The sequence below is a fragment of the Cavia porcellus genome, unplaced genomic scaffold (assembly GCF_034190915.1).
Source record: "Cavia porcellus strain 051 isolate PalLab524CR breed Dunkin Hartley unplaced genomic scaffold, mCavPor4.1 scaffold_32, whole genome shotgun sequence".
NCBI lineage: Eukaryota > Metazoa > Chordata > Mammalia > Rodentia > Caviidae > Cavia > Cavia porcellus.
The window spans coordinates 15,969,504-16,254,773 of record NW_026947515.1 but is presented as its reverse complement, the minus strand read 5'-3'; the positions used below and the strand labels follow the sequence as shown (position 1 = coordinate 16,254,773).

The following is a 285,270-nucleotide window of genomic DNA, read 5'->3' as shown; positions in this document are numbered from 1 at the left end:
ATGGGACCTCACGCTTTTATCTTGAGGGGATATTTCAAGGCCTGTACTTTCTACAAAAAACAGTCAACTGGATGTGTCCAGGACAAAATGGAGTCAGTGTGGCCTCTGTACAATGCCCCTTTTTTCTTTAGTTTAGGTTTTCTTACCACATTAGAAGCTGGTATTTTAGGTATGAATGTTTTATACAGGGATGGGATACATTGTACAAGGTATCCCATACTGATTAAACACAAAAGGACAGTAACACCATAAAGAAACATTTGTTTTAGACAGTTGATATCTGGTAACCATCCTGTAAGGAAATTCTATAATCCAGTATTGAGTCCTTGGGACACATGTATCTGTCTGGTAAGTTCTCATAAATCATGAAGCTTCTCATTAATGGACAAATTAAAACAGCACATTGGAGCAATTTCATTGCATCCATGATAATGTAATAGAAGTAGATAATCAATTGCAGCATGATTATCTAAAATCACTTGTTGGTGTACAGTTTGTTCTTTGTTTAATAATGCCAAAGCTATGGAAGTATAATTAATTCATTTTACCAGAAGACAGGCTAGTACATTAACATCATGATTGGCCTTGGCTGCTATGCCAGACATGCCAACCAAAGAAATACCTAAGGCATAAATTTCTGCTTTGGTTAATAGGCTAATAGAAAAGTCCTCACAGAAGTCAGTAATAATTGTAGACTGTTTGGTGCAAGACAGTGTAGGTTCAGGAGAAGGCAACAATGTAGCTAGGCAGCTAAGGCAACCTTTTATGTTATAAGTTTGCAGGGATATATTGAAAGTATACTGGGGGCTAGAGGTTTAGCTCAGCGGCATAAGCACCTGCCTTGCAAGCAGGCAGTCGTGAGTTCAATCCCCGGTACCGATAAAAAGGAAAAAGACAAAAAAAAAAAAAAAAAAAGAAAGTATACTCTTTACATGAAAAGAACCATCCAGCAGGGAGAGGACCACGTCCACTTCCATACAGTATGGGTTCATAACTAGAACAATTCCAAGTATGTTAGGAAGGTAAAAACATCAAGCGGTATGATTTTTCAACACAAGCACATGAGGCATTTGAAGTTGCCCCATATGGAGTGAACATTTTAACAGCTTTATCAGGTTTTTAAAAGGTGGGAGTACCCCAATTTGGAAAGTCAGCATATGTTACAATTTTGTTTGGCACAGTAGAGAAATGATGTAATTACAGAGGCAGGGTCCTTGCATACCGGAATCAGACAGGACTTGGGAATGTATTTCATTTCTATCTTTTGAGTGAGACAAAAATGAGAGACATTATCTATTTTTGCCAGTTGAACCTAAATATTGTATTCCAATCTTTCCTTGAAGTCGTGAGACTCTAAGGTCCTCATGGTGGGCTGCAAAACACATAGCAACAGAATACAAATAAGCATTAGAGAGTGCATTGTCAATTTGGTAAATGCCGCAAGAAGCTTTTCTGGAGTTAGCTCCTCTTTAGATGCGTGAAGTCTTGTGTAGACTGATCAGCGCCTTTATGTCACTCCATGTTGCTGGCTAAGCAGTCATCGTCTTAGGTCACTTCCAAGGCGACCAGGCTTGATTCAAGGAAAGGCAAAACTGTGGAATTGGGTTGTACAGCCTGTGGTGTCAACTCACTCCATGCAAGGCAAATGCAATGAGTAGGAATCCACTCAGGGCTGCTGGGGATAACACAGAAGCATCCGTCCTCCCCAGGTCAGCAGGGGTGCCGGCCCATGTCAGCCAGGGTCTGGGGGTGTTTTGAAAGAAATGGAACCAACATAGCCAAAATGACTTGAAGAGAAACAGTGGAGGACAGCGAAAAGAAATCAGTCTTGATAAGTAGTAAAACAGTATCAATCAGATCAGTTCCAAGGAGTATAAATGCTCGGGTATGTCCTTGAGAGGTAAGAGAGGAACTAGCATTGATGATGGGAACTAAAGTATTGCCAGGCAAGTGGGGTAAATGTAACCATTCAACAATAAATACTTTATTGCTTCAGATGGGCAAAGGGATTGAATGAAAAATGAGCGAGGAGAGAGAACAGTTCTTCAGGACTCGATCAATGCTCTGAAGGGCCTACTGTGAAGGAGGAGAGTCAGAGATCACATCAGCAGGATCTGTGGACCCTGTAAAGCATCAAATACAGAGGAGCTAACTGTTGACTGGTCTCAGGAAAATAGGGCCTTGCCCAGTTAAGGTGGAGATAGCAGAAGCAGCACAGCTGGGAGGACCTGGAAGTCTGTTATGCGGTGTTCCATCTGCTCGCCTGCCTGCTAAATGTTGCAACAGCATCCCTGCAGAGATGCCAGGTGTGCGGGACAGAGATAGGAGCCTCATGCTCCTATCTCACGTAGCAGTCTGCCTATCTTTTCCCAATCCTCCACAATGAGAGTTCCTCCCTCAGGATACCAAGGACAATAATCAAGAATTTCTCACCAAAGTTGTAGTAAATTATGCTCAGGGGCAACATGGCCTGCCTTCTTAAGGAGAAAAAACAGTTCTGCCTTATGTTTCTGTTGCACTTCAGACAGGGAATTCCCCATGATTTACCAGGGGATTTTCCAAAGAAAATGAAGTAGACACGCAGGTCAGGGGCCATGTTCCACCCCAGGAACACAGCAAAGGCAAGTCACCCTCCACAGCAAATCTCTCTGCTGTCAAGTTTCTGTTCGGGCGCCAGATGTAGGGGTTCTGTAAGTAAAGGGAAAATAAAGGGTTGTACACATCAAGGGTCTGCCCGGCCAGCATAAGCAAGCAGCTTTTATTGAGATAAAGAACAAAGAAACTCGTATTGTGCACACTTAGATTATATAACTTGTTTCCTTCCTGTCTCTATAGGACCTCATGCTTTCTCTTGAGGAGATGTTTAAAGGCCTGCACTTTCTACCAAGACACTGTCAACTGGATGTGTCTGGGACAAAATGGAGTCAGTGTGGTCTTTCTACAGATAAGGAAGCTGAGAACATCAGGGAGAATAAGATAGCTATACAGGGCTGGAGATTTAGCTCAGTGGCATAAGCACCTGCCTTGCAAGCAGGTGGTCGTGAGTTCGACCCCCAGTACCGATAAAAAGATTAAAAGAAGATAGCTATACAGTGTACCTCGACCTCAAGTACAACTGTGTCAGGCAGGAAACCGTTGGGCCTCCTTAGCAGTGTGAACCACTTAGCTTTTGCTATGCAACAAACAACTTCCTAATTCCAGGAGTAAAACGCCAACAATTTATGGATCTCACAACCAACATGGGTCAGTAATCTGGTCTGGGCTCCTGATCTCAGCTGGATTGCATTGTGCCTCCTTAGCCAGTTGGCAGTCAGCTGAGGACCTGAGGCGACTCGCGCCAAACAGCGCGCCTTTGCTCCAGATGTGCCCCCAGTCTCCTGTAGCTGAGCTAGGTGTGTCCACACAGAGGCTGGGAAGACAGGAGGGAGAGCAGACACACACAAGGCCTCTCAAGTCCTAGCTAGAATCTAGGAAAAATGACTTTTCTGAAGAGGCCCCGAATCAAGAAAGAAATAAGGAGGGAGAGAGGAAAGAAAGAAAGAGAGAGAGAGAGAAAGATTTTCTCTTTTCCTACCACAGAAAGACTGATGTTCTAACCCTTCTGTGCAATGTTAAAAGTGCCATTCCCATGTCTGCAATTCAGGAGGTGTTCAGAAAAATAGCCTGTTTCACGGCCAGCATCACCTGGATTCCCAAGGACGAGGACTCTTAGCCAAAGCTGATAGATGAAGCCAAGAAGTAGGACATGATTCAGTGCAAAAAGTTAGAAAAACAGCATCATGGTCAGTGGATTGAGGCTGGAATAAGACTGCATGAAGAGGCCTCTGAAAAACAAATATTTAAACCCAAAGACAGAATTTCACGCTATTTGCATCCTGCCTCAAAACATATCCAGCACGACAATCAACTAGAACCATGTTTTCTATTATGCTGGTGTCGATGTCCGCTCCCGGCCGGCAGGAAGGACACACAACAAAGTCTGGCAGTGGACAACCTTTTCTTTTATTTTTCTTCTCCGTACAGCCTGCCCTGGGATCGCTCCCAGCCGAAGCCTCTTCTGGTCCGCTCCCCGCGGCTCCTTTTGGGCTTCGCTCCGAAGCCTCTACCGGTCCGCTCTCCGCGGCTCCTTCCGGGCTTCTACTTCCGGGCTTCTTCTTCCCCCCCAGGGGTGGCACCAGTATATATACGGATACAGTGTCCAATCATGTTAAAGTAAGCAAGGCAAGCTGATTGGCTAACATCATCAGTTGCCAGGCAGACTATATTGTTGAGCGGGTTGCTTACGCGGTAAGCAGGAAACTAACGTGCTCGATGGGAGGGGTAATCTACCTCAGGCTTTACTCTTTACTACAGGCCTCACATCCGCCAAGTGAGGCGACCGGGCTCGGGGCTGCGGCTCCCAACATCTCCCCCTTTTTTATTTTTTTATGAATGTGCGCATCGTAGCCCTTCCTGGACTGGGTGCAGAGGCTTATGCCCTATGTGTAGGCCCACCGTAGGTCCTTGGCTTAGACCCTGGTAGGCCGTCCCATGGTCTGCCAAGGCCCTGAGGCCCTCGTCCTTTTTTTAGGGCCAGGCACAAACTGGACGGAACCTGGATGCACACAAGCTTGCACTCATCTTCTCTCCGTAAAGAAATCCCCTCGGAGAGAAATTTAGACCTGGGCAGCATCTAACAGTCCAGCGGCTTACGTGCAGGATGGGGTAGGGCCTGGCTTAGGTTGAGTCGCACCGGGGGAGTACGCTCTTACCCGTCATTGACTCTCCTACCCAGCTATGTCATAATTTTTTAGAGGAGGAGTGTGGGAAGCTCACCACCCCTAGACTCGGTCGTAGGCTAGGCGAGCGAGCCATGCATATGCCTGAGGATCTTCTTGTCCATTTCGGGCTACCGCTATTTCTATTCATCTTGTTGGTTGGTCTGTGATGGATCTCTGGTAGGGCAGGTCTGATCTTTAGTCGAGGGCTTTGTCGCCCGTGTCAGTCTCTCCGGTACCCACAGTGGTTCTCGTCCCGATTCCTGTGGGAAAACACAAACCGCGCCTCGGTTCCAGCTGACCACTGGATCCGGGCCCATCCATTGTCCTGTCAGGACATCTTTCCACTTCACCCACCCTTTATGGTTGGGGGAAGGGTTGCAGTGCTCCACGGCTGGGGAGCAATTATCATTATTTAAATTTAAAAAATTGTGTGTGAATAGTGCCATGGATAATCGTGCCTTTGGGGCCAGGCCTTGGCCTACTCCCCCTTTTTGTTTTTGTAAAATTTCTTTGAGGCTTCTATGAGCCCTCTCAATGATTCCTTGACCTTGGGGATTGTATGGGATACCATGTTTTAATTGAACCTCCATCATTTTGCAGAACTCATTGAAGGCTTTGCCTATATAGGCTGGTCCATTATCAGTTTTTAATATTTTTGGTTTGCCCCATGCGGCCCAAGCCGCCAGGCAATGATTGATCACATTAGACACTTTTTCACCTGTTTCTGTTGTTGCGAATATGACGTGAGAACAGGTGTCTGTGGAAACATGAACATATTTAAGAGTCCCAAACTCCTGTATATGTGTGATGTCCATCTGCCAAACATCACCAGGGATCAAACCTCGAGGGTTTACTCCCATCGGTATGGCAGGTTTGTATGTGGCACAGGAGCCACATAGTCGCACGATATCTCGTGCATCTGCTCTGGAAACATGGAAATGGTTTGCTAGTGTCCTGGCATTGACATGAAACTTATCATGGAAGGCACGGGCTCGCTCGATTGGTGTTAGTAAGGTAAAAATCCATAACGGGCGAGTGGCAGTATCAGCAGCCGCATTCCCCTGTGCCATAGGCCCTGGCAGGGATGTATGTGCTCTTATGTGGGTGGTGAAGACCTTATGGTGTCTGTTCTGGAGCAATGTCTGGATAGACAGGAACAGCCCAGCCACTGTGGAAGTGGATCTAATTAAACCGGCAGTCTCAAGCACTTGCATAGCATTGACCACATACCTAGAATCGGAGACAATATTAATGGCTTCTGAGAACCGTTCAAGAATCATTTTAACGATCTGTAGTTCTACCACCTGAGGCTGATCAGGTTTAAATTGTATGGTAACCGGGGGCTTGCCTAGGATCACATAGGCGCCTATCCCCGTCTTGGAGCCATCTGTGTATATTGTAGTTGCTGGGACTAATGGCTCAGAGGCAGTAACCTTTGGAAAAATTATAGGGTGCTGAGTGACAAATGACAAGATAGGGTCTTTAGGGTATTGATTGTTTATATCCCCATGGAAAACACATCTCAGAATGGCCCACGTATCTATGCAGGCAGCCAGGGTCTTGATCTGGCTGGCGGTATAGGGTACTCGGATGGCTTGTGGTCCTGAGCCAAAATGTTGGACAGCTCTATCATGCGCTTCAAGGGCCAATGAAGCGACTGCCTCCGGGTAATGCTCTATGACTTTTGCAGGTGAGACCTTAGGGTGTATCCACAGTAATGGTCCTTTCTGCCAAATCACCGCTGTGGGCTGTAGACTAGTCTGTAGCAAACAGACATCAAAGGGTCGCCCTGGTTCAATTCTGTGTAAGGTAGCCCCACCTAAGGCTTTTTCCACTCTCTGTAAGGCAGCTCTTGCCTCAGGAGTGAGCCTCCTGTGGGAGGCTATATCTGGGTCTCCCTTTAGAAGGTCGAACAGGGGTTTGAGATCTGAATTTGGTATATGTAAATATGGCCTAATCCAATTAATGTCTCCCAATAGCTTTTGCATGTCATTTAGGGTCCTAACGCCATCCGTCCTAATGGTGACCTTCTGTGGAGAGACTAGCATAGGGGAGATTTTCGCGCCTAAGTAGGTCACCATTTTTCCTCCCTGAATCTTGTCGGGGGCAACATGCAGATTAGCTTGTCTCAGGGCCTCGACCAACTGGCCGAGCATATTATTTAGCATGTCTGGGTCCCTGCCGCTGAGCAAAAGGTCGTCCATGTAATGCACACATCTTATCTTGGGAAAGGATTTCCGTAGGGGGGCCAGTAGGGAATCAAGGTAAATCTGACACATAGTGGGACTGTTGGCCATACCTTGGGGCAGCGTTATCCACTCGTATCTGAGATCAGGGCTTTCTTGGTTAATGGTGGGTAAAGTAAAGGCGAACCTATGAGTGTCCTCTGGATGCAGGGGGATTGAGAAGAAACAGTCTCTAAGATCTATAACATAAACTGGCCAGGACTGAGGGATGGCTGAGAGAGCTGGCAGCCCCCTCTGGACCGCCCCCAGGGACTGCATCTGCGCGTTGACCGCCCTTAGATCATGGAGCAGCCTCCACTTGCCAGACTTTTTCTTAATTATAAAAATGGGGGTGTTCCATGGGGAGGTTGACGGCTTAATGTGTCCTAATCTAAGTTGTGTACTGACTATTTCTGACAAGGCTAATAGCTTCTCCTTAGGCAGGGGCCACTGAGGTACCCAAACCGGATCATTTGACCTCCAGGTGATTTTGATCGAAGTGGGTAGGAGAGCTTCTTCAGCGGCCCCTAAGAAAAACCCAGCCCTTGCCTACCTTTTTTGTTCTCTACTGGTATTGGGGATGTCCGACCCTGTAGGGCATTGCCCAAGCCTTTGCCGGGGGTATATCCCTGGTTCCTGAGTATATCCTTAGCCTGGGGGGAGCAGTTTGACGTAAGCGTGACATCCATCTGAGTGAGGATGTCCCTTCCCCATAGAGACACTGGCAACTGCAACACAAATGGTTGGAAATGGCCCTGATGACCCTCCTCATCACACCAGAGCAGGGTTGAAGCACTAACCTGAGGAGCTGACACCATCCCCAGGCCCTGCAGCATGTTATCTGCAGTGTTGGTGGGCCAGTTGGAGGGCCAATCCTTTCTAGAGATAATGGAACGGTCAGCTCCTGTGTCTAGGAGCCCTGTTATATTCTTGCCATTGACCTTAAGTGAGAGTATGGGCCTTTTATCAAGTATTATATGGAGTCCCTCGAAGACTTCCCCTGAGGAACCGAAACCTTGACTTCCTCTAATTTTCTGCTTTGAGGGAAATCTCTTGTGGAGACTGGGGAGCAGCAAGAGCTGCGCTATCTTGTCTCCTTTATTGATTACCATAGTACCCACAAGAGATTGAACCATAATTTTAATGTGTCCTGTGTAGTCTGAGTCTATGACCCCCGGGACTACTGTGAGACCCCGAAGGGCCGTGGAGGATCTCCCGATCACCAGACCCACGGAATTTTCGGGTAACGGTCCCTTAAAGGTGGTTTCAACCACTTGAACACCCATATCAGGCACTAATATAAGTCTGGAGGCGACACTGAGGTCCACACCTGCTGACCCAGGGGTGGCCCTTGTTGAAGGCTGCCATCCTGAGCTGTCCTGTCTCTGGGGCGGGGGCCCGCCTGTGAAGGGGGCCCCCTCTGGCCGTTTTTTGGCTCTCTAGCATCTCGTCCACAAATACGGTTGCCCTGAGCATCAAAGACCGACCTACACTCCTCAGCTTTGTGTGATCCCCTCTTGCATCGCCCACAAACATATGGTTTTTCATTCCTAGGGCGAGGCCTAGCATCTGCATTGTTTGGGCAATGACGTTTAATGTGTCCTGGCTCCCCGCAGGCAAAACACCCTTTAGCCTTACATTCCCCTTCTAACCCGCGAGGTCCCCTCTGCTGTACAGCCGCGGCCAGGAGAGCAGCCACTCCCGAGTTGGAGAGCGGCCCTCCTATCTCTCTGCATATCCTAATCCAGGCGTTGAGGTCCTTGTTCTTATGAGGAGCTATCGCTGCCTTGCACTCCTTTGTACATTGCTCAAAAATCAGCTGCCTTACCAGCGGTCGAGCCACTCCCGGATCAGAAAATATCTTATCGGCAGCATCTTGCATTCGGGCCACAAAGTCAACAAATGGCTCTGTGGTACCCTGAATTACTGGGAAAGAACCCTGCGACTCCTTATCGAGCGACTTAGGCTCCTGACAGCTGGTCTCTTTGGCCTCCTTGCCATTCAACTTTCCCTCGTCCTCGGAGTCAGACGACTCCGAGGCTAGAGCCCCATCCTTCTCCTTAGCATCTTTGTTCCCCTTGACGGGCCCCTCTCGGGAGCTCCCTGACTGGGCCTGCTCAAATATCCTGCGTACTTTTGTAAGCTCTTGAGAGCTTTCTCCACAACCACCCTCGCTCTTAGTGTTGCTACCTAGCATGTTTCCCATCTTTTAATATGTTACTCACCGCGTGAGGCCCAAGGAATCCGCCACTTACGCGTGAGCCTGAGGGGAGTCTAAAAGCCCTGTAGGTGCGCGCCACCCAGAGCCCAGGCTTATCCCCAACTCACCTGTCTCGCAGCTCTGTACTGGAGCGTTGTCCGCTGTCACGTCTCGGGGGTGATCAGTCCCCGTGCGGGCCTCCAAATGTCGATGTCCACTCCCGGCCAGCAGGAAGGACACACGACAAAGTCTGGCAGTGGACAACCTTTTCTTTTATTTTTCTTCTCCGTACAGCCTGCCCTGGGATCGCTCCCAGCCGAAGCCTCTTCTGGTCCGCTCCCCGCGGCTCCTTTTGGGCTTCGCTCCGAAGCCTCTACCGGTCCGCTCTCCGCGGCTCCTTCCGGGCTTCTACTTCCGGGCTTCTTCTTCCCCCCCAGGGGTGGCACCAGTATATATACGGATACAGTGTCCAATCATGTTAAAGTAAGCAAGGCAAGCTGATTGGCTAACATCATCAGTTGCCAGGCAGACTATATTGTTGAGCGGGTTGCTTACGCGGTAAGCAGGAAACTAACGTGCTCGATGGGAGGGGTAATCTACCGCAGGCTTTACTCTTTACTACAGGCCTCACGTCCGCCAAGTGAGGCGACCGGGCTCGGGGCTGCGGCTCCCAACATGCTGGCAAAATAAATATGTTATATATGCATTCAACTAATACTCATTGTGCCAAACACCATAAACTTAAATGAACAGAATTCTTTCTTAATGATCAAGTAGCTATCTTCATATGTATAGTTCAGACTGATTTGTGATATCTTTATAGGGACCCAGCATGCTTGCCCTGGATGTCAAAATTTTTTATTTATAAAATTATTAAAACATTGTAGTCTAATGTACCTGAAAAGATTGGTAGGTCTTTTTTTTTTTCTCTTTTCTTAATTCATCTGAACTCATTCATTGCTATCGGGAATTTAAATCTGGGACTATAAGCACTTAAAACATTTTGGAATTAATGTATGAGGCAAGGCAGCGAGCATAAGTAAGCTTTATTTCAATTTAGGAGCCTATTCAAAAATTTATAATCTTTAAGTATGAACTTACCCAGCATGAAGCCTGGCCCACAGCATTTCTGAACATGGACTCTGCCAAGTGTGAATCCTCATAACAAAAGAGAGGTTGCCAAAACCAGCAACTTTCTCTAAATACAGGTGAAATAATATTCTTACAGAGTGAATCTTCACAACGTGAACGCATACTGAGTCAGTTCACCAAACATTCTCTACAATAGTTTGCCATAGAACCAAAGCCATGAGAAATGACTCAGCTTGTTAAAAATGTGAAGGGATTCCTCTCCCGTGGAGTTGCGCAGGGAGCCCATCTCTCCAGGCCAAGGAAGGTGACCCTGCTCGCCCAGGGCAGCGGAGCTGGAATGAGGGATTCTGCTGGCTTCAGTTATCTCAGTCTCTTCTTGGAGAGTGACGTGAACACAAAAAGTGTTGGTTAATATGAATATAAAAAATATATAAGAAAACAAAAGCAGGAGCCATCTGCTCCATTGTTCAGTATTCATGGTGACATTTTCTGCTGAAAATAGCAATTTCTAATGTGCCACTTTGATTACATGATAGCTAAACAGCTATCATATATAGCTATAATATATTCACTTTAGAATACATTATAGAATATATATAGAATATTGTAGGGCCGCTAAAAACACCAAGCAGGTCAACTATATGACTATATTAAAATATATATTTGTAATAAAGTTAAGTTTAAGCATTAGATATCATCAAGTAACACATATTAACAACGAGATGGAGAATACATGACTGGGGCTGCAGCTCAGTGGCAGAGCAATTGCCTGTCATGTAAAGGGCGAACTCCAGCATCACAAGGAAAAATAAAATGACTGAGCAGAGTGATTTTGTTTAGAATAAAGTTTATAATACACTCAGAAAGTTTAAGCTATTTTATGTTTAAGAAGTCAGTTAATAGGTTCAGCATATTAATACTATGGAATATGCACAACCATCAAAATACTATTATAGAGACATTCATTAATTAAGCAAATATATAACATATAATATTATATATTATGTTTTTTTTTCCTTCTTTTTTGCAGTACTGGAGGTTGAACCCAGGGCCCAACCCATGCTAGGCAAACATTCTATCAATAAGCCACATTGTCAACTGTTTATTTTTTATTTTGAAACAGAGTCTCACTAACTTGCCCAGGCTGGCCTGGAACTTGAGATCCTCTTTCCTCAGTCTCTTGAGCAATTAGGATTACAGGTATATACCACTGTATCATGTTTTCTGATATGGGAAAAATGCTTCCCACATGTAAAGTAAAAACAATTTCCAAACTGTTACTATGTAAATCTATTTCTTAAAAAATATAATCAGCCAGGCTTGGTGGCACAAGCCTGTATCTCTAGCACTTAGGAGACTGAGACAGGGAGATTGTTATAATTTCAAGACCAGCCTGGGCTACAAAGTGAGCTCTAGGCCAGCCTGAACTGCATAGCAAGACCCTGTCTCAAAAAAAAGTATATATATATATATATATATATATATATATATATATGTATATATATATATACACATACATACATATGTGCATATATAATCAGTATGCATTAGAGAAGGTCAAGGATATAGCTCAGCCTAGAAAATACAAAGTCCTGAGTTCTATTCCCTGTACCAAAAAAAAAAAAAAAAAAGTAATTAGAGAGTAGCTTCAGGATTTCAATAGGACCATGGAGGATTTCTACTTCTGTGACATACATAAATTTTTCACTTTTTCTATAATGAACATCCATTGTTTATGTAATAAAATAGTTAAAATGTTAGCAAATAAAATGTGCAAAAAAAGGAAAAAGGAGTTCACCAATTGTCAACAAAGGTTATCACTAGATGATGGCATTATAGGAGATTTTAATTTTCTTTAACTTTGATGTAGTCTCAATTTTCAACAAGAAGAAAACATCCCAAAATACAAAAATCAATGTTAGAAAATCATCAACTTCCCATACATCAATAATGAACTAACTGGGAAATAAATCAGTAAAAAAATTCCATTCACAATATTTTTTTAAAGAAAATCTAGGGATCAATCTAACCAAGGAGGTGAAAGTTCTCTACAATGAAACTTTTCAGAACTCTGAAGAAAGAAATCAAAGAAAATATTACAAGATGAAAAGCCCTCCCAGATTCATGGATAAGTAAAGTAAATAGTTTTAAAGTGGCCATATTACAAAAAGCAACCTACAGATTGTTTGCAATTCTCATCAAAATACTGACATTCTCAGAACCAGAAAAAAAATCCTAAAATTCCTGTGGAAATACAAGATCAAACTAACCAAGCAAAAAGAACAAGGCTATTTAATAATTGTTTCAAACTATACAACAAAGCCATTGTAACAAAAACAGCATGATACTGGCACAAAAATAGATGCATTGGCCAACTAAACAGAACAGAAGATGCAGAAACAAACTTATACAAGTCATCTGACTGTAAATAAACGAACCAAAAATATACACATTGTAGAAAAGATAGCCTCTTTGAAAAATGGTGCTGGGAAAACTGGATATCCACCCAGAAGATTGAAACTATATCCTTATATGTCACACTGCACAAAAACCAATTCAAAATGAAGTCTAGACATGGTGGTGCACGCCTATAACCCAGCACTTGGGAAGTTGGGCAGGAGTATCATCACAAGTTCGATGCCAGCGTGGGCTAGTGAGCTTGAAGTCAGCCTGGACTACGTGGCAAAACCCTGCTCAAGAAACAAAAACAAAAATGACAACAACAAAAAGAATCAAAAGCCTTAGGTATGAAACCTGAAATTGTGAAACTGTAGAAGAAAATGTAGTGAAAACACTTGAAGGCACAGGCACAGGCAAGCCACACTTCCTGAATAGGACTCCAAGAGCACAGGAAATATTAGTAAGAATCAATAAATAAGACTATATGATAATAAATAAGACTATATAAAAGTTTCTGCACAACAAGAAAAACAGCTAACGGAATAAAGAGCCTACTTAATCGGAGAAAATCTTCCAACAATGGATTTATATTCAGAATATATAAAGAAATAAAAAAAAAAACCCTTAACATCAGAGGCTGGAGGTTTAGCTCAGGGGTGTAAAGTGCCTGCCTGGCAAGTGCAAGGTTGTGGGTTCAATCCCCAGTACCAACAACAACAACAAAAAACCCGACACACACATACAACACCAAAACACCAATAATAGTGGGCAAATGAACTGAACAGCCACCTCAAAAGATATACAAATGTCAATAAATATACGAAAAAAGGTAAAATATCATCAGCCACTAGCAAAATGCAATTCAAAACTACGTTGAGATTTCACCTTATTCCAGTCAGAGTCAATGTCACTCAGAACACAAAAACCACAAATTCTGATGAAAATGTGGGGAAAAAGAATGTTTCTATACTTTGGGAGTGTACTGACTCTGTGGAAATCAGTGTGGAAGTTGCTCAAAAATCTAAAACCAGGGCTGGGGATTTAGCTCAGGGGCATAAGCACCTGCCTCGCAAGCATGCGGTCGTGAATTCGATTCCTGGTACTGACCAAAAAAAATCTAAAACTAAAATTCCTATTTGATCCAGCTATTCTGCTGCTTGTTATACACAAAGGAAATACGTACCTAAAAAAAAAAACAGTCAGTATATCACAGGGATCCTGTCCACGTTTATTGTAACACAGTTTGCAATAGCTAAAATAGAAAACCAGCCTAGATGCGCATCAAAAGATTAGCAGACAGGATTCGTTCATAGCTGAGCATGGCACAAGACTGTGACCCGAGCACTTGGGAGGCTGAGGCAGAAGGATCATTGAGAGTTTCAGGCCAGCCTGGGCTACATAGTGGTCTCAAGATCAGCCTGAACTGCATAGCGAGACTCTGTCTCAAAAAAAAAAAAAAAAAATCTGGTCCCAAAGAACAAAGTTTTGTTATTGGCAGGAAAATGGATAATCTAGAGAGCACCATCAAGCTAAATGAGTCAGGCTCAGAAAGACAGTATCATGTTTTCTCTAATATGTGGAATCTAAAAGATGTGACATGAATATAGAATGGAGACTGTTAGACTAGAGAAAGAGAACGGGGGAGGGATGCAAGAGAGGGTAACAGGGAAGATGAAAACGATCAAAATATACACACTGGATCCCCCAGAAGCAAACATTAGAATCAGATCACATACATTAGTAACAGTACATAATTTCTCCTCCTCCTCCTCCATTTATCCCCTCCTTCTCCTCCTCCTCCTCCACTTGTCTCCTCCTCCTCCTCCATTTGTTCATTTGCCTTCTTGCTCCCTTACTTCCTTCTCCCCTTCCCCTTCCTCCTCCTTAATCTTCTTCCTCTTCTTTTCAGTGCTGGAAACTGAACCCAGGGTCTGGTGCTCAGCAAGAACTCTACTAGGGAGTTAATCACCAGCCTAATTCATGGGGCTGGGACACTCACTAACACATAATAGCTCTCTCTCTTTCTCTCTCTCTCTCTCTCTCTCTCTCTCTCTCTCTCTCTCACACACACACACACACACACACACACACACACTGGATGAATGGGCAGGAGAAATGATCACAGTTTTTAGGTCAGTAAACTCTACCTAAAGACGCCTGCATTATCATCAACTACTATGGATTCTTCAGAAAGGCCGGATTGTCCATAGAATGGCAGGATTAGCTGTGAAGGAGATCAGACATACTTTGCAAGGACCCAGGACGCCTTTGCTGTCCAAAAGGTGGACCGATTGCCCGGCTGCCCGACTCCACACCGGTGGGCCCCTCTCGTGCTCGGTGCAGCTCTCCGAATCCGGACAGCTGGATTGCAGGTTTGAGACAGAACACAGGAGCCTATTGTGGGAAGGAGTCCCTTGGGTTTCTTAGGTCTAACGAGTCAAGAAGCAAGGGGAGAAGTACAGGAACGGCCCACACTATGGACGTGACTTCAGGCTCTCCGCTGCAGAGGGCCTGCCCTGACTCATTCCAGTGGCTGGGCTCTTCCCCACCCGCAAGGGATTTCCATCTTCGGGGCTGGAGGCATGATCAGCTCTGCTACTTGCAACCCATCGGCCAAGACTCCCAACAACACTTTTGGCTTTGGGTGTTGCACTGGAAAGGGGACATCAGGACAGAAAGTAAAATGCTACGGAACTTCAAGTCATATCCCACGAGGAATGATTGGAGAAACTGAGAAACAAGACTCCGGGAAATGTAACAAAGTTATCAATCAGATTCATTTAAATTTAACTTGTCCCATGTGTTTGTTTTTTTTGTTTGGTTTTCGGTTTTGTTTTTTAGACATGGTCTTGCTGTGTAGTTCAGGTTGGGCTTGAACTCACTATGTAGCCCAAGCTGACCTCACATGCACAGTGATCATCCTGCCTCAGCCTCCCATGTGCTGGGATTACAGGCATGTGCATCTGTGCTTGGCTCCATGTGGTTTTGCAGGCATCAGCAGGACCAATGTGGTGATGCTTGGGATTGGAATTACACTGAGACAGACCTTGAGAAAGGAGGAAGAGTTTTTCAGTTGTTTGGTTTGGCAGAAGACAGTCTGGCCTAGAAATCGTTCCTCAAAGTGTGGTGCAGAGCCCAACCCGGCTTTAGCTGGTTAAGAGAGTGCTAGACCTCAGCTGCAGCTCAGACCCACTGAATCAGAATCTGTCTGTGATTTATGCCCAGGTAGCAAAACTAGTCTGAATGACGCTACTTAGAAGGGTGAAAGGGTGAACCCCAATGTAAACTATGGACTTGGTAATAGTGAGGCTTCATGTGGGTCCAGGGTTATGGGAAATCACGGTACTAGAGCTTGATTTCACTGTGAGCACAAAATTGCTCTGAAAAATAAAGAGTTTTTATAAAAAGGGCTAAGGGTTTAACTCAGTTGTAGAGTATTTGCCTAGCATGAGTCCAATCCCCACCACTACCACTGAAAAAAAGATTTAAAAAAAAAGAATTTAATTAAAAATTGCCCAGGTGATTCATACGAACGTTTGAGTCAGAGGAGTACTGGCCTGGATTGCTAGTCGAGGAGAGAATAAATGCTTTGTTATTCTGAAAAGAAATCCAAGATTAAACGTACTTATTCAGGAAAGGACTCAAAAATTGGAGGTCCCTGAAAATCAATTTTGAGTAAGAATGTTCACTGGAGTGGTTTGAATTTGAAAAATAAAAACAATAACCTAAACACAACAAAAACCGTGTGAACTATCATCCAGTCATCAAAATGCTATTCTGATTGAACAGTGGCATAAAAGTACTCATAATATATTAATGGGAAATAAGTTACAAATAACACGTACAGTGGGATAGCTTATGTTTTTAACATTCACTTCAAAATAATAACGAAAGAATGTGAAGTTACAGTACTGGGGTCTGAACCCAGGACCCTCTACTGCTAAGCTACTTCCTCAACCCTTTTTCATTTTTATTTATAGTCCCAGGCAGGATGCTAACGTGCTTCTCCACTTTCAGCCTCGCCGTGGCCAGGAGTACAAGCATACAGGACCTCCACATCGAGCCTAAAAATTGGAAGGTTTTGTCTAGACTATGAAGATTGACTGTTTTTAAAGTGTTTATTTATTTATTTATTTTTGTCTTTTTCCTTTTTATCGGTACCAGGGATCAAACTCACGACTGCCTGCTTGCAAGGCAGGTGCTTATGCCGCTGAGCTAAATCCCCAGCCCCTTTAAAGTGTTTATTTAAAAAGTAGTCTTGCTCATTATAAAATTTGGAAAATGGTCAACACTCTAAAGGAAAAATTTAAAACATTTTATTAGCTGTCATGCAAATACAACCATCCTTATCATTTTGGTGTGCTTCCTTTTCCTTATGCTGTGCAAATCTATGCACTTGAAGTAATTTTTTATGATTATAAGAGTAGTACATGTTAATGTGGAAAATTAGAAAAATATTTTAAATAAAACAATTGTTTAAATTTAAATTAAATGGGGCTGGGGATTTAGCTCAGCGGCATAAGCGCCTGCCTTGCAAGCAGGCAGTCGTGAGTTCGATCCCTGGTACCGATAAAAATGAAAAAGACCAAAAAAAAAATTAAATTAAACAATTGTTTAAAAATAGTTTTAAATGCTTGATCATCATTTTAATATGATTTATAACCAGCTGGCATATTTTGTGCACAAATGTAAAAGAAAACTGAGTTGAATTGGAATTATTGTATGTCTTGTAAAATTGGTTGTATGTTCAGATTTCTCACTTATTAAATTGTTTCCATATCACTAAATGTTATTCGGATATAAATTAGTAACTCTGTCATATTTTATTCTGTAAGTATACATGCTTTATCATCCAGTCTCATATTGACTAATATTTACATTTCCAGTTTTTCACCACTTTACAAGTGTAATGCATACTCTTCCTCTTAAATCCTGATTATTTTATTAGAGTAAGCACTACAGTTGGGATTACCTCAAGCTCAGGAACTCTTTCAGTATAACCCTTTTTTGGGAAGATGAGGCTGTCTCTCACTGATATCCATCAATCAGCCTTTCTGTCCCTGAATTTGCCACTGGCCAATTCTCTGGACTGAGAGTTTTCTCAGAACCAATTTTTTTAATGACATATTCAGCTTCCTCGTAGCTGTTTGCTTATTCTGGAACACTGTTTTTCATGAACCAGTTTTGGTGATTTAGATTTTCCAAGAAAAATTTTTTCCACTTCTTCAGGAATTGCAGAGTCACTAGTCTTGTACATTATATGCCGTTAGTCTTCTTTTCCTTTCCTTTCTTCAGGCCGGGGTCTCTTTAGGTTTCCCTGGCTGGGCTCAAACTCCTGGGCCAAAGGACCCTCCCTCCTCGCCTTCAGAGTAGCTGGGGCCAAACAGGTGAGCCACCAAGCCCTGCGCAAGGGTTCTCGCCATCTGATGCTATATTTTATTTTTGTTTGTTTAATCAGATCAAGAAACTATTTTAGTATTTTAAAGCATCAGCCCTTCAATTTATTTATCAATTTAACCTTGTTTCTGACTCCTGGTTTATTAGTTCCTTCAGAAAATGATAAAAGAGATTACCAAAAAAAAAACTATGTATCTATTTTAAATCTTTTTTTTTTTTTTTTTTTTTGTCTTTTTCGTTTTTATTGGTACCAGGGATTGAACTCACAACTGCCTGCTTGCAAGGCAGGCACTTATGCCGCTGAGCTAAATCCCTAGCCCCAATTTTAAATCATTTTTAAAACTTTTACATATTCAGGAAAAATTGACATAAAGGAAAAAACTTAATTGTGTTCTGTTTTCAAATGTAATTAGGAATGCTTTACTATTTTTATCATGTAGAGGATTCCTAAGAAAAAGACCCACTAATCCAAATAGTAGTGGGCCAAGTAATTAAATATATAGTTTATCAAAAACTATCCCAACATATAAAATTATTCAAATATTAATTGAATCAGAAAAATATGACAAGAAATAAAGAGCTCACATTGGCTAGCATTTCATTAAACTCATTGTCTTTCAAAAGAAAAAGAAATTTTTGGCAGAATGTGATGGCACATACCTCTTATCCAGCTTCTTGGGAGGCTGAGGCAGGAGGATACCAAATTCAACCCTAACTGAACAACTTAATGAGACCATGTCTCAAAATATAAACACAGAAACGGCTGGGGAATGTAGCTCAGCACTCCCCAAGTTCAAATTCCAGTACTGCCTATCATAATCATAATAATAATAGCTTTGTTGATATGTATTTTGCCACCATATAATTCATCCTAAAAGTGTACAGTGTGGTAGGTTTTAGTATATTTACACTCGTGCAACCATACTGCTAATTTTAGACTAGTTTCATTCCTCCAGAATAAACTGCCACAACCCTTTGCAGTTACTCTCTCTCTCCTTCTCTCTCCTACTATCGAGTCATCTTCTATTTTCTGTCTCTATAGACTTGCTTATTTTGAACATTTCATGTAACTGGGGACATACAATATGTAGACTTGTGTGTCTGGCCTCTTTCATTCAGCCTATGTTCCAGGTCCATCCATATTGCGTGATGTATTGGCAGCATTTTCTTTTTATGATACTCCATTGTATAGATGTATCATATTTTGTTTTCCATTCATAATTTATTTTTTATTTTTATTTTAAAGAGAATAAAACCAAGCAAAATAAAAAAAAAATAAAGCCAATCAAAACAAACCAGTGTGAGTGACCCAGGACTTCAAAACAATAGGAAATCAGCAATGGTTACCATAATACCTCTTGTTGTCCCCAAAATAGCTGCAGATACCTTCAGACATAGTAAAAAGCAAACAAAACAGAACGGGATCAAACCAATAAAAACAAAACAATGAAAGCAATAAAGGACTTTAAAACAAGAGTAAATCCAAAATAGCTACCTTAATATATCTTCTTGTCTTTGAAATAGCTGCTCATGCCATCGGATATAATAATATCAAACAAAGCAAAACAAAATAAAACTCAGTCCCAACAAAACAGTGAAAATGATACAGGACTTCAAAACAAGATAACAGGGAATTAACAGTGGCTATCACCTTCAGAAGGAGATTCCCCCTAGATGCTACATTGCACATGGTTATCCTCTAAATAGATGATCAGACTGCCGGCTTTAGACCTGCAAAGTCAGTGAAACACTGAATACTATAAGCATTAAATTGTGTTTTGCCTCAATAGCTGTCATCAGCTGTGTCTCTCTGGATCAGCTGGTCACTTATGGCGGGAGGAGGATTAACTGTTCTTGTTTCCCAGCCTGTGCACCAGAAGGGGCTGGCATCTGGCTGTCCCCCTAGAAGCCTGTACATGGCGCTGATTTGCAGGGAGAGCTTGCTTTTTGGTATCTTCTTGTTCTTTTCCTCCACAGTCTACAAATGGCACTGACTCATGGGAAAAGGCTGGGGTCTGGCTGTCCCCCCAGCAGCTCACAGATGGCAGTGATTCGCAGGTTTCCACTCATAGTTTCATGAAAATTTAACTTGTTTCCACTTTTTGGTTATTTTGAATAATATTGCTATGAACCTTGTGTATACACTTTCATGTGGAAAAACTCATTGTCCTTTCCACAGCTGGAAATAAATATGATGCAATCTTCTGACAAAGTTGTATATAAACTTTGTTTGTTTGTTGTGCTGGCACTGAACCCAGGCTCTTGAGCACGTTAGGCAAGTGTCTCCCACTGAATGACAGCCTCCCATACTGTTTAAGTCCTTAGCTTCACTTCTCAAAATCGGACTCAAATAAATAAATAGCGTACAATGTGGGAAAGCACTAAGCCAACTAGCTCAGCCTACGGGCCATATACAGCTCTGGACAGCTAGTAATGACACCCACAGATCATAACCTTCTTAACATCTTTCTGTGGCTTTAGCAATACTTTTTAAAGACTCAATTGTGCCATGATTGAGTGCAGACTGTGTAGGCGACACAGAATGCTATGTAGGGAGTAACAGGCTGTGCCAACCTCACCTGGGTGCCGGTGCCACACAGTCACCTAACCCCATGCGTATCAGATATGAAATGCGCTTGTGCAGATGGACCTGTGCCTAAAACACAGCAGCAACGATACCAGCATCCCAGCTTTGTGGGTGCCAGTGCCTGAGAAGACAGGCATTGTTGTCATTAAACACACATGTAAATTTTTTTCAGTATCAAACTTGGGCTTGTGTTATTTTGTAAAATAATTTAATAAGTTAAAATCGTTTTTTAGCAACTTTGGCATGAAGGTACAAACAGTATCAAATCATTTTTTACTCATGGTTTTGTTATAATTACATGTACAGCATCCATTGATGCTAGAAGAATAAATGATGACTTATTAATTCGGAATGCATAGTGTTGCAGTCCAATGCTCACCTCAAAGAAAAACGTCATCACGTCTCTTTACTAGATTTCTATACAACCTATGCTCCCACAGGGGGAAAAACCTCCCTTCACAATCAGACTTCATGTCATTATTTCTTTGCAAAATGCACATCTGTGAATAAATATTTCCAAGGATGGAGCACACAAAGAGTAAAATTAGATCAAAAATTTCTAAAAAGCATTTTGAGGGCTCGCTAAACCTTGCAGTCATTTAGCTCAGACCAGCATTGCTGATTAGTTTCACAAAAAAGTCCAACTATTCCACTACTTTTCTGCTAATATTATCTTCTTTTTAAATATTACAATGAAAATATTTTAAAATGAAGAAAGTCTTGTTACATTAGCCATATTATATATTTTAGAAACAGCCCAAGACACATCTTTTTCTTTCAGAGTGGTCCAGGCAAGCCAGGTTTGGACACCCAGGTACTAAGCAGAAAATCACTAATCATGATGGCATTTAAGCATAAGTAATTTTTTGCTCTAGCAAAAGATATAAAAAGAAGGGCCCATCTTCCTAACCATTGAAATGATTCTGGGAATACCTTGCTGTCTTTCTTTTACCCCAAGAGTATTCTCCAAAGGGAAAAAATTAGTCTCTGAAGGGAACCACTGGTTGGGAGACATTGGCTAGTTGGTTCTCCCACAAGACGGCATTGGAAGGAGACTGTCAGACGCTTGGGTACAGGCTGGTCACCTCTGATCCGTTTCGAGAGGACAGTCTAAAAACTTCCTGCCTCAGCCCCTCCTAGGCACATCCTGGTGAGTCCCCAGTCCAGGCCCCATTGTCCTTAGAGGAGTTTAGTGAGGATCAGCTTGGCGCACTGGGGAGACTCCAGCCACTGAGGCCACAGAACAGCTTTCCCACCTCTCTCTGCCCCAGCTTTTGAGCTTTGACCTCCAGATAGCCTCGTGCCTTTCCCAGAGGGCAGGCAAGCTCCTTCCCTCCTATCACTCAGTACCAGCTTCCTAAAGATCAGTCCCTCTGGCTGGCATCTTCCACTTTTAACTTTAAAAATGCAAATCAGGCTGTAGCATCCCCAGGGGGAGAACCACCAGCGTCTCCTGAGATCTGGGCCATGTTGGGATTTAGGACGCTGGGAAACCAAGCAACCAGCCTGCCTCCCTGCGAAGCAACAGTGAGCCTACCAGTGTGCGGGCTTAGAGTCAAACATCCCACTTCCCCTGACCTCCTTTAGCAAATGGGAACCAGAGATCTGAGCATCTCTTGGGAGGCTGATCATATGCAATATAGCAAATAAGGGGGATATCCTTCTACCATCTTTTTGAAGGCAAATATTTTTACTACTGTTTTGCTTTATTCTGATTAATGGTACTGTTCTATTCAATATTCTGTTTTGATAAGTTCTATAATGTTCTGTACTTCATTTTATTTTGCTATACGTAATTGAAAGAACAACTACTGGGGGCTGGGGATTTAGCTCAGCGGCATAAGCACCTGCCTTGTAAGCAGGCAGTCGTGAGTTCGATCCCAGGTACCGATAAAAACAAAAAAGACAAAAAAAAAAAAAAAAGAAAGAAAGAAAGAAAGAAAGAACAACTACTATTGTGAAGTACTATTATGAAGATAATGAGATATACTGTGATACCTATTACTTCCCAGCTCGATAACCTGCTGGGAAATTCTGTACCAATTTCATTACACTGTCTCAATTGGCTTTGTTCTGTCTTGTTCTGTTGTGTTTTACTACCTTCAAAATAAAAAAAAAAAAATTAAAAATGCAAATCATTCACTTTCCATGAATAGACAGTAAGTTTCACTGAAAAATTTGAAGCACACACACACAGACATTTATACAGTAAAGTGACAACCTCCCAACTGTACCTTAGAGATGAGCCGGTGTTACTACTATAAGGAAATAGATAGTGAAAGGTTTTCGCCCTAGTACAAATTACTGTACAATCACGGCGGTGGTCTAACATGGTGGAAGGCCAAAGTGGGAACACTCACCTTCATAGCCACATCCTCCTCCTTCCCCTTCAGCCCTAACTGCAACTTCCTTTCCAGGCACGCGAAGAAAATTCCAGTCACAAATCAGCAATGCCCCACCCCAGGCACCACTTCCAGTCAGAGATCGCATAACCCTCTGCCCCTTCCGTATCTGGTCAGAGAAAGCCAAACCCCCACGCGTGGTGGCTCCTCTCTGAGTCCTCAATAAGGCCACTTTCTCTTTCCTTCTGCTTCTCTATTGCACAAGGAAACTCTATACAATCCTTGTTTGCATGTTGGTTTCTTCATCATTCCGTATCAGTGCACAATATGCCTTTATATAGTTATTCTTTTTATTAGTACATGTTTGTAACACATACTGTTTACATTCCTTTGGGGAATTGTTACATGTGCGTAATGCATCCTCTAACCATCTTTTAATTCCCTTCTCTTTTTTAAAATATATGTTTGCAACACATTATACTTACATTCCTGGTGTGGAGTTGGTATAACACATCTTAATTTCTCTCTTCATCCCCTTTTCCATCTCCCCATCCCTTCTCCCTCTATCTCTTGTTCCTTTTCCCCTTTTAGAAAGATCTATCTCCCTACTTCCTGTGCTCTTTTATTTTAGTCTTTATACTCTAAATTTCTCATGTAAGAGAAACCACATGGTATTTAAACTTCCATGTTTGATGAGTTCTTTAATATATTACGTTCTCAAGGTGCATCCATTTTGCTACAAGTGATTTAACTTTATCTTTCATGGCAGGGTGGTACTCACCGTGTGTACATAACCAGGCTTTCTTTATCCATTCATCTGTTGATATGCACATGGGCCACTTCCAAGATTTAGCTATTATGAGTTGTGCTGCTATAAGACCAGTATACAAAAGTCTTTACCACTTTTGGGAAAATACCTAGAACAGCAATAGCTGGGTCAAATGTAATTTCAAGTTTCAGTTGTTTGAATGTATCATAATTTAGTTAACCAGTGCCACATTAGGCTGTTTCCAATCTTTGGCCAATTAAGTATAATATATTTTAAATTTGGGTGGATGTCATCAATTTGGTTTCCATGGAGATTGACTCACCTAAATCATGGTGAATTAAACTAGGGTTCAAAACCCTGTTCTTACCAGGTGTGATGGCACATGCCTGTAGTCCTAGTACTCAGGTGACTGAAGCAAGAGAGTCACCATGAGTTTGAGGTAAGCCTGGGTTACACAGTGAGTTCAAAGCCAGTCTGAACTATGTAGTGAGACCTTGTCTCAAAAAAACAAACCAAAAAAGCCAAAACAATCTCTAGGCCCATGTGCAGGCTTTTTTTAAAATGCAGGCTCTTAAGTAGCAAGCTAAATTGCCTTTTCGATAGAGACTAGAACTGTTCACTATCCACTAGTCTCCTCTGAATTTCTTTTTATGAGAGAAGATGAGTATGTTTCAAATGTTTTAAGTAGTTGTGTTTCCTTTTCTGGTGATGGTCTGTATATTATCTTCGTTCATATTTCCATTAGGTTATTGTTCCCATAACAATTTGTAGAAGCTCTCTCTATATATTAGGGAAATTAGTCCTTTCGATATTCAGAATTTTTCATTATAATAGTATTGAATAACACTTGTAAGTATAAATTTATCCAAAGACATACAAGCTCTGTTTGTTGGGCAAGCTAATGAAAGACACTTAATGGGCCATGTTGTCCTAGAAAAAATGGCCAGACACACCAGTTCTGTAGAGAAGAAAGGTCTATATTCAGAACTGAAAATACATTTCCCAGTGTGTCTTCATTCATAGTGGTTTCTATTGTGAAGAAATTATATTTTTATATAATCATAACTACTCATTTTTTTATTTTATGGATTCTGGACTTAGTCTTATACTTAGATAAAATTCCTATTTACTAAATAGTTCCATGAATTTTTCAAATATTTTTATAGTTTTTCTTTTTTTCCCAACATCTAAATATTTGGTACATTTGGAAGGATCCCAGAGAAGGATACAGATCCAAGTTTTTCTTCCCAGATGGCTATTCCATTGTCCTCATACTATTTTTTTAAATGAACTATATTTTCCCATCCATTTACACTAGGCTTAAATCCCACGGGCAAGCATCAAATGATACGTCTTTACAAGAATGAAATAAAACAAAATATACTGGTCTGTAGTCACACTCTTTTCCCTTCCTCAGTGCACTTCGGAATCCATACCAGGGACACCGTGGACATTTAATCAAAGAAAACAGTAGGATTCTGGTTGCCCCATATTCTTATAAATCTCCTTGATGGAATATGATGCAACCTTTGAAGACGTGATTATAATAAAGAATATGTCAAAACAGGGAGGAAATACTTCTGATGAAAACATCAAGTGAGAAGGAGGATATAAACGATGCAAACCAAGATGACCACATTCTGAAACCATGCACAGAAGAGAATTACATGAGCAATCCCTGAAGGACGAGAGTGATTTCGTTGGAATGTGGGGTGAGTGATTCCATCCACCTTTTCCCCTGTTAACTTTCTATACAGTGATATCAGCATAATTTTCAAATTTGTACTTTTTTAATAATGGCTTTCTGTCTGTATGTGTTTTTTCCTTCTGTCTCAAAAGATTTCATGAAAAATAATAGAAGAGAAATAAAAAGATTACAAACCCACAAGCACAGGGGGGAGGTAAAAAAGGAAGCGAAAGATCTCATGGTTGGAAAATTCCAGCGTGTTTCTGGGAGACAGTGAGCTGATGGAGGAGTGGTAACAGACACCGCAGAGCTGTGAAGGGGGCGACGGGGTGGGGTGGTGATTAAAGTCAGCATGTGCCTTGTAGCCAGGGCTCCAGACTCTCTTTCTGGGAGACACTGCTGACTCACTGTGCATGCCCTCAGGCCGGGACACCCAGAAGTGCCCTCGCCTCCTTTCTCCCAGCTAAACAAGGGACACTGTGTTTAGCATCTCTCGCTTCCACTAGGAGCTGAGCTGTGCTGCGCTGTGGGAGAGTTAATTACAGTTGGAAAAGCTGTGTGAGCTGATGGAATCAAGCACCCAGCAGGCCCAAGGAGGCTTAGTGCCAGTTCAGTAACCCTTTCAGCCCCGTGCTCCTCTCATGGTCCCAGAGAGCAGCACTCCGTGGACGCTGGGCAGTTGTAGATGCAACCTCAAAGCAGGCTTCCTTTGACTGCTGCCATCCCTGGGAGAACAGGACAGGTGTGGCCAACTGTTAAAGTGGAGTGGGAGCGAGAGTTCCAGCCAAGAACCTAGCCCAGGCACCTTCCTGGGCAGCTACTTTCCCTAAAGCCCATAATGTGGCCTTGTTGGCTCTCACCCAGTGACCCTGTTTCTCCCCACATCCGGAGATGTCCTGTGATCTCATCTAGAATCCTCACCACTGGGTCTTGCTCCTACCTGTGAGGACAAATCCAGTCTCCACACACTGCGTGCCCCAGTGCCCTGGACTTGCTTCTCTGGATACAAAGGTCTTGATAAGATGTAGCAATGTAGGGCCAGGGATTTAGCTCAGCAGTGTAAGCACCTGCCTGGCAAGCATGAGGTCGTGAGTTTGATCCCCAATACCACAAAAGAAAACAAAGATGTAGAAATGTGTTCATTTAGATTCTCCAAGAAACTGATGGTGTTAGCAGATGCATGATTTAAAAGGGGCCCAGTGTACATGTTCCTTCCCTGTCCCCATGACCTGGATTTCAAGAACTTGAGGGACCTTCAGTCCAAAAACCAGATAGGAATAAAATATTCATTCATTCATTCTACAATATTCTTTTATTTGAGAAAATGAATTCTGAGGCCCAGATATGTAGTTTTGAAGGTCACAATCATCACTTATTGAAAAGATCACAATCATCATTTATTGAAAGTCTCCTCTGTAAGACAGACCTTATCTGGAAAATATAAATATTATCTCTTGGGCTGGAGGTATAGCTCAGTGGTATTGCACATGCTTAGCACACACAAGGTCCTACATTCAGAGTCCAGAACCAAACAAAACAAAGCAACCAACCTTCAGCTCAGAGCTCACGAGACTATTTATGCTCATTTTTAAAGATTCAAGTGTTCTTTTTATCCATGAGGTTTAAAAAAATCTGTCTTCTTTACCACTTAGATTTCATTAGCTAGAAACTACTTAGTGAGCACCTGGCACATGCCAAGCCCCAACTCAGAGACTGGGATACAAAGTGAGCAAACACAAAATACTGTTTTCATGGAGCTTAGATTCTAGTAAGAAAAATAGAAAATAAATAAATGAACAAAGAAACCAGTAATATGTAAAATGATAATGAGTGTTTAAGAAAAATAAAGAACCAGGAATAGTGGCACATGCCTATAATCTTCATATTCGGGGAACCTGAGGCAGGAGAATTGTAAATTCAAACCCAGCTTGGGCAATTTAGTGACTTAGCTAGAATCTCAAAAAAAAAATTTTTTTTTAATGGACTGGAGATGTTGCTCTGGGCTAAACCCCCTGAGTTCAACCCCTGGCTCAGTGAAAAGGCCCTGCACTCCAGCTTTAGTACTGAAAAAAAGGAGAGGATTTGCTTCTATCATGTCATAATGCAACAAGTAGGTGCCATAATCAGCTGGTACCTTGATTTTGAGTTTCTCGACCTCCAGAACTGTGAGCAATACATTTTTGTAATGCTGCAGTTTGGATGTGGCTCGAACACGTCCTCCAGTTCTCGGATGTTACAATGCTAATCCCGTATATTACATGGAGAAGTTACCTCCTTTAGGAGGCAAGGCCTGGGTAGAGAGTGTGGCCTGGGGACAAAGCACCTGCCTGACACATAAAAGACCTTGGATTTGATCCCCAGTGCCCCCCCCACACACACGCACAGAGGTGGGGCTCAGTGGAAAGTTACTGGCCTCTCCCACACTCTAGATTTCCATCTTGCCATGTGAACTTGCCATGTGTCCTCTGCCACTCCCACAATGGTCCCACGGATGCCATCCATTCCCAGGCACTCACTAGAGACTGGACAAGGAGGATGCCTGATGTTGAATTTTCAGCCTCCAAAACTGTGAGCCAAACCACATGTGGTGGTGCATACATGTAATCCTATCACTCAAATAACTCAAAGCACACTCAGCTACTATTATCTTTGACAAAGGGGCCAAATGCCTTCACTGGAAGAAAGATAGCCTCTTCAATAAATGGTGCTGGGAAAACTGGCTTTTCACATGCAGAAGACTAAAACCAGACCCATATCTCTCACCATACACTAAACCATGCACCATGAGCCAGAGATCTAAATATAAAAACAGAAGCATTAAACTGCTGCAAGATAGAATAGGTAGAACTCTTGAAGACACAGGTGTAGGCAAAGACTATATAAACAAAACACGGATTGCACAGGAAATATTACAAAGAATCAAAACCTGGGTTCTCATCTTATTAAAGAACTTTTACACACCAAAAGAAACTACCAACAAAATGAAGAGACAACCTACAGAGTGGGAAACAATTTTTGCCATTTGTTCTTTGACAAAGGACTAGTATCTAAAATAAAGAACTCAAAAAAAATCAGACTCCCCCCCAATTTAAAGAACCAATCCAAAATGTGATATTTATATACAGTGAGTACTACTCTGCCATAAAGATAAACTTGAGTCATTTGTAGGTAAATGGATGCACCTTGAGACTATAATCTTAAGTGAATTAAATCGGACACACATGTTTAAATACTGCAGTGTTTCTCTTGCATGAGAAAGAAACCCAAAGGATAAATCAGGAGCATAGTGGAGGATAGATAATGGAAAGTAGGAAAAACATGTTCAAATGAGAAGGAGAGGGGAAAGAAGGGGGATGGGGAAGAGAGAATGGGGCAGCCCCGGGTGTGGCGTGTCCACCGTTAGTGCCACTGTCTTGTGGGAGACAAACCAACCCCTGGCTCGGAGCAGCCGCCTGTGAGGTCTCTGGCCAGCGTCGCTTCCACCTATCCACAGGAGTGAGGAATATCTTCCGAAGCTCTTCAAAGGCCTTTTTGGCAAAAGTGAAAAGCGCGTTTTCATGGTGGACGTGGATGCTGCCGGAGGGACAGTGATTCTGTATAAACTGAAGCATGGTGACATTGTGACCACCATTCCTACCACAGGTTTCAATGGAGACTGGACTACAGGAACGTCCACTTCACCGTAAGGGATGCAGGTGTCCAGGACAAGATCTGGCCACTGAGGCGCCATTACTGCCAGGGTACCCAAGGCTTGGTCTCTGTGGTGGGGAGCAACCACAGGAGTTCATGAGATGCTGGCCCAGGCTGAGCTCCGGGACACTGTCCTCCTTGTGTTTGCTGACAGGCGGGCCCCCCTAAGTTGGGGCTGCACTAGGCCACAGGAGCTGGTGGCCACCTGTGCCTCCAGAGAGCACGGGCTCTCGGAAGGACTGGACTGGCTGAACCAGGACCCCCTTCCCCTCACTTCCTCCTCTCTGCCCTCTGCCTTCCTCTCATGTGGCAAATGTCCGACTCTGCGGTCCTGAGTACCAGGAGCTGTCTCCAGGGTTTGGTCACAATATGCATGCACTGCACTATATGTGTGCAGACATAGCCTGCAGCCAGGTCTTTATTGTAAATAAAAAACATTAAGTAGTTTCTGTTTCCATTGAGACAGTTTCTTGTACTTCTGTACAATATTACTCAATATTTTTATTGTAAAAAATAAATCAACTCGATGTCAGTACCGAGAAGGGTTTTGTTTGGTTGCATGGGTAGCTGGCTTCCAGGGGCTACTACTGGGCTGTAGACTGGTGTCAGGATCCATTTGATGGTTGATTTTTAACTCAAACTCAGTGCATTTTTAAAAATAGTTAAAAATTACAAGATAAGAACACTTGGACACAAAGAAGGGAGGTTATATCTACTGTCGGTTTTCCAGTTTGGCCTGAATGAAGCCACCAGACAGCTGTCCTCTGGGAACACAAGAGACGGGACAAACGCCATCCACTGCACAGGTACAGTAGAGACCCCGTGGCCCACCTGTCTGTGGGTCGCCTGCATTGCATGGCGTTGTGCTTGTACTGATGCTCACATGGTCACCTTGGGGTTGGCTGGGCAGGTCATGACGGGTGCGGGACCCGCGAGCCCCCTCCGTCAGCGTGCAGCTGGAGTGGCAGCCCCTGTTCCCAGTGTCCACTCAGAGGTGGTGGCCAAAGTCCGGGTCTCACCAGCAGGATCGCACGCAAGCTGGGTCAGTTGGTCCGCTGCAGACCACAGTCCCGGAGCAGCCCCCCATGTGTGAAGTAGCTTCCTGCCCTCAGCCTGCAAGTATCCAATTTGCCATCAGAAAAGACGACTTCTATTTTTTCTTTTGTATTCTGATAAACATTGAAGAATCTGGAGCTGTTAAATTTATCATGGGGAAACTTCAGAACTAGTTTATTTAGTGTTGTGGAACCTCTTGCTGTTTTCAATACACGAAAATAATCAACTGTTTTGTATAATTATTTTCAGTTTTCATTTAGACAAGCACTGTAATTAGAATACAGTCTTAACCATTTTTTAAAAAAAAGAGAAAATACAAGGAAAGAATGAAAACAAAGTTTGTGTAAATGTGTAAGTGTGGAAGGGAAGAAGGATTGAGGGAGGAGAGGGGAATGGAGAAAAAAGAACTGAATTTTATGCACAGGTACAAGTCCCTATTGATAAATGTAATCATTATGTTTGACAAATATGTATTAATAAAAAGAATAAAGTTTAAAAATAAATAAGTACATTTTTAAAAAACCATGAGTTAAATAATTCTCTTTTCTTCATAAATATCCAGCATCAAGTATTTTGTTATAATAATGAAAAATTGACTAATTGCTTACATTTCTTCACTTTCTAAATTGTATAGACAATGTACAGTATACTAACTAGACCCAAGTGTATCACCATGCACTAAAGTCAAGATGGATCAAAGACCTAAATATTAAAGCAGAAATACTAAATCTACTGGAAGACAAGGTAGGTAGAAATTTTGAAGACATAGGGTTGGGCAAAGAGTTCATACACAAAACACAAACCACATGGGAAGTACTTCAAAGAATCAACAACTGGGATCTCATCTTATTAAAAAGTTTTTGCACATAAAAAGAAATCACCAACAGAGTGCAAAGGAAACTCACAAAATGAGGAAAAAATCTTAGCCAACTGTCCCTCTGACATAGGGCAGATATCTAGAACATATAAAGTTTAAAAAAAATCTGATCCCTCAGATTCAAAGACCCACTCCAGAAATGGGCATCTGAGATGAACATGCCCTTCTCAGATAAGAAATACAAATGACAAATAATGAAGAAATGTTCAACATCACTGGTCATTCAAGGAGTGCAAATTAAAACACGGAGATTCCTTCTCACTCCAGGAAAAGTAGCTGTCATCAAGAAATCACAAATGTAGGTGGAGATGTGAGGAAAAGGAGCCTTCTCCACTGTTGTGGGAGTGCGGACTGGTGCAACCACTGTGGAAATCAGTATGGAGATCCTCAAAAAACTAGGATTGGAGGCACCATTCAATCTAGCTTTTAGCCTTCTGGTTATTTTCCCAGAAGAATTGAAAACATTATCCCACAGCCATATATGTGCACCCATGTTTTTAGCAGCACAAGTAAATCTTATAAACAACCTAAATGCCCATCAACAACAAAAATGCCCATCAACTATGCAATGGATAAAAAGATGTGATATTTTTATACAGTGGAGTGCTATTGTATTATTTCCCTAGTGTAAAAAAAAACTGAAAGAATAAATAAGATCCAAAATGCACAATAGATATTGTAAAATGAAAGAGAAAGAAAGTGTTCAAAAGGAAAGAACAACTGGGATAAGGGAAAGGAGAAAAGAAAGAACATAAAGATTATATGTATATATATGTGTATTTGTATATATGTAAATATATACAAGATAGCTAGCTATACTACTAATCTGTTAGTTCATCAAAAAGAACATGTGTGTTTTCATGGACTGTTTGATCATTTTTTTGTCTTTTTTTTTTTTTTTTTTTTTGAGACAGGGTCTCTCTGTGCAGTTCAGGCTGGTCTTGGGCTCACTTTGTAGCCCAGGCTGGTCTTGAACTCGCAACGATCCTCCTGCCTCAGCCTCCCGAGTGCTGGGATTACAGGTATGGAGCCACCACGCCCAGCTTGTTTGATCATTTTTTATGCCTAAATTTTGTAATCTGAACAACTACTTTGAAGATACAATTCGCAATATATTAAATAGTGCTAATTTCCTATTGTTTTGAAATTCTGTATCATTTTTATCCTTTTTTTGTTTTTAAAATAAAAGACACAATATACAATGTACTAGCCACTGCTACTCTCTTACAATCTCGTTTTGAAATTTTGTACCACTGCTTTTATTGTTTTTCTTTAAAATTAGAAAAAATAAATTGGCCATGTAGATGAGTGGGTTTAGTTCTGTGGATCTGTGCATACGCATTAGGTACTTCAACCATTTCACTCTGTCACCTTGTTCTACTTCCCACTTAGTTTCATGCTTCTCTTTTCTTTCCCCTCTTTCTACCTTCCTTCCTTCCTTCCTTCCTTTCTCTTTCTGCAATACTAGGGATTGAACACACGTCTTCCCATTGAGCTACATGCAACAAGTAGGTGCCCAGCTCTAAGTTCCCACTTGGGGGAGGTTTCAATGTGTAACACGTATTTTTCCCATATTCATCCATCCTATCAGCTACCTTTAAACCCTCTCACCCTCCTTCTTATCACCTTCTTCAAGCCACACTCAGAAAGATGCTATCACGTTTCCCCTAATATGTGACATCTCAAAGAGAAAGTTCAAGAGAAGAACCCAGGAGTGGTAGCACAGCCTGTGATCCCAGCACTCTGGGAGGCTGAGGCAGGAGGACTACAAGAGGAGCTTAAAAATTTTTTAAATTTAAAAAGGGCTGGGGATGCAACTCAGTGCAAAGGCCTTGTGGTCATCCCCTGCTACTGCCAAGGCCAAGGGGAGGAAGAAGTCAGGAGAGTGCGGGGAAGAGTGACAGAGGACATTATTTTACACAGGCTGGTCAAGGGTGCTGTCTCTAACAAGGAGAATGTAGAGCAAAGGCTCAAATTAGGTGACGGCGCAGGCCATGTGGCCACCCAGGAGGAGGTGACACTGGAGCTGTACGTGCAGATCTAATTTTTTTCTGAGACAGGGTCTTGCTAAGTTGCCAGGCTGAGCTCAAACTTGCAGTCCTCCTGCCTCAGCCTCCCAGAGTGCTGGAGCTGCACACGCAACAGTGGTGCACTGGAGAACAGCAATGAGAAAAATATCACAAGAGTGGAGGGAAAAAGATGGGGACACAAAGAAACAGAGGCTGAGAAGGCGTGGCATTGTCATGCAGAGCCTTTTTAGATAAGGGCTTTATGGGAGCTGCACATGAAAACATAATGTGGAGAAAGGTACGCAAATCGTAACTGTACAACTCAATCAATTCTCACCGACTGACTCCCCGCTTTAACTCACCGTCCAGATCATACTGCAGAGCATTGCAGCAATCCTGAAGCCGCCTCTTCCCTCCTGTACCATTACCCACCTGCCTGCCCACGGGCTACCACTGTTTGCCATCAATAAAGTTTGCCTATTTTGAACTTTCCATGAATGGACTCAAAGACAGATGTGATGGAGCACACCTGCAATCCCAGCACTCAGGAGGCTGGGGCAGGAGGATCTCGGTGAGTCTGAGACCAGCCTGTGCTACATAATGAGTTTGAGGCCACACTGAAGTACCTAGCAAGATCCTGTCTCAAAAAACAAAACAAGCAGGGGCTGGGGATTTAGCTCAGTGGCATAAGCACCTGCCTTGCAAGCAGGCAGTCATGAGTTCGATCCCTGGTACTGATAAAAAGGAAAAACAAAAACAAAAAACAAAAATGGAGGGGTTGGGGATTTAGCTCAGCGGCATAAGCGCCTGCCTCGCGAGCAGGCAGTTGTGAGTTCGATCCCCGGTACCGATAAAAAGGAAAAAGACAAAAAAAAAAAAAAAAAAAAAAAAAAAAGGAATAATGTAGCATCGCCCTTTGGTGTCTGGCTTTATTTTCACTAAACAGTATATTTGTGAGGCTTATCCATATTGTTGTGTATAGTCGTGGCTCACTTTTTTCATTGCTGTGTAGTATTGCATCATATAAAATACTACAATTAATTTATCTATTCTACCACTGATTGACATTTGAATTATTCCCAAGTTAAAGACTCTTTCAACTACTGTTCTCTGAGCATCTTCATTTGGGTTCTTTGGAACACACAAGTGTGGGTTTCAGCTGAGTAGACACTGAGGAACAGGATTCTGAGGTTTTCGTTTGTGTTATAGGTGTTACTACATCATCTTCAGCCCCTCCAGCCCCAGTACTGGGGATTAAATCCACAGCCTTTGCACTGAGCTAATCTCCTCTTTATTTTTTGAAACAGTCTCAGTAAGGCACTAAAGTGCCACGGGCTTAAACTTGAGATCTTCCTGCCTCACCCTCCCATAATGCTGGAATCACAGGCATGTGCCACCAAGTCAGGCTCAGACTTTGTTTTTAAAGCTGAATAACTGGGTAATAATTTATAAGTTTAAAGTAGAGAAACCACATCATTTGACTTACATCATCAAAGGATCACATGCTAGGGTTTTTGGGAGAGTGGTAAAGTACAGGACCTCTCACATGCTAGGCAAGCACTCTACCACTGAGCGACACCTCCAGCCCTTGATGGATTTTATTTGAAACAGGGTCTCCCTAAATTGCTCACGCAGGGTTCTGACTTGTGACCTGCCTGCCTCAGCCTCCTAAATAGATGGATGATAGCCCTATACAACCACTAACATAAGAGAAATTTTTTAAAGATTACATTTCCAAAACACTCACCACAGGAAGTGAAATGCTGCTGACTGGTCCCAGAAGTCAAAGCATGACTTCAAATATCTGTCCCTAGCCAGGATCCCTCCTGATAGGCTGGGAACCATAACTTCAGAATATTCTAGAACCATTCTTATCACCTACCCCACCACCATCATATCTTCCCTAGACTATCACAGTCCCACCTAACTGTCGCCCTCCTTCCACATCCTGCCCAGCATTCTCTGAAACCCATTTTTAATAAATCAGAACCTGTCACTTCTCTATTAAAACTCAGTAGTTTCCTGTTTCATGCAGAGCAAAAACCAGTCTGTGCTAACGCTCGTAAGTTGTGGCAAGATTCTGTTCCCTGACTTGCATTCATGTGACACCATGGCTCACTCTGTTCTGGCTTCCTCAACCTTTCTCCTGATCATCAAACTATCTAGGATGCTCCAACCTCAGGGCCTTTGCACTTGCTTTTCTCTTAGCCTGAACACCTCTTGTTCCCAGCTAATTGCCAGGTCACTCCCTTACCTTCTTCAAGACTTTCCTCAAAATTCCCTTTCCCAGGAGGAACATGTCCAATCACTTGTTTTATTAAAGTTTTATTATTATTCATGTTTCCTCCATACCCAACATTCACATCTCTTTCCCAGCTTTGTTCTCTCTGCTTGGCATTTATCACTATCATACATGCTATAACTTTTGATATTTTTATCTTGTTTATCAACTGTCCTGCCCACTGGAACATAACTGCTGTGAGGACATTGATTTCTACGTTTTGTTCACCACTGCGGCCCAGCATGTGGTCAACAGAAGAACAGAGCTTGGCACATAGTAGGCACTCGATAAATATTTACTGAGTGAATGAATAAATGAACCCCTGCCCTAGATCCCTCTCTGATTACCTGAGCTCAAGAAGCTAGTGACAAATGAAGGGTGGCACCACCAAAGCTGGAGCTGCCAGTGGAAACTTTCCGTCTATACTCTGCCTTCCTGGCACGCAGGGGTCCGGGAAAAGCGGAGATGCCTATCGATATCTCCATCTGGAAGAAAGATGGAATTAGGTACTAGAAATCAGAGGAAGGATGTCTCCGCCCGTCTGCTCCGAAGCTGGATCTGCCTGGCAGGCCGCCTGCTCCCAGAAACAGGATGTGTCCAGAGAGGAAGTGACTGCAGACGAGGAGCGGGGTAAAATACCCTTGCCTGAGACAGAACACTTGAGGCTAGTCATTCTGGAGCCTTCCGAGGGCCCATTCCTGGGAGATGAGTAAAATCCGCTCCACGGTGCCTGGGTGACTCATTCTGGACAGCGGGGAATCTGCAGCCCCTTGTCGGGGCCAGCAGGTGCTTCCTCCTCCGGGCTGCCCACATGGGGCTGCTGGATACTGGAGGGGAGAGGGTGCCCGTGGGAACCCCACAGTCAGGGAGGTAGAAGGAGGCACAGCCGACCCACTTCTGTGCCCAGATCTTCTTGGGGATGTCTGGGCAAGGACATGTGCCCTGAGCAAGGCGGCAGGTGTTGGTGCTGTGTCTGTCACAGCAGGGAAGAATAACTAAACGCTGCCTGTGAATTGAACATCTGTGATGCTGGTCTGCAGGAGCCACATGAGGAAGCAACTTCAAGATACGTCCTGTTACCAATCTTGTCTTCCTTGATTTGAGGTCAGAGGCAGACAGTGTAGAAAGCCTCTCTTGGGGTCTCTTAAGAAGTCTTGCTTCCTGCACCTCCTCCAGGAGCAGGTGAAGAAGCAGTCTCCACCTGACCAAGCCCTGGGACCCTAGAGCCGGGCAGCCCAGCAAAGGGAACCTCCAGCCTCAGCTTGGCAGTCCAGGAAGGGGACCACAGAGGCTCTAGCCTGAGGTCTTGTTTTGCAGCTACGAGAGAAAGAAAGTACTTCCCCAGACATCCACAGCAGTCTGCCTTGGTGGGCTGTAAAGTGTGGGCTCTCGGCCAAAGGGCGCTAATGTCACACAGCCCATACCAGGAAATGCAGTGGAAAACAATTCGGCTAGTTAAGGAACAAACACAAACACGGTGCTCAGGATGGAAACCGGCAGACACATCAATTTGAGGTTCCAGAAGAGGAGAAAAACCACTGTACAAAACCACAGTGATCTACAGACAAGCTGTGGGCCTTGTGTTTATATGCAGCACAGTGGGCAGGTCAGAGCTTGGAATGTTCTTATGTGCATTAAAATAACGATAATAAAAGCTGCAGCATTTTTTCCTCCCTCTCTTTTAAAACCAAAACAAGCATCTTTAAGCTTGTTTTTTGGTAAGAGCTTAAAGATAGCAGGAGGTGTCATTCGGGCATGTGGCTTCTAACTTGTTTATTTACAAAGCTCAAAGGTTGACAACTAGAAAGAATCAGCAAACTGATTGTTTTTTCCTTACACAGTTGATTGTGAGCATCTTTTTAAATTAGTCTACATTTACACTTTTTTGTATGCTTCCTTTAAATTAAGAGACTAAAGGGCCTCCCTCAAACAAAGGGATGAAGCAATCCTAGAAAATGGCCCAGAAGTGAACATGGTCGTGGGGATCCCTTGGCCCGAAGCAGTCAGCATTCTCTCCCCGGCCTCTGCTGAGCGAGGGCTCACCCCGGTGCCCTCCCTCACATTCTGGTAGACTGGTCCAGCTCTTAGCCTCTCCCTCTCTGTGGCAGCCATGCACCCCGGGGCAGGCGTGGGGGTGCTACCACTTGGCTGTTTTGAGTTCCCCCTACCTCTTCATTTGTTCTCACATTGCCCCAAACACTCGTTTTCCTTTCTGGAATCTAGAGATCAGGGCAAAGCAGTCATTCTCCCTGAAAGAGGTACCAACCACCCCCAGAGAGCTAGGGACTAAGGAGTTTCCCAGCATGTGGGACTTCGCATCTGAGAACCAGGACAGTCTCAGGAAAACCAGGTGAGTTGTTCACTCTCTTCCTAGAACTGAGCGGGGCACAGTCAATCCTGAGTGAGGTGCTGGAGACCCCTCTTCACAGCTCCACCAGGTGCAGGTCGAAAGTTCCCAGAATGCACACTTTCTGACACTCTCACTGGCTAGCTGACTGAGGCACCATGCTCACCCCGAGGCCACTGTGAGGACAAGGGCCAGGTGCTGGAGAGGCAGAGCCATCCCCCCAGAGGCAGGGCCAGCCGAGGATCATCAAAGCCTGCAAATGCTTGAAACCAGCCTCAAGCTCACCCGTTGCTCCAATTTGTCCTGAAATGAAGGAGTCCCCAGGGTTTCCTCCTGTGGGGTCAGCAGCACATTACCCAAGGAGGAGACCTGAGGCTTTTGCTCCTGCCAGAGCAGCTTTATCCTCAGGGAAGAGGATCTGGGATCCACCCTGGTAGGGGGGCAGGGGCCAAGGCAGAAGCCACAGAGTCCGCCATACTGCCGTGGGGGCACTGAAGTCAGGCAACCAGGCCTGATGCACGTTTAAGTAATGTTTTCCAATAATCAGTGCTCCTGATTCAGCCTTCCAATATCCTTGTTAGGTGAACTATTTCTATATATCAATCCATGGCTCTAATTATTGTAGTTTTTTTTTAGTTTGATAATTAGGCACATTAACTTAAGATACTTCACCTGAAAATGTAATGGACCTATTATTTGTAAATGTCAACAGCAAAACCTTAAAAAAAAAAAAAAAAGATTAAGGGACTAATATTTAACTCAAGGGCTGGGGATTTAGCTCAGTGGCACAAGCGCCTGTCTGGCAAGTGTGAGATCGTGAGAGTTTGATCCCAGGTACAAAAAAAAAAAAAACATAAAGACATGTAGCTCAAGTTGGGCTTGCTGGCACATGCCTGTCATCCCAGCACTCTAGAGGCTGAGGCGGGAGGATCACCATGAGTTTAAAGCCAGCCAGGGCTACAGAGTGAGCTCAGTGTCAGCTGGACTTGCAGCAAGACAGCATCTCAAAAAGAAAAACACAAAACATGTGATTCAATGGCAGTAAGGAATAAAAAGGATTGAATAAGCAAATACACAGGGAAGAGAGGACAAATATCCCCTGCAGAAGAATTTCAAATCATTTCTGGAGACGCTTCTTTCCCAAGCGGGTGGAACTCTGTACTTCTTCAGTGTGCTTTATGTAGTGATTTTTGCCCAAAGAGCCCTGAATGGAAAAGGGAAGGAGAGAGAGGCTTAAGCAAACGCTCTGCCACTGAGCCACCACCCGTCTTTAGAAAAGAATGTCTTGGGGCTGGGGATTTCGCTCAGTGGCATAAGCGCCTGCCTTGCAACTGCGCAGTCATGAGTTCGATCCCGGTACCCAAGTGGAGAAATCCAATCAGGTTGCCTCTCCAGAAACTGAGAGTTGGTCCTATGTCACCAGGCTTTGCTGACACCCTGTGGTAAGGCAGAGAGGCGGTCCCACAAAGCAGTGCAGTCTGGGCTCTGTAAATGGCCATCTCTGAGCTCCAGTTCTACCTCCCTGTGCTCTTGGGGCAGGCAGCTAACCTCCCTGAGCCTCTGTTCTCCAACTGCAGGTGCAAAGGTTAGAATGCCAGGCCGTGACTGGCCTCAGCAGTAGAGAGTACTGGGGAGTGTCTGGTTGCGTTGGAAGGGCGCTTTGGCACTAGCATGGAAGGCAGTGAAGGGCTGGCTCTCCCCACCCCTCACCAGCAGTCCTCCTCTACTCCCTGCATTTACTCAGCCCTCCAGTCCCCGTCTGCTAAACGCAAGAAGGTCAAGGGCCTTTCAGGACCTCTTGGGCAGTTTGGCTAAGGCCTGTTTTGCACAAAGCTTTGCCTGCTGAGTTGATGGGCCACGGAGGGTACACTTTGTAGAACACAATGTTCATACCAGCATCTCTAACCACAAACCCCAAGAGTCTGACTGTTGAGACACTCAGGAAGTCTGAAGGGTCCTCTCATCTTCAGAGGCCCAGCCCAGCTCACGGGAATGGCATGCATCAAAGGCAGGAAGTCCCTGACAAGTCTGTCCCATAAGCCACCAGACGCTGGTTACCTTTATGTGGCTGCACAAGAAGCCGAGTTCGCAGGGAGGGGTGAGGTGGTCTGGGGCCTTTGCAGCTGGGGTGGAGCACAAGTCTGAGAAGCGAGGCTGCAAAGTGAGGCCTGAGCTCCCCACCACAGGAAGCCTGGCTGCCCAAAGAGGGAATCTGAGTTCAGGCCTCGGCTCCCTTGGGGATAAGTGACATTGAGTTCCTGTTTCCTTCCCTCTCTGTTTTTCTTCTTTTTTTCCCTACAGATACCCTAAAGGAATATTAAATGTATACTGCAAATCTGAGGGATAAGACCACAGAGAAGTGTGAGCAGTCTTCTTCTAAGATCTGAGGTCTGGGGCAGCCCTGACTGGCTCAGTGACCCAGAGAGCCAGTTCCCTGTCCTGGGCCTGGGGGTGCTGCACTGAAGGGCTGGTGTGCCAGGTCAGACACTCAACTCAGTGGCCTGGGATGATATCCCTGCAGCTAATAGACCCATGGGAGAGAAAGAAAGGAGCTCTTGATGGGCTACAGAACCATCTTTGGAGGAGAAAGAACAGGTGAGCCTTGAAGCCCTGCTGGTTTCCTGTGGTCACACACCTGTGGGCACACACCTGGTCAGCTTACGACAAAAGCGAACCAGAAAAGAAAGTAAATAAAGAACAGACAGGAAGAGAGAGAAAGCAAGGAAACTGAGGCAGAAAGCGATAGCAGGAAACCCAGAGACAGAGGACGGTGACAGCTCCGTGGGTGAGCCCCACTCTGAGCCTCCCCTGCCCAAAGACTTAGCTGTGACAGGGACTCAGATCCTCACATCCTGGACTGCAGTGAGAGATCTGCTAAAGCAATATCCGGCCTTTCATTCTAGCTTTGTGCTGCATCAACATTGCCTCAGAGCTGCCAGTCACCTGCCTTGGGGCTACACTTAGCACGGCTGCTTTTCTCTGCTTGTAAATTTCAAAATGATCATCCTATCACGTAAGTTTTTAAATAGTATGTTTAAATCAACATAGGAAATGAATTTGACTACTGAACACCGAACTCAAATAAAGGTGGTTTAAACAAAGCTGAGTGTGTCTCTCTGTGCCAGCCATCCTCACTGGGTAGGGATGCAGGCTCTTTCTGCTGTATCACCTGTGCAGCCTAAGGGCACGGTTCAAGACGGGTCACCCCTGCTGAAGCAAGAGGCTGAAGCAGGAGGATCACTGTGAGTTCAAGGCTGGTGCAGTCTACAAAGTGAGTTCAAGGCCAACCTGAACTGCATAGCAAAACATGTCTCAAAAAACAGAAAAACCACAACAAGGTGGGTCACCCCAGCACGGTCACTTGCAGCCAGTAGAAAGCGATGAAATGGAGGGGAATCACGCGTCTCCTTTAAGGCACAGACTGGAGCTGACCTTGCCATTTCTTCTGTTTTACAGTTTAAAACACAGTCATGGTAACCACACCCACGGGCAAAAGGCCTACAGGTCTTATAAGAGAGTAACCCCCTGGCCTTCAGGTAGCCAGCAAGGCCTAAGAGGTGGTGTTTTAGCCTCAAGTGGCCTGGCTCACTGTCCCAGCACCTCGTGCATAAGGGTGACTTTCCCCGTGTGAATCAGGACGCACCAAAGCCAAGCTCCTCTGATCTATTAGACTAGAACGAGATGACCCCGAATCTGAGAAGAAGGAGGACAGAAACCCCATAGTACTGGGGGAAGAAGGGGTTCCCAGTGCAAAAGTGTTAGGGGAACCTCCATCAACCACCAGGAATCATCAAGGTAAGAACATTACTCCCCAGACCAACTGCAACTCTGGAAGCCCATCCTTTAGTTGGCTAGAAAGCAAGAACAGAGACTTTTAATTTGTACACAGATAGATAGAGACTACAGGATACAGTCTACAGGATCTTCATGAGTATATGTAAAGGAAATTCATGAGGGAATAAAAAAATAAAACGATCATGTAAGACTCCTCTCAGAAATTCAAGGATTGTTAACAACCAAAATTATAATGATTCTAACTAGTACAGCCTCACCGGATTGACAAGCGGGCTGAGAGGCTGAAAATTCCCTCACAGGGCACAGGCAAAGGAGCTGAAAGCTGACTTGGAATGTTTCATCAGTTATACCTGACCTCCCTGCCATCCCTGACCACACTTCCCTTCTACCACCTCCAGGCCTGGAGGCCACTCCCTTTACCAAGATGGAGAAACATTGTAACGAGGGCCCCAGCATCCTCCGGGAGCTCTGCAGTGACTGTCACCTGGGCTGGAGATGCAGCTACGGTTACTGAAAGAAACTGCAGTCCTTGACCTCCGTGAGCAGGGTGTGCGCAGACAGGTGCTTGTCAGACCCGCACGGCACAATTAATAAACAGAGAGCAGAGACAGTCTGATTTTTTGTCTTACAGGTATTATCCATGGTAATTATGCTCATTGATCCCAAAGATCCTAGGGAATGAGTGGGTGAGCAGCCTGCTAAGTGACTTGCCAGCTAAAAAGCAGAAGTCCATATTTGAAGCTGGTTTGTTAGACCACTATTTGGCCTTGACTGATTTTATTCAAATTTGGTATGCTTGATAGTATCAAGTCTAAGAGTAGAGGCAACTACTCTGCAGATGACAAGATGTAAAAGATATCCATTCCGGTTTTGATTATTAATTGCTTTCAAGTCCTACGATGTCTTCAAAGTTGAGTTTTTATAAAAATAGCTATGCAATGCTATGCTTAACTGTACAATGCCTGATGATGTTGACAATTCTATTGAAAATAACAAGAGAAAGCATAGTAACTACTGTACATTACCTAATTCTGTGGTCTTATATGTCTTTTTCATTTCATGTTTTTCTAGGAATTTGCTTTGTTGTCTTGTTTTGATGTTTTTCCCTAAAATACAGAAAGAATAGGTATACATGTAGAGATTCACATATGGAAAGAATTTCTAAACTATTTACGGAAACATTATATAATACACGATGTAATGAACAGATACTCTGAAGAAGAAGAGACACTAAGAAACCTAATGCTAATTCTGTAGCATTATGAAATAAAATCTAGCAATACTATTATTCACTGTTCAGAGTGATATTAGTCTAGTCTCTTATGTTCAATTTCAGCATACATAAAGATAAAGACAGCTACTTCGAAGAGAATGAGACATTATGGTAGTCATTACTGACTTCCTCAAAACAGGTCTTGAAGACCTAAAAAGCCTTCATCATCCTGTAATGATTTGATTAATTCTATAATGTTCAGTATATAGTCAATGTGTGTGAAGATGGGGACAACTATTTGGAAGAAAACTAGAGACAATAAGATAGACAGTGAAGATGTCCAGTGGACTTGCTTTGAAATCTGTATTTCTTTAAATTGTTTCCTTATGAACTGTTTTGTTCTGTTTTGCTATGTTTAATCTTACCCTCTTTAAGATAAAAAACAAGTGTGTAGGACTGATAAGTATATTACTAAGTTGTTGTTGGATCATTGAGCAGAACTGTTTGCAGTGTCATTATTTGAATGTCACTTTGTATGCTTTAATTTTGTAACTTGAACAACTATTTCTAAGATGACAATATGTAACTTATCAACTAGTGATTTCTTACTGTTTATATTTCTGAAATTATGTATTATTTCTACCCCTATTTGTTTTTTTTTTCTCTTTAAATTAAAAAAAAAAAAAAAGCAGAAATCCAGGTCTGCCCGAGGGACCCCAATAGGGCTACACGGCTTTCTCCGCAGCTCCCAGACCTGCTGGTCACGGGCCTGGTTCCCGACAACTGAGGAGTCCACAAGTCACAGGCATATCTGTAAATCCTGCTCCAAGTCCTCAAGGTGGGACTCAGACCTGAGACAAACATCTAGAACATCCATGGGTTCTTAGATGTCAGCACTGACCTGACATTTCCTGAGGCTTGAAACACTGCCATAAACCACTGATCAGAATCAGGGTTATGGAGAACAGGAGGAAATGGAATCTCCAAGGCAGTTAAGTCTCCTTCAGTTATTTTCCTAGTCCCTAAATGCATGCAAGGAAGACACAAACTTAGTGAAGTGGGCAGAAGAAAGATCCCTCCCACTCCAACCTACTGCACCCTGCCCCGAGATGTCTACACCCTAGCCTGTGAACACTGTACATTATGTGGGGAATGAGGGTTACCGAAGGAATTAAGTTTGCTAATGAGATTACCCTAAAATACAGCAATGTGATCCAATCTAATCCCGATTGTCTCGAAATGTGAAAGAGAGAGACAAGAGCAGTGTCAGAGTGGAGCTGTGGCTGGCCATGTGTGGTTGGCACAGAACTGTAACCCCAGCACTCAGAAGACCGAGGCAGGAGGATCACTGTGAGTTCCAGGCCAGCCTGGGCTCAAAAGGAAGTTCAAAGCCAGCCTGCACTGTGTAGCAAGACCTTGTCTCAAAAAAAGAAAAATACAAAACAAAACAAACAAACAACAGAAAAAAAAAAAAAAAACCCAGCCAGGGCTGGCTTTGAAGCGGCTAGAAGGCTCCATGAGCCAAGGAGGAGGTGCACCTGCTAGCAGCAGCGAAGAACAATGTGTCCTCAACCACGGCCTCCAGGAGGAACGCAGCCCCGCCGATGCCTTCAGGGTAGCTCAGTGGGACCCAACTCAGACTTCTATAAGATAATACATCGGTTGTTTTAAGCCACTAAGTTTGTGGAAGTTTGTCACCACAGACCTAGCATGTTAAGATTCTTAGTTAAGAGCAGAGTCCCCACAGAGGGGCTGCGCTAACAGGGATGGCTAAGCAGAAGGTATAGAACTTCCCCATGCCTCTGGGTCCGCCAAGACGGTCAGCCAAAAACGGCACCAAAGCTTTAGGAAATTGCAGTAATGCCACGCTTGACAGGTGAAAACTGGTCACCCCACCTCTTGCCCAAGTAGGGGCCTAGTTGAGTGATGTCAAGTCTCTGCTGGTAACAGGAATGTCAAGAGATGGCCCTGAACCTAATCGTATGCTGGCTGTGCCTATCATAACTGCAGTTCTATGTGCTAACATACAGCTGCTTGCCGAAAAACACCTTTTACTGCATGCCTGTCAATAAAGAAAATCAAAAGTAGGGACAAATACAAATGATCTTTCCTGGCTGGGTGTGGTGGCGCACACCTGAAATCCCAGCACTCAGGCGGCTGAGGCAGGAGGATCACTGAAAATTCAAGGCCAGTGTTTGGCTTTTGGAATCTGTCAACGCCACTTTGCCCTACCATATTGTAATCTAGAAGGCTTTAATCATCTTAGTAAGCCAAGTTGGGCCAACATTCATGAACTACATGTGTTTAAGAAGGTAGTAGATAAACTCCAGATTGCCAAAGCTTGCTGTTGTGAAGTCTTAGGGTCCAACAGTCTGGGGTTCATCAGACCAGCCTTTCTAAGTAAAACACAAATTCTTGTGCCTGCATTGCCCATCATGAAGAAAATGATGCAACCCTGGTAGCCACCTGAATTTTGGAAATGACAGTGACACACTTGGGCTTGCTACTCTGAGTGACCTGCAAGGCCTCCAGTGTTGATGGGCATGGAGTAACCAGAACCCCTGCACAGTCCAGGCCACTGTGCAGGCTGCACTGCCAAGTGACAGCAGACAGCCAGTGGAACCAGGTACACCTCCGGCCCACAGAGAGGATCTACAAGGAACCAGGTACACCTCTGGCCACAGAGAGGATCTACAAAACCACAGGGAGCCCCAGCAGAAAGACAGAATGGTGAAATGCCCCGCCCTCTTTTACCAATAACTATGTTCCATCTAAAAGTCTCCCTTGGTTTACTTCTGAGCTCTCCTAGAGCATGAACAAGCACCTCCTAAAGTGACCCCCAGCAACACACAGTAGAATTCCATTAGAAAACGCAATTGGCATAGCAGGCCTGGGAGGGGGGCGAAGGCACAGGTCAACTATCCGGCAGATAATGAGGAGCTCCATGGCTTCACTGCCTCTCCCTTAGCTCAGGCCTATGGACTCATGAACATTTCCCATGGCCACTTAGCAGAGGCAGAAGGATGGCCGGCCTGGTTTCCTGTTGGCATCAACCGGAAGTAGGCAAAGGAAATCCTCCCGGAAGTAGAACTTCAGACCAATCAGCTGCTCCTGCTTGACGTGAAACAAAAGATGGCGGGTGCTGTGGGTCCACAGTGATTTGTTGGCAGCTGGCTAACAGGTTGGCTGGGGGAGAGGAGAGCAGGAAAGCGCCGAGTGGGTGGCTGCCGCCGTCCTGCTGGCGGAGTGGCAGGACTGAAGTGGTGGTGGCAGCTGCTGCGTTCTGTTCCAAGCACGAAGGACCAGTGTCCCCTGCAACTCCAGGAGACACCAGCTCTCCTAGAGTTTTACCTGAAGCAACTAAAGGTCCTTCCTGTGGCCAGTGAGGAGCAACTCTGATTGATACTGTTGCATCGTTCTGTACGACTCTATTTTTAAAAGTATTTTATAAGAAAAATGATCAAAGAAGAAAGACAACCGGCATGATGGTGCACGTCTATAATCCCACCACTTGGGAGGTTGAGGCAAGGAGGATCCTTGGGAGGATCGCTGTGAGTTCAAGACCAACCTGAACTGTATAGGGAGACCCTGTCTCAAAAAGAAAAAGAAAAAAAAAAAAAAAAAGGAAGAAAGATATATGATCATCCCAAGAGAACAAAAACCATACAGCCATCAACATTTTTTAAAATAACATCTTTATTGAACTAAGATTTCCAACTACATAATTTACAAACTTAAAGTGTATAATTCAGTAATTTTTAGCATATTGATAAGAGCTGTATAACCATGACCACAATCAGATTTAGATCATTTTTATTATCCCCAAACAGAACACTGTACCACCAGCTATCATCTCCAAATCCCAACCCGCTAAATCTAGAAAGCTACTCTCGATCTTCATAATTTCCTATTCTGGACGTTTTAAAATTTAAAATAGACCATGCTTGCTAGGTGTGGTGGTGCATGTCTATAAACCCAGTACGTGGGCGGCTGAGACAGGAGGATCGCCCTGAGTTCAAAGCCAGCTAGTGATACATGGTGAGACCCAGTCTCAAAAAACAAAAAACAACAAAAACATACCATGCTCGTAACAACAATAAAGATCTTAACATATACAAAGAATGTAAATCCTGCAAAATGAGGTCTCACACCACATTGGAGTGAAACTAGAAACTTACAGCAGAAACATATTTAGAATATAACTTTTTCTCCCTTTTTTCCTATTACCTGTCTTTCATTTCATTATTCATATACTACATTAACTTTTTCATATAAGGAAAACCATTGAAGCTTGATGTTCAAGCTTGTGTGTTTAATTTACTTCATTTAGCATTATAGTTTCAAAGTGCATCCATTTTCTTACACAAGATGCCAATTTATCTTTCTTTACAGGAGAGTAGTACTCATTGTGTGTAAATACCAGGTTTTCTCTATCCATTCATCTGTTGATGGGCATATAGGCTGCTCCCAAGATTTAGTTGTTATGAATCATGCTGCTATAAATGCAGGCCTATATACATCGAGTGGGATGATGTTTTGGGAAGATACCTAAAAGGGGAACCGCTGGGTCAAGATAAAAATAAATTTAAAAAAAAGGATTGGAGATACTGCTCAGTGTGGTGGTCCTGGGTCCTTGTATCTCAAATAGTAATAGTAAGTAGTAATAATTTTTCTCCATAACCTCTGTAGAGAAAGTCACCAAGCACTACTGCAGAACATAAAAGAAGAACTGTGTATCATTAAGGGAGAAATACAACCTGTTCAATGATAAAAATGCTCAAGATTGTGAATAAGTCTCTGCCCCCACAAATAATCCATGCTGTTACTTGTAATCTACACTACAATTTCAATGAAAGCCAAATAAAATTTTTGTGGAATTTAACAAAGATGAACAAAGGCTGAGAGACCTCTAAAGAATGATATAGAAGGACTTATGTTTCCAAAAGCTACAGTGCTATTATAATTGGCAGTGGGATATTTGTGTAGGGAGTAACAGCGCTCAGTGGACACAGAGCCCAGGAAATGACTCACGAATAAACACAATAAACAGCAGGGAGGACATGGCTGCTTGCAGAGAAGGTGGTGCAGTTAGTGACCTACAAGAGAGGAGGACGGATCCCTGGTTGAGAACATACACAAAAATAAGTTTTAGCTGGGTATGGTGGTGCACGCTGGTAATCCCAGCACTCTGGGAGGCTGAGGCAGGAGGATCACAAATTCAAGCCCCACTTGGGCAACTCAGCAACTTAATTAAGGCTGTCTCAAAAAAAGATTTTAAAGTAGAAGAGCTGGGGATGTAGCTCAGGGTGAGGGCCCTGAGTTCAGTCCTCAGAACCATCAAATAAATACCAATAAAATGACAACTAATCTACTTTTTAAATGTCAAAAGATCTGTATGGCCGGTGTGGTAGCTCACGCCTGTAATCCTGGCACTTTGGGAAGCTGAGGTGGGAGGATCGTTGCAAGTTCAAGACCAGCTTGGGCTACAAAGCGAGCTCAAGACCAGCCTGAACTGCATATCGAGACCCTGTCTCAAAAAAGACAAAAAAAAGATCTGTATGGCTATTTCTCCAAGAAAGACATACAACAACCAATAAGCACACAAAAAAGATGCTCAAATCAAGACATTAGGAAAATGCAAATCAAAACTAAAATAAAATATCACTTTACATCCACAGGATGACAAAATTGTGTGATCTAAAATTAAGGTAAATGTTTAAATTTTTAAGGTAGGACGCTTTATCATTATTGACCCTTGAAGCACTCCTCACTTAGAGCCCGCCCATTGTCCCACCCAATGTAAGCACTCTGCCTGCTCAGCTGTACCCCCCAGAGGTGAGCGCAGTGGCACATGCCTGCAATCTCAGCATTCTAGGAGGCTAAGGCAGGAGAATAAAAGTTCAAGCCAAATCTCAGCAACTTAATGACCTACTAATACCCTGTCTCAAAAGGGAAAATAAAAAATTGGATGGGAGCCAGGCAAGTTGGCACACATTGGTAATCCCAGAACCTGGGAGGCTGAGGCAGGAGGATCACCATGAATTCATGGTCAGCCTGGGCTACCTAGTGAGTTAGAGGACAGCCTGAACTTCATAGTGAGACTGTGTCTCAAAAAAATCAAACAAACAAAAAGCCTAGCTCAGTGTGAAGGTGCTGGGTTCAGTCCCTAGCACTGCCAACACCCTCCAGAAAAGATCAAGAAACAGAACGGGTCCTTTATTCTCTCCCCTTCCTCTCCGAGAGGTCCCTTTTTCTGCCTGTCTCTCCACTGAAGCATCCTCGGCAAGCCTTTTTTCTCCACTGAAGCCACCTTTTCTATAAGAGATATGATTGGAAAATACAGTGAATATGTAAACTTTTAAAAAGTTATTACAGTAAGAGACACATTGTGATTAATCCTTCTCACTCCCAACATCACTCTTGCCATTATTTTTTTTAAATGAGTCTCACTATGTAGCCCAGCTGGCCTCAAACTCACAGTGATCTCCTGCCTCAGCCTCCTGAGTGCTGGGATTACAGATGTGTGCCACTATACGGCTTCATCATGCCATTTTCTGAGCCAGTTCTGCAAGTCTTAGTGTGTTGTGTGTGTGTGTGTGTGTGTGTGTGTGTGTGTGTGTGTGTGTGTGAATATCTTTAGTTGTGTTGTTGTGGCTGCTCTAACATCTTGAATCAATTCAAAGCATTTACATGTCAAGGTTATTTTGACTTTGGGGAAAAGTCAGTCACGGGATGGCAGATCTGGTGACTAAGGTGAATAAAGGCACACTAGAATGGTTTTACAAATCTGCCTTTCCACCTAGCAACCAGCAGCATTCTTTTTTTTTTTTTTTTTTTTTTTTTTTTTTTTGAGACAGGGTCTGATTTTGTAGTTCAGGCTGAACTTAAACTCTCTATGCAGCCCAGGCTAGCCTCAAACTCACGGCAGTCCCCTCCTGCCTCAGCCTCCTGAGTGCTGGGATTACAAGCATGGAATTACAAGTGATACTTTTTATCACACCTCTTAAAGACACTCAGGAGAGAGGACTTCCTAGCACTGCTTCAGAAAGTGGAAAGAATTATGGAGTAAGTATGTTTGAAGTGAGGGGGACTATTTTAAGGCCGATTAATGGCAATGTATATTTTACTGTAGTCAATTTTAAACATTCAGGGGCTGGGGATTTAGCTCAGTGGCATAAGCACCTGCCTTAAAAGCAGGCGGTTGTGAGTTTGATTCCCGGTACCGAGAAAAAGAGAAAAAGAAAAAAAAATTTTTTTTAAAAATTTTAAACATTCACCATGTATTTTGATCATTCTTCATACAATTAAAAAAGTGAGATAATAAGAAGTACTGGTGAGGACAGAAAAATCTGAACCCTCGTAGGTTGCTGGCAGGAACGTAAAATAGCAGAACCACTTTGGAAAGTAGTAGGCGCTTTTCCATTGTGGGTGGTGTTGCCCCAGCAATTCTTCTGGTTCTCCCAGCGCTCCCAACATGTGAGCAGGATGTTCACAGCAGTGTTACGCGTAAGAGCTCAAATGTAGATAGAAGCCAAATACCCACGATTGAAGGGTGAATGAACAGAGTGTCTCCCCACACGCAGGACCCTCGGCAGTGCAGAGGATGGAGCGCTTACTGAACCACGCTCCTACACATGCAAAACTGGACAGCATTGTGCTCAGTGAAATAAACCAGAGACAAAGGGTCACATGTCATGTGATTGCACGTCTGTAGGGGATGACGAGATATTCTGAAATTAGACAGCAGTAACAACTGCGTAACTGAGTTTATGGAAGTATGCATTAAGGGATGGATTTTTTTCAAATCCATTTTATTTCAAAGAGAAACAAGTAAACTAGAATTTCAGATCACCACCATTGGCGAACATACATTGTGCATTGCCAAAGGGGATGGATTTTTGTTGTCCGTGAATTTAAAAATATTGAGTCTCCTGCACTGGAGTTCGTGGCCTGCTCTGTTCCTACTAACCCACCCCCCATGACTCGGTCTGGGAGGAAGCTCAGTGGGCAAACTTGGAATTTATTCAGAGGCTTGGCCTCCCTCAAAGGCCTTGAGGAAATAAGGCTGAGTCCACCATCAAAATCCAGATTCATATGAATTTTAGGATTATTTTCTCCAGTTCTGTGGTGAATGTGGTCAGTATTTTGAATGGGATTGTGTTGAAGGGCAAAAGAAATCCTGAGCAACAAAAGAAGAGCAGGAGGTTATCACAATCCTGGACTTCAAATTACACTACAAAGCTACAATGATATAAACAACATGGTCCTGGCACAAAATCAGACAGGAGGACCACTGGAACAGAATAGAGGATGCAGAGACAATCCCAAGCACACTCAACTATGTGATCTTTGACAAAGGGGCCAAAAGCATACACTGGCGGAAAGATAGCCTGTTTAATAAATGATGCTGGGAAAAAGTTGCTCAGCATAGCTCTGGGTGTGGAAGCCCCACACTAAGGAGGATTATCGCCAGAATAATATAAAGTAGAAAGGAAGAAGGAAGCCTCGCTTCTGTGCTTCTGTTTCTTTAGAGGAGCTCCCGGCTTCACCTCCACCCTGGACATTGTCTCCTGGCTTCTGGAGCAGACAGGTCAGCCTCCGCCCTGACCCTGCAGCTTTGCAGCTCAAGTCCTTCTCCCGCCCCCACACAGACTCCCGAGGCCCCACGGTGACCTACAGGCCCGCTGCTGCTCCCCAGCGTGCACAGACCCTCTGCAGACCTGACTGCAGGCGGCTGCTGTAAGCCAGTCTTGGAGATTTTATATACATCTGTAGGTCTTGTGTTACATCTGTCTCTCTAGTAATCACTGACTGATACACTCACCGTATACTAACCTAAAATCAAAATGGATCAAACGAAACACTACAACAGAAACAACCTACTGGAAAATAGAATAGGTAAAACTCCTACAGTCATAACAGGCAGCAAGAACTCTCTCAACAGAACCCTAATTGCACAAGAAATAGTACCAACAATCAGCAAACAAGGAGCAGAGTGAAAAGACAATCTGCAGAACTGGACACGACTTTTGCCAGCTATCTCTCCAATGAAAGACCACTATCTAGAACATGACAAGAATTCAAGATATTAGAGCTCTCCAAAATGAAAATTCCAAGAGGCTGGGGATTTAGCTCAGCAGCATAAGCACCTGCCTTGCAAGCAGGCGGTCGTGAGTTCAATCCCTGGTACTGGAAAAAAGGGGGGAAAAGAAAAATTCCAATCAAGGGATTGAGGATTTAGCTCAATGGCATAAGTGCCTGACTGGCAAGCACAAGGTTGTGAGTTTGACCTCTGGTAAAAAAATAAAAATAAAAATAAATATTTAAAAATGAGCAACTGAAATGAATAAACACTTCTCAGAAACTGCCAATAGATACATGAAAAATGTTCAACATTGTTAGGCATTACAGAAATACAAATTAAAACAACACTGAGATTCCGTTTTATCTCAGAAAGAATATCCATCATCAAAAAATCAATAACTCATGCTGATGAGGCTGCATGGGGTGGGGAAAGGGACACTGCCTTGGGGGTGGGAGTGCAAACCAGTATAACCCCGTGTAAATCAGCGTAGAGAGTCCTCAGAAAACTGAAACTAGAGATTCTATTTGACCTGGCTATTCTACTTCTAGATATCTTCCCCAAAAGAGTTACACACTTCATATTGCAGTGATCCCTGCATGCCCATACTTATAGCAGCACAATTTATAATGGCCAAATCTTGGAAGCAGCCTGTATGCCCATCAACAGATGAAAAGATAGAAGAAATGTGGTGTTTACACACAGAAGAGCACCACCCTGCCATAAGGCATGACAAACTCGAGCCCTTTGTAGGAAGATGGCCGCGCCTTAAGACCATACCATTAAGTGAGATAAACCAGATACACAAGATTATGTATCACATGGAGAAAAACACACACCTCAAACAAAACAAGAGATAGGAAACAGGACCATGGCAATGCAAGAAGACGTGGGGGGAAGAGAGGGAAGGGGGACGGGGATGGAAACTTCCCACAGAGAAGAGCATATACCTTATGTACTGCAAACATCATATATATATACTTTATTCAATTTAGAAAACCTACATGGAGGAAAAAAAGAAATGCGGTTTCATAGGTTACACAGTGTGGTCATCAAGGGCGTTTGCGACTTTATCCAACAGCCAAGCAGGACACACATTTAATTGTAGGGAAAAAAGGAGCTCAGGTGAGGTGACAGCTCCGGCTGCCTCTTATCTACCCCCGTGTGATTACTTTTAAGGTATTTACACCACTGCCCCCTCTGCATCACAGAGCTGTGGTGGTCTCTTCATTCAGTTTGCAAACAGATATAAGCACAGTTGTCCGTCTGTCTGTTCGTTTGTTTGTTGTCTTACTATGCAGTTCAGGCTGCCTTGAACTCTCTTTGTAGCCCAGGCTGGCCTCAAACTTGCAACAACCCTCCTACCAAGTGCTGGGCCGACAGGCATGCACCACCACACCTGGCTTACAGTTGTATTCTATTTTTGTTTTAGTTGTATTTTATATATCTAAAATATTTGTAAATGAAAACATCTGCAAATCCTGGGGGATGTACCCAGATGGCGGAGTGCTTGCCTAGCATGCTCAAGGCCCTGGATTTGATCCCTAAGAGAGAAAGAAAAAGGGAGAAAGAAGGAAAGAGGGGAGGGAGGAAGAAAGGAAAGGCTGACAGTTGACAAAATGTGTGTGCTTTAGGGTGTGAACACACTCACTCATATTTGCACACATCTATCAAATAGATGCAGCTAACAACCAACATCTACTACTACGGCCAGGCACTATTCTGGGCACCGAGGAGATGTGTCTGGGACATGAAAGGAACAGATGGCCCAGGAGGGAAGGCAGTGATAAGTGCTGTGCTGAGGAAGGGCGAGGGCCCAAGTGGGGGACCACTTTGTCCTTCACGGACCTCTCTGAGGAGGTGCTGTGGTCCAGAGACCTGGGGGGAGAAAGAAGGGAGCTGTAATGGGCTCTACGTAGTCAGGCAAGACCCGCATCCGGAGACGGAGACGGAGCTGCACAGGAGGAAGCTCATCTGGCTGCAAAAGAGTGAACGAGGGACACGGGGACCTGGGGTGGAGATGCAAGGAAGGGGGCGCAGGCCCAGGAAGGTTCCAGGCAGCTTTGCGTGGAGAGACCCACTGTGACTCCGTCCGTGAGGGTGGGACTATAGGCAGGGAGACGCAGCCATCTGTGTGCAAACCCAGCAAAGAACCAGATGGAAATACAGCGAACTCTCCGTGAGATCCCATGAAGTAACTTCGAACTTCACATTCTGTACAGGCTGGGTTTGTGGTGTCGAGCACACATTCATTCAGAACTTGGAATAAAGATGTTTGAAAAGATACCGCTTGTCTGAAACATGGGCATCTCCAGTGGAATGCAAAATGGTGCAGCCACTGAGGGCAATGGCATGGTGGTTTTTCAAAAGGTAAAGCATGGAATTACTGCAGCCAGGCGTGTAATCACGCCTGTAATCCCAGACTCAGGAGGCTGAGACAGGAGGATCGTTGCGAGTTCGAGACCAGCCTGGGCCACAAAGTGAGCTCAGGCCAGCCTGAACTGCATAGAGAGACCCTGTCTCAAAAAGACAAAAAAAAAAAAAAAAAAAAAGAATTATCACATGACCCAGCAATGCCACTGCTAGGTACAAAGCAAAAAGAAATTTTGCAGGGAATCAAACAGAAGGGCTGGGTCTAATGGAATTTCTTGTTTCAGTTTTTTTTTTTTTTGGAAACTCTATGCTGATTTCCACTGGGCTGACTTTCTTTTCTTTTCTCTTTTCTTTTCTTTTCTTTTCTTTCCTTATTTTTCTTCCTTGTATACTCACGTTCATAGCAGCATTATTCCAATAGCCAAAAATGGAATCAACATAATGTCCTTCATTAGATGAATGATAAACAAAACATGGTATAACCATGCAGTGGAATATTATTTAACCCCTGTGTCTGTGCGTGTGTTATTGAAGGTTGAACCCAGGGACTTATGCGTGCTAGGTGAGCGCTCCACCACTGAGCTACATCCTCACCTTTTATTTGACTTTTAAAAGAAATCCTGACATCTGCCACAACATAGATGAACCCAAACTGCATTCTGCTGGGTGAAATAAACCAAACACAAACAGGCACATGGCGTGTGAGTCCACGTGTGATAGGAGCAGACAAGCTAATAGGGAGAGGAAGTGTGACAGGGCTTTCAGGGAAGGGGGCAGGGAAAAGGGAGGACCGTTTCCTGGGCACAGAGTTCCTGCCTGGATGATTTTAAAAGAGTTCTAGGGGCTGGAGATTTAGCTCAGCGGCATAAGCGCCTGCCTTCAAGCAGGCAGTCGTGAGTTCGATCCCCGGGACTGATAAAAAAGGAAAAAGACAAAAAAAAAAGAGTTCTAGAAATGGCCAGCGGTGATGATTGCACAATGCCATGGTGCACTTAATGTCACTGAGTCACAGCACTGAATATTATGTGTCTCCTACTGCAGCAAAACAGAAGATAACATTAGAAGCTTTTGATATTTTCTTTCTTTCTTTTTTTTTTTTTTTTTTGATACTTTCAATACCTAGGAAAATAAGATCATCACTTAGGAACAATCAGGAGACAAATCTCTTTTCCCAAAACTGGTCAGAGAATGGGTCTAAAGATGGTGGGTTTATCTGTAAAGTATACCTTTGGGAAGACTATGCTTTTCCTAGAACCATAAGTCTAAATAATAGAATAATAATAATAATAAATAATAGAACCATAAGTCTAAAACTCTCCTCTATTTAAAAAAAAAATGCCATGGTGTGGTCTAGAGAGGTGCTGCCCAACCAACATATGTAAAAGAAGTAGGGGCTGGGGATTTAGCTCAGCGGCATAAGCGCCTGCCTTGCAAGCAGACAGTCGTGAGTTCGATCCTGGTACCGATAAAAACGAAAAAGACAAAAAAAAAAAAAAAAGAAATATGCAATTTTGTATTTCTTATAGTCACAGACACAGCCAGGCATAGTGATATACACTTGTAATTCCCATACTCTGGGAAGCTGAGACAGAAAGGTCACAAGTTTGCGCAAAACCTGGACAACTTAGCATGACATTGTCTCAAAATTTTAAAAAATTGAGTCAGCGGCTTCCAAGATCCGGCCACAGTGGAACCCAGGGGGCTGCATAACGAAGCAATTCACCTGCCCTCTTGGTAAGGGCCTCCCCCGGGCGAGCATAAGCTAGGAGGAGACCCGGCCAGTGGCTCCTGTGAGCCTACCAGCGCACAGGCTGGGAATCAATCATCCCACCCCAAAACCCCATCCCCAGCTAGCCACTGGGGACAGAGGTCTGAGCATCTCTTGGGAGGATGACCATACGCAATGGGGCAAATACGGGGGATCGCCTTCCATCTTCTGTTTGAAGGCAAATGTTTTCACTGTTTTGCTTTGTTCTGATTGTTTTCTCTATTCAATATCCTCTTTCGATTGATTTTATAATATTCTGTTTTTTATTTGATTTCGCTATACCTAATTGACTGGACAACTATTGTGAAGATAATGAGATATACTGTGGTACCTATTGCTGTTATCCCGGGATCCTGCTGTGAAGTTCTGAACCAGTTTCACTGCATTGTCTCGATTGGCTTTGTTCTGTGTAGTTCTGTTGTATTTTACTACCTTCAAAAAAAAAAAAGAGTGCCCAACCAACACAAAAATTAAAAATTTTTTTCTATTTGTTTATTTTAGTTAATTGCTATATTTTAGGTCTACATGATGATCACATTTATCACAGGGAATTGGTACCTGCACGTGATAATATCTTGATTCTTTTTTTTCATTCTCCTTCCCTCCCTGTAACCCCCTCCCCCTCCTTATTCACAAAAGCTTTGTTTCCATTTTTTCCAGCATTTCTTGTTTTCAAAATAAAAACTGTAAAAAGAGGCTGGGTGTAGTTCCGTGTGAAAGCCCTGGGCTCAGTCCCTAATATATATATACAGACCTGGAGCCATGGTGCATACCTAATTCCAGCACTGGGGAGGTCGAGGAAGGATTTTAAGCCAAGCATGGGCCACACAGAGAGAACCTGTCTCAACTGTCCCAAACAAAATAATAAAATGTTAAATAAAGACACAAATGAGAGTCATTTTTATAAAATATTTTAACCCAACAGACCTAAAGTATTACTTTGGCATATAAACAGGATTTTAACTCATTAACGAGGTATTCTAATTCTTTCCATATCACATCCCTAGCCCCAAATCAAATCCTTACCAGAGGACCAGAGGAAGGTGACTTCACAGTTGTGAACCTATAGCTTCTAGTTTTGGGAAACCCTAATAAAATGGGGTTACCACTTCATTGTCCTAGCCAGATAGAGTGGCACATGTCTGCAAGCCTAGCACTCTGGGAAGCTGAGGCAGGAGGGTCCCAACTTCAAATCCAGCCTATGCAACTGAGCAAATTGCAAGTCCCTGTCTCAAAATTAAAAATAAAATAAAAATTTTTTAAAAAGAATGAGGATATAACTCAGTGCAAAGGCCCTAGGTTTCATCCCCAGAACCGCTGAAAACAAAACAAAATCAGAGACAGAACCAAAAAAAAAAAAAAAAAAAAAAAATCCACCAGTTCATCTTTCTGTATAATGGGAGTATTAGGAAACTCAGGTAATATAATGTGAAATTATAAAGCTCCATACACTGTGCTGTCTGAATCTATTTATCAATACCAGATGCAATGTTTTTAAAAGGTATGACGTCAGATATGGATAGGCAGAAGAGATACCTGTCCACTTAACTTGGGGAAGAGGACAGGGATGCTGGACAGGAGAGGGCTGGGGTGTTACGTAGCCAGAAGTAGCCTTCTCAGGGAAAAGAAGCCCCAAGGCCACTGGCCACTGACTTGTGGGTACACCTGAGGACACACAGTCATCATTACTCTGAAAATCAATTTTATTCTGCGCTGTTGGACGCTGGAGAGTGAGTGAGCTTCAAGAGAAGGAGTTCGGAGCACCTTGTTTACAAATTAACTACTCAGGGAAGAGATGTGAAGAGCTCAGCTCCCAGATCAGTGGAAGCCTCGGGCCCCAGCCAGGCTGACCGCGAGCCTAACGCAGGGAGCTCCGGCCCCACGCTTCCTGTCGGCCTGGCAGCCCAGTTTCCTGGTGACCCCTCCCTGCACCCCGCTGATTCAAAGGCCTGCCAGGCCTGGGGAGCCGGGCTGGTAACTTGCAAGTCTCTAAGGATGTGGGCGCCCGGCCTGGCTTCTGTATGTGAAAGTGAATCCTTTATAGGACCCGGTGATTGGAATACAAGCAGGCAGCAGTGGCCAGCCTTCCAAATGCCAACCCATCTCAAAGTTAATGTATTTTGCAGCTCCTGCCTGGCAAGTGTGAGGTCCTGAGTTCAAGTCCTGTTTACCCCCCAACCAAAAACAAATCAACTTATTTAAGTAATATAATAAGCTAATAGGGCCTGGGGAAATAGCCCAACAATGTAAGTGCCTGCTTGGCAGGCACAAGGTCCTGAATTCAATTCCTGGTGCCAAAAATAAAATACTGTAAAATAAAATAATAAAGATGATTATCACCAGGAATGTAAAATGGTACTGTATTCTAGAAAAACAGTGGTCAGGTTTTTATAATGTTAAGCACACACTTCGCATGAGGCCCAACAGCTGTAGTCCCAGGTGTTTGACCCAGAGACACATGAAAACTTGCTCTCATGCAGAGGGGCGCTGCAGAGGGGTGGCAGGATCCCTGGAGCCCACCAGTCTGAGACTGCCTTGGACAGCATGGTGAGATCCACCTTCAAACCAAACAAGCCTTACGCAAAGTGTTTCTGACAGGTTTATTCGTAATAGTCATGTATCAGGGTCTTCCAAAGAAATACAACCAAATGGACATTTGAAAGACTTATTGTCAGGCCAGGGATATAGCTGTACAACACCTGCCTGGTAAGTGCAAAGTCCTGAGTTTGATTTCCCGGTACAAAAAGAAAAAAAAAAAAAAAAAAAAAGACATTGTAAGGAACTGGCCTAAACTAGGGGTATAAGCTTCCTATACTGTACACACCCAGCATGTGCAAGACCCTGGGCCTAATCTCCAGAAGAGAAAAAGAGTTGTTTGCTTTGGGTTTGTTATTTGTTTTGTTTTGTTTCCAGACAGGGTCTCGCTATGTAGCTCAGGCTGGCCTTGAACTCACAGCAACCCTCCTGCCATGGCCTCCTGGGTGCTGAGGTTACAGATGTGCATCACCATTCCTGGCAAGAATTGTTTCATGCAGTTCTAGACAGTGATATATTCCAGGACCTGCAGTCAGCAAGATGGAGACCTGTGAGAACTAACCATGTAGTTTTAATCCAAAGCCAGCAGGCTAGATATACAGAAAAGTCAGATGATTTGATTCAAGTCCAGAGGAATAGAAAAATGGATACACAGCCCACAGGCAGTCTGGAAGAAGGAATTCACTCTCATTTAGGGATGGGAGACTCTGTGTTATTTAGTCTTCCCACAGAGTGAACCCTTTCACATTAGGAAGGGCAATGTGCTTTTACTCAGTTGAACAACTTGCATATTAAATTCACCCAAAATCATTCTCACAGAAACACCCAGAATGATATAAAACTATGGCATGTGAAAAACTGGAAACAACCCAGAAGTCCTTTAGCAGGTAAATAGATTAAAAATTGTGATAGATCTTGGGGCTGGGGATTTAGTTCAGCGGCATAAGCGCCTGCCTTGCAAGCAGGCAGTCGTGAGTTCTTTTTTTTTCTAGAAGTCACCAACAGGGAGGCAGTCGTGAGTTCTATTCCTGGTACTGATAAAAAGGAGAAAGACAAAAAAAAAATTGTGATAGATCCATATGATAGAATACTACTCAGCAATGAAAAAGGATGAACTGTTGATTCCTGCAACGTGAATGCCTGTTTGACACACTTCTGTTATGTTCCTGACATTGCTTTTTAAAATTTATCTGTTTATTGTTTTGGTGGTGGTAGTGGAAGCACTGGGACCCAAATACAGGCACTACCATTGATCCACCCTACCCACTCGTGGATGCTGCTCTGGAAGCTTTGCATACAGTACACATGATATCGGCCAGGCCTTGTGAGAGTGCACACAGTTACTCTCACTTTACAGACCCGGGGACCTGATCAGAGAGTGAGGGGGGATAGCCACGCTCAGAGGCCGCTGCGGGGCAAAGCCAGGACTCGCATCTGTGTGGTGCCCAAGCTTTTTGCCTCTGCTCATATGTCCTAGTAGAGGCCCAAGCAGCAAAAACTGGAGTCCACATTGTTCCCCGGAGCAAGCCGCAGCACCGCGGAGCGTCCTGTGCCTGTCTGCACAGCCGATAGGGACGCTCTGGGAAAGGAGAGGAGCAAAGAGCAGCTGGAACGGAAGCTGCTCACCCAGCAGGTCTGAGGGCCAGGATCCATCCCCAGTGTGGGGAACAGACGAGGAAGGAAAAGAAAAATTAGCAGAGATGAGACACTGAGGACCAAAAGGCAGCAACACTCCAGACAGGCAGCTGGCTCAGCCCAAGGGCAGGGCCACCTTCAAAGCTCCCTTGAATTTCAGAGACAGCCAGCTCTGGCTCCCTGGCGTCTCTGCCGGGAACTTCTGTTCCTCCTTGCAGACTGAGCTAGGGATCCTGCTATTGTGCTCGTGCATTAACAGGGACTCACCCGACAGGGCCAGAATCACCAGCATTTGTGGGTGATCTGGGAGGCTCGTGCAGAGCTTGGTTTGGGAAGGAATGAATGAACTGCAAGAATCTCTCACAAGGGCCGTGGACTGAACACCGCAAGAGGCCAGGCCGACAACGTCCAGGGTCAATGTTAGTGGGGAGCAGGATGCGTACGTTTGCTGTGGCCATGGGGACAGCCATGGGCCTGCTTGGGCCATGTGCTGCTGTGCGGGAATGTGGGCCACCTACTGCCACATCTGATTTGTCTAGAGAAGCCAAACTCTAGGCTTTCATGATGAGTTCCTGATTTCTGATGTTGTGAACTAATTTTAAATTTTTTTAATTAAGTGAAGGCCAAATGAAACACACGTGCTGGCTGACTTCTGCCTGGGGGGTGTGGCTTAGAACTCCGACTCTGAAACTCCAGGGTGATCCGGACTTTCTTTTTTTTTTTTTTTTTTTTTGTCTTTTTCATTTTTATCGGTACCGGGGATCGAACTCACGACCACCTGCTTGCAAGCAGGCACTTGAAAGCCTGGCAGGAAGGGACAAAGGCACAGAGAGCCTATGACTGCTGGCTGCTTTGCCATAGGGTTCTGGCGTAACTGGGACTCTCCTGAAAACATGTCTCTTTTTTGGGGCCAAATGTGATGGTAATTCCAGCACCAGGGAGGCTGAGACAGGAGGATCACATTGAGTTTGAGGCCAACCTGGCTATATACTGAAATCCTGTCTCAAAAAACAAAAACAAAAAGTCTCTGTTTAGAATGATCAGAATATTTTCATCCTGGTGCCAGAGACACAACGACCAGATAATCCTCACGTCTATTTAAAGAAAACTCTGCGTTTTGCTTATACTAGACAGTGGGAATTTGAGACCAGGGCCGACCAGGGCCTGGGGAAGAAGCCAGGGATGGTGGCGCCCCTGCTGAGGGACTTCACCTGGGGTGAGTTCGATTCCTGGCACCTGCCTTCCTTTGCTTCGGGACCCCAAGGGCCTTTGGTCATCTTCCTCCCTGATTACTCTTCTCAAGCCAAAGAAAAAGGCATCAAGTTTGGAAGGGCCCAGGTTCAAACCCTCCCTCTACACCTGCTGCCCGTGCAACCCGAGGAAGATGGCTGCTTTAGATCCAATTTCTCCATCTTTAAAACCTGACTAAAACACAGTGCTGTTGTACAGCCCTTGCTGTGATACGCCGCTTAGCCATTTCTCCTCCTTGGTGCTCTTCCCAGCGTGCTGCCCCCAGTGTAATCCCCCCCCCCCAGTGTAATCTTGAGGAGCCGCCAGGAAAGGTGAGAACCCACACCTAGGGGAGGAGGCCGAGTGACTGATGGTACAACACAATAGGGCAGTGGGCATCAGATGCTGGAGGGCGGGCGGGGGAGGACAGGTGAGATCTGAATGAAGCTGCAGCCTTGCTTTAAAGTCCGGGGACTGGAGCCATGCATGGGAGTGCACATCTGTAATCCCAGCACTCGGGAGGCCGAGGCAGGAAGATCGTTGCGAGTTTGAGACCAGGCTGGGCTACAAAGTGAGCTCAAGACCAGCCTGAACTGCATAGTGAGACCCTGTCTCAAAAAACCCCACAATAAATAAATAAATAAAAATCTGGGGACTGGAGCCAGGCGCGGTGGTTCACACCTATAATCCCAGCACTCAGGAGGCTGCAGCAAGAGAATCGCCCTGAGTTTGAGGCCAGCCTGGGCTACATGGTGAGTTCAAGGCCAGTTTGAACTATATAGCAAGACCTTTTTTAAAAAACATTTTTTTAATAAATAAAAATAGTCACTGAGGATTTAGCTCAGCAGCAAAAGTTGTGAGTTCGATTCCTGGCACCAAAACATAAATAAAAATAAAAAGTAAAATCGTAGAACCAGTAGCCCTTCTTCCTTTCTGTCCCTCCCTCCAATTCCTTTCCTCAGCAATTGAGTCTAAAGCGTCAGGGGACCCCAAAGTGCAAGGCAGGAGCCCCGGCAGAAGGAGGGAGTCCACACAGATGCACATGGGTGAGGTCTGACATGAAGCAGAGCCCACAGCAGGTGAGGACGTGGCTGTGGGACCTGCACAGAGCAGGATTCGGAGCCTGGGCAGGAAGGGACAGGCGTCACTGCCAGAGTCGGAAAAACAGACAGAGATGCTGAGAACAAACCTTACGGTGCCAGGTGGACACACCAGTCTGGATTCTGGATTCGAGGTTCTCATACAAGTAGAGAGAGCTATAAAAAATAAATATGGCGGGGTAGCTTGGGGGCCTGATGTGCATGGAGCTCAGCTAAATGAATAAATATAACTAATAAATGCTTAGTCAGTATGGCACTTTGGTTTTGCTCGACAAAGAATTCTGTGATGAAAAGTGGTGGTGGTTGTGCATGCAAGTGTGCCTCACGCTACTGAACTGTACGCTCATAGCTAGTCAAAATGGTAAATTTTATGTTATATTTTACTACAACTTTTCGTACTAAGGATCAATCATAGGTCCCATGAAGGCTAACCATGGGCTGCACCACTGAGCTACACCCCCAGCTCCCACGGCAATTTTTATTGGTAAGATGTAGTAAGTGCCGGTTGACGGATGGGGTGCAGGCGTGCACCTCACTGTCCCCAGCTCTGCCCACTCTGAGGCACAGGGCACCGCCTCACCCCGGCAGCACTGAGCAAAAAGTCACACCGAGATCTTGATGGCGAAATACCATTTTCACCAAAAAGTTCCAGGGTCCTCAGAGAACTGGCTGCTTCCAGGGCTGAGGCAGGAAAAGAAAAAATGAGCCCGGAACAACTTGTATCAGTTCGAGGCAGAAAGACCCGGCAACCAGTTTGAATGGGCTCCTACTGGCCAGATTGGGAATAATTCAATCATCAAAATAAATAGCAAGACTGATGGAGTCCAGCCCACTGAATCCACAAGTGTCTGTGGACATAAATAAATCACTTACGCAAGCTCAAAAGGGAGTGAGCAGCTTTGGAGGTGGACGATGCTTCTCCTCATGCTTTTTTTTTTCACTTTCCTTTATTTTTGTCAAACGCTGCAAGTGGAAAGGACGCGATACATCGAACAAGCTGGAGCTCCTGAACATTCCTAGAGAGGCAATCCAGGACGCATGAACTTCTGAGGTCCGCCCAGCGTCATTTCCTGTCCCTCACCGTGCTGGGGGAGGGAAGATGCGGGGCTTTCAGGAGGCCTGGGGTGTGGGGGTGAGGAAGGCAGGAAAGAGGAAGGGCTGGTCCAGCAGCCCCTGGCTCCGTCCCATGAACCCCCTGGGCAGGCACTGAGGGCCAGGGTGGGGGCCTCCCGCAGAGCGAGGTGCCCCACATCTGGTTCACATTGAAGGGTAAAAACAAACGGGCTTTGGAGCTGGAAGAAGCCCAGCAGACTTGGCAAAGCCATGTGCCTTGGACACCAGGGCACAGCATCACCTCCTCCACGGGTCACCAGGCGTGGCCACCCCCCAAGGTCTCCAAGAGGGGACGCAGTTGGAAGGAGGCCACCCTCTCTACTCGGAACCGTTCTCTGGGCCCAGCTCCACCTAATGTCCAAAACAGCCCCATCCCAAGGCCAGTGAGGCCGGGGCTGCGCAGGGGATGACTCACTTCATGACCCGCACCAGGCTGGGGCGGCACACATGCCCTGGCGGGTCCACCCTGCCTGCACAGGGACCGCTCCTCTCTCTGCAACCCTCAGCTATTGTCTTTTATTTTTGGTACCAGGAATTGAACTCAGGACCTTGCTGTTGAGTTACATCCCCTGCCCCAGCTATTGTCTGACGTCTCTGCGATCCAGGCTCCCCAGCGCTAACAGAACAGCTCCTTCCCAGGGCCGGAGCCGGCCTGTTAGAGAGATGGCACCAGGCTGCGGCATCAGAAAACTCTCAGTCAAACCCCATTTCTGGTGGTCACTGGATACCAGACTTATCTCTTCTGTTGGGTATAACCAGGCCTCAGAAGGACTGGACAAAGTGGTTTATGCCTATAATACCAGACGCAGGAGGGTCACAAGTTCAAGCCCAGACCGGGCAACTTGGAGATTTAGCAGGACCCAGACTCAAAAAACAAACAACATCTGGAGATGCAGTTTGTGTGAAATCCCTGTGTTCAATCTCCAGGACTGCCAAAAAAAGGGTGTTAGGAACAAATAGACGTTTTCTCTCAGAGCTGGTCTCCCAGCAGCTGGCATCATCCCGTGTAACTCTGGGAAGCCCCGTAACCTTTCGGATCTGTTTCTTCTGTACAGGTGAAATCTCTGCCCTGCCTCACAGGTGTCTGCAGGAACAGGGAAAGTGGGTGCAGAGCGGGGGAGTCAGAGGCCGGAGCCCCTGGAGTCTCCTGGACCATGGGAGAAGGCGTTTTCCTCCCAGACCACGTTACAGGCTTGGAGAACCATCTTCTGGTCCAAGGAAGAGCATGAAGGAAGCAACCCTTCAGCTGCCCAGTGTGAGTTCCTGCTTCCTCCACAAGAGCAAAGCCAGAAGGGCCGAGCCCAGGACGCCAGCTTCCCGGGGCCTTGGGGGAAGAGGAGGAAACCAGAGAAGTTTGTCAGGCAGTGGCAAATCCTTAGACCTCGTGGTATCTCTGTTTTCTCATCTAAAAGATGACTGACGGGTGCCACCAGCCTCAAGGAGTTGTGGCGAAGCCTTGCTGAGAGCCACGTGTAGTGAGGGGCATCCTGAGAACAGTGTGTGGCACGGAAGTGCCCAGTAAACGCTCCCCTTACACGGTCAGCTGTCTTTCTCACCTCTCCTCCGCTAAACAATCTCTCCAGGACAGTTCAGAAGCTGCAAGATGCAAGCTCAACTCTGACTTCCTCAGGCTGCTGCAGGACAGAGACACTCTCCAACTTGGTTTCTCTCACTGCTTTCGTAAATGAGGAAAATGAGTCTAAGCATTCATCAGCATCTAATCCACCCATAGTCCCAGCGTAGGAGGCTGAGGCAGAAGGATCACAAAATCAAATCCAGCCTGGGCAATTTAGAGATCCTGTCTCAAAGTAAAAAAAGCAAAGCCAGGTGTGGGGACACATGCTTCTAATTATAGCACTCAGGAGGCTGAGGCAGGAAGCTCTCAGAGTTCAAAGCCAACCTGAGATACATAGTGTGACCTTGTCAAAAAAAAAAAAAAAAAAGAAAAAATTAAAAAGGACTGGGAATATAGCTAGGTGTGCAGGTCCTAGATCCTATCCACAGAGCCAGAAATCAGAATTTTTAATCCATTTCTATGCCCCGGCCAGACAGCCCTATCTGTCAGGGCACACTGCCATACGATTAGATTAAATCTAAGTTCCTCCCCTGATCATCAGGATCCCACACACATTAAACCCCTCCCCTGCCCCAGGAGGAGCAGCCACTCCCTACTCACCTCCAGTCACCCATTTAATGACCAGCCAGGTGCTAACTCTCCTTCACCCCAAACCTGTGTACTTTGTCTGACCAACACCCAAAAATCTTTCTCTTCAAGCTCTTTTGTGGAAAACCTGAACAAGAAAAAGACCTCCCCTCCTCTGTGAAATTGTCAGTAAAGCCTAGAATAAGAAAACAAAATACGTACATAATCATAACATCCTACTGTTATATAATATGAATGTATATTAGATGTACGTCAACATTCAGTATCGTACATTTCCATACATAGATTTCTGTCTGTCATCACTTACAGGCTACCGGAAGTCTTGAGGAAAATGAGACAAGTCATTCATTCCCTGCAGGCTAAGAAAGAGCTAGAACAACATTACGGAAGCCGTGGTCTATCAGAAGCAGCCACTGAATCTGTTTTATGATCAGAATAGGACTGATTGAACGTGGAGACTGGGGAAAGGCCATTTAGAGGTTTTTGGGTTAAACAAGAAGTCTACACAGCCTGAAAAATATTCTGCTCTCAAACAATCTCTCTGAAATGTACATTTTAGCTCTTTGTTTCTTCTGTTTATTTTGGCATGGTGTTTTGTTTTGTTGGAGACAGGTTCTCACTGTGTAGCCCAGGTTGGCCTTCAATGGACTACAATTTTGCTGACCACAAGTGTGCCCCACCACGACCAGCAAACTTGTGTTTTTTAAACTAGCACTCATCGGTGCTTGCTTACTTGTTGAGCTAAGTAGCCCGTCACTTGGAAACTCCTCTCCAGTTAGGTTCCAGCTTTGTCCCCTTTCAGCTAAGCTGGAAAGGGCGGCACAGAGCAGTTAAGCAACCTGCTGCCAGTCACACAGCTGCTGGGCGACAGAGCTAGATAGAATTCAGGTCTGTGAGCCAGAGCCCAGGCTCCTAACCCCTGAGCTCTACTGCCTCCCTGTGGTGGTTTCCAGGGTCACCGGGAGCCGGCTGGCCCGGCACCTCCCTCCCTAGCAGAGGGCCCACAGAAGCCAGCCTCCTCCTCTCTGCTTTTCACAGGGAACCCTGGGCCCTGTGTGCACGGTTCCGGTGTGTGTGGATAGGGACCTGCTGCAGCAAAAAAGCAAACTGTTGTTTTGGCAGTAGCTTCTACTTTCTCTATCTCTAGACCGTCATAACTCCTCACCCTCCTAGTAAAACCCAGATGATCCTGGTCTACTCTTGGTGTGTGTGGGCAGCCACGGAGAAGCCGGGCCTGCTGCGGGAGTCAGGTCTTTGGAATTTTATGAAAAGCATTGTTCTTCGTGCTGTGCTTTATTTTATTTTATTTTTATTTTATTTTTGTCTTTTTTGAGACAGGGTCTTGATGCAGTTCAGGCTGGCCTTGAGTTCACTTTGTAGCCCAGGCTGGTCTCAAACTCACAACGATCCTCCTGCCTCAGCCTCGCGAGTGCTGGGATTACAGGCATGAGCCACCACACCTGGCTGGTGATCATGTTTTAGATACATGAGGAACATGAATTTTGCTGTCCACTATTAAAACTTTCAAAGTTGACAGCTTGGGATTTAGCTCAGCAGCATAAGCACCTGCCTTGCAAGCAGGCGATTGTGAGTTCAATCCCCAGTACCAATAAAAAAAAGAAAAAGAAGGAAAGAAAAAAACTTTCAAAGTTGAATAAATGCCTTTGGCCTGTCCATGGCTTCGCTGTGACTGGGAGGCCTGAGCTGTCTCAGGGGAGCAAGGCTGGGGGCCCTGCAAACCAGATTAGGATCCAGCTAATGGTGCTGGGTGGGGTGGACTCCAGGTTTGACCTGGTGACTTACTATTCCCGGAAAGGTAAAGAGGGGCCAAAACAGCCCGGGAAAGACGGGAGGAGAGGGCAGGTGGCTCCTGAGGAGATCCTAGGCCCAGAAGAAGTATTAGGGTGGGGGGTATGAAGTTACAAATAAATAAACCTTGCAGAGTAAAAGGAGGAAGAGAAGCTGGGCGTCATGGCACATGCCTATTGTCCCAGCATTCTGGGGGCGTAGGCGGGAGGATCACAAGTTCAAACCCAGCCAGGCAACTTAGCAAGACTCAAGTACAAAATAAAGTTGGAGGCTGAGGGGTTCCAGCCGCAGTAGTGCAAACAAAAGAACAGAAATCAAGTTTCCTTTCGCTTCCCCAACAGCCTGAATCAGTGCTTTCAGCCTGAAGCCTGCAGAGCCACGTGGGATCCAGGCAGGCAGAGCCTCCCGGAGCACTGGCGACAGCTGCGGTGACGCGGCCTCCCAGACTCCGTTCGGTCTAATCCTCTCACCTGGACTGAGCCTCGTGACCTCACACAGCCCCGGGCAGGAATGAAGGGCTTCCACCGACAGAGCACAGACTGAGGAGCAACTGACCAGAAAGCCCCGCGAGTCAGGGGTCAAGACGGCACACAGTGACCCTCCCAGACACTACCTGCCCCTGCCCCAGGTCAGGGTCAGGATTGGGAATTTTTCCTCCAAAGAGGGTGACTGAAAACCAAGGTCTGGTCCCACTCATGCCTCTGGTTCTGTAGAACCAAGATGTATTATTTCCCCTCTCTGTGCCTCAGTTTACCCACCTTAGAGGAAGTGAAATGAGGCCTCTGATGTCCCTCCCCTCAACTCTAACTCCGTGACAAATACGTGCCTTAAACTGACTAAGGTGGTACCCAGGGATTCTGAGTGATTTTTATACTTAATATTTTTTTTGTCTCTTTTTATTGGTCTCAGGGATCGAACTCATGACCACACACTTGCAAGGCAGGCGTTTATGCCGCTGAGCTAAATCCCCGGCCCCTGAGTGTTTTTTTGAACTTGTTCACCATCTTCATAGTTTTCCGAGTCTTCACTGATATCATCATACAATCTGTGACCCTTTATGGGTGCCGAGTGTGTGTGTGTGTGTGTGTGTGTGTGTGTGTGTGTTAAGTGTGTGGGGGTTATCTGTGTGTCCAGCACTCTCCTAGGCACTGCTGTGCAGACAGACAGAGGAGGCCAACTCCTGTCCTGCAACGTACCTGTTGTCCTCTCCTCATCGTGGCCTGTGCTGCTCCTCAGCCTCCAGGAAGCAGGTGAACCCCGGAGCTGAGTCCTGACTGCAGCAGCGTAGGCAGAGGCCACGCCTGTGACTTCCACCTGGTCCAAAATAACTGCATGTGTCCTCTGCATCCTCTCTCTTGCTCAGGAGGCTGAGTGAAAGTGCCTTTGGAGAAGGTGACATTTGAGGCAAGGATCAGGAGAGGCAGGGAATCTTATGAAGGTGAGGAGAGGCCTTTGGGAAGAGGAGGTGGCAGCAGCAAAGGCCCTGTGGCAGCAGCTAGGAGAGTCCGACGCACTCTGGAAGATGCACAATGAGCTTGGGAAGTGTGAAAGCAGATAAATTTGAGAAGGGGGCGCCAGCCAGGAGCCAGCTTATGGGAGGTTTGCAGGCTCCCTGCAGACGTTCCGCGACAGCTGAAAGCCAGAAGCACGAGACTGAGACTGACGGAAGTGATCTGCACTTTCCAGAGCCCACTGTGAAGAGTCGGCAACGCCTACCTTTGGTCACATGGAGAGAAGCAGGGAGAGGTGGGAAACTGCCCGGGGAGAGCCATAAAATGAGAAGCCTCTGAGGGGCTGGCAGTATCCCACATCCTGACCTGGGAGTGCATTAAGTCAAAACCCATTTATGATTAGAGCAGTTTGGCTGCTGGTGCACGCCTGGAATCCCAGCTACTCAGGAGGCCGAGGCAAGACGGTTGAAAGTTGGAGGCTAGCCCGGACCTGTATCTGTATCTCAAAAAAAAAAGCTTGGGACCGTAGCTCAGTGATAGAAGACTTGACTAGCATGCCACGTAAAAGACCCTCAGGTCTGTCCCTGGTAACACACAAAAACAGTTTAGTGCACTCTGTGCTTGCTATTATATGTTGTATCTCAATAAAACCAAGAGCCTGAAAGGGAGGAATCTTGGAGAAAGTGTGGGGGAAGTCTCCTTAGAAGACATGCCCTGTGCTTGCTGCTTGGGCTGGCAGGAGACCAGAGAGCAAGAGGAAGCAGGAAGACGAGAGATGGAGCCTGCCATCATGTTGTCTAAGTTTTATCCTCTAAGAGAAAGGGAAGAGCGAAGGCTTGTGCTCATCCCTGTCATCAGCTTTACGCGTGTGTTTTCGATGTTTGGTTTTGTTTCATGTTTGTGGAGCCGGCACACCCAGCGCCTTGCACATGCTAGGGAGTGAGGCGCTCATCCCTTGCTCTGCTTCCTCCCTTTGGAGGTAAATTGCTTCCCAGACACCTCTCAGAATCTGGTCTACTTTCTGCATCGTGGTCCATATCTGGCCTCTCGCACGCCTCCTGCCATGTGCCGGCTGCAGCAGCATTGATCCCAGTGGGGCCAGGAAAGAAGACTCGGGGTGCAGGCTCAGCCGTCACCTACTCCCGGCTGGGTGCCCCAGGAAGCCTAAAGCCAGGGCGGGGATGGTGCTCTTCAGCAGGAGAAGGGTCAAGGGAATCAAACAGCCTTGGTGGCCTGCAAGAGGCTTTGCCTAGAGGGAAGCCACACATGACCCTTAGGTTCAACCATAATGCAAACGAATATTTTTCTTCTTTATTTAATTTTGAGACAGTCTTGCTAAATTGCCCAGGCTAGGCTCAAACTCGCAATCCTCCTGCCTCAGCCTCAAGTGTGCACCACCGCACCTGCCTCACATGCTTATGCATTGGACAGTGTGCCTGCCCCGTGACAGTGGCCCTTTGTGATTTCCCAGATGCTGTGTTCAGATGACAGTGAATGAAACCCTCAGACCCTCAGACATGTTAGCTAGCTTTCTGTCACTGAGAGAAGTCAATCCAAGAAAGATGAGGTTTATTTGGCTCGGTGTCCAAGGTGCCAGCTACAGGCAGTTGGCCCGCAGGTAAGGGGAGAGCACAAGGGCTGGGGCCCGGTATCCTCTTCAGGGCTGCCCCTCAGTGACCTCACTTCCTTCAGGGAGGTCCCACCTGAGATCCCAGCCACAGAAGTAAACCAGGGCCTTCACACTGAGCTGTTTCCAGCTCCTCTTTTGTTTCTGTTTGGGTCACTAAGTCTAAGTCTGTAAGTCACTAAGCCATCCTGAGCTCAAACTAGGCGTCTTGCCCTAACCTTCCAGAATGCTGGAATTATAGGTGTGTTCCACCATCCCTGGCCTAACAATGTTTTTTATTTCTCTTTTCTCTTCTTTTCTCTTTTCTTTAGAGACAGGATCTCATATGTACTCCAGGCTGGCCTCAAACTTGTGGCAATCTTCCTGACTCAGTCTCCCAAGTGCTGGGATTTAGAATAGTACCACCCCCAGCAATAATTTCATAATTTAACTGTGTCCCAGACACTTGGGAGACTGAAGCAAGAGACGGAGCCCGTGAGTTTGGAGCCAGTCTCAGTAACAGGGCAAAATTACATCTGGTTAAAAAAAACAACAAAAATCTAGATAGCCGGGTATAGTAGCACACACCTGTAATCCCAGCCCTTGGGAGGCTGAAGCAGGAAGATCACTGTCAGTTCAGTGTGAGCCGCACAATGAGACTTTTTTTTTTTAATCGGTACTGGGGATCGAACTCACGACCACGTGCTTACAAGGCAGGCGCTTAGGCCGCTGAGCACAGTGAGACTGTTGTCTCAAAAAACAAAACGAAAACTAGATACGTGGATAAAGAGACTGCCAAAAATGTATACATACTTCAGCAGCTCGCCATATTAATAAATGTCTGGAAGCTAATGGCCTCCACTCTGAGCACCTCTTGTAAGTGTAGAGGCCAAAAGTAACTTATGTTAATCTCATGATGTTTCAATAAACTTAGTATTAAAATATTTATACGCATTTTTCTTTTCCTGATCTATACATTTTTGGCAAATACACGTATATATTTCGTAGATTGCATTTAGTTGTTGTTAGGGATTTAATTGTTTTTCCCCAAAACAAGATGCATTGTAATCAATCCTCATCCTCGGAATGTGACCTTATTTAGAAAAAGGGTCTCTATAGAGATAATCGAGTTAAAATAGTGTCATTAGGGAAGGAAATTTGGACAAGGACGAGGAGAAGAAGCCCGTGTGAAGAGGCCCAGGGAGAAGATGCCGTCCCCAGGCTAAGGAGCTAAGGCCTGGAGCAGATCTTCCCGCCCAGCCTCAGAAAGGGCCCAGGCTGCCAGAGCCCTGGGCACAGATGGTGGCCTCTGGGCCACAGGACACAGCTCCGCCTCACAGTGTGCCACAGCTAACCCTCCCGACTAATCAACAACCACGAGGGACCTGCCTCGGGTGCTGGAATGGCAGGACAGCCGCCCAGGAAAGGCTGTTTGTACAGGGATCACAGGCCCCTGGCTTTCAGGGCAAGTTCTCTGGCATCCTCAGCTCCATTCAGCCACATCTGACCCTGGGTTTAATTACAAAACAAAAACAAAATCCTCCACACTGTGACATTTTGGATCATGTTTTGTATTTGTTTGGGGGGCTGGGGATGAAACTCAAGGCTTCACACTGCAGGACAAGTGTTCTGCCACTGAGCTACATCTCCAAACCTTCCTGTATTCTGAGATGGGGTCTTGTGAAGTTGGCCAGGCTAGGCCCGAACTTGCCATCCTCCGGCCTTGGCCTCCCAGGTAGCTAGGATTGCAGCCACTTGCCATCGCATCCTGGATAGTTCCTATTGTGGGGCTGTTTTGCAACATCCCTGACCTGTACCCACCAGAAACAGTAATATCCCTCTCTCAGATGTGACAATCAAGTGTCTACACTTGGCCAAATGTTCCTTTGGGTCAGGGAGGGTGTGAGCAAATTTGCCTTGGTTGAGAACCCCTGCTTTAGTTACAAGCGGAATCCTAGACTTCACCCCACCCCATTACCTGAAATCTTGCCCAGAGGCCCAAGTGACCCAGTTAAAAACGCCCTGCTGTCCAGCTGAGGCTGTGAGGAGGCAGTTAACGCCGGGCCGCCTAACTCCCCTCTCCCCTGCAGATGCAATTGCGTTAGGCAGTCAGTCGGCTTCCCTTCCTCTCCTCTGTTTGAATTCTTGCTGTGCATGGCAAAAACAGAGGCTGGTCAACCTCAGAGCTGGCTGCATTTCAATAATGGCCGGGAGGACTCTCATGGGGCTTTCCAGGCTTCATTAGCTCAGATTTGTAAAGTTCCTTAGGAAGCTCGAGCCAGGATGCGGTGGGAATCCAAGTTACTAGGATTCTCGCCATACTCTTACAAAGGACATTCCCGCCTAAAAAGGCTGGTAGAGCCAGAAAAGAGCTCAAGGAGTCGTACATGAATAGTGAAGGGTCCTTTTGAGCTGCATTCGAGACCATAAAGAAGGAGAGTAATACTTTCCAACTCTCTGGCCCTCCTCCTATTCTCTAGAGCAGGAAATTATTTCAAGTATTTCCTGAACAGCTGAAGTATGTTAGAAACCTGCTAGCATTCTCTACATTATCTTCAGGAAACGGACCCCAAAGAATTTCTCTGCAACACGAAACTATGTGAGCTCTGCTGCTGGTTTCCACCTGAAAGGGACGGACAGTCTCGCTGTGAAAGTGGATACCAGCTTAGATCACTCCAGTGCCAAACTCAGCAAGCAAGAGAGGACACCCTGGAAGAGAATTGTTCTACTATGTACATATGTATGAGCAATACTTTACATATATATACATACTCTCTTTATACGTGTACACCAGCAGACTTATATAGAGAGAGACAAAGAAAGACAGAGGGGAAAAAATTTTTCTTTGCGAGCCGGGGATTTAGCTCAGTGGTGCAGCGCCTGGCAAGTGTGAGGATCTGAGTTCAGTTTCCCGGTACTAAAACCAAAAGCTTTCTTTGCAAACCCAGGATGATGGAACATGCCTGCAATTTCAATTCCGGCACTTTGGGAGGCTGACGCAGGAGGATTCCAGGGTCAAGTCCAGCCTGAGGAGCTTACCAACACCTTCTTAAAAAACAAACAAACAAACAAACAAAAAAGACTTGGAATAGAGCGCAGTGTGACGGCCCTGGGCTCAAATTCCAGTCCAAAGCAACAACAACAAAAACCATTCTTTGATAGGTAATTTAGAAATGTCAGTAATAGCTTACTAGTTATGTAGTAATTCTCACTCTTTGGGTGGGGTAAAAATGAGGTCAACCTCTCCTGTTTTAGAATTCTAGAACATGCCACAAAAGGCAAGTGCTTGGCCCCAGCCCACCTCGAGAGACCTGTTCTCTCCGCAGCCTGCTCGTAAATCTCCCAGCAAGAGGGTCAGGAAGCACCCTGCCCAGCAGGCTGTGTGAACCTGCCAACCAGATCTGTGTCGGGTGTTGGTGGGGTCACAGCCCTGGGAGCCAGGGATGGCCCTGGCTAGCTAGTTCTCTTAGTCTCCAGTGTGATTATCTCACCAAAAGCAACTGCTAACTCCAGAGCAAAGAACAGGGGCTGGGAAGGGGCCAGTTCCCCAAGGGAAGGGCACACCTGATCACTGTGGTGAGACCAGGCCAGCCCTCTGCTTCTCAGTCACAGCTATGAACCGTTTATTTCTTCTGTGGCAGTGGAGCTTGGATTGACACAGAAGTGTGTGACCTGACTGTCAGCGCGAGGGTGGGGAGCCAGACACACACAGTTGTACCCTGTTACCACCACCTCTTGGGGCCTCCAGGAAACTGAACTCAGAGCCAACAGAGAAATATAAATCCCTGTCACTTTCTCTTTCTACAGCCACAGGCAGCTCAGGCTTTCAATGTTTTGTTAAGTCAACTTTCTATCACCGTAACCAAATACCTAAGGTAATTAAAAGAGAAAAGGTGCTGAGCGACACACACTTGTGATCCCAGCACTGGGAAGGGTGGGACAGGAGCATCGCAGGGAGCCTGGGGCCAGCTGGCCCTGTTCAGTGAGGTCAAGGTCAGCCTGAACTACATAGTGAGACCCTGATGACAGTGTATGTATGTAACCTAGCTACTAGGGAGGCTAAGGCAGCCAAATTGTAAATTCAAGATCCTCATGGTGAGCTAGCTTAGTGAGATCCTATCTCAAAATAAAACAAATGGGGTGGAAGTGGAGGTGGAGATGTAACTGGGTGCTAGAGCACCTGCCTTGGATGGAGGAGGCCTAGTATTGAAAACAGAGGGAGACAGAGAAGGGGACGGGGATGGAGAGGTTTATTTTGGGTCTTGGTTTGGAGGCTCTGGTTTATGATCAGGGGAGTGCACTGATTTCCAGTAACCAGTGGGAGTGCTGGCTGGCACTGTCGTGCAGCAGAGCACACTGCCCATCTCATGACCAGGAAACAACAAACAGGAAAAAGAAATGACCAGGGTTCCACAATTCCCTTTGGGAGCACAACCGCACAACCGCCATGACCTAAGGGCCCCTTGATAAGAGCAGAGGATTTGCCTGGCATATGCAAGGCAGTGGGCTCAAACCACAACACAGCAAAACCAACCAACCAACCAAACAAACAAAACTGTGGCAATGTCACCAGGGGTGGTGGCACTCCCCTATAATCCCAGCACTCAGGAGGCTGAGGCTGAGGATCACTGTGAGTTCAAGGCCAGCCTGAATTACATAGTAGACCCCATCTCAAAAAAAATAAATAAATAAAATAAAATAAAAATAAAAATGATAGCAATGTCGGGCTGGGGATTTAGCTCAGCGGCATAAGCGCCTGCTTGCAAGCAAGCAGTCGTGAGTTTGATCCCTGGTACCGATAAAAACGAAAAAGACAAATAAAATAAAATAAAATAAAATGATAGCAATGTCAAGCAAGTGTCATCTTTTAGGAATAATGATTAAAACTTGTGTTCAAGCCGGGCGTGGTGGCTCACGCCTGTAATCCCAGCACTCGAGAGGCTGAGGCAGGAGGATCGTTTCGAGTTCGAGACCAGCCTGGGCTACAAAGTGACCTCAAGGCCAGCCTGAACTGCACACACAGTGAGACCCTGTCTCAAAAAGACAAAAAAAAAAAAAAAAAAAAAAACCCTCCTGTTCAATATAAATTCAAATTTCAATTCAAAATTACAGCAAAATTCATCAGTCACAATGAAACTACTATATGAAGTAAGCTCAGATGACGACATAGGAAATAACATATGTATAGAAAATATACAAACCTAGAGCTCTTAGTAGTTTGAAGCTAACTATCCCTTTGCAAACCTAGTTTTCATCATGCTGAGCCCCTTTCTTAGAAAACACACATGTGGACCATGTATGTAACAGTAAAGTTTGCATAGTTTCAATCCCTGGGCTTCACAGCCAAAATTAGATCTCAGGTTTCTGAGATTAAATATTCCTGTCTGTGCCAAACTGTATAGCCCAATGGCGGCGTCTTAGTTTATTATTTCTAATGCTCAAGACAGACCCAGGGTAGCAGGCACTGTGCCTGCCAATCAAGTGTTTTACCAGGGCTGCACCTCCAGACCCATGTTACTGTTTTAATCTTTGCGGTGTTGGTCTACAAATTTTGTAAGATCAGCATTGTCTCTGTAACTAGGGGAAGTTGTTTTTTAAAGTTACATGGAATGAAGGAAAGGAGGGAGGGAGGGAGGAAGGGAACTAGCTTCAGGTTCTCAAAGTTAGCTGGGGGTTTAGCTCAGTGGTGTAAGCGCCTGCCTGGCAAGTGCAAGGTTGTGAGTTTGATCCCTGGTACCAAAAAAACAGCTGCTCTGAATGAATCCAGCAGTGTCACTGGCCACCTGAAACTTCACCTAATCTAAAGGGTAAAAGCTTTTTGTTTCCATAGTTTTCCAATATTTCTCCTGGATCCCCATAGTTTTGCTTAAAAATGGTGTGGTGTGCAGTGACAATGAGTTCCTTTGACCTGTCACTGAATTCAGTTTTTGTGTGCACGCCATCATCCTCTTCTCCTTCACTTTTATGGGTGTTCCAGCACTTCTGCCTTAACCTGTTAGTTCCAAACAGAAAGGTCTTTTCAGACTGGAACAGGCAGCTTTGTAGTAGGGCCCAAGCACTGGGAAGAGCCTCGCAGCATACTCCAGCTTCCCAGGAAGCCATCACCGCGTTGGGCAAGGCTGGCCGTGACCACGGTCCCGGCAGTGGGGATTAGATGAGGAAGTGCGCTAGGTGCTCTGTGGGCTGGGACTCAGTGGAAGCAAACAGTGATCTCAAAGCTCCAAGTAGGAGAGCCGCAACTTGGTGGGGCTTCTGCGGGCTGGGTCCACTCTCCCAAAAGCTAGGTCAGGCCCATAAAATGCCTAAAGGATGAGTCGACGTTTGGGTAGCATCCTATCACTGAGGACAAAAACAATCCAGTTTTGGTTTTTTCCTAGAGCCGGTGGTCAAGCCATGAGTGTGCTAGGTACACACCCTACCACTGAGCATTCCTCCAGCATCTAGTATTTATTTTAATCTGACTGATAAGGAAAGTAATAGTAAACTTGGATTACTGGGTAAAGTATATCCAAATACCACAACAAATACAAAAGTGAAAGTTTATAAGCAAAGATATAGCATATAGTGTTAAATGAGACGATAAACTGCTAGGAAATAAAAACCCGGCATATCAATAAACCACTAGCAATTTAGACATGGACTTTGTAATACATTGGTGGCTATACTTTGTCATTTAGAATCAAATGAGTATCAAAGTCATTATTAATCAAAAATAAGCCCCCCAAATAATGGTAAAACAGCAAGCAGGCAGTTGTGAGTTCAATCCCTGGTACCGATAAAAACAAGACAAAAAAAAAAATGGTGAAACATCCAAACGCTTCATTGAGTTCCAACAACTCCATGGAAACTAGCATGATAAAACTTTCATCTAAAACGTGAAGCAGCACACTTGTGGAAGTCAGCCATCTCCTGCCCAGGAGCTCAGCACTGAGGTGCTTAACACTGCCCAGCAGCGTCGGCTGCTGTCCCTCGCTCATCTCCCCAGAGTGCTAAGGTTCACTTCCAGCTCTCCCTTGCTGAGGCTGAAGACTCCTGGGCTCAGCATCAGTTGGGGAAAGAAGCAGGGTGAGGAGGCCAGACTGCAGCAGTTTTGCCGGTGACTCAAGGCTCCAAACAAAATGCACAAGACATCAAATGAGGGTTAGTGTTGCATGTTAGAACTCAGCTATGCAAAGTGTTCAAATTAGTGTTCTCTGGTTGCACACCCCAAGAAAAATCCACAAAAGACAAAAAGGTAACTTTGTTTTTATTGATGAACAAGGGGGAGAATAGAATATTTGTCAAGGTAAAGGGAGACATGTTAAAAGACTGGAAAAAATGCCCAAGTACTCTTACAAGACCCTTAAAATCCTAATCAGGTAATTCCAGTACTCAGGCATTGGCTACACAGCAAGTTTGAAGCCAGTCACAACTCCATGTGTCAGCTGTTGGTCTTATGCCTACTTCCTCACCTGCAAGCCACAGCTTCTCTGGATAAAACAGCAATCAAGTTGCCTTTGATACAGGGAGTGAAAGGTCGGTTCATTTTTCACTCATGGATTATAGTACTTTTTTTTTATGGGTGCAGGGGATCGAGCTATTGACCGCCTGCTTGCAAGGCAGGTGCTTATGCTGCTGAGCTAATTCCCCAACCCCAAGGATTATAGTACTTTAAAGACACACTGTTTCCCTATGGATTATGGGATATTGTAATAAACATTTTGTGATTTCATCTTTTGAGAGACTCACTAGATAGCCCAGGCTGGCTTTGAACTCTCAGATTCTCCTGTCTCAGCCTCCTAAGAGCTAGGATTACAGGTGTGCACCACCACATCCAACCTGCATTATTAAAATTTAAAGATTTAATGAGACATAGGGAGATACTACTGGCTGAAAGCCTCTGTGAAGACTTCAGAAATTTCTTCTATCTAGTGTGAAGAACAGATAAAGTCCGTAACAGCCATTATTACTTAGAAGGGAAGCAGCCCAGAACAAAACCAGGAGGTTCAATCTGCCGAGAAAAGCTTTCAGCCCTGTATCCTTGGTAACATCAAGACCACTTCTTGTCACTGATCGCAATCTGCTAAATTCACCTACAATGAGCCCAAAATTAGAAGGTAACACATAGCATGGTAAAGCAAAGGGTGGAATTTAATCTTTATTTACAGGGCACTGCAAAATATGAAGTTCCATATAGAAATAAGAAACCCCTTAAGAGGATAAGCTTCATACAGTATGTACAGTTTGGAACTGTTCAAGTATAGTTTCGTTGTAAAAAGTGCTACAATGACAAACCACATTGAAAAGAAAGAGTTTGTAAGAGAAACAGACAAACTTATACCGAACACAGTACATGACAAAGACTGATGCCCCCCTCAGCTGTACACCTAGAAGTTAAAGGAACCAGGAGCCCCGTCCTGAACTTGGAAAGTATAGCCTTCAGAGGTAGTTTCTGGCACAACAGTTTGATCTTCTTCTTCCTAGAAATATTAAAAAAACAACAATGTAACCCACAGATGATACATTTCTAAGGAGCACCTTGACTAGAAGACTACATGTGTTCTTAAATTCTTCATTTGCATAAATTGCCTTACTCAACTAAGTTCTAGTACTGGACAGAAGAAAGGAGGAAAGGGTGCTGCTAAAACTTCGGCCAGGCCAGGGATTGAGCTCAGTGGGTCAAGTGCTTGGCGGGTAAGTTAAGAGGTTGTGAGTTCAAACCCCAGTACCAAAACAAAACAAAAACAAACTTAGGCCATTCTTGAGTGGAGGCGGCCCAAACGGGTTAAGGTGTATCACTACACTAATAAAATTGTAAGTTCAGAATTTTCTTCTCGTCACTTTTCAGTAGGAAAGGAAAAACCACTTATTAGACCCTAAATTAAGAGACTGGGTCTGGTTCCCTTCCCCAACAACTCCCACAATGAACATATTTGGTCTCAAAATAATGATTTCAAAAGCTGTTCATGTGCAAGGTGTTCACTTGAGGGTAAACTGATGAATTGAAAACTCAGGGTAAATGCTGTCATCAAACTAACTACCTGAGAAGCAAATAAATTCTATATGCACTGACATTTTGTTGTATGATTTAACCATGGGGCCAGGCATGGTGCGCATGCCTGTAACCTCAGCACTGGGAGGAACGCTGCTTCATGGTGGGTCAGCCTCAACTATACAGCCAAGACGCTGTTTCAACAACAAAGGGGCTGGGATTTAGCTCAGCGGCATAAGCTAAACAACAACAAAATAATGGGACAGGCTCATTAAAAATGTACAGAGGAGCTGGGGATAGCTCAGTGGCACAAGCGCCTGCCTGGAAAGCTGAAGGTTCTAAGTTTCATTCTCAGTAAGCCCCTTCAAAAAGAAAACACAAAGAAAAACTCCCACAGCTTGATACTTTTAATGGATTTCTTCAGTTGTTAATATCACCATTACTCACGGCTGGGGATTTAGCTCAGCGGCGTAAGCACCTGCCTTGCAAGCAGGCGGTCGTGAGTTCGATCCCTGGTACCAATAAAAATGAAAAACACACACACAGAAAAAATTCACCATTACTCACCTCTACTGAGAAGTACTTCTCAATCAAGTTTAAGGAGGCCTTGTACACAGACTCGTTTTCATGGTTCTGCAGTGCTTCAATCTTGTCCAAACCTCCGCATTCTTCGATCATTATACTAAGCTTCTCCGTTTCACCTAATTTCTCAGCAGCCTTAAAGAAAATCTCAAGTTTACTGGCCTATACTCAAAACATCCCCATTTTAATGAAAATGGTAACATTCATGTTTGAGAATACGTATCAGACAGAAATAAACATTGGCCAGGGGTGGAGGTATATCCCTACACCACTACCAACTGGAAAGCTAAGGCAGGATTGCTGTGTATTTCAAGGCCTGCCTGGGCTACATAATCCACCCCAGTTCCTTCAATAGTACTGAGTTATTTTGCATTTCCTCTTTTTTTTTTTTTGCCTTTTTGAGGCAGGATTTCACTATGTAGTTCAGGCTGGACTTGAACTTCTTAGAACAGGATGGTCTCTAACTCAGTGATCCTCCTGTCTCAGCCTCCTGAGTGCCCCCAGGATTACAGGCATGCACCACTATGCCAAGTCTCTTGAAAATTTCCAAGTTAGCACTGTTTCTTCTCCATCAACTACTTTTTTATCGTGGCTTTCACCCACACACGTATCTTAGAGCACTTAACCTTTTCCATGCATCACCACCATCTGAGCAGGGTTGGGGATGTAATCCTCAGTGGTGTAACACTTGTACAGCCTGTAAGAGCCTGGGTTTGAGCCCTAGCAATACACACGAACACAAAAACTACCTATTCAACTTGTTTCCCTCTTAGGGCAAAGCATAAGCACAATCCCCTGACAACACAAATATCTGGCTTTCCTCCATCTGAGGAATTACAGAGGTCAGCACATCCAGGACAGTAGATGAGCCTCATTCTGAGAAAAGCAACATTGTGATACAGTATCTTCCCTGCCAGGTTAAGCATTCACCTACACAACTTCTAAAGTGCAACTACTGGAAAAGAATTTTCAAGAAAAAAAAAAAAAGAGTGTAACTACATTCAGGCTCAATTGGTATGCATTAAGATGGGATTATTTTTTAAAAAGTACCTCACACAATGTCAAACTGTAGTCAATATGGAGAACCAATGTTTAAAGGCAAATATGGTTGGTGGTGTGCTAAAAACACTTTTCTCTGATGCTTGTATTATTTTTTTTTTTTTTTAAAAATCTGTGTACCAAGATTAGATTGGTAGAGGATGGGATATAACTCAGCAGCAAAGTACCTGCCTGGAAAGCACAAAACTGAGTCCAATCCCTGGTACCAAAAAAAAAAAAAAAATTTCTATGTCTGCAATATTTAGAATAAATATTTACCAATAAAATAACAGATATGCTTGAAAATAACTGAGGGGTTTAGATAAAGAATGGCAAAACTAGCACACACTGGCAAACTGCTTCCACGTAGTGTTCTTTACTCAGCTTTGTATTTGTGGGTCATAACTCCAGAGTGACAAGTGCAGAAGTAGATGATGAGCAGGCTGGCTTACCGTGCCAGCGTGCTTGTACTGACCAAAAGAAACCAAGGAAAATACTAAATCATCTGAATTTCAACAAATTCAGTATTAAATTGGGCAAGTGAGGTGTGGTGGTGCACACCTGTAATCCCTGCACTCAGGAGTCTGAGCAAGGAAGAGCACCTTGAGTCTGAGGCCAGCTTGGATCACATAGCAAAAAAAAAAAAACAAAAGAGAGAGGATAACTGACAAAATAAGTACAGGTGATCTGCTTAAAGGAGCATCACTCACTCATCTCCTTTTAATCTCTCCGAATCCCTGTCATATCTTTGACCAAGTTTGGTCAGCAGGGCAGGGTCATTACCTACAGCCCCAACTACTCGGGAAACTGAGATGATAGAATCACTGGAGTCCAGGACTTAGTGAAGAGTAGCCTAAGCAATAGATCCTATCTCTTAAAAAAACAAAACTGTGGCCCTCTAAGCAGGTTTTCTGATTCTGTGGCTGCCCTTACCCTGGTCTTAATAGTAAACTGATTATCACACCAGGCCCAAATTCAAACCAATGCCACCTTGTTAGGGCTTACCTGGAAGATATTTGAAATGGCATCCAGAATAACAAGAATGATTTTCGTATCTTTGGCAGTTAAGAGGTTCATCAATGGTTCTATTATCCCACAATGAACAAGGTAAACAATCTGTTCAACTGTCCCACCACTGGTGTAGTTGGTCACAGCCCACACAGCTTCCTTTTGTGTCTTAAAGTCTGCCTAATAAACATAAGAAAATGGTTTTCTTTCAGAACAGTCATACATGTGAAAAAAGCAATGGCTAAACTACCCATTGGGTCCACCAAACTTGTGAAACCAGCTCTTACTTGGCACAGATCTAAACTGCTAAACAACAATATACACATTCCTCATTTAACCTGCCTGCTTAGCTGGGTGTGGTGGCACAGGCCTGTATTCATATACTGAGGAGGCTGAGGCAGGAGGATCACCTAAATTCGAGGCCAGTCTGGGCTATATAGTGAGTTCACAGACAGCCGCAAGCACATACCGAGACCTCCAAAAAAGTCAAAAATAAAAACAAAACACAAAACGTAAAAAACTCTACTTAAGGACTGTTCAGCATCACAACCAAGGTACACTATTTGGACTTCTGACCTGTTTTTTGTTTTTTCGTTTTTGTTTTTTTGGCGCTGGGGATTGAACTCATGACCTAGTGCTTGCCAGGCAGGCACTTATGCCACTGAGCTAAATCCCTGGCCCCAAGCTCTGTACATCTTGTTTATACAGCCTCCATGTCTTTTTTTCTGTGTACCTTGTTTAAACAGTACTATAATTTTTGCTGAATTGTACAGTAATTTTATGATGCTACACATTACAGTACTGCATGTAAGAGTTACACAAATAAAAGCAGTCATCAAGTTGGAATTTCAGTTGATTTCTTTGTTCTGAATACTGTAATATACATTTTATATATAAATCTTCATTTAGCAACCATTATCTAATGAACCAGTGGCAGGATCTAACTTTGCGGTTAAGTGAAGAAGGTCTGGGAAAAAACAAAGAGCTGGAAGAGCTGGGGATATAGCTCAGTGGCATAAATGCCCGCCTGGCAAGGGCAAGGCCCTGAGGTCAATTCCTGGTACCCACCCACCCCAAAAAGGGAAAATGTCTATACTTAAGTCTAGTCAGGAACAGCCTGGGCTACATTTGAGTTCAAAACCAGCCTAGACTGCATAGCGAGACCTTGTCTCAAAAAAAAAAAAAAAAAAAAAAAAAGCCTTGTCTAGAAATACTAACAATTATCGAATTAAATCCTCAGAGTACATTACCTTAGAGAGAACACTGACAAGGATCGGGACTAATCCATGATTGACAACTTGCTGTATCTGGTCCTGGCGGCCGGCTGTGATGTTTGACATTGTCCAGGTAGCTTCCTTCTGAATATTAGTTTTGGGGTGAACAAGCAGGCTGGGAAAAACAGCAAGTGCTCCTGCATCTATTACAATCTGAGTCTGTTCATCTGTTCCAGTAACAATATTCCCTATGGCTCTTAGCGCAGGAGTCTGCAGACGGAAAATAAAAGGGTTGATTGCTGATGGCTACTATTTTTCCCAGTGCTGCTCAAAAATTATCCATCCTAAATGTTTAAGAGGTGCAGCACAGTCTGAAACAGGCATTACTGCAATGCATATGCTCCCTGTACTTTACACTTGGAGTCTAAACATGAGCAACTTACCATAATGGATAATTCATTTGATCCTAGAAGCTTCACCAGATGGGGCACAACTCCAGTTTTTACAACCATTTCAATGCGCTCATTTGGACCATCTGTAAGGTAAGAAATAGCCCAGCAGGTATCTGCTAATACTTCAAGATCATTGTGATGTAGGAGACGAACCAAGGTAGGAAGAATTTGCTCAACAGCATCTAATGGGGGTGCAGGATTCTTGTTGCGGCAAAGGTTTGAAAGTGTCCAGGTAAGATTACGTAAGTAACCACCCTAAGGAGAAAGGAAAAAGTAATGAGAAAATTGCCTGTCTTTTAAGGAAATGCAAGAAATTGAAATTTTAAAACGAGCAACTTTAAAAAAAAAAAGTGAGCAACCGCCAGGTGCAGTAGTACTCAGGCAGCTGACACTGGAGGAATATTGCAAATTGCAGGCCAACCTGAGCTACATAGTGAGACCCTATCTCAAAAAAACGACCCCCAAAAGTGAACAACTTTACTTATGTGAGTAACTTACGGCTAAAGATGACATATCAGGAACTGCAAGAAGAGCTAAGAGCGGGTCAATTGCACCATATTTGATAACCAAGTCTCGGAAAACTGAACCATCACCTGAAGAAAAAAAGTAAGATTAAGGGCTGGAATATAGTACAGTGATACTGCATTTTCCTAGCATGCACAAGGCCCTGGATTCAATCCCTAGCAACACATGCATACACTAAAAGCAAAATCAACCACATCTACTTGTCTGGCACCACCTATGTTCAGTGACTGAATATGCTATCAGGAATTCCCCATCTTACTTAGATGCTTCCCTGGTGCCTTTTTCAGATCCTTCTCTTATCCCTAATAAGGACTTGAAGCAAACTCAAAACACATGTGACACCAAGGGCACTATTACTTAACAACATGGCTTTTCCCACCCCATTATGGTTAGAAACATTCAGTCAAAATAATCTTACGCCCAAGTACCTGCAATGTTTCCTAGAGCCCAGACAGCCTGTTCACTGATGTGGGCATGGGGAGAGGCCAAGAGAGAAATGAGTGCTGGGATAGCACCTCCGTCCACCACAGCCTTGGTCTGTTCTGATGACCCAGAAGCAATGTTAGTGAGCGCCCAAGCAGACTCAAACTGAATGGGACTACAGTCAGTTCTGCCCAAGAAGGACACAAATTTTGGAATCAAACCAGCCCGGATTATGTGATCTATGGGGGGCTGTTTTTCACGAGAAAGCAGTTTCCTAAAGGAGAAACAAGAAGAAAAGCAAAAGTGAAGGTGATCAACAAGAGAAGTTTGTTTCAAAATAGATTTGTAAATGTAGAACATTTTAAGTAAATGCTGACATTCCTGGAACGTAAAGAAACTGAACAGATTACATGTGTGGTACACTTATCATTTTCCTACTCGGTGTATCTCTGCAAAAATCTACCACATAGTGACTTAAAATGTCATTGTGAAGCTAGTGGTGGTGGGCATGGGGTGCAAGGCTCTAAGTCCAGCACTTAGGAGGTCAAGGTGAGGGGACTACCAGGGGTTCAAGGTTGGCCTGGGCTAGATAATGAGCTCGAAACCAGCCTTAACTGCGTAGTGAAACGCCACTTCAAAAAACAAGAAAGTCACTTTGACAAAAAAAAAAAAAAAAAAAAAAAAAAAAAATCAAAAAAAGTTAACAGTTGGAGCCAGGTGTGATGGTGCACACCTGAAATCCCAGCACTCAGGAGGCTGAGGCAGGAGAATCATTGTGAGTTCAAGCCAGCCTAAATTAAATTGCACAATGAAACTGTCTCAAAGACCAAAAAAGGGTTGGAGACTTAGCTCAGCAGCGTAAGTGAATGCTTGCCTGGCAAAGCGCAAGGTCCTGAGTTTAATCCCTGATACAAAAAAAAAGTTAATAGTTGGGCTGGAGATTTAGCTCAGTGGCATCAGTCTTTGTCTGGCAAGCATGACGTCATGAGATTGATCCCTGGTACCCCCTGCCAAAAGTTAATAGTTAGGGTGGAATTTTAGGTCACTATAGAAAATTACAGCTAAAAATTTCAACTAAGGAAAAATCCTAGCCAGGCATGGTGGTGGACACCTGTCATCCTAGCACTTCGGAGGCTGAGGTGGGAGCATTATGGCAAGTTCACGGCCTACAGCTGATAAACTTGACCTGTATTATCAGCCATCCATCCCTTGCTGCCAAAAATCTAAAGGTTAGTTTCTTAGGTTACCTAAATTATAGCATGTGTGACTTACCTAGCAGCTTGAGTAGCTTGGAGCTGGTTTTCCAGATTATTGCTATTTATACCTTTGACAATGTCATCAACAGTCCAATTCACAGTGCCCTAAAAGTGGAATTTTATAATCATTGAGATTAAATACCAACATTCACATTTACCATTATGAAGACACTTGTAAGTCTACAGTGAGTTAATAAAAGTTTAACCCATTTATTTTTGCCTATTAAATATTTTATATGTCAAACAGTTCTTAGCCAGGCTCGGTGGCACATGCCTGTAATCCCAGCACTCAAGAGGCTGGGGCAGGAAGATCATTGTGAGCTCAAGACCAGCCTGGGCCATAAAGTCAACTCAAATCCAGCCTGAACTGCATAGCAAGATCCTGTCTCAAAAAGAACCCAAAAAAAACCCCTCAAGTTTGGCACCATAATTCCTGTGGTGTCAACATTTCATCACAAAAAAAAAAGCAGCTGTGAATACTTTTAACAGCAATTTAGGGAAGACTGATGAAAGTTATTGCTACGTTAGTCTTAATCACCTGCATTCAGCTATGTTTTGGGTGACAGAAAATAAGTTACAAATAATGTATGGAGTACTTTCTTTTCTTTTCTTTTTCTTTTTTTTTTTTTTTTTTTTTTTTGCCGTACGGGGAACTGAACTCATAATCTCGCTTTTGCGATATATGGGGTATTTTCATATCCAAACTTGTAATTCCTGTATTTCCATGGTGCAAATTACAAAGAAGTTGTACATTGCAAATCAGTTTGAGAACCAATGTTCTTGTTAATTCAAAAAGAATGTCCCTTTCTCATTAGGAACTTACAATCTAACAAGAAAAATGTATTAAGTAGACAAATATCATAAAATAAATGTCATTTGTTATACAGCAATATTTCTTGATTTTTTGGTGAAAAAACAGGGAACTTCATAATCCTCGAAGATGAATCTCCTGCTAGACACTATTAGAAGGTGAGACTGAGTATGTGTATTTTAGAAAAAGCAGGGAAGTGTGACTGGAGATACAGGTAGCTGCAGAGTACTTGCCGAGCAAGTGGGAGGCTTTGGGTTTGATCCCCAGCATTGCAAAACAACAAAGGCGGCTCATAGGGGAGAAGTACTAAAATAAGCATAGTAGTATAAAACTAAGATGCAGGAAAGCCCTGGTGTTTTTGAAGATACACATTTATAAGCCTAAGCTTGGTCCAATATGGTGTGTGGATTTCGAGCAGAGAATATATTCAAGCACTAATGTCATGTATTACTTAATGTTGGAGATACAGTCTGAGAAATATGGAGTTATGTGATTTTGTCATTGTTAAGATACTAAAACACACACACACACACACACACACACACACACACACACACACACAAAGACAGAAAATGGTGCCCGGGATTTAGCTCAGCGGCACACTTACCTGCCTGGCAAACACAAGGTACCGAAAAAAAAAAAAAAAAAAAGAAAAAGAAAACGATATACCTGTATATAGTGTACTTGCCATAGAGCTAGGCGGATTGGAAATGACTGGCTCGGAATAAGTCAGAGTGTGAGTAATAAAAAAAGTGAAGGCCCACACTGCTGTGTACTACAGACATCGAATACTTAGGCCTACTCTAAATTTATCAAAAAAATTTTTTCCTTGTTATTAGCTGGATCTATATAGTGGCATAGGATCATTGTGAGTTCAAGATCAGCCTGAACGGCATACACATCAGGCCCTGTCTCAGAAAGCCGAAATAAATAAGCTTGTTATGGTTCGGTATCTAACTCACATGTTCTCAGGTGGGGCTTTGGAGTGACTGGATTATGGGTGGGTGTGTGAATATGGATTAAAGTGTAATAACTGCATTAATCCACCCTTTAGTTTGTCATGGTTGTGAGTGTAGATAATAGGAAGGCTCCCTGAGTCTGGGTAGCACCATCCAATAGACTTATAATGTCAATAAAACAAAAGGAAAAAGTATGACTGCCTCCTGCCTGCCCTGCCATCAGGATCTGTTTCTCCTCTGCCATAGGGACCAATCCATGAGATAAGAACCGTGTCCCACCTATGAACTGAAACCTCTATTGTGGACTAAAATAAATCTTTCCTCCCTTAATTTGTGCACACTGGGTATTGTCCTAGCAACAAGAAAAATAAGACATGCATTAATAAATCTTGGCTTACTGTACCACTCCTTTAAATTTTGATTATTTTTTAAATAATACTTAAATTCATAGCTACACAGAAGTATTTTTCTGTGATCTTTTTAATTTCATGCATTTTTGTTGAAAACTAAGACATGAGTACCCATTATTACCCTAGGCCTCACAGTATCAGCATTATCTGTATCATCACCTCAAATCTCACAGTCCTGAAAGGTCTTCAGGGGTAAGTAACGTAAATGGACTTTGCATGTCCTGCCTCCTAGACTATACCATAAAGGGTCTTCCTGAGAAGCATCAATCTTCAGAAATGCATTTGAAGCCGGGCGTGGCGGCTCATGCCTGTAATTCCAACACTCAGAAGGCTGAGGCAGGAGGATCAGCCTAGGCTACAAAGTGAGCCCAAGACAAGCCTAAATTGCACAGTGAGACCCTATCTCAAAAAGACCAAAAAAAAATTTTTTTTTAAAAATAAGTATGTTTACATGTATTCTGTTTTATTGTGCCATTTTCTGCAGGCCTAGAGATTGAACTCAGAGTCTTCACATTGAGCTACACCTTAGCCCTTGGTTTTTATTATTAATTTTGAGACCAACGCCTCATTAAGACCAGCTGACCAGGCTGGGCTTGAACCTGCAATCTTACCTCAGCCTCCCAGAGTGCTGGGATTGTAGGTAGGTTGTGTGCCTTCTTTGATTCTTTATTTTGATCACAGATTTACTCATAATCAGATAATGTTCATGACATTATTCTCATCTATTAATGAAAAATTTTCAGAGTTGCAACCCATGGTTTTAAGCTCTTTAAGGAGCTTGTTGATTGAGGTCTGCAAAAGCTTCCGGCAGACACTTCTCTATGAATTTTCTTGGTGGCTCTTCTGTAGTCTCTTTTTCTTTTGCTTCCTCTAGCTATGAAGGCCTGTTCTAGTTCCACTATAATCTTATGGGCCCATCATCATATGTACAATATGTAGTTGATACAAATGGTATGGCACATGAATATACTTTTGGAAAAACTTTTAAAAAGACACAATATGGCACACAAGTATAGGAAAGATAAGTTAGGAAGCTATTTTAACAATTTCAGGAAGAAAAAGACTTGACAAAACTGGTGCCAACTGGTGTGGTAAAAACATACCACAAAAGTAAAAAATAAGTCACAAAGTACTTGATTCTGAACACTATGTTGCAGTGCCCAGATCAAGATATCCAACCAACAGCTAGAAATGCAGGGAAACCACAACAAGAGGAAGATAACATTAGAATTAGCTTCAATAGGTTACAGAGGATGCCTAGAAAATAAGAATCCATCAGAACCGATGAGGTGGGGAGGAAAAAAATCTTCGCAGTCAAAACCCCATATGCAATGCCCATATTAAATTTCTGGATTTACCATAATTCATAAATTAAAATATATTTACCTGGTTGTTGCGGTTTTCCTGCAGTGGTGAAGTAGCATCATCAGGAAAGGAGCTTACATTTCTCCTTTTCAGCATCTGGTCATCCTTCTTAGCTTTCCTTAGCTCCACATTAACTTCTATTCGGCGTCGCCTCATTTCCTTATGAAAAGACAACACATTTTGTTGCCTGATGAGAGCATCTGAAAAAAATCTTTCAAAGGTTTCGCCCCTTCTCAAATACCTTACCATTTTAAAAACACAGAAGGAAAAAGAATATTAATATGCTAGCTGAGGAAATTACCAAGGCTTTATTTGGAATACGGAAAGTTTCTTTGCTATAATTGGCATTAAAAGTGCCTATTTCTTCCCGAAAGGGGAAAAAAATACCGAAGGAAAGCAACAGAAGGTACTCACGGTGCTGTCTTTCCCCTTGTTCTTGAATCTGTTCAGGCGGGCAGCTGGTGAATTAGCATTCTCATTGGTGGACATGGTTATGAGACAAAGAAAGAAAGCTAAAAGATGGAGGACAGAAACATTTCCCATGTCAGTGAGAACATCAAATAAGAATAGAATTATCAAACCTATTTTGAATCTGCCTCTTCAAATTTTCAGCACTATGGATGTAGTTTTAGTCAAAGGATAATCTTCCCCACTTCCCCACAAAGGAAAGAAACTTTCTGGAACAAATCTATCAGCAAATATAATAGAAGCCACATAAAACTTAAAATGTCAGTAATCACTTTACTAAAGAAAACCCATTAACATTTAATAAGTTTTAACCCAAGCTACCCATAATGCTGTCATCTCAACATGTTATCAACATAAAAGTTCAGATTATTTTTTTTCCTATCTTTGAAATCCTATGTCTCAATTCTGATTGAGACCTTTGTGATTAGTCACCTTTTTAAGTGCTCCAGAGCCACAAGTCTCTGACCACCACCGTGTCAGGCAGCGTAGTTCACAATCTAAAATTCATTACTGTTAATGGAACACCAACTACAGGAACCCTAAACCCTAGGTCTTTAGGGCAATAAATTCAGATCTTCTTGAGGCTTTTTTTTTTACCGTCTTTGAAAGGGCCAAAACAAGTACTTTACTTCACACATGAGAGCTACATACAATGTTTGTGCCTGGTCGCATTACAAAACCTTCCATAACAACTGCTGTCAACATTAAAAACTGCCGCATAATGCTGCTGCTGCATTTAGGACCTCTCACCTATATTCGTTTCCGAGAACTCTCAGTTAAAACACTGAATTAGAATAGTATCTGCTGTGCCTCATTCAGACCCAGATACTTACAAAGCCGTCTCCCAAAAGTGACAAGTCAAGGTCCTCCTTAACAACTGGCTCCTTTTACTTCCGTTATGCTCGCCCGCGACACCACAACCCGGTTCAGAGTGGGGTCTTCCCCAAAAGCCACCTCCCTCGCCAGGCTCCGTCCCCACCTCCCCGCGGAATGTGCAGACCTCGGCGGCTGGGGCAGGGCATCCAGGCCCTCCCCGACCGTCCGCTCTCGCGCCCAGCTCCCGCCGATTCCCTGGACGGCAACGCCTTGGAGCTTTTCCAGCCTTTCTCAGCGCCCCAAAGCCCCGACCCCGCCTTGCGAAACTAAGTCGCGGGGCCAACGAGCGACGCTCCCAAGGCCTCGACAACCAAAGAGGCCAAAGCCAGGCCCAGCGCGTACCGGCGCCTCCCTCCCGCTACCTGTGAGCCTGGCGCAGGCCACAAGGAGCCATTATTGCTCGGGCCCGGCCCCAGTCTCAGTTCATACCTGTGAAATGAGAGCGGGCGATATTGAGGAGCTCTCGGGTTGCAAACGGAGCGCTCTCAAAATGCTTACCGCGGCGGAGCCCAGAAACGGTGTGCCTCGTGCAGCCTGCAGGCGCGATTTAAATTTCCCGGTGATTCCGCATTCTGATTGGCTGGTTCGAGCCTAAACTGTGCGTACATTGGCGGATTTGAAAAACACGTTAGGCGGAGGCGGGGGTCTTAAGATCTAAATGAAGAAAAAGCTATCATCGCGAGATAAGGGAGCGGCCTGACGATCCCAGAATGCTTTGCGGGCCATGCGTGGAGACCTGAGATCCCGGAGGGCAACGCTGGGGGGCGGTCCTGCAAACCAAGGGCTGCTGGGGTTTTGCGGCGCGTTTAAGAGAGAAACGTAAACCCCAAAATGGTACTCAAACTCATAATTAAAAGAAAAAGCTTTATATGGAAAGATATTGACATATCTTTTCCTGCTGGAACACAGAAGGGACTTGGGTTTCTGACCTTTGTAGGAAGAAGTAGTAAAGCTGACTTACGTTGCATTTTTGAGTTTCCTCTTTAAAAATTGCGCGGTAAGACTATAAAAGCTACAAACACGCTAACAAAGGGCTTACTGTGCAGCGTGTATGCTTGTGTGCATATGCATATGATTTTTATACATTATTTCTTGAACCTTTTGAGAGTTAAGTTTCAAAAGTCGTGTCTCTACCGTTAAGTATTTCTCAATGCACCTCCAAGAAGGTACTTAAAAACATTCTTTTATATAAGCGCACCACAAAAATTCAGGGGGGAAACTGTCACATGCGTTTGATGCACAGTCTGTGTTCACGTTTTATGTACTTGTTCTAAGAATTCATTAAGCATATTTATAAGCATAGGATCCTGGGCCATTTTTGTTTCTGTAGTTTTCTTGTGTTCTAAAGGAACACGTTAGAAAGATTATATTGGTTTACTTTTTATTACAAGTAAATTCGAACGGTGGACTTCGTCCTCTCCAGCAAGCATTCAAGCCCGCCTTGCTCCAATGCAGCAGCTAAGGAGTAATAGAGGTTGCTGTTATTAGCAACCAGCATAATCCCAGCCCCTAATATGCAAGAATGTAGAAGGAATTTGTTCCTAAACCAATCATTGTGGGACATTCTCTTGACTATTGTGAATGGTTCAGGAGCAGGCACATGACCCAAATTCAACCAGTTGGGAAGCCTGTGCCTTTTGTTTAGTGGCGGAGGTAGGCAAGCAACCGATGTTCTGAATAGAGGACTGTGAATTCTAGAACTTTATTAAAGAAACTGTAGAAAAATCTAGAGTTCTAAAGAACAGTCAACCTTATCAATGAGTATGCCTGTAAAGGGTCTCACTTACATGATCCCGTGTGTTTCCTCTGTATTGACAAGTTGGGTGTTTTTTTAAATTTGCAAATAGTGAATTCTGTGTTCCCGGAAGTGCTGATACATTTAATTGTCACGCCTCTCTGAGGTGTCCTTATTATCTGTTCCATTTCACAAGAACTGTGAGTGCTTAAGCAATTTGCACAAGCTTACACACCAAACAAATGGCAGACAGTACTGAGGCCCAAGCAGTTGACGCATGATTCCTGCTTTACTTGAGTATTTTGGGGGAGGGTACCAGGAACTCCTGACCTCACACTTACCAGGCAAGCACTTGAGCCACTGAGCTAAAACCCAGCTACAATTCGTGCTTTAAACCCCAATTCTGTACTTGCATCTCAAAAAAACTTGAAAAAGAAAGTTGCTTTGGAAGGATATAGTTGTCCTGCCTGATGCTGCTTCCACCACTATTAGCTAGGATAGTTTTAGATGGAGTTTGTAAAAGAAGATCTTTATCAGGCCTAAAGCAATCAGTACACTCCCTCCCTCCCCACAGGGAATGCTTTGATGATTGCTGCGGTTTGGGTGTGTCTGCTAAAGGTTCTTGGGCTAAAGCTTGGTCCCCACTGTGTCCATGTTGAAAGGTGGTGGGATGTCCAAAGGTAGGGCCCTAGCCAGGCTTGGTGGCACACACCTGAGATCCCAGCACTTGGGAGGCTAAGGCAGAATAGTCACTGTGAGTGCAAGGCCAGCGTGGGCTACAGTGAGACTCCATCTCAGAAAACAACATTATCATCATTTGCTTAAACCGCAATAAAATACCCCATGCTAAGTGAAAGAAACTTAAGAAAATTCATTTTCCTATAGTCCTGGAAAGACCAGACAGGTGAGTCCAGGGTGCCAGCTCCTGGCCATTCTCCAGTGACAGCTCGCCCTTGGGCTGCAGATGGCCTCTCTCTGTAAGCACAGAAGGAGAAAGCCAAGGTGCTTGCGAAGGCTCTCTGCATCTCCTCTATTTTGGGGGTCTGTTAAAGTTTGAATCTGGACTGTTCCCTGAGGTTCACGTGTTAAAGGTTTGAGTCCTAATGCACTGTATTTGGAGGTGAGGCTTTTAGAAAGTGAATTAATTTATTGATGGGTTTATAATTTGAGGCATTATTGGAAGGCTATTAGGTGACAGAAACTTGGGCTTAGGGGAAGGGAGTGTATCATGGAGACAACCTTAGGAACTGTGTCTTGTCCTTTGCCCTCCCTCTCAGCAATTTCTGCTTCCTGGCTTCCTTAAGGTGAGCAGCTTCCCTGCCCCAGACCCTTCTTCAGTGAAGTTTCTGCCTCACTACAGGCCTATTGTGGAAGGTCACAAAGATGATTGGGTTTATGGCAGCTCAAATGGCTCTACTTGGGCTAGGGATATAGCTCAATGGCCCAGTGCCTGCCTGGCAAGCATGAGGCCTTGAGTTCAATTCCTGGTACCTCCTCCAAAAAAAGTGTCTAGTTAATACAGCTTAGAGCTGGCTTTTGTTGCCAGCAACCCAAATCCCACAGACTAAACAAACAATTGATATTGGGATTAAGAAACTGGCAACATCTCATGGGGAAAGAAGAGGCAGTTTGAAGTGTTTGGTCCAGAGGCTGGAGAGGGACTGAGTGGTGAGTGATTTCCTCTAATTCTGATACAACAGGTGGTGAGCTATGGAATGCAGATGATCTGAGTTATCACCCCTTGAGAGAAGGCTTTAGGGGTGCAGCAGCTGCTGCAAAAGACAGACACTTAGAAGGGATGAGAAAACTGACATGAACTCAGCTGACACTCTTCTGTTGGCACTGTCATTGGTCATTTTGTTCCCTGGGGGACTTTTGTTTTGTTTGAAACAAGGTCTCACTGTTCAGTCCAGGCCGGCCTTGAAATCACTATGTAACCCAGGCTGGCCTCAAACTCATAGCAATCCTCCTGCCTCAGCCTCCTAAGAGACTACAGGTGAGCTCCACCATGCTCATTTTAGGGGACATTTTTGGTTGTGACAACTTGAGGTGGGTGCTTCTGGCATCTAGTGATAAGAGGCCAATGGTTCTGCTTAACATCCTATATCTATATACTGACAACCCCTGCCAAAAAGAACTGTTCCCATTTAGATTGAGAAATCTTGATTGTGTGGTCCACAGGTATCATCATAGCCTGGGAGATTATAGGAAGTTGAGAGTTGAGATTAGAAGGCCTCTCCTAGATCTACTGAGTTAGAACCCACATTTAACATCCTCAAGCGGCCCAAATGCACAAAAGCATAAATACTACTCTACAGGACTTGGGGGACAATTTTCACACCCAGGCTAAATCACAAAACCAGAGCCCTTGAAGTGCAGGTTCCCTGTAGAAAGGAACAGTTATAATAATAATGTGTTTGCATCCCGGGGACCTCAATCTTGTTTTTCCTAAAGAGATCCACAACCACTTCCAGGATAACTCTGTTTTCATGCAGGCACTTGTGCCACTGAGCTAAATCCCAGGCCCGATAACTGTGCTTTCAGGAAAAGGAGACATTAATTACTGATTCTGAGGACAGCATCTGAGGATCCAGAATACAACTGCAGTCAGGGTAGGGTTTATGGGGTTGAATAATAAAAGTGCTTTTGGACTTGGGTCGTTTGGTGTTGGATCCGGGGTGACTAGCTTGCTCTAGGAGTGGACATTCTCAGTGCCTGGTAGGTCCCTCCTATTCTGGCTTCCTTATTCTCCAAGGAGCTTCTATGGTAGGCATAGCTAAGCAAAAGCCATTGTCCTCCTTCCCCTACCAAAGCAGGGAAACTGCATCCTTGGGAAAAGGCAGAGATTAGCAGCATGTTGGAGATGGGCAGTATCTGTACTCCCTCTGGGAAACAGCTCTCAAGTAACTGCGGGACACCAACTGACCATGTGACATGACAGGCTGAGGGTAAATTGGGAGTCATCTAACCCCCAGCCAAGAAGCAGGAGAGGAGTGGCCAGCCCAGGAGGCAGGAGGCAGTTGTGTGACCAAGTTACTGCCATTCCCAGATCCTTGGGCATCCAGTGACCAATTCCTTGAGGAAGGCAGAGGTCAGGCAGGAACTCTTGTGACACTTTGGCATTAGCTGAAGTAAACTGCTTCAGGTTGATGGCCTCATGGGGCTCTGAAGAAGAAAATAAACAGACTTTTGGATGAGGAGAACCTTGAGCAGTACGCTTTTAGTAGGACACATTTTTCTGGCAGTACATAGAGCCTGAGAGAAGACTCTACAGGGATCTGATACCCAAATACTGAAAAAAACAGTTCATCTGACTGGTTGGCATAATGGACATTAATTGTTTATATCGCCCACCAAGCAGTTAACAAGTAATTCCTGCTTAATTTAGTTGTATATGCCTGAAGTCCCAGCACTCAGGTGGCTGAGACACAGAGATCTTGGATTCCAAACCAGCGTGGCTACATAGCAGGTTGATATTGTTGATAAGTAAGTAAATATCTGTTTCCCATGTGCAGCAGTGTTCACTCAATCCTGCCCATGTTGACTTTGTGAGAATGACTCTGCCTTCCATCATGGATTCTAGCTGGAATATACTTCTTAGGTCACAGTACTTAGGCCATGCAGAGTCTATGACTCCAGATGAGCTAATAAGAATCAGGCCGGTGAAGTCTTAGACTAATAGGAGAAAAACACACTCCCTTTGCATTTGGAATTATGATGATACATGCAAAGTCAGGAGTAAATTTCCTGCCATGGAGAGGTATGAACCTGTTTGAAACTAGAGCAAAAATACTACAGACTAGAATTGAATCAAGACAGAAATTAGATCCTGTTTGGACTCATTTGTATGAGTGATAGATTTTTTTTTTCTTCAGTCAATTTTAGATTTTTTTTGGACCTCTTACAACTGAAAGATGGTTATTCTTTATTCTGTACTAGAGATTAAACCCCCAGGATCTTTTTTTTTTTTTCATTTTTAACTTTAAAATAAGATTTTGTTAAATTGCCTAGGCTGGGCTCAAACTTTCCCTCCTGCCTCAGGTTATAAAGGTTTAACTTAGAATATATTTTTTAGCTTTACACTGATGCAAAAAGCAATATGCATTAAGTACAAATAATTGAGATCTGAATTTTGATCTTTTCGAGATGTATGGTCAGCTCTCCATTATTATAACAAATACCTAAGATAATCAGCTTATAAGGGACACAGGTTTGTTCTGGCTCACAGTCTCAGACTGTGCTCACTTGGCTCTTGCTTTTGGTCCTGTGGCAAGACAGCACATCGTGGTAGGAGTGCATGGCAGAATAAACTTCTCAGTAGCCAGGAGCCAGAAACAGAGAGGAAGGGGCAGGGTCCCACAGCTCCCTTCAGAGGACACAACCCTAGTGATTTAACTTCCTCACAGCCCTACCTGTAAGGTCTGACCATCTCTTGATGGTGCCACCGGCTGGGACCCAGACCTTTAATTAATACATGGGCCTTTAGGGGACATTAGTGTTCCAAACTACAGGACGTTGGCTACTGATGGGCATTATGTGACATGCCTGCAATGCTGGGCAGTCTCGGCAAGCTGCAGCTCCCAGTCAGCTGTGTGATGAGGAAGGAAAATGGACAGTCCATGAGGTGCTCTGTGACCAGCACAGTGCTCCATGATGTATGTATCTGCACGTCCCAACATGTCTTCAAAATGCCCTTTCCTGTGTGTATCGTGAGATACCCACCACTAGATTAGGAAATAGGATTTGTGCTAGACGATTTTACCTAACTGCAGGTTAAAGTAAGTGTTCCAAGAGTGTTTAAGGTAGACCAGGTGAAGCAGTGATGTTCTGTAAGTTTTATTAAGTGCATTTTGGACTTATGATACTTGCAACTTATGATAGGTTTATCAGGAAATAGCCACATCAAATTAAGGATTATCTGACCAGATGTGGTGGTGGATGCCTGTAATCCTAGCATTTGGGAGGCTGAAGCCGGAGGATGACTTCAAGTTTGAGGCCAGCCTGGGCTATGAAGTGAGTTCAAGGCCAGCCTGAACTGAGTAGTGAAACCTTATCTTAGAATGACAACAACAACGACGACGAACAGGATCATCTATAATCAGAGACTTTGAAAAGCAAGATAGAATGATTGATGTTACAGGTGGTTTGGGGAAAGAGTTCATGTGTAGCTTTCTTGGGATGACTTTAAAGGCTCCACTGTTGAGCAGGTTTTTCCTGCCACCACGTTGCTCGTCTGTCTACCTCTCCTGCTGCGTCCCCATGTAGCTCACTTGTTGGCATCAGTTACCTCACAGACTATCCATTTTCAGATCCATTTTCCTTCCTAATCACACAGCTGACTGCCCTGGCTAGACTCGCAATGGTGAGCCTTTTAGAGATGAGCACCCAAACTGCAACCCAAAACCCACTTATTTATCTGAAAGTGCCAACACTGCAATTAACCTGAATACTGAGGTTTTAGTTTACAAAAAAACAACTCCTACATTAAAATCTTTGGCTTAAAAGAAAAACAAATAACTTGCATGCCACAGGTTTGGCACCATTAGGCTAGACCATACGACTTTCCAGCGTGTCACCCTGCTGCCAACCCCAACCCTGTTCACTTCCTGCAAGACTTTGACTGTCCTGGCTTCCCATACAACACTGCTCCAATCAAGAAACCCACCACACAGAAGTTACCAGACTGCAAATTAGAACAAAGAGGCACCATTACACACCCATCTGAATGGCTAAATCCCGAACCCCAGTAACAGCATTTGGACGAATACAAGGATGGGGAACAATAATAAACCTTATTTATGTTTGGAAATCTCATTCATCACTAGCAGAAATGAATCCTGATGCTTAGAAGTTACTCAAATGAGTTGAAAATTCATGTCTACCTAAAAACCTGCTCTAAAATGTCTATAGCAGCTTAATTGCCAAAATTTGGAAGTGGCCAAGATGTTATTCAGTAGGTGAATAGATAAAACCACAGTAATTCATAAAAAGGAATATTATTTTTAAAAAGCAACGAGGGCTGGGCATGGTGGCACACACCTGTAATCCTAGCACTTGGGAGGCTGACACTGGAGGGCCACTGTGTGTTCGAGGCCAGCCTGAACTACATAACAAGACTCTGTATCAAAAAAAAAAAAAAAAAGCCAAAACAAAACAAAAATATCTCTCCCATAAAGAGAAAGAAATGAGCTATCAATACACTAACAGACATGAAGGAACACATACAGACAAATCAAAGAAGCCAATCTGGAAATCATGCTGTATGATTTCAACTATGGTACTTGACATTCTAGAAAAGATAAAACCATGCAGACAGTAAAAACTGCTGGATGCCAGGGACAGTGGAAGCAGGAGAGAGGAATGCACAGGTTAAACATAAGGCATTTTTAAAAGCAGTGATGCTAATCTGTAATAATGCTTACATGGTCCCTCGCATTTGTTTAAAACCATAAAAAGCTAGGTGTGATGGCACAGAATGGTGATCTCAGCACTGGGGAGCCTGAAACAGGTAGATCACCAGGAGTTTGAAGCCATCCTGGACTGTCCCACAGGCTGTCCTATATAGGCATAACATCTCAAAAAAAAAAAAAAAAATACACACACACATATATCAGTATTGTGTGGAAATATTAAACTGCTCCAAAATAATCTACTCAGATTTGTAGAGCTGGGGATGGGAGTGCACACCTGTAATTCCAGCACTTTGGAGGCTGAGACAGGAGGACTGATGAGTTTGAGGCCAGCCTAGGCTACACAGCAAGTCCAAGGCCAGCCTGAACCATAGGGCAAGACTTTGCCTCAATGATTGAGTGACTGAATGAATAAACAAACAAACATCTTAAAAAGCTGGGCCTGGTGGCTCTCGCCTGTAATCCCAGCACTCGGGAGGCTGAGGCAGGAGGATCCTTGCGAGTTGGAGACCAGCATAGGCTACAAAGTGAGCTCAAGGACAATCTGAATGGCACAGCAAGACCCTGCCTCAAAAAGACAAAAAACAAAACAAAACAAAAACATCTTTTGGCCGCCCAGGGAGGGACCCATATGCCATTTTTCTTGAGTCCCATTGTAACTTAAAGGGAAACTTTCACCATGTCCAGAGCCCTTGATGTCCTGCAAAATGAAGGAGGAGGATGTCCTCACATTTCTTGCTGCAGGAACACACGTAGGTGGCACCAACCTGGATTTCCAGGTGGAACAGTATGTTTACAAAAGGAAAAGTGATGCGATCTGTATCATAAATCTGAAGCAGACCTAGGAGAAGCTTCTGCTGCCAGCCCAAGCCATGGTCGCCGTGGAAAATCCTGCTGAGCTACGCCTGTAGCTGGCCGTCTCACTCCCGGGACCGTCGCTAACCAGATCCACGCAACCTGCCGAGAACCGCATCTTCTGGTGTTACGATCCCAGAGCCACCACACACTCCTCACCGAGGCTCTTAGGTCAACTTGCAGACCACTGCTCCGTGTCACGCAGATTGTCCTCTGCGCTAGGTGGACATCGCCATCCTGTGCAACAATAAGGCGCTCGCTCGTGTGGTGGATGCTGGCCCTGGATGTGGTGGCATGCGTGGCACCACGTCCCGTGAACACCCGTGGGAAGCCAGGCATGATCTCTACTTCTACAGGGATCCTGAAGAGGCTGCTGAAAAGGCTGTGACCAAGGAGGAATTTCAGGGCAAATTGACTGCACCAGGGATTTAGCTTAGTGGCATAAGTCCCTGCATGGTCATGAGTTTGATTCCCACTACCACACACGCAAAAAAATCATAATCCTGGTGAGGTGGCACACAGCTGTAATCCCAGCACCTTATCCTCCTTGAGGCAGGAGGATTGCCACAAGTTCAAGGCCAGCCTACTCTACAAATTGAGACCCTGTCCCAAAACAAAACATGAGTTTGCTCTTGATTGGTGGCCCAACCTTACACTATAAGACGTACTTCTTTTCCTGCTTCTACTTGGCCCAAACTCACTCTGCAAACCTATTTTTTTCTACCTTCAATAAGGTTTTGCTACCATTTAAAATACATACATAGGTGTATATGAGTGTATGTATATATGTATTTGCATTGAAAACTTCACTGATTAGCAACAATTACATTTAAAACCTGAGGGATAAACCCAAACACGGTTGAGTGCTAATGTGTCTACCACTAGAATCCAAATGTGAACACAGTAACATAGTCAGTGGTCATTACTATATGATTTAGGCAGCTGAGATAAAGACTGCTGCCAGCTTCACCTCTTGGCTGAAATTACACTCACCCTGGGCAGAGAGCATGATTTCCTCCAAACCTACCTGACTGCACACAGAAGATTGGGGAGAGGGTTCTTCTTACCCCGCCCTTTTTTTCATTCCTTTTCTCAAAAACCCATTAGTCTGAGTTTTCCTCTTCTGTGTGTGTGGAGGGTGGGAGGGTATGGGACTGGAGATGTAACTCAGTACTTTTTTTTTTTTTTTGTCTTTTTTGAGACAGGGTCTCACTATGCAGTTCAGGTTGGACTTGAGCTCGCTTTGTGGCCCAGGCTGGTCTCGAACTTGCAACGATCCTCCCACCTCAGCCTCCCAAGTGCTGGGATTACAGGCATGAGCCACCACGCCTGACTTGTTTCGTTTTTTAACGAACGCACAGCCTTTTGAGAACTCAGTACTTTTGTACTGACCTATATTCCCAGCCCTTTTAAAATTTTGAGACAAGGTCTCAGTAAGTCATAAAATTCCTGCACTGGGCTTCAACTTTTGCTCCTCCTGCATCAGCCTCTTTAAAGTGCTTAAGTTACAGGCATGTAGCACCACACCCAGCTCCACTTACATCTTTTATCCATATATTATTTTCTAACATGCATTGATCATTTGGAACATTTTGAACGGTGAGCTTTGCAGATCTTCCAAGTGCTGATTTATTGCATTATATATTTAAAAAATCATATTGACTTTGGTAACTCATATCTTTTAAAAAGTGTGATTGGTAATTGCCAAGCTCATAGTAGTAGATACAAAGTTTCAAGTTTTTAAATGGTTCTTGAAAGTTTGAGTTGTTTCATCATCCATAAAATAGTGTCAGTGATTTCTGCTAGTGATATGCTCACTTTGTTCACTTTCTCAAAAATATCTGCAGAATGCCTACATCTAAACAGTTTGTCCACCAGTCATTCTTTCAGGTAAACATATAGTTCAGCCTACAACTCAAGCATCCCACAAGCGTTTCCAAGAATCAACTATTGCATTTTGGTGTGAGGTAGAAGAAACTTATGCATACTTCTCAGTTTGTCAAATTAAGCAAATATTAAAGATGAGTACTCAAGTACTCATTTGTACTTCACTTCATGCATGTAACTTTATTTTTGAGACAGGTCTTACTATGTAGTTCAGACTGGCCTTGAACTCTGTAGCCCAGTCTGACCTCAAATTTGTGATCCTCCTGCCTCAGCCTCCTGAGTGCTGGGCTTATAGGTGTGCACGAGGACACAATGCAGTACCTTAAATCGGGTGTGATGACTCACGCCTGTAATCCCAGCACTCAGGAGGCAGAGGCAGGAGGATCTTTGCAAGTTCGAGACCAGCCTAGGATACAAAGGGACGGCACTGCGAGACCTTGTCTCAAAAAGACAAACAAAACAAACAAACAAACAAAAGCAGCACCTTTATATGCACCAAGCATATAAATGCATGGTGCATATAAAGAAACTACATTTGCATGGAATCAGAAACTCTACATTTTTATTCAAAACGTAGTTTAAGGATAAAAGAGAAAAGTAACATTCTATATTTAGAGAACTTGCATTCATCTCTCCTTTACCGGGAGAGAATGCGGGCACTGGGAGAGGAAAGCGATTTAGGTGAGGGCAGAATGAAGTCTGCTGTCATGGGGACGCGTTCATCCCAACACTACATCCCGCCCAACGTTGGAATCCACCAACAGTCGCCAGCACTTAAGAGGTTACCAAATTAATATTTGTTGAGTGAAAAATACAATAAAAGGGTGCGAGGAGGCAGTGATGCAAAAGGGGAGGGGAGTGCAAGGGACCCGGGATCTGTGGCACCTGCGCGGCGCTCAAACCGCCGGTGCCTCCCAGAAAGACGCGGACTCGGAAAATGAAGTCTGGGCCCGCCCACGACTACTGAAACGCGGAGGGAAGGGCAGGCTGCACTTCCCTTAACGTTCCCTAACGTGGCTTAACGTTCCGTGCTATGCCCAAGTGCAGCCATATGAAAGCCTCCGTGGGCGACCCGGGGAGACACCCTGCCCTACCGTAACGCCGACCGCGCACGCCTCACGCAACCCCGAGGCCGCGGAGCGCCGGGGACCGCGCACTGTTACTTGGCAATTAAGACGCTAATAAGAGACGGGGCGCATGCGTACTGGAGGTTCGGGCCGCAGGCCGGAACCCGGCGCAGGAATGCGCAGGCGCATTCAGTTTTTGATGGCGGTGGCTTCTAACTCACACACCGCCCTGCGCGAGACCCTAGAGTGTGGGGGCGGGGCCGCGATGATGGCATCACGTAAGGAGACGGTGTGAGAAGCCGCATCCCGTGGTGACCCAGTGGCCTAATGGATAAGGCATCAGCCTCCGGAGCTGGGGATTGTGGGTTCGAGTCCCATCTGGGTCGTACCGTGATTTTTTTTGAAATTGTGTTCCAAATAGTAACGTTAAAAAAAAAATAGTAAGATGTGTCTAAGCTTTTGAAAAAATAAATGAAGGCTATATCTCTCCCGAGAGAGAATTCTTTACTGATTTTAAATCACGTTTCCTCAGCTTTATTGAAGTTTGACAAATAAGAATTGGTACTGGGTTTTTTTTTGTTTTTTTTTTTTTTTTTCTTTGTACCAGGGATTGAACTCATGACCTTGCTCTTGCCAGAAAGGTGCTTACATCGCTGAGCTAAAACTCCGGCCCAATAAGAATTGTATATATTTAATAATGAGCAATCACTTTGCTTAACTAATACTGATTTGAAATTTTTGTTTTCTCTATAATAATGTTTCTCTATACTGATTCTTTTCAGTACTGATTATTTTCACTTTTTTTTCAAATCCATTTTATTCATAGATAAAAAGAAAAAAATTACAACAAAATTTTAAAGCACGTCAATCAGGCGGTAGCAGTGGTGCATACATTGCGCATTGTCACCCCAAATCATTCACCCAGAGCACAAGACATCTGCCTTCACTTGTCTGAACAATACCAGCACAGATCTTTCTCTTGAGCAAACTCAGAGAAATCAGTAGTATAACTACCTGAACTAGTTTTATAAATATACATACATATATATGTGTTTTTTTTCTTTGGCTTGTCACACTAATGGAACAATACAGTGTTTACATGTTTGTATCTTATTTATGTCACTAATGAGTATGTTCTATTTTCACTTCTGTATTTCTATTTATTTCATTTTTTGCATTGCCAGGGATGAACCCAGGACTATAGCGATTTTTAAAAGAAAAAAGCCTTTGGAAGCACAAACTGGCTACTGGACAAAGGCACAGCCCTTTTCTTGATCCTTTTCATGCTGAATTTTGCCACAGGCAGCTACCCTCAAACACTTCCTCCCCATCTTACCCCTGCAGCTGTATGAGGACCCAACAGATTTCCAGTATTGAGGAGCCTTTACAAAAAAAAGTAACTGTGCTGTTTCAAAGTACAAACTTAGAAACATCATTTATAGCTTCTGTACTCAAAGTATTAGGTAGTGCAGTGGGAACATATGTGTGTGAGACCTCAAATTAGTGAGAACAGCCAGACATGGTGGCACATGTAAGAGGCTGAGACAGGAGGATCTCCATGAGTTCGAGGCCAGCCTTGACTATATAGTGAGTTCAAGGCCAGGCTAGACTATGAAGCAAGACCCTGCCTAAAAAAAATAATTAAAAAAGTGAGAGCTACAGAGGTCAAACTGTTAAGACCTGTTCAGTGACTGATATGAAGAGTTTAAACTCTTGCAAACTTGTAGAGAAGAAATGTGGCTGAGTCAGTTTCTATTCCTTGAAAGCTTCTGGACATGAAGAAGGTGTGGTAACCTGGAGAGGAGTATGAAACAGAACAGGTTCTACTAGTGGAAAAGCTAATAGAACCCAAAGGCAGTATGTTTGGTGTCAAGCACTAAAACTTTCCTAAGTACTAGACTTTAGTTACTAGCTATTAGAACTAAGCTATGTAATACTAGTTTAGTTAGTGTACAGTGTTGATTTCTTACCCAACACACACACACACACTCCAAGGCTGGGGATTGAACACAAAGCCTTTGCACTGAGCTACACCCAGCCTCTTAATTTTATTTTATTTTATTTATTTATTTATTTATTTTTTGGTAACAGGGTCTCCCTAAGTCACTAAGTTCCTCAGGCAGGCCAGGATTTAGGATATTCCTGCCTCAGCCACCAAGAGTACTAAAATTGCAAATGTGCCCTGCCATGGCCCACAGATTTCTTTTTTTTTTTTTTAACTGGTACCAAGGATCAAACTCACAACTGCGCACTTGCAAGGCAGGCGCTTATGCTGCAGAGCTAAATCCCTAGCCCCGGCCCACAGATTTCTTAGTCTTGACAAATGATCATAGTGAGGTAAGATGTGTCAGTTATGGGAAACTGAGCTATGGATATTCAGAAATTTTGTGCATTATTTTTGTAACATTTTTGTAAATCTGAAATAATTCCAGAATTTTAAGATAACTGTGTAAAAATAATTATCAAATGGCTAAAGGGAATTTTAACTAAAAGATTGAGAGTGTAGTGCTGATTTTTTAAGCCAGAAAGCATTATCTAAAGGATTAGGGTGTGGGTGTGTGTGTGTGTGTGTGTGTGTGTGTGTGTGTGTGTGTGTGATTTCCAGCCTCATTCTGGTATCTCAGATTTAGGACTTGATTACCACATTAGGTCACTGTATACAGTAAGCACTAAATAAAATCTGAGCTGCACTGTCTCTTGCCTATTTGTAATGAATTTAATAAACACCTTGCAGTCCTGATCTTACTCAGACCTGAAATTCTTAACCAGTCCTTCCTTCTTTTTTTGTGAGTCTGGGGATTGAACCAGCCTTTTATGTACTAGGCAATCACAAGCCACGAAGCCACACCCCATGAAGCCACACCCCAGCCAATCATGTCTTTCTTTTCTTTTCTTTCTTTTTTTTTTTTTTTTTTTGTTTGTTTTTTTCTTTATCGGTACAGGGGATCAAACTCACAACCACCTGCTTGCAAGGCGGGCTGAGCTAAATCCCCAGCCCCCAAACATGTCTTCTGAAAACACACTGGTGCAGCCTTCCTGGAAATCTCTCCTTCTCGGTGCCCTGCGGCTCCTCACCGACCTGGACCAGTTCCCTCACACTACCCACGGTGCAAACACTCTGCCAGAGTGATCACAGAACTCAGTGACCACCAGAGAGAAGACACAGGAGGCAGAAAAGAAGATCTAAGATCTAGACACCAGCACATCAAAAGTGACCCCAAAAGCAAGAAGCTCAGTGGCTGCCGGATCGAGATGGCTCCGCTCTGGTAGACCACTCTTTTAAAACCAATTTGAAATATAGCTGATGCTGGTCTCAAATTCACAGCAATCCTCCTGCCTCATCCTCCCAAAACTGCTGGGTTTACAGGCGTGCACCACCAAATCCAGCTATTTAAGTGTTTTTTTCCCAAGATAAGGTGTTGGTATGTATATCAGGCTGGCCCTGAACTCACTAGTGGTTCAGACTGGCCTCGAATTTGCAGTCCTTCTGCCCCAGCCTCTCAAATGGCGAGATTATGGGGTGTATACAACCACATCTGGGCTTCAGTTTGAATATTTTAAAATGCATTGCTATGGTTGAGGTGAGTTACCCATATATACCCATAGATATCCTGATAGTTTTGCTTTCTTTGGGTGTTTTCTTTTTCTTTTTTCCTTTTTTTTGTACCAGGAATCAACAGGACCAGCTTGTGCCTGTGAGCTGTACCCAGGCCCCAGGCCTCTGGCTTTTAAGTAGGCCCGTTTTGCTTTCCCAGGGGACATTTGGTCATGTTTGGACACTTTTATAATTGGCAGCACCGGGAAGAGGGGACACCACTGGCATCTGCAATCAGAGGGTGAGGGTGACGCTGACCATCTGGCAAGACAGGCCTGGCACAGTGGCGCACATCACGGCGAGTTCAAGGCCAGCCTGAACTGCGGAGAGACCCTCCTGTCTCCACAGCAAAACAAACAAACAAAGAATCTGACAACACCTGGGGCCTCCCACCTCCACAACAGGAAACGCTGCAGCCCCAAATGCCCACAGCACCAAGATGAAGATGCTGCTGCCTGGCGGCCTGGTGCGCAGGGAGCACATGGCCCTGTCACAGCTGCGCCACCAGAAAATACCCCGCGCAGCCTCCATGGCCCCTGCTTTCTTTTTTTCTTTCTTTTTTTTTTTTTTTTTTTTTTTTTTGTCTTTTTTTGAGACAGGGTCCCACTATGCAATTCAGGCTGGCCTTGAGCTCACTTTGTAGCCCAGGCTGGTCTCTAACTTGCAACAATCCTCCTGGCTCAGCCTCCTGAGTGCTGAGATTACAGGCATGGACCACTACTCCTGGCTATCTGCCTGAATTTAAATGAAAGAATTTTATTCAAACACTTCCAATAACTACATTATCCATATTCTTCTATTTCCTAAGGATTCTATCTTTGAGTTTAGGTATAATATAGTTTCCCCATAGGGGAAAGAGATTTCTACAAATAATTGGATTTATAGTCATGTAATACTAGTGAATACAATTTGTTAATATTGACTTTTTTGGTACTGAGGATTGAACTCATGAACTCATGCTTTCTGGGCAGGCAATCAGGCCAGAAACCTTGGCCCTGACAGGCTGGTCTCATGAGTTTAAAAAATAACTCTACTGGACATGGCAGCTCATCCTTATAATCCTAGCATTTTCCAAGGTTGCAGCAGAAGGATCAAAAGTTCAAGCCCAGCCTGAGCAACTAACTTAGTGACTTAGCAAGACCCTGGCTCAAAATGAAAGATTAAAAAGAAAAGGCTCGTGCAAAGACCCTGGGGTCAGTCCCCAGGACCATGAATGCACAAATCAGTAAAAATTTTAAATGACTATCAATATGTCACATACATACAAAAAAAAGTGACATGAGTATGCAGTTCAATCAGCGTGTTCACAAATGGAACACACATGTGTAGCCAGAATGCAGCTCAAGAAACAGGGCACGGTTCATGGTGGTGACTAATTCCTTGTTCCCTAATCAGCACATCTTTCCGGTGACACATGGTCCTTGACTCCTTATTGTTTGTTTTGATTTGCTTTATTTTTATTTTTATTTTTTTATCGGTACCGGGGATTGAAGTAATGACCACACACTAGCAAGGCAGGCGCTTATGTCGCTGAGCTAAATCCCTAGCCCCTGATTTGCTTTATTGAGAGGCAGGGTCTCACTATGTAGTCCCAACTGTCCTGGAATGTACAATCCTCTTGTCTCAGCCTCCCCAGCAGTGAGACCATAGGCCTGTGCTGCCATGGCTGATAATACAGCCTTGTTTTTTTTTTTTTTTTTTTGTCTTTTTTGAGACAGGGTCTCCCTAGGTAGTTCAGGCTGGCCTTGAGCTCACTTTGTAGCTTAGGCTGATCTCAAACTTGCAACAATCCTCCTGCCTCAGCCTCCCAAGTGCTGGGATTACAGGCATAAGCCACCACGCCTGGCTTTTTTTTTTTTTTTTTTAATGAGACAGGGTTTAGGAATGTAGTTCTGGCTTCCTCAAACTCACTCCATAGTCTAGACTAGCCTCAGACTTTCAATGATCTTCCTGCCTCAGCCTCCCGAGTGTTGGGATCACAGCTGTTCACATTGCTTTGGCTTATTTTTGTACTTGATCATTTTGGGATTTTAGTTACTTGTGTATTTACTTAGTGAGTTGAGACAGGTCTCACTACGCAATTCAGACTGACCTTAAACTCACAGAGATCCTTCTGCCTTAGCCTACCGAGCGCTGTGATTACAGGTAAGTGCCCCCATGCCAGCCAGAATTTTGGTTTGGATTTTTGGTTTGTTTTTGTTTTTTTGAAACAGGGATTACTATGTAGCCCAGCCTGACCTCAGACTCACTATATGACCCAGGCTAGTCTCCAACTAGGGGCAATCCTCCTGCCTCAGCCTCTCAAGCACTAAGATACAGGTATGCAGTACCATATCTGGCCAAATTTTAGTTTTTATTTTATTTTTTAAGAGTAGGAAAATTCATTGAGGATTAGGAAATGGGGAGTGGTACTAACTTTAAGAGAAAGGAAGGGCCCCACATTGGCTGCCCAAATTTTAGTTAAAAAAATTTTTTTTTGTCTTTTTCATTTTTACCGGTACCAGGGATCGAACTCACGACTGCCTGCTTGCAAGGCAGGTGTTTATGCTGCTGAGCTAAATCCCCAGCCCCCCCCTTTTTTTTGGTCTTTTTGAGACAGGGTGTCGATATGCAGTTCAGGCTGACCTTGAGTTTGCTTTGTAGCCCAGGCTGGTCTGGAACTCGCAAAGATCCTCCTGCCTCAGCCTCCCGAGTGCTGTGAGCCACCACACTCGGCTCTAAATTTTAGTTTTTAAACACATGGATAAGTTTTTATTATCTTTGTCTTAGCCCAACTTTCCAAAACTCATTTAAGACCGTCACAAAGTACACCAGAATGTATATTAAGATAGAATAATGTTAATATTGAAAATTACACTTTAAAATTTACCAGGTTTACATACTCTTAAGTGAAATAAATCAGACATGCATGTGTAAATACCACAGTTTCTGTGGTGTGAGAAAACAAAAGTGTAAATAGGGATCAAAATGTACAATAGATACTGTGAAACAGGAAGAAAATGTTCAAGTGGATGGGAACCAGGGAGGGGGAGTGGCAGAGGAAGGAAGGGAACATGGAAATGAAGCTTTTGTAAATGAAGAGGGGAGGAGAAGGGTTGAAAGGAGTGGAGGGGAAGGGAAGAAAGAATCGGCATCCATCATGTACAGGTACAAATTCCTTGTAATGAATGTGATCATTTTTATACCTAAATTTAATTTAACAATAAAAAAATAAATTTACCAGGTTCCAGCTTTAAAATTGAAAGAGTTTTGGCCCAGACAGGACACTGTAGCTGGTAAAGCCTCAGACGGAACCAAGGCGCTCCATCTCCCCCACCCCTAGGATTTACCTATGCACCAGACCAGTGCCAATGAGATACCTGTGCATCACTAATGCCCCCCTTAGGTTCCACCCCCAAACCTAGGCTACTTATATGCCTCCACTCCACGTGTTCCACGGAGAGATCGCCAACCCCGGGGGGAGATGCCACGCCCCAGGGGATTGGGGGTGTCTCTCCCCATATTCTCAAAATAAAGATCATTTATATTTCATACTTCTTATCTTTTTCTCTGCCACCAGTTCCCCAAAGTTCTATCATATGGTTCCCTGACCGGGATCGGCAGACGAGAGACTCCTGGGGCTTACCCAGTTTGACTCTCCTGCCGTTCAGGACCAGGACCGGACTGCATCCTGCATTAATTCCTCACTTCTACACTCGGGAGCAGTAAACTTGTCACTGCCGATTTGCAAACAACACCGACCCAATTTACCACAGGTGAGCAACCCCCCGGCCAGGCCCCAGGCAGGTTTTCTCCCCCTTTCCGTGGGTTTGAGTGACTCTCTCACGTCCTTAGATAGCCCAAGGCAGAGTCTTCCTGGGCCAGCCTGTGTCCGCACTGAAAGACTCTCATGTACTTCTGAGCTTTTTAAGTAAGTTCTCAAGGGCAGAGCTATTACTAAACCCACGTGAAATCCACTCATATATATAGGTGAAGGCCAATTATTAAGAGCTTTGGAACCATATGATATTGATCAGTCTAGAATAAAAAGAGACGACTTACACTTAGTAGACCCCGGTCTGTTGCCTCATCTGGCTATAACTCTGTGGGCTAGACCCCACACCAGATTTTATCTTTTATTTTATTTTATTTTATTTTTTTTGGTCTTTTTCCTTTCTATTGGTACTGGGGATCAAACTCATGACTGCCTGCTTGCAAGGCAGGTGCTTATGCCACTGCCCCCCAGATTTTATCCTGGGGACCACTTCCTATCCCCCCAAAAAAACCATACCTATCTATGGCTTATCACACTGATGACTGAAAGAGTTTTGGCCCAGACAGGACACTGTAGCTGGTGAAGCCTTAGAGGCAGAACCAAGGAGCTCCTATGTCCCCCACCCCTAGGAATTTACCTGTGACTCCATCTTCCCCGCCCCTAGGAATTTACCTATGGTGCCAAACAAAGACCAATGGGCTACCCATGCATCCCTAATGCCCTCTTAGGTTCCACCCCAAACCGAGGCTACTTATATACCCCGCCACGCCACGTGTCCATGAGAGAGAAAGCCAGACTCCAGCGGTTGGGGGTGTTTTGGTTTTCTCTCTCAGCGTTCTCAGAATAAAGGCCTCTTTTGTTTTATACTTCTCATCTTTTGGATATAACATTGTCAACAACAAGTTTGCAAAACTCTCTATCTTTAAGCCTTTGTTTGGGGAACGTGTGTCCTTTCCCCACCAGCGTCCCTTTGTTTCCTCACTCCGCCATGTGCCAACCCATTCCCCGCCGAGATGGGAGGTACACCCAGTGTTCCCCCTCTCTTTTTGTTTTGTCTTTTTCGTTTTTTATCGGTACCGGGGATTGAACTCACGACTGCCTGCTAAATCCTGCTGAGCTAAATCCCCAGCCCAAACAGTGTTGAGAGATACGCGCAGGCCCTCCCGCCATGTGCTATGTGCCGCCATGCCACCCCCGGTACCGCCTCTGCCTTGAGTGTGTTTCTGAGGGCAGCCCAGCCTGCCCTGTGTGCCGGTCCCAGCACTCGCCCCACCCTCACTCTGCGTGCCCCGCCCCACACGGCACATGCTCTGCCGGCGCCGGACCACAAACACTGATAAACAACAGCTCAGGGGAGATGCTGTTTTTTTTTTCACATTCTCAAACCATTTAATCAAGGTTAAATAAGCCGACAATAGACAAGACTTTGGCTGATAAACCGAGAAGTGGCCACCTGGTAATTTTACCTGCCTTGTTTATCAATTAAAGCCTTCAGTAATCTCCTGTTTAACAACTAAAATAAGGAGGTATTTATGAATTCCTTTTGCTGTATTGTCACTGATCTCCTGTTTAATAACTAAAATTAAAAATAATTATAAATTCCTTTTGCTGGGAACCACTAGCTCTTTTCCAAGACAAGGGTTGTATGATATATGCAAAACAGCAAACTGACACTGCGGCAGAAGCCAAACTTAAACCTTTTCCCAGCCTATCTGCCTGCCCTGGCTCAGCCCTCCACCAAGCCATAATTAACTATATTCAATAACACCGTAGCTGATTTCTCTCCTAAATAAAAAGGTAAAAATTAATTAAGCAGGCCATCCTCTAAAAATCAGATGGCATTAGACTTTTTTTTTTGTCTTTTTCCTTTTTATCAGTACTGGGGATTGAACTCATGACTGCCTGCTTAAAGGCAGGTGTTTATGCTGCTGAGCTAAACCTCCAGCCCTGGCATTAGACATTTTAATAAAATAAAGAGATACTCATATATATGACATAAATAACATGTCCGTTCCTAAAATTCTCTGAACCTGTCCTCTTTATGGGAAGTCATTACTAATATATAAATATCCTGTTGATTATATTTGACTCCTGCATACTAACTTAATTCTACAGATACCTTCTCCTGTAGTCCAGATCCCAAACAAAAAGGCAAAACTTGACCTTCAAACCTCATAGAGACCTTACTATGGTTTTTCATGTTTTCAACAACAGAGATAACAGTGACACTTGGAGTTCTGAGACAGGTAAACCGATACAAGGTGGAACTGCCTGGCCCCCCCTCCATGGACCATGCTCAAATGCAGCAGAAGACATTGGGCAAGAGAGTGCCCCATCCCAGCGTTCCTTTGAGACCTTACCCCAGGGCTACTGGACTGTCCTAGCCACCAGAGAGTGGATAAGCCATCCTAAATTCCAGCCCTCACAGGAAATGCCAACACTGCCAGATTCATCACTGACAGATGTGTTTGGACTTGTTGCTGAAGACTGACGGGGCTCAGGGCCAACAACAGCCACCTTATGGATGTCCGTCTCAGAGTCCAAGTCCCACTAAAATCTCAGGTAAGACATTCTCTATACTTGTGGACATAGAGGCCATGTGTAGGGTTCTTCCTGAGTTTTCAGGCTGCTATATTAAGTCTTCAATCTCTAGGGGGTATTAAAGGTCAACCTATGCCATTTAAAAAAAAATTTTATTTAAGGAGAAAAACAAAAAAAAAAACAGAAAAAGGGTACAAGTTATACAGAATTTCATAAAAAATAAATGGTAGGAAATCACTAGTTGATAGATTACATATTGTCATCTTAGAAATAGTTGTTCAAGTTACAAAATTAAAGCATATAAAGTGGACATTCAAACAGTGAGACTGCAAACAGTTCTGTTCAATGATCCAACAAAACTCAGTAATATGGTTATCTATCTTATACACTTAAATATAGACACAGTTGTATCCTTTAGAGAACTTTCTTTTCCTCTCTTTTTTACAATAACAATTACACATTTTGGATTTTATTACTCTCACAGTTCTTATTACTGTTCTTGAAGAGAGTAAAACCAAATGTGACATAAAAAAACAGAGTCAGTCAAATCAAAAGAATGGACATAATACATAATGTAAAAACAAAATACAAGGTGATCAACAATGGTTACCATAATGCCTCTTGTTATCTTAAAAAGAATTGTCTATATCATCAGTTATAATAAAATTGAACAAAAGGGTAAAGAACAAAACCAATAAAACCAAAACATTTGGAGACATTGCAGGACTTCAAAAGAAGATTATAGTCAAACCAGAATGGGCGTCATAATGAATCTTACTGTCTTCACAGTTGTTGCCTATACTTTGGAACTTGGTACTATCAAGCAAAACAGAATAGAGGAAAATCAGTCAAAACAAGATGGTGAGAGCAATACAGGGTTTCAAATCAAGTTAATAGGAAATCAAAGTGGGTTACTATAATACATCCTGCTATTTTTAATTTATTTTTCCCTTATTAAAAAGATAAAAATAGGGGCTGGGGATTTAGCTCAGCAGCATAAGCACCTGCCTTACAAGCAGGCAGTCGTGAGTTTGATCCCTGGTACCGATAAAAATGAAAACGACAAAAAAAAAGAGAGATAAAAGAGGGGATAACAACAAAACAGCGCAGGTCAAAACATAACCATTTAAGTAAAATAGTATTTTAACACAAGATATCTTGACATAAAAGTAGTTACCATAATGTCTCTTTCCTTGAAATCTTTGAGTATAACTTCGTGTACTGTAGCATCAAACATATCAAGACAATGTGAAACCATTCAAGAGAATGACAGTATTACAGGGTATTTAGAATCAACTAACAGAAAATGAACAATGGTTTCTGTATAATCTCCTTGTCTATAAAAGTTTTTGTTTATATTTTTGTTTATATTATCACATATAATAAAATCCAATAGGATACAGCATGTTAAGACCTATGGAGACAGAAGACCAACTTGATGGAACTTCAAAACAAGAGGATATTAAATCAGCACTAGCTATTATAATGTCTTGTTTTTTCCAAAATAGCTGTTCCTACCATCTAACCTTCTCTGCCTCATTTCTGTTGAGCTCTTTTTCTGTCATTAGTTGTCAGTTTGTCTTCTTCATTTCTCTTTCTGCTCCATTCATTGTGGCCTTTCTGCCACTGTTTCTGGAATCTTGGTATTTTTTTTTAGAATATTCTGCAGTATTCTCTGTAGAGTTGAGTTGGTGGTTGCAAATTCCCCTAGTTCCTCTTTATCCTGGAAGCACCTTGTTTTTCCATCAATTTCTAGGGACAGTTGTGCAGGATATATCAATCTTGACTGGAGGTTATTATCTTTCAAAGCTTGAATTATTTCCTCCCACGCTTTTCGTGATTTGATGGTTTGTGCTGAGAAGTCTGCTGTAATTCTGATGGGTGTTCCCTTGTAAGTGATCCATTTCTTGTCTCTGATGGCTTTTAATATTCTGATCTTATATTGGATTTCTGGAATTTTGATTATTATATGCCTGGGTGTAGCTCTGTTTGGGTTGTAGGTGTCTGGGGTCCTGTATGCCTCATATATCTGAGTATCTTTACTTTTTGCTAAATTAGAGAAATTGTCTTGGATTATTTCTGTGAATAGCTTTTGTAGTCCATTTGTTTGTGTCCCTACTTCTTTTATGTTCCTAATTCTTAAGTTATAGATCCTATTATCATCTTCTAGTGTTTGTATTGTTACTGCTTGTTTCCTTGTTATTTTTAAGAAGTTTCTCATTTCATGCTCCCACTTTACAAATCTGTCCCCCAGTTCAGCTAATCTGTCCTTAGTTTCTTTCAAGCTGTTATGCCAGCTTTGGATAGAGTTTTTAGTTTCCTGGTAATCTCTTTGAACCTGCTTCATGTATTCTATGTTTTCTCCATCAAACAATTCTCCCCTTTTTGTCTGCCATTCTACCATCTGTTTTTTCTTGGGTGGTGCTTAGCATTTCTCTAACTATTCTACTTATATCTTGCCTTACTTCATTAAATACTTCTCTTTTGAACTCGTTTATGAGGCTCTGGAGATATCGCTTTATGTCTATTGGTGCCATGCCTGATACTGCATGTTTTCTGTCCTCCTTTGCATTTCCCTTTCCTGGATCAGTGTTCTCAGGATTGGGGACCGAGGACCCTTTCTTGTTGCTCCCTTTTCCCATACTTTTTGTTCCTTCCATACAAGCATATATAGGAGGCCCAGTTTCTTTCTTTGTCGGTTACAGTTTCTTTGAATATGCTGGCTAGGTGTTCCCGCCCACTGCAGTGTACTAGGGAGACACAGACCTGGGCAGCCTCTGCTGGGCCCGCCCCTCCAGGTCAACCTACCGAAGGCTTCACTGCTAGGGTGCACCGCCAGGTGCTGGCACCTGGTTTGGGCTAACCTACTGGGTCTTAGTCTGCGCTGTCACCCAGGCCAAGTGCTCCCCACCAATCCCGCTTGAGAGGGGAATATGTGACTAAAGTCACTGTAGCATCCTGTTCTGGCAAGTCTGCCCCTCCCAGAATGTCCTCTGTTGGAGCCTCCTAGTCTATGGAAGGGTCCCCGTTTCTCTCACTCACCGCAGGTCGATGCAGGGCTCCCCTCTAGTCTGGCTTTCAACTCGGTTCACCAATTCCCCACTCTCAGAGCTTTTGCGCCTCTGTCCCTACTGTGCCAATTCAGATGCAGCAGCAGCGGCAGGAAATTCAAATCGTGGTTTCTAGAGGTGCAGGTTCCAGCTTCAGTGCTGAGATTTTATCTGTTCCAGTCATAGTACTGGGACTGCATTTCCAGTTGGTTTCTCTCAGCTTAGTTGGTTTCTGGGTTGGCAGGGTATATCTCCCCTTGCTTAGGACTCCTCACCCTGCACCGTTCCTGGATTCTATGCTGGCTATCTCAGAGAGCCTCCGTAGCTGCTGTTATCTATCCTGGAAGTCAACCTATGCCATTTCTGTTTTGTTGAGGTTCCAGACTGCTTCTCCCCAATCCACCCAGTGGTGCCAAATCTTCCCTCCACCACTCACTCTGCAGTCCTAAACCTTAAAAATGCTTTTTATTCCCTTGTGTTTATACAGGTTGACACAGACACTGAGGTCTCAACAGCTTACACCTGTTATTGCTAGTAAACCTCTCCTCCATGATATTAGACTACCTCCTTCCTTTCTTGTTCACCAATTTCTCAGGCAACCCTGGTCAAGACTGGCAGATAAATTTTGTCTTCTCACTTTGTTTATACTTTTTCAGGATACATAAAAGCCTTTCACACAACCAGGGAGACTGCTGACATACTTACTAAAATCCTGTTACAGCAAATCATTCCAAGGACTACAACCAGGTTACAGCGACCCATACCTTATATTCTTGGCAACCTCAACAGTGATCAAAGTTGCTAGACTGCCATCCTGGTTTCACATCACTCAGGCTAAGCGGTGCCCTCCCAGCCCTAAATCTGATCATTCTGAGTGGTCATCTCATCTTCTGTCGCCCACCCGTCTCCATTTCACGAAGGCCTCGCAGCCACAGTTCACAGGCTAAGTCATGTTTTGTTGTCCACTTTGGTTCCTAATTTCTTACGTTCTATTAATGATCATTTCTACAGCAGGACTCTTGACAGTCTTTCCCAAAGACTCCCACATCATGCATAAGATAATCTTCATAATGTTCTATGCGATGACTGTCATAGTTCTTTCTACCCTCAGCTGTCTGGTTAAGCGTGACATCCCTGAAAGCCTAAGCCCTTACCTTCCCTATACTGGTACAGCCACTGCCTTCCCTGCTCCCCCTATTTTTTCCAGTTCAACTCCTGGACCAGAGACAAGTTGTTTTTTTTTGTGTGTGTGTGTGTTTTCCCTTTTTACCGGTACCAGGGATCAAACTCACGACTGCCTGCTTGCAAGGCAGGTGCTTATGCTGCTGAGCTAAATCCCCAGTCCCCCAGAGGCAAGTTTTACACACCTATCCTCTTAACTTTCACCCTTTCAGATGGGGGAGTAATCACCTCTCATAATTTCACTCCTTCTAACCTCACACTTATTTTTCAGAATTCTACCTCACCTTGATAATGATCCTACCTCAATGTCATCCTGATAAAATAACAGGTCTAAATCAAAGGCACCTTTCCCTCTACCTCACCTGGGTCCTTAAATATGACAGTGCCATGTCTCCTCATAACATCTTGTCTCTTTGTTTTTCCAGTCTAATGTACGTGAATTCACCAGTGAAGTTGTCCTGCCCAAAACACCTGGCACCAGCGTCTACCTGGGCATCAACCGTCATCCCATCATTCCCCTAGACTCTAGTACAGCGCCCCCTGCCAGCAGGAATCAGTAAAGAAAGAAATCTTCACCCCTTTTCATAATAATAATCATAAGATAGGATATGAAAGAGTTTTGGCCCAGACAGGACACTGTAGCTGGTAAAGCCTCAGACGGAACCAAGGAGCTCCATCTCCCCCACCCCTAGGAATTTAGCTATGGTGCCAAACCAGTGCCAATGAGATACCCGTGCATCACTAATGCCCCTTAGGTTCCACCCCCAATCCTAGGCTACTTATATGCCTCCACTCCACGTGTTCCATGGAGAGATTGCCGACCCGGGGGGGGGGGGGGGGAGATGTCACGCCCCAGGGGATTGGGGGTGTCTCTCCCCGTATTCTCAAAATACAGGTCATTTGTATTTCATAGTTATCTTTTCAGCTGCCGCTGGCCCCCCACAGTTCTATCAAAAATATCAGGAAGCCCCTGCATGGTGACAAACCCCTAATCCCAATGCTCTGGGTGGCTGGGGCAGAATTGATAGTTCAAGCCGGGCCTATGCAATTTAAAGATTATCGGGCCCTTATCTATCAATCAATCAATCAATCCCTATTCAGAAAAATAAAATACCTGGCAGCTGGGTGTGGTGACACACACCTATAATCTCATCACTCCAGAGGCTGAGGCAAGAGGATTGACAGGAGTTCAAGGCCAGCCTAGGCCACAAAGTGAGTTCAAGGGCAGCCTGCACCATAAAAAGGAGCCCTGACTCAAAAAGAAAAAAAAAAGTAGAAGAGAAAGAAAAAAAAAAAAAAAACATTCACTGAAAGAAAGATGGCCTCTTTAAAGAAATGGTGCGATGGCTGGGGATTTAACGTAGCAGCACATGCACCTGCCTGGTGCAAGATTGTGAGTTCGATCCCTGATACAAAAAAAAAATTTTTTTCCTTAAATAATGGTGCTGGAAAAACTGGCTCTACACTTGCCAAAGATTAAAACTGGACTGATGGCTTTCACCATGCACTGTTAAAATCGGAATGAATCAAAGATCTCACTATTAGAAACATTAAGTAGGCGAAACTCTTGTAAGACATTGGTGTAGACAAAGACTTTATGAACAAAACCCTGACTGCACAGGAACTATCACAAAGAATCAACAACTGGGATCCCACCCTCGTGAAAAGGTTTTACACAGCAAGAAAAACCACTAACAGAGTGTAAAAACCCACAACCTGGGAGAAAATGTTTGCAAAAGGGTTACTATTGAGACCATATAAAGAGCTCAAAGAAATCGGTCCTCCCAGATTTAAAGACCCAATCCACAAGTGGGCATCTGAGGTGAATACATACTTCTCAGATGAAGAAATATAAAATAAATATGTGAAAAACTTCAAATTCACTGGTCATTTCAAGAGATGTAAATTAAAAGAGCACTGAGATTCCCCCTCACCCCAGAAAGAATGGCCATCAAGAAATCAAGCAATAACAAATCCTGGTGGAGCCGGGCATGGTGGCATACTCCTGTAATCCCAGCATTCAGGAGGATCCTTGCAAGTTTGAGGCCACCCTGGGCTACAAAGTGAACCCAAGGCCAATCTTAATCACAAAGCAAGACCACATCTCAAGGGCCAGGGATTTAGCTCAGCGGCATAAGCGCCTACCTGGCAAGTGCAAGGTCGTGAGTTCAATCCCTGTTACCGCAAAAAAAAAAAAAAAAAAAAAAAAAAAAGCCCTCTCCACTGTTGTGGGAATATAGACTGGTGCTACCACTGTGGAAATCAGTAGGACTATAGGACCAGAGTGCCCGTTCAACCCAGCTAGTCCTCTTTTGGGTATCTTCCAAAAGACTTAAAAACATCATACCACAGTGATATCTGTGCATCCATGTTTATAGCAGCACAGTTTATAATCATCTTGGAAACAACTTAAATGCCAATCGGCTGAGGAATGGATAAAAAAAGGTGTGGTGTTTTTATGTGATGGAGTACTACACAGCCATAAGGAGTAAGTAAATGGATGCACCTTGAAACATACTCATTAATGAAATAAATAACACACACTCGTATAAACATCATACTGTTTCATTGGTGTGACAAGCCGAAAGCAAAAACATATGTGTGTGTATATGTAAATAGTTAAGATAGTCATACTACTGATTTCTCTGAGTTTGCTGAAGAGAAAGATTTGTGCGGGCAGTGTTCGGACAATCAAAGGCAGATGTCTTGTGCTCTGGATGAATGATTTGGGGATGACAATGTGTAATGTACATACCATCGTTACCCCCTGATTGATCAGCTTTGAAATTTTGCTGTAGTTTTTTTTATTCTTCTTCTTTTTCTTTCTTTTTATCTTTGAATAAAATGGATTTGAAGAAAGAAAGAAAATATCTGGCAAGTGCAAGATCCTGAGTTCGATTCCAAACATCAAAAAAAAAAAGAAAAACCATAAAATTGTTATTTTTTTACCCTTGGAAATTGTAAAAAAGAAATTGCCATTTTTCTACCCTTGGAAATCCACGGAAGTAACAAGGGGAACGAGACTCCGAGCTCAAGCCTCGCCTGCACCGGAACCGGCAGGACTGCTGGCCGGCCGAGCTCCTGCGGAGGCCGCGCTCTCGGGACCCGCCAGCAGAGGGCGCCGGACCGCAGTCTCGGGGCGGCCGCTGTGCAGGCTCCTGGAGGTCGCGCCCTGCTCGGGGTCCGGGTCGGGGCGCGGCTGCCCCCGCTGCCCTGCGGGCTCCTGCGGGGCCGAGAGCGGCGGGGCTCCCGGGCTGAGTGTGGAGCAACCATCGCGGACGGGTGCACGCGTAATCACAGGCGGCGGAGGCCCGGGAGAGTGTTCGCAACCCGACCAGCGGTTTCTGCTTCTGCAGGAGACCTGGCGGTCGGCCTGGGAGCCAGCGATGAAACCCAATCAGGAAAATACGGCTTCCGGGCGTGGAGGCGCGCTCCTGTAATCCCAGCGCTCCAGAGGCTGAGGCGGGAGTATCATTGAGAGTTTGAGTCCAGCCTGGGTATATAGTGAGTTCAAGGCCAGCCTGAACTGCATAGCAAGATCCTACCTATAAAAAGAAGACATGCCAGCCAGATAGAGTGGGGCGTACCTGTAATCCCATCACTCAGGAGACTGAAGCAGGAGGATCACCAGTTTAAGGCTAGCCTGAACTACATGCTGTAGTGAAACCCTGCTTCAGTTAAAAAAAAAAAAATGGTTGGCTGTGGTGGTGCCCGCCTGTAATCCCAACATTCAGGGAGGGAGAGGCAGGAGCATCACAGTGAGTTTGAAGCCCCCTGAGCTACATAGTGACCTCAAGGCCAGCCTGGACTGCATAGTGAAACCCTGTTTCAAAATAAAAGGGGCGGGGGGCTGGAGATTTAGCTCAGTGGCATAAGTGCCTGCCTTGCAAGCAGGCAGTCGTGAGTTCGATCCCCGGTACCGATAAAAAGGAAAAAGGAAAAAAAAAAAAAAAAAAAAAAAGAAAGAAAGAAAAGAAAAAAGAAAAAAAAAAATACTAGGATCTTGGTAAACTGCTAAATCACCGGGGCCTCCCGTCTCAGTCTCCCAGAGTGCGGGGGTTACTGTGCCTCCCCTCTCAGTGCCCACTCGCAAGCTCGTGGAGACCTGGTCTCTCTAAGTGGCACAGGCTGGTTCGATCCTCTTGCCCCAACCTCCAGAGTTCCTGGATAAGAATGTGCATCACCACACCTGTGATCATTTTTTTTTTTTTAACCTGTGATCATTTTTAACCTACTATAGAAATGATCCCTGGGGCTGGGGATTTAGCTCAGCGGCGTAAGCGCCTGCCTTGCAAGCAGGCAGTCGTGAGTTCGATCCCCGGTACTGATAAAAAGGAAGAAGACAAAAAAAAAAAAAAAAAAAAAGATCCCTGAAAGCATTTTTTTTTTTTTTTTTAGGTACCGGAGATTGAACTCATGACCTCAAGTTTGCCAAGCAGGCGCTTATACCAAACCCTCGGCCCCTGTGACCATTTTTAATACACAAACACCTGGAGACTGAATTGCCAAGTTGAGGGTATGATGATTTCAAGTTCTTTACTATATAGTGCTGAACGGGGCCCCAGATATTTTGTTCTGGTTTACACTAAGGAGCAGGCAGTACAGGTGTGCCGTAATGTCTGTTTCTGCACAATGAGGAGCAGCCTTATTTCATGTGCTTGCTGTTTTTGTTTTGTTTTATTGTCTTTTTGAGACAGGGTCTCGCTATGCAGTTCAGGCTGGCCTTAAACTCACTCCCTAGTCCAGGCTGGTCTCAAACTTCCAACAATCCTCTGCCTCAGCCTCCAGAATGCTAGGAAAGTTGTTTTTTTTTTTTTTTTTTTTTTTTTTGTCTTTTTCCTTTTTATTGGTACCGGGGATTGAGCTTACGACTGCCTGCTTGCAAGGTAGGCGCTTATGAGAGATTGCTTCTTTTTCCCATAGGTTTGTGGTGTATTTTAATTTCTTTTTTAAATTGTCTGTTCATATGGTTTGTCTGCATATGTTTAAGCAAATGTATTTTTTTTTTTTGATACCAGGAATCGAACTCAGGGCCTTGCACTTGCCAGACAGGCACTTATGTCACTGAGCTAAATCCTCAGTCCTTGTCTGCCTATGTTACGAATATGTCCTCAGATCATTTTGCTTAATTTTTTATCCTTTTGGTGATAGGGTCCCACTGTGTATTTCAGGGTGGGCTTAAACTCACGGTGATGCTCCTGCCTCAGCCTCCCATGTCCTGGGATTAGAGGCACAAGCAGGACCATCCACATGAAGAAACACGTACACTGAAGTCTGGCCAGGACTCCGCAGTCCCATCCTTGAATCCAGCTGTTGCACCCCACCCCTAGCACATCAGTTTGGTCACCAACCAGAAAACTCAGCTGGGCTTTAGAGTCCAGAGTAAGTTCTTTTTTTTATTAAGTAGTAGGTGTGGTTGATTAAAGTACTGGCCATGCTCTGAACTCAGTCTCCAGTAACCTTCTCCTCCCTAGAGATCAGTGTGCTGGCTCCAAGTCCCCTGCTGTAGTCAGAGTTTGCAAGGAAAATAACTTAATACAGGATACCATAATTTATAGGATTGTTTTATAATAGTCACCCGAAGAGTCAAATAAAAAAGGAAAACTGTCCACTGCTAGAGACCCAAGGAATCCACCGAAGGCCCAGATTCCATGGTAGTGTCCAGATGAAGACCTAGAGACCATAGAAACGTCCTCACCAGTCTGACCTAAGGCCCACAGCACACGACAACTCATGCTTTGGAGCATTCTCGGTGTCTCTGCCACAGATGTTTCAGGAACACCCCAAGATGGGGCCTGGATGTAATTTTAAGAAACTATTCTAAGATGTGGTTGTAACCGAGAAAGTTCGAACCGAGCCTAATTATTGTGTGTGAGTGTGAGTGTGTGTGAGTGTGTGTGTGTGTGTGTGTGTGTGTGTGTGTGTGTATGGTACTGGGGACTGAACTCAGGACCTTGTACATGTCAGACAAGCACTCTACTACTGAGCTACATCCCCAGCCTAGCTTAAACCTGATTAATTTTATTGTATTTGATTTAAGAAAGAGCCCGTGGAATAACGGGATGGGTGGACATTTTCAATCTGGGCCCTAGAAGCGTGAAGTTAGAGTTTATCTGGTTTCATCCAGAGTCTGAGGCCAGGCATGGTGCTCACCTGTAATCCCAGCATGCGGGAGGCTGAGGCAGAAGGATCGTCAGTTTAGGCTACATAGTGAGTGCAAAGGTAGCCTGAACCACATAGCAAGACCCAGTTTCAAAAAGAAAAATGAAACAAAACAAAAATAGAGTCTGGAGACACTGACTGCTCTGTAGAACCGGCAGGGAGCCGGGAGGTCATTCTGTTAGAGAAGATAGCCCGTGCTCCTGCGCCCCTGGGTGAGGGAAGATTAGCCCGCACCCCTGTCAGCTGCAATTTGCCCTAATGCTCGTCAGGCAACCTCTGATTAATAAGCAGACCGCTGGCTCATCTTGCTGTGTGCCCCCCCCCCCCCAGTGCTGTGCTGATAAGCGCTAGCCTGATTCATGCATCTGTTTTTATGGCTTTGGCCCCTAATTAGCCCGCAGACAGAAATTAGCCCAGCTACAGCAAGAATGGTGTTGCCCTCCGGTATGCTGTCATCCTGTGGCTAGCCAGCCTCTGTTTACATTTTACTATTTAGTTTTTTGTATTTTTTTTTTTTTTTAATCGGTACCAGTGGGGCTGGGGATTTAGCTCAGCGGCATAAGCGCCTGCCTTGTAAGCAGGCAGTCATGAGTTCGATCCCTGGTACCGATAAAAACGAAAAAGACAAATAAATAAATAAATAAATAAATCGGTACCAGTGATCGAACTCACAGCCAGCTGGGCACTTGCAAGGCAGGCTCTTATGCTGCTGAGCTGAATCCCCAGCCCCCATTTAGTTGTTTTTTGTTTTGTTTTGTTTAGTTTAGTTTTTGTAGCACTGGCAATCACACCAAGGCCCTACTCCTCACCCAACTGCAGGCCTCTTTCTAGACGTGGGTGTCCACCTCATGGGATCCTCAAAACCACCACAGCCCAAATGAGGAGTCTGCTCTGCAGGCCCCAGTGGCTGGGTGCTCCTGGCTGCAAACCTTGAAGGCAGCCTGCTTTTAGCTGGACCTGGTGGCACATGCAGGTAACCCCAGCACTGTGGAGGCTCAGACAGTTGGACTACACAGGAAGTTGCAGGCCAGCTTGGACCACAGGGCCAGACTTAGCTCAGAAAAAAAAAAAAAAAAAAAAAAGCCCGTCTTCTTGCAGACCTTGGTTGTAAGGGTACTGTTTTCCTGGGAAACAGTGCTAGGGATTGGAGCTGGGCCTTTGCCCTGAGATACTGATATAGGAGAAAGAAACCCCCAACCTGCGAGATGTCTGACATGAGTTCACGTTCTCTAAAATCCAAGAATGAATTTAGGAACAATGGAGCTTAAGAGCAGGATGTATTTATTGAGCGAAAGAAAGAGACAGAAGTGGTCTCCCAAGTGGGTTGCCAAGGACCCGGCCTTTTCTAGAGATTTTTTAGAGCAAAACCACAAGGTGAGGTGAGTCTAAGGTCGGGAAAAATGGGGACTCACAAGACAGGAGGAATGAGGTGCGACAGAACTGTGGTCAACCAAGAGGATTAGGAGTGTAATTGCTCAGGTAAAATTAAGTTGAGGTCAGATGGGGAAGTGAGTCACACAGCAAGGGGCAGGAATACAGGACAGGGCCTTTGCCTGCAGGGGTTCGGGTTAGTGGCTCCTCCAGGCCTTCTCAAGGTGAGCGGGAAGTATGCGGGTATATTTGTTTGATCTTTTGTCATGAGGTCTGATCCACAGCAGGACGGGTCTGTCTTCCCCTCAGCCTGGTTTTCTGCACAGGTTTCTTTTTTTTTTTTTTTTTTCTTTTTGTCTTTTTCATTTTTATCGGTACTGGGGATTGAACTCACGACTGCTTGCTTGCAAGGCAGGTGCTTATGCCGCTAAGCTAAATCTCCAGCTGAGGGCTAATTCCTATCTGACTGCATATAACATTTTTATCTAACTTAGCTGCCTACAACAAACAATATATTCCCAGACATCCTCACTTACTGTGTGACAGATTTCAATAAGTCACCATGGCTAGGTTTGAACTTACGATCTCCTGGTTTACAAGCAAGCACTGCCATGCCAAGAGATTTTTTTTTTTTTTTTTTTTTTTTAGACAGGGTTTCCTTATGCAGTTCAGGCTGGTTCAAACTTATTTTGTAGCCTAGAATTCTCTGAAACTCCCAGCAATCCTCCTGCCTCAGCCTCCTGAGTGTTTTGTTTGTTTTGAGACAGAGTCTCATTATGTAGCCCCCGCTTGGCCTTGAGCTTGGAGCTTCCTCTTACTTCAGGCCTCTGTGTACAGGATTTACAGGTGTGTGCCATGCGTGGTTCCTAGGACAATATTCTTTTTTTTTTTTTTGAAACCGGGTCTCACTATGTAGGTCTGGCTGGCCCTGAACTCACAGGGATCCTCCTGCCTCAGCCTTTCAAGTGCTGGGATTATATTCTTATTTAAACTGAAATCAGACCAATCACTTCCTAGATCCTCCCTGCTGTGTTTTGTGTGTTTCAGCTGCCTATTTTCAGTCTCTCCAAAAGGACATGGACAGGAAAGGGGCCTGTCCCTCTTTTTCCACTGTCTTTTTTTTTTTTTTTTTTTTTTGTCTTTTTCGGTACCAGGGATTGAACTCGCGACTGCCTGCTTGCAAGGCAGGCGCTTATGCCACTAAGCTAAATCCCTAGCCACTTCCCACTGTCTTTTGGCAACATATTTTGCACAGCCTCTGCTCAAGGGCTATCACTGATTTTTTTCTTCAGTATCACATGATTTCTCCTTCATGAGAAACCAAAAGTATAAATAAAGAGTAAAATAAAAGATGGATAATAGGACATAGAGAGATGGAGTTTCTGCAAATGGGGGGAGCAGACCAAGACATGGGGTGGTGGGTGCAGAAGGGGCAGGCGATGTAAAGGAATGAAGTGTGTGTGTGTGTGTGTGTGTGTGTGTGTGTGTGTGCGCGCGCGCGCGTGGCCAAGCCCGAGGCACTGTGATTTTTGAAGTATCAGCTACTAGTGCAGGAAGGGCCCTGATGTGCTTCTGGCAGCTGCACCCCTCTGTCTGGCTGCTGAGCCTCTCTCCCTCCCTGCTGAACAGTTCCTGTCTCCTGACCCACGGAGGGTCCTAGCGCAGGGCCAGCACACAGTGGCCCCTGCAGGTCTGACTTAAGCAGGGAAGAGTAGGATGTCTGTCTGCGTCGGGCAGGGAGGCTTCAGGGGAGAATGGGGAAGGTGTTTCTCTTATCTCTGCTTCTGCCACCCCAGGAAAAAGGCACTTGGCTTGTGCTTGATAGGTGCAGCCAAGTACAGAGCGATTTCAGTGGGGGAGGAGAGAGGCAGAGGGAGAGGAAGAGGAGGAGGAGGGGGAGACAGGAGGGGGAGGCGAGAGAAGAGGGGGGAGGGGGGGAGGGGGGCAGAAAAAGTCCCGAGGGCTTCCTTGCCCGCGGCTCTGGCTATCAGCACTGCAGATCTGGGGAGACAGACGGGGTTATCGGACCCGGAGGTAGTGACCTGGTTTCTGCAGGAATTGCCTCACACATTCTGGAATGCACTTTTGGTCATCTGGAGCCTCCCCAGGCCAGAGCCGTCTTAAGTACTAATCTTTTATTTGCTGTTGACCTCATCTGGACGTTTCCCCTCGCGCCTCCTCCCCGCCCTGCCTCGGCCCCTGCTCCCCGTGCTCCCCTCGCGTGTCACCCCACCCACCCGGGTGTGAGTTGGGGCCGTGATGTGATCCTGGGCGGCGGGTCCCAGACCTCGCAGGGGCCACGCTGCGAGGCCACGCGCGGGTCCCCGCAGGAGGAGGAGCAGGAGGAGGAGGAGGAGGACGAGGTCCCCGCGCCGGTTGTGCGCGCGCGGGGCGGCTTCCCCCAGGCTGCCCCTCATTAGCATGAGCGGGGTGGGGGTGCGGCGCGGGGCCGGGGGAGCGGACGGAGCCGGGCCGGGCTCCGGGCCAGAGCCCGGGAGCCCTGTCCACCAAAATGACAGCTAGAGCCTTCTGGCTGCTCTGCCTGCTCGTGGGGTGCTCCCCCGAAGCCCCGCTGGCGGAGCGGAAAGGTAAGGGCCGGGCCGGGCGGGGGCGCAGCCGGGGGAGGGCGCCTGCGGTCCGCGCGCTGCAGAGGCGCAGGACGGGTCCCCAGACTTTGTCTCCGGGCTGCCTCTGCGGAGGGAGGCCAGCTCAGCTGCTGCGGTGATCCCGGGCGAGCCAGCGGGCTGCAGAAACTTTGCATGTTAAGTGGCTGCTCCGTCCCGGAGGAGGGAAAGTGTCCAAAGGGTCGCGCGGGGTCCGCCCTGCCGCGTCTGGGCCCACGGGTGGGCAGCCCCAGGCGGCCGGGGCGAGGCGAGGCGAGCGGAGATCCCACAGTGCGGCGCTTCTGCCCCGGGACACCTGAACCAAGACCTGCCTGCCCTCAAGACCCACACACAATTCACGCGTGAAATGAAATGAAATGACCGAGGGAATGATAAATCAGGCATTCTCTGCAGGATGATGTTTTGCTTTTATGTTCTGCTCGCTTCACTGTCTTTGGGAAAAACAGTTTCCGCACCTCACAGCAATGTCCTCCGGGTTATTTTCGCACATGGAAATGGAACGACTTCGGTGGCGTTTAACCCAAATATCAGCCCATCTTCCCCATGACAACAGATGGTGGCATCAATGGGGAAGCAGTGGCGAGGTCCACACTTGACAGGCAGGCATTGGCTCTCCACCAGCACTTTCCTCAGCCGTGTGGGGTACACTCGTTTACCAACCACCGTGAGCATCAGCGGCTTTGCAAAAACATCAGCTCCAACCAGCTATTATTGCTGGGTGAACGCTGATTTTACAGGAGATTACCAATTTGGCAACATAACCACTTTAAATAGTTGCCAGAGCTGTAAAGAGGCTTGCGACCAAGCTCCTTAATGCAAGGGGGAAATAAAGACGTTCCCCGCATTCTTATGCCTGATTGGAGGGCTCCCGGACCCCTCCAACAGAGGGGTTAGATTGTGTAACTGGACGTGGCAAGCTGCCCAGTTTCCGAGTTGGCTGAAGTTTGCTCACTAACCTGTCTGCAGAGTTGGGAAAAAATCATGTAATGATTTTGAAAATGTGTCTCCGTGCCTTATCGTTTAGGGGTTTCTCTCCATCATCTGATGGAAAACTGGAAGCAATGTGTGCTTTTATGCTTAACCAGGGGCCTCTGCCTCCCAGGCAGTTTAAAACACCCTCCTAACTGTTGTTTCGAAGTAAGTGGTGTCCAAGAAGCCAGATAAAAAATCCACTCCCAAACGCTCAATTCTGCAGTTCTGCAGACCAAGATGACAGTGTAAACACGGATGGGAAAACTAAATAGTTCTGTTGTCAGGGGCGCTTAAACAATTAGAAGAACCTGTAATATGAGACTTTTCCTCCTGGGGGTTGCTCTTGATACTTTCTCAACAAACTGTAAATAGCAAAAAGGCGGATGTTTATACATACAGATATGTATATGTTTATATACGTCTATGTAAATATATGTGCATTAAATGAAAGGCAAGAAGTGTGTTATTTAACCAATGTCATCAGAAATTTGAGTTTGGAATAAACAGAGGGCTGTAACCAGAAAAGCTAGATCTGAAAAGGATCCGTCACAAGATAAAGCGTTTCCACCAGGCCTGTGAGTCCCCATTTGGTGCGCACTTTTCTCAGCGGGTCCCCTGCAGACAGGGCGAGACCCTCCTCCTCCTCCGGGAGCGAGGAGACGCGCCTCTCCGCGGCCGCAGGGGGGCCTCCCCACCTCCCGATCGCTCCTCCTGCAGGTGTTTGGCAAACTCCGCTCCCCAACTCCTCTTCCCTGAGTCCTTTCTTCTTCCCTTGCGGGCCCGCCCCTGCTGCCGGCCTCCCCGTGACGGTCTCCGCCTTCTCTCCGCAGCTACGTCGCCACACAACCGAAAGCCCGAGCCTCACGGGGCGGCGGGCGCAGCCGAGACAGCCGGGCCCGGGGCGCAGCCTCTCCCCGAGGCCCCGCGACCGCTGCGCGCGGCGGACGTCGCCCCTCGCGCCTGGCCCGACCCACGGCGCCGGAAGCCCCCGCTGCCCGCCGAGAACCGCGCCGGCTTCCGGGAGGCCGCGCGCGTGCTCGCCGGGCCGCCGGGCCCGCGCCTCGCGCAGGCCGAGAACCGAGCGTCGCCGCGTCGCGCGCGCACCCGAGCCCTGCGCTTCCCCGCCGCGCGGCCCCCCGCGCACGCCACCGAGGCTCCCTCGGGACCCGTGCACCCCAACCGGCCGCGCGCCGCTGCCCCGCCCCCGGAGTCGGCGGCCGCGTCGTCCGCGAGCGCAGCGGAGCTTGGCGCCGAGCCCTGCGCCTGCGCCTGGAGCGCGGACCTGGACGAGCGCGACGCCTACTGCGAGAGCGAATTCGGTGAGTCCGCGCCGGGCGAGGCGAGCCTGTTCGAGCCCCAGAGAAACATCCGCTGGACCTAGGAGCCCGGGCCTCGCGGGTGCTCGGTGACGCGCTAAAGTGCACAGGACAGTGAGCGAGGAAGTCAGTGTGATGTTCTCCAAACTTGTGTCTTGAAAGCAGCCGTGAACGGAATCGTGCACGACGTGGACGTGCTTGGCGCCGGGATCCGGCTGGTGACCCTGCTGGTGGACCGCGCCGGACTGTACAAGATGAGCCGCCTCTACATCACGCCCGACGGCTTTTTCTTCCGAGTGCACATATTAGCCCTAGACTCCTCCACCTGCAATAAGCCATGCCCAGAATTGAAACCCGGTAACACAACAGACCTGAATAACCTCTTCTTAGATGAATTTCCTATTGTCATTTGTGAGCTGGATACCACAGTCCGGCTTCCGTGGACCACGGCCCCTTGTCGGGCAGTTCGGTAACACAGAGAATTTACACCGCAGGTATCACTGCCCCCGCCCCAAGGGGAGGTCAGCAGGGCCTGGCGCTCAGTATGTTGAGTGAATCCCTGACCCCATTGCCAGAAAGGACAAATCAGTTCTGTATAGAAACTGAGTTGAAAAAGGCTTTTTTGGGGGGGGGGGGAGGGCACGCGGGAATGCGGAGGGTGTTGTGGTATCTCCTCCCACTATTCCCGAGATCTTGTCCAATACCTTGTGTTCTGTAATGGTGGGCTAATCAGATTGCCTTTCCACCTGCTGCCTGTAGGTTAAATGTGTTTCAACATGTGCAGCAAGATGAGATTCGAGTTTAGGTGTTTCTTAAAGGTCTTCCATACTGATTGTCTTGTGGCCTTTCAGTGACTCTTATTTTTGGTTACTTTATTTATTTAGGCAGCAGGTACATTGTGATGGGCCACATCTACCACAAGAGACGCCAGCTCCCCACAACTCTGCTCCAGGTCTTGAGAGGGCGCCTGCGTCCAGGAGATGGGCTGGTCAGGAGCAGCAGCAGCTATGTTAAAAGGTTTAACAGGACAAGAGATCGGCAAGTTCAAGGTGCAGTTCACACCCAGTGCATCTGAAACATCCCATCCCAGCGCTTGAGGATCACAAGAGACTTGGAATTCAGCAAAATGACGGAAAGGTTTAGATTCATGTAATGGTGTCTTCCTTTCACAGGGCCACAGCTACTTCACAGCCCTAATCTGGAAGGCACCACTTTCCTAGCGACACAATGCTGCTTCTGAGCTCACAGGCAAAGTTACTCAACTGCTGGGCCAGTGATTCATGTGGCTTTGATACTTCACCTGTCCAGTTAACAGATCAGTGCTTCATGTGAAATTTTTAAATTATTTTAATTCATTTTTCAGTAGAAATAGTTCACAAAACCCCTTTTGAGTTTTAAATATACAATTCTGAATAGTTTATATCAGGATCAAACCAAATTTTATACTCAAGCCACATTTTAAATTCTATACATAGTAAGCACACTAGTCAAGGACATTTACATATGAAATGTCACTTAGATCAAACACAAGGGTCAGAGCCCAGGAAAAATACTATTTTACACGTAAAGAGCACTAAAGGGCTCAATCCAAGAAAATGTTATTCTAAGCTGTTTTCCTGATGTACCAGAATGTATGAGATATTTTCATGCCTTCCTGCTTCCAATAACATGTTTTGTGTCAACCTGGATGCTTATTTCAGTGCTAAATGTATCTGATGGCATTTTTCTATTAAAACCAAGTATCATGCTTGTGTTTGTTCAGCAGTAAATCTTGCCTTGAAATCAGTTCTTGGATGCACCTGTTACTTCTTTTAGCCTCACTGAACCTAAAGTTCTGAAAAAACAACTTCCCTCAAATATCCTTCCAAAATCCTAGTACCAGTACCCATCAATGACAGCTCACAAGCGACTTTCAGATGTTTTTAGTTGGTTCTAAAAGGGTTTTTCCCTAGCTCAGTTTAATTATTTCATACTTGAGTTCACAAAGACATTAGCATTTTTTCAGATCAAGCCGTACTGGTTAACTTGCACCATGAACAGACACCAAGAATGCTCACCAAACACAGTGAGCATCGGTTTGGTCTCAAGGTGATAAGCTCCTGGAGCTCACAATGGGTCATTTGCTGAAAATGGAACATGGAAGCACTGTGCTAAGGACATCGGGACGGGACAAAGGACTGACAGAGAAGTAAGTGGCACAGTGTCAGATGTAGCGTGATACTCTTTCCGCTTCACCTAGACACGGAGTGAAGAAGTAAAGTTGAGTTTTTGAATATTCTGTGGTAAATCATTTCTGAGGCTGGAGGATCCCAAATTCTAGGCCAATCTGGGCAGTGTACCAAGATGTGTCTCAAAATGAAAAGGGCTGGGGATGTAGCTCAGGGGTAGGAGCGCCTAGCATGCCTGAGACCCTGGATTTGAACCCCACTGATGTTTTTAAAAAGTCTTTTTAAAAATCGGTACTGGGGCTCGAACTCATGACTGCCTGCTTGCAAGGCAGTTGCTTATGCTGCTGAGCTAAATCCCCAATGTTTTTAAAAAATTGTTTTGGAAATTGACCTATTTCATAAACTACGGGCAACAGAGTATGCAGCTAATAAAGCATTGTTTTCTTTTTTCCTTTTTTGAAGCAGTCTTACTAAGTCACCCAGGCTGAGCTCAAACACATGAGCCTTCTGCCTCAGCCTCCTAGTGTGCTGGGATTACAGCTTGCACCACCATATACAGCTAGGGCTAAGTTTTAAGATACGATTCAGACATAAAGGTGCATGCTTATAATCTCAGCATCTAGGAGGGTCCTTAAGTCTGGTCCAAGCCTGGGAAACACAGAGACATCCTTTCCAAAATAAAAACTAAAAAGGACTGGGGATGCAGCTCACTAAAGGCCCTGGCTTCAACACCTAGCACCATCACCAAAAACAAAACAAAAATGAGGGAAAGATGGTCTGGTCAGATGTTCAAGTTAAGTCTAAATGGGTCTAGTTTAAGACGAAAAAAAGTCACTTTTACATGAACCTGAGAGTTAATATTTGACTTAGAATAGTTTGATACAGTACTATTTATGAAAAATTTTGGAAACACACAAAAATGCCAGTCCTGATGTTTGAGAAACATTTTTTTGGGGTAGGGGGGACCTGGGATTGAACTCATGACGTCGTGGTTGGCAGGCTGGTGCTTATGCCGCTGAGCTAAATCCAGCTGATACTTGGAAGTCGTATGAATACACATCCCAGAAATATAGGCAGGGCAATTTCTTCTTTTTTTTTTTTTGTACCAGGAATCGAACTCAGGCCCTTGCTTTGGCCAAGCAGGCACTGTGCCACTGAGTTAAACCCCTGGTTACTGGGGCCAGTTTCTTAAACTGATGGGATAAAAATGAAGACCATTGTACAAGTCCAGGTCTGCAAGGCAAGAACAATGAGGCTCAACCAAAACAGAATAGCAGAAGGCTGGAGAAATGAGCAGGGAACAATTAAAAACAGATCAGGAGTTTCAGGGTGGGCAAAGCAAAACTAAGGAATGGTTAAGAAATCTCATTTTCAGTAGTCAAGTCAGGACCTTAGATACAATTTTCAAGTCTATGGAATATTTTAATGAGCACATTCATTATAGCTTCTAATCCTTTTGTCCTACTGATTTTTCTTAGCACACGGTGTGCTTCAAACGAGGGCCTTCTGTGCCTCTGTGCTCTTACAGAAGCTCAATAAAATACCTGTGTTGCCAGGGATATACAGCAGGGTGGCACAACACCTGCCCGACAAGTGCAAGGTAGTGGTTTGATCCCTAGCACCAAAATACTTCACTGCCTCGAGGAGCAATTCACCAGCACCACCTGCACATTAAAGCTGTTCCTGTATTCAGTGGCGCCCACCATCGGGCCCTGTACCTGTTTCTCCAGAATCATCTGCACAGGTATCTGAAAAATCTTTTAACGCTGATTTGCCACCCACAGTGCGTAGCCTCAACTTTGGTACATACTTGACATATATAAGTTGAAATATAAGTTAGATAAAGCGGGACTTCATCCTTTTTTACAATAAGCTTCTTTCTTTAGTTGAATCTGGTTCAAATTGAATCAGTCTTCTGAGAAATGCTTTTGGTATCTCATTCTAAGTACCCAGAAGTCCTTCAGAGTACTTCAAATTATTAAAAGAACTTTTCAGCTGGCCCTTTCTGCTCTAAGTGTCTAAAAGCCATTGTTTTGCCCGGGAGCATCACCATTCTCATCTTGGGGACTAGAAACCTGAGACCTCTGGGGGAGTGCCTCGATCGGGAGGGGCCTGGCCGTGCTGACGGACAGCTGTCTGACTGGAGTCTGCAGGTGTGCGGAGATTTGAAAAGGGTCCCAGGTTGGCTCTATAATGTCAGAAACGCAACAAAGAAGCCAGGAGTTTGCCTAACAGAAGTGAGCAGAAATAGGGAAAGAACTTTTATTTGTAGATTCTAGAAGATAAAGTTACAAACAAGAGACATCTCAAGGTCTAACACTCCAGGCCACTTGTAGTATAAAAAGGTGATTCAATGTTCATGTTAGAAAATATTTCCAAAGTTATACAAATTTCTTTTTAAAAACCTACTGCAGGACCTTAATACAAATCCTGCAGAATTTGGCTAGGAAAAAAAAGCCTTACCAATATTATGAAAATAGCTTTTATGATCTCAAGGATTGTGAACTTTGCTGATGAAGCACAACAAACACTGAAAATACTTTTAGCCTAAGAAATCTATTTATGCAAGTTAAGTATATTTACAGGCCTAAAGACTGGAGTAGAAACATCCTAACAGTATCACAAATATGTATTATACTACTTGGATTACTGAAAGCAAAATAGCTTAATATCTTACTGAATAGAAGCTCATTAAGGGATACTCATAGAAAAGCAGCTTTTGAAATAATGTTTTTCAAAAATTACTCTGGAAAGACTAAAGCTCCATAGTTGATAAAACTATAAAATGTTTTTATGTATATGGCAATACAAAAACATATCATTTAAATACACATATGAAATTAACATCTTCCTGGTCTCAGGATTTTCATAAAATTTATCTCGTTTGTACAATTTGATAATGCTAACAGCTTCAGAAAATAACCAACCAACCATTGTTTCATTAGAAACTGCACGAAATCCAATGTCAAAAACATTATTTTATTTTCTAGGATGAAATGTCCTATTAAGTACAAAAAGAATCACTGTTCAGAATCTGCCACAATTTGTTAAAAACATAGCAATCTATTGCCTAAAGGTAGGAAAGTTTTTGCTGAAACAGCTTTTAAAGGAGTAAGCCCATTTATATTTATGAATAAATAGTACAGAAATACTGTGATGTGATGAGATGCAGAATGATTCAACTCATTAAAATGTAGAATTCTTGCATCAGCACAGTGCATACAGTATGTAACATTTTTTAAAAACTAAAGAACATAATAACCTGTATTTACGTCGGTTTTAATATTTTAAGCAAAAACTTTGTTTCCATATCTGCACGTTGAACAATTAGTCTCTTTAGTTTGTAAGCATAGGTTTAAGTGACATCTTTATATACAAAAAGGAATGGGCTTCATTACAGAGAATTAACCCAGTCAGCAGAACCTACACACCTGAGCCTGTAATAAGAACTGGGAACTGTAGCAACACCTCTCTTTTATGAAACTAAGGTCTGGGAAAAGTTTGCATAGCAGGGCAACATTGAACCGAAGAAAATCTTTAAAAAACGGTAACTAGGTGAATTCTAGAACTTGGTAGGACAAAGCTGATAGAACTAGTGCAAAATCTAGGAAAATTTTTGCCGAGAGGCATGATCTAACTGTAGCGGGTTTCCAAGGAGCCATGGTTACAATGCAGTAATACAATGCAGACAGTTATAATGCTCAAAGGAAAAACATGCAAAATACACCTTCCTTTGCTGTTCCATTGTCTTCCCAGTGTTTATGCTACTTTTCCTTACACAGCACAAAACCCAGCTAACAAAAACTCACCAAAGATGAGGTCACCTAAAAATGCCTTCATGTAATTTAAGTAGCTGTCCGTTACTGTTCATCTGCCTGGAACCACAAGAAGTGCAACGAAGGTCCCGTGCCTCGTGTCCTATTACCGCTCTGTTCCCAGTGGTACGATCAATCGACGACGCAAGAGCATTAGCACCCTGGTGTAGTAGCAGTGGGTGGGAATTAGACAAGGAAGGGCCACTCCTGTCCTGGAAAGCCCGCGTCTGACAGATCTCACTGCCTTTCATCCCGGGAACCCCTCCCTTTCCCCACAGAGGCTGACAGATAACCATGAGTGCACAGAGACACCTCCATCTGTGGGAGAAAAGTTATCTCCATTTATTTTGTTTCATATACATCCATAGTTGAATCTTAATACAAAAAGAAAAAAATTAGAATCTGACAAATGTTTACAAACAAGATACCTTCAAATAGCTTCTGTCATTTTAGCCTGGTGCAGAGGAAAGGACAATTGTATTGATATATTCAAGGCAACAGAGTCTGTAGTCCAGGACCACTTTGCCCAACCTTTCTGCAAGCTTAATTTTTGTCTATCACGAACAATAAACTCATTGTTGATTCCCAGTTGTGTGTGTGTGTGTGTGTGCACATGTGTACATAGCAGCTCCTTTCATAGAAAGAAAAGACATCTAGAGGTCATCTTGTACTTTTGCCTACAGGAATCATGATAAGATACAGGATGGATTACATGTAACTGAGGCTGGATTTTATAAGAAAAAATAATTAGCTGACAAATGAGGGTAGCAATAAAAAAGCGTCTTTTTTGCAACAATAAATAAATACAGTCAAAAGTTTTCTGTGAGACTCTAAACCAGCTTCTTCACTGAAGAGCAGACGTGGCATTTCCATGGAGTTACACTTGACCCCATAGTATCTTTTTTTCTTGCTTTTTCTTTTTTTTTCAATAAACAAAGTTTTCCCGCTTCTGCCACAATAGTAAAACCATTTGATCTTGACAAGATAATGGTGTCGTTGACTTTGCTTTTCCTTTGTCCGTTGGACAAAATTGGCCAAGATATATTTAGACTGTTATGACCAATAAAAACAAAGTTTAGGTCAAGTCTTGTCAGGATAACCTGACTAAAAACATCTGGCTCCTTAATTTAAAATAGTTCAGACAACCAGATTCTTGCTGTATTTTATGTTAACACGCTGAACTTTAAGAAGCTGTAGACTGCAGTTTGTTGTTATGAGACCTACAGAATACAGAAAAAAGGGAACAATTAAGCACCCTTCATTTTTGAAAACAATGATGCTTTATGTGGATGCCAAGGTCAGTCAGTCTGGGGGAAGCAGCCATGTTCTTTCATTAATCCTTGGCAAGCAAATCTAAGAGAACAGTTAAATTTTTAGTTTAAAATGTTAAACCTTTCCACTGTACACTATACATGACAGGTCATTGGAAAAAGCGTGCATATACATACACACACACACACACACACACACACACACACACACACACACACACACATATATACACACACACACACACCCAATAAAGATTACATTTTAAACCAATGGGACAAATAGAGACATTCACAAAAGCATTATCGTTGCCTAAAAGGTATGTGCCTGTTTATTTACATTGATTTGGGAAATATGAAGGGAAAAATTATATTAAAAGAAGAGAAATAGTAATAATAAAAGCATATTTTCTATTAAGAAAGTCTTTCTAATTTCACAGTTTTATTCATAACTTTAGTTAGTAAACCAAATTACTGTACAGTTATCAGGACTAAGTCAAAATACTTTGTACTGTAATAGATAAATACAGTATTGCAAAAGTGTACAATTTTTAAATACATTGTTCAATATGGCTGCTAGAATAAATTTTCTACCACTATACATCTTTTTTTATCATTAAAAAAAATCTCTGTTTTGTGGGGGGCAATTTTCAATTAGGTAACCACGTGGTATAACAAACAGTGACCCCAACATCCAGTTCTGATTCCAGTTAAAAATTCAGACTAAAGATATCACAATCTGTAAGAAAAGAAAGAACATGGATGGTAAAAATGATGAATCTTAACAAAATAATGAAAATAATGTACAAACAATACTGGAGGTCATAAATTAAAAAATGAGGAAATACAGCAAAGGAAATAAATAAGTCAAGTTTCAGTGACTATTTGATATTTCATTCTGCTTTTTTTGTCTTTTTCGTTTTTATCGGTACCAGGGATCAAACTCACAACCGCACACTTGCAAGGAAGGCGCTTATGCCGCTGAGCTAAATCCTCAGCCCCTATTTCATTCTGCTTTAAAACTGCGGATATTGGGGCTGGGGAGTTCGATCCCCGGTACCGATAGACAAAAAAACAAAAACAAAAACAAAAACAAAAAAACAAAACAAAACTGCAGATATCAGACATCCCCTAGAAAGGCCAGAGCAGGTTGCCTTTATATAATCTGACACTTCAATTTGAGCATAACTGATTAGCCCCCAAGTCCCTTAATGAAAATTATGTAAACTTGAACAAAAACTTGCAACGAAAGCTACTTGGACTGGGTGGCAAGAAGGCCTAAGTGGCTTCTTTGGGTTGGGGTACAGCTCAGTGGCATGGAGAGTGCTTAGCAGACACATGGCTGTGCTCAGTCCCCAGCAGTGACACCAGTCCTCACTACATGGCCAGCTGACTGCACACTCAGCTGCTAGCCCCTACCACCTCCTGCAAACTCCTTTGTTCTGTCGCAAACTCCGAAGTACCCTCTCCCCCACCACCAGGTGCCATCACTGGTCCCTGGTACAGATCATAAAGTGCAGAGTGGCTTATGATGAGAAGCTGTGCTCTCATGTCCTATTTTCATTCAACCTAAAGTTCAGGATCCCTGAGGATCAAGCACTTTCACCTTTAGATTTTTAGATTTCTTTTTTTTTTTTGTACCAAGATTGAACTCACGACCTTGCACTTGCCAGGCAAGCGCTTGTGCCCCTGAGCTAAATCCCCAGGCCTAGGTTTTTAGATTTCTTTACACTGCTATTTCAATTTTACCCATTTTTATTTTGTTTAAACCCCGGTATGGCAGATGCAAACTGAGCTCACCTATTTTCTCATCTCTTATTTTTGAGTCCAGGCTTTATTTCCTTATAACTTAATATTATATTTTTATGCTTTATTTATAGTTTGATTATATTTTTATGCTTTATTTATAGTTTGATTCTAAAAACTGAAAATCAATGTTATATTTTATAACTATGTAAATGGTTTTCTCCATAACACCCAAGAAGGAATTTGTACAAAGCTTTTCACTTTTTTATGGAGCTATTTTTCTGATCCCTTAAATTCTTCAATAATTGTCTTATGTTTTTCTGTCTTAACCAAACTGTCTGCTGCATGAGTCACTGTGCCTTGGGAGAGCTCTGCTCTCCCGTCCAATTTGGATAGCTTGTTGTGTAGGCCTGCTACACAAATGCAGCCCCAGCACAGACAATGATCATTACTTTTTACTTCCTGGACCTAAAGTCTTATTTCTGTTTACTTCCTTATTTCTGCTACAGCACATATCTTGCAAGAATTTGCCAAGAAAGGATACTTTTTCCCTATATTAAAAAAACTGAAGCACTCGTATTATACTTGTCTGGCTTTGCACAGGTAGCTAAGCTGAAAAATTCCCTCACACATTTGGATGTATCCTTCCACAATCTTGTAACATTTCCTACTGTATGTGGTAGGATAAAAAGTCTGGCACCTGTCTAACTCTTGGTATGTTTTAGTGGATTTGTTCTCTGCAGAAGAGCTTCACTACCCTTGGCACTGTGGAAACTTAACAGTAACATATTCAGGGATGGCCCTTTTCTTAGTTGTCCACTTGTCATGCTGATCAACTGTTTACCTCTACTTCTCATACGAACATAAAGTCCGTGCAGGAGAGGGACTTTATTCAGTTATCGCTAAATTCCCAATGTCCGCACACAGCAAGTTCTTAGCAATTATTTGCTGAATGCATTTGTTCTTTTGCTTAAGTGTTGTGTCTTTCATTAGCTCAGGACAATTACAGAGGGTAATTTCCTCTGTCTTCTGCGTACTTCCTGGAATTCCCATTAAATTTTTTTCTTTCATAATTTTCATCTCCTCTCTTTTTTGGTCTGTATGTTGGGAGAGTTATTTGGCTGTAAAAACTTGATGATATAGCTGCACTGTCTTCTAAAGTTTCTCTCTGCACGTGACTGAGAATTTGTCTTTAAAGAAGCGTCTGTTTGTCTGGCATCTATTTTTCTGCTCAACTCTGACCTTACGCCTTCACCCTGCAGGCTTTCCTACAGGGCTGGCTGTCCCCGTGCATGTCCACAGCAGGACCCACAGGCAGGTTTTTAAGTGTCAATGCAGTTGGCGCACTGGACTGGATTTTTCCTTTTGGTGAGGGGCTGGTTTGTGCATTACAGGTTGTCAAGCAATGTCTCAGGCCTTACCCTAAGCCAGTATCACTTCCAACCCGCATACACTTTCCCTAGTTAATCTCTCTTTTCCTTTCCTCTTAGCTTCTACGAGAGTTCCAACAAGCCTCTCTACTACTATGGGTTCATCTTTCTGATTCCTTTATGGTTCATTATTTTTAGAGGGTTTTATTATGCTTACTAAGTCCCCTTTCATTTTAAGTTTGACAGCAAATGAATTAACAGATAGGAGCTGCAAATGCAAGAAACTTAGAGATTTGGTAAAGTTTTTGGTTCTTGGTCTTTAGCCTGCTTGCCTGCTCTGTTTCCTTGACTACAGTTTCAATCCTTTACTGGTAATGCAATTTCATACTTTAGGTGGGCGTGAGCTTCACTTTTAAATACAGTTCTTGGTAACCATCCACCTTGCTATAGGAGAAAAAGACAAAATACCCCAAATATAGTCCTTGAAGGGAGGAAATTTACTAGCTAGGATGCTGATTATCCCCAGTATTTCTACAGGCGAGTCAAGCGCCCCACGGCTGAGATACAGCCCCCGCCCAGAACATTGCCCTGTAGGAGTTCACAGAGGCCCAGCCCAGCCAGGGTCCACCCAATCTGAATGTCTATGGATAACTGAACTCATGGGAGGGTGGGCATGTTAAATAATGAATTTCAAGGTCACAGAATGGTGGTGGTTATCACAGAAAAGGAAACTTAAGAAAGACACCCATGGGCTTGAGAGTGGGGCTGACGAGTGGAAGCGGAAAAGCAGGTCATAGTAACTACACTTCACGCCACGTTGCTCAGCACTTGATCAGACATCTGAAGGAGAAGGCCTATGGATTTAAAGTCTAGCTTTGCCTATGGAACACACACGAGAAAAACAGAACACTAGAGAACACACCACGCAAGGTGAAGAGCCTACATCCCCCTCTGCGGTCTTCCTCTTAGGACGGTGGCTCTTGCTTCTCCAGTCCCCGCAGGATGGGACCTGGGGGCAGCACGACTCTCGCTGCCAGACGGCTTCGGGCTTCAGGTGCACAAGACAAGTGCTTCCCAAATTCTTAAAATGACTCTAATTCTAAGGGTTCACCACACACACACCCAGTAAGTGCTCATTAGTGGGCCTGCCCACTCGTCCCTGTGGGTCTACGCCACCGACAGACTTACATGCAGCATGATTTGCCACACTGCATTCCTCAGTGTGGTGAAAGGACAGTGGGAGTTGAAGGAGCAGAATTAATCCAGAGCACAGACTACATGTGCTTACCTGCTGGCCTTGAATCCTTTCAATTTCTGTACAAAGAATGACTCAAGAACTTCTGCACACTGGTAAAAAGGGGAGTCACTTGGATTATAGTAACGACAGTTATCAAAAATTTTGGTCATATCTGCCACAAATTCTGTCAGCTTTTCATAATATCGTCTTTGTACTCTTTCCTCCATGGTGGCAAGGTCTTAAAAACACAAAATACAAAACCGTTTCAAAGCTTTAATGTTTTCTAGTATAAGTACGCCCCGCAGTGTGGGATGACTAGTATACACATGCACAGTCCCAGAGACAAGCCTCTTTCCCACCGGAGACTACTCTGTGCTTCACAAAGAGCAGATTAACACTTTACCAACTTTCTCTTTTTTCTAATTCTAAAGAGAAAAAAAATTCAAAACAAGATAATTAGAAGGTAACAATGGTTAGTACACTGTGTATTTCTATCTTTAGTTACTGAGTATATATAATTGTTCAATCAATATTAGCATACACCTTTTCAATGAACTAAGGGAAATTAGCACAATTATCTTAACTATATTTTATATACATGTATATGTATGTATATATGTATTTTTTTCTTTCAGCTTCCCACACTAGGGAGATAATATGAAGTTTACACATGTAAGTATGATTTATTTCACTCATGAGTATGGTCTCTAGATGCATCCACTTACTTACAAAAGCCTCAAGTTTATTTTTTAAAGGCTGAGTAGTACTCCATTATAGAAAAACATCTCTTTTATCTGTCCTTTGATTGATGGGCATTTAGGTTGTTTACAAGATCAAGCTATTACAAATTGTGCTACTATAAACAAGGGTGTGCATACATTGCTGTGGTATGATGTTTTTAATCCTTCTGGGAAGATACCCAGAAGGGGAATAGCTTTTTTTGATTTTTGGTGGTACCAGAGATTGAATTCAGACCTTGTATATGCTCAGCATGCATTGAGCTCCCCAGTCCTGGTTTTTTAAGGAATCTCCACAATTATAGTATAATTCCACAGTGATTGCACTGGTCTACACGCCCACCTAGAGTGGAGAAGGGTTCCTTTTTTCTCCACATTTGCCAACATTTGTTATTTGCTCATTTCTTGATAACAGCGTTCTTTGGGGTGAGGTGCAATCTGAGTGTTGTTTCAATTTGCATCTCTCAAATGACCAGCGATGATGAACATTTTTTCATATATTTATTTGCTGTTTGTATTTCTTTATCTGAGAAGTGTGTATTCATCTCAGCTGCCCATTTTTGGATTGGGCCTTTAAATATGGGAGGTCTAATTTTTTTTGAGTTCTTTATATGTTCTTGATAGTAATCCTTTGTCTGAGGGACAGCTGGCAGACATTTTCCCTGACATCATGAGTTATCTCTCCTCACTATGTTGGTGGTTTCTCTTGCTGAGAAAAAGCCTTTTTTTTTTTTTTTTTTTTTGTCTTTTTCCTTTTTATCGGTACCGGGGATCGAACTCGCGACTGCCTGCTCGCAAGGCAGGCGCTTATGCTGCTGAGCTAAATGCCCAGCCCCTAGAAAAAGCCTTTTAAGAAGCTGAGATCCTAAGTGTTGACTGATTGTGACAGTTGCTGTGTTATCAGGGTTTTATTCATAAAACCCTTTGCCTATACAATGTTATCAATTAGATTTAATGTTTCTGTGCTAATATGGCCCATTTTTGATTTAGTTTAGTGCATAGTGAAAGCCAAGGATCCAGTTTTAGTCTTCAGCATGTGTAGAGCCAGTTTTTTCAGCATCAGCTATTAAAGAGGCTGTCTTTCTCTAAGCGAGTGTGTTTGGCACCTGTGTCAAAGATAAGGTAGCTAAACATATCTGGAGTTGTTTCTGCATCTTGTAATCTGTTCCACTGATCTTTAGTTCCGTTTTATTTTTGGCCAGGACCACACTGCTTTTATCACAGCAGCTTTACAGTGTAATTTCAAGTCAGGGACTGTGATGCCCCCTGTCTTGCCTTTGTTGCCCAGAACTGTCTGCTCTTTTCTGGTTCCAGATGAATTTTAGGATTGTTTTTTCCAATTCTGTGAGATATGCTATTGGAATTTTACTGGAATTACATTAAATCTGTAAACAGTTTTGGAAGTAAGGCCATTCTCACTATATTGGTTATTCATATGCAAGAACAAGGGATGTCTTTTCACTTTCTGATATCCTCCTCCATCTATTTTTTAGAGTACTGTCCAACTTTTTTTTTCTTCTTTTCTTTGTCTTTTTTGGGACATGGTCTTGCTATGCAGTTCAGGTTCACCTTGAGCTCACTTTATAGCCCAGACTGCTCTTGAATTTGCAACAATCCCAACTTTTTTTTGGTGCTACTGGGGATTAAACTCCTAGCCTTGTGCTTGTCAGGCAGGCTCTTATACCACTGAGCTAAATCCCTAGTACCCAATTTTGTTTTTGATTGGGGTTCTAAAATATAAATCCTGGTTGCTATCTAGGTTCTTTTATTTTATTTTTAGTTTATTACATAGAACAATAGGTCTTTATTTATCTGGTTGGAGATAAAGGAAACCACATCCATAGGATCTATACATATTTACTTATATTACATTTTCATTTGCAAACAAGCACAATGTATGTACAAAGAGAAGTCAAGAATCTAACTTATGAACAAAATTTCTGTATAGTGGTTTTAAAATCCTTACATTAGATTTCAGTAGCATAATTTGGTTTATTCATTCCTTTCTCCTGCCTCCTCATTCCTCAAGGGCGCACTTAACTTTTCATTATCATTATTAACTTTGAGACAGGGTCTCATTGGCTCACCCAGACTATCCCTGATCCTGCAACCTTCCTGCCTTAGCCAGCCAAACAGGTACAATTACAGACATGTGCCTCATGCTGGTTCTTCATTCAGTTTTGTAGATACCTGATATATGTGTCAAATGACACTAATCACCCATGGTAAAAATGATACAACGTGTCTACAAAAATGTCAGGGGAAAACATTAAAAGATATGAGAAACAATACTGGTAAGTACAGTATAGGTAGGATACAGAAATGTAAACATCCTTAGGCTGGCAGGCAAGTATAACATTGTGAAATATACATTTGCATTCCATTATGCAACAGAGCGCTCCCTCACATCCTCTGAGTAGCACTGTCTTTTATATGCTAATGAGCTGCCTGGTGGATGGGGATTCTTAGGTAGTTTTAAAGTGGAGGCTGGCCACCAGGAAGATCAGGGCATGATTAGAGGGCTGGAACCCTCCACCTTTCCACCTTTGGGAGGGGAAAAGTGAGCCTAAGGCCAGCCTGAACGGTATAGCAAGACCCTATCTCAAAAAGACAAGAACAACAAACAACAAACACAGTGAAATCCTCAGCGTTACTGCTTTAGGTTTGCAGTCCTGGGACTGAATCCAGGGTCGCGTAGTATAAGGTAAGCAAGTGCTGTCTCACTGAGCTCCAGCCACAGCTCCCTCGGTGTCAAAGGCTACACACACACACACACACACACACACACACACACACACACACACATCTAGTGGAAATTGGTTCAGATTACTGAAGTACAATTTGAAAGTTTTTCTAAGCTACAACTTCTAACTCCAGAGATGTTTTCTGAGCAAACAGTAAGTGCAGGTAGATACATGAACCAAAGATGTTTACTGCCATGCTGGCAGCACTAGCAAAACACACACACAAAACAAAATCTCTTTAGGGACCAGGGGTTTCGCTCAGCAATTCAAGCACTTGCTTGGTTAAGTGTAAGGCCGTGAGTTCGATCGTCAGTACCAAAAACCAAAAACCAAAACCAACTCTAATGGGGCTGATTAAATGAAGTGTCCTAATCTTATTGTTAAAATTTGGTCTCCCATTTGGTGCAGCTACTCTATGGATAGCTATTTATGTCATTTCCAATGTTTCTGCAGTTACAAACACTGTTGCAAATAATACATACTTATGCACATACGTATGCTAACAAATGATTCAAAGGCATGCACAGTCGCACTGTGATACTCCCAATTTACCTCTCATAGTGATCATACCAATTTATATTACCACCAGCTTTGCTCTAGAGGCTCTCATGATATACCAATTGTATGGATGATAAGTACCTCGCCTCCTGAGACTGCTAAAATAATTTCATATTCAATGGCAGTACTTACCCATAGGCTCCTTAATAACACCGTAATAATCTGGTGCATCATTAGGGTCTACTGGCTCAAGGAAAGGCCAGGCCATCTTATGAGCCTATAATAAAAAACAGGTATCATTACCATTAGGTGGAAATACCACTATTTCAGTTCTCAACTGAGTTATCCTATAAACTTTTTTTTTTGGTACTGGGAATTGAACTCAGGAGCTTGAGCTTTCCAGGCAGCTGCTTGTGCCGCTGAGCTATTTCCCCAGCCTTGATAGACTGTTAAATGCCAACTCAGTTTTATATTTGAGAGATGAAATTCTCTATATGAGTGATTCCTGCTGTAGTCACATGTCACCTATGATGTTCTCACTCTGTGACAATGGTTCCCTAAGGCAAGTCTGAGGACACTGGCATGGCGCTGGGCCACTAGCTTAGGAGTTGGGAAAGGTATACTCTGATTTCTGAATGATGATCTGCCTCGGAGTGACGCTGGCATGTCATTACTCCTGTAAAGCTGTGGTAGGTGGTGTCGGAGTGGAATGGTTATTACTGTTGGGTAAACAGGTGGCAGGAATGTGAATATTCGGTCTCTTCCCAGCTCTTCTAATTCTGTGATTCTGATTAGGAAGTAACCAGCATTTAGTAAAACTGTCTTCCAATCTATGGTCATGAAATAAAATCTTTAGAAACTAAAGTTTAAATTAAAAAACAAAACAAAACAAAATACCTCTGAGTCCTTTAACTAAGACCATTAGATAAACAACAGCTGGGGCTGAGGATTTAGCTCAGTTACCTAAGTGCCTGCTTTGCAAGTGTGCGGTCATGTGTTCGATCCCTGGTACACACACAAAAAAGATAAACAACAGCTGAGGTGGAATGTGGACTTGGTACATCTCATGCCCCTGGCATGTGGAGGGCCAGTTTGTCAAGTCCTTCAACCCAAAAGCCAGAGTTAGCAAATAACCAGACACTTGAAGAAGGGAAGCTCAAACCTTAGAAGTGTTTCTTTAAAGTCATGCAGGCTGACGTCATTTTCCAATGCTACACAGTGGTTTCTCACCTGCAAGGAGCGCAGCACCCGCTTCAAACCCTCATAGTCTTTCTCCGTGAGTGGCGTGAGCACTGTCATGGCGTCCTCTGTCGACTGGCACTGTGGACAGACATACTCGTCAATGAGCTCTGCCTCACTCTGCAAGATGCCAACGCAGCGCCCATGGTACCAATTCTGACACCGGTCACAGCCAATATAAAATCTGTAAGATCCGAAATGGCAATGAGTCCACACCAGGCGAGGCAACAGCGCTCGTTATTTGCTTTTGAAAATAAAACATGCAACTGAAAGTTTGTTAAACCTGGGATATAAAGTAGTTTTATTATTATGATTATTTTAATACTCAAGATTGACATTGCAATGTGTTAATTTACTATTTTTGATGTTAAGAATAAGCAGTAACAGTTTACTAAGAGCACTATGTAATACTGGAAAACCAATGTGAAGAAAACTATAGAACATCTCATTGATTTTAAAGCTCAAAACCAAATGAAGTCAAAAATCTTTCAGTTAGTACCATATCAAATGGGAGTTCAAAATCCTATAAGCTAATAACAGTCTCAGAGCTTGTACCAAAATTAGTTTTTCTAACCTACAATAAAGCACCATTTCAAACACTGATAATCCAAACAAGTCAGGCTATTTTAATCTCATTAATTTCTACATTAAAATATTGAAGAATCAAATCTACCATTAAACCACATTTCCCCCCACTGCATCTCAAGCATTCACTATGAAGCAACATAAATTTTGAAGAGGAGGTAAAGAGAGAAAAAGAGAAAAAATGGAAAGGAATTTGTAATGTAAGTGTATAATATATGCAGAAAATATCTTTCTTTTTATTTTAAAATAAATAACCACTCAGAGCAATTTGGCTTCCTCCATTATTAAATATGATGCTCTTATCAGAACTCACTGTGACTCATCATAAGGTGTTCTGCAGATACAGTACAATTCCTCACTGCTGCCCTCTTGTGCCCGTTTACAATCATTACAGATGTACACATCCATTTTCTTAGCCTCCTTTTCTGTGATGCCAACACATTCTCCATGATACCAGTTAGTACAAAGATCACAGCCAATATAGAACCTAAAAGTATTCACAATGAAAATGACAATGTAATTGTCATTTTGAGCTGCATGGTACTTAAATCTCTCTTCCCTGCCTTGATTCACTTTCTTTTAGAGTAACTTTCTGCAATGAGTCAGCTAAACATCCTGAATCCAATCATTCTACTCCTGCAAACTGCAGTGTCTGACACTGTATCGAAGTGTGGAAACAAAGTCACTCACATCAATTGCAACAAATATACTGTTTAGTGAAATATGGATCTTTAAAAACATACTAGAACTTGAAAAAATAAACAACAGACTGATGATGATGTCTTCTTCTTAATGAATGTGTGTAAAACTGCAACAGGCACAAAAACCAAAGCCAAAGGATCAAAGACTTACATCTGTCAAACCTATTCCACAGAAGCCATTTCAATATCAGGGCTATTTCTTAGATAGGTTTGAAAATGTATCAAATTTAAATTTGAAATCAAAGCAAAGCGCAGACACTGAGTAGAAGTTACACTGCAAGGAACATGCAGGTCAGCCAGGTGCAGAAGATAAATGGTCACAACGTGATATGGAGAAAACTAAGAGGAACATGTAGTACTTCAATTTCTACCTCTACCAAGTTTTCTAAATAGAAATTGGAATTTAATCCTGTAAAGATCATCTCTCATTATGATTCAAACACAGGTCAGTTTTTCGGTTAATATAAAACGTATTATATAATATGTGGAAAGTAGCCTGGTTGATAAACTAGATTCCCAAAGGAACTGCTTCAATTCAAAACCAGATATACATAGCAGGGAGAACAATGTGAAGACAGTTATCTGAAACCCTGAAAGATTCTGAAATATCTCTGTAACGAATGCAGTGTATCTAAAAGCGCTGATACACAATGCATAGCAATGCCACAGAACCACAGCAAGAGGAGACTCACAAGGGAACCAGACTGGCTTGGGGACACTACTGGCACCCTTCGCCCTAACATGTTTTTTGGCAGATTCACCTAGAGCAGTGATTGTGAATCTTTCAGAGCTTTCAGTAACAGCCAGCCAGCTGTGGCACGTGAGCCACAGGTTTGCCACCACAGACCTAGAACGGAAGTAGTCCTCAAGCTACAAACTGACCTGTGCCATCAGAGTGGGGGAATAACACATGGTCCTGTGATTTATCTGATTACCAGTGCTTTGTATGCTGCCTCCTCTGGGTGGTGGGTATGTGTTCTGGAAGTTTAGGACTTGTATTTTAATTTTGAGTCACGCTTACTAGATTCACAAACCAGGCTAGTTTGGTATGAGGGATTCCAAATCCTCCTAAAAATACTAACTCCTTCTCATTAAGAACACAGAGTAAATGGATCTGACACACTGAAATGTTAATAATGACAAACCGAAAAATATGAAGTACCCACAAATTAATGAGGCAATCTCAACAGAATGAGCACAAGCACAGGTGTACCTCATTTTACAAAACTAGCATTCCAAAAAGGTTGTATATGAAATTAATTTCCGTGATTTGAATAAATACTTTCAAAGGGTCAAAGAAATGTTACTATACAAAGAAATTCCACAAGCAGATCTTTTTAGGAAGAAGAGTAACTTTTGTTTCAGCAATCTGTGTTTTGCTTAAGTGAGGCACACTTGTAACACACTAAAGGAAAAATCAGTTAATACGGTTCCACTTTTTATATTATGTATAATTTTCAAAGAAGTAAGACAATGAAAAGTGATGAAGATGCCTAAACTAATCTGTGTTCAACAAAACAGGCACTACCAACAAAAGTTTCATTTGGCTTTACAAGCAGATTCTACTTTAGACAGCGCAGTTTCATGTTATCACTTAAATATCATTTAAGAGACTACAATTTTATTTTGTGCATCAATTAGGCATCTATTTAAGTAGACATTAGACAGTGGGAAATCTGAAAGACCATTTAAAAAAACAACACAATCAAACTTGTCAGTACTATAGAAAATACTGTGGTTAATTATGACTTAAAGCTGGTCTGCATCTTAACGCTTAAAATAGAAGTTAAATACTTAGTTCAATGATAGTGATGACCTAAGTAAGTAAAGCTTCATTTATGGACTGTCTTGACAATATTGTTTATATCACCAAATACAAGTCACAATTGTCAAAAACAGTTTCCAGGTGCCATGCTTATCAAGCTTTTGAGTTTCATAGTTGAAGAAGAATTAAGTAAAAGGAACACTGGTTGGGTTTTTTGTGTGTTTTTCTGGGTTTTGTCCCCAAGGCTGGAAACTCTGATGAAAACACTGGGTTGCAGTACCTTAGCGCAAAACCTGAAAAACAAACAAAAGAAACCACCACCAAACCACCCGGAACCATTCTAGTTTGAAGCCTCTTGCACCAAATTCAGATGGATTCCAGGATCTACAGATCCCAGAAAGGAAAATCTCAGTGCTGGGCTTCAAGAGTAATATACCAGCTTCTCCAGTCACTTCACTGATGGACTTGGAGTTGATCCAAAGGACAGAAAAAGGCAAAAGAGCAACAGAAAGCTTGTTTCTGACAAAAAAGAATATAGTGGAGGACACGTAAGACTAGTTCGTGACCATATGGAGAGCAAATTTCACTTCACTGTTGCCAAGGTTAAGAATATGAGATGCAAGAAAGGAAACATTATCACCCTCACACTAGATTATTTTCATTTATATCATTAACAATACACTCATTTTCTTCCGATGTATCAATGTAACAGCTAAACTTAAAAATAAAAATAAACTCAAGCTCAAAAAGATCTACTCACTTAGATTCATCATAAGGCGTTTTACAAATACAGTAAAGCTTTGTGTCCTTCTTAGTTTCCTTTGAGGTAGTAGAGATCATTTTCTTCTTCTTGGATTTGGAGCTGGAGTCCTTCTCCTCTTCTCGCTTCCTCTTCTGGGAAGCTGCGGGCAGCGGGGAGGCAGGGAGGGCCGCGTGCTGCAGGGCAGGCTCACTGGGGGGGGATGGCGGAGGGGGTGGAGGGGCCGGAGGGGCGGAGGCTGCAGCCCGAGGTGGGGAGGGTGCTGCTACTGCGCTGGCCTGCAGGGCCTGCACCATGTCCTTCTCTTTTTTCATTTTCAGGTCTCTCTTCAGCTCTTCCTGTTGTCAGTGAAAGATAATGTAAGACCATCATTAGGATTCTGTAAATGCAGGAGCCTTCTACTCACCAAAGTAGCTCCCGAGTTCAGACCGATGTGAGTTTTAGTAATTAACTCCAAACCAGTTTTCCTCCATTATTTTTGTGGTACCAGGGATTAAACACAGGCACTCCTGCATGCCAGGTGCATGCCCTCACAAGGTAACACTAAGCTACGTCCAGACTCCAAGTTTTCTTTAGCCCATTTAAACCAATCAGGAATACATTTTTAAAAAATCAAAAGTGGAAAATGAAAATTATATAACTAGAAAGCTGCTGGACATCTTCAAAGGAGATCGCACAGAAAGACAAATACGTGTCTAAAAAGAATGCGTCTTCTGACTCGAGCCTGTGCTGGCCTGGGGTTTCGACAGTTGCTCAGGATGAGATTTCAAGTGTCCTCACCCACCAGCTGCTTCCTTTTGGCCCTCATTCTTTTTTTTTTTTTTTGGCAGTACCAGGAATCGAACTCACCAGGCAGGCGCTATTGGCCCTCATTCTTGTCCTTACAGGAAGACTGAACACAAATCAAGCACCAGATTGAAAATGTGGCCTGACAGTCACATCAGACAGTGGCCCTGACTTGCTCATTAAATCCTCTGTCTAGATCTTAATGGCTAGGGTTGGGAGAACTAGGTACCAAAACAGTTTTCCCAGCATAGGTTTTGAAATAAAACCCCAACCTTTTCATGTGAAATACCCTTTAGATGCACTTTTGCCACAACTTACTGCATCTTCCGCATCCCCTGCTGTCACCATATGCTTATTTTTCATAAAATTATTCCTTGTTCATTTGTCATTTGGAAATAATGAGTAAAGCAAAATGTATTATCCCAGAAAGAGCCCACTGGGATTGGCATCCCTGAACAAACATGGTACAAGCAAATAAAAACCTTGGACAGTTATCCATTCCCACAAGATAAACATAAAAAATAGTTCAGATATGTTTATTTCATAATTATTTTCCTTTCAAAATTATATAGCTCAAAAATAATAGTTTAAATAGTCCACATTTCCTTTCAAGAGTTTTTACAGAAGCCTGGGTTGATTTTTTTTGCCTTAAAAAAAATTATCTCACTGACCATGGTGCTGCTACACTGAACTGGAATCATTCTTTTTTTTTTTTTTTTTTTTTTGTCTTTTTCTTTTTTATTGGTACCAGGAATCGAACTCTTGACCACACACTTGCAAGGCAGGCACTTATGCCGCTGAGCTAAATCCCCAGCCCAGAAAGTAAATCATGAGTTTCATTTTCTTAATTTATGTTACATGTTTACAAATGTTGTAAGATGGATTTTATTAACAAAGAGGTAAAGATAGTGCATTGGTACACACACTTTGATACTCCCTTCTCCTGTAAAAAATGTATTAGTGATAGTAAAATATGCAAAAAGACGAGTTGGGTGTAGCAGTGCATGCCTGCAGCCCAGCACCTCAGGAGGCCGAGGCAGGAGGACTCTCCGGAATTTAAGGCCAGCTGAACTACATAGTGAGACACTGACTCAAAAAAAAAAAAAAAAAAAAAAGAAGAGCAAACTGCAAGGCATACGTATATTTGAGTAAGAGATAAATAGCCCCCTGGAATAGGAATATAAAACTGAGGCTGGGGATTTAGCTCAGCGGCATAAGCGCCTGCCTTGCAAGCAGGCAGTCCTGAGTTTGATCCCTGGTACCGATAAAAATGAAAAAGACCAAAAAAAAAAAAAAAAAAAAAAAAAAAAGAAAAGGAATATAAAACTGAGCAATACTAAAACTGCAAGTCTTATCTACCCTCCACATTCAGAACTAGGAGGTGACAGCCAAGCCACCTCACAGAGCATTCCACAGGGTAAAGGGCACTGAACGGGATTTGTGTGAGCTGGGTGCTGACACCTGCCCCAAGATAAGGGACTGGGCTAACGGGGCTTCAAAAAACAAAGCAAAACTGAAACTCTTTTCACTCAAAATACATTTGCAAAACTCAAAAGTCAAAAAGTGAAAAGAGAACGTGAGAAAAGACCAAAAACAAGACAAAACGAAACACGTGACTCTTGAATTTACTCCAAATAAAATTAGTTTCATAGAATAACTTGATGAAAAAAAATGGTAACATAGGTGTCTGACATGGTTAAAGAGCTACAAGAAGGTGTCAGTTCCATTGACAAATGAACAAGGAATAATTTTATGAAAAATAAGCATATGGTGACAACAGGGGATGCGGAAGATGCAGACTGTTCGGTGGACAGTGTAACTGCTCCGCGGATGCTATGCTGGCAGATTATGGATTTACAAAATTTATACTAGGGTAGAGAGTGAAGCTTAATGTAAACAATGACTTTGGTTATAGCAATACATCAGTACTGGTTCAGCAATTTTTTTTTTTGGTACTGGGGATCGAACTCATGATCTTGTGCTTGCCAGGCAGGTGCTTCTGCTGCTGAACTAAATCCCCAGCCTGTGGTTCAGCAATTTAACAAAAGTGCCACAGTTATACATGGTATTAACAGCAGGAGAAACTGTGAATGGGAAGTATATGACAATACTGTACCTTCTAGACCACATTTTTCTGTAAGTAGAAAACTACTATTTTTAAAAAGCCCATTTTGGGCCTGGGATATAGCTCAGCAGCATAAGCGCCTGCCTGGCAAGCGCAAGGTCCTGAGTTTGCTTCTTGGAAGTAAAAAACAAACAAATCAAAACAAAACAACAACAAAAAAGACAAAAAAAGAAAGATTAGATAGCTAAAGAATCAATCACATATCTTATAAATACAAAGTCAAATCATTACCACTAAGAATTGGAAGGGTGGTGGCAGTAACAGGACCTGAAGCTGGGGCCTTCACACTCAGCTATGTTCCCAGTCCTGTTGTTCATTTTTTATTTTTTGGGGCACAGAGGATTGAACACGTGACCTCGTGCTTGCCAGGTAGGCACTTACGCTGCTAAGGTAAATCCCAGCCCTATTTTTGAGACCAGATTCTGCTAAATAGTTCAGGCTGACCTTAAAGTATGTAATCCAGGCTGGCCTTGAACTCATGATGATGGGGCTCCTAATGCTGGAATTATAGGTTTCCATTTTAATTTCTTTTCTTTTTTTAGACAAGGTCTTGCTATGTAGTTCAGGCTGGCCCAGACTTGAATGCATGATAATTCTCCTGCCTCAGCTTCCCAAATGTGAGATTATAGGTGTGTACCACACACTTTCTTTTTCTTTTGTTGGCACCAGGAATCCAACTCATGACCTCACAATTGCCAGGTGGGCACTGTGCCACCATGCTATATCCCTCGCCCACCACACATTTTCTTAATTTATCGGTCGTGGGGATTGAACTCACACTGGCACGCTTGCAAGGCAGGCGCTTATGCCACTGAGCTAAATCTTCAGCCCTGCAATTATCTTAATTTAAAAATTTTCATCCTCACTACATTCTTTTTCTATATAAGTGTCATTAATATGAATAGTTATATAAAAATGACAAAATATAGTCTAAAATTATGTAAAAATGATAGTTAACAGCTGATTTGAAGAATACTTCAAATGCGTAAGACCAGTTTATTCATATATAAAGGGTGAAGCTACAAATATTTTCCTACTTTGGGCAGACTGGGGAGCAGGAACAGTGTGATGTGTATTAAATGCCAAGTAAATATTGGTTGAATGAACAGAGTGGACATACCACTCTAGTTTTGGTCGGACTATTTATCATTGAAATTTCTCCCAAAGAACTTAAAGCTGAACATTATTTCATACTATCTGGGAAGGTGGAAGTCCATTTTGTGGAGACTCCATGTATGTCACCCAGCTGGGCATGGCACTGGGGCTTCCTAGAGCAGTGATGACAACTATGGCACACGTATGGCCGGGGGCTGCCCATATCATCGAAAGCTCTATAAGGTTCACCATCACCGGCCTAGAGACGGGCTGTGTGTAGAGGGCACCAGACTCTGTGCGTGCTGAAATGAAAGGGCAGCTTGTAGGAATTTAGTGCCCAGTGCCCAAAGAGATCCTATTAAGAAACACAGAGTTCCAATCTCCACTTAATGGACTTGAGACTGATACCAAATTTTTGTTATTATTAGTACTTTACTGATTGGCCTTGTTCAATTATCTTGCCTCACTGTTTTACATTTCTAGAAGTGAAATTACAGATCAAATAGGAACCACACTGTAGTGTTCTAAAACATGAACACAAACTGATGAAATGTCTCTTAGAAACACACTGTACTGTCTCTAAAAACCATGTTTTAGCAGGATATAGTGGCACTCACTAATGCCAGCACTCTGGAAAGTGAGACAGGAAGACTGCAAGTTTAAGTCCTGCCTAGGCAGCACAGTGAGACCTTGTTTCAAAATGAAAAAGAAAAAGGAGATGTAGCTTAGTGAGAATGTCATGGATTAAAACATACTGATTAAAAAAAGTGTATGGCAGTTCCTACTGTGTGAGTGCAACAGGCAAAACAAAAAACAAAAAACAAAAAGCTGTATCAGCATGCATGAACTGATGTCTACTTTCAATTTTTTAAGTAATTTTCCTAAGAAAGCAATAGATTTGCAGTGCTGCCCTATCAGTTACAAGTGTGTGTTTGTGTGTATGTGTTGTCTTTTTAAGTGGGCATGCTTTATTTTTTATACTAAAAATATTATTTTGCAGAGTTCTTTTCTTATCCTACTTATGAAACATGGCTCCAGATAACTTTGCACAGATCATAAATACTATACATACACAAATGTAAATTCTGAGTGGGAAAAGGCTGAAATTTTAGGCTTAACCAAATATTCAAGGCAGGAAAGAACACTGACTGTTAAACGTTGGACCTGGGACAGGAAATCCTCTCCTACCTGTACTTCGATCTGCAGATCTTTGTCCAAGAGTGCTCTCTTTTTCAGGATTTCAGCTTTGAGCTGCTCTTTGTGTTTAAACAGCAGAGCAGAGAGCTTGGTAGCATTCTGCTTGCTCCGTTTCTGTTCCACACTCTCTTCACGCTTTCGTTTTTTTGCTGCCTGTTTTTCTTCTTTATCTATCTTATCCAAAATATACTTCATCACCTGGTTACATACAATCATCCTAGAGAAAAATACACAACCTATGTAATGCTGATGTTTCATTCAGAAGGTTTATATATGAGTCTGCCACGCTGCACGCAGCAACAGAACCTCATCATGACCGACCCATGCCCAAATGTTCTTATTTAGCAAACTCCAATTAAGACAAAAATATGTAAACTTATAACTCTTGTGCATGGCTGGCTAAAGAGAGCAATATACAAGGCCCTATGCTTCCCCTACCTTTGATTTTCTTCTCTTTCAGTGGGAGTCAAGGTCTTTTTCTGTTTTAAATGTTCTATCACAGCATTATGCTTCATCACCACCTTTAGGACAGAACAAATCCAAAAGCGCACATTTGACTAGAGTTAGCACACTGAAAACAACAGTAGAAATCAGAGCACACATGCTTTTCAAATATATGGTAAGATTTTTAAATTATTAAAACAAATGAACTTAAACTAGCAGCTATGGGGCTGGGGACGCAGCTCAGTGGCACAGGCACCTGCTTGGCAGGCATGAGATTGTGAGTTCGAGCTCTGGTACCAAAACAGAAACAAAAACAAAAAAAAACTTATGTTTTAGGAACCATGTTAAGTACCTGACAATATTTTATTTACTCCTCATTATAATACTGAACCATAGTTATAATTTTATAAATAACTAAGAAAGAAATTAACAAACATGTCTGAGATTCAGTAGTAAATAATTCAGCCAGACTTTTCACCCAACTATCATGCTCCAAAGGCTGTTTTTATGTTACGCTCTCTTCTCAGGCCTTACTTTTAAAGAGTTGCTCCCTCATCCCCTGTTTACAAATATTAGGAAGGAAGGTACTGAAATAATTCTCAATTTACAGACTGCAAACTACTGAAAGCTGGGTAAACATATGTGAACACATTATATATTACTTCACTTTTATAGGAATGTTACCTCACATCTTTAAAATCACATACATAACCTATGTAATCATTATAATAATCTTGTATGACTAGAAAAAGAGGGGTTTTAATGAGGTTATATAGATAGAGTTCAGGGGGGATAAACAGGTTCAGGACATGGTAACACCTCCTGAGCAGAGCATGCTGTCAATAAAAAGTAAGCTTTCTCCAGGAATGCTATAGGCTGCTTTATGGATGTTCTTTGTACTAATATAGTAATTCTAATTCATCTGAATTTGCTAACTTCAATAAAGTGCCACTGAAAGATGTCCCTGAACAATGGTACTTTTTATTTAAGGTACAGAAGAATGTATGTTTAAAACACTTTTATAGAAATGCAAATGAATTTAGTCTGTCTGCAGTTTGTTTAGTTTTAGTATACATTAAACTAAGGAACAGAGAATAACTTCAAACTAACTGCTGGACCACCTGAAGTGGCTTTAAGACTTGGTAAAACCTTCGAGTTTTGTATTAGTGGTACTTAAAACTCCATTCTTCCCATTTCAGTTCTCCCAAAACACAGATTGCTTTTTTTTTCTTTTGGTTGTTGTTTGTTTTTGAGACAGGGTCTCATTTTGTACTTCAGGCTGGCCTCAAACTCACTATGTGGCCCAGGTTAGCCTAGAACTTGTGGCAATTCCTCCTGCCCCAGCCTTCTGTGTGCTGGGATTATAGGGGATGCATCACCACACTCAGGCGTTTCTTTCTTTCTTCTTCTTCTTGGTTTTTTTTTTTTTTTTTTTGTCTTTTTGAGACAAGGTTTTGCAATGCAGTTCAGGCTGGCCTTGGGCTCACTTTGTAGCCCAGGTTGGTCTCTAACTTGCAACAATCCGCCTGCCTCAGCCTTCCAAGTGCTGGGATTATAGGAGTGTGCCACCACACCCAGCTAGACATTTCTAATAAGCACTTGCCTCTATAGATCCAGAGAAGAGTTTCAAACCATTGGAGTCATTCAGTGGTTTTGGTCCATCCAGTGCTGCTTCTGAATTTAAACATCAACGACTGTCTCATTTAGGAAACCTAATACAACCAAGCACTAAGTCTATTGCACAGCACAATAATTCAAACTACTGAACATGCTGCTTTGACTTAATCACTTTACCTGTTTCTGAATGATTTCACTTTGGTTAGAAGCTTGGAGGGTGTGTTCACGCTTAATTTCTATCTGTTGCTGTTTCTTCTTTTGCTGCTGATCCCTGAGTTGCTGAACCCTTTGCAACTGCTCTTGCACACTGGCTGCCTGCACTGTAACCACATTCTGAATCTGGTGAGTCTGCACAGCACTGCTTTGCTGAATTTGAATAGGCAACTGAAGTTTGATTTGCTGGGGCACACCACCTTGCTGAGCCTGTATCTGAGCCACAACCTGTGACTGGATCTGAGACAGAACCTGGACTTGTTGTAGCTGAGGCACAGCAATGACTTGGGGCTGTGGCTGCTGTATTTGTAGCTGAGGACAAGATGGGGCTGAAACAGTAACTTGCTTTAACGTTTGTCCTGATGAAAGAGTTTGAGTTGAAGACTGTACCTGGGGTTGTGACTGTGGCTGGCCTTGGGAAGGTATCTGAAGAGATGTATGTGGCTGAATTGGAATCGGTTGTGAGGTTGTAGTCTGAACCTGGGGTTGCTGTCCAGGAGACACTTGGGATGGAGTTGATGGACGTATTCGAGTCTGTGGTGGGCTCTGGACACGAACAGGAGACTGTCCTTGGACATTACTTTGAGGCTGACACTGTGCTGCAACTTGGGGTTTGTTGGATGACTGTGCTTGGGTTGGCTGTGCTTCAGAAGGGACGAGGGGTGAAACAGTTGTTTGGGTCTGAATTTCAGGCCGAGTATGAGCTTCAGGCTGAGTTGGGGACTCAGGCTGGGGCTGGGGCTGGGGCTGGGGCTGAGACTGGGGTTGGGGTTGGGGCTGGGGCTGCGCTGAAGACTGAGCAGTTTGTGGCTGGGCTTCTGCAGGACTCACACTTGATGACTGATCTGGTGGCAGGGGTTTGGTTTGCTGCACCTGTGTCTGGGGTGATAATTTACTCTGTTTTTGTTCACCTGAACCTGTGGAAAGGAAAGATAAACCAATTCTATTATTCTAGAACACAAGACTGGATAAAGAAGAATTTGAAGGAATTTTCCTAAAGTTCAGAATTCAGTACAAGCTTCTGAAATGGCCGCTTAGCCACGCTCACCTCATTGCTCTCCTGAATGAGAGAGCTGGAGCCCTGGCCCGTGGTTGCCCACTGTCTACTTCCTAACTCTCCAGAGGGCTGGCTTTTAAAGCAAAGCACAGCCTCTAAAAGTGAGCCTTGGTACCATCCAGTTTCACTTTGCAGTGCAGCCAGTGGCTAACTAAGTGATCTAGACTCGCAGCTCTCCACTGCAGGCTGCGCTGGATTACTTGCCCTGAGATTATCTTCACAGCCCCATCAGTGCCTGGAAGGTTGGGGAAGCAACCAGAGTTACCATGATGGCCTTTATATACACACACACATGTGCACACACACACAAATGGGAAGGACTGGTGATAAGGTGTATGTAGAAACAAGGTGTGTAAACACCAAGATGCTGTGAGGTTTGCTATGCCAACTGTTAAGCTCACTGGGTTGAGGCACATTCTCCTAAAGATAAGAACTGGTCACCTTATTCCAAGCATTGAAAGGTAATAACATTCAGCACGTCAACCAACTGACGGTTCTACCTGCTGCTGTGGTGGAAACAGTCGTGGTGGTGCTGCTGGCTGCCGTGGCTGTGGTTGCCAGTGGAGTGAAGAGGAATCGCTGCACGGTACCATTTGGCATTGCAGCCTGCATGAGCTGCTGCCCTGGCCCTGGGAGTACGGTCACCCCTTGAGGTATCAACTGCAACTGTCCAGTAGTTTGACCTTGCCCTTGAATTACTACTGTCAAACCCTGATTGCCACCCTGCAGATAAAACACACAACATGTAGTATTCAACAATTTGTACATTTCAGTTAAATATAGTTCAAATAAAACCATTCATAAAGAAAAAAAATTTTCTTTCTATATATCTCCATCTATCCATGGACTGACATAAGGAAGAATTCAGATAATCTAAAATAAGAGTATCTGTGTTGTTTACTGGGAAAAAAGCATGAACAATCCAGTTACAGTTCAAGTTCTCCAAATGGGCAGACAGATACAGTGGTGCCTTGGTTCATGAAAGCTTTTATTTGCAAACTTTGCATCAGGTGACAGACATGGCAATTTTCACACACAAACACAAATGTGGCCGTCTTTTCCAGAATGGTGGGATAAATTAAGCTTCTGAACCATATCTATCTATAAGCAACACCACTCTTCAGATCCACATTTCTCAATCTATAAATAAGAGCAATGAAATCAGTGACTACAGTTTCCACAAAATTCTGATTTTAAACCAACTTATATTCATATTATTTTGTATTTTAAAAATCGCCTTCTTATACATTGCCTCATTTGATTCTCACAGTGGACTTGAGACCTAGGGAAACAGCAGAGCAAATATTACTGTAATTTAGGGTAGAAAGCTGAGGGTTTAGCTCAGTGTCAGAGTATTTGACTAAGTAGGTTACAGTCCTAGTAGGGCAAGGAAAGAAAGAAACTCAGGTTACAGCTCAGGTCAAGTCCCTTCACAGGAAGGGCCAACACCCAGGGTGATTTTTGGCCAATAGATTTTTCAAACAGGAATAGTAATCAGACTCCAGACTTCACTCCAACATGTATGAGCTCAAATTTGGTGATGGGGAAAAAAAAGTGCCATTTTCTTGTCTGTTTTTTCCCCACACAGGTTTGTGGAATACATTTCTCTACCATAAAGCAACTTCCTGGTCGTGTTTGGAATTATATTTTCTTTCACAGATATTGGGAAGGAGAGTTTTTTGTCCTTTAGAGCTCATCAGTAATAAGTGTCCAGCCAGCAGACAGGTAATATCTGCTGTATGAATAGTTCATACTAAAATATGAGTTGTGAGAACAGGCCACTGGCTACAGGCTAAATTTCCCTTACTCGGTGCATTATTAACTAGTAAGCTTAATTGCCAGGATCTGTGTAGAGAACTAAAAAGAAAAACAACCCTCAAACAGCCAGGGTGAAAAACTGATGTAGTCTCTGTTCTGAGCTCCTTATCCTCACAAGCCTCTCAAACTTACTTTTGGTTTCTAGAAACACTTCTTAAAATTCATGCTCAAAAATACATAAAACAAGTATGAAGAATAATTTAAATGTAAACAACAATTACAAAGCAAGAAGCTCCCATGCAATGAACCATGCCGATGTCAGTTCTCTCCCATTCCCCACAGGTGAGCACTGTGCACTCTTCTATGACAGACCGCAATTCCTCATGGGGCTCTAACTGAGGTCTGCAACTCTACAGGGCCACTGAAAGCCCATTCACAAAGAACACAGTGTAAGGGAAATGGTATCTAATGCTTGGTCCCATGTACCCAGGTAAAATGAAGCTTTGTACTGAATTTTATATAAATGAATTGTAATGTGTGTGTGTGTCTTACATGTGTCTTTAGTTCAGTGTTTTATTTATTTATTTAGTTTTTTGAGATAGGGTCTCACTCTTCAAAATGGCCTTGAACTTGCTATGCAGCTGAGGCTGGCCTCAAACTCGCAGTGATCCTCCTCCTGTCTCAGTCTCAGGGGTGCGCCATTATACCCAGGTCACAGTTTGTTATTTTGTTTGTGAGAATTTCCCATGCAGTTTTGAACAACTGTGCACAAAGTCTATTGTTATTATTATAAGAATGAACCACAATTTACTTGATTGTGGAAGGACATTTGGGTTGCTTTTAAAGTTTCAGAGTTATAAACAGTGCTGCTATAAACATTTATATCACCATTATCTCAGTCCTTACAAGTAAGGATTTCCCTACAGATGTATCTAGGAGAACTACTGAGACCTGAGGCATGAGCATCTTCAGCTACACTAGGTAATGCCAAGATTTTCAAAATAGGTGCACCATGTTATATATTTCCATCAGCTGTGTATTTATAGTTCATTCTGCTCCCCCTGAATGCTAATTCTTGATTTTGCTGGAGATTTAAACTTAAGACTAATCTCTTAAGGATGTTTTTTGTTGCTGTTATTTTTTGGCAGTGGTAGGGATTGAACACAGGGCCTCACACATGCTAGACAAGTGTTCTATCCTTGACCTGTATTTCCAGCCCTTAAAAAATTTGGAGACAGTGTCTAGTTTGGGTAGACTAAAACTTGCCCTCCTGCCACAATTTCCCTGCGTAGCAGGGATGATAGGTGTGTACTACTGTACCTGGTAGGCATGGTTTTATTTTTATTTTTTAGGTACTAGGGATCAAACTCATAACATCACACTTACCAGGCAAGTGCTTGAGCCACTGAGCTAAATCCCCAGACCTGGTACATGGTTTTACTAAGCATTTCCTTTCTTAATAAAATCAGCAGTTATTTTGAATTTTGGACATTTGAATTTCCTTTTTCCACATCAAGTCTGTTCAGTTTTCTACTGACCTACTTTGGATTTTCCCCTCCTTGTTAATTCTTCATATATTTGGATTAAAGTTCTCCCCCCTGCCTATTTCATTGTATGTAGTTTAATGAATTGAAAATTTTATTTAAATTTTTTGTTTTGTGTTTTAAAACAGGGTCTTGCTGTGTAGTTCAGTCTAGCCTTGAACTCACTATGTAGTGCAGGCTGGCCTCAAACTTGCAGCACTCCTCCTGCCTCAGCCTCCCAAATGCTGGGATTATAGGGGTGTGCCACCATGTCTGACTTCAAATTTTTATTTTAAATTAAGGTGAATTTATAAATCTTTCCCTTTGAGCTTAGTGTTTTCTGTTTATGAAAATAACCTATCTTAACCTCTGAAGGTACTATACTTTTGCCATTTATCCTCCTTAGGCAATGGTTCCATTTCATGGTTTCTCATATGGATTCAGTTGACCCAGTACCCTTTCTGAAAAGTTTGTCCTTTCCTCGATGATCTCCAATGCCACTTTGTCATGTAATAGGTGACATGAGCAGAGGTCCCTTTCTGCACTCTACTTTTCCGCTGGTTTCTCTAAATGCCCCTCCCTCAGCACCTCATTGTGTTCATTTGTGAAGCATCACAGTATCTCTGGTATTGGGTTATGTTTCACAGAAGAGAAACAAATCATCCTGTTCTTTAATAGCTATTCTTGATCCTTTGAACTTTTGTGTAAAATTTTATCTAAAATGTGATTTAAAAATCAGCTTGTGAAGTTCCATTAAAAAAAATCTCTTTAAGATTTTGACAGAAACTGCATTTATTACTCAACAGTGAAAGACTTGATAAAAAATATTGCATTTTGCAAGGAAACAGCTTAATGTACTTAAATACTATTTTTCTCATGGAAACTGGCCAACTAATAAAATTTGGATGGTTAAAAGGATTATGCATTATACTGGTATAACTCCATCCAAGGACTTTTTAGGTGGGATTTATTTTATCTTGCCTGTAGGTAGTATTCTTGTTTGACTCAGGGAAATAGTCATCTAAAATTAGTACATTTTTTGTTTCTTTTGATTCTGGAACTTGAACCTAGAGCATTTGTTCCAAGCAACAGCTCTGGCCCTGTTTTTATTTTTTTGAGACAAAGTCTTGCCAAATTGCCCAGGATGGGCTTGATTGCAGTCACAGTTCTGCTTCAGCGTCAGTGTAGGATTACATCCATGTGCCACCACACATGGTAAATAAGTATCTTCTTAAATTTAACAAAATAGGGGCCAGGGATGTAATCTAGTGATAAAGCGCTTGCTTAGCATGCCTAAGGCCTAGCATGATCCTCAGCAGCATAAAAAAACAAACAAAAAACCAACCCCAAAAAACCACATAAATAAAACTCTTATGGTTACCAAAATAAGTACATTTTAAAACTTACATCAAGAAGAAATAAGATGGCTTCTAAAGTTAAAATAAAGTCATTACTTACGTGGCCCTGTGTTAACTGAGTGAGCTGAGCCATGGTAAGCTTCACCTGTCCTTGCTGGGGGCGAGGGGGTTGTGGGGTTGAAGGCGCCGGGTTTGGAGTGGATGCTCCTGGAGTTAAGCCTTTCTGGCCAGGTGTGGAGGAAGTTGTGCTTGGGGGAGACACTGCAGTGGAAACAGGTTGGCCTCGGATAATCTGTGTCATCACTTGCTGAGGAGCGCCTGGACAAACAGCAAAATGCCCTGAATGCCCATGTGCCCTGGGCAGCATTCTAAATAAAATATCTCAATACTTCAGATAAATGTACTCTTTTCAGTGTTCCAAGACATGGGGATGCCGGCAGCCTGCAGATGCATTCAGAGGCCTACTCCCAAAGGACGTGCCTGGGGGACAGTGAGTCTGTGCCTTAGGGTTGCTGATAGCCACAAGCCAGTTCCTGCTGACTATATGGTACAGAGAAAACAACAATACTCTTCCTATAAACCTGAATACAACTTTGTTCATTTATATGGCTGTCAGTTCTTAGAAATACAGTAAAGATGAGGTAATAAGTATATAATAAATTTATATGAATTTTACCAAAATGTGAAGAATTTCAATTACTCTGAGTCAACTGCATTTATAAATAAACTTCTTCTACAGTCCTGTGACAAAGAATTTGGAGACCTTTAGGGAAGCACCACTGTATTCTCAGGACCAGGGAAAGGTACTCAAGGAATGCATTCATGGTCATTGTTCTATAAATGTCTACTAAATGAAAGATGAACAGAAATGGCTCTATAGTTCTCTAAAATTTTCTGTTTCAGATTTTACTTGCTCAAACTAGAAGAAAAAGGCAAGTGGAGCTGTCTCCTCATTAATAAGAATAATTATATGGTTGCTAATCTGATTTTCACAAATTCGTTACTAATTAGTAGTAATAACACCTGTCTTTTTTCTTCTGTGAATATATTTCTTTCTATGCATAACTTTAATAGCTAAGTAGTATCTCATACGACTGCATGGATAAAACTGAGACTGTTCTGACATTCAAAATACCTTTTCTTTGTTAATATAATGAAGGGTGAAATCACTGCTCATAAATTTTCATATATGCTTCTGATGATTTCCTTACAACAGCTTTCAAAGATTAATACTGAATTCATAATAGAAACGTAGTAGTCTCATCCACACTTCTACTACCTCTGAGTGCCCATTTCACTGGACTCCTACAACAGTACAACTATCAGTTCAGTGCCTAATTTCCTCATTTACGATAGAAAGCTAACATTTAAAATTGTTCAAATCACCTGCTTCGTCTCTGAACTCTAAATTCCTTCTTCATACTCTGCCATTTCTGTACTCCTCCCACTTCTTCGTTGCCCATCTCAGGGCTTTGCATACACTAGGCAAGTGCTCAAACACTGAGCTATGTTCCCAGTCCTGTGACAAGTGGTATGTATTTTTGAATAATGTATTTTTTCCACTTTTATTTACTTCTAAATCCCTCATATTTATGTGGCCAAATCAGTCTTTTTTTTTTTGGGGGGGGGGTTAATTATTGCTTATGAAACTCTCCTGTATTCCTGCATTCTCTTGTTAGATATTCACATGTCCTATGTTATCATATACTCTATTGTTGTGAGACATAACCAAACAATAAGTCAATCATATTCCTCATTATAAGCCATTTTTATATTCCCAAACTGTGATCCAACTATTCTAACATGATTTACTTTTTTTTTTATCGGTACCAGGGATCGAACTCACGACTGTCTGCTTGTAAGGCAGGGGCTTATGCCGCTGAGCTAAACCCCCAAACCCGATTTACTTTTGTTACACAGTGAATTCTCCTATAGAATGCCTCTTTTTTTGTTTTGTTTTCAGATATACATAGTCTCATTATGTACTTTAGGCTGGCCTGAACTCCCTATGTAGCCTGGGTTGGCCTCAAACTCATGGTGATCCTCCTGCCTCAACCTCCCAAGTGCTGGGATTACAGGCGTACACCACCATGTCTGGCCATAACATCTTCGTAGTTGTATTTAGCTGTATCCTTTAGTATCATACTGCTAACTTTCACTTCATAACATGCTTTAACAACTGGCACTGCTAGTTTTTCTTCATTATGCCTTCTTTTAAACTTTTCTTGGTTATTCTCATCCATTTATTCAAGGTGAATTAAAAGACACAGTGTGGGGCTGGGGATTTAGCTCAGTGGCATAAGCACCTGTCTTGGAAGTGTGCAGTCCTGAGTTTGATCCCTGGTACTGATAAAAAAAAAAAAAAAAAAAAAAAAAAAAAAAAAAAAGACACAGTGTGATCGAATGCTTTAAATTTGAGGGCCTCTGGATCCCAAACCTAAATTCTTGCACGCCACAGCTTGATGGCCAATGCATGAAGTTATTACTTTAGGTAATCACCTTGTACAGATACATTGCTATCATAAGCACAGATAAAAGGACTGGTATTAACTGATGGTACAATGGTCATTTAAAATAATACAGTTTGTATTAATTATTTTTAGATTACCATTAAAATGCAAATTCAAAAGTTATTAGATTGCAATGAGAGCCATTTTAAGAAGGGCCAGTGTGGTGCTCAAAGAGGGCATGTGTGATCTCTGCACATGCGGAGGCATACCTTGATTACGCCCACTTTTCCTGGGCCTCTCCCAGCCCTTGTCTTCCTTACTGGTACTCTGTTCCCTTCAGTGCATCTAGACCACTCCTGCCTTGGGCTTTGCATCTGTGACACTTTTGGTATGAGAATCTTTGTCTCAGGTATTGGCATAGCTCTTATTCCCCCAGATTTTTTTTTCGGTATTGGGACTTGAACTCAGGATCTCGTGCTTGCCAGACAGGCGCTGTGCTGCTGAGCTATATTCCTGGCCCTCCTCAGATTTTTCATTAAACTTTTACCTTCTCAGGCTGGGAATTAGCTCAGCGGCATAAGCACCTGCCTTGCAAGCAGGCAGTTGTGAGTTCGATCCCCGGTACCGATAAAAACAAAAAACAAAAAACAAAAAACACTTTTACCTTCTCTGGCCATCTTTTCTAACATCCACTAAATCAACCTGAGCTCTTCAACCCCTCCTTCCTTTTTTCCAAGGTATTTCCCCCCAAAGGTATTTATTAACACATTATATGCAAAATTTATATATTACTGCACACAGTGGTTTTATAAAAATACATATAAGAACCTATCTAGCTAGTGTTTACCTTTCCCCCTGTGCTGTGAGTTTTATAAGGGCAGTAATTTTGTCTGATTAGCTCATAACTATCATCGTATGGGCCTAGAACAGAGTCTGCCATGAAGGTAGTAATGTGCATTTGCTCAGTGAATAAATGAGAATCTGGAATTGGGAAGCACACAAATCTAGCTTGAGTCATATCCAGCTTAGAGAAATTATTCAACATTCCGAGTTTTAGTTTCTTTATCTATAAATTAAGAGATAATATTAATACCTGCTTTACATAAAAGTTAAATGAAAGTTTATATACCCTCCCATGGAATAAATGACTAATACACAACAGCTGATATCAACACTACCATTATTACTACCACCCCCACGACTACCATCACGAACCAATTACTTAAAGGTGGCCTCTGAATAAAGGACATTCTAGGAGTACTAAAAGGCTGAGTGGGAGAGTTGGGCATTCACCACACAAACCTCATCTTTGCAACGTACGTAAAGACTGCAGGAGAAAAAGTGACAAAACCCCAGGAGAGGGTGTCTGGAAACTCTAAATTCACATATGTATGTCAGACCCACATGACCACAGCTACATACGGCAAAAAGGTACAAAAGCACTATACACCTAGGTTACTAGCAGCGCTCATGGTTCATATGAAATTTTATTAAATTTTGTTTTCTAAGGATATTACCATTTTATATCAGTAGTTTTTACTTTGTTCTTTACATTAGTTATCTTTTAATTAGCTGACTGATAATCGCAAGTTTTAAAACAGAGTAACTGGTGAATTTTACTATCTCTGTAGCATCAACTGAAATGATCAATCCTGAGGTGAATGCTGGTTAGGCATATAAGACTGCTTTTTATTGAAATAAGGAAAATGACAGACTAGACCATATTTCAGATGAGACGTACTAAATCTGCAATATTAACTGAAAGTATTTTGATGAATCCTTTTGCCTGTGCTACGAAACTATTTCATAAAGAAATTATTTGTTTCCTACTCATTTTAAAGAATTTTACCCCATGAAACCATGATGGTTGAAATTGTTTGATAGGGAATACTACGGCAACTTTTCAAATGTCTTTCTTGGATGAGTCATTGAGACTTTGAATTGATAAGCATAATATTTAATTATGCCTTATTAAAGTAGATTTGGTTTCTAAGTATGGATAGTCAGAATTCTGGAAGTCTTAACAGAAAGATACTTACACAGAATTCTCTTTGGATGTAAACAAGGAAAAAAAACCTGGTTCTAGGCTTATTGTACTTTCTCATTCCTGTTTCTGGGAAGTGGTGATTTTCTCCCATTTCTCCAGATTAGACTTGCGTGGTATCCCACATTGGAATCTCAGGACTCCAGAGGCTGACACAGGAAGGCCGTGAGTGTGAAGCCATGCTGGGCTACACACTGAGCTTAAGGCCAGCTGGAAACACATAGCAGACCCTGTCTTTTTTTTTTTTTTGTACCAGGGATCAAATTCACAACCTTGTGCTTGTCAGGCTGGCACTTAGGCCACTGAGCTAAATCCCTGGCCTTGCAGACCCTGTCTTAAACAAATAAACAAACTTGCTATAACAGAATGGACTATTTGAATGTTTTTGGTCTTTTTTTGTTTCCTAATTTCATTGTTTTTCTTTTGTTCCTTTTTAAGACTTTTAAATACGTTTTCCAACTTTGCGTAGACTTAATAGAGATTAAAAAAAGAATAAAGATTTTTGGTATAGTTTTATTAGACAATATATTTAAACTAACTACCCTAGGTGTTCAAATACTTGTTAGATAAACTGAGTCTACTTTTGAGTTTAGCTTTGTTGTTATGTTTCAAAGTTGTTATCTGACAATTTGTTTGTAATTACACATTGAGGTTTCTATAATACACAAGTTATTTAGAACATGTAACAAATAAGTCATTAGTAATACATAATTTAAAATATAATTTCTATCTTTATTCCAAAAAGTATGGCCATTACATATTCCTATTTCTTGGGGATTTTTTTTTTTTTTTGGTCTTTTTGAGACGGGGTCTCACATGAGTTCAGGCTGGCCTTGAGCTACTTTGTAGCCCAGGTTGGTCTCGAACTCGCAACGATCCTTCCACCTTAGCCTCGCGTGTGCTGGGATTAGAGGCGTGAGCCACCACGCCCAGCATTTATTTGGGATTAAGGTTTTAGCCTAGACTATTTACCATAAATAGTACAATGAATGTACATTCCTTTAGACACAAAAATTGATAAATGTTCTACTTAATGTCTTGGTTTTCATAGGTACTTTAATATTTAATTCAAAAGGACTCAAGATACTATACATTTTAAATGCAATCTTTGTCTAAGCCAATTTATTTAAAACTTAATTATTATTAATAATGTTCTTTCTTTCTCTGTCTTTCCTTTCTTTCTTTCTCTCTTTCTCTCGATAGGTCTTTTTGAGATATAGTCTCAATACGCAGTTCAAACTGGCTTTGAGCACACTTTTTAGCCCAGGCTGGTCTTGAACTTGCTACAATCCTCCTGCCTCAGCCTCTTAAGTCATCACACATGGTTATTTCTTCTTCTTCTTCTTCTTTTTTTTTTTTTGAGAAAAGATCTTGTTACATAGGTCAGGCTGGCCTTGAACTCACTAGTTAGCCCAGACTGGCCTCAAGCTTGCAGTGATCCTCTTACCTCAACTTTCTGAATGCTGGGATTAAAGCTGAGCACCACCACACATACCTTGCTTCTAGCAAATTTAAAATGAAATTCTATGTCATAATTTTTTTTATTTTCTTTTTATAAACACTGAATTCTACTCTGCCCATTATTAGCGGGGCAATTATTGTTCATTCATTCATTCTTTCTTTGGCCTTTATATCACTGTCTTTGACCACCTTTTTGTTTACCTTTTAAAGCTTTCCTTGCAATTTGATTTTTAGGTAGTTTCTCATGAATATGTAGGAAAAAATTTTTTTAAACTTAATCTTTACAGCCCTCAACTTTTAGTATGATAGCTTAAATCTATTCATTATTAATTAAGTCTGGCATTTCCTTTGCAATTTTGTTTTATGTATTTACTAGCTATTTCACTGGTTTACAGTCTTTTGCCATACAAACATTTGCTCTTTTTCTTTACTTGAGTTACTTGAACCTATACACTTCATTTATTAGAGTATTTTAAAATTTTTTCTTATTAGAAAGGCTAAGAATAAAGTAGTAACTATAGATACAATATACAGTGGTGTAGAAATTTAGTATGGTTTGAATTAATTAAAATTGGCATTTTCTGATTTGTACAGTGCCAGACACAGAATAATACAGATTTCCTAGACTAGTTATTCAAATAAAAAGTGGTAATACTGGATGGATGAATACCTGGCTGCACCATCACAGGTGTTCGAATAATTGTCTTTCCTAGTGTTGACTGTTGCAGGGGTGTTCTAATCACCGTCATGCCAGGGTGGATCTGAGGCCCTGTGATTACCTATAAATGACACAAAGGACAATGAATTAAAATGTTTTTAAAGTTAAAGTACGATGGATTTAGAAGATAAGATTTTAAACATTCTATACTGAGGGGCTAGGGATATAGCTCAGCAGCACAAGCGCCTACCTGGAAAGCATGAGGTCTTGAGTTCGATCCCCAGGACCAAAAAAAAAAAAAAAATTCTACACTGATAAAAATGTCTACAAAAAAGGAGCTCGTGGATATCACATTTTAAGTTACATTAAGCACCAGAATAAAGACAAAATTTTGAAGAGAAAAAATTTTAATTTACTTCAAATGAGATCATACGACCTTCCTTGCCACTGCTACCAAAGACACTCTATAAACGAGAAGGAAACAATGAGACACAGCAAGGCTCTTCTCTTGTAACTGTAGCTCCCAAGAAAATCCTGAGCCCTATTTTTCCTAAGTTCCAGTCCATACCTATAACCCAGAGAAGGTAAGAATAAGATGAGTAACCAAATGTTTTTCAGAGTTTTAAAAGGAAGTCTACAGAGCATGTTACTTCAGTTTTATGGTTAAGAGTTACAACATTTCATGTCTGCAAAATTTTATACCTTTTCTATAAAGTTAATACCCCATATATCTAGTATCTGCAGATGTATCCGTTGATAGCAAACTATAGTTACAGTGCGATAGACTGTGTGTTTGACTCTATTTCTTAATGAGGCTCCACAGCACGTTTCCTTGTGTGACCTGGTACAGTCCACTGATTTATGTGTTTTCCTTATAAAAGCCTAGAATATAATTATTATTAAATTATGCTAACATGTTATTAAGGAACTGTTAAAAATGAGTACTTTATATAACAACAAATAAGTCTGCCCTATCAAATCAGTACTTTGTCACAGATTAATAAAAAGAAACAAAAATTAGTTGGATGCATTTTTGAAGAGGCCATTTCAAACACTCAAACCCAGTGTGCTCAACACTTCAAAACACAACCCTGTAAAAACGCTTACTTGTGATGTGCTGGTGGGTGTTCCAGAGGCGGAGGTATTAGGCCTAATTGTGACTGTTGCTGTCCTGGGCTGGAATGAAGTAAAAGTTTGCTGACTTGTACCTGTACTTGATGGAATGATACCCAGGACTTTCTGCTGTACTTGAACAACGCCTTAAAAAAAGATGAGGAGATAATTAACAAGTGTCTCTTTTACGGAAGTATATTAAGTGTTGGCTGGTTTCTGAGATACTATGTGTGGCAGTTTTATAGTGAACTACATAGAATGTGAGATCTGAGGACTGAAATTAGTGAAAAGGAAATGAAATAATGGCAACGGTATGATCTGGCAAATGTGAATCAAAACTCTTCACATTTCCCTTACCTCCTTGTGTTGCTGGCACATTTACAGCGACAATCTTGCTGTTTGCAGGAAGTGGCAGTTTGGTAATTACTTTTCCTGCCATAGTGACTGGACTGCCTGTAATTTGGAACGTCTGACCTGTGCTGGCAATGGTTGTAGCAGATGTGGCAGCTGTGCTGGTTGCTAATGGGGTATAAGACATTTAATAAGCTTTAGATTTAAAATAACCAGCAATGTAGTGACTCTAGGAAGGGCACCAATGCATGAAATGTGGCTAATTTTGTATTTTCAATTAAAACATTCCTCTCCACTCCAAGTGAACTATGCAGATGTTATAAGTGAAATAATGTAAAAGAAGAGCTTTTCTGATGTAATATTATGAATACTATCTGTAAGAAATCAATGGTTACAGTTTATTTGGTCAATCAGTTGCAGAAGAAAAATAATTTTCTAAAGAAAAGTTTCATTTCAGTAGGTAAAGGGCTGAAAATAATTTCTCCTGAATGAAATCAATGTTTTTTTTTTCATTACACTGGTGTACCTGAATTTGACTGGCCTTGCTTAACCCATGTAGCGAAAGTTTGATGAAAGTTCTTGTTTTGCTGGAATGTAACTGTTGCAGGAGATCCAACTTTGGTAGTCAGAACCATTTTAGTTCCTGTAGTAACGGAACCACTTATGGGGGCCACCATGACTTTCTGAGCTGGAGAGACAGTGCTGGTTGTACTGTTTGTCGGGGCTGTAGTAGAAGTGGCCATGACTGTAGGCTTCTGCTGCTCCAAACGTTTCTAAAGAAGTCAGGGAGAGAAAATGTAAACAATATACTCCAAAATACAAAGTCCAGTCACAATTTCTTTCACTCTAGGAAACAGGACTACATTTCTAAGGTATCTCCTTCCCTGCTTTTGTTGTTTGTTCTGTCTGGTTTTGTGAGATGGTTTCACTATACAGCTGAGACTGGCCTTGAACACACTACAAGGCCCAAGCTGGCCTCCAGGTCCTAGTCATTTTTTGGCCTTAGTGTCCCAAGCACTGGGACTGCACACGTGCATCACCATGACTGAATGATATTTCACTTTTTGTTGTTGCTTGTTTTTCTGGGGCACCAGGAATCGAACTCAGGTTGTTGCTCTTGCCAGGTAGGCACTGTGTCACTGAGCTATATCCCCAGCCTAATATTTCACTTCTTAAGAGAAAATGTGACTATATAAATCCACCTCTGACTTTAATTCCTGATGAGCGCAATACTTTTCATGTGTCATCCATTCATTTCATTATAAGTACTAAGCTGTTCACCAGAGAAAATTGAAAATAATATAGTTTTTCTGACTACTAAAAATACCCCAATTTGTAGAATGAAAACAACAGTCATACTAGAGAAACAGGAACACCATGCTGCTCAATGGTAAAATTTAGAGCACACAGTAAGTGACAGGAGCTCCAATATTGCAGAATGCTAATTTATCCAGCCATAAAGAACATGCCATTATTTAATATTTCCAGTCAGGTTGCCAAACTTTCTATTAACCAAAGTGAAAAAACTAAAACAATTTTTTCTTTTATGGGTATCAGGAATCGAACTCATGACCACGCGCTTGCAAGGCAGGAGCTTATGCCACTTATGCCACTGAGCTAAATCCCCAGGCCTTAAAACTATTTAGTTTCCATAGGAGACAAATACATAAGATTATTTTACAGAGAATGGTATGACATTTAAAAATATAGGCCAAAGTATAAAATGATGAAATTTTCTAAAACTGTATCAACAGTGGTCTGACAAGTAAAAGCACAAGCTTACACATGCAAAAACAACAGGCAGGGTTTATTCCAAACCTTGTGACACATGCTTTACCTTCATTATATTATTTAATGCCCCTATCAATCCCGTAACATTGCTGGTACTATAACTTCCAAGATGAGAAAACTGAGGCTCATGGAGGTTGTGTGATTGGTGGAAGGCCACACAGCTAGTTCAGTGGAGCTCGGATGTCTATTAAGACCAACTTCGAATGGAGCACTGTCTTCTGCTATTCCAAGTGGCTCATCTACATCATCATCACCCAAGTATTCTACTTTTTTTAATATCTAAATACAACGTGAGGTACTTCATAGGATTTTTTAGTCCTCATAACAAAAGAACTTTAGTTTCAAAAACCTAGAGATGTAAGCTAACTGAATCAATTTAAAATAAAACAGGTGACCTGGTATGTAATTCATATCAGTAATCACAGCCTCTTTGGAGTCTGAGGCAAGAAAATCATAAATTTGAGGGCAGACTGTGCAACTCAATGAGATAATATTTTAAAACTTAAAACTGTAGGGATATAGCTCAGAGCAAGACTACTTGCCAAGCATGTGTGAGTCTTTGGGTTCAATTCTTGGAACCCCCCCAAACAAACAAACACCAAATAAAAAAATCCACATATTTAATACTCTTCAAAACTGGAAGTGTTGGCTATTTAAACTTCACAAAAAAATACACTAGATTACATTGTACAAATGACAAAATACACTCATAAAACACAAACCAAAACAATCAGGAGCAGGGCACAGTGGTGCACAACTATAATCTAGCTACCTGGGAGGCTAAAGTATGAAGATGTCAAGTTCATGTTCAAGGCAAAGCTGGGCACCTTATGGAGACCCGTTCTCAAAAGAAAACGTGAAGAGGTGAAGATGTAGCTCAGCTGTGCAGTGTCTCTGGCTTTTATCCCTAGTACCCAGACTAATCAAATCACAGCACAATCCACACTATACCACAGCACAACCAGGCAACTGTGATTTGGGATAAATTCCTTGTGACATCAGACAACAGAATGCAAAAATGCCTTTTTCTCAAACTCTGAAGATGAAAATCTACAGGAACTGAAAGATACTATCAATTACAACTTTCATAGTTTTAGTATAGTTTTTTTGTTTTTGTCTGTTTTGTGCAGTGCTGGGGACTGAGCCCAGACCTTTTCACACGCCAGGCAAGGCCTCTGTCACTGAACTGTATCTACCGTCCCATAAAGCTATTTTATAGCAATGAAATAAAGTTATATATAAGGCACATTTAGAAAAAAAAATTGGGGCTGGCTTTAGCCCAGCGGTTCCTTCAAGTCTGGCTTCCCAACCGCCCGGGTCGATTGGTCCAGTGGTTCAAGACCTGCGGGCGCTCTCCAGTCCTTTAAAAAAAAAAAAAAAATTCTACAAGAATATTCAGTTACTGTATTTTTGGTGTGCATGAAGTTGATTAAAAGGGTAAGCTCATTGTTAGGTGGGTTTCCTACCGGCAAACCATCACAGCTGTTTGGGGAGCCTCTGCCACCTTCTGTGCACTAACCTTAGCTTGTTGCTCAACTGCTTGGGCCTTTTCTTTCTCCACTCTGTAAGAAAAAAAGGGGCAACTTATCAGAAACCAACTAATCAGACATCTAGCATGTAGTAGAAATGAAAGCTACTTAATACTCATATCCTACAAAACGGTGTCCCCAACCCCAGGTCACTGACTGGTACCTGCTGCCCATGGTCCATCAGAAACTGGGCGGAACAGCAGGAGGTAGGTTACATGCTTAATCTGCATTAACTTTTTGGTGGGTACCAGGAATTGAATTCAGTCCCTTGCGTTTGTCAGGCACACTGTGCCGCTGAGCTAAACCCTCAGCCACCTTCATCTGTGTTTACAGCCGCTCCTCATCATTCAGGTGAACCCTTAAGCTCTACCTCCTGTCAGATCAGCAGCGGCATTAGATTTTCTGTCTCTTCCTATTTTTTTTTTTTTTTTTGGTACTGGCATTAGATTCTCATAGAAGCCCTACTATGAGAACTGTCCCACATCATCCCCAGACAGAACTACACGCAAAAAAAAAAAGCTCAAGGCTCCTGCTGATTCTACCTTATGGTGAATTGTACAACTGTTTCATTATATAATTAATAATAATACATTGTATATACTACAGTGTAAATAAACATAATGGCTTAAATCATTCCAAAACCAGTTCCTCACCCCTCAAAAAATTGTCTTCCACAAAACAGGTCCACGTTGCCAAGAAGGTTGCAGACCAAAGGCATGGAATTATTTCTATTTTAAAATAAATATTTAAGGCCTGGGAATACAGTTCAGCAGTACAGTGCCTGCCTGTCAGGTGTGAGGTCATAAGTGATCCACAGCACCCCCCCCAAAAAATTGTTTGTTTTTTTTTTATACTGGGGATCGAATTCATGACCATGTGCTTGCCAGACAATTACACCGAGCTAATTCCTGCCCCTCCCCCAAATAAATAAACATTTAAGATAACTATAATTAAATTAATTGACATTAACAGTGAGAAAACCTTTTTAATTTTAGGATTCTAGAATGCTGAACCAGGAGGATGGAAAATTTGAGCCTAGCCTGGGCAATTTAGTGAGATCTCTCTCAAAAGTAAAAAAGGGCCAGTTCAGTGTGAAGGTTCCAGGTTTGATGCACAGAACCAATGAAAAGAAACAAGACATAAATAAACATAAATTATTTACAGTAGTACTGTAAAAATGAGAAGACAGAAACGGCGTGGTAGCACACGCTTAGAATCCCAGTACTTGGGAAGCAAAGGTAGGAGGATTGCCATGAACTTAAGGCCAGGCTGGGGTACAGCAGTGAGTTCAAGGCCAGTGCGAACTGTACAGCCAGACTCTGTCTTAATTAACTAGTATGTACTAAATAAACTTTTTTGTTGGTGGTGGTGATGGTTTTTTTTGGACACAGGGTTTTACTATATGGTTCAGGTTGGTATTGAATTCAGTTTGTAGCCCAGGCTGGCCTTGAACTCACAGTGATCCTCCTACCTCAGCCTCCCAAGCTCTGGGATTACAAGCTGAATAAACTATTACAGTGATAATTCTTTAATTCTGAAATGAATAAAATCTTCATTTTATTCATTAAAATTCATTCATTAAAATATCTGACTATATGTCAGGAATTTTTTACCTCTCAGCAAATGCCCTGATTTCCCATAGTTCCAACTCTTCCTCTGCTACCCAGGTTTCAATAATAACAGGGCCAGTTTGCTTGGGTGTTTCTGGTCTCTTTGGCCGCAGGGCACTTGATCGAAGTCCTTTCCTCTGAGGCGTAGGTGTTTCTTTGGAAAAATAAGAGTGGTTTGAGCAATACAGCTTTTAAAATAAGTATTTCTGGCATTTACTATTATTTTACAAAAAGTACCAGTTGGTAAACATTTTCTTCTTAAATGGTCAGATGATGTAAATTACTTAAGCCAGATGGTCACCTCTGCAGCTATTCAATTCTGTCTCCATATTATGATGCAGACTAAAGACAGTGCAAAACTAAGTGTGGCTGTGTTCCAATCAAACTTCAACTGCAAAAGCAAGCAGTGGGCTAAGCCTCAAGGACTACTGCTTGCTCACCACTGCTATAAAGGGACTATGGGTCTTTAAATGACCCCTTCCGCTTTGCCTGGACCTCCATTCTAACCCCTTCACCCCTACCTAAGACCACTTCAAACAACTTCCTTCAGATACTTGTCACAGCTGGGATGTGCTCCTGTCACAGCCAGGATGAGTTTCCCCACTATGCACATCTATGCCAATACACATTTCCATCTCAGCACTAAGAAGGGGGATTTACTGTAGTCACCCAGCATAAAGAGGACATATGAAAAACGAAGATAAAATTCTCCTAATCATCAGATTTAAAATATAAATAGGGTGAGACAAGAGTTAAATTATCCCTATGTTCAAGAACACTGAAGCAGCATAATCACAGAGAAAGAACAGAAGGAAACTGAATGCAATTGGAATGGAACTGTACAAAACCATAGAATACAAAGAAGAGTATTTCAAGAGACCACAGGGGTGTGTACTGAAGGCTACAGGGTTTGAGAGCATGAAGATCTGTCAGGAATAACACCTTCCATCAGCATCTCTGCTCATCAACTGGGCTGTCTATTTCTGTGCCAGGAAAACACTGTTTTAATTATGCTAATATTTTATTATCTACTAGGACAGGTACCACTTTAATGGTGTAATTTCAAAAAGGCCAGTCTCTATTATTTAACAAGATGAAATTTTAAGTTAGTGTAATACGTTTTTAAAAATGAAATATATGCATCCAGGGACAATTCATTTTTATAAAAAGGTTTCTATTCAATGACATTGTTTTCTTTGTATGCATTTCCTTTTTTGGGGGGAGGGGTACTGGAAATCAAACTCAGGGCCTTGGGCTTGCCAGACAGGTGCTGTGCCACTGAGCTACATTTCCGGCCTCTTCACACATTTCTTAATAGATTTTTTCCTCCAATATTTTCATTGCTTATACACAATTAATGACTTTTATTTACTTAAAAGTCTTCAGTCTGGACTCCTTTTAGCGTGAATACGTTGATTCTTATGAATTTTGTTAAAAAGACATCATAATTACCAGCAAAATAGTGTTAATCTTGCTTCTTTTCCAATATTTCTCACTTATTAACCTTTCTTATCTTTGTGTACCACATGAACACTTAACGATACTGTCAGAGTATAACCTTTTTACTTCCTTGAGGATAGAAATGCATGTCTTCAATGCACTTGCTTCCCAGTGCCTAATATGGAGGTGTACACAAATACTGCCTCAGTCACTCTTAACGTCTCTTAGATTCTTACTGTCCCGAGTACTGTCCCAATTAATGCTATCTTGCAGTAACATGAATTGTGAGTCCATAAAGCTTTGCAAGTCATGCTCTGCATTAGTGCCAGGACCACAATGAACCAAACACCCTGATGGCTGCCTTCCTAGAGCTGAGGTCAAGCCATAGCCCAAATCTTCATGAATGTACACTTACTAGAATCCTGACATATCTATTACTTAAATATACTTTTTTAAACACAGTATTTTACATTGGAAAACCAAAAATTTTTTACAAGTGCTGAATAAAGAGTTAAAGAAATAATTATCAGGAATAAACTTCAATCCATAAAAGACTTTATTAACATGTCAATAGCAAAAGAACCAAATTTTTTTTATCTCCTACCTTTTGGTGCTTCTGGAACTCCAATGGGGCAAATGATTTTTCTGATACAATATTCAGAACGAATACCATAAGGACCAACATCTCTCCTCTTAATTATTTCTGTTGTTGTGATTTCTGTTTCAGATGTTTCTATGGTGATTTAATTCACACAATATTAGTAACCACTTAAAATACTCAAAAAATTAAAAAAGTACACTATCTGGTACTTTAAAAGAGAAATGTATGGAATAAACTTCCAGAAATATTTACTAAGTTAATAGCTATTGGATCACCGCAGGACAGTGACAACATACTTCACAATGCAGTTCAGGCTGGCCTTGAACTCACAGTGATGCTCCTGCCTTGTCCTCTGGAGTGGTGGGACCAGACGCATGTGCCACCATGCCTGACTTCCACGTGGAAAATTTCTAAAGTGAACTCCTGCCTGTAGGCATACAATCACGCACACACCATGTACACACAGCTAAATGCTTAGCTACAGGTGGCAGCAATCAAAACAATAAAAACCCTAGGACTGAAGCAAGAAGCACTGGGTTCTAGGAATCTCAGTCTACTTGACTATATTGTACAAAAATAGTAGCCGGGTATGCTGGTGCACACCTGTACTCCCAGCACTGGGAGACTGGGGCAGGAGGACCACCATGGGTTTCAAGCCAGAATGAGCTACATAGTAAGTTCGAGGCCAGCCTGAACTACACAAAACAAAACAAAACAGTACTATTTTATTATGTATTTGTGGAGTTTATTTTTAGTAGTACTGGGATCAAACCAAGTGCCTTGCACAGGCAGGTAAGTACTCTTATCATTCAACTATACCCCCAGTCCAACAATAATATTTTAAAATTTAGACTCTGGCCAGGGATATAGCGTAAGTGCATGCTTGGCAAGTGCAAGGTCATGAGTTTGATTCCTAATACAATAAATAAACTTTTAAAAATTTAGACTTGTTCATTTATTTGACTCATCTTGTAATCTGGACCTTCTCCCGCCCCCCCAGAGTGTTATAGTGTTATGGCATGGGCCAACATTAAAGGAAACTGTATTTCTTAAATGCTAGAGATGATTAAAACTAAGTGAATAGGTAAACAGTTTTATTTTGGAGTTTAATTAAGAAAATGACCGCCCTACCTGTCCGTGTAGTCCCTCCTCCTGGGGGAGCCTTGGCGGCCATGTCGTCCCACCTTAGGCTGGCCCACAGCAGCCGTAACATCAGGCTCACACCCGCCAAAGACTTGACGGTCTGAAGTCTGTACCTGGAAGAGCAACTCAAGTAAAACTATATGCATACAATCAGGCACACACACACACACACACACACACACACACACACACACACACGCACTTATTGTGCTTCTGAGTCTCCTAACTTCAGTATCGGTAATACAGTTTTGGTGCCATAGGTCCCTTAAAAGAAAAACTTTTAATTTTTTACATAACATATACCTAACAACGTTAAAAATATCTGTATGAACTTCATATGCCATATAAATATGTAAAATACGTTTCATCTTAAGGTTGATATAACAACTTAAAGATTTAATATTTTAATATAATTCAAAAATGTTTTAAGTTAGGGAGAAGCAAATAAAGAAAAATGTGCTACTAAATGTGAAAAAGGAGCTCTAAAGGGTAAAACCATGAATAATTTTTGCTGAAATCAGTCAACAACAACAACAAAAAATAAACCTTGAAAATGTTTGTATTGGGCTGGGGATTTAGCTCAGCCGCATAAGCACCTGCCTTGCAAGTTAACTGTCAAGAGTTCAATCTCCAGTACCAAAATACTATTTTTGGCATTATTTTAAAATTACTTTTAAAAATAGTATTATTTTTACAAGAAGATTAGTTACTAATCAGAAGAAAAAGGGATCTTTCTGTATTCACGTTTTTCCTTGAGCACTGTGTGAAAAATTATTAATCTTCTTTTAAAAATAATACTTGAAATGCATTTTGAAATGAATTTACTCAACTGCAATGAATATTAAGCCCTAAAGTGGAATTTGTCCTACACATTTTAAAACAGTCTCAGGCTGTCAATTCTTTATTGCTCTTTAGAGATTTAAATACTTTGGCGCCATTTTCTCACTATGTAAATGAACATACTGGCTGACTATAGTGTTGTGAAACTCTATAACATGAAAATAATTTCCTCTATTAAGAGTAGTAGATAGTAAATCTATCTTTATTTCCTTCTTTCCTTTCCTCCTTCCTTCTTTCTTTCTTGTAGTGCTGGAGATCAAACCTAGGGCCTTGTGCACGCAAGGCAAGACCTTTAACACAGAGCCACATCTCCAGCCCTGACGGTAAATCTTAAGACAACTTTGCATTTGCAAGGCAAAGCTTTCTACTGTGAAAAAAACAAGGAACAAAAAACTCTTATCCAAAAAGTTACTGCAGCTTCCCAACTTTCCGTCTCTGCTTGTGATACCATGGTTTTCTTCACTGTCATCTGCCTGTCAACCATCTGACTGGGACAGAGCAACCCTTAAATTATGGGGGGATGTGTTAGCTAGCACATGGATATACAAAGTGTCGGTCACTTTCATATCATACTCTGTAGAAATCCCTAAAGAACTCTGGTCTCACAGGAGAAAGCAGATAAACACTAAGAATAAATAAGAGCTCATTCTGTTCTTTTTTGTCAACTGGCTCTCTATGGTCAGACAGCATCTCTAGTTTTAAAACCAGGGGAGGACTACATTTCTTGGGTTATCAGCCTGCCCATTCACTGATTCATTCAAGAAATAGTCGTGTACCTTCTATGCTTTAAGACTGCGAAAGGATTGAAGGACACAGAAGTGAACTAGAATCTGGTTCTGTGCTTACAATCTGCCATACTACACAAAATACAAGACAAAATACAAGAGTGAGACATCTCGTGTGGCCCAGGAAGGAGATCAGAGGACTGCTAGGGTCTCAAAGGACAAGAACTGGGCCTGCGGGTGGCTGGCTGAATGGAAAGGGCACATATATTACGAAGCAGAGTGTGCAGGAGCACACTTCATGAGCACATTAGGCATGCTATGGTTGGAGGGGTGTGCAGGTGCAGAAACTGGTACAACTGGCAGGAAAGAGGAAGGGAGAAGCTAGAATGCGCCACACCGGTTTGAAGGTTTGAGGAAGAACATTAAATACTACATTTATACTATGGTGTCCATTTTTCGGGGGACTGTAAAGGAAGCTACTTCTCATAATCAATAGGTGACAGATGCTTTCCCTTCCTCTCCCTACAGTAGTCAGCAAGTCCCTCAGCAAAGTCACCATATTTAAAAGACAGAATGGCATCTGAGGAGAATCATTGTGGCAGCACAGTGGATTATAGCTACTAGTTCCAAACAGTGGTAAAGAAACAGGGACAGGGAAAAAGGCTTAAGGGAATGAAGGGGGAGACAAAGATGTATTTGTAAGGCAAGTTTCTGTTATTCCCCCATACTGCGTAGTCTTAACATTGAATTACACATGTGCCTCTGGCATACTTAGCTCCTATTCTAAGCAACAAACATATCTGATATGTTAATATAAAAATGTGTTTCACATGCATGTTTTTATAGCAATTTAAAAAATGTATTCTAAATATAAGAATAATTTACATATCTATGCATGCCTCCATTAAGAAGGGATTATGTTCGTTTTAACTTGAGCAAACTAAGATGTCAGAATATATTTAAAGGTAATTATCAATCAAAAATGAAGGAAGGTATTTCTTTCCATTAAAAATGAAAAACTAAATAAATAGATATGTACTGTGCCACAGAGAACATTAAAGCATTACCAGACTCCTAGAGCCAGGCTGTGCAGAGAAAGGGCCTGAGAACCATGTGATTGCAACTGGTGGTTTTCTCAAGAGTTCAGAAAAAGTGCTTCCTGGGTGAGGAGCCTACCATTCACTTCAGGATAGAGAAGAGCACAACGGCCAGCCTCCTAACTGCCAAGTCATTTTAATTCAAATATTTGTACACAGTAACTTTTCCAGTGGGAAAGAAGTTACCTGCAGGACAGTCAAGGACACATTTTGGGACCGCTCTCAATGAAGAAAGCAGAAAAGTGCAGAGCAATCCTACAAATCCATGAACTGTAATGAAGAGTTCCTTGATTCCCTGCAGGATTCTGCAAATCCTTCATTGCAGGCCCTGCAGAGAAATTGTACTTTTCAGCTGTCTCTATTGAATGTGTAATGGAGTGATGATACTTTATTTCAAATCAAAAGATGAATTACAAAAAAACTTGGTCACACAACTATGATTGGTTGCATTACTAAATTAATTCCTTTATAGTGAGTACTTGCATTCTTTTTTGATCTTTTCTGATAGTAACTGTAATACAGAAGATGCAAAGAAAGTGTGACTTTAACTTAAACTGGAAATATATTTAAAAACACAGAACTGTAGTCTTAAGACAAGTGAATTCTACTCAGTAACTTGCTGAAATAATTTCAGGAATGTTGCAAAATCTAACTGCCAGTAAGATTGGTCCTGATTTCCAAGCATGGCCCCTAACTTTTGTTTTCAATGTTTATGTTCTATTTTCTATTATAAGGGAGGAAAGAGAGAGTGAGTGGGAGAGAGACATGAAAAAGGAAAAAGGCAGTAACAAGTATGTGAAATGTGATACTGCAGATAAAGAACTAGACTGGGATTTAGGAAAACTAGGCACTATTTCTAATTGTTCTTCTGTAGTCAATGGAAATTTATAATATATTAAAAAATTTCTCCCCGGTACCGATAAAAAGGAAAAAGACAAAAAAAAAAAAAAAAAAATTCTAAGATCCTTTCTCCGCATAAAACTACATGACTGCATAAAACTACTATAACTGTCCAAACTATATGATCTATGATTTATCCCCCAAGCCAGAAATTTTTAAATCAAGACTACTTTGGAATTGCAAAAAATTCCTAAGGAACTCACAACCTTGTACTTGCCAAGCAGGTGCTTGTGCACCTGGAGTTACATTCCCAGTCCAGGAGTCTACCTTTCTTTGCATAAATAACAGGGAGGCCGGGGATTTAGCTCAGCAGCCCAGCACTTGCCTGGCAAGCCCAAGAACCCAAGTTCAATTACTGCAATAAAAAAACTCAAAACCAAGCAAAAAAAGAGAGCTCCAAAACAGATATTTATTATGTAAATAAATCACATTAGGAAGATTTCCACATTATGAGGAAATTTATGAAATTTATAGTCATGTTTCTTTTTGGCTTATGTTTTTATGAATCACTTAACAGAAATAAAAGACAAACATTTCAGAAAGTTGGTGATTATAGAATTATGCAATTATCTTGTTCTTATGACAAGTCATTTGGAAAGTTAGGTCACAATAATAACTAGATTTGACATGTTCCTTTTATCTTGTGAAAGTTTACATTGGATTCACTTACATTTTAAGTCTTTAAATATTTTTCACTAAGTAAACTTTATTATTGGTTGGTCAAGATAGAGATTTTCTGTAACTTCTAATTTTGGCTGTTAGAGATATACTTTCTTATCCTTTTTTTTTTGGCCCCAGGGATTGAACTCATGATCTCGCGTTTGCCAAGCAAGCACTTACGCTGCTGAGTTAAATCCCGGCCCTTACACTTTCTTATCCTAATCTCCGTTATTTCATTGTAACAAAAATGTTTTAAAAAATGAGATTAATTTTTTAAAAACTTCCTTGCTCCCCCACATACATTTTAAAGTACATACCTCCAAGTGATACCAAAGGTGGGTCTAGGAGAAGGATAGGGCCAAATATCCAAGGCAGGTTTTGCATTATAATTAAAATATGGGACTTCTCGGATTCCTCCTTTTCTGGCCAATTTTTTCAAGTCGTCGTTAGGCAAAACAAATATGCTCTTCTTGCTGCTCTTAGTAATAAACTTTCTATAAGACGGCAGAGCTGTACCTGAACGAGTCTTCTTCGGTCTTGAAAATTTCATCAGTTTTACTTTGTCTCTTGTCGAATATTCTTTGCTCACAGTCATGGATGTTACCAGTGTGCCTCCTGAAGTGGTCAGTGAGTCTGTCACTGTGGTGGTGACCACAGTTTTGCTCTGCTCCTTTACAGAGATGATGTCCACACTACTGCCTGTGGAGGGTGTGGACAGCTTTGTTACTGTGGTTGTGGTGGTTGTGACAGTGGATTTGGCACAATTTTCTGTGGAGGAGACCACAGTTTGCTTATCACCTTTTGCGACCTTGATCACGGTTTTTGATTCTGTGGCCACTGTGGATGTCATTGTGGTGACTTCTGTGATGACTGTTTTTCTTTTAGAGTCTCCATTGATGTTTTCGTCTTTGTTGGTGGGAAGACCATTTTCATCAACAAAATCACTACTAAGGTTAGATTCTTCTCCAGATGTAAGAGGTGATAGAGTATCTTTCTTAATTTCTGGAGTTTCAATTTCCATCTCTTCTACCTGACTAAATGAATTACTTTCTGAACAAGAAGACAGAGGTGTAGTATGCTGTATTTTGTCAGACTCATTAGTTGATGGCAGGATCTTGAGGCTGGCTTGGTAATTACCTTCAGCATCTGAAGAACTTAGTAAATGTGAATTTGCTACTGAATTGTTTTTTTCTTTAAAATCGTCCATGATGACATCACCATTAATAAATGGCTTTACAGCAGATTCTTTAACAGTTAAGGACTTAATATCATTCTCGGGGATTATTTTATTTATATTATTAACCTTTGGTTCAGCATTACCACTTACTACTTTACTTTCAGAGATTTCTTTCAAACATTCACTTTTCAAATATACTTTAGGTTTATTATCCTTTCCATTTATTTGAAATGCACTTGCTTTCTGTCCTTTCTTTTCAGGTCGATTTTCGTTATTCTTTTTGTCAGTGATATTTTTAAGACTCATTTGATCAATATATTTATTAACTGGTCTCTCTAACTTCTGCTGTTGACTTGGTTTCTTGCCATTTGTTTCAGTTACCTTACCCTGTAACCTGTTATCGCAGTTTCTAGTGGACTTATCACAAACAGATTCACATTTCAAGCTTTCGACACCTTGTTCTGGAGTTACAAACTGTTCAGGAATACTTTGATTGCTATTTTGAACAATCATATCTTCTTCACTGCTATCCTGAATAGACACAGTATCAGAACTATTTTCTAAAGTGCTACTATTTTCAGAATCACATACAAGTTTTTCATCAAAGTCCATTCCTTTTGACAGAGATGAGGCATCTCTGTCCCTGGTACATTTAGGAATTGATGGAAGCAAAGCATTTTCAGAAGAAGAAACAGTGGTGGCATTATCCTCCTGGTTGAGTGGTTTTTTATTCTTATAGATCAAAGTATCAATATCATCTCCAGTGACTGGTTTAGAGTCATCAATGAAAAAATCACTTTCTTTTGTTTTAATCTTGCTGAACTGCTGCCCTTTGCTGATTGGTTCAGGGAGACTTTCACTTAAGTCATTTTCAACAGGATTTTGTTTCTGATAATTCATCCCTGGACTCTGAATGGAGATATCGTCTAACATTTGCTCTTTTGGATAAAGTTTATTTGTGCTAAGACTAGTATCATCTACTCCAAGACCTGAGGAGTCACTTTGTGAATGTCCATGAATCAAGTCCTCTGATTTGTCATTGCTTGCACTGGGGTTTTGCTCTTGTGTAAGCAAGTCAATCTGACCCTGTTCTTTCACTTTTGTTACTACTGGTGACTCAGAGAGACTTTTCAAAGAAGTTGGAGAAGACTTTCCTATACTCTTAACTCCTCCCTCCAACTTCATTCTTTCATGGCGCTGTTTTTCTTCCAGTGTAAACTGTTTAATTCTCCTCTCAAGAAGTCCATCTAGTTTGGATGATTTTATTTTCTTTTTGTAACTAGTCCTGAGATGAAAACCCTCACTGACATTGACCACATCTATTTGAGAACTTTCTTGATAATTTATATGTGACTCTGTTTTTATATCATCTATTTCCATTGGTTCTTCCTTGAAGGATTTATCGTTGTCAGAATCTAAGTGTTCTTTCATGTCTGTAAAATAAAGACATTTAAATAAATGTAATTTTGATTCTAAAAACAGGAATTCATGAGAATTTTATTGGTAAAAGTACATACTTTTCTTATTTCACACTAAAAAGGAATATCTGTATTATTTCAAAATTCCTCAAACAATTACAATAGATCATAAACACATTTTAAACTTCACGAAAGGTTTAAAAACATATTCCAGATATTTAAGTATTGTATCCAGGTGCATGCCTGCAATCCCAGCAGTTAGGACACTGAGACAGGAGTACTGCTGCAAGTTCAAGGCCAACCTAGGCTGCACAGAGTTCAGGGTTAGGTGGAACAGTGTGAGACCTTGTCTGAAAAGAAAAAAGTATTCTGATGCTTAGTATTTAAAAGTGATGGGGCCAGAGATTTAGCTCAGTGGCACAAGCGTCTGCCTGGCAAGCGTGAGGCTGTGAGCTCTATCTCTAGTACCCACAAAAAAAAGTAATAGAATGTTATAATGAAAAATTAGTAAGTATGTAACAGGTTCTTATACACATCAGTGCCTTTAGGTATAAAATATCATTAGCCATATGCATTATCTAATTTAAGGTTTTTAAAAAATGACAAATGCCAATGCAAAATTCTCAAAATCTTAAACATAAATTACCATGTAATCTAGTAATTTTATTCCTAGAAATAGTTCTAAGAAGTGAAAACGTACATTTATAAAAAAATTATACATGACTATAGCAGCATTATTCACAATAAATAAAAAGTAAAATGGTCCAAATGTTTGTCAACCAAAGACTGGATAAACAAAATGTGGCCTATCAATGCAATGGAATAATAGAAATACAAAGGAATAAAGCATATATGAATGCTACAATAAGGATAAACCTTGAAACTACTATGGCTAAGTGAAGAGACTGTACACAAAGGATAACACTGCTTGATTTCACTTAATGAGATGTTCAAAACTGGCAAGTTCGGAGCTGGGTATGGTGGTACAGGCCTGTAATTCTAACACCTGGGCAGCTGAGGAAAGAGGATTATTGCCAGTTGGAGGCCAGCCTGGGCTACATAGTGAGTTCAAGGCCAACCTGAAATGCCTATCAAGATCCTGTCTCAAAACAAAACACTAAAACAAAACCCACTCAAAAACAAAACAAAATAACAACAAAACACAAATAAAGGCAAATCCATAGAGACAGAGAACAGACTGGTGGGCTGGAGGGACTGCAAAGTGACTGGTATTGAGTACGAGATTGCTTTTTGGAATGAAGAAAACTGCCCCTGAATTGATTTTGGTAATGGCTGAACTACTCTGTGAATATATTGAAACCACTTAATTACACTATAGTTAGGTAACTTATATGATACATGAATTACATTTCAATTAAAATGTTATCAAATACAGACAACTCAACACCCATCCTGCGGTGGGCAAGTGGCCCAGTGTCCTTACCACGCCCAGGCTGCCCTGTAGTCAATGCTCCTTACCTTGGTCCTTCTTCTCAGTCATGTCTGAGATCTCCATTTCACTCTGGTCTGCTCCTTTTCCAGTATCTGAATCTTTTACCTCGCCTTTCTCAGAATCAGGTTCTGTTTTTATTTTTTTTGGACTTCGTGGACTTTTTCTTTTATCTGAATCATCCATATTTTCATCCATATTACTTTTGACTAAAAAGAATCATGTATATGGCAATTATAGATATATCCAATATTAGAAATTTATTTTAGTATATCTACCCTACTGTAAACGATTAAGTATTTTCCAGTAAGTAATGCTTCATTATTTTTCAGAAGGTACCATGTACTTCCTTATTTTATTGGTTTTTTGAGACAGGGCCTCACTACATAGTTCAGGCTATCCTTCAACTCACTATGTAGCCTAGGCTGGCCCCGAATTAGAAGCAATCCTCTTGCTTCATCCTCCTGAGTACTGGGATTACAACAGGAGTGTGGTCTCCATGCCCGGTTTATCGTATACTTTCTTATATTCAAGTTATTCAATTAGTTTTATATGGCAGTGTAGCCTCTTTTATAAGTTATAAGAACTCTGACATTTCAAATAGACAACTATAAATTTTCTTTCCCTAAATTAAATGTCTTTTGGAGTTGTGGGTTTAGCTGTGTGGTTGAGAACCTGGTAATGCATGAAGCCCGGGGTATAATTCCCAGCATTGCCCAAAAAATCAAAAAAAAACCCCAACCTCTTCTTGGCATAGAGTATCTCGAACACATATTTTACTGAAGACTACAACATACTGTGGAACAAAAATGCCCAGTTTTAGAGCTATGCCAGAAGAGATAAGTACATAAACAAGCCTAACAGTCTGGCCTTCTGAAAGAAAGCCAAGAGTGTTCTGATCTGTATTTGTGGTGCTTTTTTTTGGGACCAGGGATCGAACTCATGATGTTGTACTTGCCAGGCAGGTGCTTATGCTGCTGAGCTAAATCCCCAGCCTGTATTTCTAGTTTTTAGCACACCCGTGCCTCTATCACCTCTGTTACCAGAGCAGACTAGGTTGGTGGTTAAGAGTAAGTTAGTCGGGGCTGGGGATTTAGCTCAGTGGCATAAGCGCCTGCCTTGCAAGCAGGCAGTTGTGAATTCGTTCCCTGGTACCGATAAAAAGGAAAAAGACAAAAAAAAAAAAAAAAAAAAAAAAAGAGTAAGTTAGTCATTAATACAGTGACATTAGTGATATTATTAATTGGTGGTTACTGCTGCCTTCACTATGATTCCTATTTTATAATTAGAGAAGCCCAGAGCACTGGACAGTGTGCACAGATGCTTTATTCTCTGACATTACTCGGCAGGAAACTCTCAAAAATATGAACTTAATATTTAACTAGGTAACGAAAGGTCCAGTACTTGAGCAATGGAAAACTTTTTGCTAAGGGCAGTGGTTGAAAAATGAATATGTAAAAACTAATTTGTGTATTGATCATCTGGATTTTTACCACATAGGTCAAACCAGGTCATATACAAACAAAAGTACTTTATGAGCAATTGGAACAACAAAATAGTAATAACAGAAACAATGATCTGTTCAAACTTACTATACATGGTATTTAACATGAATTCAGTAACTGAATCTTCATCATTATTTCCCAAAGAATCAGATGAGATTCTTCAAGAAAACCTAAAAATTCCAGTGACCCTTATAAATATGTACTTCTACTGTTTAGAAATAAGCCAGTACCTTTCCAGTAGTAACAATTTCACAAATCTACCGGCCCACATTTCACCGGAACCATTTGCAAAGCTAAATCTGTTAGTAGAGGAGTACATGCTATTTCTCATGCATTGTATAATCTGCTCATACAGGTTTCATCAGAAAGAACACGTCTCAGCATAAATTAGCAAATTACATTATACCACATACATGCTTGCTGCTGAAAATCACTTGGACAACAAGAACCACCCACATGGCAGACAGCATAGAGGCTCAGAAGCTAGGAGACACAGGTTTGGCCAGGGTGCTGTCACTGTCCCCCTGTGTGAACTTTAAGGTGTCACTTATCAACCTCATGAAGTACTCTGCTCATTTAACAGCAGTTCAGAAACTGCACTCTGTCTCAAAAGGGCACGTCACCTCTAGAACTTTGAGATCCTAAATACTAGGGTTTGTTAGAAAGTAATAAACCTGAATGAACAGCTTCTCTATGGGACAATGTTACATAAATGCCTGTCACTTCCCCTCCAGATTTGTCATGTACAAGAATGTCAACGTTTCCAGATATGTGACTCTTCAAGGAAGTAACTAGTATGAAATATAAAATTCTGAAAAACTAAATCTAAAATTCTGTGATTAGGGTTGGGGATTCAGCTCAGCGGCATAAGCACCTGCCTGGCAAATGTGAGGCTGTGAATTCAATCCCTAGCACACACACACACACAAAAAAACAATACTGCAATTAGATGGCTGTGGGATTTGAAAGAAAACAATTCATTTCTGTCATCTTTAACTGAATTCTAGACATCAAAATCTTGTGAACAAAGTAATTTTTAATATTTTAGAGTTTATAACTGCTAAACAATAATAATTTTGCATATTGTATTAAAAATCAGAGAATAATTTTTGCTCAAAATATGAGCAATATACTATGAATTTATAAAACACAAATCAGAAATGGCTACATAGGAAAGAAAATTATTGCTAAAGATAGTATGTTAAATATGGCTGTTAAAATAGTCACTTACTTCCTTCTACTGACTTTCTGTAATTCACATTAGTATTGCCTGGCAATTTAGGAACAAACCTATAAACATGAGTTTTACTAATCCAGCTCCAGCCACCATATCCTGTTACTCTGTACTCCTCTCCTTTTTGTTTCCAAACCTGGGATAAAGGAAAATATATTTGTTAAAACAACATGCTTACAAAGTATGTGTGGTATTACACATATATCAAACAAGAGTAGTAGACAGGAAATTAAAATTTACCAATTACATTTATTTTCATGCAGAATCAAAATGAATGAAAGAGTTTACTGGGCCAGGAATATAGCTCAGTGGCACAGTGCCTGCCTGGCAAGTGCAAGGTCATGAGCTTGATCTCTGGAATGAATGAACGAACAAACAAATGAAAGAAAGAAAAGAGAGAGAGGGAGAGAGAAAGGGGGAAAAAGAGGAAGGGGGGAGAGTTGGGGGGGCTTACTATGGTTTTTTTGCTTTTTGGAAACAGGGTCTCACTATGCAGTGCAGGTTGGCCTTGAAATCGCTTATCTAGCCCAAACTGGCCTCAAACTCATGGTAATCATCCAGCTACAGCTTCCCGAGTATTAAGATTACAGGCATATGTCATCACGCCTGGTTTAAATTTACTACTTTCTAAATGTGAAAGGTAACCAAGTTTTAATTTTATAACAATTTCAAAAAATTGGTCCCAAATCCCCCTATATTAGTAAGAAAAATGTATGCTTCTAAAATCATCAAAAGATGCATTCTACTGTAACTATATCAAAGATGATGTCAAAAGTAAAACAAAATTATAGGGTCAAAACTGCAGAAGTCTTAGAAATAGATAATGCTTTTTAAAAGATTATGGTAAAAGTTACCTGATGCTTAACTGGAAATGTGTATTTTACCCATGTAGCTTGCTGCATTGTTTCTTCCTCTTCTTGTTTTTTCTCTTTTTTTTTAACTTTCTCCTTTTCTTCTCTTTCAATTGATGTCATTCTATGTAATCTATACATGGACAGCAAAACAGAAATAATATTTAACATTGAATAATAAGCAAGAAAGATAAAATGTAGTACTGTAAATCAGACACAAAACCAAAAAGTGGTTAGTTATAATCCCATCACCCAGACATTCCCAGACAATAAGCTGATGTACAGTCCCATAACAGGAACAGAGTATAAAACAGCAAAAATAAAAAATGCTACCCTATCCATATGTGTCACTCCAAAAGAAATACTTATAATTCATTCTTGTAACATTTCATACATATGCATTTCTTTACATAGTCCATTATCCACTTCCACAAATGATACTGATAGTATACATAGAACCAGTTTTCAACCCATGAATAACTGTACGAGGAGATCTTTCCATATCAGAATACTTGTTTCAAAATCTAAGAAATATGCCACTTCACGGCCGACCTATAATTTATTGGACCAGTTCCCTATTAAACGATACTCTAGTTCCACAATTTTTCCTTACCACAAAGACAAACAGTTCCAAACCTTCTGTTTTTATTTCTGACTCTTTTCATTAGCCCTGGAGATTTGAAACACCTCACAGAGTTTACTAACAGCACCCTGGCTTTCTATATCCATAGAAAAAGAGGTTCCTAAGTCTCCCCGCTTTTGTTTAAGAGGAGGGAGGAAAGAAGTTCTACAATTATTTCAATCATTAAAGATAAGGCACAGACTATATTCTACTACTAGGCAGGAAAACAAATATTAGAGTAACATCAGTTGTGGGAAATCAAAATATAGCTTAGACTAGATTTTTTATGAAGAGATATTTCCCATATAGAGAGACATGAATGAACAGAAGTGAAAAACAAAACAAAACACAAAACAAAAAAAGGAGCTCCTGTCTCTCTCTCTCTAAGGGAAGTAAAAAAAAAACTCCTTTCATCCCACCCAAAGCACATGTACTGTTTTTCAAGCAGAACTATGTGGGAAAAAAATGAAGATCATTTGTCAGCTTGAGGTAGTGGTGCTACGAAGCTGTGGGAGGAATTTAACCCTTTTTATCTATTTCCCGGAAACACTCCCTCTCTCTATCACTCTTCTTCCCTTTCCCCCTCCTTTTGTAGTTTTGTGTACCTGTGATTATAGGATCTTATCCACGTTAAGCGTTCAGACCTACTAACCGTTTACAATTTGTATAGTAAACTTCTCCAACAGGTTTCTGGAGTTCTACGAAATTGATGAGAAAAGGGAGGAGGCTCCCTGTGAACTAACTTACTAGGTCAAACGTCAACTGTGCACCAACACGCTTGGAGCTAGAGAGCGAAGCACACTCCACAACACAGTAGTGCCTCTTATAAAGAGTGACACCACAAGACCAAGCAGTAGCTTTCAGGGTTTGAGGGTCATGACCCATGAAGGCCTGGGCCGCACAGGAATGGAACCACCTTTGCTGATACCGCCTATGAACAGTGATGCACAGGGAGCTCACAGCTCAGCGGAGTGCTCAGTTTGGGCCTTTGGGGTCGGCCCACAAGGCCCTTTCTCACTGACAAATTCAAAGGCTCACTCTGCTTGGGTTTCCAGGCCAAAGAGGTGGCGTTACAGCTAATCTGTGATAGCAGCTGTCCCTGAGTACAACTCTATTGTTTTCACGGCCACTAACACAATCCTTATGGAGTCAGGATTGCCAACACAGGGGAGTCTGGCAGCTCAGTTGTTTTTTTTTTTTTTAAGCCAGTCAAATTTAGCAGGGGGGGGTGTGTGGTATACCAACTTTAGTGACACTAATGTTAGTAAGTTCTGATAACCCACTGCCATCGGACCAGCCAAGAGGACGCACCCGTTGTCGTTTTTTGTTTGTTTGGTCTTTTTCCTTTGTATCGGTAGATGGAACTTACGACTGCCTGCTTGCAAGGCAGTCGTCAGTTCTGTTTTTATGGACAGAAATCCCTAAGATCCCAGGGAGGAAGCCCCAAAGGATGGCAATTTATAGCCTCGGGCTGGTTGGCAGATTTCCTTTCCTCATATCCACAGTCACTGACACCCAGGTGAATGGTCTGGGCTTTATCGCCACACCTAACCTCCATGCAGTGCTCAGGATTCCGTTGTGTTCTATTACACTAAAAATACAATACAATACGTAACATTGTATGCCTTCCATGCTAAACCAGGAGAATATCTCCCTCTGTGCCTCAGTGACAGGACGGCTGAGACCACAAGTTCATGCTCTTAACACGCTGACACAGGTCCACCACACTCTGAGAGCTGGGCACTTCGCAATACCACTTACGGCAAGGCCAGCCTGCTATCCCGAATACTGAAGATACACCAGTAACAAACACCCAAAGTGTTAGGCCAACTGAGGTGAAAAACAAAAACTATCCCATTGTTCTTTAATTATGACAGAAATTTTTTATGTTTACTGGCCTTTCATATTTATTTTTCTGCACAATATCTGCTCAAATCCTCTGTCTTGTTTGTACTGGACTATTAGTCTTTTTCATTTATACAAGATCTTTGTCAATTAGGGAAAATTTCCATTTGTGGTGCAAATATTTTTCCTCAGTTTGTCATCTGTCTTTTGACTTTGATTAGAATATTTTTCCACTCAGAATTTAAAATACATGTATCCACTTTTCTCCTCTATGACATCTGGTATTAAATCTGTTTAAAAAGAAAGTATCACAACAAAAATATAAATTAATTCACGCTTTCTTGTTGTAGTTTTGTTTTTAGGATTTGGGTTTTTTTTTTTTTTTTAAATCTACCTCAGTCTGAATGCTTTTGTTAAAGTAGGGATCTAAGAGCTATTTTCTCTAAACATGCCTGTTTTCCTTTCTGATAGACAACACTACCACAGTTACATTTCCAGACGACTTTAGGTCTATTTCTGGATTTCCTATGCAATTTCACTGCCCCACTTCTTCAGCAGGACAAATTATTTTGATTATTGTAGCTTCAAAAACATACTAATATCTACTCTGAATAGCCACCTCTTTTTGTAGTTGTTCTTGCACACTAACTTTCCTAATATTATTGTCATTTTGGTTACGCTTCCCACAACCCTGAAGAGCAAATCCTATTCACCTGGCAAAGTATCCTTTATGCCTTTAGTTAAATTTAATGACTGTTTTACACAGTTCTGAATATTTCTTTGGTTCTAAATTTATTCCCAGGTAATTGAGGGTTTTGGTGTTGCTATTTTTGAGATTTTTTTTTTCATTATAAGACTTTTTAAAAAGATAATAATATTCAACAAAGTTAAGAAGTTGAACTTTATCAATAAGGTTACGTATTCCACCAGGGGGAAGTTATTACTCTAACATCTGTGTTCATCATTCCCTTGCTTTTACCTATAGTGTTATCACCTATATGTGTTTCTATCTCAAATAATAAAAGTAGCAAGCATAAAATCAGTTAGTATTCTATCAACCTTAATTTTCATATTCTTTCTGATAGTTTTCAGTTGGAGGGGGGACTCCCCAATATATAATTACATAAACTACATAACAATGTCTATACCTTGTCAAAATTTACATATTTACACATATTTTACCTCTCTTAAAAACTGGATTTACGTATTTTATCTCTCTTGAAAAACTGTATTTTCAAGAAAGTGGTGATAATGGACATCCTTGTTTTGTTCCAACTCAGTGTTAATGGAAATGCTTCACGGTAGGTTCAGTGAAAAATATAATGACTTGGTTTGAAATATACCTTCACAAAAACAAAACAAAAAAATCCAAACAAATAAAATATATATATATATTCCTACTTAACTTTTTCTTTAAACCAACAATTAATAATGAACTTTGACAAATACCATTACGGCATTTACTAAGATGAACAAAGTTCTCTTTGATTTCTCAAAACTGAACAAGTCTTTTATGCTTAGGGTGAAGCAAATTGACCAATGGTTTACTATTCTTTTAATTTGTTTCTGAATAAATTTGCTAAAGTTTTAGTTTAAGATTCCTTATATACACATCCATTTGCTCTACATATCAATAAAGGAGATAAATCAATAAATAAAGCAGATAAATAAATAAATAAGGGAAATGGGGCCAGAGTTTTCTTTTTGTCTATTTATCAAGTTTGATGCTAACAGAAATAATAACCTGCAAGATGTCCTTCTTTTCTATTTCAGTGGAAGAGTTTAAAGAGAACTATCTAGGTCCTGAAATTTGAAAGACTTAACTTATAAAACCATCTGGCTCTTCCCATCTCCTTTAGTGATTAAACAGAATCAGAAAACCTTTGCCTCTGTGGTCTAAGCCCTGCTATTTGAGACAGTCCTTCACCAGAAAGGACTGAAGGGTAGGTCATCTCTGTGGATATAGGAAACCTGAATATTTAAGGACCTTGTGAAGGCTTACAATCCCTAGTGCTAGCAAGACAATCAAGAAATAGTGGTTAGCAAGCCCCCTTATTTATTCTTTGAATTATCTATGCTTTCCTGAGTTTTTTTCTTAGTAATCTTATACATTTGTAAGTTATAATAAGGTATGTTTAGTTTTCGGTTTATTTCTGCCCATAAGTTCAACATATCCTTTCTTTTGGTATCTCTTTGTATACCTCCCTAATTTGCAGTTTTTATTTTTTAACGCAGGCACTGAAGGCTACCAATTTTGTTAATTGCAACTCTGTAACTGCAGGCCACAATTTCAGCACCTATAATGCTTTCAATGATCATCTACATCCAAATGTGTTTTTAGTTTTCATTTTGATTTTTTTTTTTTTTTTTTACTTTTTCCTTTTTATCGGTACCGGGGATCGAACTCACGACTGCCTGCTTGCAAGGCAGGCGCTTATGCCGCTGAGCTAAATCCCCAGCCCTCATTTTGATTTTTAAACACAGACCATTATGAATATTTGGGGATGGTTTTCAAATTTCATGATTATAAAATGATACCATAAGAAACGATCTTCCATGCATGGTGGTACATGCCTGTAACTCCAGCACTTGGAAGGCTGAGGAAGAAGGATTGCCACAAGTTGAAGCCTAACTTGGGCTACACAGCAGTAGTTAGCTCAAGGCCAGCCTGAACTACATAGGGAGATCCTGTCTCAAAAAGACAAAAACAAAAAACAATCATCTTCTACATGTATTCTTATGTACAATGCATATATGTAAGTGTTACTTTATGGTATTAGATAGAATTACATTTTCAACTTTTCAATAAAAATTGTTATCTGATCTTTTAACAAAAATATATCGGAGTTCTTATTACTATACATCTTTGTCAATTATGCAAATTTTTGTCAATCTGAAGGACTGACAAATGATCATCCCTAATTGCAAAGTGTATTTCCCAAAATACTAGGGAGGTTAAGTCATCATCACTTTTCTTGGTTACTTTCATTTTTTTGTGTGTGAATTATATTTATATTTTTGGATTTTTTTCCTATTAAATGGTATGACTTTTTTTCTTGGTCTTATTGAACTATAATAGTTCTTTTTTTTTTTTTTTTTTTTTGTTGAGTACCAGCAATTGGATTCAGGACCTCACACTTGCCAGGTAGGCACCGTATCACTGAGCTATATGCCTGGTCCTGTAATAGTTCTTGAATATACTGTGAACACTATCTTTGTGATTACAGTATAACAATAAATATACTTTCTAACCATTCATGTCATGAAGTTTTTAAAATAATACATTATTATAAGGCTCAAAACCATTCACTGTTTATTGATACATATATGTGATAAAACTACATAGTAAAAGGAAGTAGGTAATTAAAATACAAACCTTAAAACTGATTATTTCTCAGGAGAGGCAAGGTAATATGCAAAAAGCTGATACAATCATAAAGTACTCATTTTTTAACTGGGTGGTAAATTCATAGGCACTGGTTTTATTATTATCCATTATAGATTATAGATGTTACATAAAATCCTACATATGCATAATTTATTAAATGAAATTTTTCTGTCTCACTGGACCATAATTTGCATTATTTAAAAAACACTGTTACTGTTAGATATATAGACTAGACTACTCTTGAAGCTTTGTTAGTCACAATTTAGACATTTCAATGAATAACAAGTTAGTGTGAATTTCTAGTATTCCTTAGGATCATGCTTCAGAAGTTTAATGCCTATCTAGTTGACCATACTATTGTAGAAGTGGAAGTCTTATTAATACCTAATTTTCTTGAACCCAGTCCTCAAATTTTTTTTTTTTTTTTTTTTGTCTTTTTCGTTTTTATCGGTACCAGGGATCGAACTCACGACTGCCTGCTTGTAAGACAGGCGCTTATGCCGCCAAGCTAAATCCCCAGCCCCTGGTCCTCAATTTTTTAAAAAAATTCAGTGTTTTATCATCATATTTCAAGAGATGTTTTATATGTATTACCAGACATCACATTAATGTAATTGAAAACATAATTTTATAAATCTAAAGAACATGTAAAGAAGACAGTCATGACAAAGCAGAAAAGAAGAAAACTCTGGATATTTAAAAATCTAAATTCTATCATCTGCTACAATGATTAATACTTGAAATCTATGAAAGAGTTCATAATTCAGTAATTTAAATTTAGTAATTTCTTTTCCTTTTTTTTTTTTATTTTTTTATTTTTATTGGTACCAAGGATTGAACTCACGACTGGGCACTTGCAAGACAGGCACTTATGCCGCTGAGCTAAATCCCCAGCCCCTTTTTACATTCTTCGTTTTTTTTTCCTTTTTATTTATATTTAATAATTTCAATAACATAACAAACTAATAATTTTAAGTTACAGTTAATTATAGGAGTTTGTTATTATTTTGTTGGGTTTTTTTTGGCACTCCTGCAGCTGAACTCAGGGCCTTCACACTAGCTAAAGTCCTGCTCTCTCTTATGTTTTATTTGGAGACAGGGTTTTGCTAAATCCCTATATTGCCCAGACTGGCCTTGAACTTGTGATTCTCTTTTTTCAGCCCCCATTATGCTGGGACCACTATGCCTGGTTAATTATGGGAGTTTTATTTGGCAACATTTAGGTTAGCTCTAGTTTTTGAGGCTTTTGTTACCAGAGATGAGGCTCCACATATGGGTCCGGACCATCATGGACTAGAAGGATGTTCGGACAGAATGATTTAAGGGGCAAATCTGGAGGTAAGAGGAAGAAGGAGCAAGAGCAACACAGAGGCACTGCCTCGGACTCTCTTGGCTCCACCTGGATAAAAGTAAACACTCATTCTGCCCTTCTCTCCCGTGGTGCACAGCTGTACAGCACCTTGCTTAATCCTGTTGTTCCAGCTACAGAATGGTTAAATCCACTCCATTTGTGGAGACCTCTACTGATAGCAGCAGCAATTTTATTCAAAAGGGGAAGAACAAAAGAAAATAGAATGGTAAGATTTATGTGGGGTGGCCAGGCACAGTGGTGTAAGTTTATAATCCCAGTGTTAGCGAGGTTGAGGCAGGATTGCAATGAGTTTGAGGCCAGCCTGGGCTACATAGCAAGACCCTATCTGAAAAAAACAAAAGAAAAAAATATTTATGTCGGGAAAGCACCAAAGGAAACTGAAAGCAGATTTTAAAAAAAAAATGTCTAGTGGGCATAAGCTTAACTTTTGTTTTGTTTTGAAGCAGGGTCTCAGTATATAGTGGAGGCTGGCCTAGAACTCTCGGCAAAGCGCTTGCTTCAGCCCCAAGTGCTGAGATTACAGGGGTGCATCCTTACTCCTGGCTAAACTTTTTTTTTTTTTTTTTTTTGGTACTAGGGATCAAACTCACAATCTCACACTTGACAGGCAGGTGCTTACACCACTAAATCCCCAGCCTCTTAAACTGATTTTTCTTAATTAATGTTTTCATTATAAAATAAAACAGATGTGAAACGGCAAAATATATTTATCTTCTAAAAATTACAGGGTTACATCACTGGACTAAGTACAACAGAGGATAAAATGGTATTAAGACAATTCTTTTTGCTTTTATACTTTAATAATATTTGCATTTTGTTCACCATATCTTTACATTAGTTTTGTCATAGTAACTTTTAAAAGACTAGAATTTTGGTTTTTTTAAAAAATCCTTTAGGGCTTTTCAAGTCACAAATTTCTCTCTTAATTTTTTAAAACCATCTGTTCAAGTTATACAGTTCTGTTTTTACTTGGGAGCTGCATCGTCATTGGCCAGGAACTGAAATATAAAAAAGGATCTAAGATTGTAAGGGAGATCTTTAGCAGAGTACCTAGAGTGTTCCACAATATTAAGAAAGAAAGAAAGAGAGAGAGAGAGAGAAGGAGGGAAGGAGGGAGAGAGGGAGGGAGGGAGGGAGGAAGGAAGGAAGGAAGGAAGGAAGGAAGGAAGGAAGGAAGGAAAGGAAGGGCTCCTTCTATTTCAATAAAGATGCCCTTTTCCCTTCCTATTTCTCTCCCTTTGTTGTCCCTAGTGCTAGGGACTGAATTCAGACCCTAGTACATCACAGGGCAACACTGCCACTGAGCTACATACCCATGCTTTATTTTGAGACAGCGTTTCTGTATTTGCCCAGATTGGCCTCAAACATGACCCTCTTTCTTGAAACTTGGAAATAGAAAAGCACCACTGCACTCCGCTAAACATGCTTTTTAATTCTATAAATCACTTTATTTTCATATACTTGACTTCAGTATAATTCTGTATCACAAGTAAGAATTAATGGAAATACAAAGAATAAAGTCTTTAATATGGCTTTCATTATCTTTCATTACATATCCATTAAAAATTTTTAAAAACAAAACACAAGAAAAACAGTCCAATGTTGGTCATTTATAAAGCTCAGAATTCACTTACCTGGTATGTCCTAAGGATTCCCTCCATATTGGTAGCATCACAACCGGTTTAACTGCACATTCCAAAATAGCTAAAGCCAACGCAAATTCTCTGGGTTTGCTACACATCTGAACTGCCTTGATCCAATTTGCTCTGTATTTCAGAAAAAAAAAATTATTTCATTTGGTTCATCTTAAAAGCATAATAGTTGTGATTTTTTTTAATGGTTGTGATTTATAATGGCTCCACTTTACAGTGTATATAAGATGCAGGTGACTGTACTGCTCTTGAAAGCTTCTAGCTCACAGAGCCACACATTTTAAATAAACACTGCAAGATACCCAGAGATCACTTAGGCTTCCCAATTCCTTTACCTTCTATGATATTCTGAAACTTTGGTTCTTACAGGATTCCAGATAAAGGCTGATTTCCAAAAGTCATCCAAATGCTAGTGGTGGTTCAGTCATTTAGAATCCCATGTGTGTCTACCTTGATCACTGTTTGCTGACTAAAGTGATTTCATTTAATTTACTGGCAGTGAAAATTAAAATGTAGGTGTATGCTTACAGTAATAGTTTTGTTTACAGCAATAAATTAACCTTTCTTTTACCTGTGTGAAGCCCAGTTGGGATGAAGAAAGGGTGAAGGGATGTTGTTTTCTAGCTGAGTGATAGTCAGTCTCAGAGTAGAAATTGTAAGGACTTTGGAGCCGTGGACAGAACCATTCCATCTGAACTCTCCTGCAGGCGTCAAACAGAATTTATGTGCAAGGTGCCTTCTCTTATCATGATCTTCCCTGTGTTGGTGCTTATTCAAAGCAAATGAATTGGTAGAGTACTGATTATGGTAGACGCGATACTTTCCTTCTTGACCCAATTTAAAGTAATTATTGATATTTCCTTTCATGATCACTTCCTTTTTGGTGCTCAACCGTGATATTTCTCCTTGAGAGTTAACTACTAGTACCTGAACAAGAAAACAGAAAGATTTCATAATTCAGCTAAAGATGCAAACTGTCTGATCAACTGTCTCTTAATAATTATACCTTATATCCCAGATTACTTAAAAGTACATCTTATGACTGAGTTGTTTAAAGTTAAAATACTAAGCTAAAAGTGAAAGCTGCTAACAAACATTCAAGATATGCCTGCAAAAAGAAAGAAAATTAGTATTTCTTAAACAGTATATGTTAAGACACTGCTAAGTAATTTATTTTTCAGTGCTGCGGATCAAACTCAGGGCTCTGGACATGTCAGCAAGCATTTTGTCACTAGGCTACATCCCCAAGTCCACTAATTCCTACTTTTATAAATCTCAAATATATGCATGAAAGTAAGTGTACTGTATATTATTCACTTATCACACCAACTCATTCTTTAGGGAAAACAAGAGGGAGAGGATTACACGTACCCCAAAATTTTTCTACTCCTTTTTTATTGCTTTGTTACGAGAGCATATGGATACTTCGGAATGCTTTTGGAAAGTTGATCCTAACCCTTGGACTACAAAATAAACAGTGAGTCTTATTTAACTTATAAAAAAATAAAACACCTGCATGCAGAGGCACATGCCTATAAGCCACCGCAGCACTTGAGAGGCTGAGGCAGGAATGTTACATGTTTTTGTTGTTTTCGTTTTTATTTTGGTACCGGGGATTGAACTCACAACCTCACGCTTGCGATGCAGGCGCTTAAGCCACTGAACTATATCCCGAACTAGAATTGTTGCATGTTTAAGATCAGCTTGGGCTACATAGTGAGTTCAAGGCCAGCCTGAACTACATAGCAAGACCTAGATTCAAAAACAAAAAAATAAAATGGACTAGATACAGTATAAGAGAAAAATACCAGAATGGTTCTGATGTGGTAAGGTATATACTATTTCAGGGAGCTTTTGAGCATGTATACCAGGATGCTACAAAAGAAGTTTATATCTTAGTAAAGGTCAGAGTGAAAAAGTAGTTTAAAAGTCAATGGTAAGCCCGGCACGGTAGGGCACTTTGGTAAGTGGACTATAAATTCAAGTATAGCCTGCACAACTTAGTACCTTAGTAAGACGAAATCTCGAAATATTAAGAAAACAAAAACAAAAAGCCCTGTTGAGGATGCAGCTTAATATGAAGGCCTTGGATTCAGTTCTCAGTACAGCAAAAAAGAAAAGAAGAAAGCCAATGACTTAACCACCTTATCTGATGCTAAGAAGAGAACACTGTATATTCTTGCTTATCTACACTGCAAATAATTCATAACCCTGGGGGACACATTCATGGCTTGGGAAGGGACAGAGACAGAATCCCAGATCTGATCTTATTTATAATTAGGGCTGAGAGGCTGTGCTGCCCTAGGCACTCTGCTGTAAAGTTATCAAGGGGTTAGCCCTATCCTATTTATTAGCTGTGAGTTTACTGAGGTGGTCACAGTAAACAATCTGCAGCTTTTTATAAAAGCCCACAAATAATCCATTCATTTACAAAAATGAAAAAAAAAAAGGCTTTCTCTTTTCAGAATTACATACAATAAAACCATGCGGTATCACCCACTTACAGCATCTCTACACATGAACTGACATGTGCGTGTTCAATTATACATGTAAGCTGAACACTTGTCCTCATTAGCCACCGCACTCTTGGAAATAGAGGGAATACAATTCAAAAGGAGGTCTATGAACTTGCTGTTCTTATTTTAAAGGTACACTGAAAATTATTCGTATTCCATGGATTTTTTTTTTTTTTAAAATAGAAAAAACATACCTCTTTGCCTTCTTTAAATAATTTATTTGCTTCATGGGCTGCAGCTGCTACTTGCTGGCTCTTCAGCTGACTAAGTTTGCTGTCTGGATTCCGTAATCTGGTGATGATGCGAGTTGAGCCAGATGCTCCTCTTCCAGTTCCCAGAGAATCACTTATTTCCCCATTAGACTTCTCAGATCTGAAATCACCTATTATTAAATGAAAAAGCCACAGAGTATTGCTGAAAGCAATGAAATAAGAATGTCTTATTTATCCAAAACTCCTATGTGGTATACATCTAAGATCCAGAAAGCAAACAGGTAAGGTCCTTGAATAGCCAAAGCAAATGTTATTAATTCTTAAGTGTTTTACTTAAAAGAAAACATTTCAGAACCTTATATGAGTCATTATTTTTAAAAAATACACATGTGCAAGTTTATGTTTTGAAACTTATCTATTATAAGATAGGGGCTACAACAAATTTACCAGTAACAAATGTAATAACTCAAAATGTACACTAATCTATTGTTGCCTCATATATTCAATATCAATTTCTGTAGTAAAACACTATCATTAACTTTGGAAAGAATTCCTCTGAAATTCTGTTCACATACCTAATAGTTTTGACCTTACAAATGTAAGTACTAAGTGAATTTTCCCCTAGAGAAGTTATTTGTGTACATTTACTAATGTAAAAGTCAAGCAAATAAGCTTTCTTTAATAAAGATCTCTCAGTATTTTCATAGTACTTTAATTTTTAAGATTATTCAACACCCCAGTAGCACTTTCTGTTTTGTATATCCACAAATCTCACTTTGGCAGAAAACATTTATTTCGTACTAAAACTACTATCCAGTTCCCATTGGCCAAACAGCTAAACAACATCTATTTTGTTTAATTTAAAGCTTAAAGAAAAATTAACTCAATATGACATTGGTGTAAATGAAAGGACAAATGATTTACTACATTATATATTGTAAAAATGGCATTTTAAGTGACTATAGACTTATCTTAGACAGCCAAAGACAGCTTATATTTTTTATTTTTTTATGTCCAGGATATTATTATGGAAGGGAAAGACAACTTATCTTTAGATAAGCTTCTGAAAACTGCCTGTGCATTTTTTTGGGGGGGGGGGGGGGGTAGACAGTTTAGTAAATATCTGTTCATTTAATCTGCTCCACACTAATCCCTCCCCAACCTTGTCAACACACTTTAATCATGATTGGCCAGGGCTATAAGTACAGTAACTTGTGTCTTTGGGGACAACAACAGGACCCTACTGGCCAGACAGAGCAGGTCACTTCCTGCCACAATGACTGTCCCAGGAACTAGCTGTGTGGCCCACTCCAATCTGTGAATCAGGAGATGGAAAAAGGGTTTCTGTTCTTTTAGTGAGCAGGAGGGTATAAATTAGGAGCTGACTACTGCTCCTCCCACAACATGGAGAAAAATGTCACTAACAGGAAACAAGAAGCCCAAAGAAGGAAAAAGGTAGGGAAACAACAAGGGAGAGAGAGAAGGACAGAAAACACACTTTAACTGCAGCTTCCTGGGTCCAATAATACACCTGAGGCTGTCACTAGCCATGTATTTCCTTTCAAGTGTGTCAATAAAGCTCCCTTTTTGCTTAAGCAAGTTTAATGGATTTCAGTCCAAACTACAAAGTCCTAATAATCTAGTAAAGTATTTTAAGATATTGACTCAAAAATATGGCACTGAATAAATCAAGATGCAGTGGGGTTACTGCATGTCTTGTGAAGTCAGACTGGAAAGCTGGCAACCCTGGATGTGTAGCAGTCAAAGATCAATTATCCCTTGGATCTCAGATTATGACTGTACAAAAACTAAAGTTTTATGTCAAGATGCTGAACTACAGTGGCCACTTCTTGCAACCACCTATAATGTTCACTAATAAAGACTTTAGAGACATCATTTTGTCCAGGTTGGATTTCCTAAAGACAAAAATGAACAGTGCAGAGCTTTTAAAAAGCAGCCCCTCAGTTTAGAGTCAACAGTACTACTGCTCAGAATCAATCCTTTGCCACTTGCTCAGTTTAGTGGTAACAAGGGAAAGAAGAGAAAATCCATTCCTGGAGTAAGACCTAAAGGACATTTAGAAAACAGGGTTAAGAGGAGAGGTCTTTACTGCAGACCCTTTGTCCAAAGGCCATCCTCATCTTATTAAAAGGGAGTAAATCACTGCAATGCCAACTGGCAACACAGTTCACATCTACTCCCTCCTACTCTCTGTAGCTCATAGGTTAATGATGTGAGAGGCAGAAGCCTACACAGTCTATTTACCTGGAGGTTAGGGCCATTGGTCTAACCAGGGGACACCTCGCACAAAAGTTACACAGCATTAACGTCTAGCAGTATACTTATGAAACTACAGGCAAGTGTTGCCAGAGAAAACTCCAAAACTGCCACGTTGGGATATATGACTGTCCAACTCTACAGCAATCCCTAGTAAAAGCCAGTAGGAATTGGGCTGCTAACACAGAATGGCCTCCAGTTGGGAAATCTATCTTCTCACTTTTCATTCAAGTTATCATCCCAGATTTATCAAAGAGCCCCTCCACTATCAGAATAATGAGTGTTACAGGAAGTTAAATTTATAACTTCAATCTCAGACTGTGAGATCAAGGTAAGTCATACCCAAACCTATTATAGTTAATTCATGACATACAGAAATCCTAGGTTTAGAAATTGTGGGTGTAACTGTGGGTGGGACAGAGGTTTTTGGAAATTTTTAGTTGTGGATGAGATCTGCATACTATACTAGACAAAGGCATTTTGGAGTGGTATGTATGGATCCAATGTAAGTACACATGTATGTGCTGAGCTATCAAAGGGTGGAGTTGTGGACATTTATGTAGTCTACCTTCACAGAATCCCTCTATTTGGAAAACCATTTCTACCCCACTCCAATCATATACTTTGCTGGAGTCATCAATCATAATACCTTGCCTGCCCTGGCCACAGGGATGAGAACAATAGATCCAAGATAGGCCACTCAAATTCCTTCCTCAAGGACTTTTGATTTGGAGCAGGAGTAGGGGCCTTGCCTTTGGGTCACAGACCTTGAAAAGATATGAATAGAAATTGCTGGTGCCATCTTTCCTGCCACTTGGAAAAAGCCTGTCTGTATTAGGAGAGAATGAAATTAAAACATAAACATATGCAGATCCAAAGGTGAGAGAGAAAGAGAGGAAGACAGAAAGAGTCATTATACCTCGGGGTCCAGTTATGCCAGATGATGATGGCTCAGATTGTACAATTACATCACCTAATTAAAATTATTCTCTATTTAAGCTATTTAAGCTGATTTGGTCACTTGCAATTTAGAAAATTCTAATTAAAATAGTTCTCCAGTTCATATCACATAGAAAACTAGATTAAAAGCAAAGTTAGAAGTGTCATGAAAAATTACTGTAAAAATGCATACACTCTTGGAAGAGAGGTGATCTTCCTTAGTGAGACTCAAAAGCGAGACACCTTGAAGAAAAAGGTCAAAAATTTTAATTATATAAAACTATAAAAAGTTGGGCTGGGGGTTTAGCTCAGAGGTGTAATTGCCTGCTTGGCAAACGCAAAGTCATGAGTTTAATCCCCAGTATCAAAAATAATAAAAAAAAATTTTTTTTAAGTTTTGAATGACCAAACAGCAGAGCTATAAATAATTTCTATATAAATGTAGGTAAAATCAAAAAATCAATAGCCATAATACATAAAGCATTCCTAATACTAAGGAAAAATGTAAAAAACAAAACAGAAATAGAAACAGTGACTAAAGATATAATAATCAATTTACAGAAAGCTCAATAAACACATAATAAATACCACCATACTGTTAAGCAGGGGTATGCAAATTTTTAAATGAAACACTTTACCATTGGTAAAAGTATAAACAGGGTTAATGATACTGAATTTAGGTAAAGAAGACAGAAACAGACATGTGAATAATTGATATAAGTCCATTTTGATGTACAACAAAGCAGTAGCCAGTAATATTTTTTAAATGAACCTATCATATTATCAATAACTCCATTTACTGTTTCTACACTTACACAAGTACACAAAGACATATATGTTAAAGATGTTAAAAAGAACCATTTGTGGTAAGTATCATGCAGCAGGTAAAAACAGTAAATTTATAACATGAAAAGATGCCCTAACATGTTATTTATTGTAAAAAAAGGATTCAGAACAATACATGCAGAATGATCCCATTTATGTTAAAAAACAAAAACAAAAAACAAAACATTTTTTAAAAAGACCTGTGTAAACATATATACATTAATGTAACTGTAGAGAAAAGGTGTAAAATGTTATACACCAAACTGTTGATGGTGTTTCACTTGAGGACAGGGTATGAAAAGGATCTGGGTTTTTTTTTTTCTTCTGTGTACTTTTATATTTTTTAAATAAAAACAATGAGTTCAAGGATTATCTGTATTAAAAACGAAAACAAGAAAAATGTGAAAAGAAAATCTTAACCCACCCCCATCAAACTTTCATTTAAAAAATTCAAAATACAAAAAAAAGAAAAGAAAAAAAAAAAACTGAGAAAAAAAAAAAAAAGAAAGAAAAGGCTCCCTTTAATGGATTAAGTGTGTCCTTACCTATCTCTTCTTGAATAGAGACAGGTGTATGGGATTCTCTTTCTCCATTTTCAGGATCATCAGCTGCCTTAGCAGATTCACTCTGGGAAGAATTTAGTTCACTGCTGCTGTTACTGTTTTCCAGATTAGCATGGATGGAGGTAGTGGTAGCACTAGTGTTACTGCTGTCACATGTCTTGTTAGATTCTTCTAGAAAAATAGAATATCTGATTTTTAAATTGGAAATCACATAAAAACTAATTGTCAGAAAAGGCACTTTACAAAGCTGTTTTAAAACTAAAAACTGAACACGTATGAATAATGTACTGTATGAAAAGAAACTAGTCAGTACCATGCTGTGAGTTATTTTTTAAAGTTTCTCAGTCTAATAATTCAACTCACAGACTCTTTTATCATCACATTGCAAAGCAGACAATCTGAGAGATACCCCAGAGCTAACGGAAAAATAAAAAATATTAAACAGAAAACAATGATATATCCTAGCAGTTTGGCTGAGGTAGTATCTCAAAACCTGAGTTTATATTCTTACTCTTCCAATCTAAGATTATGTAAGTTTATATTCTTATGCTTCTTACTCTTCAAATGTATCCAAACAGAATTAAAAAGGATTACTTATCTCCAAGGTTTTCTGCCTGCACTCTAGGCCCCCAGGTAATGCCTAAATGTGATTAACTTTTTGGGACAATTTAAAAGCACAACCAAGAGCTTAGTTCCTAAAAGTATATCAAAATTAACCCTGCCATGAACTAAAAGTCTAACTCCATTCATGGCACCTCAGAAATTAAAAGCCTCCCTTTGTACTTCTGTGTGCCACGAGTGAGATGCTCTTCAAGTCCCTAAAGGAAAAAGCGGCTGACGGTGTGTCACACTGACTAGAATAATGTATGAGCTTATAAAATTGTTTTCTGAGGGAAAAAAAAAACCTCACCAATCTGACAAATTATAGGAAGATATAGGAATAATTACAAAAGAAATGAAAGTGGCCTTCAAACTTATGAAAGTATCCTTACTTAATTTATGCTAAGAATTATCTAAAACTAAAAGATTTAGAAAAACCACTTCTTAGCTTAAAAAATGGCCAAAATCCACAATACATGCAAGCAGAAAGACAAGATGTTAACAGATAGTTCCACACTTTGCTGTGGGGATAGAAAATGATTCAAGGTAGAGATAGGGAATGGCCAATTTCCAGAAAAATTACACATGCATTTATCCCAATTTAGCAATTCCATGTACTAGCAAAAAACTGAATTACTTAGCTACTTATTGAAGCATTATTTATAATGCCAAAAGATCAGAAAAACAATGTCCAAACAATAAAGACTTATTAAATAAAAAATGATTCATGCAACAAAATACTGCACAACAGCAAAGACCAAGGATAATAACTATTATTTACACATGAAATGATCTCCAAAATTAAATCTACAGAAATGTACAGAACAATTATTATAGCATGCTAACTTCCTTGTAAGAAGGAAGAAAACATGAATTTATGGACGTATTTCACTTTTATCTTTAAAAACAAACACTGGAAGAATAAAAACTAATAGAAACCTATTACCTATAAGGTTAAAAAAAGATGTGATGACTTAGAAAGGCAAGGGATGGAAATGAAAATTCTCTGCATATATCCAGGTATGTGGCTTTGTAATAATGTAAATGTTTTACATTTTCAAAACATTAAAGCTACAAATGCAACCACTAAACTGTAAAAACAAGTATGACATAAACTATATGTCAGTTTGTGTAGAACTGCAAAAAATAAATGATCACTTGAAATGATTATGGAATATAGTATTTTGGCTGTATAGCCTTCAAGATATACAGGATAATATATAAATAAATATAGGACAAGTAAAGAGCTGCAAACAATTTTTAATTGCTACTCAGGATTTTTACTGTCAAAAGTAGTATTGATATTAGGGAAGTACTGTATATAACAATGTACATTCAGATATACAAGTTCTGTATTGAGACAAAGCAAACACATAATTGAGCCACTATGGTTAAAAATTAAGGTTTCTAGCGTAAGAGAAAATAAACACAAAGAAATCAAGTATGTCATCCTCAAATAGAACTGGAAAGATCGATGTAGACTGGTTTTTGTCGTTGTCGTCCTCCCCAGGCTTGCTTATTTTTTTGAGGCCAGCTCTTGCTATGTATTTCAGGCTGGCCTCACACACACTATATAGCCCGTGCTGTTCCTGAGCTCCCAAGTATCCTCCTGTCTCAGCCTCCCAAATGTTGAGTCTACAGATTTTGTACTACTAACCTGGCTTCCCCAATTCTTTTGTTTTGTCTGTTTCGTTTCTAGGATTGAAGCCAGGGCCTCAAGCATGCTAAGCAAGTGTTCTCCTACCTCTTTTTAAATATTTTTGAGACAGGTTCTCATTCAATTGTCCAGGCTAGCCTCAAGCTTGTGACCCTCCTGTCTCAGCCTATGGAAGATGTGATCACAGGTGTGCACCACCATATCTAGCTTGCCCAATGGATATCCTAACGCTATCTGTAAGAGGCTGATAGCAATATGAACCCCTCGGATCAAACTGTGGTCTCTGAATACCATTTCCTACAAAAAGAAACCAAGACTTTTTTGGGAGGAAAAAAAATTCTAAGTCTAGTATAGGACTATCATTATTCCAAAAAGGCAAGGAAACAATGACTACTGAGATCAAAGCAACAGAACTCAAAGCCAACATGAAGAGACATCCACTAGTCAATAAAATCAAAATGAACAATAATTAGCAAGCAACTGAAGCAAGCAATATAAAAAAACCCATAAAACTCATACTTTGAAAAAGAAAACCAAATCCCTCCAAGACTTTGGAATTCAATCATCACTGAAGATAACGCCAACTACTGATTCTGAAAGTTTAAATTTAAGAGAAAAAACTAAGCATTTATTTTACTATTCTTGCTCAAATTCTGTTTCAGTCTTTTCAAATAGCTTTAGTTAATGAGGAAAGATTCTTTACAGAAGAATTCTAATTTTAAAAAATAAATAATAGAATTAAGATCTGTATTACAACCTCTACACAGATACCTGATTCTGGAAAGAACACAACCAATGAATGAAAGGTTAATGGAGAACCTTACAATCTCATTACCTTAACTTTCTGATTGAACTGATTGTCAATTTTAGCATTTCTAAAGGTAGAACCACCAGGAATGATGATACATGAAATACCTAGCACACTGTTCATGAAATACTCTTCCCAAAACAGCTTAGCTTGAATCTACAACTTTAGAACAAATTAAAGTATACTCTAAGAAATGCAATAGAAAAACCCTAAATGTAGACTGTCCCAGAAGAGGACAGAAGAGAATTTGTGAAAAACATACCTCCATAAGAAACAATCCAAATTTACACCAACAAAAATAGAGAACATACAAACTGTGGTATTGTTATACTGAGGAATATTCTAATGTGACTAATACAAAAAAATACATATTGCTAAATAATACAGTAAAAAATGAAGTTCTAAAAGTCATATGTAACATCACACTCTTGCCATAAATTTCAAATATTGACCATAAATATATATATAGTTTTTAGAAAATCATAGAGGTTAACTCAGTGAAGAAAGAGTATGTGAGCTGTACATCACTTTAACTGGGGGATAGAAGCAGGTTGGTAGAAAAGTCTTACACCCTTTTTTCTGGGGGGGGGGGCGGCAAATGATGGTACACACCTGTAACACCAGCACTCTGGGAAGCTGAGGAGGATAACTGCGAGTTCAAGCTCAGGCTGGGCAACTTATTGAAACACTGTCTCTACATGACAAAGTTGGCAATGTAGGCTCAGTGTGAAGGCCTTAGGTTCAATATGCAGTACTACACAAGCAAATAAAAATTTTACGTGACAGAAAGACATAAAAAATTCCAAAACTGGGGTTTTGATACCAGCTCAGTGACAAAGCATTTACCTAGCATGTGTGAAGGCCTGGGTTCAGTTCCCAGCACTGCCTACCCCAATACAAAACCTGTCAGCTATAAAACCCCAATACAAACAACTCACTTAGAAAAACGCATACATTTGGAAGAAAGGAAAGAAGTGTCATACAAATAACATGAAATTCAGTAATCATTCTTTTTATCCACAGAAAATCCAGATTTGTAAAGTACAGTATCTCTTCTTTCCGTTTAAAAAGAATCTTCTGAAATAATAAAACCTTAAAGTCAGTCCCTCATTTTATGAGCTGGTTGAATTTCAGAATACATTTTCTTATAGAAAGATAAGAAAAGCAATTACAATCTAGCTCAGTCCACAAAATCTTTTCTTCACCCATAATACACCTCATGTGTTGATTTAACTAAGAAAATTATTCTGGGGTAGGAACTTAAGATGCTCTAAGTGTATACATCTTAAATACTTGAGCTCTCTATGTCATTAGGGAGATGACAGTCCCTTACTCAGATGTTCTGATCTAAAACCTACTGGCCCACCAAAAGTACAGCAGGCTCATGTTCTGTCTATTTTTCTAAGGTGGTAATAAGTCAAGGACTACCACAAACTGTTCAACGCCAACCTGAACAGCATAAGCAAGAGCCTGTCCCAAAAAATACATAAAATGCATTTTTGGGCAGTCGTGAGTTCGATCCCCAGTACTGATAAAAAAGAAAAAGACAAAAAAAAAAAAAAGAATGCTGTTACATTCCATCAATTGCTATTTGGTTTTTTTTGTACCGGGGATTGAACTCATGACCTTACGCTTACCAGACAAGTGCTTGAGCCAATGAGCTAAATCCTCAAATGGTAGGGGCCAGGGGTTTAGTTCAGCATCTGCCTGGCAAGTGTGAGGTTGTAAATTCGATCCCCAGTATCAAAACAAAACAAAACAAACAAAAAACCAAACCAAAACAAAAATAAATAAATAAAAGAAAATAGTTATTAGCTTTGTGAGGGTAGGTGTTCTTGGTGGTTGAGAAGTTTCATGATGTAGTTACACAGCTGTGTTCATTTTGTGAAAATCTAGTAAACTGTTCATTTAATATCTGTGTGCTTTACTTCAACAAAAAAGCTCATCAAAAAAACTTTCCATCCTAAAACTCTTTCCAATCTGGCAGTATATTTTATTTATAAATTTTAATTATTAAATCAGGAATCCAAATACATTGTGAAACTTGAGAAAAGAAAACTAAGTAAAAAATCTATCATGGGCATTATTTTAATCTGCCTCAAATAATTCCTCCATCCCTGTTGTCTCTCTCTCTCTCTCTCTCTCTCTCTCTTTTTTTTTTTTTTTTTTTGTCTTTTCCAACTACAGAAGTGTCAAGAGTATTGCAATAGCAGAGACTAGTATAAGGACACAGTGCGTAGCACACTGTCAGACACAGTGTAGGCACTCAATAAATACCTATTAATAAATAAGAGCACAGAGCGCTAAGGTCAGAACTCTAGTGTGTGGTCTACTGTCTACCCTAGAGTGCAAAGTCCAATGGCTTACACTTTACTCTGGTCACTGATGTATCCCTACTTGTCTTAGAATGTTTATCCACTTGGGCCGGGGATTTTCCTCAGCAGCACAAGTGCTTGCCTGGCAAGTGCAAGCGCGTGAGTTCAATCCCCAGTACCGGAAAAAAAAAAGAAAGAAAAGAAAAAAATAATAATAATGTTTATCTACTTGATAAAAATAATTAAATTCAGGCTGGGGATTTAGCTCAGCAGCACAAGCACCTGCCTGTCAAGTACGAGGTCATGAGTTCGATCCCCGGTACCAAAAAAAAAAAAAATTTCAGGGTTGGAGATACAGCTCAGTGGAACAAGCTTCTGCCTGCAAACATGATATTTTAAGTTTGATTCTCAGATTCTCAGGACCAAAAAAACAACAAAACCAAAAGAAACCCAACTTCCTCTTTAAATGCCCGGTATGGTTTAGTGGTAAAGCATGAGGCCTGGAGTTTACCCCGATCGGCAACAGCAGCACAACACAACCAAACAGCGGTAGGATACACTCTACATACACCTTTAGAAATGTTTTTTATGTTCTGGGAAACAGGAGAAAGCCAGGATTTAAGTCTTCATTCTGTTTTTTAAGGAGACGGTGTCTGGTGGCAGCTATGGACTACTGTTAACTGCTGCCATCCAGCTTTCTAAAAACTTCTTGTTCAGGTTATCATATGCCTGTATTTTTTTCAAATTACATATGAAAACACTATTTTAATAGCAATGTTTAATAGGAGACCTCATTTATTACCTCATTTTTGGCTAATAACTACTGAATCTGGAAATGGACTACTAATCTACTTCACCCACTTAACTATTCTTTTCTTATGAGGCTTTTTCACTCTTCAACATTGCTAACTACATATAACAATAATAAAAAATACTCAGCATGTACTGAGCAATTAATGTGTGTAAAGCACAGGCCTAAGTGCCTTTTATGTATTATTCACTTGGCATTCTTTAAAAATGTATATGAGACACTAGGACAAAAGTTTTTATTAACAACGTATATCTCAGAAAAATAAACTGGTAATAAATAGCTTTAAAAAGTAAATGTATGCTAAAAAACTAACCTTAGCTGTTACTTAACCAGTTTGTTTTAAAACTATTATAACCTGGGTTAAGGATGTAGCTCAGTGGTGGGAGTGGTTCAATTTCCGTAACACACACACACTCACAAACATGAACACACACTGAAGCTAGAACAGCTCAATCAGATATGAACTCATTAGTAAGTCTCAGATTGATTAATCTAAAACAGCCAGGCATGGTGGCACACGCCTGTAATCCCAACACTCAGAGAAGGCTGAGGCAAGAAGATCGCTGCAAGTTTGAGGCCAGCTTGGGCTACATAGTGAGTTCAAGACCAACCTGAAGTACGTGAGACCTAGAAAGAAAAGCAATAAAAAAAAAAAAAAAAAAAAAAAAAAAAAAAAAAAAAAAAAAAAGAAGGGAAAGGAAGGGAAGTGGAATATAATTATGATTCCAATAAAAATGAATTTTTCCATATTAGTTTGCTGGTAGTAATCAACTTTCAAAATTTTAACTCTGGCTGGGCACGGTGGTGCATACTTGTAATCCCAGCACTTGGAGAATCGCTGTAAGTTCAAGGTCAGCCTGGGCTACATAGGAAGAACCTGTCTCAAAAAACAAACCAAACACGCAATCAACCAACCAACCAAACAAAGAAAGACTAAATAGGACCTAGAAATCTAACTATAAAATTAGTGACTCAAGCTGGTTGCGGGCCCACATCTGCAGTTACAGTACTTGGAAGGCTGAGGCAGTAAGACTGCCATTAAGTGTGAGGTCAGCCTGGGCTATACAGTGAGTCTAAGGCTAGCCTGAAATAAGCAAGATCGCATCTCAAAAAAAAAAAAAGAAAAAAAAATCTTACATCAACTTATATTTACTTGAATTTTTCCAATCAATAAAGGACTCTCACTGAAATAATCTAATAGCAATTTATTAAATGCTTTCACTACTTCCTAAACAAGTCCAATTTTAAGAAATTTAGTATTTACTTAAAATCCTCTTTGCTATAATTTCTGCTTATGTGATTTAACACCCTACACCAAAGAAGAAGTCTAATCTCTGTTCTTCTACTCCTGATTTAGCCCCTCAATATGTAAGGATAGACACATTATTCCTGATTGCCAAACCTATTAATTTCTAGGCTAACTGAATTTGTTTATCCATTTCATCAGATGGCACAGTTTCCAGACTTTTCTTCATCTTAATGACCACTCTCTCATCAGGATATATCCAGTGGTTTTTTTGCTGACAGCTATGATTCCTCTGGAGCTTGTACATATACACCCTTCACCGTAACCTAATCTCATCTTGGTGTTCTCAGCAACAGAGCTCACTTATGACAAGAACTCAGGTGAAAGCAGCCCCCAAAGGAAAAACTGTTGGTTGTCAAAATCACCCCATTCTAAAACAGGAACACAGAGTTCCTGAAAGAGGAATGACATTAACTTAGTGACAGAAGTGGACCCAGAACACAGGCCTTCTAAATACTAGTGCTTCCACCACATCAGATTCACACCTCGATATAAGGAATAACAATGCAAATATTGAAAGTCTGAAAACAGATGACACACATGTAGAAAAAAATTTTTTAAAGATTTTCTTTACACCTCTTGGTTTGGTGAGATTGCTAGTGTTTAAAATATATTACTCATCTGATTTTTTTTTTTTTTTGGTACCAGGGATCGAACTTATGACTGCGCACTTGGCAAGGAAGGTGTTTATGCCGCTGAGCCAAATCCCCAGCCCTCATCTGATTTTTTAAAAAACATACATAAGCTCTCACCATAAAAAATACTTGCATTTTTAAAAAAGCAAAATGGCACAACATTACTGGTGTAATATAATTTAGAGTATAACTTTAATTTTAAAAAGGTTAACAAAAACAACTGGTTACATAAAAATACACCTTACATAAATGCTTCATGACAATGGATTTGCTGTCATAACATTATGATTTGAAATGTAAAAGCTATATGAGCACATGCAAACATAAAATTAACTTGTTAGTATATACAGAGCTGAAAGGGTCAACTCATTCCACATTGAGCCATTAGTATATAAGTAATTAAAACCAAAATATCTGCCACTATGGGTCTGAGGATAAAATAAATAACTCTACTAAATAAAAAACAGCTAAATGAAGTTTAAAAAGCAGGAGGATTACGATGAGTTTCAAGCACTAACTGCAAGGACACTTATGAAACTTGAAGTGTTAGGTGAAATGTAGCAATCAGGGATGGCACCGTGAGCAAGCAGCATGAATGAACACGTACTCTGAACTTCAGGTGACATTCAGTTTGTACTACAAAGGGAAGGATTCCCCCCATTACAGAGGCACTGGTACACTGCCCTCTGTACCTGGCACATCCTGGGGGAGCTCGGATGCCACCTTCTTCTCTGCCATGTTGCTGCTATCATGAGTTTCTGAGAGACACCCCACAGGGCTCCTCCCTTCTGAGGGACTAGTCTCTTCTGAAGAAGCATTTGTTGTGTTGTCGCCAAGATTTGCTGACACAGAGTTACCTTTATCCCCAACTTCTGTTGGCTCTACAGCAAAATGCACAACAAAACTTTAAAGATATTCTTTAAAATTGCTTTTGGACAAATGGCCACATTCAACCAACTACTAAAACTGATGAATCACAAGAGACTCTGCTTCTATTTGATGGCCATTTAGAAGCAATTAGATTTTTGGGATATTTTTGCAACAGGTAATCCAAAGATTATTTAAGAGTGTTTAATAATGTTTTAAATAATAAAAAAATGAATGTACTTTATCACATGCAAGTGTATATTCTGACACAAATACAGAAATTTTTGAAAACAAATCTCACAGGAAACAGCAATTTCTTACAAGTGTAAGTAGAGATACAAATAACACTACCACAAATCTATCAATACATAAAACTCATTGTAGCTGTTTCACAGGTTATAAGGGTCCCCTAATCTCCTTAGAAACAACAAGCTGAGATTTGAAGTAGAAAGTTTCACTTTTGTGTTGAAAATAAATTGGTGGGTTCATAAATATTGCTAATCAATACTTCTTTCTTAACCAAGTAATTCTTTTACCCTCAGATCTTCCTTGCTCCAGGTCATCATCTGGTGATCTGTCGTCGCTGTCTTTCCCAAGGGCCTGGGCTTCAAGCTCCTCTCTGGTTTCCTCAGCATCTTTACTGTTGTCATCCTCAGCCTCATTTTTGTCCTTTTCCATTTCGTCTGGGCTTTTATCATCATCAATGTCTCCTTTCTTGGCTCTTATAGATTCCAAAATTTCTTCTATAATAGAAAACAAATTTTAAAGCTTTATTCTATATATAACTATAAGAGTACTATAATCTCATTTATCCATTTAATATTGAAAAGAAACATTAAATATTTTAAAAAGACATACAAAAAATCAAGATTTATAATCACAATTTTTTATACTCAATTTCATCTCTAGAAAATACATGCTAATTATAGTCAACTTTCTTTTAAAAAAAAAAAAAAGGGAGTGGAGAGAGAAAGGTACACAAATCTATTCAAATTGAGACTTCATACAGATCCTCTGCCACAGACAGAAACTGCAAGCTGACCTAGACTCAATCTAAAGAGCACCACGTGGGAATTAAACCTGGAAACCTAGCAGAGATCCGACTTGAATCTGCTGTGGCCCTGGTCAAGCTACCCAGCCTTCCCAGATGTATTTTCTCAAGTGTAAAATGAACACAGAAGCCCATTTGCAGAGTACTTTTCTCTCTGAAGTCTCATAACTACTTGGAAAGTCTCCAGCATGCTAACCTTTCAACTCAGGCAGAGTTCTACAACAGCACAGTACAGACCACAGGACACAGAAAATGCCATAGGGTGCAGACAGAGGGTAAATCAGTGTGCACACATGAATACTAACTGTACCCTAATGCCATCAGTATTTTGTTGTTCTGATTGCTGCAGCTTTGGTCACTGGGAGATTTTTCAGAGTCTTGTGTCCTATTCACATGGCTCATCTAATTCATTCCTTCAGCTCTTTTTCTAGCTTTATAATATGCTCCAGGATACATTTTCTCCCACCTCAGCCTAGAATGTGCTACCTCTCCAAGATCCTTTGCAAAATGGTTAAAGTCATGATTTATGTCTATGGTATGAATGTTACTCCTTAGGTATTGCTATTTCTAGGCTTTTCCAGGCAACACAGCTAGAAAATACATGTCTGTATCCTAACTCACACATGTACAAATGTATATTATTTTTGTATTTCTCAGTGCATGGGGTATATATGTGTGTCCATCTGTATCTTCCCGTGGTTCATTAGCACCGATAATTTGTAACTACTTTTTTTTTCTAATTTGACAGTGAAAAACTTAATTCTTATTATCTACAATATATCTAGTTATTTGCAGTATAACTATTTATCTGATTTCAGAACTGCTAAACTGTATCCCCAAGAGAAATAGGCTTATCAAATACACTACACTGTTTAGGAATAAGAAGAAACATTTGTAATGCCATGTGCATCCACGATGTTCCTTTTTACATTCTGGATTTCCTTATTTTCATTTCTGTTAATTGTTCTCTACTTTCATCTTAGTCAATTATTCCCTAAATTGTATCCTCTTGTACTACGTAAGTTTTTCAAAATATCATATATATTTATCTACCTGTTTCTTAAGATAGAAAAAAAATTATTGGGGGTAGAAAAACTAGTGATAGTGCATTTCCCACTATCCGAGGCTTCAATTCAATCCCTAGCATCACAAAACACATTTTGTATATCACCATTAGGAAACAGTGATTATATTTGAGCTGGCTAGTTCCACATATTATTCTCATTCATTTTGTCTAATTCTAATTACTTTAAGAATTGACAGTTTGGCGAAGCTGGTGGTGAAGCCTGTAATCCTGGCATTCAGGAGGCTGAAGCAGAAGGATCACTGCAAGTCAGAGGCCAGACTGGACTACACAGTAAGACCCTGTTGCAAACCAAACCAAACCAAACCCAAGTGTGGTGCATCACCACTGTAATCCCAGAAATGTGTGAATTTGAGGCAGGAGGCTTACAAACTTGAGCCTATCAACTTAAGTGACTTAGCAAGACCCTGTTTCAAAATTTTTAAAAAGGCTGTGAATGTAGCTCAGTGCCAAGGTCCTGGGTTTAATCCTCAGTACTAAGAAAAGGTCAGAGACGACAGTGCTTGCCTACCAGGCTCTTGGTTTGATCCCCTACAGAGGATTAGGGGGAGGCACCAATGAGTACAATAATTATATGAACATCTAAAATAGTTACAGGACAGCAATTTCAATGTGAAATAGTATATATGTAATGTCTGAGGTCCCGATCTAACAACCATTTGAACCTCAAGTATAGTTCACTTTATCTAAATTAGAAATGAAAGGCACTATGGGGTGTTATTTTTAAAGCATGCATAGAATGCAGCTATCAGATGAAAAAAATGGCAATAAGGTTTGTCTCTGTAAAAAGGAAGGTATGGGCACGGGAATGTAATTCAGCTCAATGGTAAGCATTTGGCATTTACCTAGCATTGTGTGAGGCTCTGGGCTCAAGTCTGAGTTTATAAAGGATAGATTCATTTTCCCTTGCATATCCTTTTGTACTACGTAAGTTTTTCAAAATATCATATATATTTACAGTGTACTTCTTTTTTTTTGGTACCAGGGATCAAACTCACGACCTCACACTTACCAGGCAAGCACTTGAGCCACTGAGCTAAATCCCCAGCCCAAATGTACATTGTTCTGTTTTGGTTTTTTTTTTCTATGATTTTGGGGAAGATGGCTATACTAATGTTTGTTTGGGGCAGATGGCTGGGGTCATGTTTGACACCTGATGTGGAATTTGTAAATGGAAGCAAAAATTTGGCAAATGCTTTTGTTCCAAACAAAGTATTCATGACCCAAGCTATTACTATATTGTTTTTAAAAAGAGAGCGCCTTCGATCCCTGGTACCAAAAAAGAAAAGAAAATGAAAAAAATCTGAAAAAGAGAGAACCACACATGGTGTTACACACTGATAACAGCAGCACTTGGGAGGATAAGGCACAAAGACTGCTGCCAGTTCAAGGCCAGCCTGGGCTACATAGAAAGTTCGCAGACAGTTTGGACTACACAGAAAGACCCTGTCCATAAATAAATAAACGGGGTTGGGGAGGCAGTTCAGAGGTAGAGTCTAGTGTCTAGTATCCACAGTACCAACAAAATAATAATAATAAACATAATAATAAGATAATAAAAAGAAAACCAAAGAATTAATTAACAAAATAAGACAGTATTGAATTATAACCTCAAATATAAAATAAATACAGATAAGTCTATGCTGATAGGACTATAAGACTGACTAGATAACAGACAAATCTGCTGTGCAGAAAAACTCCAAATTATCTATGTAGACACTGCTCCTTTGAGGACGTGAAACACAACCCCAGCCTGTAGGTGTGGCTCATATCCAGTGACTCGGGTCTATGGAGCATAGCACTGAGGGGCAGAGGAGCTGGGGATGGGAGGATAACCGCACAGTGAGGAAACTGACTAACACTACTTCAGCAGGTGCTCCAGGTTAACACTGTAAGTCGTGACGAGAGCATGAGTCCTTTGTGTAAGAGTGACAATGGCATTCTACATCTGCAGTCTTCCTCTCCAAACTCCAGACGCCCAAGCTAATCATCAGAATGACGAGAGAAAAACTCATAACGGGGGTGTTCTCCAAAATGCAGACCAGGAGCCCTCAAAACTTCTGGGTCATCAAAAACAATGAAACTGTCAGGTGTGGTGGTGCATGCCCATAGTCCACACATTTGGGAGGCTGAGGCAAGAAGAATGCTGCGAGTTCAAAGCCAGCTTGAACTACACAGAGATCATGTCTCAAAAGAACAAAACCAAACCAAAATAAAACAATGAAACTATAAGAAACTGGCAGTCTAGAGGAAGATACAATGACTAACTACAATGTGTTGTATCCTAGATAAGATCATAAAAACAGAAAAAGGACATTAGTTTAAAAGTAAGGAAATCTGCCAGGTGTGATGGTGCACACCTGTAATCCTACCACTCAGGAGGTCTTAAGGTCATGTAAGCTCTAGGCCATCTGGGCTACACTCTGAACTCAAGGCCAGCCTGAATTACAGAGCAAGACCCAGTCTCAAAAAGCAAAAAAGGAAAAAAGTAAGGAAATCTAAATCAAGTATGAATTTTACTTAACAACAATATATCAATACTGATTCCCCAGCTCTGAGAAGCATATAAAGGGTTTGTAGGATCAAGAAGCAAGACCCAACAACATGCTGCATAAAAGAAACACATTTGATTCAAAAGGAAATTCACAGGCTGAAAGTCAAAGGATGGAAAATAATATTCCATGAGATAGGAACCCAGGAGAAAAAAACAGAGGTAGTTATTCTATTTGGAGATAAGGTAAATTTCAAGCCAAGAATGATTAAGAGAGGTCCTTACATCCCTGTAAAGGAAAAAAATCCAAAAGGAAGAGATAACAATCATAAACATATGCAACAAACACCAATGCACTCAACTATATGAAACAATTACTAATAGACACGAAAAATCAAATAATTCTTAATACAATTACGTTGGGAGACCTCAATACCCACTGTCACAAAGAGAGAGCTCAACTAGACCCCCTCCCAAAAAAAAAAATCAGTAATGAAATACTAGAACTAAATCAAACTTTCGAATAAATGGACTCAGTAGATGTCTATAGTGTTCCACCCCAAAACATCAGAATACACATTCAGCTGCACATGAAACAGTCTCCAAAACAGACCATATATCGGCTCATAGAACATGCTTAAGTAAATGCAAAGGAATTGAAATTATCCCATGCATACTATCAGATTACAGTGCAATCAAATTGGAAATACATGCCAAAGGAAACCACAAGAACTTGAGAAACACATGGAAACTGAATAGCACCCTACTGAACAACCAATGAGTCACAGATGAAATTAAAGAAGAAAATTAGTTTTTATAGCTGAATGATAAAGGGTTTGTGGAGATTCTGCATCATCTTCACTACTTTTCTTTCCTTTCTTTTTGGCAATGCTGGGAATTGACCAAGGCATGCTAGGCAAGCACTTTACCACTGAGCTATGCAATTTTTCTATATATCTAAAATTATTCCAACATTAAAGGTTTTATTCTTTTAAAAAAAGAAAGCAAGGAATAAATTCAGAGACAATATCATTTATCATTTCTTTTTCTTCTTCTTTTTTTGAAACAGGCTATGTAGTTCAAGATAACTTTGAACTCACCATGTAGCCCAAGCTGGCCTTGAACTCGTGGCAATCCTCCTGCCTCAGACTCCTGAGTACTGGGATTACAGTCATGTGCCACCAGGCCCAGCATTTTTTTTTTTCTTGGAGGCATGGTCTCTGGATGCAGTTCAGGCTGGCCTTGAACTATGCAGCCCAAGCTGGCCTTCAATTCACAGCAATTCTCCTGTCTCAGCCTCCCAAGTACTGGGATTACAGCAGTACACCACCATGCCTGGCAAGAATATAATTCTTATAACTGAAAGTACAACTGTGGTTGAGGAGCATAGTTTAATGATAGAATGCTTGCCTTACATGTGAGGACAGGTTTCAATCCCCAGCACCAACAAACAAACCAACAAAAGGGGGACTATAAATAAAAACCAAAGCAGGAAACAAAATACTAAAATGTATGGTATCCTTACTTAGTGACATTATCCTGGGAAAATAAAACATAGAGAAATAAAGTAAAATATACATAACTTGGACGTCTTAATATATGCTCACGTTTTGTAGAGATTTCAAATTTAACAAAAATAAAATGAGAAAAACTCCCCCCTCACCATTAGCTGCCGCTAGAAAGGATTTGTTACTGCCCCGAGCCTTATTGGTCAGGTCTTCAGTTATGTCCATATGCCGGTGGATTTCTTCACGCATTTCTTCTAGAATTTTGCAAAGTTCTGCTTCCCAGTAATCTTTGTCTAGACAGTCTATTAATTCTGCAAGCTGGACCTTTGTGCTGTAGTACCAGATTTTCTTTTCATTTTCATTTTCCGTATCTTCTTCTCTGTTGTGAAAAGCGGGGAAATGTTAAACATGATGCAAGTTGCTTCACAATTTATATAATCAATGAAAATACATTAAACACAAAAGTTTACATGCTCAATATATATAAACACAATTATGCTCATGTTATGAGCATATAAGTGATTCCCTCTGGTTTTATCCAAACTCAACTTATTTTTTATTTCATTTAAGCAACCTCTAGCTATTTTGATTTCCTATTCCATAGCATTTTAGAACAAAATAGTCTGGGACCAGCATCAGTAAGAGCAGGAGTAGACACTAAAGAAGGCTCTTTAAAATCATGACACAGGGCTGGGGATTTAGCTCAGCGGCATAAGCACCTGCCTTGCAAGCAGGCCGTCGTGAGTTTGATCCCCAGTACCAATAAAAAAATAAAATAAAATCATGACACACAGAATGATGACCACAAAATTTAGGACCATACGAGAGTACTTGGTGGAAGATAGTTCAGTTACATCTCCACCAACTCTAAGATCATCAATGCAACAACAACATGATGAGAATTTTAACCTTAGTCCATCAGAAATGGTTATGCTCAGTACATGGGAGGCAGAAAGCAGATACACGTTATAATATAGTTTAGGACTATTTCTATAAAATAGTGTAATCGCTTTGCTAAGGTTCTGATCCTCGGCCGAGGATTTAGCTCAGTGGCACAAGCACTTGCCTGGCAAATGCCAAGGTCGTGAGTTCAATCCCCAGTACCAAAAGAAATTCCTGGTCCTGAAGAAATCGTCTCAATTCAGCAATGATGTCTCATCTCTCTTTTTAAAAGACAGTCACAGCTCAAGCTAGAAAGAACAGGAGCAACTTCCTTTGTGCCTAAATTCTTCTGAGATGACTTTTAAAGGGAGTTAGAAACTTCAACAATGATGGTCACTAAGTTTTTTAAAAAGGCAGATTAACATCTAGCACAAGTCTTTGAGTCTGATTTTCCTGTTTCCTCAATGGCAAACACTGGAGCTTAAAGAATGGACTTTAAGAAAAGATATGGCAGGGCCAAGGACTTAGCTCAATGGGGTAGGCATCTGCTTGGCAAGCGTAAGGTCGAGTTTGATCCCCAATGCCAAAAAAAAAGGTAACGGCTTTGAATGGGTTCAGTTATGTAAGACACAGACGAGACAAACCATTCTGAGTCTCTGAGCCATTTTATTTACCTCACTTAAAAGATGGGGACATAGCAGTATCTGCCTGGAGATTGAATGAATGAGTTGTGACAAAGCATCATGGTGCTGGCACATTACTGATCAATATATATTAATTACACCATTAAGGCAGTAAAAGTTTAGAAGCATTCCAGGAATGCCTAAAGAAAGAAGGGGTATATTAAATCATGGATCAGTAACAGGAAGTTAAACGTACCCAAAATGTAAAAGAAACAAATTACACACAAATTTCTGAAAATCTTTTTAAAAATCTATTCTAGATTTCACTCTTTAATGGCCATTTCTATGACTGAGTGGTGACAGCAGTCTTACTCAAATTTACCAGGTTAAATATACCTAGTTTTCACATGAAATATTCCTAACAAGCTCTTAAAACATAAAGCTCATATCAAAACCAAAAGTACTTAGCTCTGGCTAATCCCTAAGTGTTACAGAATAGTAGTTTTTTTTTGTTTTGTTTTGTTTTGTTTTGTTTTGTTTTTAAGATGATCTCACTATGTAGCTCAGAGTGGCCTTAAACTTGCAGAGATCTTCCTTCTCAGCCTTCCAAGTGCTGGGATTAAAAGTGTGTACCACCATGCCCAATCCGGCATCAGTCTTTATTTTCTAAAATTTCTTTTTTTTACGGTGGGGGAAGAGTGCTGGAGTTTGAACTTGAGACCTCACATTTACCAGTCAGGTGCTTATACCTGCCTCTGAGCTAAATCACCGGCACTAATTTTAAGGATGTCTACTGAATTTTTTCCCATAAATTGTCATTTGTGTGGAGGTATAGGGCAGTGGTAGAGTTGTCTAGAATGTATATATATACCATATACACAGAAAAAAAGAGGAGAGGGGAGAGGAAGGGGGGGAAGGAGAGAGGGAAGAAAAACAACACAGTTCTGTACCACATGATAACATTTCAGTCAACAACGGAACACAGACGCTAGTGGCATACTGCTGAATGACACCATAGCCATCTTAGCTCACTAAGTTATTCTATGATATTCATACCAACAACAAGCTCACCTAATGATGTAGTTCTCAGAGCTTACCTCATCATTAAGTGACATGACATAAGAAAATCATTCTACCAAAAATGTTGTTTCAGGTGCAAAATGTAATTTGTAAGTGTAAGATTTCATTACAAAAATGAGATGCTATGGGAACACATTTAATTAAGTGGACATTCTGTTAATTTCTTTTCAAGCAACTCAAAAGGCTCCTGAAAAGATCTCTGATAGCTGTTATGTCACATCCATGCCAGCATCTGCAAAGTGTCTCATCCACAACAGAGAACTCAATCCATACTACACTGGAATTGCTATTAACAAGTTTTTCCTCATAATGAGATGATTCAAACCCATAGTACTGCCACCAATTAGCCTGTTAGCGGAATGTGAAACAAATCTAACACCTCCTCCATACAACACCCTTCAAATCCTTCACAGACTTACACTTTTACTCAGCTTTTTCTCTTCATACCAAACATGTTCAAATACTTGTCATTCTTCAGAGGTTTTCAGACTTTACTACCCTTATAATTTCCCCCTAAAAGGACAGTCTGTCGATATCCTCTAAAAATGTGCCAACAGTTGAACATGGTGGCACTTGCCTGTTGCCCCAGCACTCTGGAGGCTGGGCAAGAGGATCACAAGTTTAAGCTCAACTTGTCTCCAAACTTAGCAAGTCTATCTCAAAAAAAAAAGGGGGGGGTGGTAAAAAAAGATATTTTCATAGAGACTGCAGAGGGAGTAGCCCTGCTGATACCTTAAATTTGGGCTTCTAGCCTCCAAAACTATCGGACAATAAATCTCTGCTTTTTAAAATCACCTCACTTTGTTACAACAGTCTAGGAAACTAACACAACCAGCAATTCAAGAATTCAAAAGGACACTTGGTCAAGCAGCCAGAGAAGTGTCAGAAGTACTCATTTTGGAGTCTGAGTGGGTTCAAACCCTGATTCTGCCACTCACTGTATGATGTTCGATGAACTGCTTCACCTCTCTATTATGCTTTCTCTCCATCTGAAAGACAGAGTGATAGCTCTTGTTCCAAAATGCAGCTGTTAGGATTAAATGAGGTAATATGTAAAGTGCTGAGTTCAGTGTGGCAGTGCAGGCCCGTAATCCCAGCTCTCGAGTGGCTAAGACAGGACTGCTGCAAGTTTGAGGCCAACCTGGGATATACAGTGAGTTCAAGGTCAGCCTGAACTACATGGCCAGACCCAGTCTCAAAAATCCAATCAACTGATCAATAGGTATTGGAAATATTCTTATAAATAGGTTCTAAAAAACATTTTAGGTCTGATACCTTCACAACCATAGTCTTGGGTAAGTTATTTAACCTCTCTGAGCTTTAGTCTCTCCATCTATAAAGGGCAGATAAATATAGCACCTACACTGTTAGACTGTTGCCAAGATTAATGAAAAAGATACATAAAATACTTAGGACAATGTAGGCACAAATTAGTACTCAATAAACGCTGCCTTGGATTATCATGGTTTGTGCCGAATCCTCATCTAAAACTTCTACGTCTAAGGTTCAAAGGTCTAGGGAGAACAGCATGGACTAAATTTCACTGGCTTCCTAATTTGGTTACAGCAGTTTTGATAACTATGAGCTTCTGTTAGGAGGAGACTAGAGACACAATGAACATAATTATAAAGATAGCCTCTTTAATAAATGGTGCTGGAATAACTGGCTTTCTATATGCCAAAGGTTTAAAACATGAGGATCCTATCTTTCACCATGCACTAAATCAAAATCAAAATGGATCAGAGATCTAACTATTAAAACAGAAACATAAAATCTGCTGGAAAATAGAATAGGTAGAAGTCATAAAGACATGGGTGTAGGCAGACTTTATGAATAAAAACCCTGACTGCACAGGAAATACTACAAAGAATCATCAACTGGCATCTTATTAAAACTCTTCTGCAAAGCAAAAGAAACCACCAAAAAAGTGCAGAGACAACCTACACTGGGCAAACAATTTTTCCAGTTCTCCCTAAGACAAACATCTAATATCTAGAATATATAAAAAATTTTTTAAAATGGGACCAGGGGCTGGGGATTTGCTCAGTGGCATAAGGGCCCGCCTTGCAAGCCTGTGGTCATGAGTTCAATCCCTGGTATCGGTAGAAATACAACAACAACAAAAAAGGGGACCTACTTTCCCTCAAAATTTTTTTTTCTTTTTTATCAGTACCAGGGATCGAACTTGCAACTGCCTGCTTGCAAGGAAGGCGCTTATGCCGCTGAGCTAAATCCCCAGCCCCTTTCCCTCAAAATTTAATACCCAATTCAAAAATGGGCATTTGCCAGGGGTTTAGCTCAGTGACATAAGTGCCAGATTGTCAAACGCAAAGTCATGAGTTCCATCCCCGGTACCAAAAATGGGCATTTGAAATGAATGAGCTACTTCTCAGATGTAGTAGAAAAAGCAAACAAATATATTTTTAAAATGTTCAAAAACCCCAATTGCAGAGGAACTATCACAAAGAGTCAGTGTTAGTAAATCCATAAGTGTAACACACCATAACAGATCATCTCAATAGATGTAGAAAAAGCTTTTGACAAAATCCAGCCCCATTCATGATGAAAACCCTATAAAAAATTGGAAGAGATGGTCTTTATCTCAATCTGATAAAAGCCATCCATGACAAAAAAACAGCCAACATCATACTAAATGAACAAAAACTCAAAGCTTTCACTCTAAAGTCAGGAACAAGACAAGGATGTCCACTGACTGCACTCTTATACAAAATAGTCCTTGAAACTTTAGCTGGAGTAATAAGACAAAAGGAAGAAATAAAAGGAATAAAAATAAGAAAGAAAGAAGTTAATACTTATTTGCAGATGACATGATATTCTATGTAGAAGACCCCAAAAACTCCACCAAAAGACTTCTAGATTTAATAAGCAGATTCAGTAATGTAGCTGTTCACAGAGTCAACACTCAAAATTCAATAGCCTTCCTGTACACAAATAACAAACTCACTTAGAGAGAAATCAGGGAAATAATACTTTGTACAGTAGCATCCCCCAAAAACGAAATATCTAGGAATCAATCTAACAATGTAAAAGACCTCTACAGTGAAAACTATAATACTCTGAAAAAGATTGAAGAAGATATTAGAAAATGGAGAGCTATCCCATGCTCTTGAGTAGTTAGAACCAATATAGTGAAAATGGCCATACTTTTGAAGCTATTATGCAGATTCACTACAATCCCAGTCAAAATTCCAACAGCATATCTCACAGAATTAGAACAATCCTAAAATTCATCTGGAACCAGAAGAGATCTAGAATACCAAAAGCAATCCTGAGCAACAAAAACAAGACAGGGGGCATCACAATCCCAGACTTGAAATATTTTTTGAAAAGTATGGTATTGGCAAAAAATGGAACAGATTAGAAGATGCAAAAACAAATCCAGACACTCTAAGCCACCTTATCTTTGACAAAGGTGCCAAATACATTCACTGGAAGTAAGATAGCCTGTTTAATGAATGTTGCTACAGCTGGGGATTTAGCTCAATGACATAAGCACCTGCCTGGCAAGCATGAGGTCATGAGTTCGATTCCCGGTACAAATAAATAAATGTTGCTGGAAAAACTTGCTCTACACATGCTGAAGATTAAAACTGGACCCATAGCTTTTATAATGTACTAAGCTAAAATCAGAATGGATCAAAGATCTAAATATTAAAACAGAAACATTAAATCTACTGGAGGACAGAGTAGGTAAAATTCTTGCAGACACTGTTGTAGTTGCAAAGACTTTTATGAACAAAACCCTGACTGCACAGGAACTATCACAAAGAATTGACAACTGGGATCTCGCCCTGCTGAAAAACTTTTGTACAGCAAGTGAAACCACCAACAGAGTAAAGAGGCAACCCACAACTTGAGAGAAACTTTTTGCCGGCTATTCCTCAAAGGATTTCTATAGAGAAAATATAAAGAACTCAAAGAAATCAGCCCTCCCAGATTTAAAGACCCAACCCAAAAATGGGCAGCTGAGATGAATACACACTTCTCAGATGAAGAAATTCAAATGGCAAATAAATAAGTGAACAACTGTTCAATAGCACTGGTCAAATATTTGAGAGACACAAGTTAAAACAACATTGAGATTCTAGTTCACCCCAGAAAGAACGGCTACTATCAAGAAATCAAGCAATTGGCAACAATGCTGAAGAGGCTATGGGGAAAAAGGAACCCTTCTCCACTGTTGGTGGGAATGCAGACTGGTGCAACCACTGTGGAAATGAATGTGGAGATTCCTCAGAAAACTAGGACTGGAGGTCCCATTTGACCCAGATATTCCCCTTCTGGGCATATTCCCAAAAGAATTTAAAACCTCATACCACAGTGATATATGTGCACCTATGTTTCTGGTGGCACAGTTTGCAATAGCCAGATCTTGGAAACAACTTAAATGCCCATCAACTGAGGAATGGATAAAAAAGATGTGGTATTTTTACATGATGGAGTACTTACTCAGCCATAAAGGACAAACTGGAGACTTTTATAGGTAAACAGATGCAACCTGAGAACATACTCATAGTGAGATAATTAAGACACACATGTGTGGCACAAGCAAGCAGTGGGAGAGCCTGGGAGAAGACAAGTCAGTGTCTCCAAAAGAACCTACCGGCACCAATCGTCCCATTCTCTCCCCCCACCCCCTGAGCCACTGGATGGTGTCAGGACAGCCGGGGCTGATAGAAACCAAGGTGCATAAAACAACTAAATGCGTGTATTATATGACTGATTATGCTGACCTGGGGCCAGAGGTCTGAGCATCTCTTGGGATGATGACCATATGCAATATGGCAAATATAGGGGATTTCTTTCTACCATCTCTTTGAGGGCAAATATTGTTTCACTGTTTTGCTTTGTTCTGATTGTTTTGCTCTATTCAATATTCTGTTTTGATAGGTTTTATAATGTTCCGTTTTTGGTTTGATTTTGCTATACCTGATTGAATGGACAACTATTGAGAAGGTAACAAGATATAAGATATATTATGGAACCTATTACTGTTTCCCGTATCCTGCTCTGAAGTTCTGTATCAATTTCATTACATTGTCTCTATTGGCTTTGTTCTGTCTTGTTTTGTTGTATTTTACTACCTTCAAAAAGAGAAAAAAAAGACACATATATAAACATCATATTGAAAAATGAAAAGAAAAAACATGTATATATGTATGTATATGCAGATAAAAAATAGTTAAGATAGTTACACTACTGCTCTCCCTGAGGTCACTGAAGAGAAAGATCTGTGCTGGTATTGTGTGGATAATTAAATGCAGATGTCTTGTGCTCTAGGTGAATGATTTGGGGATGACAATGTGCTATGTATGTACCATTATTGTCCCCTGACTGATGTGTTTTCAAATTCTGCTTTTATTTTCCTTTGGTCTTTTTATCCTTGAAACAAAATGAATTTGGGAAAAAAAACACTATATTTTTATATTAATTATATTAATATAAATCTAGGATTTATAATTTATAATTATATTAATATAGTTATAATTTATAACTATATTAATCCTAGTTCCTGGATTAATATGAGAACTCTAATTCTTTTTTTTTTTTTTAATTTTTTTTTTTTTTTTGTCTTTTTCTTTTTTATCGCTACCAGGGATCGAACTCATGACCACACACTTGCAAGGCAGATGCTTATTCCACTGAGCTAAATCCCCAGCCCCAGAACTCTAATTCTTTTCCCTCCTGGTATCTTCTCAAAACTATTTTAAAGCGGGGATTTAGCTCAGCAGCATAAGTGCCTGCCTTGCAAGTGTGTGGTCATAAGTTTGATGCCCAGTACCAATTAAAAAAAAAGTACCAAGAAGGATTTTTCTTTGGCTGGGATTTAGCTCTGCGGCATAAGCACCTATCTGGCAAGTGCGAGGTCATAAATTCAATCCCCAGTACCACAAAAAACAAAACATAAAAACTATGTTAAAGCAATAGTTTTTTGTTTTGGTTTTTATTTTTATCTTTTGGCAGCACTAGGAATTAAAACCTAGGGCCTAGTATATGCTAAGCAAGTGCTCTACCACTTCACTACACCCCAGCCCTAAAGAAATATTTTTAAAGACATAAACTCTTAAGGATAGGAAAAAGAGGGCAGATAACAAAAAAACCTTTGGATGATGGGCAAGTGATTATTGCCTAAGCAAAGAGCCAAAAACCCCAACCCAAATGTCAAGAAGCTGAGAACCAACTCAATTTACAGCCCCAATTCCTCAAAAGATACTATATAAATGAGAGGAGCAGCAGAAACAGAAAACTGCCCCTGAGCTGTTTCAGGAGCAGAGCCTGGGGTTCTCTGGACTGAGAGACACAGAACTCAGGTGCAAGCAAAGGTGTCATTCAGAAAACTGAGGCTGTACACATAGGAAAAGCTGTATGCATAATACAAGCAGCCCACTTGCAGCACTTGCCCGCTAGAACAGAGCCTGCGCAAACTGCAAAGGCTCCTCGCAGCCCACCAGCCAGCTCTAGAGGAGAGAGCTAAAGATACAAACAATGAGGATTCTTCAATAAAGACAGTGAAAGTCACTCTGTGGGTAAGCTGGAAACTGATAAGCCCCACAAACTTGCTAAGCTTTCATTAGCTTTGGAGTTAAGGAGTTCGACAAAGTTAATCAGGAATGGAAAAATTAAAAATTAGTAGCCATCTAAGGTTGTCAGAGAGAGACCAAAACAGAGAACAGCAAGCAACAATTTAGAAAAAACAAGACTATTTGACGGGGGTGAGGGGGACAGGGGTGGCGTTAAGAGCCTCACAGATAAAATACTATAGCCATGAAACAAAAACAGGATTTCAAAGTTTCTTTTCTAAAAGGAGAATTCTAGAAGCTGAGGATTTAGCTCCACGGCACAAGCACCTGCCTGGCAGGTATGAGGTCTTAAGTTCGATCCTCAGTTCCAAAAAATAAAAAAATAAATAAAAGGAGAATTCTAAGAACAAAAGAACTCTTAGGAAATAAAAATATGGAAAATTATGGTAGTAAAAACACAAAAACTAAATAGTTTACTAGGGTTGGGAGGCCAAGTTAAGAAAACCTAGAAAAATTAAGCAACAGACTGCCCAAACAGGAAAAAAAGATAAAGCATGGAAAAGATAAGAAAATGACAACAAAACAGAAAGTCCAATGTTCAATAAAATAACACTCGAGAGAAATACCAAATTTGGAAGAGAAGAGGAGGATGTCCTAAGCAGAGTTCTCCCAACCAAAGGATACAACTACCAGGTGGCAAGTGCCCACCACATGCCCAACAACAAAAACGGGCCCACACAGAGTTCTGCACCACATAGCTGCACAACAGAAGACACACCGAAGATTCCATGGGCTTCCACCTGAGCACAAGATGCTCATAAACACAAAAAAATCAAGAGTCAGAGTGAGCTCAGACTGCTCTGCAACAACACTGCTTAAACTGATCCTCCCTCCCAGCCCTGCGGACATTCATCTCACACCGCCACAGATTTTCTGATTGCATCTAATTCTAAGAAATGGAAGAAAACTTTGAAGATTTTAGAAAATATAAAGTAGCCTACTCCCTTTACTAGATTTGTACATGAGGTCCAATACTCAGAACATACTTTAACCCTGCCCGATGCCCTGACTAGGTAGATCTAGTGTCTTCCTGACTTTGCTGATGCCTAAAAAAGGTTTTTGAAATGCTCTGGCCAGACTATAGTCATGAATCTGCTAAGCTTATCTCCTCCTGTATAGAAGACTGCAATGAACAATGACACAAATGATTTTTCGTTACAATGAGCTCTGCTCTTGCTCATAAAAGTAAAAAGGAAATGCAAAAAATCCCAACATCAAGCTTGAAGCACAGATTAACTTAATGGGCTACAGAGGACTATAAACGAGGAGGCCACGTCCCCCTAGGACATTCTATTCCTTACCCTCGGCACTGAAAACAATGGTGGGCACTTTGTGTCCTTCATACAGTCTCCTACATATTCACTTAAGCTTGAAATCATTTAACTACAACTCGTTATTAAATTACAAAAATTTACACTACATCAGCACTATAGCTTTGCTGGATCAATAAAGAAAAATGGTTTCATTTAGGTACATACAAAAATTAAAATCAGATTTACTTACATTATGAGTCTTCGGTTTAAGAACCAGTATTTCCTCCGACTCCTATCATATCCAATAGGCTCGTGTCGAATGTACGGTTTGTTTTTTTGAATTTCGGCAACACAGTCAGTCACTCCAGGCACCTTGTGTGCTACACAGACTTCACACTGCCATTCATCCTCTGGCACCTCCTCAAGAGGCGGCTTCACACATTCTAAATGGTACACGGCTGAACAGGTCTCACAGCAAAGCAAATCCCCAAGTTTGTGACAAACCCTACAATGGTCATCATACTGGATCACCCCTTCCGACATTAACTCCTCACGAGCAATGTTTGTCGTAAGAAACTGATCAACCAAGAACTGCAGAACTTTGATTTTATTCTCTACTGGTCCGTAAGGATAGTCCTCGGCTTCTTGATAGGGAAGAACATGATGGTATTCCTTATCACTCTCACAGTACACACGTAGCACCTCTGGCCACGTCATCCCATCTATGAAATACAGTGTGGAATTGACGCTATCTTTCAGGTCAGCAGGCCCAAAGGTAGTATTGGAGGTGTCTTCTTCACGCAGGACTGCTTTCAAAAGCACAACGTGCATCTCCGCCATGAGTGTGCACTGCTCTTGGCTCACTAGAGCTGCACAAAAGTCCTCAAAGCGAAAAGGAGACAATCTTAAAACAGTGCCAAAGTTCCGCAGTACCTCATAAATGGCAATAACATTCATTATATGCTCATTAGGCACCATTAAATCTTCAGAGGACCTGGGAAATTCAAGGGGTGGGATGTCTTTTTCTTCTAATATTGGAGAACGTGGCCGATGTACTCTGGGTTTTCGCCTACCTGTAAATAAAGAAATATAGTATTACTTAAAGTCCATCAGTATTTAAAAAAAAAAATGATAGTATTGCAAATTGATACATCACTTCTACAAACTTAGGGTTCTGCAGTTTTTGTTCTCAAAAAATAGGTATAAGCACACTTTTATCACTCTAATAACTTTCAAGTTAAAATATTACCAAGAAGCCAGACATGGTGGTGCATGCCTGCAATTCCAGCACTCAGAAAGCTGAGAGGCAGGAGGATCATTGTAAATTCAAGACCAACATGCACTACAAAGTGAACTTAAGACTGGCCTGAAATCTAGCTGGGCATGGTGGCTCAAGCCTGTAATCCCAGCACTTGGGAGGCTGAGGCAGGAGGATGGTTGCAAGTTCGAGACCAGCCTGGGCTACAAAGTGAGCTCAAGGCCATCCTGAACTGCATAGAGACCCTGTCTCAAAAAGACAAAAAAAAAAAAAAAAAAGAAGAAGACTAGCCTGAACTGCACAGCAAGACCCTGTCTCGAAAAAAAAAAAGAAAGAACATGGCTTGGCAGTGCTGCTCAGTGGTAAAAATGTTTGTTAGTATGTGCAAGTCCCTGCTACCACCTCTTCCACCCAATAAAAAATAAAAAACACCAAACCAGAATATTTATAAAAGGTCTGACAAGTATATATGAGAAAAAAAAATCTACATATAAGATGACCATCATGGAGGCAACAGGTATCACATTGCATCAGCTATAAAACAGACACATTTATCAATCTGACAGGACATTCCCAGTATAGGCCCTTTACTTCCTGAGGAGTTCCATAAGTAAGGGGAGAGGGGAGAGCCAAAGCAAAACAGAAAGAAGGAACTGGGTATGGCGGGCACACCAGTAATCCTAGCCCTGGACTGGCTGAGGCAAGAGCTCACTGTGAGTTTGAGGCCAGCCTAGCCACAAAGTAAGTTCAATGCCAGTCTGAACTATGTAGCTACATCTTGTCTTGAAAAATGAAAATAAGCAAAGCCAAAAACAAAAATGAAAGGGAAGAGGGAAGTTTCAAGCTAGAACACAAAAACTGTCCTATCTAGGTAACAGTTACGAAACTATTCCCAAATCCGTAAGATGTGATGCCCAAGAGCATGTGCATGTCTGTGTGTGTGTGTGTGTGAGTATATAAAACATTTGCAAGCTAGTCTGTAACATTTATACATAATCTTCTAAATAAGTCCTGCTTTATAAGTAAAACTTAACAAGTTATTCCTAAATTGCCCATATTGCCATTATTCCACTGCCCGATGATGTCTGCAGAACAGAATGTGCATTTTTAATTTTCAGATGTAATTTTAATGGTATCAATATGAAATTCATTTTTGTCCAATTCAGTTTTATTAACTATGGTTTGGTTTGCTGGTAACCTCTAAAATTGCTTCCTCTATATGTACTCCACCTCTAACTTTTTCTCATCTACAAAGTACTAAAGTGGCACCTGCTACAAGGTGTAGAGTATGCTAAACAATACATACATATATACTTTTCCCCTTTTTTGATAATGCTGAGTATATCCAAGACCTGCAGCTATGCAAATGCTCTACCACGAAACAATCTTTAAGGTACACATTATTAAGTGGAGGAAATGGCCACATACAGCACAATGAACAAAAAGATATCACTTGGGGGCTGGGGATTTAGCTCAGCGGCATAAGCACCTGCCTTGCAAGCAGGCAGTCGTGAGTTCGATCCCTGGTACCGATAAAAAGGAAAAAGACGAAAAAAAAAAAAAAAAAGATATCACTTGAGTTGAAGTAGAGGGAGAGGAATAGAAGATGGAAATGGGGAAAATGTATGTTTGCAAGACCAAATATCTTTTCGATATTTGGAGAGCCAGGCATGGGAGCATACTCAGAAAGCTGAGGCAGGAGGATCACCGTGAGTTCAAGGCCAGCCTGAACTACAGTGAGATCCTCTCTCCAAAAAAAAAGAAAAAAAAATTGGGCATAGTGGTACATGCCTCTAATCCCAGCATTAGGAGAAGAGAATTCCAAGTTCAAGCCCAACTTGTGCAATTTAGAAACTCAGTGAGACCCTGTCTCAAAATTAAAAAGAGAACAGTAATTTTAAAGGTTAGAGCTATAGCTCAGTGCAAAGGTCTTGGGTTCAAGCCCCACAAAGGAACAAAGGAAGGATGGAAAGAAGAAAGACTGATATAGTTGGGGATGGTGGCACAAACCTACAATACTGCTATTTAAGAGCCTAAAGCAGGATGGCAAGTTCTAGGTCAGACTGGGAAATTTACCAAGAATTTGTCTCAAAAATAAAAATAAAACTGGCTAGAGATAGATATAGCTCAGTGGTATAGCACTAGCTATCATGCACTAGACCCTGGGTTCAACTGCCAGTACCAAAAATAAGTTTTTTTTAAAAGGAGCTGCATTCCCAGTACCAAAAACAAACAAACACACACCACCAGTAGTTGCTTCTGGGGAGAAAATGGTTAACAGGAAAGAAAAGACTTAATTTTTTAAAAACTTTTGACTATACATGTATTTTTATTGCAATATTTTTAAATGAAAAAAACTGGTCTTTTTGTTTTAGAGGGAAGGTCTCACTATGCAGTACAAGCCAGCCTTGAAGTCAATTACGTAGCCCAGGCTGGCCTTGAACTTACAGCAATCCTCCTTCCTCAGCCTCCCGAGGGGTGGGATTACAGGTGTACACTACCACACTTGGCCTAAGCATATTATTTTAGAAGTACAAGCAAACTACTGGAACAGATGTAGAAAAACAGAAGCAACAGGATACCATCAATGGGACTACAAGCCAGAATCATATATTTGGAGAAGTCTTAACAATCAGGTGTAAAGCTATACATACAGCCCTGAAAACGTTCACTTATTTCCTGATGACCAAAGTGCAACTCATTGACTCAGTGGAACCCTGTTTTGAAAGGGTGGGGATGCTGGACACGGTGGTGCATGCCTGTAATCCCAGCACTTGGGAAGCTAAGGCAGGATGATTACTGAGGCAGGAGACTGTGGCCGGCCTGGGCTATATAGTGCGTTCAAGGCTATCTCAAGAAAAATCAAAACCAAAATAAATTAATTAAATAATAAAATAAAAGGTAGGGATGTGGCTCAGTGCCAAGGATCTGGGGTCAATCCCTAGTATCAGCAAAAGCAAAAAGAGAGGGTGGGGGAAAAAAATAAATGTCTTTACGTAGTTTGTAGAGGTTAGAAATATTCAACTTTTCACTATGCAAGTAGAATACTAGAGCGCCTTAGAACAGTGGCACCCAGACTTAAAGAGTGCATCAGGACCACCCCAGAGAGCTGACTGTGTTTGAAACAGAGTATGACCTGAGAATTTATGTTTCTAACATTTCCCAAGCAATGCTAACTCTGCCATTGAGGCTTACACTTTGAGAACCAACTCCCCAGAATACAGTTGAGTTGTTAGCTATGTTGCTATGGACAGATACCTTCGATGACCTAGCAGTAGCTGGCAAAACTTCCTGCAGTTCCGTAATACAGGTCTCTCTACTAAGGTGCTCTTCTCCAAACTCTGGATGAACAATACTCACCAACTGTCACTGCTCATTTTCTATGTGCCCAAGTTAAAAATATGCCTCGTGCTCATAAACTGTATTGGTCCAACTTCTTTTTCTTTCTTTTTTGTTTTGTTTTTGGGACCAGGAATTGAACTCATGACCTCATACATGCCAGGCAGGCGCTTGTGCCGCTAAGCTAAAGCCACAGCCCCTCCTTTTTCAATATAAAAAACTTGCCTATACATTTCAAACAGACAGGTCTACTAAGTTTTTTAGAAATCTGAGGTGTTTTTCAAAGACTTGCTAAAATGTCACCTCCTCAGTCCTGGGCTGCGCCTCCCAGCGTGGTGCTTCCCTGACACTTGCTACAGTCCTTCATTTTTGCACAAATACATTTATATTATAATTGCTTTGGCTCCTGGCTTACCTTCCAAGTCCTTCAAAGCACAGATTATGACTTCACTATTGTAGTAACTAAAAATACTCAGCTAGTGATACTAAAATCCAAAACTATATCCAGAGGGTGAAGAATTCAGGAGTGAACTCCTGCCAAGATTAAGACCCAGAAGCCACAGCTAATTTTTCAGAGTCAACACCTCAGTTTGCATCGCATTAATTCTAAAAAGAATATTACAAAGTTTTCTGAGACTCCAACTTCAAAAGACAAATCTCACTGTCATGTGTGCTTCAAAAGTATTTTTATTAGTACATGTTTACACTAATAATGATTACATTCATCATGGGAAATTGGTACACGTACATAATCTTAATTCTATTTACTTCTTTTTTCCTTTCCCTCTACCTTTCCTCCTCTCTCCATAACATATATTTCTTGAAGAGAAAAAATGTGATATGGTCATATGGTTTCTCTTGGAGCTGGTATCCAAGAGAAAGACAGACTACCCAAGATTGGTATAGGATGTTCATTTCTAGCAAAACTTAATGCTCTAGATCTGAAAACATTTAACTCTTTTAATTACTGTAGCAGATATATAAACCATGAATGGTATAAGAAAAATAAGCAATGTTTTTATGTAATATTTTTTTTCCATTACAAAATGAGTTTGCCAAAAGTAACAAGGATTCATCTTTGATCTGGAATGAATCTATTCCAATCTATAACATAAGGTAATCACTCAGAAGGCTTTGTTTTTCAAATACATCCCATTTGGGCTGGGGATTTAGCTCAGCGGCGTAAGTGCCTGCTTTGCAAGCACATGGTCGTGAGTTCGATCCCTGGTACCGATTTTAAAAAAAACCAAAACATCCCATTTATCCCCATCCCTTTCCCTTTTGCACTAGGAATAAAAAATAGCAGCTAGCTCCCACAGTGCTTTCTGGATGGTAGCAACTTTGCTGGGCACTTTTTAAAATTTGGTATCAGCAATCAAACTGGGGACCCTGCACTTGCCAGGCTTGCTGGGCATTTTTAAAGCATTATTTCATTTCATTCTCAGATCAACTTTAGAAGTAGGTGCTATTATTACTTCCAGAGATGCATACAGATTTAGACTCTTCTGAGTCTTTTGTATTTCTACAGTAATGCAAGAATCAAAATGTTAATTTTTATGAAAATTGATATTGGTATTTTGATAAGGGATTGTGTTTTCTGATCTTTATTATTTTCTTCTATTTGTTTTTTATTTTATTCTGTCTTTTACTTCTAATTTCTTAAGGAAAGATAAGAGAATATTTCATAACTTTCATCTTTTCTAATAAATGTAGTTGGTGTTAATAAATAAATAAACCAAAGATGCATATACAGTAATGCCTTGTCCAAGGTAACAGCCAGTACCAGAGTTATAACAGAAACATAAGCCCACCTCTCTCCTACACTTATGCTCTTTATCGCCACCTAAGCCTTAGTGTTAAAAACACGGCCAGGGATTTAGCTCAGCAGCAAAGCGCCTGCCTGGCAAGCGCAAGGTCTTGAGTTCGATCCCTGGTACCAAAAAAGAGAAAAAAAATAAAACCTGAGCAGATGTCTCAATGAATGAGCATTTGAGAAACATGTACTTCCTGCAGAGGTGAGAGAAACAGCAGTTAAAGGTGGTTAGTGTCACAGTTACAAACTAAGACCTACACCAAAATTTCAGCAAGAACTGAATGGTAGCGTGTGGCTAGTGGACAATACATATGTAGAACAATTCAATCGTCACAGGAAAGTTCTGGACAGCAACAATCTAGAGCTGTTGATAGCGAACCTTGGGCTTTCAATGATACATACAGTCTGCTGTGGCACGCATGCCAGAGGTTCACCACCACTGCTCTAGGCAGAAATGACTGAAGATCAAAGAACCCACGGCATGATGGACATGCAGCTAAAATGCATTCAGTGTCCAATCTCTTTAAAAGTGTGGTAAAACAGAAAGTGCCTTCCCAATCAACTTCCAACAGAGTTCTGTCAAAAAATCAAAGACAGGTGAAGTACTAGGTTGTTGAAACAGTCATGCTGTGACCTCTATTGTTATATTGTTATGTCCTGTTTTATCTCAATCTCCCCCTTATTGTTTCAAAAAAAATTATTTAGTCATTTCTTATGTTTGTCTTAATTAAAGAAAAAATTCAAAAAAATTAGGATATATAAATAGTAACTCTTTTTGATTTCCTATTAACTTGTTTTGAAGTCCTGTAGTACTCCCACGATCTTGTTTTGACTGATTAGACTCTGTTCCATTCTATATGATAGTATCAAGTTTGAAGACATAGGCAACTACTTTGAAGACAGTAAGATTCACTAAGATACCCATTCTGGTTTGACTATTGTCTTCTTTGGAAGTCCTGTAATGTTTACAATGCCTAAGTTTTATTGGTCTTGTTCTCTACTGTTTTGTCCAACTTTATAATATCTAATGAGATAGACAATTCTTTTTAAGGAAACAAGGGACAACGTTGATAACCATTGTTGATAAACTTGTACTCTGTTCTACACCATGTGCTATGTCTATCCTTGGTATTGACTGACAGCTTTGTTTTGCCATATTTGACTGTATTCTTTCCCCCCCGCCAAAGAAAGTAATAAGCACTAAGGAGTAGTAAAATCCAAGATGTGTAAATTTTGTTGTAAAAAAGAGAGGGAAAAAAAAAAAAAAGAAAAAGAGCTCTAACGGATATAACAGCAAGTGTGTTTGGGGGTGTTAAATAGCTGACTATATCAATGTTTTTGGAACATTGAACATAGCTGTTTGCAGTCTCCCTGTTTGAATGTCCACCTTGTGTTCTTTGATACTGTGATTTGAGGAACTATTTTCAAGAAGATAGTGTGTAATCTACTAGCAGGTGATTTCTTACTGTTATGTTTTTTTGTTTTGTTTTGTTTTGTTTTTGTAGTTCTGTATTGCGTGTACCCTTACGCCGCTTTGGTTTGTTTTGTGTTTTTCTCTTTTTCCTCGTAAATAAAAAAAAAAAAAAAAAAAAAAAAACATAATCCTCTCCTGCTTACGTCACATACCCGGACGTGATGATGACCCTGTTGTATTCACCCCCGTAGCCTCTTCCTGTCTCATGTCCCGCCCTTGGCCTATAAAAGATGTAATCACTTCCAGAATAAAACGGGCTTGATTGGAAAAAAAAAAAAAAAAAATCAAAGACACAAGCATCCAACTTAAGAAACCACATACACACACACACACACACACACACACACACACACAAATCAGTACAGGGAATGTGCAATATGTATTCTTTTTAAAAAGCTCAACGGATACTGCATAATGGGAAGAAGCTTCAAAAGGGAAGAGAAACTGGGATGGGAGAATAAAGAGAAAGGGAAAAGCCGATATACGGATAGTTAAGATATAGTTATACTACTAATTTCTCTTAATTCACTGAAAAGAAAGGTTGTGCTACTATTATTTGGATGGGGCTGGTGATGTGGCTCAGTGGTATAATTCCTGCCTTATATGCAAAAGGTAAAGGGTAGTGTGTGCAATATACATACGTATTTTGGAGGGGAACATACGAGGAACCGAAATCAGGATCTTGTGCTTCACAGGTAGGCACTTGTGCCGGTGAGCTATATTCCTGGCCTGCATTGTACTGTTTTTAACTTTTCCTTAAGCTTGAAAGAATTTGTAATTATTTTATGAAAAAGTTTTCCCATAGTTAAAAATTTTACAGAGAATTACCACAAGACACAGTGGTTTATCAATCACTAGCAAGTATGTTACTTTCCTTGTATGTAAGAAAACATTTCACTACAACAGAAACACAAGGCAAAGGGAGAATTTTGGGTCACACAAAAATGAACTCAATTTCTTTTACTCTTTGAAATATAGAAATCTCTTTTGTGTATCTCTGTAGTGGCCCTATTTTAAACAACGTCTAAGAGCTGCAATTCCTAAACATCTGCTCCAAAACTGTAATCATATGAAAATACCTTAATTTGCACCATGAACAGAAACAAAACCTTTGGGTATGATGCCACATACCTGTAATCTCAACTCACTGAGAGGCTGAGGCAAGAGGTTCACAGTTTGAGCCCAGCCTCAGCAACTTAGCAAGAGACCTCCCTGCAAAATAAAAAACAAATGCCGAAGGCAGGAAGAATATCCTGGGACATGGCACACTGTGACGGGTCTGTGTTCAATCCCTCATACTACATAAATGGGGGTAGGGACATAAGCCCACTTGTATTTGTTCATTTTCAGTTACTGTAACTGAGTTCTTAAAATTTTTGAGGAAGCCAAAATTCTCCCTTTTCCCTGCTTTTCTGTTGCAATCAATTTTTTTCTTGAATTTATGAAAAGTTAATATATTTGTTATGGTTGATGAACCACTGCATTTGGTATATTTAGTCCAAGATCAGGCAGCCCATTGATTTTGCTCTCTGGTGAAAGCCTAACAGCAAAGAGCATCATGATGGGAGGGTGTGTGGCAACAACAGAGTACATTCACAAGACCAGAACCAGAGAGGCACTGAGCCTCTGGTTCCCCTCCAAGGAAACCCAAAGTGACTTAAGTATCTCTCAATAGGTCTCCAATCATGTGCCATGTCACCACAGTGGGGACAAACTACTACCAACACAAGCTTTGAACATATACTTCAACCACCATTTTCAAATAGCATTCAAAAGAGAGCAACGAAAGGGAAGAACAGTATTTTCAAATGGCCACTAATAAATGAAGGAATAACAGAATTAGAAAAGTCACCATTTACAATCACCAATGTAAAATCACTGATTCAAGCAAGGCCCATCTATAAATGCTAACACTGTTGGGGAAAGGTCACTGAGCAGCAGACAGCTGCACAACTATCACCTCAGAGTATACTACTTTCCAAAGAGAAAGGTAGCCTTAAAGAGAGAAAACTGGCAGATGCTACCTTTGCCAAGCGATGAAACCTATCGCCAGTGATGAGACAAACTGACAGAGTGCTTCCCAATGAGATGTGCTGGAAAGGACAGGGCATCACGTACACAGTGGCCCCACCAAAAGCATCTGTGAATCTATTCATGTGGAAAACAGTCAGATAAACCCAAATAGACATTTGGTAAGACAATTGTCCTCAACAATTTTAAAATGCCATGGTCAGAAGATAACACAATCGCCAACTCCCACCAAAAAGATTAAAGAAGTTAGAATGATGTCAACTAATTACAAAACATGATTCTTGACTGAGTCCTCCATGGAGAATAAAGATACAAAAAGGACATCTGGGAAAATTTGAAATAGATTATATAAACGTCTTTAGTTCTTTGAATTATTTAGAGTTGAAATATCATACTGTCTGTAACCTATCAAGTTGTTCAGCAAAAAAAAAAAAAAAAAACCTTAAAATTCAAGACAGAACACAAGCAAACATGTCAAAAACTGTTAAAAATTGGTGAACCCAAGAGAAGATGCACCTTTTCTGTATATTTGAAACTCTGTAAAGATGAAAAGTTCCAGAAAAACTGTTCTCATTCTAAAATTCTTGGCTGTTTTTTGTTTTGGTTTGATGTTTTTGGTACTAGGGATCGAACTCATGACTTCATACTTGCCAGGCAGGCACTTATGCCACTGAGCTAAATCCTCTGCCCTAAAATTCTTGTTTTCATTTCAACTAGTTTTAATATCTTCATTACATATAGCTAGCAGGAAGTATCATGTTATAGCCTGGATACAGAGTAAGATTCAGTGAAGAATTTCCTAGTAACAACAAACACCAGCAAACCTGAAAACATCAACTGATACTGGGATAACCATTACTGTAACACATCACCATTTCACCTCATCTTTCTGGAAACACCTGACACCTTTGGTTACTAGAGCCTTCTTAGCTTCCTACTGCCACTCATGACTCAATTTCTTTGGCCAGCTCTACCTACTTCAAATATCACTCTTACATGTGCTAGTCCACAACATTCAGTTGCTCACTTTTTCCCAATGATCAGTTGACTCATACCACCAAAATATCAATGAGTTCTAAGTGCCTTTCTCCATCCAAACCTCTCTCCTCTATACTCTAGATACCTATTTTCCAACTGTCTATTCTATACCCTCATAAACCACACAGAACAGGAAATAAACAATTTTTAAAAAGGAGTTATAAAGATTTAGCTCAAAGTAAAATTTAAAAATCCCTAACTGGAACTCAAGCATGGTGGCACATACATGTAATACTAGCTACTTGCAAGGCTCAGACAAGAGGATCAAAAGTTTAGGGGGCCAGGGATTTTGCTCAGAGGCATAAGCACCTGCTTTGCAAGCAGGCAGTCGTGAGTTCGATCCCTGGTACCGGTAAAAAAAAAAAAAAAGTTTAAATCCAGCTTCGTCAATTTACCAAACCATTAAGGAATGAATAATGCCAATTCTTTACAATCTCTTGAAGAAAACAAAAAGGAGAGGACTGGGGGTTTAGCTCAGTGTTGTAAGTGCCTGCCCTGCAAGCATGAGGCTGCGAGTTCAATTCCTGGTACCAAAACAAAAAAACAAAAAAAAAAAAGAGCGAGAGCGAGAGAGAGAGAGAGAGAGAGAGAGAACAAAAAAAGGGGAAACACTTTCCATGTCAGATGATACCAGTAGAACTCTGATACCAAAACCAGATAAAAATACTACACATAAACTACAGACCAATCTCTCATAAATACAAAGTATCATGCATGAGAATTTAGCAATACTGTATATGAAAAGGATAATTCATCACAATCAAGTGGAATTTAACTCCTAAAATGCAAGGCTAATTTTAACATTAATCACAAAATCAACATAATTCACCATATCAATGGACTAAAAAGGGCATTAAAAAAACCTAAAAAGCTGTCCAAAATGTAACAAAATTCCATACCCATTACTGAAGCTACTTAATAAGTTCAGTCTCAAAGACCAAAAAAAAAACAGAGTTCAAGGCTAGCCTAGGCAACCTAGCAAGACCTTGTCTCAAATAAAAATTTAAAAAGGGATAGAGAAAAAAATTAAAAGTTACAGCTTAGTGGTACAGCACTTACCTAATATCTACAAGGTCCTGGGTACAATCCACAGCACAACAGAAGAAAACCAAAAACAAGAAATGAAATCTTAGCCAATGCAATGGAGACACGGGAAGCAGAAGAGAGAGGGAGAGGCAGACATAGATTAGAGAGAAATACTACTATCTCAGGCAACATGATTAACTATAAAGGAAATCCCAAGAACTCTATTTAAAAAAAAAAAAATCAACCTACAAATATGTGAGCTTAGTAAGTTCATAAAGTTCAACATGAAATAGTAAAAAAGAAGTACAATGAGGGTCTGTTGAGAGTTTAGATCTAAAAAGCCCCCCACAACCCTCATGCACTCAGAAGTGGGGGCTTTTGAAAGGTAAATAGCTTGTGGGAGTGCTTTACTCATCAGTGGATTCAGGAGGTTGGGGCGGGTGTGTGTGTCACTGTGGGAATGACCTGAAAGGTGAGATCCCTGCTCTATTTCCTGTCCACTATGACATGAAGAACTTTGCTACTTCAGACCCTTCCACCATGCCAATTCTGCATTTGATCTTGCCTACCACAGACTGAAACTGTGAGCCAAAATAAACGTTTCTTCCCTTGAGTTGTAGGTGTCAAACACAAGGTCTAGCAGTAATTTGCCTAGCACGTGTGAAGCCCTAGGCTCATTTTCCAGCACCAAAAAAACAACCCCCGCCCATACTAGGTATAATGTACCAAAAATGAAGTACTCAGGTATATATGTAACAATATATTTAAAACCAGTGTGCTAGAAACTGTTGTAAAAGTTAATGACCTGCCTGGCAAGAGCGGAGTCATGAGTTCAATCCCCAGTACCAAAAGAAAAGTTAAAGAAAAATTATCTAAAATAATAGAGACAAAACATAATCATGGGTTAGGAGATTCAACCTTAAGATGTCAGTACTCCCCAAAATGATCTAAAGAATCAACACACCAAAAACCTAATTGGAAACACACAAGAACTTGAATAGCAAAATCTATTTTGAAGAACAAGAAAGATGTTGGACAACTCACACTCATATTACTTTAAGATTTAACTATAAAGCTATAGTAATCAAAACTGTTGCAGTTAAAAGATAAACATCCATATTACTGACCTTTTGTTGGATCATTTAACGGAACTGTCTGCAATCTCACTGTATGAATGTCCACTTTATATGCTTTAATTTTATAATTTGGACAACTGTTTCTAAGATGACAATATGTAACCTATTAACTAGTGATTTCTTACTGTATATTTTTTTTCTTGAAATTCTGTATTACTTGTACCCTTTTACTGCTTTATTCCTTTTTTCTCTTTAAATAAAAAAAAGGATAAACATCACTAGAACAGCGTACAGAAATAAACATTTCTGTTTATGAAACATGACTGACTGTATTTTGACACAGATTTAATGGAGACAAAATGCAATGAAGAAAAGACATTTCAGTAAATGACCCTGAAACAAATGGACATCTATATGCCAAAAACAAAAACAACAAACATCCCTAAAGCTGGGAGGTTGCTCAGTGGTAGAGAACGTACTTAGCATCTGCAAGGCCCTGAGTTCAAACCCCACACCCCTTTCTAGAACCTCAACCCATGTCTTACAACTTATTAAGATAAAAAGTAACCAAAAATGAATCATAAACCTAAATATACGAAAAACTCAGCAGAAGAGTGGTGGAACACACCAGTAACACCACAACAGTTGGAGCCTGGAAGTAGGAGGATCATCAAATTCAAGCCTAGAGTAACTTAGCAAGATTCTGTCCCAACATTAAAAATACAAAGGACTAGATATGTAGTTCAGTGCAAAGGTTCTTGGTTTTACCCCCAGCACCATGAAAAAAAATACAACACCAACAACAAAAAAAGAGGAGGAAATCTCTGTAATATTGGCACAGAGAAGCAAACTATGGTTAGCTCACTACCTGTTTGTTTGACCTGTGACAGTCGAATGGGTGGTAAAGTGACCAGAAGTGTAACAAATAGGCGGTCATTTGAAAATTACATGAAGTTTGGAATGGACTGAAGGTCAAAAAAAAGAAAGAAAGAAAGAAAGAAAATTACATGAAGTTGAAACTGCAAGGCCCATAAAATTTTACTGAAACAGCCATTGCCATTCACGTAATACTATTCATGTAATGGTTTGGTTGATTTTGTGCTACAATGGCTAAATTACAACAGGCACTGCAAGTCTTAAATTATTTACTATCTGGGCCTTTACATAAAAAGTTTAAAACAAGATACAGGAGCATAATCTGGTCCTGCCTTTTAGAGGGTACACACAGTAACCCCAACCTCATCCTGATCTTAGGAATCTACCCTACAGAGAAACACCAGCATAAGTGGCTGAAGATACATCTCAAGCACACTGAGGACAGCACAGTCTAAAACGTCAAAAAGGAGTGAAATCTCAATGTAGCTCGTTTTCTAAGGCCAATCAATATTAACAGTAAGTACAGTTATACATTAAAGGGGGGAAAGGGCACAGCATGTCTTTACCATATATTTTAAAACCCTGTAAGCAAGTTTATGACTCTTGCCATAAACAACCTCCAATGTTGGTTTCCTTCTGAGACACAACTCAAGTAGTAAGACAATTCAGAATGAGAAACTCAAAAGAAGGCAATTTTCCAAGTATACAAAGCATCAGAAATCTAAGACCTTTCACTAGAAAATCATGATTCAAAAATTCAATTGCATATCTGAAATGGCAGTAAAACTGCTTGTAAATTTTACATTATTGGGGCGGGGGATTTAGCTCAGCGGCATAAGAGCCTGCCTTGCAAGCAGGCAGTCGTGAGTTTGATCCCTGGTACCGATAAAAATGAAAAAAAAAAATTTTTTTTTTGCATTATTTATATAATACTTTTAAAGCAGAAAGTATGGCCATAGTTGAAGAAAAGACTAAGGCTGGGCTGGGCATAGTGACATATACTTATAAACCCAGCAGTCAGGAAGCTGAGACAGGCAGACTGCCATGAGTCTGAGGCCAGGCTAGGCTACATAGTGACTTCAAGGCCAGCCATAACTACATAGCAAAACCCTCTCTCAAACAAACAACAAAAAACATTACAAACAAAATCTACTTTAAAAAGACTAAGGCTTCTTCAAGAAATGTAAGAAATAATTCTGATGTGTAGAACAGAGGAAACTGAACTGATGGGGAGGGTTACAATTTTATTAGCTATTTTCTTATACAATCTCCATAATGGTTATGCAAGCATCAGAAAAGAAAAAGACAAGAGAAATTCCAGACTGATTAATATGTGCTTCTGAAATGCTTTCCATAAATAGAATATACTAAAAACAGACCTTAAAGGAAGCAATGTGAACATACTGAAATCAAGCATAAAGTCATGCTTCTAGTAAAATACAGAAAATCCATCTATTGAACAGTGTCATTCAATATGAATCACTCGGCCAGGCTGTTTTCCAAGTGTGTAAATTACAGAACATATCCACCAGTGGAAAGGAGTCTAGGCATTAAATCTCTCAGCAAATCTCAGGAAGTTCCCCAGTTGCAGCTTAACCGCTTAAGTCACAAAAGAATTCCATCAAAAGAGGGCATCTTTTCAGTGAATACTGTTAAATAATTTGGCTGTAGCTGCTGAGAAAGAGGTATTTATACAAGGGGAAACCCAGACACCAGGACACACATGTGCATCATAATTCAGTTTACATACTAACTTTTAAACTCTTACAACAGAAGAATTCTCTAAACCAACTATGGTGGCAGACGGCTGTAATCACAGAACTTAAGCCGAAGAAGGAGAATTGCCACAAATTCAAGACCAGCCTAGGGGGCTGGGGATTTAGCTCAGTGGTATAAACTCCTGCTTTGTAAGCAGGTGGTCGTGAGTTCAATGCCCGGTACAAAAAAAAAAAAAAAAAAACAAGACCCGCCTAGGCTACACAGTGAGATCCTGTCTTAAAACAACCACATATACATACACATACAGAATTCCCCAAGTTATCAAATTAAATTGTGCAACAAAGTCTATTTTAAGAAAATACAGGACTGTAGTAGATATTCTAACATTGTTAACTATTTCTTCCTCCTACCACCAAGGACAAATAATGTACAGGTATAACAATTGATCAAAGTCTTAATGCAGAAATACAATACCATGATATAAACAAACAATAAAGGGCCAACAGTTTCAATGATAAAACAGATTCTTGGCCTGTCTGCTGAGGTGATCCAGGCAGCCACAGGATTTGGGAAAAAGGGGGGGGGGGTGCACAGCCTCTCTGGCATAATAGAGAGGAACTGACTACCACAGCACAGTCAGTCCAAGAGAGCTTTCTGTTACGATGCGCAACGACTCACACTGTACATGTGGCCACTGACCACTTGCAATACACACAATGTCCCTGGGGACCTAGAGGTTTAATTTTACTTCATTTTAATGAAGTTAACCTTAAATAGCCACATGTGGTTAACAGCATTACATTGAACAAGGCAGAAGTAATTCTGAAGTAGGGTAAAAAGAATTCAGAGGCTCTTCTTGACTCAGTTCAACAATTACCTTGTGCTGCCTACTACAATAAAAGACTGAGCCAGCATTAAAGAGACAGATTGAATGAGGCCCTTACTGTTCTCACGAAAGTTCAAATGAAGGCAGTAACAGGTAAAATTAACAGCCTACTTCGCTCTAATACCTTAACAAATAAAGATGTAATGAGAGCCAGGCATGGTGGTACACACCTATATGCCAGCCTACAGGAGGCTGAGGCAGGAGAATTGAGAGTTTAATGCCAGCCTCAACTATAAAGCAAGACTCTGTCTCTAAAAGGAAAAAGTATGTATGAATAATTCACCCAACACCAGTAGAACTTTCTTTTCAAGTCCATATAGAACATTTACCCAGACTGAGAATACTGTAGTATGCAAAACAAATCTCTAAAAATGTTTTACAGTTGGGCGTGATAGCTCACACCTATAATCTCAGCACCCCGAAGCCTGAGGCAGGAGTTTGAGGCCAGCCTGAACTACATACCTAAACTCTGCCTCAAACAAACAAAAACGTTTTACATAATTAAGGTCCTAGCCAGGAACAGTGGCACATACTGGTAATCCCAGCACTCTGGAAGGCTAACAGGATGGCAAATTCAAGCCCAATCTGGACAATTTAGTAAGACTCTTGTCTTAAAATAAAAAATAAAATAAATAGAAAACAAAATAAAATGGGTTTCCTCTCTACCAAGGACTACGGTCAGTTCAAGTCCAACCTGACCTACATAGTGAGACCATATTTCAAAAGAAAAAAAATTCAGCCTTATTTGAAAATCAAATTCAAGATGAAAAAAAAAAAAAAAAAAAAAAAAAGAACGGAAAAAATAGATAACTAAGAAAGATTTAGAAACAACTGACCTTAACCTATTTTTCTCCCCCTGACCATACTCCAGAGTCTCAATCTATTACTAAAGAGTTGTAACTCATAAACTGGGAGTTGTTTTGTTTTGTTTTTGTCGATTTGAGACATGGTCTCACTATGCAGTTCAGCATGGCCTTGAGCTCACTTTGTGGCTCAGGCTGGTCTCAAACTTGCAATGACCCTCCTGCCTCAGCGTCCTGAGGGATAGAAATTACAGGCTGGGATTATAGGCCTACAACATCACGCCTGGCTTTCTGGATTATTTCTAGCCATTTTCATTGATACTGAGTACCAAACTTGTCACTTATCTACTTCAACAACTTAACTCCCTTAGTCCATTCTTACCCCACAATCCAATCTCTATTCTACAACTATAGAGACTTTTTAAACAACACCAATCTGATCACTTTACTTGTCACTTAAAACTTAGTGTGGTGGCCAGGTGTTCAGCTCAGCAGTCTAAGTGCCTGCTTGGCAAACGCAAAGTCATGAGTTCGATCACCAGTACAAAAACAAACAAAAAACTTTATTGTGGTTTCCCCACTCCGTCGCATGTGCTGACCCTGGGGTTCAGACTCCCCTTCACCTGGTTACTCTAACACTGTCACTTCCTTCAGGGAAGCCTACTCTAACCCCTACAAGACAGATTATATTTCACTTGTTCACTTTAAAACTCTTCTCTCACTGATATACAGGCTGCATGCCCTGCTACCTAATCAACTTCATCAGAGCAGATGCGATGGCCAAAGCATTCACTGCTACATCCAAGACAGCATCTGGAACGTGTGCCTGATGGGTCTGTTTATTTGTTTGTTTTAATAAATGAATAAATCAATGAAGCAGTCAAAGAAATAAGTTTCTAACAGAACTTTTTCTTATTTGTTTTTGAGACAAGTTCTCGCTATCCAGTTCAGGTTAGGCTGAAATTTGCTGTGACCTTCCTACCCCTATCACCCAAGGGCTACAATTACAGGTGTGGGCCACCAAGCCCAGCTCCTAACAGAACTTTAAACAATCAAATCCTAAGAGTTTTCAAACAATCAGCCCTGATGAACAAACGAATGAAAATGTTTCCCTGACATGGCGGCACATATCTGTAATCCCTAGTACATGGGAAGCCAAGGCAAAGGATTCTAAATTCCAGGACAAGCTGGATAAGCTAGCAAGACTTCCGTCTCGAAATAAAATACGAATTGGGTTGGGCTATAGTTCATTGGTAGAACACTTGCCCAGCACTTTTTTTTCAATACCCAGTATCGCAAAAAATAAAACCAAATAAACAAAAAAGATTAGAAAAAGTTAAGATCCGACATTTAACTAACTAGGAGTTCAAGAAGAGAAATGAACAAATTTGAGGAAGAAAACCATCAAAAAACCAAAATAGCACCTGAGTTCCAAGATCCAAAAGCCTCCCCAAGCACCCAAAATGAATTTCTAAAAAAGGACCCACACCATACAACAGGAAATCATCATAACCCTACATGAAAAGAGCTTTAATGAGGAGATGCAGGAAGAGGATGGGGTCAGGGGCTTGGGTGAGTAGGAGGGTGGTACTGGTAGTATTGTTAGAAATGAAAGAATAGGGCCAGGATATAATTAGTGGCACAGTGCCTGCCTGGCAAGTGTGAGTTCCTGAGTTTGAGTCCTGTACCAGAAAATTAAAAAAAAGAATAATCAATAGCACTAGACTTCTAACCGCAACAAGAAATGCCAGAATACAATAAAGCAAATCCCTCAAGAGCAACTTATTTTTTTTTAAGCTTAAAATTCAACAGCCAGCCAAACTATCCACCAAGTATTAAAAGCTGAAAATAAAATTCTGCAGATATGTAATGTTAAAACTTTACTTCTCCTGCAGCCATTCTTAAGAGGCAACTACAAACTGTGCTTAAAGGGGGGGGGGGGTTAAACCAAGAAAAATGTGTAAGACATGGGATCAAATGGGAAAGTAACAAAAAGAAATCCCAGTGCAATGTTCAACAGACCCACAGATCAACCAGCCCGAGCAAAAGCAGAAATACTAGCTGGGTGTGGTGGCACATGCCTGTAACCTCAGTTATTCAGGAAGCTGAGCAGGAGGATCAAAAGTTCTAAGCCAGCCTGGACAACTAACAAGAGCTGTCTCAAAATAAAGAATAGGGCTTGGGATGCACAGCTGAGTGACAAGTCCTTGCACAGCATATGAGAGGCCTCGATTCCATCTCTAGTACCCGGGAAAAAAAAAAAAAAAAAAAAAAAACAGGAACACTGAGGTCTGCAGAAGGGAGATCAATAAGAATAACAACAAAAAGTAATTACTACATTTGAGAGTTTAAGAAATAATAAGCGGTAAAGTATTTTACAGACTTGATGGCAAACAGGGCTAACGAAGAAAAAAAATAAGACAGTAATGCCAGGAAAATGGTTATTTAAAAAAAAACCATGCTACTAGATTTATCTAACTTACTCTCCCATACCACCCCAATGATGGCAGGGGACGGGGCCAGTGAGGGGAACCACAGTAGGGCTAAATCTTCCTCTACCACAACAAAGTCGAGAAAAGTCTAAAACTGATACACAAAATATAAGCATATTATCTTTTAACAATAACTGATGAATCCCAGGGTAAAAAACAAAACAGAATAGCTAACTCTCAGAGTTGAAAGCCTTCGCTTCTGGGGGTATCTCAGGCAAGAAATATAGCAGAGCGCTGCTTTTGTTCTGTTCACTATAAACTTTTAATAGTATTTTAACTTACTTTACCTACATACATGTACTAATTTGATAAACAAACAGACACAGAAAAAAATATGCTGCCATCCATCAGGTAGAAGTTTAATATGATCCCAATTATATTTTTAAAATATGTAGATAAAAATACGCTTAAAAAGTTATAAAAAAATGGAATACATATATAAACGTTTCCACCGCACATAGTTTAAGAATAAATCTAGAAGCCAGTGAAGTAAAATTTTTAAATAGGGAAGTTAGTATTTAATGTTTCTATTAAAGGGGAAAAAAAAACTCTAATCTGCATTTTTATTTAAATGTGGTCCCCGAAATACTGTTACCCTTTCAGCTGACAGTACAAAATACTTCCTCACTATGCAGTAAATATGGTCTATATTTTCACAGAATCACTAACTTCAGTTCAAGAAAACTAAACCAACAGGTAATGATAACTAATATTTAGTGACTCTTCACACTGTGCCAGGTATTACTGTAAGCATTTCACATTATTAATTAATCCATTTAAGCCTCATAACACCTTGAATTAAGTACATCTCTCTCTTTTACAAATGAGAAAAGTGAGACCCAGAAAACCGAGCAAACTGCCCGCTGTCACAGATCATGATGTGTGGCTCCAGATTCCTTACTCTTTAAAAAAGCCAGGCGTGGTGGTACACTCCTGCAATCCCAGCACTCTGGAGGCTGGAGGATCACTGCAAGATGTAGGTCAGGTTAGGCTACACAGTGAGCTCCAGCCCACCTAGAAGACTCCGTCACAAAAAAACAAAACACTGTTATGCCACATACAAACCCTCGAGATTTCTAAAATCATAAAATTTTTATTTAGAAACCTTGAATTCTTGAGATGAGGATGCAGCTCAGTGGGGAGTAAGGCCCTGAATTTGACTGCAACAACAGAGAAGCCTCAAATTCTCAAAAAGCATGACTGTCTAATATTCTGTGGTGTGCACACATATCCAGCTGCCTTCAGAAGCTACAAATCCTTATGATACCACTGTAGACTCCACCAATGCTGGCCCTAAGTGGCAAATCCTTCTGGGATGAATTCTCCATGCTGACTTAGGGCAATCTAAAAATCATACACTTTTAGGAAGACTTACTACAACTATGCTCTCTTTGGTCCTAAAACAATTCTAGAAACTATTCTAGAGTAGTCTAAAAACTATTCTAAGCTAGGCATGGTGGCATACACTTGTAACCCCAGCACTCAGACAGAAGAATGGCTGAGGGTTCAAGACCAGCCTGAGCTACACAAAGTGAGTTCAGCTAAGCATGGTGGCACATGCCTGTAATCCCAGAACTCCAGTGGCTGAGGCAAGAGAAATGTTGCCAGTTTGAGACTAGTCTGGGCTACATAGTAAGCTTAAAGCCAGCCTGAACTTCATAGTGAGACCTGTCTCAAAAAACAAAATAGATAAATAAAATAAAATGAAAGTATTCTAATATGGCTGCTCTACCATGGGCTGTGGCCCCATGGTAGAGCATTTACCTATACATGAGGCCCTTGGTTTGGTCCCCAGCACCACATTCACACACAACACTACTGTAACAAAACAAGCCTAATTAAAATAGTTCTATTACAATTGAATTTGAAATGATCTAGCAATTCTAAAGAAATGAAGATACATATTCAAACAAAACCTATTCATGATGTCCACAGCATAGCAGCCAAAAAGTAGAAACAATTCAATGCCAAGGCCTGATGAGATAGATAAACAAAATGTGACATTCCCACACAAAATGAAGTATTACTCAAATACAGAGTGGGGCTGGGTGGCTCAGGCCTGTAATCCCAGTAGTAGGAAGGCTGAGGCAGAAAGATCACTCCAAGTTCAACGTTTGAGACCATGTCTCAAACAAAACCAAAAACAACCTCCAAAAGCAAAAAACCAAATTACAGTACTGATACATGCTACCACATAAATATGAAAATACAAAAAATGAAAGAAGCCACATATTATGATTCCATTTTTAAGAGATGTCCAGAAGAGGCGAAATGAAAGTAGATTAGTGACTGCAGAGATGGAAGGAAGAGGCAAGAAAAGGGAGCAAGTGTCACCAAGTATTGGGGGGGTGACCATCATGTGCTGGGGCAGGCACTGAAGCCAGGGACTCTGCCCTAAGCTACATTCCCCAGCCATTTTTAAATCTGTTTAAACTTTAAGACTGGGTCTCACTAACTCACTATGTTGCCCAGAATGGGCTTAAACTTTCTATCCTCCTGGTTCAGCCTCCTAGAATGCTGGAGTTTTAGGCACCTGCCTCTATGCCTAGGTGTATCGCATTCTTCTGGAAAAATAAAAATGCCCTGGAATCAGGTGGTGTTAACAACTGTAACTCTGAATATACTAAAAATCATCAAAATTACATACTTGAAAAGGACAAAAACTTGAGTATGTTAATATCCTCTCAATAAAGCTTTTACTTTGAAAATTCATTTTGTTTATTTATTTATTTTCATTCTTTTGGAGATGTGTTCTCACTATATAATTCAGGCTGGCCTTCAACTCACTGTGTAGCCCAGGATGGCTTCAAACTCACAGAGATCCTCCTGCCTCAGCATTTCAAGTACTGGGGTTACAAGTATACATCACCATGACCTGCTATTTTAAAAATTAATTTTGCTGGTGGTATAAGAATGCTTACCTAGAGGGCTGGGGATTTAGCTCAGCAGCATAAGTACCTGCCTGGCAAGCTTGAGATCATGAGTTCAATCCCAGGTGCAAAAAAAAAATGCTTACCTAGCATGTACAATGTCCTGAGTTTGATTCCTAGCACCACAAGAAATAAAAATTAATGTTTATAAATATTGCTCAAAAGTCATTCAGCAGAATCTGTCTGGCAAGCCAAGGCCTAGAATTCAATTCCAACTACCAAAAGAAAAAAAAAAAAAAACCATTCAGCAGTCAGACATAGTGAAACATACTTGGTAATCCCAGCACTCGGAAGGCTGAGGCAGGAGGATCTCCATGAGTTCAAGGCCAGCCTAAACTACATGGTGAAGCTCTGTCTCTTTGTTTTGGTATTGGGGATCAAACTCATGACCTCTTGCTTGCCAGGCAAGCACCTACACCACTGAGCTAAATTCCCCACCCATTACAAAGTATTTAAATAATATAACTTAACATCCAGAGTTTGATTCCTGGTACTGATTTAAAAAAAAAAAAAAATTAACATCCAGAAAAATAACTATATATATATATATATATACTATATATATATATATAGTATATATATATATATATATATATATGGTAGCACACAAGGCTGTTAAAACATAACTACACAGTAAATATATTCACTATGTATAGCACATATAAAAATTGTATTTAGCAATGTGTTTTAATTCTTCCTATGATTTTTCTTTCAGTCGTAAAGGTCCATTTTGCATTTATGAGTTTACTGACATTTTAATTAAAAAATATTCTGTCTCCTATGGCTTATCAATGTGTTTATTTCGCTTTGTTTTGTGAGAAAGGGCTCACTATGTAGTTCAGGTTGGCCTTGAACTCACTGTGTATCCCATCCTAGAATTCTCATGATCCTCCTGCTACAGCCTCCTGAGTGCTGGATTACAGCTGTACTCAAGACAGCTCACACTCCCACCACCAGAAAAGTATGTGACACTTTCCACTTACTGGCACTTTTGGTGGCTGAGGGCTCAGAGAACTCAAGTTCTCTCCCAGATCCATTTCTTTGCCAGGGCTGCAAAACCTACCCTGATCTGTTAACCACTGCAGTCCCCTCTGAAGAGCAGAAGACAAGCATCCTACCCTACTGCCCCACAGAGATCTGTGGGTTGACCTTCGGGACCCTGGTTAAACAGATAGGAAACAGATCTGAGAAAGACACAGTATTTCACACCAGCTCCTAGGTCCTGCTCCATTTCGGGGAAAGGCCAGACCAGTGGCTGAAATCAAAGCCATGAACTGCAGTGGCTGTGCTTCATGCTTGCCATGGTGCTGGTGGGAATACAGCACATCTCTTGGGTATTCCAAGAGTGGAAAATGCCTAAGATCACTGATCTGGCTCAAACTTGCTCAAAAAATTAAGGTAGGAAAGCATAATCACTACACCCTGTTTCTCTAGGAAATGCCCAACAAAGCATACCGAGAAGCTTTACAGTTTATTTCTTATATACAAGGCTCTTGCTAAAATGCCACTTGTAACTGCCACGATTTACTCTCAGCCTGGATTTGGGATGCCAGTTCCCTTTTTCCTTCTGTCATTCTTACAATCCAATCCACAGGCCTATTTGGGAAGCAAGGACACTGCCAAGCAGGGTAAAATCTTGTCTTCTTTTAAATATCCACTACACTCTATGCCTCCACTGTCTCTATCAGGAACTTCACAGATACTAAAAAGATATTTGGTTGACAATGGTAGGAACAAATACTGCCAAACCAGTAACAAATCCTGTTTTAGATCAATCTAGTTTGTTCTGGCATCTCTGCTACTGATCTCCAGTTACAACTCTCCAAAGACATAAATCATTGTCTCCCAGGATAACAGGGGTTTTTGCTTTGTGAAATTATCACAGATTCAAATTCAAAATTTCAAAATCCCAAGTGGGGGCTGGGGATTTAGCTCAGCGGCATAAGCGCCTGCCTTGCAAGCAGGCAGTCGTGAGTTCGATCCCTGGTATGGATAAAAACGAAAAAGACCAAAAAAAAAAAACCAAGATAAAAAATCCCAAGTGAATGTTCTGCTCTGAAGTCTCATACAAATTAAAACGCATCATCCAGTCAGATGAGGTGGCTCACATCTGTAATCCCAGCACTTGGGAGGTTGAGGCAGGAAAATCATGAGGAAAAAAAAAAAAAAACTAATCAAAGTACTGTAAATTACCAATAAAATATACCCTCCTTGTAACCCTAACAGTATGAGAGGATTCCTATTCACCAATATTTTTATATTATTCTTGGGTTATCTAAATCATACGTACATTTTACCTGACAGTCTTCCTACCAGGAGGTGCTGACCATAAAACTAGTAAAGGCCTGAGGCAGAAAGATCGCCACAAATTTGAGGCCAGACTACAGTTCAAGGCCATCCTGAGCTACAAAGTGAGATCTTTTCTCAACATCCCACGTGCACACACACACAAAAAAATCCCCAAAACTAATGAAACCAGTACTTAGCCTACACAACTCATAGTCATGCAGTTACTCAATCTAGGTGAGAAGACATATTTTAAAAGCGTAGAACACAAAATGTAGCATCCATTTTACTGGTTTTTTTTGTTTGTTTGTTTTTGGTCTTTTTGAAACAGGGTCTTACTATGCACTTCAGGCTGGCCTTGGGCTCACTTTGTAGGCAAGCTTGGTCTCGAACTTGCAATGATTTTCCTAGAATTACACGAGTGTGCTTTAACATAATCTTGAAAAATAATGTGTTCAGTGGCTGGGGATTTAGCTCAGCGGCATAAGCACCTGCCTTGTGAGCAGGCGGTCATGAGTTCGATCCCTGGTAAGGGTTAAAAAAAAAAAAAAAAGAAGAAGACAAAGTATCCACATAAAAGAGCAACTCAAAGTGAACTCTGTTATTAGAAATGTTCACTGGTCAAATAAATTGCCTATCAAACCCTAATTAGATAACTTTGTTTAGTTTCCTATATTTGAAATATTTAGGTTACAGCACCCACTGTAAAATTATTAAACTTTATTACCAATGGTAAAGGTGTTAGGAACCACAAGAGGCATCAGATCAACACCTATCTCTAATGAGCTAGTCATTTCATACAGTTAGCGAATAGGTAAACACCAAATAAGCTTTGAGTGTCATTAGAAGAAACAAAATAGCTAGGAATGGTGTCGTTTGTTTATAATCCCAGCATTAGAAAGGCTGAAGCAGGAGGAACTTTCACCCTTCTGGACAATTTAGCAACCTACAGACATTGTCTCAAAACAAAAATACAAAATGATGGGGCTGGGATGTAGCTCAGTGGTACAGTGCTTGCCTGCAAGTGCAAGGTCCTGAGTTTGACTATCGGCACCAAACAACAAAAAAATGAAACCGAGCCAAGGATGCAGATCAGTGAGAAGGTCCTTGGTTCAATGCCCAAGACCTCCTTCCCCAAAACCACAGAAGTATCATAATATACAAGATTTTTTAAAGTTTTTTTTTTTTAAGAAGGCCAACTCACAAATTCTAATTTAAGCCAGCATATGAACAGCTATCAGTCTTAGATATTATTTGCTAGGCTTTCAAGTAGGAATTCAAGTTGGCTGAAGTGCCCTAAATGCCTTAGTTCTAATTGAAAAACTTTCTCCACTAGCATATGTAATTCAGTCTCCATGTTTTAATCCCAAACTCCCAGTAAGATAGACCATCATGCTATTTCTTAAGGTAAAACCTATTACTATAAAAGATATACTAGCCAATCATGGTGGCGAACATCTGTAATCCCAGCACTTAGAAGGCTGAAGCAGGAGAATTGTAACAAGTTTGAAACCAGCCTGGGCTTACAAAGTGAGCTCAAGGCCAGCCTGGACTGCTTAATGAGACCCTGTCTCAAAAAGACAAAAATAAATAAACAAACAAAAATAAAAAGTTACACTAAAGCAAAACTGGCCAAGAGATGAGAACCTGTGTACAGTCTCTTACACACACAAAAACACTTCGGTCCCTTCAACTCCCCTGCCAGCTTCTCACCCTCCCCCCACAACCAAAATAGGTGACTGTCACACAAAAGAAATGACCATATTTCATCTCATGTTTGGACAATCCAGTCTGGCTTAATACACATACTTTGCTCAATATGAATTTTAGCATTTACTGAAAATGGAAACATTCCTGTTTAACCACATCTACTACCCTGATCTGCCTGAAAATGATATGCCACATAATTTTCTTAAGATCCTCACCTTTCTTCACAAACTTTATTTAGTAAATGCTCTTAAAAGCAAATTTTAATTTATTTAAGCCAGATTAACAAAAATATAAAGGAAAACCTTGACAGGTTGTTGCTACAAGTTATTTTTTCTCATGATTTAGTAGACTGCAACTATGTATTTGATATAAAGCAGTAATTGTGTGTAGTTTTGTTGTTGTTTTGTTTTTTGTTTTTAAACAAAATGCATCTTAACACCAACCTGGATAAACTTTCTGTGAGAAAATGGGAAATAAGTTACCATGGAGAAAGTCACTATCCATCCAAAGAGGCCTTTTCCCTCAGAAATACAATGAAAAGATCATTCTGCAACAAATATGATGTTTTCTACTGTGTGACTTCAAAAATTCATCTGATCAACTACACATCTCCCGCAACAGGTGCCAGAAAACTGCATTTCCCAAGCACAGCAATGTGATCAAATTGTTAGGATGCACATCTCCGAAGTTTTAGACTTTTATTTTTCGGTTTAATCAAAACGATTTTCAACTGGAGAGATTATGCAATTTTGTTTGGTTTGATTTAGTTTTCTGCTTTGCTTTTAAATCAGTCATTGACCAGCAACTGTTGCACGCCCCCATCAGCTCTTGAAGAATACAAACAAACGTAGGACCAGAGAAGGCCCCCCTAATAACCCAAATAATCGTTCCCTTAACACAGTTTCTAAATCACACAGCTAGGGGTGGACTGGGAAGCGTGTTTCGTGTGTGCGTGTTCAGGTGTCACAATCTGTCTAAATCCTTAATTCCCTTTTAAGGAGCAGACAGTTATAAAAATCTACAAGAGACCACATTAGAAATGCAAAGAGCTTTGCAAAACAAGAGGCTTCTTTCATTCCAAAAACTCCACAGCAAAACAAGGGGAGAAAAACGAACGCAACGGAATTGCGTGTGCCAAAGTTTCGACCCTGCCCGGCGGAGCCACTGCGCTGGCACAAATTTTAAAGAGGAAAAAGAGGACTAGAGGGAAGAGTAACAGAGCGAGAGTGTGGCCTGCAAACTGCAACAATGCAATCTCCATTTTGAACAATGCGCCTCTTTCCTCTTGTAAATCTAGTTTTTTGCCACTTGCTCTACCGTCGAGTTTCCCCTCCGTGTGGGGGGCAGGCGGGGGCGGGGGGAGGTGGGAGCGCGATGCACAGCACACGGGAGGGCGCGAGCAGGGGAGGGGAAGGAGGTGGGGAAGGAGGCTGCAGCGACCGGGCTGGGTGGGTACCTGGAGTGCTGCTGTAGGTGCTATGGCTCCTGAAGCTGCTTTCCGTGCAGTAACTGGCGTCGTCGTCATCGTCTTCCATCTCCTCCGGATAGTCGGAGTCATCGTCATCCTCCTCTATCTCATCTTCCTCGTCGTCTTCCGAATCCTGGGTCTCCTCAGCGTCGCCGTCCTCCTCCTCCTCCTCCTCTTCGGAGACCATGTCCTCCTCTTCCTCCTCCTCCTCGCTCTCGTGGTCATCGTACACCACTTTGTTGACGGCGCGGCGGGCCGGGGTGGTCCGGGCCAGGTGGCCGCCGCCGCCTCCGCCCCCCGCCCTGCCGCCCCCGCCTCCTCGCCCCCCCCGGCCCGGGGCGCTGGTGCTGGGGGGGGCCGGCGGCGGCGGCGGCGGCGGCGGCGGCGGCTTCCTTCGGCTGCTGCTGCCCCCCCTGGGCGAGCTCAGCCGCGTCTTGGGCGCCACCTCAGCCTGGGCGGCGGCCCACCTGCCCCGGCTGCTGCCGCGGTGTCGCGAGCGCAGCCCCCCGATGGGTCCGGACGCGGGGGGCGGCGGCGGCGGCGGCGGCGGCGGCGGGGCCGGGGCGCAGCGCTCCGCAGCGGGAGCCGCGGGCTGCTTGGGCGGCCTGCCCCGCCGGCCCCTCATGTCGGAGCTAAGGTGGGGGGAGAAGGGAAGGCGGAGGGGGAGGGGCGGGCGCAGGGGCGGTGGGGGGCGCCGGGGCCGGGGGGTAGGCCGGCAGGGCCGGGCGGGAGGGGCCCGGCCGGCGGAAGCGGGTGGAGGGAGAAGGCTCAGTCCGAATTGCTGGGGCCCCACTCCGGATCGCCTTCAGCCGCCATCTTGTTTCTTCCCTCTCGCTCGGTGACTGGGGGAACCGACAGCGGCCGCAGGCCCGGAGCGCGGTCACGTGAGCTGCGCCGCCGACGAGCCTGGGACGGAGCGAGGCCGCGCGGCGGCCGCTAGGGGGAGCGCGGGAGCGCCGAGTGGGGCGGGGAGCCGGGAGTCCCGGGGGTGCCGGGGGCCCGGGGGTGCCGGGGCTCGGCGCGGCCGGGTCGGGCGGTGGTCGCGGGCGCTCGGCCCGCCGGGAGCCTCGGGGCGCGAGAGCCTCCACCGGCCCCAGCGGGAGCCCCACTCGTCGGGGCCTCCTCCCTGCGTCTCCCAGACGCCGAGTGGGACTGGGAGGCGGGGGAGTCCCTGAGATACCACTCTCTGCTCCCTAGGGGAAACTGAGGCCGAAGGAGCCGGCGTGGGTGTGGCGGAGAGTGGGGACCTGGAACGATGGGGGCGCTGAGCAGCGCCAGCCACGGGGAACTCTGCTGGGGCCGGGGCCGGGGCCGGGCCGCGGGGAGGGCGGCGAGCCTCCAGAAATGTAAAACTCTGAAAGCTTGGTTCTAGGGAATCACGAAATTGAGCCCAGTGACAAGTGCCCTGGAACTGCAGGAACACAGGCTGGGCCTCCGGGCCGGGAAGGAGGGTCACTCCTATGCTTGCTGCGTGGAACCCCAACCAGAAAAGCCTCGGGTAAACCCCGGGACGCAGCCGCGTCCCACCGCCCACCAGCAGCTTTCCTTCCCACTGTCCCAGCTAGGAAGCCAGAGCCGGACAAGAACTTGCCTCCCTCTCAGCGAAAGAAAAAATCCCCTGCACAGGCCTCTGTGCGTCACGGGAAGTAACTTTTTCACTACCCGACTAATCACCAGGTTTTACCTTGGCTCGGGGACTAATAGCGATAATAAAATTCTAGATCCACACACCTAAACTCAGACTGGCCAAAGAGTGAGCTCTATAGATAACAGAAAAATTTATAAACATCAATATTCATTGAAGTATGTGACTACCAAAATAAAAATATTTAGTAGGGTTTTTGTCCAACAAATGGCTCTTTGCACAGTTAGAATTAGAATTAAAATGTATATGTGAAAACAAAATTAAAATGGCTGGGCGGGGCGTGGTGATGCATGCCTGTAATCCCAGCACTCGGGAGGCTGAGGCACAAGGATCACTGCGCCTGAACTGCAGAATAAGACCCTGTCTCAAAAAAAAAAAAAAAAAAAATCGCTTAGCTATAGAATGGAAGCGGCCTAGCCTGCTTGAGGTCCTAGGTTTCCAGCATCGTAGAAAAAAAGGGGTTTTGATGAATTTGGTGGCATTTGCCTATAATCCCAGTATTTGAAGTGGAGGGCGGGGTGGGGAGTGAATGAGGGTGGAGATGTACCCAGGCGGAAGGGTCCCGGTGGGACCTTGTCTCAAAAAACAAAATGGGGGAGGAGAGCGGGAAACGCGCTCTGAGCATAGTGGTGCATCCCTATAATTTCTGCGCTGGGGAGGCTGAAGCAGGAGTATCACTGCCAGTTGAAACGGAGGCTGCAGTACATAGTGAGTGAGAGGCCAGCCTAAACTACTCAGAGATACCTTGTCTCAAAAAATTAAATACTGGGGCTGGGGATTTAGCTCAGCGGCATAAGCGCCTGCTTGCAAGCAGGCAGTCGTGAGTTCGATCCCTGGTACCGATAAAAAAGGAAAAAGCAAAAAAAAAAAAAAAAAGAAGAAAAAAAATTAAATACTAAAAATAAATAAATATTAATTGCCTGGGAGAAGGCAGAGGAAGGCAAGCAAAATCCCTTACTCTGAACTCTGAACCTACTGGAGAACCCTCTGCTCTGTGCGGTGACCCAGCTTTAGCAACCTGCAGGTTTCTTTGGAAATGAGTCAAAGCAGCACATACAGATGGGCTAGGTCTGCATCCAGCTAGAGCTGCCAAGCATCCAACACCGTCAGTAGAAACCATGCTACCCACAGGCCTCGAATTCTTCACATCCGTGGCTGTGGCCATTCTTCTCAAGACTTGCCTCTACCACAAAGGTGGGAGATCTCGTTGGTTTTGCCACTCTCTGCTAACAGAACATGACTTGTTCTGTGATCTTGAATAGGTCATTCAGTAGTGATTGAGTTCCAGCGTCTTCCTGAATCAGTTAAGGGGGCTGGGTTAGACCCTTTCATGTTACAACACTCAGTGAAAATTAGAGGAGACCATGGAATGTGTTCGAAAAATTCTTTAGCAGATATTATTATAATAAAAATGAAAATAAAATATATGGCATTGGAGGAGATACTAAATATTGAATCCAAGACATTTCCCAAAAAGCACTGTTTTTTAAATCTTAAAATTAGGGGGGCTGGGGATTTAGCTCAGCGGCATAAGCTTCTGCCTTGCAAGCAGGCAGTCGTGAGTTCGGTCCCTGGTACCGATAAAAAGGAAAAAGACCAAAAAAAAAAAAAAAAAAAGAGTTGAAAAATTATTAAAAAAAAAAAAAATTAGGTCAGGCATGGTAGTTCGTGCCTGTAATCCCAGCACTCCGGAAGCTGACATGAAAGGAACACTACCTCAGTGAGTGAACACAAATTCGAGGCCAGTCAGGGCTACATCATGAGTTCAAGGCCAGCCCGAATTACATAGCCAGAAGTTATCTCAAAAAAACAAAAAGTTTGAGCTTGAATTCACATACATATTTTTTTTTTAAGGGTTACATGATTTAGGGTTACATTGAGTGTTCTTGTGGTCTCCAGGTCACCTTTTCCGCATGTAGAGCTGGTTTGCCAGCACCAGGAAGATGGTGCAGCCTGCTGCTGGGTGAGGCTCATGAGATGTTTGTAGCCATCTTCCCGGTACTGCAGGAACGTGCCTGGCAGATCCAGGTCTTCACACAGGGCTTTCACCCCGGCCCCTTCTCTGCGTCCTCCTTCCCATAATTCTTCAAGATCTGGCGCTGTTCCGGAGTGGCCTGCTGCAGATACTAAACCACCACTGAACCAGCTGCATTTGTTGTCCTGAATGTTGGTGCCAATCTTTCTCGTCACACTAGGGTCCCCAGAGCGGTCAAAGAAATCATCGTGATATCTGGAAGAACTCGCGGTCTCCATCAGGATCCCCCTGGCATTGCTGTGCTCCTTCTCCCTGTCATTGCCAGCCATGTTCATGGCAGCAGCAGTGACAGGCAGGTACAAGGTGCAGAAAGAGAAGTACTGGCTGAAATTCTGCATTTCTTGAGCATAAACATGAGAATTGTGCTCTCCATCCTGAAAGAGGAGCAAAGCACTCTGTTGTGGATGCTGTTCCTGCTTGATCCATAGACCTACCTTGTTATTTTCAGTTTTATGATTGAAATAGTTCATGCAAGTTCTGCTCAGCACTTCTAAACAATAATCTCTCAATGCAACAGCAGGTGGAAACACAACACCCAAGATTTAGAGGCACATTTGCTTTACATTGATGGGCACTGATCAGGATCATTCCAGAATATCAGCCCCTGATCTCTGGTGGTCTTGGGCTTATATGGAATAAGCAAGCCAGAAGCACAGAGGCAGAATGGCTCATCAGCTGGGGATTGGCTTATACAGTGTGCATCACAGTAACCAGCTGTGTCTAAGAGACAAAAGCATCCAGAACTGGAACAGGAATTATTACCTGGGCAACCAAGAAACTGAAGTATACTGCCTGGAGAGGGGGGGGATCATTTTCTTTTACATTTCCCCCCTTTTAGTTTCCCCAGAAAATCTTTGCTGGGCATATTACATGTGATCTTTTGCGACAAGATCTAACTGGAAGCACTAACATTAGGGTCATCAGTGATCCTAGGCTGAGTCCTAGCCAAGTTTGCCAAGATTGTCTTTTTTTTTTTTTTTTTTTTTTTTTTTTTTTTTTGTCGTTTTTATTGGTACCAGGGAACGAACTCATGACTGCCTGCTTGCAAGGCAGGCGCTTATGCCGCTGAGCTAAACCCCCAGCCCCGCCAAGATTGTCTTATCATGAAGTTTTCCCCTAAGTTGTTTTTAGGAAGAGACAATAATTTAGGCCTATCTGGTCTGTAACGTTACTCTGGCAAGTTAGTGAGGGATTGTTCTGATCTAGGAGGGGGGCCACTGTGCCTTGGATGCTCATCAGATCTTGGTCAAGTATTCAGTTGATTGTCGGGAGTGAGGAAGCAAGGACTGGGGTAAGCAGCATAAAAAGACACAAAAATCAAGGGAAGTAATCTTGTGAACTGTGTCCTCAGGCTTCAGCCGTGTGTGGACTGGTCCAGAGTAACCAGAGCAGGGCTTTGAATACATCCTCTCCTTAAACTGTCTGGTGCAGGTAAATTTTTCAGCAGATCTAAGGCTGAATTTCTGAAATCTGTAGAGGTAGTTAGTATGTACCTGGGTTACATGTGTGTGTTATAAGCTGTTTTTTAGCTTTTCTAGAGCTTTTGTTGCCTGTATATTATAGCTTTTATTTAATCCAGTTTTTTAATTCCTCTGCTACAAATGCAGGCTCATTGTTACTGCTGATGACCAAAGACTATATCAAGGGATTTTTTTTTTTTTTTCAGCAGGACGCTACAAACTTTTATTGTCTTCTCAGTATGGGTAAGGAATAGGAGGTTAGGGCTGCTGACATAGACATTGAAGCCTGAGCTGGCCACAGGTACAGGTACCAGTGCAGTGGCTTGAGCTTATGTTTTTGCATAAAAGCCCTTGATACTGGGTGAGGTCCAGCACAGTATGTGGCACTTGGACAGTTAGGTCTTTACCTAAAATGAATTCATCAGCTTTCTTAATCAGAAGGACAGTGGCTGTTAGAGTGCACAGGCAAATGGGGAGGCAGCTCTTAGCTACCGGATCCAGGTATTTGTATAGATAAGCCACTGGGTGCTCCTAGGGCCTGACAGTCTGAGGAAGCATCATTGTTTTAGTGAACTCAAGGATCTAGGCTTTATAGAAGCCAGTAGCTGGGGAACTAGCTCAGTGGCACAGTGCCTTCCTGGCAAGGGCAAGGTCCTGAGTTTGATTCCCAGTACCACAGATAAATAAATAAAAGCTAGCAGCTCCAAGAAATTGGTGGAAGTTCTTTTCATTTTTTTTTTTTTGTTTTTTTTTTTTGTTTTTTTGAGATAGGGTCTCGCTCTGCAGGTCAGGCTGGCCTTGAGCTCACTTTGTAGCCCAGGCTGGTCTCGAACTTGCAACCATCCTCCTGCCTCAGTCTCCTGAGTGCTGGGATTACAGGTGTGAGCCACCACACCTGACTTGAAGTTCTTTTTCTTACAACCAGTTTTTGTCAGGTTATTACAGCAAAGCTTTGGTGCCTTTCCGGCAGACAGCTTGAGTGTCATTAATTAGAAGTTCTCTTTCAAAGAGGAACAAGTTTTTGAACCTCTGGGAGGTTAGGTCCAAGTCAGTTAACCTTTGAGTCCAGAGCTGGGGTCTCTCCATTTAAAGGTGACGAGGATGCATGACAGGATACAGCTGAAGGCAGACAGAGGCACTCTTTCCCGCCAGGTGTACCAGGAGGCCGTGAGTGGCAGAAGCCTGAGGCAGTGTATAAGGAGGGCAGTCATGGTGGCACTGGCAGCTTGGAGATCTTGAACTGGCTTTACAGGCAGTAGAAATATATTTTAGCAGTTTGACACTCTGCACTGTTTGCTCCAGGGACCATGGCAGAGCTAGAAGAGACAGAGAAACTTTGGAGGAAAGGTGCTGGTGACTGGCCAAATCTGTCCTTAGAGCCTCCTTGAAAATAATGGGAGAGTTTAACCCTTTGTGGCAGTTGGTCTTGCCCAAGGTGATTAACCGTCTATCAGGCTGATGTGTGTGGCTGGATACCTATTTTGTGCTTCCCATGACCTCTGCTAACAACAGGGATTGCAGGGGTGGGGAGCATGGTTGATATCCAGGCCCAGAGGCGAGGCTACACCTCTGGGAGGGAGAGTCTTCAGAACTTCAGGATTGAAGTTATCTGTCCTAGGCTGATGGAGGTGGCATTTTTCTCTTGGGGAGCAGTCAAAGTTGAATGTCCAGTGTTAAAGGAGAGGGAGGCTGACTGGCTTGGTACAAAGATGTCCTTCCAGGCCCCAGTGATGGTAACATTTTTTTTTTTTTTTTTTTTGAGACAGGGTCTCTATGCAGTTTAGGCTGGCCTTGAGCTCACTTTGTAGCCCAGGCTGGTCTGGAACTCGCAGTGATCCTCATTACAGGCTTGAGCCACCACGCCTGGCTGATGGTAACTTTTTGACAGAGGGACTTTTTTTTTTTTTTGGTACCGGGGATCCAACTCATGACCTCATGCTTGCCAGGCAAGCTGCTGAGCTAAATCCCTGGCCCCTTTTTTTTTTTTTTTTTTAAGACAGGGTCTTGCTACGCAGTTCAGGCTAGATATGAGCTCATTTTGTAGCCTAGACTGGTCTTAAACTCACAATGATCCTCCTGTCTCAGCTTCCTGAGTGCTGGGGTTATAGATATGTGCCACCATACCCAGCTAAATAGTGGATTATTACCTCTCTTTCTGTCTCTCCTTTTTTTTGGAATTGGGGATCTAACTCACAACCTCATGTTTACCCGGCAGGTGCTTATGCCAACGGATCTATATCACTGGCCAGAGGGAACTTTCAAAGGCAGGAAGTTCTGTTCCATTGTTGGCCAGGAAGGTCGCAGGTTTGCCCCCAAGTTTTTCAATGAGAACGGGCTCTCAGGGCCCCTGTTTGATAGAGCTCAGTCTGTCCTGTCTGTTCAGGCCTGACAGGGCACAATTCATTTGTCAGGGCTGACAGTCTAGTTTGTCTCCATCAAAATGTGGAACTCAGAAGGAATTGCTGACAAGCATCTTTTTTTTTTTGTTTGTTTGTTTTTTTGGTCTTTTTCCTTTTTATTGGTACCAGGGATCGAACTCACAACTGCCTGCTTGCAAGGCAGGCACTTACGCCTGCTGAGCTAAATCCCCAGCCCCTGCTGACAAGCGTCTTGTTGGGCATTAGGGGACACCACCTGTCTAGAACAGGCACACCTATAAAGCAGGAGGTTTGGGGGAGGGCCCAGCAGCCAGAAGCAGGCAGTGGCTAGCTGGAACCAGTTCAGCTGGCTGAAAACAGATGAGCTGAGAGTTGGGGGAGTGGGCAGTGAAGCTACAGGTGTTTGCACAAACACCCAAATGATACCCAGAAGTGAGACGCAGATTTATTTTATGTCAACATTTACTGGTTGGGATCATTCTCAGAGTATTGGGCTCTGATCTCCGGTGGCCTAGGGATTACATGATGTAAGCAAGCAAAAAGCACAGAGGCAGAATGGCCCGTCAATCAGAGATTGGTTTATACAGTGTACATCACAGTAACCAGCTGTTTCTAAGAGACAGAAGCAACCAGAACTGGAACAGGAACTGTTACCTGGGCAACTAAGAATCTGAAATATACTGGCTGGAGGGGTCATTTTCTGTTACATCTAAGTGACAAGAAGAAACTACTTGGAATAGTAAGTAATAAGAATAAAACTTTAAAGCATCTTTTTTTTTTTTTTAAGGAGGGGTTGGTTTTTTTTGAGGAAGGTCTTGCTATGTAGCCCAGGTTGGCCTTGAACACAAGGCAGCCCTCCTGCTTCATCCTCCCAAGTGTTGGGATTACAGGTGTGCTTCACCGTACCTGGCTTAAGCCATCTTTTTTTTTTTTTTTTTTTTTTTTTTTTTTTTTGCGGTACCAGGGATTGAACTCAGGACCTTGCACTTGCCAGGCAGGCGCTTACGCCACTGAGCTAAATCCCCAGCCCAGCCCTTAAACCATCTTTGGTAACCATTCAAATAGTTACAGCAAAAATTAAAAATCAAATTAAAAATTAAATTAGTTTAAATTTAATTTAATTAAAATTAAGTTAAATTATATTTAATCCTCTACTTTCACTGGCAAAACAAAATTTTTTAGAATTTTAGATCCAATCAAACTCTCATAGCTAGTATTTCAAAACAATAATGAAATTCTCGTTTGTAGACACATGTATTATCAGAATTGTCATCTCCCAACTTGCATATCATCAATGTTGCATCACCATCACCAGACAAAACTATCCAATCTAAAAGTGTCCAAAGAAAAGATAGTTTCTGGGGTGCCTATACTGGAACCCCCAACATACACACACTCACAAAGGCACACTTACATCTTTGTGCACATCAGATTGCACCTCATTGCCCCTGGGTGCCAGGGTCCTGAAACCCTCCAGCATCTGGGTGGGTTTCTCATCTATGCAGGCAATGACATGCTGTGTGTCTGGCTGGCTCACCATCACCCCTACTCTGTAACCCATCAGGGATGAGTCGTAGTAAAGAGACTGACCCAGAGACTGTGGCCACTCTGAGGCACAGAGGCTGGACATGCCCTCCACCCACTGCTTCACCTCAGCTAAGCACTGGTAGCCACCAAGGACCTCTGTTTATCGTTTCAATTCAGGGGACTTTTATCTCTCCTACTAAGGAAGTGAAAATACTCATCAAAAGTTTGAAACAACGAAGGTGTACTCAAGGATTTCAAGGAAAGAGACAATATGGTAACTACTTTTATGTCAGGATTATCTTGTGGTGAAACACTATTCTGCTTAAATGGTTATGTTTTGATCTGCACTGTTTTGTTGTTATGCCCTCTTTTATCTCAATCTCCACTCCATTATTTACTTTTTTATTTTTATCCTTTTAATTAAGGGAAAAATAAAATAAAAATAGCAGGATATATTATAGCAACCCACTTTGACTTTCCATTATCTTGATTTAAAGCCCTGTATTGCTCACACCATCTTGTTTTGACTGATGTTCCTCTATTCTGCTTTGCTTGATAGTACCAGGTTCGAAAGTTTAGGCAACAGCTGTGAAGATAGTGAGATTCATTATGATGCCCATTCTCGATGACTTTTATCTGCTTTTGAAGACCTATAATGTCTCCAATGTTTTGGTTTTGTCGGTTTTGTTCTTTACTGTTTTGTTCAATTTTATTATAACTGATGATATAGGCAGTTCTATTAGAGATAGCGGGAGGCATTATGGTAACCATTATTGATCACCTTGTATTATTATGCTTTTACATTATCTATTATGTCCACCCTTTTGATTTGATTGACTCTGTTCTGTTATGTCACATTTGGTTCTACTCCCTTCCAAAAAAGTAATAAGAACTGTGGGAGTAACAAAACCCAAAATGTGTAATTGTCATTGTACAAAAGAGAGGAAAAGAAAGTGCTCTAAACGATATAACTGCATGTATGTTTAAGTGTATAAGATAGAAAATGATATCACTGAGTTTTATTGGATCATTGAACAGAACTGTTCGCAGTCTCACTGTTGGAATGTCCACTTTACAAGCTTTAATTTTGTGACTTGAACAATTATTTCTAAGATGACAATATGTAATCCATTAACTAGTGATTTCCTACTGTTTATTTTTTTCTGTAAATCTGTATAACTTGTACCCTTTCTCTGCTTTTTTTTCTCCTTAAATAAAATTTAAAAAAAAAAAAGTTTGAAACAAGTAATTGGAGCACACAGGTTTGGACAAGAGCTGCCGGTCTGGGAACACACTGAGCAGGACCAGTCTCAGGAGTGGTCATTGTTAGGTTTTTGGCACAGTAGAGAAACAAAGGCAGAAAAGGAGAAAGGCCTTTATTGCAGGTCCAGGAGGGCTGCAAAAGACTGCAAGATCCTTCTGAAGCAGACAAAAAAGCCACTGGTGTTTATTAGGTTTGATGGGGTGGAGTTTGAAGGGGTGGGCAGGATGACGTATTGCCAGCTGATTGGGGAGATGCTGGCAGGCGTAAAAAATGAGAAGTTCAATTTAGGCTTGGAAGAACATGGAAATCAGTATTGGAGGGACACCCCGTTGTTTTAGGGCCCAGCGCCATGTTGGGCAGCTGCCATGCTAGGCCTGACAAAGTTTCATCCAGGCGGAACCCATCAGTCATGAGAGTGGATGAAACAATCCACAAGACCTATAAGTAGGACAGCAGCTGACATACAATGATCAGAAGTAGAGGGGTAGGGCTGGGGATTTAGCTCAGCGGCATAGGTGCCTGCCTTGCAAGTGCGTGGTCGTGAGTTCAATCTCCAGTACCAGAAAAGAAAGAAAGAAAGAAACTGAAGAGAGCCAGGTGTGGTAGTGCATGCCTAAGATCCCATCACTTGGGAGGCAGAGGCAGGAGGATTGCCACAAATTCAGGGCCAGCCTGGGATACATAGTGAGACCCTGTCTCAAGCACCCCCCCCACCCCACCCCAGGAAGGTAAGGGAGCGGCCAAAGGCATAGGAGGGAAACCAGAATCGGAGGGGTTTCGGTACTAGGACTTGAACTCAGGGCCTTGTGCCTGCCAGGCCGGCATTGTGCTGCTGAGCTACGTCCCTGGCTGAGGATCTGAGGTTTGTCAGCACTGGAGCATGGTTTCCACAGTCTGCCCTTGGTTCCCAGCGTGGCTATGCCTTTCTCCACCACCAGAATTGTCACCAGCTAATCACTCTGTCTCAGTCAACAACTGCTCTTACTTTTCTCCCAGTGCCTAAAATGCAGGTGATGCTGCAGATTCTGCATGAGGTACTCTTTCTCTCTACACTATCTTCTCTAGTATTCCAATTTGTCCACCTGGCCACCATTTTCATCTCAAAAATGAGGCTAAACCCCAGGCTGTCTTTTTAGAGCTTCAGTCTGTGTTTGAAATCATCTTCAGGACATTTCTACCTCCTCTCATCTGTAAGCAAATCCAACCAATCTCAACAGAAGCTGTGCAGGGTCACAACCATAGGTGTTAGCAGTGACGGTGGCTTCAAGACGATCTCATCCATCTGCTCCCACCCCTCCTTTAGGGAGGAAAATAGCTTGGCTCCATTGAGCAAGTAACCCATTTGGACAGCTAGAAGCTAGATATCTGTCCGAAGCTTTGGGGGTGGCCCACGGAGTGAGACGGGCTGACTGCCTCATCTCCATCTGCCAAAGACTTGTCTGAGCACTGCAGTCCTGCATCTCTGAAAACCTCAGTCCCTGACAAAGCAGGAGCTGGTCACCTGGGAGGCTGAAGAAGACCACAAACTCAGCCTGGGCACTTTAGCAGTTGAGGGTGCTCCTTTATGAAAAACAGCAGATAAAATCAGGGCAACAGGTAAGTATGTAGCTCAGAGAGAAAGTTTTGGGTTCAATTCCCAATACAACAACAAAAAGAAAGAAAGAAAACCAAGGAGGGGCTGCACATTTGTTTGTTTATTTGGTTGGTTTTTTGAGATAGGATCTCACGGTGTAGTCCAGGCTTGCCTTGCACTAACAGAGATCTTCCTGCCTCAGCCTCCCAATTGCTGGGATTACAGCCCTGCACCACCATGCCTGGCAGTGCTGAACTTATGAAGCACAGACATTTTATGGGTACCTGAGGCCACCCAGGGCTTTAGCAGAACTGTCAGAGCAGGTGGGGGCAATGAGGCGGTGAGCTTTGGGTATAAAATTAATGTTACCTTGTTTAAACCCAAGGGCAGCCAGTCTCACACTAGCTATACAGTTTTGTTTGTTTGTCTGTCTGCTTTTCTGAGACAGGGTCTTGCTATGTGTTTCAGGCTCTCCTCAAACTCACTTTGCAGCCCTGGCTGGCCTTTCACCTCAGCCTCTGAGTGCTGGGATCACAGGCGTGTGCCGCCACAGCCAGCAAGATACACAACTCTATCAGGTGCTATTTGTTTCCTTTTTGTTTCTGTTTGTTTTCCTTTTTCTTTTTAAATTGAGTGCTTCTTTTTTTTTCTTTTTATTTTTTTGTGGTGCTGAAGATTGAACCCAGGGCCTCATGCATGCTAGGCAAGCTCTCTGTCACTGGGATATGTTCCTCGGCCCCTCATCTGAAGACAGTGTCTCCCTAAGTTTTGCAAACTGACCTTCAAGTCATGATTGTCTTGCCTCAGCCTCCTAAATAGCAGGGATTGCAGATGTGGGTCACTATGCCGAGCCAGCCTAGTGCTTTTTATATCTGTAATTTAACCAGACAATCTCACAATTTAACCACTGCCTAATATTCTATCAGGATGATTAGCAGATGGAAGAGAGAATAGATGGAACTCTTGAAGACATTAGTGTAGGCAAAGATTTTATGAACAAAACCCCAAATGCATGGGGGTTATCACAAGGGATCTCATCATATTAAAAAGCTTTTGCACTGCAAAAGAAATCACCAACAGAGAGGAGAGACAACCTATAGTGCTGGAAAAAAATGTTTATCAACTGTTCCTCAAACAAAGGATAACTACCAAAAATATATAAAAAACTCTTAAAATCCAAACTCCCCAAATTTATACTGAATCCAAAAATGGTCATCTGAAATGCATCTCAGCTGAAGAAATACAAACAGCCAATAAATATGTGAAAAAATGTTCACCATCACTGGTCATTTAAGAGATACAAATTAAAACAATACTGAGATTCCATCTCATTCCAGAAAGAATGGCTACTGTCAGGAAATCAACCAATAGCAAATGCTGGAGGGGCTGTGGGGAAAAAGGAACCCTTCTCAACTGTTGGCGGGAGGCGAAAACTGGTGCAACCACGGTGGAAGTCAGAGTAGAGATTCCTTAAAAAATTAAGACTAGCGGTCCCATTTGATGCATTTATTCCCCTTCTGGGTATGATACCACAAGGAAAAAAAAGATTGTTAGCTGAGCCTGGCCACTTGGGAGGCAGCGGCAGGATTTCGGTGAGTTCAAGACTACGAGTCATAACTACGTAGCGAGACCCTGCCTTGAAAAAAGCAAAGAAAAACTAAATAAATGAATAGAATTACCATTTATTAACTGTATACTATGTGCTAGAGCTATAGCTAACCGCTGTACACATATTCTTTCGTTTTTATTGTATTTTGCTATTTACTTATTTTATTAGTACATGTTTTTTTTTTTAAATTTTATTTAAGGAGAAAAGAAAAAAAAAAGCAGGGAAAGGGTACAAGTTATACAGATTTACAGAAAAAAAATGAACAGTAGGAAATCACTAGTTAATGGATTACATATTGTCATCTTAGAAATAATTGTTCAAGTCACAAAATTAAAGCTTGTAAAGTGGACATTCCATCAATGATACTGCAAACAGTTCTGTTCATTGATCCAATAAAACTCTGTGATATCATTTTCTATCTTATACACTTAAATATACATGCAGTTATATAGTTTAGAGTACTTTCTTTTCCCCTCTTTTGTACCATGACTATTACACATTTTGGGTTTCATTGCTCCCACGGTTCTTATTACTTTTTTGGAAGAGAGTAAAACCAAATGTGACATAACAGAACAGAATCGGTCAAGTCAAAAGGGTGGGCATAATAGATAATGTAAAAACATAATACAGGTGATCAACAATGGTTACCATAATGTCTCCCACTATCTCTATATTAGTACATGTTTATATTACATGCCCCGTGTGGAGTTACTACATGTACATAACACACCTTAATTTTCTTTTTTTATCTCCTGTCCCTTCCCTCTCTCCCTTCCTTGTCCCCTTCCCATTTGAGAAAGGTCTACAGTTATCTCTCTACTTCCTGTTGTTTTTCATTGTACTCTTTATTTATAACTTGTTTCTCACGGAAGAGAAATCATGCCACATTTAAGCTTCTGTCTGATTTCTTTCCCTTAACATTACAGGCTCAAGGTATTTTCTGACACCCTGAGGTTGGCATGATCTTTCCGTAGGCGGGAACTGGAGCCTGAAGGTTGTATCATTTCCCCAGGGTCACAGAGCCAGCAGTTGAAAGCAGCACCACTGTCCACCTTTCAGAGAATGCTGACGAATATCCATTGGTTAGGGGCCACATCTGTCGCTTAGCTTTGCTCCACTGAGCCTCCCTGAACCTCGGTATGTCTCTCTGTATTCTGGTTCTGTGTGCCGCCCGAGGGGCCACGTGTGTCCCTGGTCCACTGTGCTGGCTTCATTGACTAAAGAGTGTACCCGCTTCGGCTTCGCGTGGAGGAGCTTGTGTCTTACTCCTGTCCTCTCATGGGTGGCACAGCAAAACTCCAGAGAATTACCTTTGTTGCTTTTACAAAAGGAGAACTCCCCAGGGAGAGCCAAAGGAAGGGATCATTTCAAGACTGGAGCAGCCTGTCGGGAGGATAGACAGGCTCAGTTCAGAGAAGATGGTACCTTCAGGTCAGAGAGGACTTGGTCCTGGCCAGGAAGCCGCTCTGGACTTTGGGAGTGGGGAAAGTAAATTTAGGAGGGTAAGAACGACCATGCAACGCCTTCATGTATTCACCCAGCGAGCCTTCTGTGTGCTGTGGACACACAATGCCACTTTGGGTAAGGTTTCTATCAGGAGGTGACATTTGAGCTCCCATCTGAATATTCAAGAGGACCCCTCATTCTGGACAAAGTAGACCCAACCTGTTTGGAAAACAAATAACCTTAGATGTGTTGGGGCAATAGGATCGCCCTAGGAAGGTTTCTTTCTTTTTTTTTTTTTTTTTTTTTTTTTCTTTTTTTCCTCTGAGTTTTCTTGACCCCAGCCTTCTCATCTGTAAAATACTAATGATTACAGTACCTACCTCATAGAGTTATTATAAAGAAATTATTTAAAATAATGCAAATAAAAAGCCTGATATGGTACCTATGGTAGATTAAAAACTGGTGGTCAACTTAACACCAGCTGAACTGAATCAGCGTGGTCTGTGTGTAGATGGCCCACCTGAGGACCGTTGCCAGCGTGAAAGAGAGAAGTAGGGGTTGGGGATGTAGCATAAGCCTCTGCCTGGCAAGCGTGAGGTCGTGAATTTGATCCCCAGTAGCAAAGAAAACAACCACACACACACAAAAAGGAAAAGTGGAGAGGAAGAGAATAGCACCACAGGTTCTCCTAAATGAGTGTTGTTATTTGGAGCTACTGGTTTTCCTGGAGGAGCTTGTCCTGCCCGCGTCTCTGAAATGAACGTGGCTGTTCTCATCATCAGAGGAGCTTGGGACCTTGTTGCTGAGAGTGGCTGTGGTTCACTTCGGGGAGCTCTGGTCCTTACTTTGAGCATCGCTTTCTGGCTCCTGAGGGGAAGATGTGTGCTGGTCCATCTCCAGAACTTTGTCACACTGGCTTCCTGATCTAAATGGGGCTGTTAACCGGGTGTGGTGACTCATACCTGTAATCCCAGCACTTGGGAGACTGAGGCAGGAGGATCCTTGCAAGTTTGAGACCAGCCTGGGCTACAAAGTGAGCTCAAGGCCAGCCTGAACTGCATAGAGACCCTGTCTCAAAAAGACAAAAATAAATAAATAAATAGGGCTGTTCTCATCGTTGGAGGAGCTTGGGACCTCATCGCTGAGGATGGCTGTGGTACTTTTGAGGGGAGCCCTGCTCCTTGTTTTGAGCATTGCTTCTTGGCTTCAGTGCAGAACCCTCAACCCGCTGGCACAGATCCTTCACCCCACTGGCATAGACTTTCCCGCTTCCAACACAAATCTGTGGGCCTTCCCAGAGCAGATCCGTGAAACAGACTTGCATGAGTCATTATCATGGGCCTAGGTCTTCGGCTGGACTCACACAGGACAGCCGTGGGATCCAGGCCCTCAGCTGGATTTTCTAGGTCTTTAGTGTGTAGACAGATTTCATGCACTTTCTGTGTATTTAGTTCCTTGGGTGACCATTATAAATAATACTATAAATTATGTATCACGTATATTATGGTTTTCCTTGCAATCCCCTGGCTACAACAGTACCTCAAACCTTCTGACCACTTAATAAAGGTTAGAGGTAACAATAGTTGTTACAATTTTGTCAGGCCTGGTGATGCAACCCTGTAATCCCAATGGGAGGCTGAGGCAGAAAGATCATGATTTTGTGCCCAGCCTGGATAACTTAGCAAGATCCTGCTGTTTCAAAAATTAAAATTATAGGGGCTGGGGACTTAGCTCAGCGGCATAAGCACCTGCCTTGTAAGCAGATGGTCGTGAGTTCGATCCCTGGTACCGATAAAAATGAAAAAGACAAAAAAAAAAAAATTAAAATTAAATATATATTTCGGTACCAGGGATCTAACTCATGACCTCACGCTTGCCAGGCAAGTGCTTACACCACTGAGCTAAATCCCCAACCCCAAAAATTAAAATTTTTAAAAAGGTTGGGTATGAAAAAAAAAAAAAGGTTGGGTATGTAACTCAGTGCAAAAACCCAGGGTTCAGTTGTATGGGTGGGGGGAATATTTTTTAAAATTATTTATTAATAAAATTGAGAACTGCTTGCCTTCCTGGTAAGCAGCGTGGCTCAATCGAGCGGCAGGCAAGCCAGGAAGAGAACCAGTCAGCATCTTCTGAGATCCCACCCTGTTGGAACTTAGGGTGCTGAGCAAGAAAGCAACCTGCCCGCCTCCCTGGTAAGCAGCTGTGAGCCTACTGGTGCGTGGGCTGAGAGTCAAACATCCCATCCTCCCCCCCATCCCCACCCCCGTACCCCCCTTAGCAACTGGGGGCAGAGGTCTGAGCATCTCTTGGGAGGATGACTGTACAAAGCAATATAGCAAATATGGGGGATTTCCTTCTATCTTCTCTTTGAAGGCAAATATCGTTTTCACTGTTTTGCTTTGTTTTGATTAATTGTTTTGCTCTATTCAATATTCTTTTTTGATAGATTTTATAATGTTCTGTTTTTGGTTTGATTTTTGAATGGACAACTATTGTGAACAAGATATACTATCGTTACCTATAATTGTTACCCCGGCATCCTGCTGTGAAGTTCTGTACCAATTTCACTGCCTTGTCTCATTTGGCTTTGTTCTGTCTTGTTTTGTTGTATTTTACTATCTTGAAAATAAAAAAAAATTAAAAAAATAAAAATAAAACTGAGAACTCATAGAATGTGACATAGTACAATTCAAAGTAAACACTTGAAATAGATTTGGATTCATTCCTAGTGCTACCACATAATAGAAAAATTTGCGTAATTTTTAACTTCTCTGCGCCTTAGCTTTTTTCAGTTGTGAAATAAAGCTAAAAATGGAACTTCCCACGGGGTATGGTGGCATATGCCTGTAATCCCAGCACACATGAGGCTGAGGCAGGAGGATCACTGTGAGTTCAAAACTAGCCTGGGCTACAACTGAATTTAAGAGTTCAAGACTAGCATGAACTACACAGCAAGACTGTGTCTCAAAAAAACAAAAACAAAACAAAAAGATCTTATTGCATATGTGTGTGTGTGTGTGTGTGTGTGTGTGTTGTGTGTCTGTTTTAAGGATTGAATGGAATGATACACATGAAGTATTTAACATAGGCACTGGGAACATGGAAAACTCAATTTTTTTTATCATTTTTTAAAAAATTGGTACCAGGGATCGAACTCATGATCGCACACTTGTAAGGCAGGCGCTTATGCCACTAAACTAAATCCCTAGCCCCAAACTCAAAATTTTTATCTTTTGGGCTGGGAAGGCATACCTCCGTGGTAGGGTGTGTGCTGACTAGGGCACTGGTGCACACATGCACACACACAAAATTAAGCTCTTAGAGGTTTTATATCTGTACCATCCTAACATCATCTCACCTAGGGGGAATATCAAAAATTATCCCAGCTTGAATCCATCTCTGACTTAACCCATTAGCACACTGTTAATTAAGTGACTAATTCTTATTTGACTACTTACAGTCTTAGACTGTCCTATGTGGTTTTTTTTTTTTTTTTTTTGTGGTGCCAGGGATTGAACTCACAACCTCACACTTGCCAGGAAGGTGCTTATGCCACTGAGCTAAATCCCTGGCCAACGTCCTATGTGGGTTTTTTTTTTTTTTGTTTTTGTTTTTTGTCTTTTTTCTTTTTATCAGTACCGGGGATCGAACTCACGACTGCCTGCTTGCAAGGCAAGCGCTTATGCCGCTGAGCTAAATCCCCAGCCCCCATCCTATGTGTTTTACAGGGCAGTACAAGCTAGTAATGTACCTCTTTTGTGAAATAGTTCTATTAGTTGTATAAGAGAAGAATCATTATACCTTCCTGATTTAAACATTTAAAGTATTGCAAAGTTAAAATCTAAATGAGAGTGAGGTGCCATTTTCTATCTACTACCACAGCTGTAATTATTTTCAAAATGAAAATAACAAGCATGGGCGAGGGTGTTGGAAACTGGAAGACTTATACATGGCTGGCCACAGCATAGAATATTGAGGGAGCGCTGGAGGCTTTGGCAGTTCCTTAGCAAACTAAATCTCAGGTTACCATAAGCCCCAGCAACTCTACTCCTACACATACAGAGAGGAAAATTGAAAATATATTTGCATGCAAAAGCTTGTGCAGTATATGCATGTTGGTGGCAACATCATTCACAGCAGGCCTAAAGAACTCAAGTGTGTATCAACTGATGAATGTGTAACCAAAATAAGATGTATCCATAGAATGAAATATTATTCAGTTTTAAAAGGAAGAAATTCTGAGGGAGCTGGGGACTTAGCTCAGTGGCATAAGCGCCTGCCTTGCAAGCAGGCAGTCATGAGTTCGATCCCTGGTACCGGTAAAAATACAAAAAAAAAAAAAAAAAGGAAGAAATTCTGAAAAAAGAATACGAAAATTAAGGAAGAATTTCAGGCACACGCTACCACATGAATGAACCTTAAGGACTTTGTGTTGAGTGAAATAAAGCAGTCCTCCAAAAAAAAAAAAAAGAAAAAAACCCCACAAACACAGTACTGTGTGATTCCACTCACATAAAATACTTAGTCAAATTCATGGAGACAAAAGGCAGAGGGGCTGGCCACGTAGCTCAGAACCTGTTTAGTATGCACAAGGTTCCAGATTTGATCCCCAGTAACCAAAAAATAAAAAAGTTCTGGAAAGTGCTTATACAACAATTTGAATATGCTAAATACTACTGAAATAAATATACACTGTAATAATAATCAAAATCTCAGGATGTGGGAGCACACACCTGTGACCCCATCAATTATGAGGCAGAGACAGGATTGCTACAAATTGAAGAATCCTGGACAACATAGTCAGTTTAAGGACAGCCTGAACCAGCTAGTGAGACCCTGTCTCAAAAAATAATAAAATAGGGCCTGGGGATTTAGCTCAGCGGCATAAGCACCTGCCTTGCAAGCAGGCAGTCGTGAGTTCGATCCCTGTTACCCATAAAAAGAAAAAAAAAGTGTAAAAAAAAAAATAAAATAAAATTTTTTAAAAAACTGTAAATTTTGTGTTATCTATGTATATATTTTGCTACAGTAAATGAATAAATAAAACACCTATGCTTAGTGGAATCACACATTGTAAGACTGAGTCTCTATATGAAATTTCTAGAATAGGCGAGCCCATAAAAACAGAAAGAAGATGGGCGTGGTGGCTCATGTCTGTAATCCTAGCACTCTGGAGACTAAGGCAGGAGGATCGTTGTGAATTTGAGACCAGCCTGGGCTACAAAGTGTGCTCAAGTCCAGCCTGAACTGCATAACGAGACCCTGTCTCAGAAAGACAAAAAAAAAAAAAAAAAATAAAGACAAGGCCTAAAACTTGGCTTTGTATTAAATACGGAGCAGACAAATGCCTAAAAATCTATAGTTGTTCTTTGTAGTAAAATTTAAAAAAAATAAAAAAACAGAAAGTCGATAGATAGTTACCAGGGGATAGAGGAGAGGATGTAAGGATTGACTGCTAGTGATTCCCAGGTTGTTTTTTGTGGTGATGAAAATGTTCTAGAATTAGGCAGTGGCGGTGGTTGTATAACCTTGTGAACATAACACTCATCAAACTGTACACCTATTTAATCTTATTTTTTTCTTTTTCCTTCTTATCGGTACCAGGGATTGAACTCAAGACTGCCTGCTTGCAAGGCAGGCGCTTATACCGCTGAGCTAAATCCCCAGCCCCCTGTACACCTATTTAAAAAGGTGAGTTGTGTGGTATTTGAACTGTATTGACATAAAGTTGGATTAAAATGAACAAGCTGCATGAGTAATGAAGGGAAATGATGACTGTCCCTTGGTCTTCTTTAATGAGGACTCCTGGCCATGTCAACAAAAAAGTTACTTTCTACTGATACTGGTGCAGCGAGTACCAATCTTTTGTTACAACCTTAGTGCCAACCTTATCTTTTGTTACATAGATATCTCTATATCTGTATGTCTCAAGAGGTTATGAAATATAGTTTGGCAATTTGTTTTCCTTTTTTACTTTTACACTTTCTTTTTTTTTTTGTCTTTTTCTTTTTTATTGGTACTGGGGATTGAACTCATGACTGCCTGCTTCCAAGGCAGGCGCTTATGCTGCTGAGCTAAACCTCCAGCCCCAACTTTTACACTTTCAAAAAATGTTTTATCTACTGCATCTTTGGTCCCACTAACACTTTCATGGACTTTCGCCTTTTTTTTTTTTTTTTTTGAGACAGGGCCTATGCAGTCAGGCTGGCTGTAAGCTCACTTTGTAGCCCAGGCTGGTCTCAAACTCAAAATGATCCTCCTGCCTCAGCCTCCCGAGTGCTGGGATTACAGGTGTGAGCCTCCATGCCTGGCTCTGGACTTTCTATTTTATGTGATCTCTCCTTAGATTGACCTACTTTTCTTTTTAATCAAATCTTAAGAACCAGTTTATTACCATTAAAAATGATCTAACAAGTTTTATTTTATCATTATTAAATATTCCCCCTTTCTGGAAAATGCAATCGAAAAATGAAGAATATTTTCATTTACCTAGTGAAATATTTTCATTTACCTGACAAACTTTTAAAACATAAGCCAACTGGGGCTGGGGATTTAGCTCAGCGGCATAATCACCTGCCTTGCAAGCAGGCGGTTGTGAGTTCAATCCCCAGTACCAATAAAAATGAAAAAGACAAAAAAAAAAAAAGCCAACAGGCTTACCTGATGATAAAAACAATTACAGCCGAAACTGCATTTATCACACAATAGTTTTAGATTTGCTGTACACCCTGAAAGCCTTGCAAAACGCTCTGCTTAGCATCTTGATAAGAAATCAATTAACTTCTCCTGACTGAACAAAAGGAATTTTTTTATTTTATCGGTACCAGGGATCGAACTCATGACCCCACGCTTGCAAGGCAGGCGCTTATGCCACTGAGCTAAATCCCCAGCCCCACAAAAGGAAATTATTAAAAAGAACAAAAATATCCTGAAATTGGGAGGACAGAACAAACTGGGAGCCTGAAGTGGAGCTGCCCAGCTGTAATCCCAGCCCTCAGGAGACTCAGGTGGGAGGTCGCCAGCCTATGCTACATAGCAAGACCCTGGCTTTCAGGGAGTAAAAAAGAAATAAAAAGAAAGGAAGGAAGGAAAGAAGAAAGAAAAAAGAGAGAATAGAGGAGGGCATGGTGACGCATGCCTGTAATCCCAGCGCTGGGGAGGCTGAGGCAGGAGGATCACTGCAAATTTGAGACCAGCCTGGGCTACAAGTGAGCTCAAGGCCAGCCTGAACTGCGTAGTAAGTCCCTGTCTCAAAAAAGATTTAAAAGAAGAGAGAGGAGAGAGGAGAGAGAGAGAGAGATCTGATGAGACCTATTTCAAGTTAGGGTTGCTTCGCCAGGAAATAGTCTTGCTGTCTTCAGATATTCAGTGACTCTTACTCCTTCAATCTTGAGCTATCCGAAGCTCAGGGAACACCCACCAGAAGCAGCTGCCAGCTTCTGCCACGCCCCATGTCATTTTCCTCAGCTGCTCAGGCCAGTGACTCCCATAGAGAGGCCTCTGACCCTCCTCCACAGGCATCCATCCCACAGTTGGCAGCCTGCTGGCCTGGTAGTGGGAAGCAAACTTCATTTCCAAGAGGAAGTTGTCATATAGGATCTTTTCCCCGATAAACTGGGTTTGCATCCTATTTGAGCTATTTCTCCTGGAACAGGACTGACTAACAGATAAAAAAATGAAGCAGCTAGATTTTTTTTTTTCTTTTTGAAACAGGGTCTCTCTATACAGTTGAGGCTGGTCTTGAGCTCACTTTGTAGCCCAGGCTGGTCTCAAACTTTCAATGATCCTCCTGCCTCAGCCTCCCGAGTGCTGGGACTACAGAAGCACAGCACCATGCCTGGCTGAGGACCGATTTTGCAAAGCCCTATTTAGTCTTCCTAATGGGTCATTCACACAGAGTGACAGAGGAGCAGAGTGTTTTTATTTCCTAATCAGATAAAGTTGCCTCCAGTAATTTCATTATCTTCTCGTCCTCACAAATGCCACTTTCTCAGCCAGAAAGCTATAAAGACAACATCCTAGGAGACGCCAAATTTCATTAAACATTTATTTGCTTTACTCAAACATGAATGCATGTTAGCTGGATCATAAAACAAATGACCATTTTTAGGGGCAGGTGATAACCCTGCCCCTAAAACTGCTGCTTGCCTGTTAATGCAGAAGGTACAGAGAATTTCCTAAAATAAATAAGAACCCAGAGGAAAGCACCCCACCTTGGGGGTGCTGTAAGAGGCTGTTTGTAAATGGAGACTGAAAGAAAGCGAAAGTGATGTTTTGCTGCGCTCTGGGAACACACAGGCATGCACCCGTGCATGCACACACGTGCATGTAAATTGCCCTCACAACTAGGCACACACATGGCCAGGCTGGACCTAAATGTAAATCAGCCACTGCGCAGGACTGTGCCCCACTTGGCTGATTCTCTAACTTCGTTGTGTTCTGAAAACTAGCCCTGGACCCTGGAGTTAAGTACTAGAATGCAGTCTTCCAGACAAGCCTCAGCCTGATTACACAGATTGAGTCCTTTGGCCACAGTGGTGACCCAGAAATGAAAGAACAGAATCTCTCCGACACCTACAGCTTTGCCACTGACCTCTCTTCCCCTCCATTAGGGGAGGCTCCACACACTGAGAAGCCCCTAGCCAGGCTGCCAGACAGAGTCATGAAAATATTTGTGGATCCTCACTCTAGCCTGCTTGCAATTCATATATCAAAGATATCAGATGATGGGCTGGGTGTGGTAATGTACACCTGTAATCCCAGAGTTTGGAAGGCTGAGGCAGGAGGATTGCTATAGTTTGAGGCCAGCCTGGCCTATATAGTGAATTAGAAGTAGCCAGAGTTACATATCAAAACTCTGTCCTCCCATCGCCCCACCCCAAAAAATGTCAGATGCATCTTTGACCTAGAAATACTTGGAGTACATGTTCATCAAAAGGTTTTTTTTTTTTTTCTGAGACGAGTTCTTTCTAAATTGTCCAGACTGGCTTCCAAATTT

The 285,270-nt window shown here is 41.6% G+C and overlaps 3 protein-coding genes, 2 long non-coding RNA genes, 1 other non-coding gene and 2 pseudogenes across 23 annotated transcripts; 5 read left to right on the top strand and 3 right to left on the bottom strand.

Moving 5' to 3' along the window:
- Positions 1-25,214: 25,214 nt before the first annotated feature.
- Positions 25,215-30,727, top strand: LOC134474367 (uncharacterized). The gene is made up of 3 exons (XR_010045197.1): positions 25,215-25,484; positions 29,880-29,955; positions 30,175-30,727. It is a non-coding gene; the product is annotated as an uncharacterized LOC134474367 (long non-coding RNA).
- Positions 30,728-78,717: 47,990 nt separating this feature from the next.
- On the bottom strand, positions 78,718-91,558 carry Kpna2 (karyopherin subunit alpha 2). Of its 2 annotated transcripts, none has more exons than XM_013148393.3 (11): positions 91,450-91,558; positions 90,022-90,119; positions 89,629-89,766; positions 86,079-86,167; positions 84,812-85,080; positions 84,357-84,451; positions 83,850-84,113; positions 83,443-83,676; positions 82,190-82,372; positions 80,132-80,281; positions 78,718-79,052 (listed from the first exon to the last, which is right to left on the bottom strand). In XM_013148393.3, exons 2-11 carry the CDS (start codon positions 90,094-90,096, stop codon positions 78,960-78,962), a joined length of 1,590 nt encoding a protein of 529 aa, XP_013003847.1. In that variant the 5' UTR covers positions 90,097-90,119; positions 91,450-91,558; the 3' UTR covers positions 78,718-78,959. The 2 variants fall into 2 exon arrangements, with proteins under 2 accessions (XP_013003847.1, XP_003465982.1); XM_003465934.5 differs by having other exon boundaries at positions 91,381-91,548.
- An 8,217-nt stretch (positions 91,559-99,775) lies between these two features.
- On the top strand, positions 99,776-100,383 carry LOC106026766 (small ribosomal subunit protein uS2-like; annotated as a pseudogene).
- A 2,835-nt stretch (positions 100,384-103,218) lies between these two features.
- On the top strand, positions 103,219-103,291 carry Trnar-ccg (transfer RNA arginine (anticodon CCG)). Its single transcript has one exon. It is a non-coding gene; the product is annotated as a tRNA-Arg (tRNA).
- Positions 103,292-111,601: 8,310 nt separating this feature from the next.
- Positions 111,602-117,817, top strand: LOC134474439 (uncharacterized). The gene is made up of 3 exons (XR_010045327.1): positions 111,602-111,780; positions 112,469-112,816; positions 117,453-117,817. It is a non-coding gene; the product is annotated as an uncharacterized LOC134474439 (long non-coding RNA).
- Positions 117,818-126,690: 8,873 nt separating this feature from the next.
- On the top strand, positions 126,691-131,257 carry CUNH17orf58 (chromosome unknown C17orf58 homolog). 3 transcript variants are annotated; one of them, XM_063241841.1, is made up of 4 exons: positions 126,691-127,148; positions 128,987-129,475; positions 129,635-129,966; positions 130,357-130,599. In XM_063241841.1, the coding sequence occupies exons 1-3, from the start codon at positions 127,073-127,075 to the stop codon at positions 129,943-129,945; spliced, it is 876 nt and encodes a 291-aa protein (XP_063097911.1). In that variant the 5' UTR covers positions 126,691-127,072; the 3' UTR covers positions 129,946-129,966; positions 130,357-130,599. The 3 variants fall into 3 exon arrangements, with proteins under 3 accessions (XP_063097911.1, XP_063097909.1, XP_063097910.1); XM_063241839.1 differs by having other exon boundaries at positions 126,707-127,148; positions 129,635-129,829; positions 130,357-131,257; XM_063241840.1 differs by having other exon boundaries at positions 126,712-127,148; positions 129,638-129,829; positions 130,357-131,257.
- A 4,517-nt stretch (positions 131,258-135,774) lies between these two features.
- Positions 135,775-262,184, bottom strand: Bptf (bromodomain PHD finger transcription factor). Of its 15 annotated transcripts, none has more exons than XM_063241824.1 (32): positions 261,324-262,184; positions 233,361-234,183; positions 222,826-223,049; positions 217,073-217,279; positions 216,362-216,550; positions 207,520-207,708; positions 202,916-203,103; positions 200,777-201,132; positions 200,188-200,319; positions 191,330-191,459; positions 190,473-190,611; positions 187,766-187,945; positions 184,009-186,301; positions 179,458-179,582; positions 178,330-178,458; positions 176,289-176,439; positions 174,666-174,708; positions 171,882-172,128; positions 171,362-171,523; positions 170,999-171,150; positions 169,904-170,012; positions 163,379-163,596; positions 159,140-159,362; positions 157,547-158,499; positions 155,747-155,829; positions 155,300-155,525; positions 150,106-150,443; positions 147,193-147,366; positions 146,286-146,478; positions 145,248-145,332; positions 141,128-141,314; positions 135,775-136,675 (listed from the first exon to the last, which is right to left on the bottom strand). In XM_063241824.1, the coding sequence occupies exons 1-32, from the start codon at positions 261,958-261,960 to the stop codon at positions 136,639-136,641; spliced, it is 9,522 nt and encodes a 3,173-aa protein (XP_063097894.1). In that variant the 5' UTR covers positions 261,961-262,184; the 3' UTR covers positions 135,775-136,638. The 15 variants fall into 15 exon arrangements, with proteins under 15 accessions (XP_063097894.1, XP_063097895.1, XP_063097904.1 ...); XM_063241825.1 differs by having other exon boundaries at positions 207,520-207,705; XM_063241834.1 differs by having other exon boundaries at positions 157,973-158,499; positions 261,324-262,182.
- Positions 262,185-264,880: 2,696 nt separating this feature from the next.
- Positions 264,881-270,483, bottom strand: LOC100735626 (farnesyl pyrophosphate synthase-like; annotated as a pseudogene).
- Between the last annotated feature and the right edge of the window lie 14,787 nt (positions 270,484-285,270).

Coding starts and splice junctions, on each gene's coding strand:
- Bptf (XM_063241824.1), bottom strand. CDS start 261,960: ATGAGGGGCCGGCGGGGCAGGCCGCCCAAGCAGCCCGCGGCTCCCGCT. Junction 178,459..179,457: donor AGGAGGGACTACACGGACAG/GTAGGGCGGTCA, acceptor AAATCACCATAG/AAACATCTGAAACAGAAATC. Junction 158,500..159,139: donor TGTTTCCACCACAGCAGCAG/GTAGAACCGTCA, acceptor TCCTTTCCACAG/GTTCAGGTGAACAAAAACAG.
- CUNH17orf58 (XM_063241839.1), top strand. CDS start 127,073: ATGACAGCTAGAGCCTTCTGGCTGCTCTGCCTGCTCGTGGGGTGCTCC. Junction 127,149..128,986: donor CCCGCTGGCGGAGCGGAAAG/GTAAGGGCCGGG, acceptor TTCTCTCCGCAG/CTACGTCGCCACACAACCGA. Junction 129,830..130,356: donor ATGCCCAGAATTGAAACCCG/GTAACACAACAG, acceptor TTATTTATTTAG/GCAGCAGGTACATTGTGATG.
- Kpna2 (XM_013148393.3), bottom strand. CDS start 90,096: ATGTCCACCAATGAGAATGCTAATTCACCAGCTGCCCGCCTGAACAGA. Junction 89,767..90,021: donor ACAAGGGGAAAGACAGCACC/GTGAGTACCTTC, acceptor TCTTTTCATAAG/GAAATGAGGCGACGCCGAAT. Junction 79,053..80,131: donor AGAAGTACTTCTCAGTAGAG/GTGAGTAATGGT, acceptor TAATATTTCTAG/GAAGAAGAAGATCAAACTGT.